Here is a 213,625-nt window from a genome sequence, read left to right on the forward strand (position 1 = left end):
GATATTTCCGATAGCTAGTAAAACATATTATAGTATGCTATTCATTATGTAAACTAGATCTTCATCTTTTCCTTTGTGAAAAGAACTTTAAGTTCTTTGCTGAAAGAGATGTCTTTTCTTTTTATTGCACATTGGTATATAATAAATTGTGATATAACCAAAAGGAGACATTCGAGACATTCATAAACTCTATTTAGTATGATTTTATGAAGTATTTGATTTCCTTCAATTATTACATTTTTGATATTTCCCCTTCTATTATATCATCATACTATAAAGTTATTCAAAATCGAAACACTATCCTTTATAGAGTTAAAATGTCTTCGTTTGGGCCTTTTGACATATTTACATAATTAGAAATTGTTAAATAGATGATGAAACATTGGACTATCCAAAGCAAAGACCAAAAGTTATTTTCAATTTGAAAAGTTACGTTGATCCAATATTATCAGCTTTCAGTAATAATGAGAAGGGGAACAAATTGTAACATTGTTGTCGACGGATCAGAAGACGCATACTCCTCCGGAGCACCTGGGCTTGTTATCCTTGTACTTTGTCAGGAGTCTCCATGCCAATCTATTTTTGTTTACATTTTGCCATCGTTTAGTCGGTTTGAGTTATAGTCTCGTTATTATGTCGGTATTCTTTGTTGTTATTGACAATGCGTGCATTTACTACATAGATACATATAGCCACAACTTAAATACTTGAACCATTAAAAGATGGATATAATCTACTTTCTGCATGGATTGATACATCTTTATAAATCCAATTCTGTATTTGGTCATGACATTTCAAATTGTTAATCAGTAGCGGAATTGGGAACACCATCATTTCACCACGCCAGCAATTCTCTAACAAAAAGGACTAAAGTAGGGATACTAGACATTGGGTCCTCCTGGAAATAAATCAAAATACCACCCTTGTTTACTGTCAAAGCCATTCTATTACGGACGTATATCTATCAATGTATATAGGGACAAACATATTATCAATCAGAAGGACCGGTCACCCGCCCCCGTCCAGACCACTCCGTCCACAACATATCAGGACCAATGCGTCAGGTCACTCCGGATTGTGATGATAAATGGAAATAAAACGAAAACAAATACGGGTAATGGGATGAATAATTCGATATTACACTTGGGGTTTAAACAAAACTGACATTCTAACTCAAAATTTATAAAAATATGGCAAGGAATATATAAATTTGCAATGATAACCATTGAAAAGTACCAGGAGTATTAGACCAGGTGCTCCGATAGAGAAAGCGTATTCTGCTTCATCGACGACGACCGCCATACCGTTACGGTCTATTTCCCCGTGGATCATATTTTTACGGTTTAACTAAATGTTTGTAGACAAAAGGATGTATCTTTCTGTAGAACAATTATCTTATGCTGGTATAATTTTTAAGGTGTCTATTTCTGGTTTCGTTTGGTTTGGTGACGTTTAATGTCTTATCAACAGTTGGAGATTTTATTCTATCTACGAAAGATGCGAAAATGTGAACCCTTAAAATACCAACATTTCCAGTAAACAAACATGGCTTTTGTGGAAAATGAAAGAAGCACGAAAATGTTGAGGGATAATGTCATAAAATTATCAATTCAAACGATTTTTGTTTCACGCGTAATCATTCATCAAAATATAAAGAAAAGAAAAGAAACAAGAAAGCATGGTCACTAACATCAAAATATATACCAATGTGGTCAATTTCCCTCACATCAACTATTATGTTTTTCTTCAAACAAATTGCAAGAAATGTAAAGTGTATACTATTTCATGAGGAGTATTACTGTGACCTCCATTTTCATACGTCCATGTGTTGACATCTGGATATGAATGTCCGTACACAACCAAAGGGGTGTGTCATAGCACCATACCAAGACGTCACCAATATAAAAGATACTGAAGGTTTTAAAAATATAGTCATAAAACATGTAAGCAAATAATAATATACTGAAGCAATATAAATTTGTCAAACATGTACTGTAGCATTGTAGATACAAGAATTTTGTACAATATTATATAAATTTATATTATATAGATTATGATTGTTAATTAAATCAAAAAATGTATAAAGATGAACTATATTGATGGTCATAGATATGGCAGTGAGAATAAATCTCGTGAAAGCAACATCTGGTGACGACATGCGCGCAAAGTTTACGTGGTGGCATTAAGTGATGAGTGTAACAAAACAGGTAACATCACGTTCACCTGTGTCTGATTAAAGACCCTTTAGCCTATATACCGGTAGCCAGTTTTATAGAGGTGATCAATTGGTATGAAAGTATCATATGGATTCCTTTCTCTAGAAGAATGCATTCATAATTCACACAGGTGTTACAAACAACACAGAATCATAGGACAATTGACCATTTAACATTGTTTAGGACCATGTACCAAGTAAGATGTGTGTTTTCAACCAGAAAGACACCAATGCTTGTTAATTTCATCATCAACGTATTAATGTTCGAAGCATATCTAGTTTATATATATATAATTCATCTTCTAAAATGTTCAGTTTTTCATAATAATCTAGTAGACCATTATATGTAGGTTCAAAACTGGTATTAAGATGTACCTATCCCTTTTATTATTTGTATATGATCATATAGCGATAAATATATACATAATCTTGGTAAAACATCCCTATATTTCGTTATCAAAACCCTTTAGTAAAATATTAGCCGACTAAGTATACCCTTGGTTAGCACTACCTCACAGATACTTCGTTAGCCGACTATGTATACCCGGGGTTAGTACTACCCCACAGATACTTCGTTAACCGACTATGTATACCCGGGGTTAGTACTACCCCACAGATACTTCGTTAGCCGACTGTGTATACCCGGGGTTAGTATTACCCCACAGATACTTCGTTAGCCGACTGTGTATACCCGGGGTTAGTACTACCCCACAGATACTTCGTTAACCGACTATGTATACCCGGGGTTAGTACTATCCCACAGATACTTCGTTAGCCGAATATGTATACCCGGGGTTAGTACTACCCCACAGATACTTGGTTAACCGACTATGTATACCCGGGGTTAGTACTACCCCACAGATACTTCGTTAACCGACTATGTATACCCGGGGTTAGTACTACCCCACAGATACTTCGTTAACCGACTATGTATACCCGGGGTTAGTACTACCCCACAGATACTTCGTTAACCGACTGTGTATACCCGGGGTTAGTACTACCCCACAGATACTTCGTTAACCGACTATGTATACCCGGGGTTAGTACTACCCCACAGATACTTCGTTAGCCGACTATGTATACCCGGGGTTAGTACTACCCCACAGATACTTCGTTAGCCGACTATGTATACCCGGGGTTAGTACTACCCCACAGATACTTCGTTAACCGACTATGTATACCCGGGGTTAGTACTACCCCACAGATACTTCGTTAACCGACTATGTATACCCGGGATTAGTACTACCCCACAGATACTTCGTTAGCCGACTATGTATACCCGGGGTTAGTACTACCACACAGATAACCGGGGTTAGTACTACCCCACAGATACTTCGTTAGCCGACTATGTATACCCGGGGTTAGTACTACCCCACAGATACTTCGTTAACCGACTATGTATACCCGGGGTTAGTACTACCCCACAGATACTTCGTTAACCGACTATGTATACCCGGGGTTAGTACTACCCCACAGATACTTCGTTAACCGACTATGTATACCCGGGGTTAGTACTACCCCACAGATACTTCGTTAGCCGACTATGTATACCCGGGGTTAGTACTACCCCACAGATACTTCGTTAGCCGACTATGTATACCCGGGGTTAGTACTACCCCACAGATACTTCGTTAACCGACTATGTATACCCGGGGTTAGTACTACCCCACAGATACTTCGTTAACCGACTATGTATACCCGGGGTTAGTACTACCCCACAGATACTTCGTTAGCCGACTATGTATACCCGGGGTTAGTACTACCACACAGATAACCGGGGTTAGTACTACCCCACAGATACTTCGTTAACCGACTATGTATACCCGGGGTTAGTACTACCACACAGATAACCGGGGTTAGTACTACCCCACAGATACTTCGTTAACCGACTATGTATACCCGGGGTTAGTACTACCCCACAGATACTTCGTTAGCCGACTATGTATACCCGGGGTTAGTACTACCCCACAGATACTTCGTTAACCGACTATGTATACCCGGGGTTAGTACTACCCCACAGATACTTCGTTAGCCGACTATGTATACCCGGGGTTAGTACTACCCCACAGATACTTCGTTAACCGACTATGTATACCCGGGGTTAGTACTACCCCACAGATACTTCGTTAACCGACTATGTATACCCGGGGTTAGTACTACCCCATAGATACTTCGTTAGCCGACTGTGTATACCCGGGGTTAGTACTATATACCCACAGATACTTCGTTAACCGACTATGTATACCCGGGGTTAGTACTACCCCACAGATACTTCGTTAACCGACTATGTATACCCGGGGTTAGTACTACCCCATAGATACTTCGTTAGCCGACTGTGTATACCCGGGGTTAGTACTACCCCACAGATACTTCGATAACCGACTATGTATACCCGGGGATAGTACTACCCCACAGATACTTCGTTAACCGACTATGTATACCCGGGGTTAGTACTACCCCACAGATACTTCGTTAACCGACTATGTATACCCGGGGTTAGTACTACCCCACAGATACTTCGTTAACCGACTATGTATACCCGGGGTTAGTACTACCCCACAGATACTTCGTTAACCGACTATGTATACCCGGGGTTAGTACTACCCCACAGATACTTCGTTAACCGACTCAATACTTCTTTGTAGTGGTGATCATGGCCTCCCTCCTCACACGTAAGCATTGGTCAATAGGCTATTGTAAATATGTAAACTCATTACGTTTTTTGTTATTTGTAAACAGGATGTTTCCAGTCAAGTTAACTATACATCACCTTTGGTAAAACTGATAGAAAACTAAATTTGAAGAGTTGCGAGCCAATTAAGACTAGAATACCATGGGAGGATGGGTGCTGGAAATGGAAGTGAATGTTTGTAAAAATAACGTTGTAATATAATGGTAATACAGTGACCGAGTGTAAGTAAAGCTCGATGCTAGTCTTACGACGAGAAGGCTTGTGTTCCATATTTTTCTATTCATTAAAAAAAAGTTAAAGCAGTATAACACCAAATAAGGAAATGCGATATCCAATCACGTGTTCAATATTATTATCAAGCGAGACAACTATTGATTGTCTTGACTATTTGTGTCATTTTCAATATTGTTGCATGTTTCTAGATCAGGATAAACAGGCCAATGTATCGATCATCTTTGTTTCCTTTTGTTGTGTTTTTACATTAAATCTCCCACACATATTGTACGATTTCATGAAATCCCTTGTACCGTCCGGGAACATACTTGTTGTATGGTTTTTGACACTGGTCCTAGATAACGATTGGACTGCTATTATCATCTGTATAATAATCCATACAGATCGGTGTGTTGTATTCGGGGTCGCTTTCCTGCTGTGCGACGTTGGCAAAAGACTAGTTTCTAAAGAAATAATAGTCAATAAGTAATACCGAAGTGATAAGAATTAAAATACGCTGAATATAACTTACTGAAGTACACCAAATGCATTTTTTCAACAACATTCGAGGTTTCAGTGAAAATATTCAAATGTGATTCAGAATATTAATATTGTCTCCTTTAGAGAAATATAACATTTTAGCATTGCCTACAGAACGGTTGTAATCGGTTGTTCTGGTATAACAGCATCGGTACAGCCTTGGTACATCCTTGGTACAGCCTTGGTACACATTGGTACAGTAATGATACACATTGGTACAGTAATGGTACACATTGGTACAGTAATTGTACACTATTTGTACACATTGGTACAGCCTTGGTACAGCCTTGGTACAGTATTGGTACATCAATGGTACACCTTTAGTACAGCATTGGTACATTATCGGTACAGCCTTGGTACAGCATTGGTACAGCATTAGTCAGCATTGGTACAACATTGGTACACATTGGTACAGCCTTGGTACAACATGAGTCAGCATTGGTACAACATTGGTACAACATTGGTACAGTAATGGTACAGTATTGGTACAGCATTGGTACAACATGAGTCAGCATTGGTATACCATTGGTACAACATTGGTACAGTAATGGTACAGTATTGGTACAGCATTGGTACAGCATTGGTACAGTATTGGTACAGCATTGGTACAGCCTTGATACACCATTGGTACAACCTTGGTACAGCATTGGTACAGCCTTGGTACAGTATTGGTACAGTATTGGTACACCATTGGTACAGCCTTGGTACACCTTAGTACAGCATTGGTATAGTATTGGTACAGTATTGGTATACCATTGAGACACCATTGGTACACCTTAGTACAACATTGGTATAGTATCGGTAAACCATTGGTATACCATTGTCGACTGATGGTATAAGCATCGGTAGATATTACAAATACAAAGAGGTTGTGTAATTCGATAAACACACGTTATCGTAATACATAAAGTGAATAATGTGTGAACTAATCGAACTGATTGACACTCACGAAAATACAATAAAGACGAGCAGATCGATGGAAACCGTTTGGACACACAATGAGTTAGCCATGTTGGTACAGAGGTAATACCCGGATATCGATAATTATATAATTAGTCTCTGCTCATTATCGAGTCAGATGTCGACGCTGATGCGAATATGCTGGAGACAAAGGGAGAGTATTGACAGCTGTTATATAGAATAATATCCCACGTCATGCAAATCAAATTAGTACTTTGTCATCTATTCATTAATATTTAGCATACAACGATAGACATACCTTGCACTGAGTAAACTAAGGGTCACAACGGAACTTCCGGAATTGTATAATGTCCGTGTTGCCAAAAGCTCAGGAAGTGATTGTATAAGAGATATATAAATATATTGCATTATAATTGCATGTCATTTACATGACATTGAAAAATGTATTTTTAAATTAAAGGGAAATATTAAGTTTCGCATTCATGACAGATTTAGAAATATATAGGCTTATTTTCTTTGTGGCATAGCTGTAGGCGTAATGATGTACCTGACAGCCTCTCGTATTCCTTTCTGCCGTATTCTTGACTTCCGGATGTGAATGTGTGTACCATTCTACAGAAGACGTTTAACCTTCTGGAACACGTGGGCCCATATTCATGAAACCATTGTCATGCTCAAACATGATATTTATGCAAAACACAACTTTCTTTAAAATTAGGAAATAACAGTTTAAAAGAAGAAAAAAACTCCAAAATTCCTTGAAGTCATTGGAACATATGGATTCAACAGTTTCATAAATACATGCCTGGTTTTATTGGTTTACTAAGGTCTCCCTGTAATCATAGTGGTGTTTTTTGGCTCTTGATTTGGATATTTTTTTCATATTTTGACTTTCGATTTTGAGTTAGAATTACGATTTATATTACATGTCAGCATCTGTTTGTTTTGTCGTCGGTGTGATTTGTTTTCTCGTCGGTGTAATTTGTTTTGTCGTCGGTGTGATTTGTTTTGTCCTCGGTGTAATTTGTGTACCAAATGTTTGTCTAACCACAGTCATCTGTTTCTGGTTAGTATTTATAGAAACGATATCAGTCCCTACTCCTACTTTATCAACGTTGATATAGTAGTACACTAAAATATTTTTTATATTTTTCTTCTTTAAATACTTACCAAAAGCAGACGCCTGTGGTCTAACCTCTAGATCTGAGTGCATCCTGTTATCTTTTGTCCAATCTTCGAGAACATACCAGCTATATGTATAAGAATAAATATGCTTTTAAATGCTGCTTGCGTTTTACATTATAAGAGAGAAACTCCAATTTTCCGTACAGATTTGACGTAATATAAGTTTGATCTTGAAGAACCTGAACATTTGTGTAACATTTGTAGCGGCGTATTTACCTTTAATATAATCTGTATTTGATCACTATTGGCGTGTGTTTTAGTCTGGTCTGTCTGGTGTTTTTATTATGATATCACAATATCATGGCCACTAATTTTTACTATACTAAAGTGCCGCACCAGGAAGAAATCATATTTCAAATTTCATATTACACATATTTACACAGTGTCATTTCCCAACACGCTATCGACGTAATTATTAAGTACATCAACATGCTGTAAGTTGATACGTCAATATTCACGCAAGTGAAGATTAACACACATTAAATTTGAAAACATGTAAACTACTTGTAAAACAGAGCATGTTTCGCTAGTCATCATATTTCTGAGTTATAGTGAATGACGGCCTGTTAAATCATGTATTGACTTATACTTTTACATTTTGTTAACATTTTATTTGTTTGATGTCAAAATAAATTCGTATATCCAAATGTGTGTTTTTTGTCTTTCCACATGATTCTCCAAATACAAAAGACAGAACACACAGAGCAGTGAGTATATACACTTCATTTATTTTTGATACATCAAATGAAATGGAATCGACCTTGAATTTCATTTAAATCAACTCAAAGTTGAGATTCAAAATAAAGCACCCTTTCTTAGTAGAGATCCAAGTGACCTGGCGAGTCAGTTAAATGTCTGAAAGCTTACTTACCGACTAGAAATTTAAATTTACCTTTGATTACAGTATACGTTTTCAGCCAATTTTTTGACAAAAGTCTGGGTGTTAGTTTGATTAACTGTAAATTTGGAGACATGTTGACAGAGGTGAGTCTTCGGGGTTGGTTCTACGTGTGGTGTAAGTAAGGGTGGACGTTGTTTGTTCTGAGTCAATATTTTGTATAACGTCACAAAATTGGTCCCGTTATAATTGGTCTGGTAAACATGGCATGTGCGTGGAGTATAATACAATTTACGTATATGGGAGTTGCGGTATTTGTCGGATCACTTTATCAGTATAAATTACCTCGAAGAAAACACTTTCCAGTGTAAAACTTGTCAAATAAAAAATACTTGAAAGGACGGATGTTGGGTATAAACAGGTGGTATCGAGCACTCGGTACTACAAGTTATGTCCGTTATCAAACAAGCTAATACTGAAGCCATTACATTGTAAATTTCACATAAATTATTTACTTAACGATAAAGGTTTCCGTCACAATTAACCCATTGATTTTACATATATTGAACGAGTATATAGGTAAGAGTGTCCTTACCTGTACAGCAGACACGACGCAGTCGATCGGTAGTCGACAGAGATATCCAATGACCGCTGATCATACATTGACTCTCCCGGAACACAGATAGTACATTAAAGCCGGGCCAGAAGGACAATGTGGACAAGACACCAAGATAATACTCATCTTCATGTATAACGCTGTACTGAACAGAAGACATACAATCTGTTTGGCTGTCCATTATGGATGATCGCTTGCATGTTACATACAAAGGCTGATTATACCATCTACCTCTGATGTATATACGTGATTTTATGTAGATATAAAAGGGATTATTTTCTTCTTCTGGAACTAATTTTATCACATCTCACAAACCAACAAATGCTTAGCTAAAAACGGAAGGACTGCTTTAGAGAATTTCTATATCCAAATTGCAACTGAGTGTTTTGTCCTGCCACCAGGTCAGGGAAATTGGAGGACAATGAAGGAAGGGGACGTTGACAGGTATATCCGGGAAAGCAGCAAGAGTTACAGCGGATGTCGGGTAAAAAACTCCGCAAGAAGGAACTCTTTACAAAAAAAGACAATGGGGATAGAATCTGAGAGAAAGATGGCAGCAGCCAATCTAGGAAGAGAGGAGAAACAACTGCGAGAACAGCTCAGACATATGCAGATCGACAAAATGAAGAACACTATTGTGCATAATATGAGAGGTAAGGATATGCAAGCCGACACTATAGGACTCTAATTATTTCTAGCGTTAATTGAGGAAATTACATTGATATGTTCACCCAAGAGTCACTGATCGTTCACAAATCCTTTTGTTTACTTTAGGTATGAAATCATGACATTGTTTGTTATAAACCCGCAATATACAAATGGTCCAGAGAAAAGATGTGCATTTGTCACAAAGCATCGTGACGTTATAGTTGAAGTGATGTCACCGAGGTATAAACAATTTCCGCGTGATTACGATACAGCCAAAATGATTAATATATAATTCTGTTTCCTATAGTAAACGATATAATGTCATTTAGTCATCTTATTTTTAAACAGTTAACATAGCGTCTAAAATATTATACTGCATACACAGCATTTGTTCTGCTGTAAACCATTGTGGGTTCGTTTCCATTTCACATGACATTGAATAGATTTCTAGAGTTACAATGAATTAAATAAAACTATACATTTGGGCATTCTCTGAGACAGAAATATTATCAATGAACTAACGTATGGTTAAATGTCATCAGTACCTACCTCTCCTTGTACAAATTCTACATTGAACATGATCTTCTAAATGTTTGTTGGTTTTTGCTTCTGTTTAAATAATTCTAAAATAATAATTTAGTATCGTCACCATTTGTTTTCCACAAACCTTAAAAAAAACTCAATAAGTATGCTTCTTACTCTCTACAGTTGTATGTCACTAATATGGATTTCGCTGTCTCTGATATGTGCTGTAAGACAGTGGTGTTACATTCAATCATATAAAGACGGGACATCACCATGCCCCTGCATCAATGTAACGTGCTAAGATTTTATGCTGTCATTTCTTATTTTGTGTATCTATTTTTTCTCTATTGCCATGGAACATACAATATTCACTGAAGTTTAATCTACTTGCCATAAATGGAATTTGCTAATCAAGGGCATAAGTAATACATGTTTTAAATCATGCATGCATCCGTGAATTCATCTACAATTTATTTATCTGTATTTAGGGTCCACCTGCCTACATTCTACCTTCGAAACTAGGCTAATGCATGCTCAAAGCTAAGTCACTGTTCTCATATCAGGTATCTGATAAGTCATCCAGAATAAAGTCTTGCATAGTCATTAAATCTAGTTAATTAAAAGAGAAATACATTACTTAGTTATAGGGGAATAATCGCCGGCTTGGTAATGTTTATCAGGTAATTATCACTGAGTTTAAAAACCTTAAGAAGAATACAGTATTTATGGTATTGATAAAAAAAGACTTAAGATTTCTTGACATCAGAAAGTAAACACTTTAAAAGACTCCGCTTTTCTTCTTGAACAAGTCTCTCAAGGTTCCTGTCTATTGCATACCATCCCCAATCCTTCCCTTCATCACAAGTGTTAGGTCTTCACACTCACTGAGAACAAACACTTATCCACCCAACACGTACCAACGAGTTTTTGTTCAGTGTAACACATTTTCTTGACAGATCAATTTGTACAAACAGCAACGTTCTGTTCAGTTTACAATGTCTTAAGGAATGTCAACTTTGGCAATTTCAAAATATTTACCTTTACTCAGCAGGAGCTCAATGTGTTTACCTCTTTATAATCTTATATTGTAATGTAAATCATTACGTGTGGCCAGTACCAGTAAAACAGGCGTTGTATTATCACTCCCCCGTGATATACCCCTCCATGTCACAAGTGGTAAACAGATTGGTTTTGTAGTACATACCACAAACAAGACAAACACGACTGAGGATAGCCGGGATGCAGATTTTCTTTTTTCTTTTTGAGATCTTTTTATTCAGGCAAAGCATGTTAATATATTACAAATGTGTCCTCTCACAGGAGGGCTTGCACCAGATTTTTAAATGCCGCTCTGATTGGACGATGTTTTACATATAAATATACATATAATGAACGTGAAAAAATTATTAACGTATGATATATTTCTCTATCCTTTGAGCAATACAATCTTAACTATTGGAAAGATAATCTTATACATTACCCCATTTGTTATCAAATACTGTTAAGATATTTTAAGTGTTACTTATGCAAGTTATTGTGATTTTTTAAATACTGAATTTTATGATGAATTTGTTTAAATGAATACTAGAACCCTTCAATCTGAACAATAAGTTAGGCGAGGCAAGAAATACGAAAATGAGCGAGGAATACTGATACTTTTGAAGAATGTTTAACGAACAGTATTACTGAGACGTAGCTCAAAGGTTGACCATAAAAAATGTATGAATAAATTGTCGTGTTGTTTGATATTGTAACTTTTATGGACCTGTTAAAGAGCTATGAACGTGAAGAATTGGTTTTAAAATGTTTACTCAATTGCTATCAATTACAGTACCTTATCTACCAAGTCAGACTAGCACAACACAATGGCTTACTACCGCTGCCACGATATCGCGTATATTGGGAGTGAAGTTATCATGAATAAAAGCATGCAAGCATGATCTAACACCAAAACTAGATAACACTGCATATTATATAACTAAGTGTGAACATTTGTACATTGAATAACTAATTGTCAACATTTGTACATTATATAACTGTGTGAACATTTGTACATTATAAGACTAGTTGTCAACATTTGTACATTATATAACTAGTTGTGAACATTTGTACATTATATAACTAATTGTCAACATTTGTACATTATATAACTGTGTGAATATTTGTACATTATATAACTAATTGTCAACATTTGTACATTATATAACTGTGTGAACATTTGTACATCATATAACTATGTGTGAACATTTGTACATTATATAACTAATTGTCAACATTTGTACATTACATAACTAATTGTCAACATTTGTACATTATATAACTGTGTGGACATTTGTACATTATATAACTAATTGTCAACATTTGTACATTATATAACTAGTTGTCAACATTTGTACATTATAAGACTAGTTGTCAACATTTGTACATTATATAACTAGTTGTGAACATTTGTACATTGTATAACTGTATCAACATTTGTACATTATATAACTAAGTGTGAACATTTGTACATTATATAACTGTGTGAACATTTGTACATTATATAAATAAGTGTGAACATTTGTACATTATATAACTGTATCAACATTTGTACATTACATAACTAATTGTCAACATTTGTACATTATATAACTAGTTGTCAACATTTGTACATTATATAACTGTATCAACATTTGTACATTATATAACTAGTTGTCAACATTTGTACATTATATAACTAGTTGTCAACATTTGTACATTATATAACTGTATCAACATTTGCATTAAACAGTTCAGTCTCACCATACTGATGTTATCTTATTGGTAATACAAATCTAGATAGGTTTACTTAAAAAAATGATATTGCCCGACTGTATTGATACGTAATCAGGATTTACATGGTGTTTATTTAGTATTACTACAATAAAGTAAATTAAACATACTTACCTTATTGATATGTTTATCTATGACTGTTTCATCATATGATTAACTAAATAATTGGGATTTTGATTCATAATCTTTATACAGTAGTTTTAATGTTGAAGTCAACAACTTTCAAATACATTGATTAAAGCAGTGTATAACGTATAAATTAGTCGTCACGAACAACTGAGTTAAGAGTTAAGAGTATTTGCTGAACAACCGAACTGAAATATGATCTAGTTTATGTTATTTAACGAACCAGTAACATTTCTATAGGTCGATCATTCTTGAAGCATATCTAATAGATCATTAAGTAGTACCTACTTCTGAAAGTTCATGAATAAATACACTTACATTTCTATCGTATCCAAAACGAAAATGACATTTTAAACAGTCCCTTTTCAAACAGCCCATTTTCCTTGTTTCTGCGCCATTTCACTCCTTGCCCTTGAACCCGTCAAGTTTATTCAGTTACAATATGTGAAACCCTTATGGTGTTCCTAATAGAGCTCGTTAGTGCCCTAACACAGATGTATGAACGCTTACCTACCTTGTATAAGGCTAGATTAAAACCAAATACTAGAACAAGTTGCTGTGATGTTGTAGATTTAACGTCAGTTTTACTGGTCATACCCACCTTAACTATTCATTTTACTTTGCCAGAGAAAGTCAGGAAGGGGAACAATAGCGATATAAAGGAGGATGACGAGGAGCTACGCCATATCCCTACCGAGCCATGGCCTGTCACCCTATCGGAGAGTCCCCGGGGATCACCCAGACTCGGGAGTAGATCGGGTTCGAGTCTGGCTCATGCAGGCAAGTGTAAAGTTAAATGCTGTCAGTATGGCTACTGTAAAAGAGCATTTAATGTTTACGTTTATAGCTGAAAAGGAATGATACAGGCTTTTTTTATGTGACGTATTGAACCTCTGGTATGATACGTGTTGGCAATGTCATTTACACGAAATATGGAATCATTTTTTAAAGTCGATTACTTCAATCTTTGTATGTTAGTGGTTGACGTAGTATATTTCCATTTGCATGGCAAAACAATATATAACCTTACCAGAAAACATGAGATTTTCATCCACTGTGTGTTTGATTATGGGAATGACGACTGACCATCGTGGCTGTTGCTTAATCTACAAATGACAGCGGAAGGTGTAGGAAATGTAAATGTAAGTGTTGTGTAGCTTTTACAACGACTATGCTGTACTTATCATAACATTTTACCAAAGCGTGGATATAGAATTAGATAATTTAATAATTGCAACATCTAGATCAAACCACCTCGTTATGTTAAACAAATATTTATATAAATATTTTACTGTAATTTTTTTTCTTCAAAATACCGATTAATAAATAACAACTTAAACTTTTTGTTCAATAAAATAGGATTTGGTGCGTAATGTGAACATGTTTCAAACCCGATTTCACACCGAAGATAATAAGTAAGGATATCATAGGCCATACCACTGCCTAGGGTTATACAATAGACATGGATTTCCTGGTAACGCTGTAAAACATAATCAGATTCAGTATATATCGAGACGTTTTATCAAACAGTTTAAAAGAATACTAGGTTGCTTATCAGCTGATGGATAAAACACCTGCTTAAGAGATCAGGGTGGTCATACTTTGTGCCTCAGACAGGTCGTTGATATAGATTAGATAGATAAAAATACTCCCATAGGGTCAGGAATATCAGCGAGGAATTCCTCATGTTTACGGATTTGATGACGTTACAGGACGTCTCACGACAATAAGACACTGACAATTTGAAGGCGTATCTCTTCCCTACTTGAGTCAGTGTTTGTTTTCCTAGTGATAAATTTACCTTATCTTATTTAACTATATACCCCAAGCCTCTTCTATTCCTATATCAATATTTATGGCCAGCCCTAGAGCTCATAGTTCAAATGGAAGTTTAAATATTGTTACCATGATCGAGGTTATTTTGTGGGTAGTTTTTCCTGAAAGGATATTAGGCTAGAAAACGGTTATCTTTTAACAGTGTGTGCTTCAACAACATTTTAAATTCTTTTAAAAAGGAAACGCTTATAATGAATACAGCTTTTTGTTATCTTAGATTTGAAAAAAAGAGTTCCCTTTAATTTTTGACAATATAATTTGAGACGTCAAAAATATCGAATTCAAAAGAAGTCCGAGCCAATCACAGATTGTAACCAAACGAATGAGAGTTTTATACCTGTTACACCTATACCACTATTGGTACGGATATTACAATAGGTAAAATACAGCAGTACGGTTTAAATTAAACACAACACAACAATAGGATTAATTCCAAATTTTGAAGTTAATATTTGTTAATTATTTCTATACAGAACTGACAGTAGATCAATACATACCAGGTGATTGACTTATAATGGAAACAATGACCATGTTTTGGTTTAAGAAATGTCGTTCATTCTGTAAACAACCATTCCAATACACAAAAACACGATGATGAAAAATGTTCTAGTAAGTTTGCACACATTTTATGATAACACTTTTGTTTTATTATGGCGAATTTTTCTTTTCTTTTCTTTCTATAACATATATATTTCATAATACCAATTGTTTTATTTAGATGACGGGAACGTTTTCGCTTATACTCACTAAAAATAAATAACAGTTAAACGTTTCAGTTTTTTAATGACAATTTGTCAATTATATTCAAGGTATGGCCAATTCGAAAAGGAGAGGGCGTCGAATGTCCCACGAATTTGAGGACCTCGATATGAACACGAAGACTGGCAAGTTACGAGAAACCCCAAATATGGCTAAGAGTTTAATGGCGAGACGAAATTTGTATCGTCCAACTTCAGGATCTCTGACTTCTGTGAGAGGGAGTACAGACAGCCAAGGTCGTGGTAATGCTGATAGCTCTGACACATCATCATCATCCGCCGTGTCTTCTTTAGAGGACCTTCACTGGATAGGTAACCCAGCGGCCACTAAATCTGTTCGACGTGCCCGAAAGACTGTCGAGGAACAGGAACTTACGTCCGAACTTCACAAACTCGCTAAATCAGATTCGAAGAAAAAGAGAACAAAGAAAACATCCTGATAGACATATCAATCAAATTATGACCGTGTGATATTTGATCCCGTAATTAAATTCCTAGGAATATTGGCGCGATCTGAGAAGTAATGTTTAATCATTTTTTGTATTCTTTTCAATTCATTGTTTGTTACTTACTAAGTGATAATGCATGTATACGATATGTTACTACATTAATAACTCAAATCCGTCCATTAATATTTCCCCAGTTTTAGTTAGGTATATTTTAGTAATCATTTGATATTGTTTCATATTTTTTTCTACGAGATACATAGCTTCTGCCTAGGTTCTACAAAAACTGCTTCTTTGCACAGCTCAAAAAGTGTTTACAAACATATTCAAATTAAGACTTGTTGTGCCTGACTGACTTCAGCACTTCTAATTCATGATAATTATTTACAAGCACTTATACCCAGTATTAAAGTGATTACATTGTAGATTCAATTTGTTTTAGGTAAATGGTACAATACAAGGTAAATGATACAATTCATGTTTGGAAGTAAGTATTTATAATTGAATTGCAAAACAATGTTGTGTTGAGTTAAAGTTATGAACATTACAAGTTATTAATTAAACCTGATTTGTAGGTTGCCGATTTGTAATGAATACCGATGGTAAGATTTTGTCTTTTTAAAATAAGGACAAGAAATCTCAGCTTGTTTGTTATTTATTGACCTACAGATGTATAATACTACATTACATGCGTACCAACGTAACGATTCCTAGACATTTATTTTGAGGACAGAACATATAATGTATATTACGCAGATCTAGGTCATGTAATATAACCGACGACTAAACATATGTTGCTCCAACATCATCCTCGTCACGCAAACGATCCGATAATGCACACCATATTATTACCCCTATAAGTTATTGGAAATATTGAACAAACAAAACGGAATCAAATTGTTCTGTCTTTCAAAACTATTACTTTGATATACAGTGATATCGAAAAAATCATATTGAACTAACAATATGCTTTTCTGAAAGACCATGAAAAAGTTTTTGAACAATTTCATTAAGCCAAAGTCAAGTAATTTTGAAAACACTATCTGTGAGTGCTAGAGACAGAAAGTGTATGCAAATTTCACAAGGAGCTGGGGTGTATGCAAGTTCGAGTTGGGTGGAGATGGTTAGGAGAGGATTGAGGTGGTTGAGAATGATGGGAGGTGATTGGAAATGAAGTAGGGTAGTAGGATTGGTGGAGATAGATAGAAGTGGGTTGGTGGTGATTAGGAGTGGGGTGGAGATACTACACGTATCTTTAAAACAGTAAACATAGTACACAGGAAAAAAGAGCACCAGAGATATTACAAATTAACTCGTTAGGTAATACCGTATAGCACAAAGAAATCACAGAAATTACAACACAAATCTGCAAAGAAATAATTTAGAGAAAGCTACAAAAGTCAATAAAAACAACAAAAACAGCGCAAAAACAGCATATTATATAATAATTACATTAACGTCGATGTTTAATGTTCCTCAAAAATAACACATAAAATATATTTATCGCAGATAGGTTCATCACTCAGCAATCAAATGTCCATATAGTGCTAATATTGTATCATTGTTTAAAAATAAATATTTTAACTTTCAATTTCAAATTAATACCATGAACTTGTTTTAAATGAAAATAACAATGAAAGTGGTTTAATAAAAGATTGTTAGAACTAAGTTATGAATAACTATCATTAAGGCTGATGTGAATAAAAAAACATATCGGTCAGAATGTTAGCAAACACCCACCGGAATGTCTAAACTAGTGAGCAAGAACATATGGGAACCTAGCGTTTTCATAACGCATTAACATGTAAAGTTTGAGAAAGAAATCAGCGGGTAAGTGACATTTGGTAATTATTGATTAAACCAAAAATCAATTAGTCAATCAATATATTTTGAATTGCAATGTTAGGTAGCTTCTTTTGCCCTGAAATCTACTCAGGACTATATAAAAAGGGGCTTTTCAGCGACAAGGCACACGTTCCTGAATAATATCAGTCATTCTAGGCAAAATCCGTGGTTGCATTCTTACTAGAAGGTCACGAAAGCCATCATCGGAGTATTTAAGGACAACTGATAAGGCCAAACAACTGTTTTCTAGTATTTTCCTGATGTATAAACGAGTTTCGCGAAAAGAAATATATGTTTTTTTCCAAAACACCATTCGAAGTTCAGTGTTCACAGAGATTTTACGTTTTGTATATTAGTGAACATAAATACGAAACTGAATTTGAGAACTATAGTCATATCAAGAAATCATCTATATCCGGATTCCAAGTTCTCTTGGTTTTATCCGACATGGTTTACGAACTTATTTACTCATGAATAAGTGTTCCGAATTTAAATTTTACCTACCCAGGTTTGGTAGCAATCTCATTATCCTCCGAGTTAAATGATTGATATAAATCTATAGGCTGTTTAGTAACTACACCACCACTTCTTTTAAAAAAATGTTATTGTACGTACCATTTGGCCACAGGTAATAACATATATATCCATGTATATAATGTAGTTTGGCTCGACATCGACCAGCATCTACCTGGTTTCTTCCTATGAATGTTTTGTTTTACTGATATATGTATGCTTATTTTTCAGCTATATTTTCAAACATTTTAATTCGTATCAATATTGAACTAAGAAAACAATATTATTCTTGAAATAATTGGCTATGATCTGTCAGTTGAAATTGTAATGAAACAATTATGTAAAAATCTACGACACAATTGAAATCAGCACGCTAATCCTATGTCACTGACTGGTTTCTTTGTAAGTAAATATCGAGGTAAACTCTTAATGATATATCCTATTGACATGGTTAATAAACTCATTTACTCACGAAGTAAGTGTTCCGGACTTAGTTTGACCTACCTGAATACCCGTGATTGAAAGTAATGCAATTGTCATGTGAGCTGATAAATGATCTAGCCCGAATATGAAATTATCCTGGGGCTGTTTGACAACAATATTACGATTGTTCGTTGTTTGAAATTGAAGGGTATATATCATTTAGCTGTAAATAATATCTATATTGACCGGATATCGACTTATCGAATGTCTACCTGGTTACTTCCCCTTATCGTTTCGTTATATGAATATATTTTGTTTTTAATTTCAATTCAAAATAACATTTAGCTATAAATTCAAAATTATTTCTTTAGCCCAAACTAGTTCACGTTTAAAAAACAATATAGGTAAAACAATTATGTCAAGACATGACACAATAAGAACAGTAAACGAAATACCGCGTGGGGTAGTTTTAAATATGTACAATACTGAAGTCTTGGATAGGAAATCACATAAATAAACATAGCAATTAATAACAGTAACACAGAGTTTAAATTTCTTAGTACAGTGCTGTTAAAAGGTTTAAATCAAAATGTGTTGTATTATGATAACTAAAGATGAGAGGCATATTAATTGATAAGTGGCTATTATTGATCATCAAATGATACACTGAAATGGTTATGGGAGTTCAATGACAGGTGAATGCTTGAGACAAAGGCTATGCTACGGATGTTACACAGCGAAAGGTTAATATCAGGTCATGTCATATACCTTATGATAAAGTCATCTACCTTACAATCATTGATAAACATATTCTATTTGGACATAAGCAACATATCTTATCAATGATTTATTCCATACGTATACGAAGTATAAATTATAGCGAACTTATCATAAGTATTTAGATTGGCGTATTAATCAGATAATATGTGAAACGTCGATACCAGTTTTATACGTAATGAGCATTATTTTGCTATTCTCAGATAGGTATTATTTATATCAAATTATGAGTAAGCTAATTTGTTCTCGGTACTATTTAAAAAGCAACTCAACTACCAAATATCAGGTCTACTTGTAAAGATGGAATAGATACAATCTAATAATCGATTACTTAGTATCAATGGACATTCATAAGTATGTCATTCGGCTTTGACATCTTGACAGGCATAGTTAACTAATATTAAGCTATGGTTTAAGTATGTTTTTAAGGCAGTATTAATCTTTTCTAATGTTAAAGATGCTATATATTGCCGAAGGTCGTATAACACCAGAAAATGTCAAACATAATTACAGCATCCTTAAACTGATCCCATTGGAAGTTTCATACAAAATATAAAGTCGGATGAGGGTTTGCGATGGAATATCTTCGGGATGGAATTAATTAGCTATTCATGCTAAATTACAAAAATAAAAAGAGAAGCTAAAAAGGATATTAGGCCCAATAGCGTAACATATGTAACCTTTGCATTGTATAAAATATTCAATAGCCTATTGTTGTTTTAAGTCGATCATAGTTACTTTTTCATGTAGCATCTTTGAGTTGGCTCAAATTTTCATTGAACCCTCAAAATCGCCAATATCAAATCGAGGAAAATTTTCCTTCTGTTCCCATCAGAGTGAATTTTTCTTCTCAGTTTTTCCTGGTCCATTGACCGACAAAACTCGTATGCGAATTCGAACACGTTTTGTCGAGGCAGAAAATACACTGGCAGCTCACATGTTTCATTCATTGTTGTCAGTAGTTCGAATATCTTTATTGTCAATTCTACAGTGGTCTTCAAGCGCCCTTCACCTGACGAGTCTTTATTTAAATCTTTGTCGCATATTTCTGGATTACTTCCAACCAAATGAAACAAAGCATTCTTTAACATGTAGCTTGTGATATCATTATTGGCTTCATGTCCTAGATCAGTTTCCTCAAAGTTGTTTGTATCATCTGATCGAAGAGAATCCATTGGCGAATCTTCACCACTATTCGCCGATTCCGTCCCCCCGCTATCACGCTCTTCATCAGAAGAGCATGGTTGATTGGAGCCATTCAATGATGCTGTATCAGCTGTCTGTTCCGCATTATTTTCGATATTCAGATCCCAAATGTTTTCCTCATCACTGCTGGCCACTTCATTTAATGAACTCACTATGGACGTGTATACGTCATATTCTCCTGGTTCAAAATGGACATTCTCATGTCGCTGAATTTCAACTGGATCTCTATCATATAGTTCCTGAAAGAAATCGGAGTCGAACCTCACCTTTGGACATTCATTTTTGATGATTTTAGCCAACACGTAACTTTCTCTCACAACGTCTGGTAGGGATTCTAGGAAGGATACTTCCATTGGTGCACAGGACACACGAAGGCGACTTTTGATAAGGTCTGCCATATCATTGTCGTAGGTAGCTTCTGTTCTCGACCATATTGTATCTTCTACTTCAAAGACGTCTCTACAGTTTGAAATGATGTCATCTGGAGGATGTAACAACACAAAGAGCCCCGCTTCCAAGGCTTCTTGTGGGTTAGGAATACCGTCTCTTGTTGAGAAAACAGCCATTTTTCTGCTAACATGTATTGCAGGGACAAAGTCTATACTTATTTTGAGACCTTTAAAAATTTGGCCAATCCATAAAATTTGGAAATTCAGGACAGGCGTTTGATCAAACCCATTGTTCATATCATCACCGACATATAGGACTTTTCCATCCTGCCACATCTCTTTTTCCATCAAAATATTCCAGATAAGCTTGAAAAATTCCATCCTTACATCATATGTTTTGAAGTAACCATTTTTGTCAAAGAACGATTCCATTTGAATGGGAAGATGGGAATTTTCTCTCAGTTTCAATCGAACAAAACCTTCGTTGTTCGGTCCGTTGTCGTTCTCGATATCACAATATTCGAGAATATCGGAGAGACAGCAAACAAAATCAAACTCATCAGGGTATCCTGTTTTGGTTCCTTCTCTCGCGCTTCCCATGGAGACGATGTCGTTCCTGAATCTTGGATCACATTCTGATATTCGTTTTGATAATTGTTTTACCAGCTGTTGAACGGCATCAATGACTTGTGTAGTTTCCGGATTGTCAAAAAGCTTTCCAGACCCGGGTTGGCTGAGAAGTAGTTCTGCCAATTCATGAGCTTTGTATCCTTGTGTTTCTAAAGTAGCAATGCTATTGTCAGCTTTCACGATGTCTTTGTAGTTCATAGTGAGTTTATTTCCTAGCCAATGACTTTTTGAAGAACATCTAACTCTTTCATATATGATTTCTCTTTTCTGCCCTGCATCTTCTTTGCTGTGTGTTTTTAAATGTCGTTTCTCTAAAAGTTCGCATATTTGAGTATTTTTTAATAAATCAGCCAGCATACTTGGAGTGCGATTTTCTTTGTCTGCAACCGAGATATCTCCTCCGACATCCAAAAGATGTTCTACCATGTTGATATCATTCATCCATACTGCATAATGTAGCGCGGTGGATCCGTTTGTATCAACACTATTGACATTACATCCCCTAAAGACCAACTCCTGTACTGCCTTAAAGTTTCTTTGGACCATAAAATTCATCAAAGCATTACGCCCAAACTTGTCTGTGAAAGTTACATCAGCACCAGCACCACAGATCACGGAAATTTGATTCACCGTTCTTGCCCAAAATGTTGGTGTTAAGCCAAATTCGTCCTGGAGGTTTGTGTTGGCGCCCCCATACAGTAATATTTTGCACACCAGATGACGGTTCATTTTTGTTTCTTCCATCATTACACGGTGAAGAGGAGTCCTTCCCAAACTATTTGGTTTGTTCACATCAGCACCAGCATGAACAAAGTGTTGAAGAATGTCCAGGTCTAATTGACTTGATCCAAACATAAACCTCAAGAAAGGCGTTTCGCCATTCCTAGCTTCCATATTTATGATAGCTTTGATGAACCCAGAACGTGAAGAAACAAATGATTGAAATCCTTTGTTAAGGAGTTTGCACAAAAAAGGTGTGTTTTCGCTTTGGCCACTGATGTACAGATGTAGAAAATTCTTTCCTTCAGCGTCTTGCAACTCAAATTTAAAATCTTTACCGATATCTAGAAGGTTAGACAATACTGCCTCTGGCTGAAAATCGTGTTCCGCTGCCATGTGTAAGGCTGTTTGTCCTTTTTTGTTAGTGATGTTTACGTCAACAAAAGCTTCAATAAGCATAGTCAAACCTCTCCTCCAAAATTCATCGTCATCGATTTCGCCTTCATCAAAGGTCATCAAAGCATGTAAACACGTGTTTCCATTTTCATCCTGAATATCCACACGTGTTTTTGGTATTTTCAAAAGTAACTCTATCTTGTTCAGATCGCCGCCATAACACACATAGTGCAGTGCCGTCCTCGACCATTTGTTTACGCAGTTGACATGAGCACCGGCCTTGAGTAATATCTCCATAACCTCATACTTTACATCATCTTGGGTGGCGTAGTGAAGGGCGCTTTCCCCATCTGCGTCCTGTATGTTTACGATCGCGCCATGATCGAGCAGTAGTTTCACCATTTGTAAATCACTGTTTTCTATCGCTATCAGCAGAGGAACGGGGAAGTCAGCACATTCTCGGTTTGAAGATGTCCCAGACTGAAGAAGACTATGCACTCCTGTGTGATCTTGCATTTGTATTCCGCAAAGTAACGCATTCGCCCACGGCATGTTGAATATGTATGACAGCGATACCCAATTGGACTTGGTGTGTACATACTATAGAGATGGAACGTTCACTTTGTTCGACGCACCTTTTTTATCCATCGATGTGGTTCTGTGGACGAACAATTGACGAGAGTCAGTTATATAAATAATTATAAGAACCCTTCAGCTGCAATAGTGGATATTCTATATAAATGAGGATTATAAGTAATGATGTATCCTTCAGCTGCACTAGTGCACGTTGTACATTATATATTATACAAATATGTCATGGGTGTCTGTGCAATAGTCCAGAATATTTGACACGAGGTACTGGTAACTGACCGATGTTCTATTGCACTAGGCCGAATGCAATAGAACATCGGTCGTTTACCAGTACCTCGTGTCAAATATTTGCCGAGTGCAATAGAACATCGGTCGTTTACCAGTACCTCGTGTCAAATATTCTGGACAATTGCACAGACACCCATGATATACTTGTTTTATTACATAATCACATAATATTCCGAAACGTCATATTTTTTAGCCGTGCAATAGTTCAAAATATGGCTTATATGTATAGTGAAGGAAAATCAAACGCATTATGTAATAAAACACTAAAGTCACCCGTCATATTCAGTTGAATAAACAACGTTAACTCTAGGATGAAACGTAATATATAGGATAATATAGAGTAATCATTAGAATGTATTCTAGAGTTAAAACTAATTCTACAGATTCACTATATACGAAGTGTAATCTCTAGGATATAGAGTAAATACTAGAATATAGTGAATCTGTAGAATATAGTACCATTTCTGGATATAGTATATTCTCTAGAATATAGTGTAATATCTAGAATACAATGCAATATCTAGGGTATAGTGTAATCTCAAGGGTGAAGTATAATCTCTATGATATATTGTAATCTTTGAAAGATATTGTAACCCCTAGGGTATAATGTAATTTCTGGGATAAACTGTAATCTCTAGAATGTAGTACAATTTCTAGGATACGGAGTAATCTTTGGAATATAATGTATTCTCTAGATTAAAGTGTAATCTCTAGAGTATAGCGTAATCTTTAAATTATAGTGTAATCTCCATGAATTATAGTGTATCCTTAACTCAAAATAACCGATTTTTACCATATCTAAATCAACATTGTTAAGGTTAAACTCAGAGTACAAATTGGTAGTTTCTCGTATAAATTAATTATACCATACTCTTTATCAAATATATTCTGTATACTATACTCACCATCAAACTTTCTCTTTATCAAAGGTACTCTGTATACCATAATCTTTATCAAATATATTCTGTATACTATACTCATCATCAAACTTTCTCTTTATCTAAGGTACTCTGTATACCATACTATTTATCAAAGGTACTCTGTATACCATAATCTTTATCAAAGATATTCTGTATACTATACTCATCATCAAACTTTCTCTTTATCAAAGGTACTCTGTATACCATTCTCTTTATCAAAGTTTTTTTCTGTATTCCATACTATTTATCAAAGTTACTCTGTATTCCATACATTTTATCAAAGTTAATCTGTATACCATACACTTTATCAAAGTTACTCTGTATACCATACACTTTATCAAAGTTACTCTGTATACCATACACTTTATCAAAGTTACTCTGTATACCATACTATTTATCGAAGTTACTCTGTATACCATACTGTTTATCAAATATATTCTGTATACTATACTCATCATCAAACTTTCTCTTTATCAAAGGTACTCTGTATACCATAATCTTTATCAAAGATATTCTGTATACTATACTTATCATCAAACTTTCTCTTTATCAAACGTACTCTGTATATCATACTCTTTATCAAAGTTACTCTGTATACCATACACTTTATCAAAGTAACTCTGTATACCATACACTTTATCAAAGTTACTCTGTATACCATACTATTTATCAAAGTTACTCTGTATTCCATACTATTTATCAAAGTTACTCTGTATACCATACTATTTATCAAAGTTACTCTGTATTCCATACTATTTAACAAAGTTACTTTGTATTCAATACACTTTATCAAAGTTACTCCGTATACCATTATATTTATTGGTACATTTTGGTCTGTATTTTTATCATCCTTTCCATAAAGGTTAGATAATCGAGTCATGTTTCCACTGATCAGTTAGATTACATTCTAGACACTCCTTGACCGGGGAAGGTAAGAGTTATCGACCTTGATTCGGTATGGTAGCTTCTTTTTCATTCCTGCATAAGCAATGCTATACCATTCGATTTATCTGAATTATAAGGAAACACACTGCCGTTTAATGAAAATGGTATATTCAGAAAATTGTCATTTAATTTTTCAACTTTCGTTTTACATTGGTCATGCATTTTACGTGTGTTAAGACTCGTACCCCAAAGAAGGTCAATAAACTAGTTCCTTGAAGGAATATTATTGTCATAAGTAATCATTTAACTATCTTATTTGTATGATGCTGGAACAATCGTATACTTACCATCATAAATGTTGTTTATTCGTCGGTTCTAGGATATTATCCTCGGCGATCTTATGTATGTTGACAAAACATGCACTACTGTAGTTTTTTTGTTTTCGATAGGCTCCCTTTACTAGCAAATTTTACCATAAACGTTCCGCTTGAATGCCGATAAGTGGATATTTAAACAGTATGAAATATTGCGCCATTTACAGTATCGGCACACAGCTAATTTTTGTTGTCTTCAGGTTGATAAATCCTTGTATATACTTATCATACCTGCATATATTTTCGCAGATATTTCATTATAGCTGAACTCGTCGCCAAACAAGAACACTTGTTACGTGTCAACAAAATGTCCTGTATACAGTGGCACTATGGGGTTTGTCATAATGCTAAAATACACATATTATAACACTAAGTTATAACTAACTGTTATTTACTGATATACAATACTTAGGTGAGGAATTGATATAAACTAAATAGATGTAGTTGTATTGTGATGTAATAAGTGCATTTGAATAACATATTATTTAAACTAAATAAAATACTTTGTAAGGTGAACTTTCTTGGATTTTTATCAAACAAATGTCTGTTAGAATTTAAACTTTATCTTATAAGCTGAATACATATACTTATACGGGCCATATAAAGAACATGTTAATTCATTACATATACTTCGTTTAAAAGAGGGATTGTAAAGTATGGTGAAATTGAACTCTTCGTAGGGAAATAGGATATAGCACGTTATGGCTACTCGCCAGATATCATGACTTGACATAACCTGCGGTATGCAATTAAAATAAAGTACTGGCGGTATCTCATTATTTTTCATTTCTTTTGTGCACAATGCGTTTCCCTTAACAATACAAAAGCTGTTAACAAGGCAAAGGTTTCTACAAACAAATGAGATAACAAAGATGGATGTACACGTACGACGTAAACATTAATGGTCTCTATGTAAAGTCTCTCTGATCCGGACAAACTTCTCTTCTATTCTGACTTTTGTATGTCGGTAGCATATTGTCTCTCTGATCCGCAAAAACTGTAGGTAGTATTATGTCTCTCTGTGACACACCTCTCTGTTATTCTGACTTTTGTATGTAGGTAGTATAATGTCTCTCTGTGACACACCTCCCTGGTATTCCGACTTTTGTATGTAGGTAGTATAATGTCTCTCTGTGACACACCTCCCCGGTATTCTGACTTTTGTATGTAGGTAGTATAATGTCTCTCTGTGACACACCTCCCTGGTATTCTGACTTTTGTATGTAGGTAGTATAATGTCTCTCTGTGACACACCTCCCCGGTAGTCTGACTTTTGTATGTATGTATAATGTCTCTCTGTGACACACCTCCCCGGTATTCTGACTTTTGTATGTAGGTAGTATAATGTCTCTCTGTGACACACCTCCCTGGTATTCTGTCTTTTGTATGTAGGTAGTATAATGTCTCTCTGTGACACACCTCCCCGGTAGTCTGACTTTTGTATGTATGTATAATGTCTCTCTGTGACACACCTCCCCGGTATTCTGACTTTTGTATGTAGGTAGTATAATGTCTCTCTGTGACACACCTCCCTGGTATTCTGACTTTGTATGTAGGTAGTATAATGTCTCTCTGTGACACACCTCCCTGGTATTCTGACGTTTGTATGTAGTTAGTATAATGTCTCTGTGACACACCTCCCTGGTATTCTGACTTTTGTATGTAGGTAGTATAATGTCTCTCTGTGACACACTTCCCCGGTATTCTGACGTTTGTATGTTGGCAGCTTGTCGATATATTGATATAGTGAGTATTTTCACTTTCGACATATATGTCTATGGAACTATTTCCTCTATATTCGTGCATCATTTGTTGCATATGGTTGTTAGATAATCAGTATTTACTTTGTACTAGACATCCTCAATGTGAGGGAAAGACCTGAATTTTACTATTGTCTCTGTACATAGGTGTTAATAGACGAAAAATAAAAAAAAAAATAAGTAAAAAAAGGTGAAATGAATGTTTATTCAAATACATATTAAGATATCGTATTATCCTTACATATGTCTAGTTACACATTTCACAAATACCTCAGCTTTACTCCACTCAATAGTCCGACGACAAAATCTTAATTCTTTCATATATATTATAACAAAGTATCATATTAATATTGCGCAGTATACATTTTTTATTGTTTTATAAACCAGAACAATACACAGAGACTCTGGTAACACATCCCGGTAGTTGCAGTAGCTGTAGTCAAACCATGAATACCAACTCAGAGAATTCATCAACGTATTAACCCTCCCTGTCATTCATACATTGTTGTACGGGAAGTATAGGAATGATTGAACTCAAACGTTTAGTATACAGCGAACCATCAATGAGAGCACACATAAAACGAATAGATAAATAACAACGGAAAAAATAGATGTTTTGATATAAATGTTCACCCACAATATTAGATAGTTTACTTTAAATATTCAGACACAAAACCAAGACTGTGTTTGTTAACATATCCTTTACTGATTACTACAATAACGATATTTACAACGAACTCCTCACAGTGAATAACCTTGACATATAAGTCTATTGCAACCCTCATCACAGTGTACCATGGACGGATGAACCACATTAAACATATATAAGTAACATAAAGGAGAGTATGTCGGCTGTTATTTCTTTTTCACTGTTTTGGCTGACCCCGCTCGGGTACCGCTGGACTCGGAAGCTATCCTCTCACGAACCACTTTCGGATTTGAGGGCAGCTTCGAAGTCAAGTTTTCAGATTCAGCCCTGCGGAACACGTGTTTCTTTGTCTGTCCGTCCGTTCGGGGAGAACCTGTGTCTCCTCCCATGTTGGATCTAGAGTTGGTCCGACTGGACGTGAAGCTGCGCTGTTTCTGTGACAATGCTTTCCGCGGCCGTCTTATCGACGGGATGTCGTCTGTATCCTCGTCAGTTTCCTCAGGAATTTTACCTTGTTTTGATGTCATATGTACAGGTAAGCGTAACTCTCCAGAGGGTGTCTGGTCCAAGTCCTCGAACTCAATTGACTTCCTTCTGCCCCTCGTTTTTGTTGCCTTCTTGGCTTTTTGAACAGAAATTGTAAATACAATTTAGGAATTAAAAGATAATTGTTTTGCATGAATTATAAATATTTATAGCGACCAATCCGATAACTCATCAAACATGACCTATTATATATATATATATATATATGAATCTATAGATAAAGATCGAAAATCGGTTTTTTTCGATAGTGCTTCCTTTATATGTAATGACAAACAGAAGTATACTTCAGCAGACGTATTGTTGTACAAACCTTTATTCGATTCTACCATTTTCATCATTTCCTTCGCGAAGCCAACATTATGTTTCTTCCAGAATTTAATGAGATCTTTAAAATTTTGATCCTCCTCCTCCTCTACTATGTCCATATCTGTAACATAAACGTAAACGCCATTTGTCACTAGGTTAATATGATAATCTGTACACAGTTACAACACGCTTGCCTTTCACCGAGGCGGGCGGGGTTTATTTCCCCAATCGGATGTGATAAGGTATAGGGATACCTACCCTACCACGTGGTTTTTTTCCCCGGGTACTCCATTTCTTACAACAGTAAGACCCCTCGCGCACTTCCATCCGGGCCAACAAGAGTGATTAATATCAATTAATATTAACTTGTTTCGCAGTTGTTGTTAAATAAATAAAGCTTACATTTTTTAAAATCTTCACATCCATTGTTATATTTCTTGCAGCTGAACTCGTGTTCATGGAATAAGTGTATACATTGTTAATGTACAACAGAGGTTAATAGCCCCAAAAGAAAACTGAATGAGACACAATAACGGCCAAAACCGGACACAAATGCACCACACAGCTGGTTACTCCGTCTAGGACTCATTGTGTGATGGTAGAGCGCCAAAAATACCCATATATTTAGCTAGAAATTACCGAATGTATTACATAGTTAGTTAACAATGACCGAATGTACTACATAATTAGTTAACAATGACCGAATGTACTACATAATTAGTTAACAATGACCGAATGCACTACATAATTAGTTAACAATAACCGAATGTACTACATAATTAGTTAACGATGACCGAATGTACTACATAATTAGTTAACGATGACCGAATGTACTACATAATTAGCTAACAATGACCGAATGTACTACATAATTAGCTAGAAATTATCGAATGTAATACATAGTTAGCTAACAATGACCGAATGTACTACATAATTAGCTAGAAATTATCGAATGTAATACATAGTTAGCTAACGATGACCGAATGTGCTATAAATTAGCTAACGATGACCGAATGTACTATAAATTAGCTAACGATGACCGAAAGTACTATATAATAACCTAACAATGACCGAATGTACTACATAATTAGCTAGAAATTACCGAATGTACTACATAGTTAGCTAACAATTACCGAATGTACTACATAATAACCTAACAATTACCGAATGTACTACATAATAACCTAACAATTACCGAATGTACTACATAATAACCTAACAATTACCGAATGTACTACATAATAAGCTAACAATTACCGAATGTACTACATAATAACCTAACAATTACCGAATGTACTACATAATAACCAAACAATTACCGAATGTACTACATAATTAGTTAACAATGACCGAATGTATCACATAATTAGTTAACAATGACCGAATGTTCTACATAATTAGTTAACAATGACCGAATGTTCTACATAATTAGTTAACAATGACCGAATGTATTACATAATTAGTTAACAATGACCGAATGTACTACATAATTAGTTAACGATGACCGAATGTACTACATAATTAGTTAACAATGACCGAATGTACTACATAATTAGTTAACAATGACCGAATGTACTACATAATTAGTTAACAATAACCGAATGTACTACATAATTAGTTAACAATGACCGAATGTATCACATAATTAGTTAACAATGACCGAATGTATCACATAATTAGTTAACAATGACCGAATGTTCTACATAATCAGTTAACGATGACCGAATGCACTACATAATTAGTTAACGATGACCGAATGTACTACATAATTAGTTAACAATGACCGAATGTATCACATAATTAGTTAACAATAACCGAATGTACTACATAATCAGTTAACGATGACCGAATGTATTACATAATTAGTTAACAATGACCGAATGTACTACATAATTAGTTAACAATGACCGAATGTACTACATAATTAGTTAACAATGACCGAATGCACTACATAATTAGTTAACAATAACCGAATGTACTACATAATTAGTTAACGATGACCGAATGTACTACATAATTAGTTAACGATGACCGAATGTACTACATAATTAGTTAACAATGACCGAATGCACTACGTAATTAGTTAACAATAACCGAATGTATTACATAATTAGCTAACAATGACCGAACATACTATAAATTAGCTAACGATGACCGAATGTACTACATAATTAGTTAACAATGACCGAATGCACTACGTAATTAGTTAACAATAACCGAATGTATTACGTAATTAGTTAACAATAACCGAATGTACTTCATAAGTAGCTAACAATGACGGAGTGTACGACATATTCAGCTAGCAATTTGAGTTTGAGTAGATGCCATCAAATGTGGGATTAAATGTAGAAATGTTTGACCATCAAAGGAAAGATTTAGAGTAGATGTGTTTAACCATCAAAGGATGGGTTTAGAGTAGAAATGCTTAGCCAACTTATCTGACTGATTTAACTTCGACATGTGGTGTTATTGTGACCACTATTACTGACGGATTTATCTTCGACATGTGGTGTTTATTGTGACCACTGTTATGTCAATAGCCGAGTACATGATTTCGTGTTTCGTATTACTAGATCCCCTAACAAAATATTTGTAGAATTAAAACACTTCTTAAGTGTTTTCAGTACATAATGGATCACCAGAACATGTCAATCTTATCAATATATCATTAATTTGCGTCATTCTAGAGTAGATAATTATGCAATTAATCAACAGCTTTTAAATGTCCCGTGTGACATAGAGGTCTAAACTCCAAGCACTTACAGGGGTATGGAATAGGAATTTACCATATCAGTACTGTAGTGGATAAAACATTAAAATGTCCAATGCGTTTAGTAAAACGACTGTTTCTGATGTATTAATGGATTCCGTATTTGTGTTTGAGCTAAGTAAATATTTAAACAGTCTCATTCGTACTTGAAAAGTAGAGTGAAAGATTTTGTAAATGTCCTAAAGATAAATAACTTACTACAGTGTCCGAGTCAAAAGGCTGATTATCCATACTTTGGGTACGGTCTTCGGGTCGTAAAATATATCTCGTGTCGAATTTGATGTGCAGTGATATCGTGTAAGCTTCAGAACAACATGATAGCTACATGGTTTGGTCACGTGATTCCTGGTCTATTTTTGTTAATGATATATTAGGTGGTGCCCTGTATGACGGACAGGTGTCCACAGCTCTTGTGAGCTGATTTCGTTATGAAATAACAAAAATAGAAAATAAAGAAGAATGAAAAAGAATAAGGTGCCCGGAGTTAAGTTAATACTACATATGTTTATATAAATGCATATTGTTTTAATTATTTTATAGATTAATGTACAAAATAGGTACGGGTGAACAAAACAGATACCAATAACAAGTTCTCGAGTACTTTCAACTGTCACCAATGAAAGTCTGGGTTGTTTGGCCGTGTTTTGTTTACAGATACTACACTGACAAACACATTTTGGTGTCATTGTATTTAAACAACACCTATAACAGTTGGAGAATACTCCGAGAGTATGTGTGAAGATATGCTTTATAAACAGACTATTGTGTATATGACATCTCACGGGACTTTAAAAATTGAACGAAAAAACACTTTAAACAATGAAATAAGTTTCATTGTTTCGAGTGTTAAGCAGGGATCTAGATGGTGGTCTATACTACACTGGAAATAATGTTAATGTTAAGTTTTAACTCGTATTTGATTTGGTAATAATCTAATACATGTAACCACTGTAATCTGAAGTAAGTAAGACAAAAGATTTGGACAGAGATAAACAATTGAAGGAGCCCAATATTCCATTAGGGTGCATGTAGTGTATAAACTGAGACAGCGAATCACACTCTAAACTGTACCTTAACACTCTTTCGCATATATATAGTGTTAGGGGTAACCCATTTCCAGCAAAAAGGGGGGAGCTTTCAGTAAAACCTTTCGTGTCGGGAGGGCCTTTGGCTGTAACATATGTCATACTAATGTGTATATGTTACAACAAAACAAATTCGATCTACAACTTGTATCGTCAGCCTCCGGAGCAATTGTCGATTGAAAGAGTCCGGTTCATTGTGGCTATAATGATCAATATAAATACTTCAGTTGTTATCACATGGTATAAAGGTGGGTGAGTCGATGCTGCGGGTCAAACCAAAACAACAACATGATACTTCCATGTAAACATTAACTACGACATATTGACAATTTAGGACTCGTTTTCAATATTCATGCCACATGGTATTTGGTTGTAAACAGCGTAACATTTCGATAGGTGATCGTTTTGGCTGACATGTACGTGTGGATATTTAATAACCCACACATAACTAACCTAAAATAATTTTACACCTATATTAACAGATCTCAATTTTAAAAGTCAATGTTTGTGTACAAGTGTAACACGGGAAATGCATTGCCATTATCTGATAGAGGTAACACGTTTTTAAGATAGTGAATATGCTTGGCTAGTTACAAATGGAGAACAAACTGTACTTTACATATCAATGTATGTTACAGGTACGGACTGGAGAGCATATGTATGAAATAGTTTGAAGTTTCCTTAGAAAATACACCAAATACTGACATACAAGGAGCAGTTTCTTTCTCAAACTGCCGACAATGATACGGTCGTTTAAGTTATTAAAATCTCCAAAACATCAATACATTGCTATCCGTTAATTTATTGCCATTATAATACAGCCCCTACAATAAGAATTACAATATTTTGTTAAAATTATCATTCCGAGAAAAGAAAAATTTTCAGTCCAATAAGTACAGTAATAAAGTAGATTATTTACAATGATAAGAATATCGTTGTTAATTTAAGTATCAGAGCCGTGTTTGTCTGATCGTGTCGCCATTTAATACCAATCCTTTGGTGTTATATGATGAATACACCATGTGTCTATAAGGTCCTAGTTATAATATCATAAGTACTTAGTTGACGAGGTGACCTCATCAGTGACCTAAGACCGCAAACTGTACATAATTAGGCTAGACAAGTTGACCATTTGACCATTTGACCATACATTTCCTGCAGACGATAATATATATTTGATCACCTTAATCAGGTCTCAGCTATGACGTAGAATGGTACTTTTCATATAGCAGAGACACATTCACATCATCAATCCGATGGATGTTATACGATAGGTATCGTTAAACTTGATTATGGCTGTCCTATACAGTTCTGGTTATCACGAGTATACAGGTCTATCGTCATGAGATTGTTGAGCGCCATATTTCATAGAGGATATAGAGCACTTGGTCAATGTCATATGCTATGTTATGATTACCGTCAATGATATATAGTTTCTTCTTGAATAAGCTGATCCAACATTTGTCCTTGATACATTTTGGAATTTCTATAAATGTTGTTTTTATTGAACCTAGAGTCGTGGCATGTCCTTGATGAAGCTCTCTGAATGCACACACACTTTTGGGTATCTAGTAACGTTAAAGTAATCGCCTTATTGAATGAACACATCAGAAATCTTTAAGTTCAAAGAGTTAATTTGACATCGCCATGACTAGAAGATTACAATGATTGCCGTTATAATATAATATAATTATGCACACGAAAGGTCGATGATTTGCAGTTAAATGATTAAAACGACTGAAAGGTCAAGGTTAAATTCTCTGATATTGTTCATGCTCACTAATCTAGGTCATCAATCGTTTGTGTATAACGAATTAAGTTTAATAATAGTAGGGCAGGTTTTGAAGATTAAATTGAATGACAAATTCATGTAAAATGTAGGTTACCGGTACAATCTTACCGTCTGCTGTCGGCTTCTGGCCTTCCTTTACTCGGATGCGACTCATCCGTCGTCTGAGGGCGTCGTACTCAGTATCTAGACCCAACTGGGCCTTTGGCTTCGCCATTATTTTAATCACAAGAGGTATTACTCGAAGGTGTTGAAAAATGTTCAATACTAATTTTGATATGCTATTCCAAAAATATTATAAGTTACGGCAACATATTCCACACGATTACACCACATGCATCAATGACGCAATTGCATGTATCCCTTTTTCCTGTTTTGTTGGATTGTATGTCACTACATTCAGTCCGTGGTCGATCCGGGTTGAATATCAACAATTTATAAGTACCGTCTGAAAATACAATAGCGACACTGAACAGATCGGTACTATAAGTTTGTCCCGGAGCCGTCCTACTTTCACTCTACCCCACCTCACTGTGTATTACCACTGACCACTACCACGCGAAAAAACAATTTTACGATCAATTGCCTCCGAAGAAGATATGAGCAGGGCTCTGACCTTATAAACCCTTAATCGTTCTTCAGGTGGAACAATATTATCATTTATCATCAGCGATTACATGTTACAGGTAAGTGTTGTTTTGGGGGTCATTGTAATGGCGTTCAAACGTGGGTATTCTGACACAAACTGAGCTTGTTTTAAAACCCTGGTCCGATAGAAGTGAAATGTTTTGGGTATATGGCTTCCTCGGCACTCTCTGAAAAATATAACAATTAACAGTGGTTAAACCCCGCTGACACTAATCACTGCTTATAATATTGATATTTTGATTTTCTGTTACATGTCAATCATTAAGTTCAATGGTCGTTTGAAAGTGATTGATGTGAAAGAAAATAAACTAAGAAATAACATAACACAATAATATTTAGTCCAAAGATTGCTAGTAATACATATATATGCTACAAAGTATTTAATTGTATTGGTGGATTTTTTTTATCATAAACAAATGGTTTAAAGCATACATGCATACTTGGATCATAAAAAAACAAACGCATGGATTTTCAAATATGAACTTATAATTGTTTTACAATTTATTGAATTTAGCGTTCCAGTTTTACAAATTGAATTTGAATCACGTCACTAAATGATGCTAAAATTTGACCTGTATGAAATATTGCATGTTAATCATTTTGGAACAAAAGAGATTTATACTTCGCCCCGTGATTAAAGGGTGATGCCTTCATTATCCCTTCCATAACACGGGTATCCGTATCTATAAAGGAACCATTGTTCCTGATTAGTATCAGTAATAAATGAAGTAGTCACTAGTCTACATGAGTAACATTCGTATTGATATAAAGATTACTACTGGCAGACAAAACTACAATAACTACCTGTTGAGTTAACTTTTGATTTTAAGGCAGTCAGTTAGAGTATATTTAATTTTGAATGAAATGCCAATGGTTAGAAAGGTGCTTCATATTCCTGTAACAATTTGATATATCATTAACTAATGGAGTAAATAACAGAATAGTATATATTATGTTTATATGATCAGGTACTTACCGCTGTCCCTGCCAAGTGTGTTGATACAGGTCTGTCTTATCACGGAACTGAAGCAAGACCGGTCAGCGCGCTCTTAAACACTGATTGCACTTATCGCCAGCTGATTACATTATTATAAAGCATTGTTAATGCTTTCACTAACAGGTATCTACTGCCGGGACGTACGTCACTGACGTAGCTAAGAGGATAGTTTTACACTCCGTTTATTATAATTCACCTCTCCAATAAACAATGCGGACTGTCTATGACCTGACCGTTAAGTGAAAACCTCAGTAAATTATGTCCTGTCAGATCTTGCGGTGTCGAATTTTGACGTTGTGTACCGGACGGACTTTCCGACTGTCGGGTGTATTTGAAACAGTCTTGGCTTGCAGGTGATCGTGACACATTGCGTGGTTGCCACGACCTTGAGCTTGTCTTACCACCTTTTTTCAGCTGTATTGCTGTGTTTCATCTGAGGGTTCTTTGTGCAACTTTTACGCGTAATTAAGCTTTACCTTGTGTGTATTGCCGATAACACATATTTTCGTTTTAGCGCCCCCTTGTAGGTACCAGGATTACCACACAGGTGTAGAGCATTATGAAGACAACTGCGAAACATAATTGGTATGGAACTGAGTTAAAACATAATTGGTATGGAACAAAGTTAAACTTGGTAAATATACTTTTGAAAAGATATGAACATAGGTATCGTTGCGAAGTACAATTTTAGTGATACCCAACAAGATATGCTTATTTCTATAACAGTAAGTGTCACATTCAATATTAACATCTATATCACTGATCTTTATAAGAAAACATATCTTACAATATTACAACCATCCAGTTGTTTTCTGTAGCTACTTGGTGTGTGTAATTTGATAAACACCCTGTTTAGACCTGTACTAGCGTTCACAGTTACACGACGAATCGATCAATCATAAGTCTATATCCTGTTAATGTGTTTTTGTGGAGTTCAGAACCTCTGTCACAATTGAAATAATCAACATTTAATGTAAAAGGATATTTTTGTCGGTAAAACCTATTTGTGAAATAGGTATGTAATTGTACATAGCTGAGGAGTAATCCAATCCTATTGAAGGCCTGGACTATCAGCTGGTTGTATAGAGCTGATCAAAACGCTCCAAATCAAGAAAATTGTTTCCCATTACGACCCAAGATTTAAAGATCAGTCTGAAGAAAACCCCAAACCAGATACAATGTAATGATATATGATAATTGCTTATTTTCTTTGTCATGTTTACGCAGGTTTCTCAATCAAAATTGAATTATGGTATGGAAATCATATTTCCATTGACATGATGATATTAAATATTTTACATTTTAGAATGGTTATATCTAACCAATGTACTGTACCTAAAGACCTTTAATTGAAGTCTGTCACAAGAGTATCACGATCATATCTAGTTCAATCAAATGCACCTTAAACAGTGTACACTTGCTTTACTCCAGACATTGAATTAAATATCAACTTTCCACAATATTGTTTGAGTCTTTGACATTGCTAAAGCTTTGACCGTTATATTAAAGTATAGAGGAAGATGAGTGGTCAGGTGTTTTCTGGTATGCCATAACCAATACTATCCAGTTAAGTATGTTTGACCACTGGGCATGTGGTAACTAAACGAAATGACCCCCTGGTGTGTCAGTAGACGTAGGATTCAGTTCACATACTCGGTAAATAAGGTCTTAGTTTATATATCGGCATTCCCTGATAATACCAGAGTTTGTCCGTTTGAAATCAAAATAATTTGGTATGTGTTATTATAAAGTCTAGATATCTGGATTATACAGGTGTTTACTGTCAGTCTGAATAACAACTGTACCTCCCCTGCTACATTTTAACATTTATGATTATGATTTTTTCATACTTTTCTTTCTGCGTTTGAACACTATTAGCTCCAAGCTTTACTGACAAATCTTACAAGGAATGCGCTTTCGCATTCATTATTTAGCATCTACTGTGATTTTTATTAAACTGAAACGCAAAGATAAAGTTATAGAGATATTACAATGTATCTTTTATTAAACTGAGATAGAAAGAGATACAGCTATAGAGATATTACATTGTATCTTTTATTAAAATGAATATAAAGAGATACAGCTATAGAGATATAACACATCAGCTATTGTTTAACTGAAATAGAAATAGGTACATATATAGATATTTACTCCTGTGACTTTTGTACAATCAACTACACAAACAAAAACAATGTTTTACTGCCTTCTCATTGATGACATTGAACTAAATTACAAGCTTTTTGAAAGCACCCCATGGCAGTATTCCAGTAAGAATACAATAGTGATACATAACCGTACTTTAGTTATTACTCATTATAACTGGCTCTCCCGGGTTCGTTTATACATGCTATAGTCAATTCAAAAAAAAAAAGTAGATTCCCAATAACACTGATTTTTCGTAATTATATTTTAATCGCCTATGTTTATAAATTATGCTAAGTAACAGCATATTGTAAAGCAATACTTCATTTTAGGTGTAATACACAAAGTTAATGACTCCAGAACACGTAGGACTCAATTTACATATAAATATCTGCAATCCTTGTAAATACACAATCATTTAATATCTCGTCAAATTCCTTGCTATGCATATGAATGATATTTTTTATTATTGCTTGTCCATACATAGCATATCCATATAATTTATATGTTGACTTCTTTAGATAATATTAATGTGAGGCGAATATGCATTGTCCTAATAGATGGTAAAACTTCTCGTGTTTCATAAGATATTGTAATGATACTTACAATCATGATTTGTTTACTATGAAGCTTTTTGTGGACTTATTAAGGCTAGCAAATGTTTTGTTTAATTACATTTTGATTGTAATTGCTTATGTTGTATGAGTGCAACTAATTTGTACTGGGTATCATCTTCAATTGATATGTCATTACTTTCGTGCTATAGAAGTCACGTGGTACCTTATTTCAATAGATAAATTAAAATGTCACCGATATGGTTGGCATTTTTCATTCACAGTAATTATTCTTGCTATGTGGTTGTGTATAATGATGCAAGGAAGTTACCTTTGTAATTTGTCTGTCTGCAGCATCATCTACATGGACTGTGCATGTAACACTCTGCACCCCTTTCTACTAGCATAGCCCGCACACTCCTTTCCTCCGAACGTCATCAGCAAGGCTGACGAACTTTCTCTTTTCCGCTGCTTTGCCTCTTGGCATCGCTCTTCCCATGGGACAGTCAGCTCAATTATAATCATCCTGACGTGACTGCGAGTTCCCACAGAACCTTAGTATGCCTTACTTTATGGTCTATCACATAGTAGGCAGTTGGTTTATTTTGCCATCCCCCATCGATGTAGGATGGTAGGTGCTAGTAGAACATCATACACTGCCTGCAGAAGAAACTAAATTCTACACGGTTCCAACTTGTAGATGTCTGACCGTGTAAGTCGTCTTTCAGTTGTCTCCCATCTCGCTCATGCACATTGCTCTCCAATTTCAACAATCTTTGCCTTTCGGTTCACTTCATCTTCCCGATGCTGTCTTGTATCATCATCCTACTACCAATTGTACTTCATGTGCCTCTTCTACCAATGCAGGTAGTTCCAACAATAACGCCGTGCCTCAATCTACTTTCTGCTTCTTGTACCACGCTGCTTGCTGACCATTTCTGACCTGTTCGAGTCTCAATTCCAGCATTCTTGTTATAGATATATGTAAATATGTGCTGTAATACTGCACATGTACAATGATTACATGAAAATATTTCCTTTTTGACTGTGCTAAGTTAGTATCTACAAGAATTTGCCCAACTGAAAATAAATCACCGACTCCACAAGAACTCAGACAAAACCGATGTCGAAGGTTTGGTCATCTAAACAGAAGACCCTATGACAACACCTGTCATCTCAGTAAAATGGAATTGTTTTTAAAGTTTAACATAATGGTAGTAAACCAAAATATAAAGAGGAATTCAGCAATAGCAAAAATTTTCCCTCGTTTGGCTAATATTTTGATGTTTTTCACTCGTGTTAGGCACTCGTGAAAAACATCAAAATATTAGCCGCACACGTAAAAAAATATCAAAATATTAGCCAAACGAGTGATATATATTTGCTATTACTGAATATACTGTTAGATATTCTGTTTATTACATTTTATAGCAAAAAAAAAAAAAAAACAAACAAAAAAAACAACACCGATGCAGCTCAATATCTCATTGCGGTCCTCTGTCAACGGCTCAGAAATGTACGCCAAATCGTGACATTATGCATTTTATCTTCTGACGTCATATTACATGACGGAGAGCTATATGCACGTCTTTTCCCCCATTGTCGTTTGTAAGCAGTGTTCTGATTGGTCAGAAAAAGTGATATTTTGTGAATGAATAATTTTCTATATTTGTTGGTAAAAGTGTAATAAAACTTGTTATCCATAGAGTAAACACTGCAATGGCGATAAGATAATAACAAACATGGAATAGAAATGTTATAAAGTGTTGTAGAAGTGTTATAAAAGTGTAATATAAATGCTATTCATGTTATAGATGTGTTATTTTAGTATTATAGAAATATAATAGTCGTGTCGTAGAAGTGTTACAGAAGTGCTATAAAAGTGTTAAAGAAATGTTATACAAATGTGATACAAGTGTTATAGAAGTATTATGGAAGTAGCAAAGAAGTATAATAGAAGTGGTATAGAAGCATTAATGGAGTGTTATAGACGTGTTATAGAAGTGTTATAAAAGTGTTATTGAAGTGTTTAGAAGTGTTATTGAAGATTTATTGAAGAATATATACCTAACAGAAACAATTAACAAATGGAATTCGGGAAAGTTTTCATTCGATAAAAAACCTATCAGTCACGTTGGGCGAAATAACTTTCGAAAGTGTAATATATGATTTAAATAAATGGAAAAGGGCGGGTATCTATGTTGAACACATTTATAAGTAATAAAGGAATGGGTCAGCCCAAATGAGACATTATCATCAACGTATGCCCCCGCTTAGAGTTTTAAACGCATTTTGAGTACTAGACGTTATGGTCGTTGAGGCTTAAATCAGAAATGATTAGGTACATTATATTCATTTTCTAATAAATAGGATGAACACTTTTGTACGTATCGAAAGTGTGTTAACGAATTGGCTTACATTCTTTTCAAATGGAAAGCGAGTATACAATGTGGTTGTCAACATTTAAATACTTTTTGGCTAATGTTTGATACTCAATACCAAACATGGCATTCTTAACACATGTAGTTATAGAAGATTTGACATGAAAATAATGGAAATATTTTGGGTTCTAAAGAGAGTCTACTTTGATTTTACAAGAATATAATGGAAGTATTATGGTTCTAAAGAGAGTCTGCTTTCTATACTAGCTATTCAATAAATGGCTATCAACAATATATATTTCTGATTTAAATAAAAAAATAATACGCTTGTCATGTGGTATGTGTTATTGTTGTGCTTTCTTCATTTTTTCCTATTATAGTTCATTTTTCTATCAAAAAGACATTGGCTTGCAAATATAAGATGCAAGAAAATATCAATTGGTAAAATTGCCGACATCGACCTTTGCCCAAGGCCTAAAGAATAAAATGTGTTATCGGTCAAACTGAACCTCTACTGCCCTGTTGATATGTCAATACACATCATTTATTGCTTGACACGTGGATAGTTAAAGGTTAATCACAAATTTGTCAACATCAAGACCAGAAACAAATGTCGACAATGTAGGAACTGATTAAACTCAAAATCAAAAGGGATGATGTTAACGGGAATAAGTAGGTCTCGAATCCAAAGTAAGATAAAAACGGGGAATGGGAAGGTACGAAAACAAAGGAATCGACACCGAGAGAACAACAGAACAGTAAGTGTATTACACACACTGATGTCAAATTAACGTACGGGGCAGGATGTTTTCAATAAAATGTCCAATAGTTTTCAGCAACCTGCATCGTTCGGAGATTAATTAATCGAAGAGCCTTTTTTTTTTAAAAATATATATTGATGGTATGGTGTGTTTAGATAACTCAACATGTAAAGACAAATCGAGCAGGTCTAAAGACATGCAAGTTTTATACTCCACAAGTTTCAAAAGAAAACATGAAATATTAACCGAATCATTTGTTGTAATGTTCTGTGATAATAAGCTAAATTTGAAAACTGAGTTTAACCCCTTATGGGCTTTGAGAAAAGATATGGTATCCATATCGATAATAAAACAAAGGTATGTTTTATTGTCTTAAGAAATATTTCGTGTTACCTTGAGGGTAACGCTAATTAATTACGTTACCCTAATGTGTGTTTGCTGCTACGTAAGGTAACAGTAATTAATGTGCTATTCTTTTTTAATGAAGTTGATATAGAATTGAATTGACAAAGCATGGTTTGTGATGTCTGCATCTGTTTACTTTTCATTAACGGTCACGTTCAGTTTGTATTTCAAACTAAACTGCATCTATATCCTTATATCCTGCAGTATTTTGATACAGACAATGCATATAGCAAAAGGGAGGTAACCGTAATACGAATGTCCACCAACAATGTAAGCATTGATAGATCTATATCATTAACACTCCAACATAATGTGTAATATCACAATGCAACGATTATGCTTAATTGGCACCGGTTTCATATGTTTAATTCAGTGTGACATGAACTGTCAACAAATGTCAAACAATTTCAACAAATATAAGTACTGGAATATGTGTGTGTCATATAGCTTGGTAAACAAGAAGAACGCCGTTTAATCTATACTGACAAGTAATTGATGTCTAACCAAGCGAGAGAGATAGTTACAGAGTCAGTGGGTGAGTGGGCCCGACGATCTGTGTGTCTATTCTAAGTATTATCTGGGAACAATTTATCACAGACGACTACCGATAAATGGTTATGGCTCTTTATCAATTAATTAGATGACAATCATAAGATACCGGTATACAGAGATGGCGTTGATTGCCATCATCTTGCTTGTTATAGGTTATAGAACGGTAATAGTCCTTCCTCAGTTATCGACCTTTTGTTATCTCTAAACAACAATAGACGTTGATTTGTGCGATGTAGTCTTTAAAGTGAGAAATTAAAAAAAACAACGACGTGTGTTGAATATCTAAAATATATCAGTTATATTCATCTGATCAGAATGTGTATTTAATGGTGACACTCCTAAATCTAACTCTATTATTTCCCACTGATCACTATGTGTGTTTAATGGTGACAGTCTAAAATCTAACTCTATTATTTTCCACTGACCACGATGTGTGTTTAATGGTGACATTCTAAACTCTAACGCTTTTATTTTCCACTGATCACGTTGTGTGTTTAATGGTGACACTCTAAACTCTAACGCTTTTATTTTCCACTGATCACGATGTGTGTTTAATAGTGACAGTAAAAAATCTAACGCTATTATTTTCCACTGACCACGATGTGTGTTTAATGGTGACACTCTAAAATCTACCGCTATTATTTTCCACTGATCACGATGTGTGTTTAATGGTGACAGTCTAAAATCTATCAATGTTATTGTCCCCTGATCTATGGATAGATCTATAACGACAACTTTTTGTGTTGTTCAGATGTATTGAACCAGCAACCATTATTGAATGTAGATGGGTTTTATTTATTTAAATTTTATTTCCTGTATTCAAATATACCCACGCAGTCACTTATAAAGCATGCTGCTTCCGTCTACAATGGGTCGGTTCATGTCATCCTCCCTATAAACGGTTACCAGTAATAACAATTCATATCTACCCTGAGTTATGTACAACAGCCACAGAGTTGTTTTGTGGCGACTGTCCCAATCACAGGCGCTAGCCCCGTCCGTCCATACACCCAATATAGCGTATGGAACAGTCGAGGCGAGCGCCTGTGTCACTATCACTCATTATCTGGACCGTAACATGTGTTAATCTAACGTTTCTCCCACCTTTCACAGATTTGTCTCCCTTTTTGAGTGTACAAGATTCTCTGTCTTTTTTAGCGGGCGCAATCTGTCATACACTTTCTTCACCGGAAGTACTACCGGAACTACTTTTTTTTGTTTACATCACGTCGTCTGCTACGTCAACAAACAAATTGTGTACACAATAATACAGGTCTACAAAGCGATCTCGGAGATGTTTCAAACAGGTGACACAGTTACGGTTGGTGGAAATGGTAGGAAGGGCAAAATTGTTGGCACTTTTCGTCCTATTGGAACATACTTAATGTTTAAAGTGCAAATGACAGACTCTGGTGAAATCGTTAGTGCAGCAAAACATGAGTTAGTAAAGGGATTGCCTGATGAAGATTTTCAATTTCTGTTCGACGATCACATGAATGATTTTGATGCTCCCGATACACCTGTCCTTGCTACATCTAGACCTAGACCTACCGCTGCAGCTCCTCCTCCGCCTCGTCCTAAACCTTCCTGTGATGTCAACCCTCCCCCATGCCAACCAAAGTGACCTCTTCACCCCCCTCTCTTAGATTTGTAACCATGGATCAGGACAGCATAGCCCAGTTTGTCTCCGAGCAGGAAAACCGGAATACGATGAAAAAACTCTTTGCAATATAAATCTGTTACGCAGGTTTCTTGATTCCGAGAACGAACAAAGACTTATCCATGAAATACTTGTGCTCGAGCTAAATACCTACCTGACCAAATTGTTCATATGTGTGCGACAAAAGAACGGATCAGAGTACCAGCCTGGGTATTTGAGAGGTATGATGGGGTCGTTTGAGAGGTACCTAAAGAGACACCGATATGGGAAAAGTCTGATTACAGGTTACAGGTTTTCTGGCATGCGAGAGGCCTTACTGTCAAAACAAAAAGATCTTAAAAAGCAGGGTTTGGGAAATAAACCTATGGCTGCCGATAGGATCGACGACACGGATATTGACAAACTGTACACACATGGACAGTTGGGTAACGAAACACCCACTTCGCTATTAAATACACTCTGGCTGAACAACACCCTGTATTTCGGAATGCGGGGAAGGGGCGAAGAACACCGGTCACTCTGTTGGGGGGATATAGAACTTTGCCAACGACACAAACCGGGATTATCTAACCTACAATGAACGTCAGACAAAAACACGGACGGGGATCGACATAAACAACATACGTGACAGCAAACCAAGAATGTATGCTACGCCAGAAAACAAGTCTAGTTGCCCGGTCGAAACTTACAAAGTGTTTAGTGACAAAAGACCTTCAAATTATTGTATGGATGACCACCCATTTTATCTAGCGCCTGTAACGGACGTGTCAAAACCAAACATTCATACACAGTGGTTTCTACGGGGTCCTGTTGGTCGACATAAACTCAGTCAACTATTGAAAACCATGGTTAACAAGTGTGAACTTCCCGGTACTGAAAACAGGCGACTGACCAACACCAGCGTCCGAAAACATCTGTGTCAAAAGTTGATGGAGACACTCAGGCAGTCCACATCACTGGACACAAAAATCCCCAGTCTCTATACAACTACAGACAACTGAACAGTTTCCAAAAACAAAAAATGTCTGCCATTCTTTCAAATACAAATGAATCCCCCAACTGTAGGCCTTCAACTGAAACTGAGAGCACAAGTGCACCTACCTGCACCGATCGCGACAAAATTGTTCAACTGTCACAAGTAAAAAGATCGCACAACAACATTTCCTTGTGCCCAACTCCGTCCGATGTCACAAAATCGGTGACAACACAAAGTCGATTTCAAAGCGACCTCGTGTGATTTACTCCGAGTCGGACAGTGATGAGTGAGTGACGTCACCCCACGTGAAATGGAAGAAATGGAAATGTGTGCATATTTCCCCGCGGTTTTTTTGACAAGTTTAAAATTGTGTTTCTTGCTACAGAGACATATACTGCTGTTATAATGACAAAACAATTAATGTTGTTTGCATAATGCAATTTTAATGTATAACTGAAAGTACCTGATAAAATAAATAGCTGTGAATTATTTGAGACCTACTTTTTCTTGCGTAAAGATGTTGGTATGCAAATATTTTGAGGCATGAAGTACACTGCCTGACAGATGATATTCATACGCCCATGTGTACTTGTTTACAAACAGACGGAGATCGCCGATGGGAAAACACATAAAGAAAAGAGGTGGGAGAAAAATAATCATTCCCTACCTTGAGGGTGTAACAAAGAAATCTCAACCTTCGGGGGAGATTCTTGAATGTCCAAACCCTCGGCAAGCCTCGGGCTGGACATTCAAGAATCTCCCCCTCAGGTTGAGATTTCTCTGTCACACCCTCAAGGTAGGGAACGATTCTATTAATCATTATAAAGACAACATTAAAACATCTTCTAAACATCTGTAGATTCCTATAGATTGATCCCGGTAAATAAACCAGGTATAATTTTATGTATACCAATTATTCAAAGTTTGAGAATGTTAGTATATGGAGATATTCCATGTCATAATATTGAATCCTTTAATACAGATATTTTATGTGTTTTATCTTGTGAGCAGTTCATATATACATTAATTGTTAACACCTTTGACAATCCGGATAAGCAATTAAGACATAAACAATAGTAATATTTTAAGCCATTTATTAACATTGTAAACAAATATATTGTTTTGCTCTCGCTCTAATAAAGGTAAGGTAACAGAATGTTAACAACAGTCAGATAACAGTGTAAGAACGCATGACGAGTTTTCACATTTCCTCAATCAGACATAAGCTAAAAATTAATTAGAGCACGAAAAAGTGGGTGTTTCGATAAAATATGCAAGCATGGACAAAGGATATTTGAATAAGCAAAGTATTTGGATTGATTACATTTAATTAAGATGCTAGAGTTTTGACATCGTCTACATAAAGGTAATCTATTTCCTAGTCACTCTGTCTAAACTTATTGCCGGAACTGAAGCATGGCGTGCTGTACAACAGGAAGCCTTCAGTCTGTCAACTATTCTGGTTTCGTAAAATAAAATACAACTCTTCCTTACTTTCTAGAAGACTCGTAAAAGAGGGCGTGGCATTGTCCCCCCCTTTCTTTAGGGACTAATGTTAAACCGAAGCTTCATCCATTGCATTAAGAAAATGTCTTGCCGCAGAAAGTGGCCAGAATCTAGTCAGAGTAGCCTCCCTCGATACTTCCTATTTGTAAGACTATAAAAATATGGAAATACAATAGTTGTGCTACATTTGAGGATTTATGACAGGAAGGACAATAACGATATGTAGCACATACAGATCAAGTGCATTGCCAGTCTATCCGATATGGTCTGTAGGGTGATGGTCATTTGCCTTAATTACGTATGAGTTATAATAGCAATGATGACTGTATCAGTCCCTTAAACGGTTCATTCCAGTTTCATAAAACAAAAGGTTCCTTTAGTTCTAAACGGAATACTAAACTTGGAAACCATTTATATATATGCTTATATCGGAACATAATAATAAAGAAAAAAAAAAGAAAAAAAAAGACAGAGGTAGACCAGTGGTATGTGTATTCAAAATGGCAAGGTTTGTCTCCACATTTAGCTGACCGATACGTACATTTCAGAAGTCATAAATATAAAATTAAAACGACATTATGCGGAGAATATTGCAATTACATGTATTGATATAAATACCTAAAGACAATCTGAGATAATGATGAGACGGATTGTTTCTAAATGATAAGGGTGGCCCTCTCGAACTTTTGACCAGTATCGGCAATGTTTGCACTATTTAATGTATTTAAAATCTGCTCAACTATATGATATTATTAATCAATATACCGGATTCCAAAGTATAAATCAATATCTGGAATATGTGTTCTATTATTTATGATCAATTATGACCGACAACGTTATGTTTCTAATCCAAGCTGATTTAGACCTCTAACATATACCCATACATATATTGTAGTACAGTCTAGACCTCTAATATATACCCAAACATATATTGTAGTACCTTCCCATACACGATTTTGTATATCATTTAACCAATTTTGTTCACTCGATTGACAGTATAGATATAACATGTGCGGAATGCAGTTTGGCCTGTAACGTATTTAATATGTTGGCACAGCGTCGAGAGATGACGGAGAATAGAGAAACACAACCAATAGGTTATGGAACATCACTCCATTTTAGTCGGGGATCTTCTCTTACTCGAGCCTGGTCTAGTTAGATGACAATAGCATTGTTTGTATCGAAATATTTTCAATGAATGTGGACCGGAAACGCTAAATTCTGTAACCATTAAATGTCCTTCTGGTCCGATTGCGCATGTCTGAACTGCACCAGCTTCATCAGAAGGCCCAATTAGCTGTTTCAGAAGAACCCCGCGTTCTGAATATAAGTTCACTGTGTGATTAAGAGCATCCCCGATGATGACTTCCCCCACCATATTGACACAGATACCTGACGGCAGCATGGACAAGCCTTCGCCAGTAGACATGGGAGAAAACTTGTACAAAAGTTTACCACCGTATGTAAAATACTTAACACAGTTGTTGACTGCGTCACAGACTATCACCTCTTCCTTGTTATTGACACAGATGTGACAGCCGATTTTGTCTCTAGCAGACCCTCCTACAGAGAAGGCGTGGACTAACTTCCCACCTCTCCTGTACACCTCTATTGACCTCCTCACGGTAGAAACTATTATGTTGTAGTCTTTATCACTTGCAATAGCGAAAGGATCATCGCCAGTTGGAAACATAAATTTGAATTGTCTTCTTTGTGAGAAAACCTGAACTCGTTTGTTTTTCTTATCTGCCACTGCTAGATCTCCATTTGGTAACTCCGTTACTCCCGTTGGTTGGTCGAACTGTCCTTCACCATTACCTTTGGAGCCGATCTTTCTAATGAAGATACCGTATTGGTTGAAGATCTGAATTCTGTGATTCATTGTGTCTGCAACCAGTATCTCACCGTCTAGTGTGATGGATAGGCCACGAGGATAGTAGAAGTCACCGTCACCTCGGCCCTTCACGCCAATGTTGAAGAGCAGTTTGTCTGGCCTGAAATGCAAGTCATCTCCCTTTAGAAATAATGCCTTCCAGCAGATGTTTGATAATTGATTGCGTTCTATACAAGGTGTGCCATGTGACATATATGAAACATATAACCACAAATTCATATTATTGAAGTATAATAAATGGTAAGCAAATGAGTGAATATATTATATAAGTATTTTCAGCAGAAAGTAGCATATTTCCGGTTTAATGTATAGCCATGGTTCCCTGACTTGGGTTTAACTTTATATTTCCATGGTGTGTGAGCTCTCTGATTGTAATGTGTATTACAATGATCTCAGTATTGTGTGTATACTGTGGAGTTCACTAACCAGTCCATGATGTTAATAATCAACAGTGATCTCGTTGTGTGGATGGCGATATACTTACGCGGCGGTGCCTTGAGGGGTGACCTCCTTCTCCTGGTTGTGGAGGTAGTTGACACTTCTGTACACCTGACCAAGACCATGAGAGAACATCCACGCCTCCCAGTCCTTCTTCTCCGTCAAATCTTTCATCGTATCCATTCGACAGTCGTGAGCTGTATTTAAGTGATTACATGTTCTTTGAAAGAATATAACGTGTTTTCGAAAACAAAAATCCAACTGAATGATTGATATTCAGCAATTTAGATATATACTATTGACGTTAAAACGCTATTCACTTAATATAGTTGATATAGAATACAGTATTATACAAAGGCATAATATAAGGTTACTTTTAAAAGCTTTTAAAACAATGACAATATCAGTGCCAGAGAACACTACAAAATAAAGCGACATGGTTAACCCAATACTGTGTTAACACCCTCTAGTTAAGTTACTTATTTGTTCTTACATCGCGGTCTGCGGCCAAAGATGTGTGGTGCACTGTCCCTATATATTTCCTTGTATGTAGTGATGGGGTAACGTTGTTCTGGAGACGTGTAGCCATGGCCATACAGTCGGTACCGGGACAGGTAGTCAACCATCGTCACTGAAAATTAATTACCAACATTAAGGGTATTCTCGGGTAAATATCAATCTCTCAAAGGTTACAACATCATACTTAGGGCTCCGAAATCCGAATCAGGTGTAAATTTAAATGACGAGTACGTAGTGTGCGTCTAACTATATTTTCTATGATAAATATCATATCTTAGCTGACAGCATTTACATATTACGATATTGAAATTGTTCAACGATAGAGCAACGAGCAATAGAACTTCAGATAGTTCCCAATATATTGCTCCTAAGAGATAAACGTCGCGTTATCAATAGGTTTCATCGTTTCAATGACCCCCCCCCCTCCCCCCCCCCCCCCCCCCCCCCCCCAAAAAAAACCCAGTCAATGTCAACAACTAATATCATACCATATGACCAACAGATTGATTTTATTTGGTCAACAATTCCACTAATAAAAACCGTCCATTCATCCCGCGTAACTACTGTAGGTATTGAAATACAAACGTCTCGTTTAAATTATATATGACAGGATTAGCCCTTTTAAAATATGCCTCATCTACACTCGACTAACCTTAATGGGGTCTGTTGGTTGCTTACATTGAATTTCACTATGAATTTTAAATAGAAGACGGATATCATAAGTAATATGTACATAGAAATGAAAAACATTCAACTTATATATATTAGTGGCTTTAAAACCTAATCAAATCACATCTCAATTCTCCTTAACATGAATCTGGCTTGCTAATTACTATATAGGCGACATTCGTAATTCAGTGTTACACGATATTTCACTTAGCACTACAATATGACTTTAACATCTGATATCAAAAGAAGAAATCACGTTCTATAATCAGTACATTTTGATATCAGAATGATGACCATACATTGAACAGGTAATCTCGTGTATATCTCTACAATCACCTACTTGTTAAGTAGAACCCTGGGTATTGGCGCCGCACGTTAAGTAGAAGCAATGGGAATATTTGAACAAAAGTAAATTCTATATTAGTTATAGACAGGAAAGCCGAGCAATTGTCCTCAGAAATATCAATACGTACTGGGTCAACAATATCCTGATCAGGTGAAACACGAATCGATACCGAGTTCAATCACTTGCTGTCCTGAGTGGAACGTGATTAGTCGGCGAGCATTCTGTAGTGTATTTTATTATATGTCTCCTCTCACCTATTAACGACAACTTTGTCCTGTTATTGTAATATCCGAAAGCCTATTGTTATATAAATAATGTTTGGGTACTGGCTGACCCGACGTTACTTATATTGATGATTTTACAAATACGGACATCGACAAACGACTCTTTTACACGATATTTACAAGCATATACATGCTGAATGTATTGAATTATGGTATTCAAGATATATGCTTTCCAATATCCCTCCGATTTCGATTTTAAATGTAGGTGAACACCCGCCATAGCGCATGTTTACAATCTTGAACGAAGTTACTGACTAGTGTGAAATTTGCAATGTTCAGTAAGAACTAGAAAGCTTGTCAAATACAATTCGTTCATTTCTAAATTACAAAAATCACGGTGTTGAAGAATCAGTCTCAAATCACTGTATTTAAGAATCAGTCTCAAGTATTATCCATATAACTGATAAGTTTTAAATCGGACAAATGCAGTATTATTAAGGGCGTGTTTACAATGTACAACTAATAAACAATACTTCAATATGACACTGTTTCTCCGTCTAAAGGAATGTAAATGAACAATGTCAGTCATTGTCGGCCTGACTATTACGATATTCACCATAAAAGTCCTGATATTGTCAACAGTACATCATATAACAATTACTGACCATGCCTAGAGCGATGGGGTTTGTACATATGTAAGATTTTCACGGTGGATAAATATGATACTTGTAACATTCATTAATTATGTATCAATACTTAGTATATGATAATCAATACCTAACGTTATGTAGGACAATTATTTCTCGCCATTTCATAAACAGCTTTCCACAAATCAATATGATTCTGTTTTACATACCCAGTATAAAATCCAATATGTGTAACGTAAACTTTCAAAGGAAAGCGTGCTGTATAAATTAAAGGCGAGAGTGTTGTATATAAAACTGGTAATGCTGTCAACTTACCTGATGTGTTAGCTATCTCTGTCAGGGAATAGCTGTACACAGAATTACCTACATAGGAATCACACTGAAGTAGGCACTACCTATCATACCCCCAATCTGTATACTGTATATTTCCTTACAATCGATGAACTACAGTTTGCATAGGACATGCCGTGTTAGGTTATTAATAAAGCATTTGTAAATCTTTTTATCTCTACGGATTTTACAGGTATGGTTCTGTGGGGGATATTAGGACAGGCTTTGATCCCAACAAATAAATGTTTATAGCAGATTGTAACCCTACAAAGTCAGGTAGATTTAAGATAAACAGCAATTATCCTATAACGAGACAATCATTGTTCACCTACCATATGCATGCTGATATATATCTTTTACAATACCTTACATCTCCATAATCACTGAATACATATTACTAATGATTTATATGTAATAAACGTCTTAAAGGTATGACAAAGCAGCGAATTGTTATCTTCTGCTACATACATTGTTAATAAATAAAGCTTCATCTCTATACGTATCTCGATATCGCACTGAAATAATTAAAGATATGTAGGCTACAACAAACTAGTTCATATATTGTGTGACAAATTCAAAAGCTGAATGTAAGATCAAACCTCTATTGTAGTCGAGATACAGACCTTTTGTATGAACAGGTGTGAACTATTCAACACAGGTAAGAGGCACAGCAAATATGATCCGATACACGTGATTTTTAAGGTTTAAAGATATCCAACAAACATATCGTATTTAGTCTGATATAACCGTTACAATATCAAATCTTCATAAATAATATAGTCCAGTCTTATCTATGCTATCATTTTATACGTAATTAACATTTACAATATTTATATAAATACTCTAGGATGATCATTTAAATAAAAACAAGACAATCAAAAAGTCACTACTGTATATTTGTATAAGACACCGCCCTTTTAAACACACATCACATGATTAGATGATATAAACAATAATGTCTATGTGTAAGTGAATAGATACCTGAGTTTACCTGGGACCCGTGCGGTACGGCTGGTCGTGTTAACGGGGATCCATACCCTGTCAATATTCCCCACCTCTTCACAGTACAGCACGGAAGCTTCGTTAGCAACGGAAGTAATGGAGAGGCGACGTGACCCGACCTGTGTGGGGTACAATATCACCCGGGTTCATCGCGCATGCTTTTTAGAGGGATTGTATCGAGTCTTAAACACTTCATATTATAAAGTCAGTATACATTTAAATCCCACACAATCGGATAATCTGTAATCTAATACACTAGAACAACAAAGTGTGGATAGACTTAGTGTTGTTTACCGACCCGTGTTTACTGTTAAGTATAGTGACAATACATAGTTGGCCTATATAAACAATGCCTCGTCCGGTGGAGTAGAAGAAGGGTAGAGTGTGAAACAGATATAATATCAAATAAGATTTAGGTTTTGTCAGATGTGACTTAATTGTTTTAAAGAGGATTAACCCATGTTGGTAGAAAGAGAAACAATACACGTTCAGAAATATTTGTTAAACATAAATAAATAAACTGTAGTTTAATTTTGATTCCATTGATGTTCACACACGAGGGTACTCCAACATTGTTTTATGGAAGCTTCTAATAGCTGGTATATCTAAACAATAAATTACAACATTCTTCTTAATTAAGTCAAATACATTGCCATTTTCATGTTCTCGATAACTGCTTATTCTAATGCATATGAAACGATAGAATTGAAATATTTGACATAGTTTATTTTGAAATATAGCGGAATGTATGGATAATAGAAAGTATGTTCAATTGTATTAAGAAAAGACAAAGTGGATAAAAAATAGACAAAACAAAAATTAATTGAAAATTGAATAATTCCAAGACACCTCCGTCAACTCATTAGAGGTACAATGCACACAGTATACTTATAAGTATTGGTTTACTACACCCTCTGTAACACTTACTGGAACCTCTGGTAATGGTTTACTCCCCTTCCCCATAAACCCTGGACTCTCTATAATACTTACTAGAACCTCTGTTGTTGGTTTACTCCCTACCCTCATAGACCCTGGACTCTCTATAATACTTACTAGAACCTCTGTTGTTGGTTTACTCCCCTACCCCTATAGACCCTGGACTCTCTATAATACTTACTAGAACCTCTGTTGTTGGTTTACTCCCTACCCTCATAGACCCTGGACTCTCTATAATACTTACTAGAACATCTGTTGTTGGTTTACTCCCCTACCCTCATAGACCCTGGACCCTCTATAATACTTACTAGAACCTCTGTTGTTGGTTTACTCCCTACCCTCATAGACCCTTGACCCTCTATAATACTTACTAGAAGCTCTGTTGTTGGTTTACTCCCTACCCTCATAGACCCTGGACCCTCTATAATACTTACTAGAACCTCTGTTGTTGGTTTACTCCCTACCCTCATAGACCCTGGACCCTCTATAATACTTACTAGAACCTCTGTTGTTGGTTTACTCCCCTACCCCTATAGACCCTGCACCCTCTATAATACTTACTAGAACCTCTGTTGTTGGTTTACTCCCCTACCCCTATAGACCCTGGACCCTCTATAATACTTACTAGAACCTCTGTTGTTGGTTTACACCCTACCCCATATACCCTGGACCCTCTATAATACTTACTAGAACCTCTGTTGTTGGTTTACACCCTACCCCATAGACCCTGGACCCTCTATAATACTTACTAGAACCTCTGTTGTTGGTTTACTCCCCTACCCCTATAGACCCTGGACTCTCTATAATACTTACTAGAACCTCTGTTGTTGGTTTACACCCTACCCCTATAGACCCTGGACTATCTATAATACTTACTAGAACATCTGTTGTTGGTTTACTCCCTATCCCCATAGACCCTGCACCCTCTATAATACTTACTAGAACCTCTGTTGTTGGTTTACTCCCTACCCCATAGACCCTGGACTCTCTATAATACTTACTAGAACCTCTGTTGTTGGTTTACTCCCTACCCCCATAGACCCTGCACCCTCTATAATACTTACTAGAACCTCTGTTGTTGGTTTACTCCCTACCCCCATAGACCCTGGACTCTCTATAATACTTACTAGAACCTCTGTTGTTGGTTTACACCCCACCCCTATAGACCCTGGGCCCTCTATAATACTTACTAGAACATCTGTTGTTGGTTTAATCCCCAACCCCTATAGACCCTGCACCCTCTATAATACTTACTAGAACCTCTGTTGTTGGTTTACTCCCTACCCCCATAGACCCTACACCCTCTATAATACTTACTAGAACATCTGTTGTTGGTTTACTCCCTACCCCTATAGACCATGCACCCTCTATAATACTTACTAGAACATCTGTTGTTGGTTTACTCCCTACCCCTATAGACCCCGGACCCTCTATAATACTTACTAGAACCTCTGTTGTTGGTTTACTCCCTACCCTCATAGACCCTGGACCCTCTATAATACTTACTAGAACCTCTGTTGTTGGTTCACTCCCTACCCCTATAGACCCTGGACCCTCTATAATACTTACTAGAACCTCTGTTGTTGGTTTACTCCCCTACCCCTATATATCCTGTACCCCCAATAATACTTACTAGAACCTCTGTCGTTGGTTTACTCCCCTACCCCTATATATCCTGTACCCTCTATAATACTTACTAGAACCTCTGTTGTTGGTTTACACCCTACCCCATAGACCCTGCACCCTCTAAAATACTTACTAAAACATCTGTTGTTGGTATACACCCTACCCCTATAGACCCTGCACCCTCTATAATACTTACTAGAACCTCTGTTTTTGGTTTACTCCCCTACCCCTATAGACCCTGCACCCTCTATAATACTTACTAGAACCTCTGTTGTTGGTTTACACCCTACCCCATAGACCCTGCACCCTCTATAATACTTACTAGAACCTCTGTTGTTGGTTTACTCCCCTACCCCTATAGACCCTGCACCCTCTATAATACTTACTAGAACCTCTGTTGTTGGTTTACTCCCCTATCCCCATAGACCCTGCACCCTCTATAATACTTACTAGAACCTCTGTTGTTGGTTTACTCCCCTACCCCTATAGACCCTGCACCCTCTATAATACTTACTAGAACCTCTGTTGTTGGTTTACTCCCCTACCCCCCTATACCCTGCACCCTCTATAATACTTACTAGAACCTCTGTTGTTGGTTTACTCCCCTATCCCCATAGACCCTGCACCCTCTATAATACTTACTAGAACCTCTGTTGTTGGTTTACTCCCCTACCCCTATAGACCCTGGACCCTCTATAATACTTACTAGAACCTCTGTTGTTGGTTTACTCCCCTACCCCTATAGACCCTGGACCCTCTATAATACTTACTAGAACCTCTGTTGTTGGTTTACACCCTACCCCTATAGACCCTGCACCCTCTATAATACTTACTAGAACCTCTGTTGTTGGTTTACTCCCTACCCTCATAGACCCTGGACCCTCTATAATACTTACTAGAACCTCTGTTGTTGGTTTACATCCCTACCCCCTATAGACCCTGGACCCTCTATAATACTTACTAGAACCTCTGTTGTTGGTTTACACCCTACCCCTATAGACCCTGCACCCTCTATAATACTTACTAGAACCTCTGTTGTTGGTTTACTCCCCTACCCCTCATATACCCTGGCACTCTCTATAATACTTACTAGAACCTCTGTTGTTGGTTTACACCCTACCCCATAGACCCTGCACCCTCTATAATACTTACTAGAACCTCTGTTGTTGGTTTACTCCCTACCCCTATATATATCCTGTACCCTCAATAATACTTACTAGAACCTCTGTTGTTGGTTTACACCCTACCCCTATAGACCCTACACCCTCTATAATACTTACTAGAACCTCTGTTGTTGGTTTACTCCCCTACCCCTATAGACCCCGGACCCTCTATAATACTTACTAGAACCTCTGTTGTTGGTTTACTCCCCTACCCCTATAGACCCTGCACCCTCTATGATACTTACTAGAACCTCTGTTGTTGGTTTACACCCTACCCCATAGACCCTACACCCTCTATAATACTTACTAGAACCTCTGTTGTTGGTTTACACCCTACCCCTATAGACCCTGGACTCTCTATAATACTTACTAGAACCTCTGTTGTTGGTTTACCCCCCTACCCCTATAGACCCTGCACCCTCTATAATACTTACTAAAACCCCTGTTGTTGGTTTAATTCATTACCTCCTTAGGCCCCATGGTATTCCTTGTCTGAATATTTTGACCGGGTAGTGTAACAGGTCATGACATTTCATTGACACTTTGGGACATTGTGCTTTCGCATCACCTCGATAAACCACTTCAGTCTCAATAAACGATTGATTCTGGTACCTCAGTCAAGTTCTGTCTGTTAACTGTCAGACCGCATGCTTACTTGAACGTCTTGATGTTGGAATATACTACGTAACTATCTTGCTGGTATGTTTGTACAAGCTATCCGTACAGATAACCAATTTACAATGTCTGTCACATTACAGAAAATAATATTTTTGTTTAACTTAACGCATACGTCGGAGAATGCGGTATCCAGCCAGAATATTAATTCTGATCACGGTTCTTCTGTAATTAGTGTCCTGTCACCTTTGAAAATGTTTTGCCATCGCGTTGCATCCGGCTCCATGTCTAGTATGCACTGTGCTAGTTAATCACAATGTGTTTGTATCGGATATGGAATCGATATGCGTCCAAAACTGTTTATCATTCTGTCGCGTCCCCATGATTATATAATATTAACGAGACAACTAAACATGGAGAAATGATGGAAAATGTCAATATAACAGGAGTCGTTCGGTTGACATAGTGTTTTCAAACGCTTGAAAACAAAACCCCGGTCGGATATTATAAGAACACATCATTCCAGTATTTGACAGTGTGTTTTATAAAGTATGTATGTTCAAGAACGAGAATTCTTCAACATCGTGTCAGAAACCCTGTTATTACAACAAGTTATACAATAAACACATTATTCGGTCTTGTTATATTGGTTATTTTGTGCCCTTTAAGTAGAGCGTAAGATGTGTACCTGCTGTCCCCATTACATGATTCTCAAGATGACACTAAAAGTGCATCCTTATCTTTACTCTTCTTTTTATTCTCCCTTAATACCGCCAGTTTTGGTCTCTTGTTCAGTGTTCGCCACAGTGAGAAAGTTTTTGGGAACTCTCCCCGGGCGAGAAAAAAATGGGAGTTTCTGCTTATGCTTGGCACTCAGCATTTTTTTTTGGGGGGGGGGGGGGGGGGGGGGGGGGGGGTGTTTATAACAGTAACTGTGTTTAGCCGAAACGCATCACGTGGCCTGGAAATAAAATATCATATTTTCCTGAGCCGCGTGAGCCAGGGAAATAAAACATCATATTTCCATTGAGCGCATGCCTCCTTGGCGACCCTCTTTCTGATTCTCGCAAGAGTTGTCGTTTTTGTTAGTTTCGTTTTGTTAACCAAATGAACATAAACACATTGAGCTTGGTTCCATAAAAAACTTTCAAAATTATTCAATTTAATGAACTTGTTGATTGAACTTTACCTATACTTTTTCCCCTCTTGGTAGGATGGTATGAAGGTTTGTCTACTCTCAGCAGCCAAACTCCCCTCCGGCTGGGCCCTGGGGAAATATGACTACTTCCGGTAGATAAACCTTCATATCATAAACCAAGAGGGCTATAAATGCAAAACATACCACAGTCTCCCAAAGTATTCACACTTTCAGCACACATGTATTTCGCATACAGAGGAGGTCACAGCTGTTGATAAAATGTTAAACAATACTAAAACCAAACCAAACAATTTCGTTTTATGTAACTCTTTTTCCTCAAAAAGTTGTACGCATCAGTATTTTTTATTCATGCTGGTATGAAGGGAAATCGGTTGTATTAATATTTTATGAAAATCTTGGTCTGTGTCGTCATTTCTGGAACAATAACATGTGATAATCTGACATAATCTGAGATAGTCAAACTTGTGTACTTGTCTATTAATCAAAGTAGACTGTTATTTGTGAAATCATTTCACTTGTTGATGTTGTTCTTTCTATATGTTGATACGTATATCAGTAAAATACTTCAAAGTATGTTATTTTGTACATTATGCTAGGTCCAATCTTTAAAAACGGAATATTGTCCTCTGTTTAAAATGTTACGGAATATAATCAGTCACATGCGTAAGTATTTAAATATTTTAATAATGCCAAATTCTCCGCAGGCTTGATGAGGGGTTGAAGACGATATGGTTGACAGAGACATAATTCATACTCTTAATGAAATGGCTAATTTAGTATATTACGGTCCTAATTGAAATGTGTTGCATACCATGGAGGCCCCCGGTTACAAATTCGATATTCCATTCCATTGTTCTTTCCGTCGACAATAAGAACAGGATTTCATACAGTAACTTAATATTCAATAATGATATGTACAAGTCTGTTTAAAAGCAAGAAGACTACGTATAAATAACATCTTATCTATGTCTAATTTTGTCAACATCAAAAACTTTATAGTTCTTATCAAATAGATATGCAACAACCTTGACCTTCATGCTCGTCATTGCCCATTGTTTGGCACGTTGAACTCTCTCTGAATTATAGCTAACGACATGTTGTATTTGGGAATTATTTTGTCGATTGTATGCCTTTGTACAGCTCAGAGGTATCCCATCACTGCGGCGTGGTTCAACGACCATTTCTCTCGTAGTAATTGGAACAGTACTCTGTATAACTTCACTAGAAATGGCGGTGACACAGTCCTACTAAAACCCAAACAATTCCTGTTCCGGTCACAACAAGACATGGAGGCAGATCCAGATTTCGCGTCGTGTAGTACCACGGAAACCGACACAGGTCCAACGTGCTTTGAGGACGCGAAAAAGGAAATTAACCAACTCGGGTACAAAATAGCATCTTTCGCGTCATACAAAAGTGGAGAAAATTTTGGTAAAACTGTAATCGAGTGTCCAGCGTTCGAGAAGAAATTAGTCCGTGCCAGGACTTACATTCGTCTGGTTCTTCAGACAAAGATTACACCTCAAAGGTATATATACTATGATACCCTTCTGCATTATCTAGACTCAAAAAGTTTATATTGTATCATGGTCTTCAAACAACAGTACGACTTTTAAGTATTTTATGCCCTTCCACGTCAAGCTTGATTAAAAATAGATATATTTATTCTGTTCCGACAGCCCAATGGCAAATTCGACACTGGATCTAGATTGCTACCCCTCAGACAGCAGTACGCCTTCAATGCCAATATCTTATCATGGTTGTGACCAGTCCTCAAATGAAAACATGGAACACAGCATTACTCTATAGACTCCTTTTCCTGCGAGACCACTATGAAACTTACAATATGTGTCCAAAAAATGATTTCGAATAACATTTTCTTCATTTACATGACAGTTACTACAAATAGCATAGACCACAGATCGCCATCTATACAGTTCTGAATACTGATGTTATCACTATCATCTCTGATGTTTTGTTATGTTGTTGTTCTGACAGATCTGTGCTTATGACGAAACCGTCTTAAGGTCATTGTTTCTATTTTTACCTTCAGTCAACCCTGCGACTTCCCCAAGGGATCCTCCGTCGTCGTCCTTTTTACATACTTTGATGGTGTTGATTCTAATGAACTTTTGGTGCGTATTGCTGCAGAGAAGAATATGTCAGTATACCTAGGAATGCCCGAGGTGCCTTCTACCACAGGACCATACCACCAATACTTTTTTTCCTATCTAGACTGGTTCAGTAGACTAATTGTTGACCAACGACAAAGATATTTGGGTTTAACAGTTAACAATTCCATTTACACGACAGCCTATGATGCCGTTTCCGGGTACAATACAGGAGAGGCACGACCTCTGGGCCAGTTTAACACTGACGAAGACACTCTCAATCTATACTCGGCACAGAGTGGAACTGTACATTTCTATGGTAAGAAGGTCTTGGTTTCTTCCTCCGTTGATTTGAGGAAGACTGGAGGGTTCAGCATAGACGAACACGTGCATGGATTCAATGCACTTGTGAATGCGTCATCAGCTGACGTCATGAACATCCATGAAGGGAGAGGTTATGGTAACGCCTGTTACTATTGGCCAACACAGAACGTCTTACCAATATCGCAGGTGGATAAGACACTTGACGCCGTGTTGCACTACCAGAATCCCCAACTGAAACAAAACATCACTTTTGATGATTTCTTCGCTGGCAGTATTCAACAGGTAGCATGCTATTTATTTTAGTTCATAAAATCTACACTTGAATTATGCCTTAAAAAGAAAAGCTTGCGTCCCAAGAGTCTGTTATCATGTGATGAAATTTGTTAGAGATGATTTTCGCTTGCGTGTATATCTCTTCATACTATTTTCACGTTATCTAAAGTCCAAACTTTACCTAACTGACCAAATCAGAGGGATGGTGCACATCCAATTTATATTTTAACATTTCATATGTGCCTATTTCGGGATTTTCACACTTTTGATGTCACTTACGTTTCCTTGAAGGACGACAGACAGTCGTATTATGATTTTTATGTTGTGAATGTATGTGTCTTTTCTGCAATTCCTAGAAACATTCCCTGGCACGTCGTATATTCTTAATTAACATTATCATCAAAGGTATTGGTTACGAGTCTATCCGTTTTCTTGTTTGTTAAAAAAGCCTTAGACAGCTGTGCTAGTTTTACTTGACTGGAGTGGCAAAGATGCCTGGAAGATTGCAATGTTCCCTGTACACTAACGATATAAGGATGAAATTTTATTTTAGGTAATGGAGTCTTTGTTTATAGCAAGAGAAGCACTCGAGAAGAATAACCATTCATTTGACATTTGGTTGAACATAGAAGCATTTGAGTCCCTCCGAGATAATCCATGTCTTCCAACATCCGGGTCAGGAATCTCGGTCTCCACAGACAGGGTTACAAAGGGTAGATTGGATATGGCACTATCCGCAGGGGCTGTGTTTGTCCAGAAGGTGGCAGTGTCTACCTGGGATCCCTACTTTACATGCACACCGAAGAACTCTAGCTCGACACTGGCCCAACAAGTCTACAATGACGCCGGTCGGCCGATCATTACCCACTGTTCTTTCCATAGCCAGTATAACCGCTCTGTGGTGGTCATTGGCTTCAACTTACTGGGTGAAACCCAGGGGTTCACGGTAAGTGTTACTGACGTGCCTTTCTTTGTCTTTTACGTTATGTATAGTTCCATAAAAAAATTGATTAAAACCGTTACCTGTAATTTAAATGTTTTTCTTCCTTCTCAGTAAGTTGAATTGTTCAATTTTTCGTCCGATCTCGACAATAATTTCAACAACTATTTATGTAGATATCCATGCATTTAAAAAAAAAAAAAAAGGGATGGAGTGTCTTGGTTTTTGCCGGCGGTATTAATCAACATAATTTATGTCATTGTATTCTAAGAGTCATAATTGATGCCGTATGTATCAACATGTGTCTTTCGACTTCTAGGACCTATCAGTGGTGCTCTGGTTACTAACATTTCATTATCATCTTCTATGACTCGTCAATGACGCTGAGTTATTAACGTATGACTTCGATTTCTAGGACACCTTATTGATAATAGGTATTTCACAAAGGTCTTTCGACTTCTAGGACTTGTCAGAAATGCTAGGGCTAATTTTGTAGAAATCTTGAAGGGAAGTCAGGAAAAAAGAATCTTTACAGATATATAGAAAGGGATGCGCATTAATCCTATAATTTCATATATTTTTGGGAAGTGGGCAATTAGGTAAGACCATGCGATTTGTCAGCGAATTTTCAATATTCTGAACGATTTCGTTCTTTAATCAATACTCATTGCAGGTAACTTGGTCGGACACCGGACACACCCGTCATAACAGCAGCGTCCACGGCTACTACTTCGAAGCTGCGTACGGAAGCGAGCATCACCTGGTACCCTCTCTAATCTACACACAACTCTACGACCCCTATAACGTCATGCAGTTAAACCCCAAGGGAACCGTCAGGGTAAAGGCCGGAGGGGCAAACCGCGCATGCGTATTCACGTATGACTATACAGATGTAGACAACAATACAAGCAACAAATAAATGTTTGAAAGATAAACTTGCTAACGTATTGTTTTAACACCAAACCATGCAATCTTTATATAGTTTTATAATATCGTGTATAAAACCTTTATGTAGTTTTGTAATATCGTGTATAAAACCTTTATGTACTTTTATAATATCGTGTATCAAATTTTATAGAGGTATATACGTATATGGAAGGAATTGCTACGTACCTGTTCTTATTGAAGTTGTTGACAGCGATAAACGGTTGGTAATACGTTTCTGGCCTTAATAGTTTACGATGGTCGTGATGAAGTGTGGAGCAGGGATATAAACGGTAAAAATGAAGACCGTGTGCGTTGTAAATTCAGTGTCGGTGCATACGGTTTTGAATAATACCGACATCTGATAAATAACATGATCAATCAAAAATACACTCTAATTAATGTCATACTTAGCGTCAAAACTGACTGGTATGCTGCTGAGGAAAGAATGAATACGCAAATGAAGTTTCCCGTTGTTATTCATTTCAATTATCGTTATCCCCGAAACTCCAGGGCTTACGTTCATTTTCGCTCTCTGCTCCCGATCTCCGTGAGTTACGTTCATTTTCGCTCTCTGCTCCCGATCTCCGTGAGTTACGTTCATTTTCGCTCTCTGCTCCCGATCTCCAGGAGTTACGCTCATTTTCGCTGTCTGCTCCCAATGTCCGTGAGTTACGTTCATTTTCGCTCTCTGCTCCCGATCTCCAGGAGTTACGTTCATTTTCGCTCTCTGCTCCCGATCTCCGTGGGTTATGCTCACTTTTGCTCCCTGCACCTCTGGAACATGGCATGGCAAAGTCGAAGGCACATGATTACTATTTGATTGATTCCAAGAAAAAGTATCTTAATAGGTAAAGCGAACTTAACAGATAAAGAGCAGCTCCTCATTTGAGATAGAGATACAGAGACCTATTGTATTTAGTAGACCGAGGAAGCTGGCGTAGTTAACAGAGAACTAAGGCTTTCCATACCTACCGGTATTTCACTTCACTGTTTTTGAACCAAATCCGTAGTCATGACAAGCTAATTACAAATATGATATTTTAATTAAAAAGATTCGAATAAATGCCAAACCTGGTGGAGATAAAATATATGTACAATGTCTTGAAAAAAGAACCTTCTCATTGCAGATATTACTGTTAACTGAGCCTTTTATAAGGACAAATTCGCAATCAGACTTTTCATTGTAGACTTTCCCTCGACGGAATGTTAATAAAGTTACATGACGATGTAATGAGTATAAGGTTTGGCATGCAAAACATCGTTTCAAATCAGGGTATAACCTACGTATATATACTGAAACGAAAAAGAAACGCAACTTCAAATTGTAGGTTTAATAAAATAATACTTGTGAGCATTATGTTTAAATTTCATATGTAATAGTTAATATTGAATATTGATGTAACATCCTTTAAATGTTTAGAGATTTTTAAGAACAGGTCACTTTGCTAGAAGGTCATGATTGGTAGTACCCTACGTGAATCCAAGTTGAAATGGCAGCAGTTTTGAAACCGTGCCCTAATATCGTGTGTGTCCTCCTCGAACAGTTATCACATCTCTAATTCTTTGTTGCATTGAGTTCATCAGGGCATTGACTTTCCGTATTGGAATGTTATTCCATTCTTGGACGAGTGCATTTGCTAACTGAGGGAGGGTATTTGGGGGGTTACGGCGATTTCGAATTCTTCTGTCTAATTCATCCCACAAATGCTCGATTGGGGACAGGTCGGGGCTATATGGAGGCCAATCTATAGGAACAATGTTCTGTGTCGCAAGAAAGTCTCTACAGACTCTTGCAACGTGTGGTCTCGCGTTATCTTGCTGAAAGGTTAGATGATGCTGCCTAACAAACGGCACAACATGGGGCCTAAGGATCTCATCCCGATAGCGTACGGCCGTTAAATTCCCATTGACTATCACCAAAGGCGTCTTCAAACCATGGGAGATTCCCGCCCAAACCATAACTGATCCACCCCCAAATCGGTCGTGTTCCAAAACACAGGCGTCAGCAAAACGTTCGCCTCGACGCCGGTACACACGTTGACGGCCATCTGCTCGAAATAACGTGAATCGAGATTCATCGGTGAAGAGCATAGACCTCCAACGTCTCATAGGAAAACGTCTGGGCATATGTGCCGTTGCCCATTGCATACGACGTGCTCGACGTTGCGGTGTTAGTGGTAAACCAACGTACTGTCGCCTTGCACGCAAATTAGCCTCACGCAGTCTGTTGATCACTGTTTGGGGATGAATTCGACGGTTATGATTACCAATCGTATTCCTTGCCGTTTCAGCGGCCGTTAATCTCCTGTTACGCAGGTGTGCCAACCTAAGAACCCGGTCTTGACGTCGCGACGTTACGCGTGGACGTCCTGATCTCGGCTGGTCATCGACTCTTCCTGTTGCGTTAAGACGTGAAACTAATCGACTAATAGTCGATTTGTGAACTCTGAATTGTCGAGCGACGTGAAGTTGCGTGTTCCCTGCCAGAAGCATCGCTATAGCACGTCCTCTATCAACCTTTGATAACCGTGGCATAATTGTAAAAGGAATTATTGTTTGCAAAAGTATTGGCGATGATGTGGCTCAATGTTAGTGATGAATTGATACTGGTTTGAATGAAAAAAGAACGCATATGTTTGTACAGGCACGGTTTTTGATGTTTTTACCGCGCCGGAAGTGCATAGGTCTCTAGTCACACTTGGGTGATTTTGAAGATTGGTATGGGTGTTAGGCAGGGTGCATGTTTATTTCCGCGATTTTTATACAGATATGTATATTTAATACAAAATTAATCACAATTTTCCATGTTGCGTTTCTTTTTCGTTTCAGTATATAACATCTTATCAATTACATGTTTGTTGAAATCAAAACTGTAACGGCCTTATCAAATAGATATGTAACAACCTTGACCTTTATAGTTGGACCAGTTCATAGTTGGCTCATGGATATCTAGTCACCAACACGATGTTATATTTGGGAATTATTTTGTCTACAGTGTGCCTTTGTACAGCTCAGAGGTATCCCATCACTGCGGCGTGGTTCAACGATCACTACTCCAGTGATTACTTGAACGGTACGCTGTTTAACTTCACCAGAAATGGTGGTGACACAGTCCTACTAAAACCCAAACAATTCCTGTTCCGGTCACAACAAGACATGGAGGCAGATCCAGATTTCGCGTCGTGTAGTACCACGGAAACCGACACAGGACCAACGTGCTTTGAGGACGCGAAAAAGGAAATTAACCAACTAGGGTACAAAATAGCATCTTTCGCGTCATATACAAGTGGAGAAAATTTCAGTGAAGCTGTAATCGAGTGTCCAGCGTTCGAGAAGAAATTAGTCCGTGCCAGGACTTACATTCGTCTTGTTCTTCCGACAGCAGTAAGACCTCAAAGGTATATATTCTATCACACACGATAGTGTGGAAAATTTGAAATATTTACGGATAAAATTTCTTTCTGTTTGTCGAAAACGTACATTTCGTGTGCATAAACATGCATCTATCTTCCTCTAATAGAAGTTTTTCTTGGTGTCGGTAGCTATACAACGAATAGCAGCTGATCTATCTTTCTCGAGATTATTTGCATCGACCGAGATACCTTGTTACCTTGTTACCTTGTTGTTGTTGTAAATTTTGATCTGGTTCATGCTTTACAAAAGGCGTTAAGGTTTAATTCATGAAAAGTAATTGATCATACCTTACATCAATACAGCACAGAATTCATACTGATTACATTTGTTTTCTATACTTCGTCCTTAGTCAACCCTGCGACTTCCCCCCGGGGTCATCCGTCATCGTCCTTTTCACGTCTTATGATGGCGTTGATTCTAATGAACTACTGGTACGTGTTGCTGCAGAGAGGAATATGTCAGTATATCTCGGAATGCCCGAGTTGCCTCCTACCACAGCGACATCCAAACAATACGATGTGGCTTACTTCGACTGGTTAAACAGGCTGTTGGCAGACCACCAACAAAGATACTCGGCCATAACAGTCAAACAGTCCAAATACACGACAGCCTACGATGCCATTACTGGGTATAATACAGGAGAGGCACGGCCTTTAGGCGAATCGTTAAGTGTTAAAGACACTCTCCTTACGTATTCCAAGCAAGGTGTCATAGTACATCACCACGGCAAGAAGTTTCTAGTTTCGGCGTCCGTCGATTTGAGGAAGACTGGAGGGTTCAGTATAGACGAACACGTCCATGGATTCAATGCACTTGTGAATGCGTCATCAGCTGACGTCATGAACATCCATGAAGGGAGAGGTTATGGTAACGCCTGTTACTATTGGCCCACACAGAACGTCTTACCAATAGCACTGGTGGATAAGACACTTGACGCGGTTTTGCACTATCAGAATCCCCAACTGAAACCAAACATCACTTTTGATGATTTCTTCGCTGGCAGTATTCAACAGGTAGCATGGGAATACCTATTTTATCAACTCTATACTTGAATTTCCTTTTATAAGAATATCGTGCTGTCGTTTCAATACTGTCTTTCATCAATATTATGGACTTTGTTAAAGTCATATCATTGTATAGTATGGTTCTTTGTGCTGATGTTACACTTCTTTTCCAGGTGATGGAATCTTTGTTTATAGCAAGAGAAGCACTCCAGAAGAATAACCATTCATTTGACATGTGGTTGAACGTAGAAGCATTTGAGTCCCTCCGAGATAATCCATGTCTTCCAACATCCGGGTCAGGAATCTCGGTCTCCACGGACAGGGTTACAAAGGATAGATTGGATATGGCACTATCCGCAGGGGCTGTGTTTGTCCAGAAGGTGGCAGTGTCTGCCTGGGATCCCTACTTTACATGCACACCGAAGAACTCTAGCTCGACACTGGCTCAACAGGTCTACAATGACGCCGGTCGGCCGATCATTACCCACTGTTCTTTCCATAACCAGTATAACCGCTCTGTTGTGATCATAGGTTTCAGCTTAGAGGGTTTAACTCAGGCATTCACGGCAAGTATTCCACTTCCATTGGTGTCATTATCATTCCATACGTTAAACGACAGACATTCAGATTAACCTTAATTGGTGTTTCTTACGTAATAATATCCACAATTCGATCACAGACAATGTTAATAAGATTCATACAAATTGTTGATTGCCTTTTTTCCTCAGTATTTTGACATATGAAATTATCTGATTTTTATTTTTATCACAATCAATCAAATATTGTTAATAAAACGTCTATTTCCTGGTTTAATGGTTCTAAACTGTTGTCCATGTTGCGTTGATGATGTGTGTTGCTGTATAATAAAAGAGATAACCATCTACAGTAATCTGAATTGTTCCCGTCATTTATCACGAAATGTGTCATTGTAGGTAACTAGGTCCGACATTGGACACAAGCGCCATAACAGCAGTGTTTACGGTTACTACTTCGAGGGTGCCTACGGAAGCGAGCATCACCTGGTACCCTCTCTAATCTACACACAGCTGTTCGACCCATATAACGTCATGCAGCTCAATCCTAAGGGAACCGTCAGGGTCAAAGCCGCAGGGGACAAACCGCGCATGCGTATTCACGTATGACTATACAAATGTAGACAACAAAACAGAGGGTCAATAAAATGTCTGGAAAGAAAAATAACTTTTGTCGATGATATAACTTTAGAACGCCTTTATAAGTACGGATGCATTGTCCTTTAGCGTGACCTTATTGAAAAATCCCCAAAGCAAGTTTGATCAACCGCGTCAAAGGTTTCAACTGTTCACTAGCATCACTGACGAATCCTAACAGAAGGACAGCTGTATGATGCAATTTAAATTTATTTTTAACTTTATTGTATCTAGCTATATTTTTGTACAACGTCCTATCAACTGCTTTAGTCATATAAGGATTTTTTTTATTGCTGAACAGAACAAGTGACAGAGACTTTGTGAAGTCCGTCTTTTTCCATTTGGATATAATTGATTAGCGTTAGATAAATCAAGGACACAAGTCCCCTCAACATAATGAATATGGGACATCTATGAATTACGCTGTGTGATAAGCATGGTGTTGTTCTTTTGTCCTTGGTTCTAATGTGGTAAGGTTTCTCCCATCGTCAGTTAGTTGTGTGTGGTGCAAAGAGAGTCTGGAGCATTCTTGTGTTTTAGGCATCGTCGATTATTTGTGTCACGTGGTGTAAAGAGTCTGCAGCTTTCTTGTGTTTTATATCATTTCTATTATATACACGTGTAGCATAATGTTGGCACTAGGAGGAGAGACCACCTTTCCCAACATTTGAAGATCTTTAATTCTTTCAGGCCAGGAAAAGTAAACCAATATGTAAAATGAAGTAAATGACCTTTGATGGTGGTTGTCTACCAGCCTTGGGATATCAGTTATTTTCAATAAGGGATTTACTATATTATTTAACTGAAATTTATATCATGGTTCACTTGTTTGAATTTTTATTCGTATATACAGCAGTAGCTTCCCTTTTCCCCAGCCGACATTGTTTATATATCATAGTTAAATTTAAACTCAATGCTGGATAAGTGTTAATAGAGGAAAACAAAAGAAAATCAACAATGTGAAATAACCAGACAGACAGACTTTATTTCACCAACAGTAGACTTCTCTATGTAACAGAATGGTGGAATATACAGTTCAGTAACACATACAGTTCCTATTACATCTACATATTTGTGACCTCGTGTAAAAGGTGTGAAAGGGGACAATTAGAATATGTCAGAGAGAGGGTTTTATTATCCAAGCAAGGCCGGAATTTAGGATTTTATTTTGACAATCAAAAAGACAAATGTAAAGAGAATAGCAAATCAAAATATTCTTCATTTCATTTGTTTCCAGGCATCCAAAAGTATCAATTCTTTCAACAAAGGAGAAAATATTTAAAAAAAGTAATGACAACTACATCATAAATATACATAAAATAATTGAGATTCATAATAAAATATTTATGAACAAATTGATTCATTTTTTAATGCTAGTTTTGATGATGGTATAGGATAAAATACAACAACTAAACTTGGAATTCAGTGAGATTTAAAATGGAGAGGCCTTTCATGTATGAGAAAAGTAGGAGCTAGCTTGTAAACCTGACATTTGCTTGAACCTCATTTGATTGGAAATAACTAACCTCACACAATGACAGTATATGTATAGTACATAAGCGAGAGATGTTTGTCCGTCTGGAAATAAATTGTTCAGGAGAGCGGAATCTGCCAACATGAAGGAATGTTTTGTGAACTTTCCACACATAGAAAAATCTTAACGATCCCACTTTGATGTAGCTGGAAACAAGTGTCTCCCACAAAATAGTTTTTCAAGACATCATTTTAAGAGGTTGTAGTTTGGAATTTTGGAATTAGAATAATATAGATTAATATTATTTCTAAACCAAAGAAAAAAATAAAATAATCAACAAATGCATTATAACAAATATCATTTTTTTTTTGCATTTTATCACAAACCTTACCGGGAATGTCAGGTATCTAACATAAAATTCACAAACAAAAACATCATAAAAATCTCCTATAACAATAAAAATCTTTCACTGGCATTGAAAGATAACATTGTGAAAAAGGAATTTACTAGACACATAAAAATGTGATCTTTTACCCATCTTCCCAGTCTCATTCGTTTTAACAGTAGTTTCTTTGTGAGGATCCAGAAACCTGGATTTTAAATGTTTGTACTACTATTCATTTTAAGGAATTTGAAATTTACATCAAAGATACAAATAATATACCAGCAATTTAGAAGTCTGAGAAATTTGATTCATAACCATGAACTAATAATGACACATATAGGTAAACAGTGTTTACAAAGTATACAAATCTTACATGTCTGTTTCACTCTAATTTCTTTGAAAAACAAACTAGACTCGAAAGTCAGAGGAGAATGAAACTAAATACTAGATTGGTTGAAAAGTCTGAAGAGCTGAAATTGATGTTAACAGCAGCTATTAGTGTAACAAATAATTTCTCAGAAATCGGGTGTTTGTCATGTAAACACCACAAAATCCTGGAGATTTATCACAGCATGTCTGACCTAGTTTTATGTAAGTACAGGAAGCCTAGGGACACAGAATGATAGGGTGAGGGCAACTATATACAGGCTACACACACTGGAAAAAATCACTGTCTCATCAATTCCACAATAAACTTTAAATTTATGTACAATTTGAGAATTTGTATTATTATTTTAAAAATTCTAGACTTCCAGTAAATAATAATTCAGTATATCTTATTAACGAATGATGAATTAACAACATTTTTCTTCAAATTTCTATCGTAAATTAATGGGAGTTAACTCCACACGTTTTTTAGATTTAATTCCTCAAAATACTTGGTAAAAATATCAAGACAGATAATTTAGAGGAGGCAACAGGCCTGAAATATATACAGATCTTGGTATCTTAAAAAGCTTCCTCTGTTATGACAAGTACTGGGGTGATGTGTTAAGAAGGAATGAATGATGACACCCTTCCAAATGGTTGACCTACACAGCCGTGCTGTTTATCAAGGGGTGTAAATATAGTTTGGATAAGTAACAGCTGTAAAGTTTGTCTTAAATGATGTACACTTTTCTTAAATGATAAAAGGTATTTACATTATATGATTCTAATCTGATACTGAATGACAAATTGATTTCTCCCATAAAGGTTGATAAAATATACCCTTCCTACCACTTAATGATCTGTCCTAATGACTAAAACCCAAAACAATATCCTATTATTTCAGCAAGTCAACAATAAAATGGAATGTTACGATTTATTTTATATGAACAAAATTTAACACTGAAACAAAATGATTTCAGCAAATTTTACAGGAAGTGTTCGGGTCCAGAATTTATTTTCTTTGGTAAAAATATAGTTCAAATAAAATGTCTTATTTTCATCTTACATTAGATAAATGAAATGTATATCAATTAAAAGGTGACTTGTCAGACACAGATCTGACAAGGTGGATTTCAATTATAATTCAATACTTAGTGTATATATATATACCTCAGGTAGGGAATGAAGAGAAATGGCTACGTTATTTAAACATAACACACTGTTTCTCCGAGATTGCATTGACATTTATTTTATGGCGATGTTATAATAATATCATCACAAATATTTGCTTGTTTTGCTTTCTGTTTCATTTAACATTGGGGCCTGAAGGTGAATGATACAAGACTTGTACCAATGCATGATGAAACTACATCTGAAGTACTAAAAACCTGAAAGCAGAAATGTCTGAAATGCTTTCTTTTTAACCTTCTATACACTACAACAGAAAAAATGATACACAGAATACCCCAAAAACAGGATAACAAGTAATGTATGTTATATAATAGCAAGTAAATTGCTAAATATAATATTTCATTCATCCTTGTCATGCTTATGACTATGACATATAACGATATATGTTTAACAGTTTATATAAATATGTCTGATGACATTGCACATCATGGCCTTTAAGGACTTGTTGACCACGTACAGGTTGACCCTGTACTGGTTGGTCCCGCCACATCTCTTAGCTCTTCTCTGGCACCTCCTGGAGAGTGTGCCACTGTGCGATTGGACGCCTGGGGTTGGCAAGCATGTCACTCCAGTGACGAAGTTCTGTTCCGCTTGAGTTGCATCCTAGCAATGCACGGCCAATTGGCTCTGAGGTCCCAATACGGTCATAATCCACGACAGTGACGTAGAGAGACACTTTCTGTTTCAGCATAAAAATAAATTTATTATTTGTTGTCCTCCGAAATGAATTATAAACACATAGAATTTACATTGGAATAAAATTTGTCATTAGAAACATTTATAAATTCCAGGAAAACAATTATCAATATACATTTAAAGCACACAACATATAAAATCTCTAACCAATTTTTATACATACAACAAGCATATTCATATGCTGATTCTTTATTTTTTTCCTCTTTTATTTTTATTTTGCATCTTCATACTTCTTCTATATATTCATACTGAACGATTTCCTTTTACATGTAACTTTTTTCCATTTTGAAATCCAGGATCAGGATTGAAAGGAAAGTGAGATGAGAAGCATTCAAATTATCATTGCAGGAAACACTGAAACCAAATGTTGTGTTAGTCAGTATGTAAACTACACTCAGAGTATACATAATTTCAACAACACAAATCACATTCCATATTATAAAATGTTAGTAGATAATAATTTGCAGTCTCTACTTTTCTGGCAAGACTCCAAGACACTGCATGAACTGGGTGATGAAAAGTAACACACACAGGTAAAAGGTCTGAGATTTTGGTGCAAACCTGTCAGCACAACATTGGATTCAGCAAAAGGTTCTGTAAGGAATGAGAGTTGTGTCCCCTGTCAAGAGTGTTAATTATATCCCAAGCATCTGTCAGAACTATATCCCTAGCAGAGTAAAATTATACCCCAGTCAGAATTGTGTCACCAGTCTGGAGTCAGAGCATTGTCAATGCATGATGACATCCACAATCGAAAGTCATTCTTTTGTTCCCTGCCAAAGGATATTTTTATAGGAAGTCAGATAATGTCCCCTGCCATAGGATATTTTACAGTAAGTCTTTTATGTCCCCTGCCAGAGGTTATTTTAAAGATAGTCTGCCCAAGGAAACGGTTACAGAGAGTCAGATTATGTCCCCTGCCAGAGGAAATGGTTACAGGTAGTCAGACTATGTCCCCTGTCAGAGGAAATGGTTACAGAGAGTCAGAGTATGTCCCCTGCCATAGGAAATGGTTACAGGTAGTCAGACTATGTCCCCTGTCAGAGGAAATGGTTACAGAGAGTCAGATTATGTCCCCTTCCAGAGAAAATAGTTACAGGTAGTCAGACTATGTCCCCTGCCAGAGCAAATGGTTTCAGGTAGTCAGACTATGTCCCCTTCCATAGGAAATGGTTACAGAGAGTCAGATTATGTCCCCTGTCAGAGGAAATGGTTACAGAGTCAGATTATGTCCCCTGCCAGAGGAAATGGTTACAGAGAGTCAGATTATGTCCCCTGTCAGAGGAAATGGTTACAGAGTCAGATTATGTCCCCTGCCAGAGGAAATGGTTACAGAGAGTCAGATTATGTCCCCTGCCAGAGGTAATGGTTACAGAGAGTCAGATTATGTCCCCTGCCTGAAGAAATGGTGTCAGGTAGTTAGATTACGTCCCCTGCCATAGGAAATGGTTACAGAGAGTCAGATTATGTCCCCTGCCAGAGGAAATGGTTACAGAGAGTCAGATTATGTCCCCTGTCAGAGGAAATGGTTACAGGTAGTTAGATTATGTCCCCTGCCTGAGGAAATGGTGTCAGGTAGTCAGATTATGTCCCCTGTCAGAGGAAATGGTTACAGAGAGTCAGATTATGTCCCCTGTCAGAGGAAATGGTTACAGAGTCAGATTATGTCCCCTGTCAGAGGAAATGGTTACAGGTAGTTAGATTATGTCCCCTGCCTGAGGAAATGGTTACAGAGAGTCAGATTATGTCCCCTGTCAGAGGAAATGGTTACAGAGAGTCAGATTATGTCCCCTGCCAGAGGAAATGGTTACAGAGTCAGATTATGTCCCCTGCCAGAGGAAATGGTTACAGAGAGTCAGATTATGTCCCCTGCCATAGGAAATGGTTACAGAGAGTCAGACTATGTCCCCTGCCAGAGGAAATGGTTGTTACAGAGAGTCAGACTATGTCCCCTGCCATAGGAAATGGTTACAGAGAGTCAGATTATGTCCCCTGTCAGAGGAAATGGTTACAGAGAGTCAGATTATGTCCCCTGCCAGAGGAAATGGTTACAGAGAGTCAGATTATGTCCCCTGCCATAGAAAATGGTTACAGAGAGTCAGATTATGTCCCCTGCCAGAGGAAATGGTTACAGGTAGTCAGAGTATGTCCCCTGTCGGAGGAAATGGTTACAGAGAGTCAGATTATGTCCCCTGTCAGAGGAAATGGTTACAGAGAGTCAGATTATGTCTCCTGTCAGAGGAAATGGTTACAGAGAGTCAGATTATGTCCCCTGTCAGAGGAAATGGTTACAGAGAGTCAGATTATGTCTCCTGTCAGAGGAAATGGTTACAGAGAGTCAGATTATGTCCCCTGTCAGAGGAAATGGTTACAGAGAGTCAGATTATGTCCCCTGTCAGAGGTAATGGTTACAGAGAGTCAGATTATGTCCCCTGTCAGAGGAAATGGTTACAGAGAGTCAGATTATGTCTCCTGTCAGGTACAAAGTGTCAGTTGTCAGGAACAGTGGGTGTGTAATGTGAGGATGAACACCATGACAGGAATCTCACATGACCTCTACAATCTAAAGTGATCTACATGTGAGCCATCAATACATGTACAACTACCAGCTCTACATTCTCATAAACTCCTCGGAATCAAATTACTCAAAAAATTAATATTGAACTTGAATTTAAAATAAAATCAAACCAAACTGTCTACATCAAACTTTTTTCTCCCAAGACTATCAATATGTTGCAGTAATTATGTATATTTATCGTCTACCTTAGCAAGACTTAAATGGTGTTCTGTTTACAACATAGTGATATACAGTAAGGCCATGCTAGCATACCTATCACATGTACAGACATTCAACACAATAGCAAACCACACCTAACCTGTACCAGGATATCCCTCACCAGAACCGTGTGTAATAATTTAACTATTATTTTGTATTTGTTCATTTTCATTATTTTTTTTTATAAAAAAACACCTGTATAGCTATTATAACTCAATTTACAAAAATATCTCTTTGTAATAAATTGTTATTGATAATCACATTGTAAATTATTATTATCAAAAACATCTGTATACTATTGTTAGTAAAAAAAATCTAATACAATATTTTTTTTATCAAATCAAGCTTTGTTGTAGAATGGAATTTTCTGTGGCTTTACTATGACTTTATCCATTAATCAACTCAATGATCTGACGAAGATGAAGTACATTTTATATGTATTTCATAATCAATTGGATACTTGTAAGATAGAACAAAGGAAATAAACCATTCTCCTGGACTAAGTATTAGTATGTAATTTGCTATAGACAGCATGTTGATTTAGAAAATCTTAAGTACTACTGTTGCCAACATAACACAGTTGGGTATTGTGAATGTTTTACATAACATGCATAGCCCAGATTTCTTGAACAATTTTTTTTCTTGTTTTTTTTTGCTTTTTTTTTTTTTTTAAAGCTTATCTTAAAAGTCTTCAAACATCAACATTCTATTTTTCAGTTTTGCTACACGAATTGATTTAAAAAAATATGTTGTTGTTTTTGTTTTGATCAAGAAATGATAAAAGGGATAGACACATGTAAAGCATTGGGAACAAGCACTATGTTAGTCCATGAAACACTAGTTGTTACAGCACAAGTTTCTACACTAATGTGCAGCGGTACGTCACAAAATTGTTTCACACAGCTACTACAGACCAACAATACCTGGATTTGTTCAAAAGGAACTTCAAATGTGAATGACTCGTTATAGTATGGATTCAAAGTACACTTCTTAATTGTCGTCTTCTTCTTCTTAACTCGCTTGCCATTTAACATCAAAGATATCTTAACATAAGGATCTGTCAGACGAAATGAAAATGGAAAAAAAAGGAAAATTTTCAGAAACATCAACAACCCACATAAGAAATGTAAGAAAACTGTAAAAAAAGATAGAAACAAATCATGCATGAGTACCTCAATGCCATGTCCAGTTTTGACCTTATTTGGGGCACAGGTGCTGACCAATGTAGAGGTCAAAGGTCAAAGAAAACACAGAATCTTTGTGTATATTCTAAATTAACTAAAGCAATCTTAGAAGATAAATGAGGATTATATATGTAATAAGCTTGAAAGTCACATTCTCTGTCTACAAAATATATTGAGAAGAGAAAAGAACATTGCCAAAAAATTGAAATGATGGTTGATGAAGATGAAGTGAGAAAAAATTTATCATTTAGGGAAAAAAGTTTTTTTGAAAAAAAAAAAAAAAAAAAGTAGAAAAAAAACAACAATTAGCACATCAATGCTTGGATTAAAAGCTAGATTATAAAATAGCTAAAAAGCAGTATGTGATACAGATAAAGCTAGAGCTGCCAGGTTACTATAATAGATACATGTGGGTACAGACAAAGCTAGCGGCCAGTTCATCATGGATATAAGTAGGAGAGAGCTCTCGTGCACATCTGCTATACATGCAAAAAATGAGCGTTTCTTTGAAAAAAAATGGACGATGAATTTTTTTGATTATCCCTAAAAAATTACAGATCTGGCAAGGTCAAACATGACTGGACATGGCATCACTTCACCAATAGTATAAAAACGCCTTGTAACCATGGCAATGCAATAATAATAATAAACAGGTGAGTGACCAAATACCTGTATTTGCTCAAAGGGGACTTCAAATGTGAATGACTCATTGAAGTACGGGTTCAGTGTACGTTTCTTAATAGTGGTTTTCTTTTTCTTCAGGCGTTTGTTGCCCTGATACAGAGCTATTTTCACATACGGATCTGGTAACAAAACAAAGGTTGAGTACATAGTATCTTTGTTAGAACAAAACAAAATCTATCTGCTCCAGCAGATACTCTCAGCTCCCATGAAATGTGACATCTGTAACATCATGACAGGCCTTAAACTGCCATTCTTATAAACAGAGGATACAGGAGTTGTCTCCCCTGAAGTGGACCAGTATGTAGATCGTTATGAAGGTATTTCCCTATACAAGTACCAGCTTATAGAATCCTGTCTGCATGTCCCTTTACCTGCCAACCCTCCCTTTATAGGATGGAAACTTCCGAATGTTTACCCTAATTTATCAGAAATACTCTTATTATCCATAAACTGGAAATTCGATATTGTCCACAAGAAAATGCAAACCCATAAACTGGAAATGCCATATTGTTCACAAGAAAATGCAGCTAAAGTATGTAGTTTGAAGGTATTTGTGATTTCTAGGTGTATTTGCATGAGCTCCCCCAATGTTGGCAAGTGGGCAGTATATAACCTTAAATCTTGTAGCCAGTTCTTTTGTATTTTTATATATATTTCTATAGATGCTGTTTTCTGCAGCCAGCTTTCAATATGGGTTAATAAATGTGAGTATGGTGACATTCACACTATAGTTTGATAAGTACATAAACCATATACACCAAATTCAACAACAAATCTTGTATGTCAAATAAGTGAAAATGATCATTTCTTCACACATTCCTCCTAGAAAACAAAATCGGCAGCAATGCGTATTGTTGCACTATATTAGTTAACTATTGGCACTCTTATATATGGCAGTACAACCTGTTGGCACAGACATAGTTTCTAAATTATAGCATGGGCCAGTTTGTAAATGGCACTAGAATTCTACAAATACTTTCATCAATTGTTTCTATATATTGCTATTTTGATCACAAATAAGTAAAAAATTTGATATATTGTTTTTGCCAATGAAGATAAAGTCTTTTTCATTTTTGTTATATCAGAAATTCTGCATTGAAATGTTTTATATATTTTCCCCATTATCTTTAGACTTTAACAAAGTCAGGCTGGTTAACAAAACCATGCAGGTGTAAGTCAATGTACACTATTATACGACTGACACAGATTCACCATCCAATGCTCCAGTTGTTTACTTTAAGAAAGTTATATTAGTTTTCTCTTTAGGATTTATATTTATCGCACCATCTATACAGAGAATATTATAGGTAGCAGGTTATAAGTGATTCAAACAGCTTTACCTAATATTTTGTGCTTCATGACCCAACCTATAATTGATAAATACTGACAGAACGTCGTCCGTGTATTTCAGGAGACTTGCAGGTTGGACTACCAATATATGAGCCAAACAATCAATTCTACCTGATTGTCATGCAGAAAATTAATGCATGATGTAACAGAAAGTGGCCTGAATGCTAACATAAAGATCTATTTGTATATAGTCATACATGCACCTAGTGAGAAATTCTAATTCATTCAGAAAATTCATGTCATTCAAAAACGACAAGTTTGAGGTTACACTATTCTAAATGGTGAGTTTGGAACCTCAATACTTCCTGTATCTTACAGGATTGTTAATGTTATGATAACCTCAACACCAATATCTCCATGTATTCCTAAAACACTTGGAAATATTGATGTCCACATTGACAGGTGATCATCATTCAGTTAGAAATCGTGGTATAAATTCAATAATGAGTCAATAGTTAAGATAGGAAAATAACATCAACAAAAGCAACTTTATCCTAATGAATCTTATTTATATATAGATCCCATCCACAGTTATTGATATAAAATTACTTATTTTCCAGTCATAATTACATATGCAGTTAAAATCAGTGGCTATTGTGTTAGGTTTTGCCTTCTTTCCGACCCGACAGCTGAAAATGCTTGACGGGTTTACTTTAACACATCTTAATTTTTACTCAAATATCACAAATATTGCCATGAACATTATCCACATTAATATTCATACTACAAACATATATAATATTTGAAGATTAAAATGTCACCAGAGTGTAACTCTAGCTGACTCAGTTTACAATATGTGATTGCTTGTTACATGTTGAACAAAGTTTCTAATATGCCAAATCAATTAAAAAAAAATATGTTTATTTAAAAATCATTTGAAGATGTTTTTAGTACCAAAATTAACGGTATTCTATTTAAGTCTGGCATCAACAGGTAACAGTCAATCACTAAAAATGTTAATGTACCTGACAGTCCACCGACGTCCATCTTTTTGAGATTTTTGGCCTCCAGTATGACGACTGTCAACTTGCCAGCAGTGGGTACGTATCGCAGAGAGAAACAAATGTCTCCTAATTTGTTTTCCTGTCAAAATGATTTAATTTGTTTGATTTCATAGTGTTTAATTTCCCATTCAGAGTCAGATCTAAAAACTTCACAAACCACATAAATACAAATAACAGTACATGAAAATCAGGCTGCATACAGGAGTCAAACAACTTTACCGAGATATTTCTACTCAGTTTTGTAATTGATACCAAATATTTACAGTTTGACAAGAGTGGATGGTATGGTCTAACACAAGAATGAGTACAGTTTGACAAGATTAGATGGTATGGTCTAACACAAGAATGATATGAGATGATTGTTACCTTCTCGGCATCAGTGTCGGGGCTAGTAAGGTCGCGCCATTCCTCGATGGTCTGACACAAGTCCACTGAATTCATTGGTACCTTCACTTGGCCAATCTGGTCATGCTTGGAAAACCTGTCAAAGTCGTAGATGGAGAAGACCAAAATCTTTTGGCCGATTTCAGCAAACGGGACATTCTGGAAGACAAAATCAACATCAGTTAAAAGGGGAATTCACGTTTTCTAGGAAATGAATAAGCATTATCCTTCATTTTCTGTTTTAAGAAATAAAGCTATATTTAGTGTAGATTTATGACGTGAAATTCTGAGATAACTCATAATTCTGTGTCATGTTTAATAATGTACCTGGGTATATCATATCAACCTGTACTATATATATATATATGACAGCTCACCTTGAATACAAATGTCTCATTGAAGACAGGGTTGAGAGTTTTTCGATGAACTTTGGTCTCATGCTTCTTTTTCTTGTCTGGGAGGAAGAAAACTTTGACGTATGGATCCGACGTTCCTGACATGTCCATCCCTGGTAGGTCGGCAGCTTGTATCACACCAACAGCCAGCTGGATCACAAACATCATTATCATTATGTAAAACATTGGTGGGAATTAAAAAGCTGGTATCAAACTTGAGGATAACGAATAATAAGGAATTGATGTGCGTTGTTTTTACTTGTTGTAAGAAAATTTTCATGTTTTGATATATTTTTTCTACATCCACCTTGGTTATAAACATGTGATGTGTAATGATTTGTGATATCAACCATGCCAATAATTATCCTCTTCCACCTTTTTTAAAGCTTAATCATAGGCATTAGGGATATCTACTTACATGAATATATGGATACCTGGTATATACAGGTCTATATAACCAAACTCATGTTAAAACTAATAGGACTATTTCCCAGATATTTTCATTTTGATGCAATTAACATTTTTTTCTGGATGAAAAGAACGGTAGCACACCACAGTAAGACAGCCTGGCCATGGGCGATTTTTTTGTTAAGCAAATAACTCCTGTATTGTGATATGTATAAAAAATGAAAAAATAAATGTAAACTATAATTGGTATATTCAGTATGAAGTAGTACATACAGGCTTCACATTTATTAAAACAAAAATCAATAAATTGGTTCCGGATTTTAAATATCCGGATTTTCCGAACATGTGTTTACACAGGAAATTTAGTTTTGACTACAGCGCAAAATGGAAGCCCACAGAAAAGGTAAGATAGCGGAAAAACTTAATTTACAACATGTGTCCAAACAAGATTAATTCTGTCTTTGGGATAGAGATATCTAATTTTAAATAGGTTTCAGAAAAAAAATTGTGTAGAGAATTGTGCTATTTTGGGTCAAATATCATAATATTTTGCAATTTTTGAGAATTTTTTAAGCTGTTACCATGGTATTCACAGCTCTAAAAATCACAGAAATTATCAGTTTACTTATCCTTCAGAGCTCTATTAAAATTGCAAATGTTGTACAGATTTCAAATATATATACTTTATTAGAGGTTATATGTAAGGTTAACTGGCAATGTTTACATATCTAAAACATGTGCCATATTTTTCAGAATTTGGCATTTTTACTGTACACTGCTACCTATATACAGGTCTATATAACCAAACTCATGTAAAACTAATAGGACTATTTCCCAGATATTTTCATTTTGATGCAATTAACATTTTTTTCTGGATGAAAAGAACTTTTCGTTATGATTGATGCTTGCTATGCATATTCATTCCTACCAAATTCAAAATGAACCTTAATTAAGAAAACATGTAATTACCTCCCCTTTCTGGAAGTCGTACTCCAGTGAGAACTGAAGTTTTCCCAATTTGACTTCAGACTTCGTGCTCTCTGCATCTTCGTTATCTTCCATATTCACTTGTAATTCCTCTAGGTCAGGTTGAACCTGTCAATACAAATAAAAATTTTTTTTACTTTTTTTTTTTAAACAAAACATCAACTGTGATACTAGATACTAGAGACATTGTCTTGTAATGTGTATATACTTGATACATTTTGAGGAATTTGAGTCAAATTTAAATTAGTTTTATTAATATAAAAATAGGTTGAGTCCTGATTACATTATATTACCAGGTAAGTCATATCTTATATACTGATTATATTACTTATGTTAAGTTATACATGCATACAAATTACATTTAAAAGCTCACTCAAAACATAACTAACAATACTCTACACATTTGTAATAAATTACCTTAATATATGAATAAAGCTTCACGTCCTACAAGTAAAAACATAATGCTTCTTTGTGATGGTTCATATTTGTACCTACTTTTTCTTTAATAGCATTTCCCAGCAATGCCACACTCTTGAGGTCGACAGCTCCTTTGAGGCCTTTCTTCTGGTCTTTCTTTTTCCTCTTCCGACATATACATCTTTTACATATACAGTAGAGACAGCAGAGTAAGAATAGTCCAGCTCCGATGGCGATCAGGACCAATGCCCAGATTGGCAGGCCCACTGTAACACAAGCAACACACATCAGCTTTTAAAGCTACATTTGGTACATTCTGTTCACAATATTGCTTCATCTTAGTCAGGGTTTATTCATTGGTATCTGTTGACCTGTATACTTAACCAAAAACTGACAGTATTTTTCAATGTTTTAAAACCTCTGTTTAGAAATGATGTATAATTATTTTTATGGAAAACATTTGGTAATTCTCAAAGAAAAACAAATCTGAAAAAACCATTAAACTATTACAAGATTTAAAGTATTGACAAAGAGGTCCATGTCATATGCCAGTTATTTTGACCTCAACAACCACTTACAGGATTCTATCTTATCCCAGACCATATCTTTGAACTTGTTGAAGCCTGTAGCTGGTGTGGTGGCGAAGTCTGTGCCGTTTCCGCTGGGTGATGTAACATCGTTGCCTCCTCCCGTGACATCATTGAGAGCGCTGGCCATGGTGGACACCACATCCTTCGATACTGTGGCAGAAAGGTCCCGCCGCAGCCGAAGGAGGGAGTCCTTGTCTAGGACAGGCATTGCTCACACCACCCTACTCTGTAAGTACAAAACATTTGGATAACATGAGTATATCATAATCACCAGTAGACTGCCTAAAACAACACCATGGATAGGAATTGTACAGGAAATGAAAAACAATCTTTATTAAAAACATTGCAAACAATTTCACTACCTAGGTATTTGATTGATATCAGTGTAATGTAGAAAATGTAACTTCAGGAACTATACATCAAACAATTTCACTACCTAGGTATTTGATTGATATCAGTGTAATGTAGAAAATGTAACTTCAGGAACTATACATCAAACAATTTCACTACCTAGGTATTTGATTGATATCAGTGTAATGTAGAAAATGTAACTTCAGGAACTATACATCAAAGACTTACACTCCAGTATCAGAAAATATTAATCTATATAAACCAGCGAACAGTTATTCAGGATGGCCAGCGTACAAAATATCTCATACATGTAGTTGTCTAGAACGCAGCGATGATATGCTGTATTCACTGAATATCTACCTATTATTAGTAAGTTGTATGATATGCTGGGTTCACTGAATATCTACCTATTATTAGTAAGTTGTATGATATGCTGTATTTACTTGTTAACAGTCATATAAAATATAATGTACATGTCATGGTGGAAAACAATTATATTGATTTCACAAGTTGAAATATAAGTAAATAGAATTAATAATTCCATGTCTATAAACTATTCTGTTTCTAACTTAGTAGCCGAGTTTCCTCTGGCCCTGACACCAGACATGGTTGGTGTCAGGGCCCGAGGAAACTCAGGCTACTAACTTAGATGTCCACAAACCTACCATAATAACCTTTACCAACACTCTTACTGCCAGGTGCTGGTTTAACAGAAGTGTTCACCAAACGACATCTTCTACAGTTTTATCAATTCAAAACCTAAGGAGATTTCATTATTGTTCTATATTCACAGCTTTATGAAAATGTGACTATAAGTGTCAAACATCTGAACAATATGTGATACAGACACTCAATATTTCTGATGCCAACGTCCATTTAGTTATCCCTCAGAGAGTTAGCTTGATTGATGGTAATCACAAACCATTGTTATCATGAACTTTAATGCCCGGGTACTGTATAGCACACAACAGGTGTGACATAATTACCACGGGTCAACCACAGGCTATGACCATCATTTGATAGATCAAGTATTAAATCAGCTGACTAGCAATTACAGTTTATATTGGTTAGTATGTTGTACCCCCAATAATATTTTTTTAAGAATATACTTGTATTTACTATAACAGAGCACATGATCATTAGATTTAAATCACTGCCTCCGCTAGGGATCGAACCCAGGACCTCTAGCTGGCTTACTGGTCTTACGCTCAACCGATTGAGCTAAAGAGAAGATCTCTCTGGCCGAGCGGTATATTGCGGCTAAGTATCCATCCATCCCCTGTAACTAATACTTCAACTGATATCTGTGTTGTTGTTACTATACATACAAGTGTAGTTTTAATTATAAAATCAAAATTAAAAAAAAAAAAAACTCCATAAATTTTTAGATATAACAGTAAATGATAACACCCAAAGGAAATACAATATGAAATAATAATGCAGCCTGGTAGAAACCGGTAGCTGTATATATGCTGTGTTGCTGGCCAGCCAAACAGCTAGAAGTTGGATCAATATAAACACTTAGAACATAATTAAATCATATCAGAGGAATTCAAGTTTCATGGCCATTTTTAGAGGAGCTAGTACTGTTTGTCACTTAACTGACCATTCACATAATATATTGGTGTTCCAATCCAAGCGACAAACATTATAAGCATATTGAGTATCAGTAGTAAGGGAATATTCACTGCCTTTGAGGAAACCAATTTTCTAATTACACAAAAAATTAGAACCATGACAACTCAAGAAGGGTTCTTTAAGGACTGTATGTCTGGTATATTATACCTGTCAAGTTTCCTGCATTGGACTGGAGACTCCAGAATATTCAATACAAAAATCAAATTCTCCAGTTTGAAATTAATGACATGCGCGGGTCCAGAATTTTATTAAATTCTCCAGTTTTCTCCCGCTTGGCCCAAGTACCTCTTAAAACGTTGTCCAATATACAGACTCAACCTAAGGGCATATTAGCTATGGTCAGTGACACTAGTTGAAAATACAACATACGTTTATGTATATACATAAATGTATGTTGTTGAATTTTTAGAAACAATGACCTTAGCCTCAGAAGCTTGTTAAACCCCTTGTGTTGTACATCCCCATATAACAGTGTTTTATTAGGTAAAATTTCAGGTTAATTAAAACTTTTGGATTCTGAGATAATCCTAAGTGAGATAATTCACAGGGCACCTGCTGTGCTTTACTTTTAGCATATTGTGGAGCAACATCTAAATTTTTGCAAATACATTGTATGGTTAGAATACCCCAGTGAGTATGAACCTATGAAATTGGTTACATATGGCAGTAGTAAAATTGCATTACAATTTATGACACTACAGCAAGTCTTAATAGAATTTTCTTGTGACCATCATACTTATATTAATAAAAAATGTCACCTGTTATATGATAACCTACTGAGTATGAACACTTCTATGTTTTAATGTCAACACCATGTGTCTCATTTTCTGTAGATTTTATATCTATCTTGTTTTATAGTCATTACTAAAACAGTTAAAACCTACCTATACATCTCAATCTTATCCTCCACAATCAATAGTTGATATCAAACTTTCTACAAATATGACTACAGCACATCAATGGTAACCTAGTTTATTTTTATGCCTCAGAAATGTGGATGTTGATTAACATAATGATATCTAATTGTTCTATAAGTAGTATGAAATAATACCAACAGTATACACATATGGGCGGTATCATGTATCTATCACAACAGTTATGGTTTAGTGTTAGTCTGATTCCAAAATATCTCGTACGTCATAAAAACATAAAAGTTTACTTGCATGGTCACAGCTGGCACGCCCATCCTCTGACATATATATAACCAGGTAAGGCTGATAGGACAGCCAATCAATGGCAGCATGGATATATGTCAAAGGCAACAAAATCTATTGAAAGAATTGTATCACTCATAGTCATTTCAAGATGTGACATTGGCTTCTGATATTCCATAGGAACAACATATGCAAAACCAGAAATGGATCTGTATACCATGATGATCCGCTCACACATATTAAAGAACAAAAGTCAAGGTCTAAAGGTAAAGTCAAGGTCATAGCTCTAAAGGTAAAGTCAAGGTCATAGCTATAAAGGTAAAGTCAAGGTCACAAAGATGAAGTATAGCAATATGCCATACCGATGAAGATTCATAAACAAGTGAAGCTACATGATTGTACAACACTTAGTCCATATAGCTCAACTCATAAATTACTGTAAAACCTTAAACAGACAAAAGAAAACAAAATTGATATGTGAATTAATACATTATCTTGTGGCAGGCTGGTAGCTATACTTTTTATTTCTTCTGAAATACACTGTACATATTTTTCCTCCAACTTATATGGAAATGGAGGTGCAGACTGCAAAGTCTAACTAAAGAAATGTAGTTAAACTCAAAGCCTTAGTAAAGAGAGAAAAGTAGAAATACAGATCACAGTGGCTTCTATGTGTGAAACACAGTGAAAATACATTTACGGCAAGCTTTTTAACTGACAGGAATTGGACCTACAGCTACAAAAAAATGTTGGTCTCCCACATGGAAACAAATACACCCCTTCCAACTGAGCCACAATTTTGTTCATTGAAAAATAATTAATCAACATTTGATGACAGTTTAAATCTAGTTCATGTGAAATATTAATGGACTCTATGTAAGTATGTAAATGTAGTTATTATAGTTTTTATGTAGAAAGACATAAATGAAATAAACTAATTGTTTTATTGTGACATAAAAAAGAAACTCAAACAATTAAGCTTATCTCAATGTCATCTACAATGAAAAAACATTTCCAGCTTAACATCCACAACAGAGACTGCCAGAAAGATAGATATCAGAGTTTGCTGAGCAAAGGGATTTTCCCTACAAAATCTGTGATAATTTCTGTTTCAATTCTGTACATATATATGGTAAAAACAAAATCAGTAGACTCAAAAATAACTCACAACTAATGAAACTTGTGAACAAGAAATCAAAGGAAGGGTTGATGAGCACACTATACTGGGTTGATGAGTACTCTACACTGGGTTGATGAGCACACTCTACATTGGGTTGATGAGCACACTCTACATTGGGTTGATGAGCACACTCTACATTGGGTTGATGAGCACACTCTACATTGGGTTGATGAGCACACTCTACATTGGGTTGATGAGCACACTGTATTTACACTGGGTTGATGAGCACACTCTACATTGGGTTGATGAGCACACTCCTTGACATTGGGTTGATGAGCACACTCTACATTGGGTTGATGAGCACACTCTATCTACACTAGGTTGATGAACAAACTCTACACTAGGTTGATGAGCACACCTGATTTACACTGGGTTGGTGAGCACACTAGATCTGAACTGGGTTGATGAGCACACTCTACATTGGGTTGATGAGCACACTCTATCTACACTAGGTTGATGAACAAACTCTACACTAGGTTGATGAGCACACCTGATTTACACTGGGTTGGTGAGCACACTAGATCTGAACTGGGTTGATGAGCACACTTGATCTACAATGGGTTGATGAGCACTCTACACTGGGTTGATGAGCACTCTACACTGGGTTGATGAGCACTCTACACTGAGTTGATGAGCACACTCGATCTACACTGGGTTGATGATATTTGTGCTCAACAAGACAGCACAGAAACAGAAATTCATACCCCATATATATAATGTTTCTTTAAAGATAATATGACCTTCAGAAAGACATACCAGATTTGGCAAATGAAGATTTTTTTCTGTAAAATTTGTGACAATTTCTGTTTCAGTAACTTATATATATATATATCACAACAGTAACCTCAGGCTAAACTTTCATGAAATATCTTGAAAGTTAGAAATGTATTCTTCAATAATATTTTCCCATATGGAAAGGATATTGGAAATGGAGAATGGTTTTCTTTTACATCAACAAATGTAATTTAGTTAGTAAGCTCGATTATTTGTCAACAAACCTGAAGTGGAGTTACACTGAGAGTGAAGAGCAAATCAAAACAATCCATATGTCCATTGTATAGGTGACATGGATATAGCGACATTATGTGTGTACACTGAACCATCCGAGATAATATCCATCACGTTTAAATCTTGTGTTACACGGCCAGTGTTTACCAGTTTTAAACACCAATCCTGATCAATCCAGAACTGGTTGTTTACAATGTCCAAATGATGAAAATGTTGTGAGCATCACATATGGGTGAATACAGGAAATGGCCAGAGGAATTAAACCTTAACCACATATAAACAGTCCATTTATCTTCAGTATGAATAGTTACCAATATACAGATACATGTTAAATAGATATTTCACAAACCTGTTTACCAAATAAAAGGGAATGACCTACCAGTCATCTCTCCTTCCAATCCCGTGTTAGTTAATCCATGGCATACAGAAAGTGTATTACAGAAAGGCCAGATTCAATAAACCTCCATTTTGCTGGCGTGGTAATATGTAGGATAAAGAATTAGCCAAGCATGAATACTTGACTAGAGAAGTGACCTTTCACAACAGGGGAACCAGCTCACAATAAAGACTTACTCGAGTGTGGATGTATGTGACCATGGAACTGGAAAACTTGTATGTATCCCAATACACATTCCCTGAATCACTTACTGGTATAGACTCCTGCAGTCACTACATGAAGTATATTGATCCCTTCACTGGCCTTGTTGCCTCCCACTCATGCCCACTTTGTATCCCAATACTTTTAGACTTGAGGTTTGTTGACATATGGCAGACAAGGCCTAAATTCAATATACAGTCGGAAGACCATGCATGTCCACATCAGCTCATTATAATGGTGATTTACATCTAACTTGACATTGGTTCTATAGGTAAATACTGCGGATGCTGACCAATTAAGTTTGTTATGATATTTGGACAAGTTCTACTCACATAAGATCTGAAATCAGTCAATAAATCAGATACAATACTGACGAAGACTATATATATACATCAAATCACATGATCAATAGTCGGATCATGATCGATAGTCCGAAAATGATCAATAGTCGGACCATGATCGATAGTCCGAACATGATCAATAGTCAGATCATGATCAATAGTCGGATCATGATCGATAGTCTGAACATAATCAATAGTCGGATCATGATCGATAGTCCGAACATGATCAATAGTCGGATCATGATCACATAAACTTAATGCCTAACACCAATCAAGAAAAACACTAAGGAAAACTAAAGTTTGAACAGAGTCCAAGCAATCAAGGACTTTTTATGTAACCATACAGGAACAATTTAATCTTTGGTGAGAAATATTGGTTAAAACAAAATAAAAATAAAACAATCTAAAAGAGAAATAATGCTATGATCATGCAATTTTAAGATCTCTCAACATCTTATTTATTCATGTGAAGAAACAAGTAATTCTAATCTTTTTCAAATACTTTATTTCATTCAAAAAGCAACTTTATAGATTAACCAATGAGGAAATACCTTTTCTTTTCTAACCAATCAGAATGGTGCTAAAATCAGCACAAATAACTGATGAAGAACAGAAATTACAGTTTAGGCAAGCAATAAAGGATGGCTTGTCCAGCTAGGGACCAAACCCAGAGGGAAATCACTTCAAACAGCACCAACATAGTAAACAGGCGTACCAGTGTTCTCTGTAAAGCTATTTAATTCTGTCCAATTTTACTTCATCTCTTCATACGCTTAGAGTGGATCAATGGTTGCCAAGCGATGGGCTCCTTCCAACATGACGCAAAGAAGTTGTTGTCGTCGGTTAAGCGCTGTAATTATTTTCCATCTTGACACTTCTACGATTCCCGAGTGACTTTTGTCACAGAATGTATCCAGAACCTATGTCAACTACTTTCTTGATAAAAAATCATTATACAAAGCATATGAGGAGGAATAGAGCAGACATATAGATCTTCCTCAGTGGCGATCATTATTAAATGGATGGCTGGGTAATTATACAGCTTCAAAAGACTTATAGACTCCACACACATTTCACTATAGCTATCCAAAAGAATTCTTAGAGGACAATTAAAACTATGGTTATATAAAATGTGACAGTAGCAGACTTTATCATTCAAATTAAGTATAACATATGCTTGAATAATCAGAGGATTTTTGACATTTAGACATATATATATTGATAGATATGGAGTACTGAAGTATTATTGATATAGGTACGGGGTACTGAAGTATTATTGATATAGATACGGGGTACTGAAGTATTATTGATATATAGGTACGGGGTACTGAAGTATTATTGATAGATACAGGGTACTGGAGTAGTATTGATATAGGTACGGGTTACTGAAGTATGATATTTATTACATTTTTACCAGTGAAATATCAAAAATTAGTCATTCTATAAAAGTGATATTTTTCACTAGTGAAGAATATCATATTTTTCACTAGTGAAAAATATCACTTTTGCTGATTTGACCAATCAAATTAAAGATTAGAAAATACCAAAATAATTGACCAATCAGAAAGCCCGACATATATGTCAGCACCTGGACAGGGGAAACTACTTTTTTTGTTTACAAATTATCGCTGTAGTCCTAGTTAGCATACGGGGTAGGGTTTTCGTTGATAAAAAATGTAATAAACAGAATATCTAACAGTGTCTTCAGTAATACCAAATATATTTCACTCATGAGGCTAATATTTTGATATTTTTCACTCGTGCTGCGCACTCGTGAAAAATATCAAAATATTAGCCCCACTCGTGAAATATATTTGGTATTACTGAAGACACTGTTAGATATCCTCTAAATATCTAAGCCGGTGTACCCGGAGAAAAACCAGCAGCCTTTATATGGTCAGTACCAGGCAACTGCCCCACATGGGTTTCAAACTCGTAGCCCAGAGGGGGAGGGCTAGTGATAAAGTGTGACTACGACCCCATTTCATTTACAGCGTTGTATACAAAGAAGTACATGTATATATCTGATAAAGCAGACATTCCTAACTCCAGAACAAATTACTTTTTACATGCAGTAATCTACTGTTTATGACAAAACCAGGTTTGTAGACCAACTCCTGTATCAATAACACCACACAAAGATGTAAAGCTCAAAATACAAGATAACTTTGTAGTAGCTCTATTATCTCACAGGGACAGTGCCTCAGGTAACCATAGCAACACCTATCAATCAGACAGATGTATAGAATCGGATCATGTAATTATCAATTATCAATGTACTTAGAAATTGCTAGGTGACACCACAACTGTCCGTACTGTCCGTCAATATTAGGTGGGCCTCAGTAGATGGGTTTGGTTATATGGACAAGGTTTTCCAATTAAGTATACAGAGATTACCTGACAACATAGGCACTGATCATCACAACGATGTGGCAGCCTCGAGGCTTATAGGATCAATATAAACATCTGACCTTCCTTTCAGTCCAAAAACACCAGAAAACTTTCACTATACAGCGTCACTTTAATATTGTTCATCCACAGTGTAATTATTCCTCAAAACTAGTTTTTTTGTCACTATACAGAAACTTTTTGTTTTTTCGTTTAACGTCCTATTAACAGCCAGGGTCATTTAAGGACGTGCCAGTTTTTGGAGGTGGAGGAAAGCCGGAGTACCCGGAGAAAAACCACCGGCCTACGGTCAGTACCTGGCAACTGCCCCACGTAGGTTTTGAACTCGCAACCCAGAGGTGGAGGGCTAGTGATAAAATGTCGGGACACCTTAATTATAACCACTCGGCCACCGCGGCCCCTATACAGAAACAAACACCAAGGCCAATTTAACTGCACATATAAATTGTTTTTCAAGATCTCAAATAACAAGAGTTAATCTCTTTGATTTTTCATGTACTGCATTAAAACTCAGGTTATTTAACAGATTTGATTAATATTAAAATTATGTACACTGTATTCCAGATTTTCTGTACCAGTAAACAAATAAGAAACATTCCATCTCAAATGGTTTTGTTCAACCACTATTCCACTTATAATTTTTATGATTTGTTAATTCTCAAGAATCTTTTTGAAAGTTGCAGCAATACAAATATATGCAACCTTTCTGATAAAACAAGGAGCATATATAGGAAATGTTCTTCGAAATTCAAATAATCAATGATATATAACTGAAAGCAAAATCATTAATATGCAATCAAATATAATGTTCTTTCAAAATTTCTAATGTGGAATTTATGCACCATGACATCTTCATGTTTTTGACACCATTATAGACACCATATTGTTTGTTTATATGAGGTACCAAGAATTTGAGGACATGTGTGTCTTCTAAAAGTCCAAATCTTCCTCGGGTGACTTTGATGTCCAATTAGTGGTGGGCAGATCATCAATTGCAATAAAAAAATTAATCAACTGGAAATAATTCTAGCGACATTGATCATAAAAAAACATAACCAATCAGTGAAATACCAGAAGTTCCTTAAAAACATTGGACACATGACATGTTTTCAAAAATTCAAAAACTTCCTCAAAAAACCTTCAAGATCTAGCTGTCTAAACAGAAATACAAGAACGTCCTGGAGAACATTGGACATGTTTTTACAGGATCCCGAATTTTTGGATAGCCTGTAAAATGTTTCTAAACAAAGAGATGAGAATTTGAACTGGAGAGCTTTTGTTTTTTGTGTCGGAGAATTTTCTTTTGAGACAGTGTTACAATCAATACCTGTTTTTCTCTTACAGCCATCTTAAGGTGAGCAAGCTGTTGAATATGATAATTTGTACATCTGTAACTATGACTATTTTGGGCCACAATAACTGAACTAGCAATGCAGTAATCAAGTTTCTTTGCAGGGAAAGTACAAGAATCTGAAGTGCTCAAACCATACACTAAAAAGAATCTTTATAGTGTTTATAGGGACTCGACCAGCAGTACATTATTGTGCTTTTCTACCTGATGCAGATCTGAGGTGTTAAAAAAGAACAACAATACAGCCCTACTGGGACACAGAGCATTCTTTGTTAAAAATTTTCTTTAGTATGTTCATTTTATGTGTTAGTTGTACCGTAGAGTTATAAAAACCAGTGAAAATTAAAAATATAGAAAGGAATGTTATATCGATTGTTGATACGTGTTTACCACAACGTCTATATTTCTCAGTCCATATACTTCACCAACATTGCTGAAACATAATAGATTTATGCTGTTTTTTTCCATAAAAAAAGGTTAAGACTAAAGTAAGACTGTGAGCCACCCAGAGTTGTGATAATTTAATTGAAGTACAGTATAACATATAAAAAGACATTTGACTTTCAATAATGATTGAATTAGTATCCCAAATCCTGACGGTTATCTTATATTTTCTACAAGAATGGCACTATACTTGAGGTCTAATATGAGTATCTGATACTTTAATCCTATAATTTAAGTAGCAATCTTTTTTAAGTGCTTTTCACACAGACAGCATTCTGCTGAATTATGATTACATTAATTGCAGAGCATGCATGTGCATTGCTGTTTTTTAAGACAACTATTGCCAGTTTGTCAGTTCCTCACGGCATATATATAAATCTGTGTATATCTATAGTTATGCATGATACTTTCAATATGCCAAACCAAGCACTTTTAAATCTTCTCACAATAATGGAATATTCACTGAATAACTCATTATTATCCCCCGCGAAACGCGTTTGCGGGGGATATTAAATTGGGCTCCGTCCGTGCGTCCTTCCGTGCGTCCGTGTGTCCGTCCGAGATTTTTTTCCGGGCTATAACTCCATAACCGTTCAACGCAGCTCCTTGAAACTTTCTGTATATATCAGACTAGTGCCCTAGTTGTGCCTTTTGCTATTGAGAACCTTCCATTTTCAGTATTTTTTCTGTCACCATGGAAACTTAATCAAAAATACCAAATTACTGTTTCCTTTTGTTTCCGGGCTATAACTCCATAACCGTTCAACGCAGCTCCTTGAAACTTTCTGTATATATCAGAATAGTGCCCTAGTTGTGCCTTTTGCTATAGAAAAAAACAAGAGCTCCGCAAGCGGGAGCATGATACGCCCATCACTGGAAAAGCTACCACAGGATAATGTAATGTCTTTGAGGGGCGTACAAAAATCCCTAATATAGATGTTGAACATATTTGCTTCTTGTTGTAGAGAACAAAATGTTAGAGGAAGAAATTTTCTACATCATACCCATTTTTGGCAATAAAAAAGGCATAACTCTGCAAAAAACTGATCACAAAGTTCCATAATACGAACTCGCTTGAGCTATATTGTGCCATAGAATATTTTTTGTAGCAAGTTTCATAAAAATACAATGATAAATAAAGGCTTAAGAGAGCGCTATAAACATAGAAAAGTTAAAAAATGGACATACGGACAGCGGATGGTATACAATACAGTCGTATAAAAAACCTCCTGTCGGCCATCTACAGAAATCAGTGCTGCCACCTGTCTAATGAACAATGTTCCACTACATCACAATAAAACATGTACAGATATGTAAATTTTCTCATGGCCGGATCTTTACATGATGTTTCACTTAAGATTTTAATGCCCCTGTCTATAGAAGAATTTATCTGAACTATCAATACTTTTAATTCATACTTTCCTATATGTTAGTGTATGATTGTTTTATATCTTGTTTGAGCCATCCATATACCTCTTTCATTCTCATGGGACCTGCTATATATATATATTACTCAGTTTTTAAGTGAAAGCTCTTATCTGCTAATGTAAAATTTTAACTTTCTCCTTCCTTTTTTTTGTTCTCAATAGTAAAAGCAGCCCTAGGCTGCAGAAAAACCTGTCTCATTCAGAACTGTTACAACCTACCTAGTATGGTAACATCCATTTACCATATACACCTTTTATACTGATTAAAAAAATATGTTTAACATCTACAGGTTTAAACATTAGCTTATTAGTCAGTTAGCACATGACAAGAATTTCGATTACAACCCTGTAACAAGCCCGCCTTCTAATTTGCATCAGATATATTGGTCCAGTTGTGCTTATTGCTGGATCAATAAGGTAGCTATGGTATTCGTTTGACCGAATGACCACCTCTATGGTTCTCATACATTATATAGCTTCATTTCATTACTTTCATTATGGTATTCGTACTAGTAAATACTTGGCATGAATTTAGATATTACACTAAATTATGAAAGGAGGGAAGGTGATGGTAGTACATCTGATTTATTGTCACCATCATGAGTTCTATATATAGTACATCTTAAGAAGAGTACCACCCTCCATCTCTATACTCTATAAATCTTACTGTGACAATGTGAATATAAGCCCAGAATTGTGCTTTCCTAATAAATCAAAGTTAGGTCACACTGAGAAATGTGAACTTTTACAACAGTTCTGAGCATTAGTTTTTCACAGCATGTATATACTGTATAAGGTATATAGCTATTACCAGCTGTCACCATCACACGTCAACAGCTAAAAAGCAAATTAAATGAACACCAGATAACATCTATAATGTTGACAAATCATGTTGTCACGTCACAAACAAACAAGATATCATCGCTTTTGTCCAGACAGATGTGCTTTCAATCTATGATAATCAAAAATTTAAAAATATAAGATATTCCTTCAGCATGAATTTTACAGATATAGACTCTTTAATATGAAATTGTAACAGAATATTTAGACATAATCACTTCTACATGTAAAGGCAAACAGATCTTTGGCAAAGGTTTAAAATTTTCTTGTGTGGATATTACATTTTTATATATTTTTTTGTATTTCAAAGTGCGAAAATGTTGATGTCACAGTGGTCCCCGAGAAGGTTTTGTATTGATGTTGAGATGGTAAAACGAGGTATGTGTGATATTTGGATACTAAACACAGGGTAATGATATGAGAATTTCAAGGATCACACAGATTTAAATTGTATGTCAATTATAAGATTAAAATTTATGTCAAGGTTTTTATTTTCAATGCTCAAGCTTTCGTGAAGCAAAATAAGAATTTATTATTGTTGAAATTATAAAGCGGATCATAATTCTTTTGTTGCAGATTTTATTTCGAAAATATCTTTCTTAGAGATTATATTCTACCTTGAAAACTAATAATTAGACAAAGGACAATTGAATTCTTAAAAAAAAAAAACAACAAAACCCCAAATTTTAACCTTGCTACATGTAAATGTAATTATTCAAATTAATTTTTTGATAAGAAATTTCCAGAATAATTGCAGACCTTGCTTTTTGATTTAGTTTTTCTTCATTTCCTTTTTTTCTAGCTTATAATATTATCTGCTCAAGAGCTGTTTGGGTAAATTAACAAGCTTAAGTAAGCTTAAAGAGGCTTACCCGCAGACGGACCGGTAAATGGCACATCTCCGATCACTAAATAAACTTCAGTACACGTTTCTATGTGACAAAATTAGAGGCTTTCCGACTTTATTTCTTGAAAACAATTACAGAATATGTATTTAAAAGACGTTTTAAAACTCAACCTGAGAGGGAAATGTATGGAATATAACGGCAAATCTTCTTTGTAAATCGCCGCTGCCTTTGAAGTTATCACTGTGCGGCACTGTGCACCTGCTTGTTTCTTTGATGTGTCAATCAAATTAGACTTATTGCGGGTTGCGATTAAATAAATAATATTTAAAAATGAGGTTTTAATATCACTTTTCAGCGTTTTATAAGGAAAATAAAATGAAAAACTCAACAATTCCAACAATCAGTCATGTGTAAAAAATCTTTTTCTATTAGCCAATTTTTCTGATCTCTCTGCGGGCAAGCCTCTTTAACTTTTCCTTTTAGTATCAAATGAGATTTCTCTATTATGGTCCTGTCAACGAACAAAAATACCGAAGGTGTTATAAACAAGTCTGGAGTATGGTCAACAACAGCTTGCTTGATTTCTAGGAGCTGTGGAACTGTCTGAGTGGGTGTAAATATGGGCCATTTGTACGCCATGTCTCTGGAGTGAGAATAATTATATTCTTGGAAAACAAGACTGACATTATGTATACAGCAAATGTTTTAAAACAGAATTCAAGAAAAATATCAAAGAAATGATGAGCAATATCAGAGGACACCATGCCATGTCCATCATTCTAGATTCAGACTTATGCATGGTACCTCTGTGTGGCCAAGTGACTCTATAATTAAGGTTGATAAATATACACAGCAGGATGAAGATAAAACTCTGTGACAACACAATGGTCATGTCAATGTTTCTCTACGCTTGACTGAACCACTTAACAGCAATCTGGAATGCCTGCTGTGTTTTTATGTCTCCCCATATTCTACAGCATGATACGTGGGTGGAATTGATAGCAGTTAGATATATACATACTCCAATATCTGTGCTTCAGTACTTTCTAGAACAATGAGTAGATGGTACATAAAAGGCTTTCATCGTGAGCCTTATTGATATTCCCCAACACGTTTAGCTGTCCTTTCTTTATCAGAACACCTGTAGATATTAACATATAGAATTGTTTGTTTGATTAGATTGATAGTAATGTTGTCAATGCCAGTATTAATGGTAATTGTGACATGTTCAAGTTAAACTACCAGGTAAATGCTTTGTTTGACAACTAGTTAGAAACATTAGTCAAATACCTATCCTACAGAATGAAACGACGAGCTTCTGAATTCAGTACAATTCAATCCATATAAATATGTGTCTGATTTAAAGACGGTTAATGCAACCAGATGCTAGGACACCAATGTATATATAAATCTGTGATGAAAGTAACCAGTACCACTACAGCAATGTATGTATATCTCACCACACTATTGAAATATTAATTTTCACTAAAACCAGAATTTTAGAACACGACATCCTTGGAAAGAAGCTTTTAAATTTCTGTATATGCTCATCATTACTTATTATCTGTACAGTTTTTCAAAGAACCTTTAAAATAGACTATCATCAATCTGATTTCCCGTTATGACACCTTATCATAATGGAGATAACTAAGGGAGATAAACGACATCTCCCAGGAGCAGTTCTGTGACTTCATCAGACAACTGAATCTGTCTGTCTGTCTGTCTGTGGATATCATCATCTCGGTCACAGAAAGATATCTGCTATCAGATCTTGCAACATTAACAAGTTTTATTTGTTCTTTGAAAGAATGCAAATTTAAAACCAGGTAATAACAGGAAAGACAGTATAAGTCTAACAGGCTGTTGAGATAAACATAATTTTTAAACAGAAATGATTAACGACAAAGTCTGGAAACAATTTGGTCAAGATTCAGATTTTTGCATTGCACAACTGTCAAATCTTCTTGATCAATTTTAGACTTCTGTGATACTATATTTACATGTGATACAAAATCCAATTAATAATCTCATTAATATGATGATAAAAATAAGATTTGTTATAATTTATTTCCCTAAAAAAACATAGAAAATATTACAAGCGATTCCCTGAAGTGATTAAATCCTCACAATAACATCCATAAAATCATTTTCTATCACAATCAAATATAGGTTAATTACTGTGGTAATTTGACCGGGGTCTGAGTTATACAACAGAAATTTATATACATTTATATACAGGTCCATTCCAAGTCCCTGTAAACATTACACGCAGTAGAGATACATACAGTCATCAGTTAAAATGGTGAGAGACTAATGGATACAGATGAACAATTCTGAAAAATTAAATTAATGTCAACAATGCCAGATCCTCAATCATTGTGTAGTGGTTTATGATGGTCAGACTAAATCGATGAAGTACTTTGGTGATTAATGACGTTAATACATGAGATCAGAGAAGGATGGTATGACAAATCACCTGCTGCCATCATGGATTAAATGGTATTATATATGGTATCACAGCATGCCAGGGACTGCTAATATAGTTTACTGTATAACTTAGTGCACCTGACATATGTGTACTCTTTAGATTCTCACATGATACCATCATCATGGAAATGGAAAAATACGAATTCAACATATGAATCTTGAGTGCCAACTTCATGTTGAAATTGTGTTAAAGCTTCATATTGAAATAGTGTCAATAGTTTCATATTGACGTAATATTTTTCAAGTCATATTTGCTATAAATGCCAGCCAATAAATAAATGAAAAGCCAAACAAAAATGGCCACTTCCATTAGAGAAATTTATGATGTGTTGTTTGGCATTTCAGTTCTATATAGCCACTGATATAGCTCCCCAGCTTGATCCATTTATAATTCATCAATACACTATAGACCAGTCTCCCTCCACTCACCAATCCAACACATATATGTATATTCTCTCACACAATGCTACTCTCAAAGAACAAAGGGTCCATACAACTGTCTTTATTATACACTCAGCTACCTGACATACCTGACTATAATAGGACTTTATAACCATGCAATGGACACACAATACATTCAATGTTACCTAACATTCAACATCCTATTTATCGATCACCTATTATATGCTCAACGACATAAATCACATTTCTCATCACATTCATCACCTCCTAATGAGATTCTGTATTACCAACCAATGTGATACTCATGCAGTACAGGTAGCAAACATGAGACAATGTATACCTCTCATAAACAAGGTGTTGTCTGTTAAAATACACACAACATTTGATTATCTAGCTAGCTGAGACTACCATTTCATCACCCACACTAAATTGAGTGATACTTACTGCAACAGGAAAGAAAAACTACACTGACCAGACCTATAGATTTGAACCCAGACCTCCCTAAGAATTATCCATTGTGTTTTACCTGGTCACTGGCCCAGTCCTGTTACACTAAAATGTCACTAATATATTGATATTCTGCTATTAAGTCCTCCATACATTGTTAACCTATGTCAAATACAATACACCTCATTAGCCATTTACACTGCGCTTGTATGCCAAACAAGACTGACAGATTCTCTACACAGAGTCCAATATTCCATCAATATGATCAGGAACCTCCTACAATTAACATCTCTGTGTTCCCTACAATCCAAAATTATCAAGTTATTTTGATTACTTTTAATTTTTTACCATTAGAAAATGTTCTTGTTAAATCTCATCTTCAAAAAAATGTTCAGAAATTGTATATGAACTGTACACTCATTTTTTTTTTATATCATCATGTGCACTAAGAATGATACACATTAATCATGAAACCACCTGATCATAGCATGGTGAAATATTGGCATATAATTGAAAACAAGTTATACTTCCTAATAGCAGTTAAGTACGAGCATAAAATTGTAAACAAGTTAAATTGTGAAATAAGGTGAATCAAATGTACACTTTCTGACAACATGGTGAAGATAGGCAGAGAATTGTAAACAAGTTCAATTGTGAAATTATAACATATAGAAATTGTACATTTATTCAATTTCATGGTAAGATAAAGTGTAAGAGTTGTACACTCATAATGAAGTCATGAATTATAAAGTGTAAGAAATTCTTACTCTAAAATCTTCCACAGAATGTAGGTCAGAACTAAGACCAAGATGAATGGTTTGAGAATGTACTAGATAAGTTTTCTTTATAAAAAACTCCCATTAATATAACAACTAATCCTGTAATACACTGTTAGCTATCATATCCTATAAACATTTATCCAATGTATCAGGGAAATGAAAGAAGAAAACCTGACAGAGAAAACTAAACTGGTGGAGACATGTTGTTACTGTGGCTGTGATCCTGGAGATCAATACGATGCCACCATTGTAGAGTTTTTCTCCAACTCTCTAGCTGTTGCTGACCAAGGATTTAAACACTCCTCCTAACTTACCAGGTCCTGCAGTGGTTAGAATCCTCAACTTATGCCAACAGGCACAGTTTGTGATCAAGTGTTGAAGACAATTTCCAAATAGAGTCACATTTCAGCCAGAAAAGAAAGAAATCCTTATAGAGTGGTTATATGGAGCAGTGAAGGGCTTCCATGGAGGTGGTAGACGGCTAGCAGATCAATACTCACAAAGGACTCTGGGAAGGCTGTGATTATTGATGAGGCAGTAAGCCTGTGTATAGGTGTATACCAGTGGTGGATGGGAAGAATGGTCCTCACTAACAGTGCCAACAAAACATGTCATCAATGTAGTAAATAGTATTTAACCCTGGTTCAATGATTTCCGACATCTGTTAAGTCCTGGAATCTTGGAATATTATATGATTGAACCAAGCTTAGGACTAGTGAGAATCCATAATGTATTTAGCCTGGCTCCTTCCCTTCTCATTAAGGTATATAAATATGTAATGAGCCAGAATACATTTAACCCTACTTGGTGACATAAGGTGGAGGGGTCTTTGATCAATGAAATACAGAATTCTAGCTGTCTCGACAGGTAACAGAAGACATTGGATGAGTAAAACAGAGCCAATATATAACATGGCCACTGTGTATCTAATCTTAACTACAACAAGGAAGTTCCATGTTAATTAAATTGTTCATTCATTACAGATAGTTTACAGCCAACAACTAGGAAGATATCTAATCACTTCACCTGTATGGTGATTGGACCTCTAAAGATTGAAGAAATAACAAATGGCTTTACAAGGGATTCAAAGATTTAAAATGTTAACATTCCATGGTAGTTTTTATATAATCATGTCAAAACAGTGTCAATTACCCTAAAGGGTCTTGCTAATAATTCTATTTACATCACCACTAAAAATCATGTAACAACCTTGTCACTATATAAGTGCTGTCCCAATCTTGAACAATATGGCTGTCATTTAATTTTCTGCGAACTTGAACAATATGTGTGTCATTTAATTTCCCCATCAAGCACAATTAAGCTAAAGCTTGTTTTTCTTTTTGTAACTTTTGAAAAATAACTAATTCAAGTGAAAGAAATACCATATACAACAACCACTAGTTATTTTGAGGATAAATTGATCTGTTTTGTGCCAATTAAAATATTTTGGTGCAAGGATAATGATGTCGCTAATTAATATGCAAATCTGACGATTTCTGAAATGTGTGAAAATGTATATAATTCATTACAAAAAAATAATAAGCAAGATAATTATTTTTTGTTAATCTGTAAATATTTTTGAAAATATAATAATGGCAAAAAAACTACTGCAAATTTAGCTACTTCTTGTGTGTCATCATTTCCTGGACCTCATGGTGCGGCCTTCAATCATTAGCCGATCAAAACGCATTGAACCACATGATTAAAAAATAATCCTGGTCAAAGGTCACCATCTCAACCAATCAAAATACATTAAGAGTTTGTTATTCAAAAGTTGTTATTTCATATGCCTTGGGAGTTCAATAAAACTTTACTATTGTGGTAGAAATATTTTGTTGAAGCTTCATCTCTGGAAAAAAGTATATCTGTGATATCTGTATAAAAGTATATCTGTGATATCTGTATCTCTGTGATATCTGTATCTCTGTGATATCTGTATGTCTGTGATATCTGTATCTCTGTGATATCTGTATATCTATGATATCTGTATATCTATGATATCTGTATATCTGTGATATCTGTAAATCTGTGATATCTGTATTTATGTGATATCTGTATCTCTGTGATATCTGTATATCTGTATATCTGTGATATCTGTATGTCTGTGATATCTGTATATCTGTGATATCTGTATCTCTATGATATCTGTATCTCTATGATATCTGTATCTCTGTGAGATCTGTATGTCTGTGATATCTGTATATCTGTGATATCTGTATCTCTGTGATATCTGTGATATTTGAATATCTGTGATATCTGCCTTCTTATTCTGCCATCTATAAACCTTCCATAATAATTATGATTTTGAAAGACACTTAAAGGCAAGATAGACACGGAAAGCTAACCCCCTAAAGTAAAAAACAAAATGGGAAGATGTTAATTATTACCATTGTTAGATATTGAAGATTTCCCTCACATGGATTCCCAACTCCTTAACTACAGAAAAGCTGCAAGACATTTTTATCAACTGCTGTAACTTCAAAATAAAAGACAGTGTCTAATCATGAGGATGAAAAAAAAGTTGTTTTGTTAGAAAATGGGGTCTAAAATGTGTTCTCAAAGCAGTCTCTTTTATTGATTTGTGACGAGAAAACTCTAAATTATTTCATCAATACGTGTACCCCATGCTGCTATGGAGAGTTAACTCAAGGCGCAAGGCAATATTGGTACTTTAACAGCTGTACCTAGAACCTGGATCAGTACAGTATTTATAATCATGAAGCTTAACCAATAGGCGGATTCAAATAATTATTGACATTGTGGTATGAACAAGATAATTGAAAATAAATTATTGTTCACCAAGAAAAGCATTCTTCAAATAGTCAATGTTCATTATGTGTGTTTTGTACATTATACCGTTGTTATGGTAACAGTGACGCAGAAATGTTGATTTTCAACAAATATCAATATTTTCCATGGCTATATATAGACTGTGAGTGCGGGGCTTGAACACCGGCCTGGAATGGAGTGTTTGAAGGAGCCTATCTATCAATATTAGCACAATGGTGAGATATAAAAATCCAACCGTTATCTCCACCATCTTGTCCTCAGGAAGACAACATTCAATCTACATTACTATCCCAAACAAAGCTTAACGTTTCAATTCAAATATTAACAGGATACAGTACATATGTTTAAACTATGATAACTTTTTGTTTACACTGTCACAGTGATGATAACTTTTTGTTTACACTGTCACAGTGATGATAACTTTTTGTTTACACTGTCACAGTGATGATAACTTTTTGTTTACACTGTCACAGTGATGATAACGTTTTGTTTACACTGTCACAGTGATGATAACTTTTTGTTTACACTGTCACAGTGATGATAACTTTTTGTTTACACTGTCACAGTGATGATAACTTTTTGTTTACACTGTCACAGTGAAGATCCATTAAGTTTCCTGTTTATACATAATTTGATCAGTATTCTTTTTTTCTGATTCAGGTTCTTTACTATGGTACTCTGGTCACAAGTATGTGCTACTAGAAGTCAATATAGACAACAACTAAACATAAATATGTAGCTAGCAGACCATGTAACACTTAGCTCTATAGGCTTGACTCTTGGTGGAGACATTCACCACTTCACACATACTAGGGTTTTTATACTAGTGCTTCCATGGGATCAAAAGCTTGTTTGCGACCTAATATTGTGACAGTACTTGGTTATAGTAGTCTTAGTCCTGGGTTTGACTCTTAGCGCTCACCAATTAAGCAATAGGTAAGTTAAAGGTCCGATGTTTCTTTGGGTTAAGGTGGGGGAAATGTGACAGTATATTGACCTTATAATCTTTATGTAGTTCTGGATTCAGTGAGACAGGATCGTCCATGGATTAATACTTATATTACATTTGTAGCATGTTTAGAAAATTTGTACAGGGAGCTCCAATATCGCTTTGGTCACTAAGTACATTACATTTGTAAGGGGAGTTAACTCTAGCAACTGGCATGGAATTTATTATAATGAATGAAGTCTTCCTGGAGATTATATGCCCTCTAATTGGTCCATTAGCTATATGTCACTCGTAAGAAATATTCAGATTATTAATTATAAGCAACAAACTAAATAAAAAGAATCAATATGACCAACAGATAATACATTAGATGGACATTATCCCACTATCAGTAATGGCTGGTAGAAAGAATATCAAAAATTAAAAAAATACAAACCAAAACTATCAGAAAATCACCAACATTGAGAAATTCACTAACAACATTGACAATTAATGATGACAGTGATTTAGGCAGGGATCAGGGATGACAATGACAACAACATGCAGCAACAATAACAGTAGTTTTAACACTAAAATATATACCCAACATTTTAAATATATTGTTCGAGAACATCATTTATTGATATCTACATAATAGAAAAACTGCTAATTGACAACTACTGGTGATCCTATTATCATGAACTTACAACAGAACACCATACAAAAAAAGACATTATAATTTTTACAGTAGATCGATATTTTACTGCTGAAATATGGTCACCACTAATTCAAAGAGTATCACACAACAATAATTTATTTTTCAATAACTTTTGTATGAATCCTGGACTACACTTAGTAATGCCGATAGAGTACAAGTATCCATCATACGGCACATTATGGCAAAACGCCCAGGGGCCAGCATCTGTGAATTATCAGATAAATGTTTAGTATCATGTTAAATGGCTCAAGTTCCAGTCTGTTAGATTTTAAATGATTGAATAGAAGTTTATAGGAGAAACAAGATAAGTTATCACTTGACAAACTGTTGTATTTCTTTACAAAAAAATCAAAAGTAAATTTTTATTAAAGTTTGACTTAAGCTAAAATAAGTAGACATTCACGTAAATCAATGGGTGTTCATTATGACATTGCATAAAGTAATAACTCACCAGGAATATCAGTAACTCACAAGGAATATCAGTAACTCACTAAGAATATCAGTAGCTCACTAGGAATATCAGTAACTCACTAGAAATATCAGTAGCTCACTAGGAATATCAGTAACTCACTAGGAATATCAGTAGCTCACTAGGAATATCAGTAGCTCACTAGGAATATCAGTAACTCACTAGAAATATCAGTAGCTCACTAGGAATATCAGTAACTCACTAGGAATATCAGTAACTCACTAGGAATATCAGTTCATAGATCACTAGAAATATCAGTAACTCACTAGAAATATCAGCAACTCACTAGAAATATCAGTAACTCACTAGAAATATCAGTAACTCACTAGAAATATCAGTAGCTCACTAAGAATATCATTAACTCACAAGGAATATCAATAGCTCACTTGGAATATCAGTAGCTCACTAAGAACATCATTAACTCACAAGGAATATCAGTAACTCACAAGGAATATCAGTGGCTCACTAGGAATATCAGTAACTCACTTGGAATATCATTAGCTCACTAGGAATATCAGTAACTCACTAGGAATATCAGTAACTCACTAGGAATATCAGTAGCTCACTAGGAATATCATTAACTCACTAGGAATATCAGTAACTCACTAGAAATATCAGTAACTCACTAGAAATATCAGTAGCTCACTAAGAATATCATTAACTCACAAGGAATATCAATAGCTCACTTGGAATATCAGTAGCTCACTAAGAACATCATTAACTCACAAGGAATATCAGTAACTCACAAGGAATATCAGTGGCTCACTAGGAATATCAGTAACTCACTTGGAATATCATTAGCTCACTAGGAATATCAGTAACTCACTAGGAATATCAGTAACTCACTAGGAATATCATTAGCTCACTAGGAATATCATTAACTCACTAGGAATATCAGTAACTCACTAGGAATATCAGTAACTCACTAGAAATATTAGTAACTCACTAGGAATATCAGTAACTCACTAGGAATATCATTAGCTCACTAGGAATATCATTAACTCACTAGAAATATCATTAGCTCACTAGGAATATCAGTAACTCACTAGGAATATCATTAACTCACTAGAAATATCAGTAACTCACTAGGAATATCAGTAACTCACTAGAAATATCAGTAACTCACTAGGAATATCATTAACTCACAAGGAATATCAGTAACTCACTAGGAATATCATTAACTCACTAGAAATATCAGTAACTCACTAGAAATATCAGTAGCTCACTAAGAATATCATTAACTCACAAGGAATATCAATAGCTCACTTGGAATATCAGTGGCTCACTAGGAATATCAGTAACTCACTAGGAATATCAGTAATGCACTAGGAATATCAGTAGCTCACTTGAAATATCACTAACTCACTAGGTGACTAGGAATATCAGTAGATCATTAGGAATATCAGTAACTCACTAGGAATATCATTAGCTCACTAGGAATATCATTAACTCAAGAGGAAAATCATGGACTCACTAGGGATATCAGTAACTCACTAGGGATATCAGCAACTCACTAGGAATATCAGTAACTCACTAGGAATATCAGTAGCTCACTAGGAATAGCATTAGCTCACTATATCAGCTAGGAATATCAGTAACTCACTCAGAATATTAGAAATAATGACGGCCCTGCCTGTAGCTAAGAGTTCCATTACCGGTAATGTACAGAAATAATGACAGCCCTGTCTGTTAGTTAACAAGTGGAGTTCTAGATTTATTACCCATAATGTACAGAAATAATGACAATGTCTAATTTACTTCAGAGATGTGTCAGAGATTCACAAGATAATTGTAATTTAAGAAATGTATCAAGCTATCCATCATAAGTTGTAATCCACGATAGAGTGTGTGTAGGAAATGTTTATTAATTAAAGTAGTGATTATCATTACAGAATGGAAATGGAGAGGGAACACATCAGTAAAACAGTTCTGACAATTAGTTTCTGGTGAGAAATAATCTAAATATTCAACCATGAAACAGCACATTTTTATTTGGATTAATATCTCATTTAAATTTGACAACACTTGCCTATCAAATTAGTATCCCTTTGATTGCTTATGTGAGTTAAACAGTTCTCTAGAAAAGGACCTGAGATATCTTCCTAGTATTCTGGGTTGATAAATATACCAATAAGATTTGCTGAAATTCTTTAAATAAATTCAAAATTTTAATTTATATCCTAGTGGTATCTTGCAATTTGTAAAACATACCTTGTTATGAACTGAGTGAGAGATCTAGATCTGTGTCTCTTGAGTAATTCTAATGTCGTATATCCAGTTAAAATTACTGGTTGTGAACTCTAGAGCTTAGCGCTTATAGATACTGTACCCACATCAATCCAGGATTCTTTATTTGGGGATACAGATTATTGGTATAGTAATGATGTACCTGTGTGGTATTATTGATTTAACATCCAATATCTCACTTGACATTACCCCTGATTCAATCATCAGATAATTTGCCAAGCACTTCCATGTATTGCACGTGAAGTATAAATTCTCTACCATGCAGAGGATATCTACCGAAATATAAAAAAATAAATAAATGTCCTGAGGCAAAGTTATTCAATGTATTCTTATCCTTGACCGATATATAAAAATTGATCAAAGTCAATTAAAAAACAAAGTTGCTTGAGGTATGACAAATAAAAGACTTTCTTTAAATAGTAACAGTGACCTTATCATTGACCTTGGCACCCTGAAATGTGAAATTGTTTGAGTCACATATCTGACCAATATATGAAGCTTGTTGTAATTAAGTTCCAATATAGTGATAGCTGACAAAGGATTTTCTTAAAACAGTAACAGTGACCTTGTCCTTGACCTTGGCACTCTAAACCACAAACTCTTTTTGAGATATTTTCATATTTCAATATATGAAGCTATGTTAAATCGTTATATTGTGCTAGCTGACTTCATGAGTGACAAAGGATTTTCTTAAAACAGTAACAGTGACCTAGCTTGTCCTTGACCTTGGCACTCTAAAGCACAAACTCTTTTGATATGTTCTCATATTTCAATATATGAAGCTTGATCCCCCTTGACACCCTGAAACTCAAATTCATTTCGTGTATTCTCATACTTGACGAATATGTGTATTTAAAAAAAAATGAGGTCACTATATAGACTAACATACCTACATACATACAATAAGAACACTGTATCACCTTCTCAACTTCATCCTGAAGGGATTCATTTTAGTGCTTAATTGTAAACACCAGCATGTCGTGTTGTCATATATCTCAGTTTATATCTAGGTGATGACGCAGGTCCTTTCACCACAGCTCACAATTATCATTTTTTTTCTGACAACGATAAAGCTATTATTGAAGTTAGTTATCTCCCCCTGGAGACGACATCACAGCAATTTTGCTGGTAGGGAATCATGTAACCTTTCCTCCCCATCTTCTTTACAACTGACAGCCTTTCTCATTGATCCAGGTTTTGTAAGTGCTGTACCAGCAAATTTAAGTACTTTAGTACTACAATGCGTCTGACAAAATCTAAACACTAGGTAAAATTGGTATTTAAGTTTCATCCCACTGTGACAGCAAAAATTATCATTAAAGAGAGTAATTTTTAATTCTGCTACTGAGACTTAACAAAGAACAGAAATCAAATAGTCAGTGATGGCAGTGTGTTTTGTGGCTATGTCAGTAGTCAAAGATTTAGGTACATCCACCATAGATAAGACTATCATCAGTAGTCTGTCTAATATCAATAATGTATAGAACAGTGGCTGGCAGGAATTCAACCCATAACTTCATGCTTAGTTTAACATGTGACAAAAACAGGGAAAAAAAATTAAATTTGTGACGTACTACCAGGTAATTACAGAGAGGTCTACAATATGTAATTTACTGGATCTTCTTTAACAGGTTCTATTATGAGAACTGTTTACTTCTAGTCCTTTTAATCCATCATGGGGCACCATTTCAATAGTGAACACCCTCCCCTTCCCCATAAGTGCTGAGGCAGAGAGATACATTGGATATTTATTTTTGTATTGCTGTTGTACAGAGGTAATTGTCTGAGCTTAATGTAAAGCTTTATTTTGGTACAGTAAGAGTATAACCTTGACTTTTCACCATTGGAATTCGAAAGTGATACCATGCAACTACTTCCATTAAAGAAACAATGTGTTTAGCTAGTGTGATAGCCCTTATTGTGGAACTCAGCAACTAAACAGAGAACTCAATCAATAACTTACTTACAATGTTCATGACCTTTGACCCTTGAACTTAAAAAAAAAATCTCATGTAAGCATGGAAAGGAAGTTAATGTACATATATATATATGTATGTACTGTGTATGAAGGTTTTTATTATAGTTACATGAACTTGAATTTTTTTATTTTGCAGAAATTTGGAAAATTTTTCCTTTTATTTATGATGAAGTTGAGCATCCAAATTAAAGCAAACCTCTTGTTAAGAAAGCACTACATAAAGTTTGATTCCACTCAACTCCAGTAAACTACTCATCTTCAGTAAACCACTCAACTCCGCAGTACACCACTCAACTACAGTAAACCACTCAACTCCGCAGTACACCAATCAACTCCGCAGTACACCACTCAACTCCAGTAAACTACTCATCTTCAGTAAACCACTCAACTCCGCAGTACACCACTCACCTACAGTAAACCACTCAACTCCGCAGTAAACCACTCAACTCCGCAGTAAACCACTCAACTCCGCAGTACACCACTCAACTACAGTAAACCACTCAACTCCGCAGTACACCAATCAACTCCGCAGTACACCACTCAACTACAGTAAACCACTCAACTCCGCAGTAAACCACTCAACTCCGCAGTACACCACTAAACTCCGCAGTACACCACTCAACTCCGCAGTACACCACTCAACTCCGCAGTACACCACTCAACTCCGCAGTACACCACTCAACTCCGCAGTACACCACTCAACTCCGCAGTACACCAATCAAATCCAGAAAACTACTCAACTCCAGTTAACCACACAACTCCAGTTAACCACTCAACTCCAGTTAACCACTCAACTCCAGTAAACCATTCAACTCCAGTAAACCATTCAAATACAGTAAACCATTCAAGTCCAGTAAACCATTCAACTCCAGTTAACTATTCAACTCCAGTAAACCATTCAACTCCAGTAAACCACTCAACTCCAGTAAACCATTCAACTCCAGTAAACCACTCAACTCCAGTAAACCATTCAACTCCAGTAAACCATTCAACTCCAGTAAACCATTCAACTCCAGTAAACCATTCAACTCCAGTAAACCACTCAACTCCAGTAACCACTTCAACTCCAGTAAACCATTCAACTCCAGAAAACTGATGTTAATGAAGAACATATAAAACAGTATACCATACCCATATATCACAGTTGATGTCAGCCCCGAAGCATGAAGATTGTTTTATACTTATCACATTGGCAAATAAACTGGTTATTTAATGAAATATGATCAGTGTTAACGTTGCTGACTGGTTGATAAAATCTTGTTTGTATTTATTTTTGTAGATTATATCATTTTGCTATAATATGAGCAAAAACTGAGAGAATATTTTATTGTATCAATATATATATACAGTTAATTGACAACATTGAAGCTCAATAATTACAACACATTAATTTATATCATACTTTTTACATTGTAAAGATTAACTTTTCTTTTATTCAGTACATGTTCACATGTAGACTGACAAACCAGCCTGCAGTTCAAACCTGTTCAGCATGAAATTAATGTATTATCAAGCATTAGCATTTTAATGATGCCTGTACTTGACAATACAGTGGAACACATCAGATGCACACAAACATCCTAACACATACAATTGTACAAGTCTACACAACACTTTATTACCTCCTCAGTGTATATCAGATCATAGTGTAGGAGAAAAGATGTTTTAATTAGAATCTCATGCATTTTAAATGTCAGCTGTACATATACACTTTGTCATTTGTCTGATATTAAGGTGACAGAGTGTAGTCACTGAAATATAATGCTTGCAAATCAAATACTGGTTATGCTATATGAAACTCTATATATTCACTTTCATACCATGCTTTAGAAATCATCAGTTGCTTAGTAGTTTAGGAAGCATATCTGTTAATTTTGAAAACATTGGTTTATAAAAGTCGACTGACCAAACCTCAATGTTGATCAAGTCAAACCAAACATATCTGGTTCAACAACGTTGCTTTCCTAAGTTTATTGGTTTAGAAAACCTAAAAAGAACATAGAACATATTCAGACCCAGATACAGGCACAGGCGTCATCATGCAGCCAACCTATAACTATAATCTAGAAAATAAGATTCCATATATAACTATAGTGATCACTGCCCTGTAACCACTCCCCGAGATATACCTTTCATTAATGTATCCTCCCCATCAGAAACAGGAAAATGAAGGCAATCATGGATAGGAAATATTATGCTAATGCTAATTAGGACCTTTACATCTGATATACATGTATACAATCTTGTAAATTTCCGTTTTTTAAATCAGTACCAAAACACATGATACACATGTGTAAAATAATCAGATGGTTTATAACAGATTTGTAGCAGTATGCATTACTTTTCTCCTTTAAGAAATATCTATTGCATAAAAAAGGTTATAATAACCAAAATATTTGATGACCGCTTGCTGATAACAAAGTGGCCCAAAGGGCCTGTATTGCTTACTTGTATCAAATGTAAGTTGATCTAGATCATTTATGTACTTTGAAGTTTACAGAGCCTTTTTCAATTAGTATAATTATGCTATGCTGATAATCACATTATTCAAATATAAGACTAGACTATAAGGTTTATTTCTCTAATTAAATCTTGTAGCCCTTCATCCCAGCATACTACATGGTTCAATACCAGGTCTCTGGTTCTCTTGGTTATTGAGAAGTTGTCATTTGAATGATGTTAACACATATTTGACCTCTGTGATCTTGAATGTAGGTCACAGTCATATTACATTTGAACAAAGGTCACCTCAGAAATCTAGAGGCTCAATATCAGGCCTCTGGGGCTCTAGGTTATTGCTAAGAAGTTGTTTAACGGTTTTAGCATATATTCTAACCCTGTGAAATTGCATGTAGGTCAAATCAATTAATTTGAACAAACTTAGAAGCCCTTAACCCCAGCTACTACAAGTTTAATATCAGTTCACTGGGCATCTTGGTTATTGAAAGATTCTAACATATTTGAACCCCGTGACTTTGAATGGTGGTCAAGGTCATTCGTTTGTCCCAGGATGTTATCCCTTTAACTCAATGTCACAGCATGTTACAGGCCCAATATCAGATCTCTGCACCACTTGGTCACAAGAAGTCATTTAAAGATTTCAGCATACTAGACCCCTGTGACCTTTAATGTAGGCCATGCAAGGTCATTCATTTAAACAAACTTGGTAACCCTCTACCCCAGTATGTTACAGGCCCAATATCAGGTCACTGGGCCTCTTAATATTGGGTAGTTGTTACAGGGGAAAGGTTGATGCCAGACGTCTATATATGGATGGACTGTGCAATGGATGCTTCGCCATGGCATAAGCCCACTTTCCCGTCACGCAGCTAATGATACTTTTGTTTTTATCTACAAGTGTAAGACCAACTCAATTCTACACACAGTGATTCATAGCAAGACTTCCGCTGTATTGATTTCAGCAGACTGGTCAACGGAACCTTGATCATGAGAGACGCTTGATAAACAAATCCTGGGAAAAGGTTGTTAACATGATGTTGTGTTACGGTGACTAGGTATAGTCAGGCCAGCAATGTTGAATGGCCGAGTTGATCCAATCATCCTTGACTGAACTTCCAATAGCAGTAACTACCAGAAATAGTGTTCTGGTATTGTGATATTCAGACAAAATGTCGTCCACAAGTTTACAGCAAAGCTGCCTTACTCTCAAAACAAATCTTTATAAAGCTGTCTTTGATTCTATAATGGTGACAGATAGCCTTTTGGCATTTCTCCCCTTGCAAAATCTATATAACTTCCAAGTCTGGCTAAGTGGTCAACCATCATTTGCTGTTTCTTCGAACTGCAATGAAAAATCCTTCTCTATTTTCCTTTTAATTCTAAAGTAGACATCAATTTCACAGTATAGAAAAATGTAATGTGTAACAGAGCACATGATTAATTAAATTTAAATCACTGCCTCCGCTAGGGATCGAACCCGGGACCTGTGGCTTACTATAGTCTTACGCTCAACTGATCGAGCTAAAGAGAAGATCTCTCTAGCCAAGCGGTATATTGCGGCTAGTATTTACCAGTGTTACAAATGCATACCAGTGTTCTTAAATCACAAATAGTAATCATGAATATCTATGGCATACCCCCGGTATGATTGGAATAGGTGCTGATCCTTATTATATATATTATTAAGTATCAAGCTATTGTAAAATTGACTTGTATGTATTGGATATCTCAGAAATAAACCTGCCAATTAACTAGACTAAATATATGGATTGTTTTCTAGTTTGTGTCTTTTGAACATTGACGTCTGACATTGTGTTTTCCCTGTTCTGTTTCAAATATATATTCTGATCTGCAAAACCCTTCAATGGACTTTCTTAATATCCTATAGACATTTAAAAGGAAATCTAACATGTGTACATGTTGATTTCCTTCCAATCCATATTCTTGTAAGACTTTATGCTGGTGAAGTCTGGGTTGATGTGCACCTTTGATCATTATGTAGACAATATATATTACTAAGGCTGCTACCATTGATTACCAGAAGTAAGTGGACCTGGAAGTTCTGGAAACCTGTTTGATGAGATATCACTCAAGTCTCACTGTCCACAACCATACAAGGTGCTAATTAACATTAAATTTACAACACAGCACTTGCAGGTATGTCCACCTAGTTTGTCTTGGTGACAGAGGACATTTATTTAAATGTCCACCTACTTTGTCTTTGTGACAGAGGACTGCACAACATCAAAGTTCTCTGCCACCTGCATCAGAAATCATCCATTATTCAACTTCAGGAATTATGACATGCCAAATAAACGCTGCAGTTAGATGTCTGATAGCAAACTGCTGGAAATATGAAGCTAAATTTAGAGTTGTTTGTAGTTAGATCTATGTCAGCTTTGAATAGCATATGAATAAAAAACACTTGGATAATGTGTATTCTATGAAGAAAAACTAATTTTCATGAAGGGAATGAAATATTGCTCTGACACCACAACACTGAATCCTCCTTTTGTTTTAATACTGACACAATCAACATATCAAGATAACGTAACACATTTTCAGGGTTCCTGGTTTTCTGAGGTATATATATATATCCTTAAAACATAACACTGCATAGTCGATAGCCAACGTTTAAAAGAAGTCCCTACATTGTCCCTGTCTATACGAATGTATTCTTGCAATATTATACGACTGCAGTTTATATATCAAATTTAGTTCAACACATAAAAGTGAGTTTTTTATTCCCACAAAAGTATCTATGTGATACATAAAAACATCTCCTCGCCTTGTATCAATCTGATATTTACTTTGATACATGAACCTACACTTTCTCAATCACGTCAATGTTTAACGAGCCTTCGATCGGCTTTCACCTATAATGGAATCAAAAGCGTAATTCTGGTTAGATCGGTACAATTGATTAACTGTATCAGAGAATTTGACATCTTACGTTATAAGAACTTTAGTACATACAATGTTCCTCATTTAATACTGTGCAATAAGGTTTATATTGGCACACTCATAGTGCCATTTCATTATATAGACCATTATAACTGTACATTTTTTGTATCTGTAACCTAATGCTTTCCATGTCCACTTAACAGGAATGCATCATCATATTAATTACATGATGAAAGTCTTTCAACAAGCACTGAGAACAATATTGTTGAAGTCTATGTCATCATATGTCCAGGTGTTCCATTACCCTTCCTATCAGGGATGGGTCTAGACAGAGAACCTGCTAAAAACCTAAGAGTAATTTGTAGGAGTATCAGATGTAACTCAGCCTCAAGGTCTATTATAATGATCAACAGGAAACTCTATAAAAACTCATCACCTTTAAAAAGATAGAGATATTGCTAAATGTATTAATATATTTACAGTGGACCCTCGATAATCCGAACGCCTTCGTTCCCAGCCCGGACCGTCCGGATTACGAGTTTTCCGGACTGCCGAATTTTCGTCTGCCAAGTCAAAAAAATTGTCGTGAAAGAGCTATCTCCCTTGACTATATACATATACATATATGGTTAATTAAAGAAGTAAGTTATAGTGTTAAATGATAGGAGATCATTCACAAATTTTAACATCAACAATTTTTAATTGAAGCATTTTCCTAAACAAATGATTATTAAGGGCCCAATGGGCTCGAATCGCTCACCTGCTATCTAATGATCCTTTTTATACATAAACATAATTAGAGACCTGATATAAGATCTGGGGCCTCGCGGTCATTTGAGAATTTAGGAGTCTTTTTTAAAATATTTTGTCCAATCTATTTTTTTTTTCAAACTTAAATCATGGTCAAGGTCATTCATCTGAACATGAACTTCTTAGCCTTCACCCATTAGTTTGCTACAAGCAAAATATCAGGTCTCTGGACCTTTGGTTATTGAAAAAATAAGTTGTTTAAAGATTTCAGCCTATATGACCCCTAGCTGTGATATTGAATGTAGGTTAAGGTCATACATTCGAACAAATGTGGTAGCCCTTCATCTCAGCATGCTACAGACCCAATATCATCTCTCTGAGCCTCTTGGTTATTGAAAAGAATATGTTTAAAGAATTCAGCCTATTTGACCCCTGTGACCTTGAATATAAGTCAAGGTCATTCATTTGAACAAATTGGTAGCCCTTTATACCAGTATGCTACAGACCTAATGTCATGTTCCTGGGTCTCTTGGTTATTGAGAAGAGGTTTTTAAAGATTTTAAATTGATCCCTTCAGATGAATGCACAGTATTTCTGAACAACAAAAGGTGGTGTTTTTATCAGGCACAGGGATGAATGCACAATATCATTTCTGAACAACAAACAGCATTCATAGACAAAGGTATGAATGCACAGTATTTCTGAACCTAAAAAAGGTGGTGTTTTTATCAGACACAGGGATGAATACACAGTTATGCAATCACCTTGTCAGTATATGTCCACCAGCACTACATTAAAACACAGCATAGCACACATTTCTAATGACGTTATTTTTTATTGTTTTTTGTTTATTCAATCAATTGCATTTTAAAAGTAACATAACTTTTTTTATTATTTAAGATATACATTTTCATAATCAAAAATACAGTAAGTAATTAGTATATGTGCCTCAGACACGACATCATTGCACATTATTAATTAAGCGTAAATTAGGTAAAGCAATTTATGAAGAGAAAAATAATCCTAAGTAAACTGTAATTATAGTCAAACCAATTCATGTAGACAAAAATAATCCTAAGCAAACTTCAATTATAGGTTAAAAGCAAGTTTCAATTATAGATAAAGAAAATATTCCAAGACAAAAATACTTCCAAGAAAATGAATCCTTTGGTTGGAAACTGTCTAGATTACGTAGGATTTCTCCTGAGGCACAATTTAAACTGTCACTGAAATCACACAACTACATGTATATAGCTATGTTTTGCTGTTGAAACAGACTGGCCACATATGTACTCAATAATCAACAATGAAAATCTCCAAACATCAAATCAGAATGTCCAATATTTTCCTTTACTTGACAAATGATGGTATTTTAAAACATGCACACCATAGTGTACCCTGTTTTTTTTTTTTTTTTTTTAAACTTTTGTCATTGACTTACAGTGTTGGAAACAAAATTGTCCTATACTTCCAATAGATGTTTTAAGCATGTGCTTGATCAAATTAAGACATAAGAGAGTTTTAATACCCTAGGATGGTAAAGTTGAACTTTAAAATCAAGGACTTGTGGAGTGCTGTATATCGCCTTCCATAGGTTTCCAATGTTGTAATCGATATATTAGTGTTGATGATAATTATACCACGTTTTACTCCCATCATGTTTACAACTCTGTGTGTTTAATACTGTGGTGTAATCACTAAATATCAATTAAACCAATATTTGTACAAGAAATATCAATAAAGAACATAAAAGTGTACTTATGGAATTAATTACAGGCTGACAAGGTTGATTTACATAGAGTAGATAGAATTTGGTCCTTTTTTATCCACCATCGGTTATTAGTACACAAAGGGAGTGGTATATGGACATATTGACAACAGTAACAGTCACTGTACTGTTATACAAAGGGAGTGGTATATGGACACTTATTGACAACAGTAACAGTCACTGTCTGTTATACAAAGGGAGTGATATATGGACACTTATTGACAACAGTAACAGTCACTGTCTGTTATACAAAGGGAGTGGTATATGGACACTTATTGACAACAGTAACAGTCACTGTCTGTTATACAAAGGGAGTGGTATATGGACACTTATTGACAACAGTAACAGTCACTGTCTGTTATACAAAGGGAGTGATATATGGACACTTATTGACAACAGTAACAGTCACTGTCTGTTATACAAAGGGAGTGATATATGGACACTTATTGACAACAGTAACAGTCACTGTCTGTTATACAAAGGGAGTGGTATATGGACACTTATTGACAACAGTAACAGTCACTGTCTGTTATACAAAGGGAGTGGTATATGGACACTTATTGACAACAGTAACAGTCACTGTCTGTTATACAAAGGGAGTGGTATATGGACACTTATTGACAACAGTAACAGTCACTGTCTGTTATACAAAGGGAGTGATATATGGACACTTATTGACAACAGTAACAGTCACTGTCTGTTATACAAAGGGAGTGGTATATATTGACAACAGTAACAGTCACTGTCTGTTATACAAAGGGAGAGGTATATATTGACAACAGTAACAGTCACTGTCTGTTATACAAAGGGAGTGGTATATGGACACTTATTGACAACAGTAACAGTCACTGTCTGTTATACAAAGGGAGTGATATATGGACACTTATTGACAACAGTAACAGTCACTGACTGTTATACAAAGGGAGTGGTATATGGACACTTATTGACAACAGTAACAGTCACTGTCTGTTATACAAAGGGAGAGGTATATATTGACAACAGTAACAGTCACTGTCTGTTATACAAAGGGAGTGGTATATGGACACTTATTGACAACAGTAACAGTCACTGACTGTTATACAAAGGGAGTGGTATATGGACACATATTGACAACAGTAACAGTCACTGTCTGTTATACAAAGGGAGTGGTATATGGACACATATTGACAACAGTAACAGTCACTGACTGTTATACAAAGGGAGTGGTATATGGACACATATTGACAACAGTAACAGTCACTGTCTGTTATACAAAGGGAGTGATATATGGACACATATTGACAACAGTAACAGTCACTGTCTGTTATACAAAGGGAGTGGTATATGGACACTTATTGACAACAGTAACAGTCACTGTCTGTTATACAAAGGGAGTGGTATATGGACACATATTGACAACAGTAACAGTCACTGTCTGTTATACAAAGGGAGTGGTATATGGACACTTATTGACAACAGTAACAGTCACTGTCTGTTATACAAAGGGAGTGGTATATGGACACATATTGACAACAGTAACAGTCACTGTCTGTTATACAAAGGGAGTGATATATGGACACTTATTGACAACAGTAACAGTCACTGTCTGTTATACAAAGGGAGTGGTATATGGACACATATTGACAACAGTAACAGTCACTGTCTGTTATACAAAGGGAGTGGTATATGGACACATATTGACAACAGTAACAGTCACTGTCTGTTATACAAAGGGAGTGGTATATGGACATATTGACAACAGTAACAGTCACTGTCTGTTATACAAAGGGAGTGGTATATGGACACTTATTGACAACAGTAACAGTCACTGTCTGTTATACAAAGGGAGTGGTATATGGACACTTATTGACAACAGTAACAGTCACTGACTGTTATACAAAGGGAGTGGTATATGGACACTTATTGACAACAGTAACAGTCACTGTCTGTTATACAAAGGGAGAGGTATATATTGACAACAGTAACAGTCACTGTCTGTCATACAAAGGGAGTGGTATATGGACACTTATTGACAACAGTAACAGTCACTGTCCACCATTAGTTAGTGGTTGGTTTGATGGGAACTAGCAGTTTTTATGTAAATTAACTGGTTTTATTTAAATTAGTTGGTTTTATGTTAATTAGTTGGTTTATGTGAATTAGCTGGTCTGAATAAAAACAGACCATTCCTTTTAAGTGGTAATTACCAATTAACAATTGCTGTAGATATTGGTACATCTCCAGAACAACACCAGGCTATTGAAGAACAAGGATTTTCGTAAGGAGACACAATATTGATTCATCTTCCTGGTACAGTACAAGTATATATGGAGCCCTTGGGTTAAGCTGTCATTGTCAGTTAAGCCAAGTTAATATATTTATGATCGTTTAAAGCACAGCTAAGATGTGCCTGTTCTATACCAAGTCTATATACATGGACATTATGAAACAATGTGAACAAGTCCTGGCTGTGAAAAGCTCTTTTAGGAATGCTAAACAACCAAACCTCAAAATCTAAGAGAGCTGTGTGAGCAATATTTGGCTATATTATTTGAGGAATTATACCAGGTATTTGAAGACAAACAAAAATCCAATAAATAGACATGTGAATTGCATCAATGCTGATCATGAATGCCTTAAGAGAACCTCAATGCCAAATGCTTAATTATTAATACACCAAATCTTCAAGCTTGAAATTACTGCCCAAACAGCTTAACAGGTACTCTAAAACAATTAAGTAAATAAAATGACTCAAATTTCGTTTTACTACATCAATAATTAATATCCTTCTTTGCAATTATCATTGCTGGACATTTAAAATGCCTAATTTTAGTATGCTAGTAAATGACTCAAGTTTTCAACCCTCATGCACTGACATTTAAACAATGATAATGTGGATCCCTCGAATGACGTACATGCAAGCTACAATTGTACAGAGTAATCCTAATCTGCAAATTGGGAAGGTAAAAATAGGATTATTGTTAAATTAAGTCTGCTAATACATAAACTGCTTCTAATTGGATACCTTATATGGCAGAGCACAGAGTGTTACTGTTGTATAATATTAATTACTTCTGCATGAATTAAGTTTCGGATATAAGAAATTTAAAAACCAAGAAGTACCGGGGTAAATAACATCTGATGATCATCATGAGGTTGCTTCACAATATCAGAAATTTCCTTCATTAAAACCATAAAATCTGAAATGTTTATCTAACACTGTATACTGTTATATATACTGTTTCAAAGCAGATCTCATAAAATACAACTAGAAGCCAAATCTGTTTTAGTACCCCTAACTTGATCATTGGTAGATCATGCCTCAAAATCATTGTTTTCCTAATTCCCCTGAGGTAAAATCACAGTGTCCACATGCAACATTTTAACTTTGTATTGTGATTGTTTCTCAATTTACCACAAAACAAACAGAATAAAAATTCTAGCAACAATGACTTTCAATTTCATCCAATTATGTCCACACAAAACACCTGGTTTCTCAGCATCTCTCCTAGCTATAGGCACCACACATATACAGTGGACCCTCGATAATCCGAACACCTTCATTCCCAGCCCAAACCGTCCGGATTACGAGTTTTCCGGACTGCCGAATTTCGTCTACCAGGTCAAAAAAATTGTCGTGTAATAGTTATCTCCCTTGATTATATATAATCCGGTACGTTTCATAAACACGTCTAATTGTCAGTCTTTTTAACAATAAATATACTTATGTTTCTGATATGATTCATGTTTTGTTTTATTTTGTAGAAAGTAAAAAATAAACTATGTTTTTAAAAGAACATGTAAAATGAAAGCTGTTTTATCTATAACGGGCATATGTGACATACAAACAACACACGTGTGTCACGTCCCGGAGGTTCACAACAAGTAGAAATTACAAACGTTAAATACCTTAAATAAAAGACCCGGATTTTACAACTTACCAACAGTCCATGTTTTTGCGTTTTTTTTAACCGTAAGTTAAAACCCTAAAATGAAAGACCCGCTATGTACAATGTACGTTTTTTACGTAAATTAGAAACCTGAAATGAAAGACCCGCGGTCTGTACAACTTACCATCAGTCCATGTTTTTTTTAATGATTTTTACGTAAGTTAAAAAATCTGAAATAATTAATTAATCTAGTGAATCGTAACTCACTTTGCTGTACCAGAAACCTTTAGCTACAGTACCTATTTCAAAGTACGCGACACCAGCGAGAACTACCCAAGCTGTCCGATAATTATTAAACCTGTATTCACTTAACAATGTGACGCTTAATTAAGTAGATCAGAGGTATCAGACGACTATTAACTAATTTGTGTGTAATCAACCCAGTTCTTGTGATCACTGCTTAATACTTAAATGTTCAATGAGTCGTCGTTTCACGTAACGGTACGTGTTACCAGCCGATATCCTTGTTTACCCAAAACAAGTGTTAATGATGGTAATTACCGATCATAAATTTATTACATGTATTTGAGTTGATTAATTATCATATCACGTACGTATGTTAGTGCATGAATTCTTGCTATAAAAACAGAGCTACATACAGTAATACAGGTAAACACCCGGGGCTATGACCTGGCAGCGGTCGCTATGACTACGCACAGTGTCAAGCGATAGTCTGTACAGCTGTCGACACGGGTGACTTGCCGCGACATTTTTCTCTCCTCGCGGTGAAAAAATCGTCCGGATTATTGCGGGAAATTTACTAATAAAAAGTATGTTCCGTTCCCAAAATGGGCTTCCGGAATCGGAATCCGAATTTCCGGACTGGCGAGTACAAATAACGTTACGGAAATCCGTTCCCGTGCTATTCCGTCCGGACTGTGAGTTTTACGGATTATCGGCGTCCAGATTATCGCGGGTCCACTGTACCACACATGTACTTAGTGTGACTATTGGTTATCCCCAAGTTATCACCTGGACAAGAGGTGGTAAAAGCCAAAATCTTTGATATATCAAACCCCTAAACCAATGTGATGCTTTCTCTCTCTGGACACACTAAACTTTAACATTTTGTGATGAGGTATCATACGTACAAGTAGTTTTTAGCAACAGTGACCTTGATCTAGATCTCTGTCTATGCTCAAAATCACAAAGAGGTTGAATAAGACTGAATCTCACTGACGTCAGCCTCCAGGCCACAATCTAAGGAACAAACCCAAGGCTGAGGTTCACAACCTATAAATAATAGACAAACCATGAAGTTCTAGACCAAGAACTATTGCCTAAAATGTTATTTTTATAGTAAAAAAAACCCCTTACATTTAAACCAAGAAACACCAGCCCAAAGCTCAACTGTTCAGGAACTACAATATCTGCCCCCATGTTGTAGAAGCAGACCTTGTGGTGGAGTAATTATATGTAATGGTTGGTGTCACCTCTAGACCAGCAGACTTGGCTGCCATTATCGTTCACTCCACTGGGCTGCCTGTGAAGTTGGCCACCTACAGTCTTGTTCTTTCCTTTTTCTCATACTTCTGTGCAAATCAATCAACTCTTCAAACTTTAATTTCTCTACAGCAATAGAAGCCAAAATGGCCGCTATTGATTTCCCGCCAGGCACATCACTGAGTGGCAACCGCTACTGTGTAGCAGAATCGGTACGGTATGTCAAGTCATATTCTCAAGATGTCTTTACAGCCCCTAATGGCCAAACATGTAAATGTAGCATATAATAGAATCTATATACACATTATTGCATGAGAACATGAAGTTCTGTGTAATTGATGGTAAGGCTTAACAATGCCTTAAATCTGAAAAGCAGAAAGTTCCGTAGAAAATAAATAATTACTTATATGCAGCACTGTTACCAAAGCATTAAGGCTAATATATTTGAACACGGAATCTTTCATTCCCCATATATATGTATAACTTGTACAGAAATTTAATAAAACATGTGAAACCACATTTCTGATAAGGTAATGGGAAATATACAAAATGTATGTCACAGTCGCCAACTATACATCTTGCCTCTCCAATACTTTTATAATATTTTCTCCAATATCAGAATTTGACTCCAATTGTCCCCACCTATGACCCAACTAACACAACAAGCACGGGTATTAGCCAATATATTCTCATTTGTGACCCTTACCATTATAAGTATATATACACTCCATATCCTTTTTGTGACCATTTCCGATACTACAATTATTGGTCTCTACATCCCTCATGCAGACCCCATATCTCCCTTTACAGATACCATGTCCCTTTCTGTGATCCCCTCTTACTCAGTATAATTTAACCTATTTCTCCCTCTAGGACTCTCTCCTACCAATTTAAGAATATGACTACATATCCCCCTCTGTGACTCTCTCACCAATACAAGTATAGATTTCATATCCACCTTTGTGACCCTCTATTACTGATTCAGGACAGATGTACACCATATCCCCCTCTGTGATCTCATACTACTGATTCAATACAGACACCATATCCCCCCTCTGTGACCCTTTTTTACTGATTCAATACAGACACCATATCCCCCCCTCTGTGACCCTTTTTTACTGACTCAATACAGACACCATATCCCCCCTCTGTGACCCTATACTACTGACTCAATACAGACACCATATCCCCCCTCGGTGACCCTATACTACTGACTCAATACAGACAGCATATCTCCCTCTGTGACCCTCTTTTACTGATTCAATACAGACACCATATCCCCCATCTGTGACCCCATATACTACTGACTCAATACAGACACCATATCTCCCCTCTGTGACCCTCTTTTACTGATTCAATACAGACACCATATCCCTCTCTGTGATCTTCCTATTACATAACATATCCCCCATGTGACATTCTCTTACCAATACAAGTACATACAAAATATTCCATTCTGTGATGCTGCCTAAATAATGTCTGCAGATGCCAAAACATGAACAAGCATCATTGCTATGTAACACCTTGATTAAGGAAACCCTACCTTTGCAGCTGTCCTTCAACACTTTTCAAGACAAATACCACACACCACAATTTCAAAGATGAAAGGCTTTTTGGGTTCCGACTTTCACAGCACAGTACAAATTGGAGGATATGTACAAATATATTCCAGACAAGAAATATATCTGTGAGGAGCGAGCAGAAAAATATTGATTTTTACTGTGTTAGAAGATTGAATATTACTGGTTTTTATCAAGATAGCAACCAGAGTTGTCTTCTGCTAGGTTTTAGACACTTCACAACCACACATCATTTGGCAAATCATTTAAGCACCTTAATAGCTGAAACAATGACACATAGAAAAATATACAAGATATGCACAATTCCATACCTGTCAACAAATTAATAAACACAAAATTGACCTTGACCTTTTCAATGACCTTGACCTTTTCTTTCATTAAAGAACATATCATTTGATTCTCACCAACACTGCCAATTTGCATGAAAACATGTCTCAAAATCAAGCTGTATTTTAGAAATGGCAACACAAATTACGTTTTCAACAATTCTGACCATGACCTTGGGATTAGATCTCACTTTATGGTCTGAACAGTTATGCAACATTTTGTCAAAATTCAAAGAAGAACAAATTCTGTAGATCAGTTCATGCAGATCAAGAGATGAACAACACACTAGAAAAATGTCATAGACCAGCTAGCATATGTGTGAAAATATTTTTAGGATTAGTTTAGTGAATGCAAAAGAAAAAGACATACATCTTAAACCACACATTGTACCACTTACTGATGTTGTAATGGTAAGATACAATCAATCTAAACATATATATTTATTTTCATACCATACAGTAATAAAAACACTTGTTACATACTGAGAATGAAATTAATGGATATATTAATAAAATATTGGGCATCATTCATTTAAGAAATCAGTGACTATGTTGACTCCCCTATCATCATGTATATTTCTCTGAGAAAGAAAAACCACTTATCTTATACCCACATCTGAATGTTTTCACAAACCTGTTTGAGATTATAACAGACAAGGGAGGTAATCTGAGATGATCACAGACAAGGGAGGTATTACCTTATCAGTTTTAATGTTTTTGCAGTACAAGCTGATTTACACTCCATTATAACCGGCGTAATGTGATATGTTACTAACAACCAGCATGTACTGAAATTATCCTAGACCAACAATTCAGTTATACAAGGAAAATCTTATTATAAGTTTTGTATGAACTAACAAAATCTGATTAGCTCTAGATTTTCACAATCTCAAAGACCTGAAAGGTATCATTTTTCCACAACTATTTGAATAAGATCTTTTTTTTTTAAGTTTTGTAATTAACTGGATAAAGACATGATTTTCCTATGCTTTGTATGAATTGAACAAATAGTCTGAGTAAGCAACATAATTTGAAGGAAACATAAGAAAAATAAGTAACAATAATTATCTATTAATTTAAATCAAGAAATCATGTACATTTCCATATTTTCAGGATTACTAAGCCATTACATGTACTTACACTGACTCTATTGAACAGCCTAAAGCTAGTGTCCAGCTTGACCAGGAAAATGCTTTCCTATAAAAATCCTGCTTGTTAGGCAAACTACCAGTATATTTGTGTGAGTGACATGATACATAAAAGAAAGCAACTTGAAGAGGTAGGATCAATACTGCTTTATCACATTGGTTTGGGTGAAAATGTGTACACTGGCCCTGGGCCAGGGCCAGTTTCTCATATCCAGATTATGAGTTTTATTTTCATCTCAACAATAGCTTAATCAAATATAAAAAGTTTACTTCAGTTTTTGCAGAAAGGTTGATTTTCTTTCATTCTTTCCTTTAAATTTGTAGAGATAAGAACAAATAAATTTCATAATGCAGGTACAGGAACCTCAGGTACAGGACCACAGGTATAGTAAACTTTGACCTGCCCGTATGCTTCTTTTTTTTAATGAGATTTCAGCACTCTTTCTTTCTATCTTTCCTTCCAAAGATATTTTGGAATCCTGTCATGTTGCTTTCATGGAAAGATCAGTCTTAATCACACTGTATTACAAGATTCAGAAGTCTTGTTTGGGAGCCTTGATCATTTGCATATTATCTCCATAGCTGTTGATTTAGATCTGTCAGGGCGATATATATTTATATATATGTAATTACACATTTTCCAGAACCAAGCATAATGTGAAGTTTAACAAGCATACTGGTAAGGGACTCATAAAGGATTACATATAATCTTTCATTTGCACTTTAATTTGCTCCATACACTGTTTAACAGAGACCCCCTACAAGTGTAATAAGACAAATAAAATAATCACTCAGATTTTGAGGATTCAAATCAAATTTCGACAAAAATATAGAAAACAACTATTGTGTATCTTTAAATACAGCTAAATCCACAATAATAAACAATATAATGGTAGAACATAATTATATGATACAACACTAGCTGTAACAGAAATCAAAATGATCAGACAGTAAGACTCTGAAAAAGAGGAACCACACTCAGTTACACTCTTATCACAAGTCAACATAATGTGATGGAATCCTTAAAATCTACATTTATTGCACATCAACACCACCTCCAAAAATACAAAAGTTCTACTACAACACTGATGATGAAAGTTTTACCTTAGTATTGACGTATATATGTATGTAATGATAATTAGTCTTCCTCTCCAAAGCTTACGACCATTTTCTGCAATATAGCCAACACATAAACCTGTAGCTGTAGCTTGAAGCAATACCAAGCCAAACTTACATACAAAGCTCGCAACAGTATTCCAATAAAATCAATGGCCTACACTCCCAAGGGAGAAAACTCTACCTTAATTCTGCCATATATGGGCCATTTGCAGCATCATTGTGATCCTTATTTGGCTGTCTGGGGACGAGGTTGGCTGTGTACTGCAATATACATAACACAATGTCAATATCAGTTTTCCTTGATAATTGTAGTATTGTCTTCACACAAAGTTTAATTATCATTATCTTTCAGCTACAATAGGCAGTATAATTATATTGCATTTGAAAAAAACAAAAGCCATCAAATTAGTTAAAATTAATTCAGTTTTCTACACTTGTACCTATATATATATATATATCATCCTGGCGTGTAAATGTTCTGATTGCTCTATAACCTTTCAGTGAAAGTCCTATTGGCCACAGTTGCTCGTATTGGTTAGCTAGAGCTATATTCACACACATGTAAGTTTACATATGCTGATTTATGTTTAAATAAACCTTTATATTTCACAGAAATAACTATTTACAAAACCTCTTAACTACATCAAAGAAATAATCCAACTGTTAACAGATTTTATATTCCTGCGATATGGTCTGTTTCTATTTGTATAGAGGCTCAATAACTGTTTATAGACAACCAAAAAGGGATAAAGGTTTAAAATTCATTGAATTTAAAAAGGACATGTTTAGACTACAGAAAATATCAGACATTATTTTAGACAGGTATATGTTATAAATGATAATTCATATCCAAACTCAGAAGATATGACACCTCTGTTTGTTATTACCCCCCTTTATATTGTACAGAAATTTTGATTTTGATAAAATCTTAACAAAGTTATTTATTAACTCTGAGTCTTCAGACTCATTAGTATGACTTTATAATATAAGGTGACACACTTTTTTTTGTGCCTATAATGACTTAATTCAGGTTTGACTTTTTCTCTGCTACCTATAGCTTTACTACTGATCAAACTACCATACCTATATGTTAATGCTATAGACACCATCATACCTATATACATATTAATGCTATATACAGACACTCCGGCAAAGAAGCAGAATTAGGAAGAGTAGGAAGAAGTGATGGGACATTTTAACATGTATTGATTGAGAATAAAAATATCTTGGACCAGCACTGCATTTTACATTACTGGACTTCGAATGGAATCATCTAATCTCCATAATGGGTTAGGAGACAGATAATTCCACTTTACTTCTACATTACATTCCAACATATTTATTGGTTTGGGAGAGAAGGTTAGGTTATTACAATACTATTGGTACACATGTTATATGGGTACCTAAATGAGAAAAGGGAAATATAGGCACAAATAATTCAGTGAAGCCATGGTTTAATTATGCATTTGTAAATATGAATGTAATACAAGAATTCTAAGCTCCTATAATATACGGATATACAATTATTGGATATACACTGAGCATTGTCGGACTTCAAAGTCAGTCTGATACTATAGTCTATTGATAACTATAAAATATACAAAAATGTTTACATGATATACATGTAATGTTTAAATTAAAAGTAACACTATATATATATAAAATCTCAAAATACAGATGTGATGAGAAAAACAAAAAATACATTAAACAAAACAAAAATATTCTCACATTTTCATAATAATCTGGAAAAAAAAACAAGAGGCCCAAGGGCCTTAACGGTCATCTGACTCTAAATTAAAGACCCTTATACTATTGTAGTATGCATTCTCTGTAGCAGGTATAGTGGCACTGTTGGCCTTCGGGTCAGATGACCTAAAAAATTAAATTAAAATGTAAAAAATTTCTAAACATTGTTTTTCTATTGATATTACATGTATGTTGTATAACAATCATATTATTTAATTTTTAATTAAGCTACAGAGCATTTCTCTTCAGTTTAAATTGATGCAACTTTTACACCACCATGTTTGGTAATTATAAGCTAATTAAGTCTGTTCTGTGTCAATGGCAATTAAGTAAAAATGCTGAAAAATGCTTTTATCATAATCCTGAACTAAAAACATCTATAAGCTACCTCCTACTTAAAAGTTAAACTTGTGTGTATTCAGAAACCTTTGTCTTGTTAGAGGATAAATACAGTACTCATCTGTACATTCTATGCTCTTGATTGCACTCCTATAAAACAGGATTGAAGATATCACTGTCAGTGATGATATGTAGAGCGATGGAGATTTAATTCTGATCAAGCTTGAGCTGCAGTCTTGCCCAAAGACATAATGCAACCACACCAGTCTATATGCTTTTTGGCCATGGCCTTACTTTTTTTTTTCGAGAACCCATCCCCCTTGAAACGTTTTTTGTTAATGTCCTCTTAACAGCCAGGGTCATTTAAGGACGTGCCAGGTTTTGGAGGTGGAGGAAAGCCGGAGTACCTGGAGAAAAACCACCGGCCTATGGTCAGTACCTGGCAACTGCCCCACGTAGGTTTCTAACTCGCAACCCAGTGGTGGAGGGCTAGTGTTAAAGTGTCGGTACACCTTAACCACTCGGCCACCGCGGCCCCTCCCCTTGAAACAGTAGGGATAGTGACTATATTGTTTAAAAAGAAAACTGCTAAAGAGTGTGGGATTAGTTATAATATTGCAACTGTGTAAAAGTTATATAACGATATAACTGCAGTAATTTCTATTATGTCAATGTACATACTAAGAACAGGTGTGAATGTAGATTTACACTAATGTTAATAGCACTGGGTCAGGCCTATATGTTATTAATTACCAGTGGCTGTGCTCTCTGACATAATAAACATCATAATCCAATTGATCCATTGCACTTTGACATTTAGAAAGATCACAATTATCTATTTGACGGAAGCCTAAATGCCTGATTTCTGTGCAATCAAATTAACATTTCCAAGGCAACATATGGTATATCAGGGGTGGCTGAAACCTGTCCAATGTAGATACAGGTGGTGATAGTTTGAACTTTTACTGGACCAATATTTAACTATAAATCTGTATAGGATAACTACTTCCTGTATGCCTAATGAAGGTACGTTAGTGGTACACATGTACCTTTATGATATTATTACCCATTTTATGATCCTCAAAGGATCAATTTCTTCCTAATTGAAAATATTCCTTCCACATGAGAATTAGATTAACAGAATGATTAACTTATAGATGTACATGTACAAATATAGTAAAACAGTGTGGAATGATATAGGCATTCACGTCACTTTGGTAATTTGATCAAAATATTCATATTTCCTGACCAATGTCACTTTTATCAAAGCATTTCCAACAATAATTTTCCGATAAAATTTTTATCTTAAAATGTATTTCAACCAGGAAACATTTAACTATTTCATGGTTCAATAAACATTTTATAATTCTTTTAGTGTTCTAGATAATTTTGGACACTCTATGTGTGTGATCTAATTGTACAGAAGTATAAGAGGACATTGGAAAACATTTAAATGTTGAATTAACTTATCATAAATACTAGGTATATAAAGACATTAACATTATGTTTCTTGAAACTGAGGTTTCTTTGAATAAGTAAATTGAAATTTAGTAAAATCTCAATTTGACTGACCTCTTCTTTCGTCCTGAACTCTCACTAGATAATGCGTGTACATTTTTCCAACCAAATAGCTCGCCTGGAAGTCTGAATAGCGCGATGATATGTAATTATAACAAGCATAAGTATTTCAAGATTTTCTTTTCGCTCAATAATTCCTCCATACCTATTTAGTATATATAATAATTTGATAAAGTATCCATAATTGATATACTCCAGGGCTTACGTCCAGTTTTGCTCTAAACATATTTCCTTCATACTCCAGAAATTATACATCCAGTTTTACACTAAACATCTTCAACGCTCCTGGGGTTTAACTTCCAGTTTCACTCTATAATAGCTAGATCTCAATCTGCACCCATGGAATATGTCATGATTACAAAATTCAAGGCTTTGATGTAGTCACCGCCATTTTTTCGATACAACAAAAAGACAAGTTTGATCTGTTACATCAAAGTTTGCCATACAATTAAAATGACTATTCCAACTTTCATTGGTTGTTCAAACTGTGATGTTCCAAAGAAACGCATCAGTATAGTGATTGCATGGTCAGACTTTCCTTTCCTAATACCAATCAAACAGGTAGTTGTCTGCCTTTTTAAAATTTTAACATGATATATTCAAGTCAGGGGTGCAGGGTGCAAAAGTGAATTTAACTATCAAATTGATTAAAGGATATATTCTGTTACGTTCCTCCAACCACGAGATGATCCTGCTAAAGCATATCCATGAGTGCTTTCAAGCATTTCTTTCAAACACAATTAAACCTTCATCTATACATAAATATAAATCATACACACTGGAGTTATTTCTTTAGAGTGTAAACTGATTCATCTAAACAACTGTATGATTTGATTTCAGAAAGAAACTTTCCCAATAATTCAATCTGTTGAAAAAAGTAGAATTCCACAGAAGTAGATGCATTGCTTGCATGTGCACACTCAATTGAAAGGGTGTCATTTTGGATATTTCAAGGTCGCCATAATGTTGTAACAGCTGAAGAAATATGCAAATGGTATAATGGCCACATGATATATGTGTTACATGTTTACTCTATCAACCTTAGTTTTTTATTATAAAATCTGAATTCTATCAATTTAACTTTTACACAAAACTGTAACATTCATAACCAATATGTTATATAAAACAAATATGTACATTAATTGGTAAAAGGTGAATTTGGACAGATTTTCCTCTTGTCATATAGAATGTGATCCCGTTACATAGAATGCTATCCCGTTATATAGAATGTGATCCCGTTATATAGAATGAGACCCCGTTATATAGAATGAGATCCCGTTATATAGAATGAGATCCCGTTATATAGAATGAGATCCCATTATATAGAATGAGATCCCATTATATAGAATGTGATCCCGTTATATAGAATGTGATCCCGTTACATAGAATGATATCAGGTTATATAGAATGAGATCCCGTTATATAGAATGAGATCCCGTTACATAGAATGATATCAGGTTACATAGAATGAGATCCCGTTATATAGAATGAGATCCCGTTATATAGAATGAGATCCCGTTATATAGAATGTGATCCCGTTATATAGAATGAGATCCCGTTATATAGAATGAGATCCCGTTATATAGAATGTGATCCCGTTATATAGAATGAGATCCCGTTATACAGAATGAGATCCCGTTATATAGAATGTGATCCCGTTACATAGAATGATATCAGGTTATATAGAATGAGATCCCGTTATATAGAATGAGACCCCGTTATATAGAATGTGATCCCGTTATATAGAATGAGATCCCGTTATATAGAATGTGATCCCGTTATATAGAATGAGATCCCGTTATATAGAATGAGATCCCGTTATATAGAATGAGATCCCGTTATATAGAATGTGATCCCGTTATATAGAATGAGATCCCGTTATATAGAATGAGATCCCGTTATACAGAATGAGATCCCGTTACATAGAATGATATCCCGTTATATAGAATGAGATCCCGTTATATAGAATGAGATCCCGTTATATAGAATGTGATCCCGTTATATAGAATGAGATCCCGTTATACAGAATGAGATCCCGTTATATAGAATGAGATACTAAATAAATGTTATAACCTGATTAAAGATCCCGTTACACACCTGTAGAATTGAGATACTTGTTACAGTTGTACCTACTCAAAGATCTTCTTACCTGAAACTTTCTGCTTTTTCTGTGAGTGAAATCATAAGATGAAAATTAAATGGAGCAGCCCAGGCCAGTAACTAATCTTGTATGTTATAGGTCAACAAACACTGAGACATTTTGGGCATTCAATGTATGTCTTGGGGGTTTATTGTTATTTAAATCATCAGTAAACATGTACCTAGTACCTACGTAGACAGAAGTACATGTACTGTGTATCAGAAGAGAGGTAGCTTAACTCCCTTTCAGCTATTGTCTGATGGTCAATATCATGGGTATTACATTTCAGGTGAAGATCATGCAAGACTGTGTACAGCGGTCACGATTCACTGACAAATTTAGACACACTATTATGTGACGTCTGAAAACTAATCATTGAAGGAATTCAAAGGCTTATTCAGTCATTCTTGTCTGTATTGTAGTATAGATATAGCCAACAAACTACATTTAGATATAGCCCTGAAGCTTTCACTGGCGTGGGAGTGTAATCTATATACCCCAGGTACCTGTATCTATATATGGTATCATAGGGGAGGTACCAGTTTATGTACTAGATGTAGGAAACTGTCATCATTCATTTATAAATATTAATGAAATTTATCATACAGCCATTGTGTTCTCAGCACCCATTTAGTTTAGATAATATAGTTACAGGTTAATACAGCCAAGCTTGGCTACCACTAGGTATCATCATACAAATTATAGTACAGTATACATAACACTCATTATAGGAACTGTAAACAAAAGTGTGATGACACAGCTAGGGCCATCAGATTGGCTATAGAATTCTATTGTTTCAAACATGACCTCTGCATAGCTTTATATAGCTGTCACCTATGGACCTCCACTTGAAATTGATGATATATATATATATACAGGTAAAAAGAATACAGAACACTTATGACATAATATCAGTCTCAAAATTAATTCATTTGCTTATTTGTTTATTGGGTTTATCGCCCAATGAACAGCCAGATCCGGTTCTCCTTATAGTAGTTGAGGACGTTGACTACCTCACTGAACAACATATACGGGAGGCCTGTCGCATGCCATCCAGAGCAATTTGGGTAAAGTGTCTTCATGCCCAAGGACACAATATTAATCACGACAGCACAGCTAGTCCACAGATAAACACAAACCGACACGGGTAGGGTTCGAGAGTACCTCAGATCTTCACTTGAGGTTACATAGTCCTGCCAATCTAACCAATCGAGCTAGTGCGACCACCATGTTACAACACAATTAATATTGCAGTAAAAAATATGCAAGAATAGGCATGTCATTTTCATTAGCAATGTTTCATGAATAAATTAAGATTCTTATTTGCCTATCCTTTCAAAGAAAAAAAAGTTTTCCTTTAAAGAATCCACATCCTTCTGACAATGCAATATATATATATATATAACAACTGGATTCAGATTCGGATTCAGAATCTGAATCTGATATATGTATCAACAATGCAGGTATGTAAAGGGGAAATTTTCTAATCAATATATTTTGAACAAGCAAGAGACCCAATTGGGCCCGTATCACTCAACTCTATGAAACCGATTGGAAAACTACACTGGCATTTCTATAATATCCTCTAAAAAAAACACTGTGTTTTATGGAAGATTTGACAGAATGTCTAGAGTGGTTTTCCGATTGCTATAATTATAAAAACATGCACATTCCGAAGGTTCATGTGATGTAGGTTATGGGTGTTGAACTCGCCTTTCTTATAACTGCCATATGTCTGAATTATCATAACCTTGAAATTTTGGTACTTTAATTAGGAAAAAATCATTTGAAGATTTTAATACATCAACTCCTGTGCATGTGAGCTTGTCAAGTCAAGTAATTCAGGCCCAATATCATGGAAACCCTTCTGTAATCATGCCACTAACCCAATATCATGGAAACCCTTCTGTAATCATGCCACTAACCCAATATTATGGAAACCCTTCTGTTATCATGCCACAGGCCCAATATCATGGAAACCCTTCTGTAATCATGCCACAGGCCCAATATCATGGAAACCCTTCTGTAATCATGCCATTGGCCCAATATCATGTTAACCCTCTGTTATCATGCCATGGCCCAATATCATACAAATACTTCTGTAATCATGCCACTGACCCAATATTATGGAAACCCTTTTGTAATCATGCCACTGGCCCAATATCATGTTAACCCTTCTGTAATCATGCCACAGGCCCAATATCATGGAAACCCTTCTGTAATCATGCCACTAACCCAATATTATGGAAACCCTTTTGTAATCATGCCACAGGCCCAATATCATGGAAACCCTTCTGTAATCATGCCACAGGCCCAATATCATGGAAACCCTTCTGTAATCATGCCACTGGCCCAATATTATGGAAACCCTTCTGTTATCATGCCACAGGCCCAATATCATGGAAACCCTTCTGTAATCATGCCACAGGCCCAATATCATGGAAACCCTTCTGTAATCATGCCATTGGCCCAATATCATGTTAACCCTCTGTTATCATGCCATGGCCCAATATCATACAAACACTTCTGTAATCATGCCACTAACCCAATATTATGGAAACCCTTTTGTAATCATGCCACAGGCCCAATATCATACAAACACTTCTGTAATCATGCCACTAACCCAATATTATGGAAACCCTTTTGTAATCATGCAACAGGCCTAATATCAAGGAAACCCTTCTGTAATCATGCCACTGGCCATGGCCCAATATCATGGAAACCCTTCTGTAATCATGCCACTGGCCCAATATTATGGAAACCCTTCTGTAATCATGCCACTAACCCAATATTATGGAAACCCTTTTGTAATCATGCCACTGGCCCAATATCATGGAAACCCTTCTGTAGTCATGCCAGTACTGGGCCAATATATCAGAACCCAGCCTTGCATGGAATCCTGCTTTGGTTTATGCAAATTTTGCCCCTGGTATTATACCTTAAAAGTAAGTCAAGGTCGTTCATTTGAACAAACTTGGTATTTCGAAGATCTTCATTTCAGAAGTCTTAACTGGCAAATTATGTTCCTCTAGGGCCTTTTAGTTTATATGAAAAAAGATAATTCTAAGAAGATTTTAACCATTTTTCTCCTTTGATATTTTTCAAGCATTAGGTCAAGATGCAAAAAAAAACTTTTACTAGTACGTCTATTTGACATGCATATTGCACATTTAAGTTTTACCCAAGGCTGTATAACATTCATTTATAATCTATCTTGGGTACAATTTTGCTTCAATCTCCAAAAATCAAATGTACGTACTACTTGCCAGTGCCACACTTACAAAATCAATATGGAGTTGTACATGTATAGGCCTTCATGTAATTATTCGGATACTATTTCTCCCAATTCTAACTTATTCTTCTTGTCTGAAGAATGTAAGACCTTCTTAGATACATCACTTTCTAGAAACAACTTGCCCTGGTGACTTTATTCCAATATACATGGCCTGTATTGGTGTTCCGGCCGGTATGCATATATACCATCACAGATCTATATCCTTTGTATAACATTACAGATATAAAAGGATATTGATTCAATCTATGCATTTGTAATACCACTACATAGTACATCATTAATCAAAATGGGATCACTAATGTCTGAAGCAGAAAAAGACTTTTATTAAGATCTAGATTTAATTATGGAGGTTCAAGTTCATTCTCTATACTGATCATGAACTGATTGAGCATTTATACTATTGGTATGTATGTGGCTCAACAAACCATCTCATTTTCTTATTGGTGGTTACATAAATACAAACCTACCAGTAAGTAAATAACCCCTTCACATTACCATGGCATTGCTGAGACAGATCTATATGAAAAACAAACCTCTACTGCCAAGAGGGCCCAGCCAAGGTTAGATAGCTTTGTTCTCGATTGAGGACGGCAAGCTCTAAACAACACATATCATACTTCAATCAATAATGGGTACAGACAGCTTTAGATCTCGGATTTACAAATAGGCAGGATGTTGTCTCAAACATGTCTTCTTTCATCCTTGACTGAGAATCTGGTATTAGTCAGCTTTTAATAATTGAAGGTAAAATGTAAATCAATTATAACTTTTTTACTTGCAATATCACTTCTGTCCTGAATTATTATACAGATAGAGTGTTTTTCTACCACAATACCTTGTGTTATTCCACTCTCAAGCCATCCTATAAATGTGCCAACTGTTGGATACATAAATGTGATATTCCACTATGACCTTAAGCTTCCGGTCTTTTGATTGGTCAAGAATTTGAACTTTGACCCGAGCTGCAATTGTTATCGACGTCATCAATAATCAGATGACATAAAATCACCAGGTCCCGGCCGTCACCTGTACACCTTATTTGCATAGGCGAAATAAGACTTGGCCACATTTCCCTTTGATTCAAGCCGATATCATTGTGGTAGAAACAGGTCACATGGCTCATGATTTTTGGATATGGAATTTATTTTGCAAGAGTACCGTAGTTATTTTTTCAAAGTTACAAAAGACACAAGCTTCCATATCCAAAAACCATGCAATCTTTGTGTAACCTCTATATATATATTACTTAAAGATGCTACAGTGCTGACAGCCTATATCATAAGAAGAGGCTCATGTAACTATCTTCTATTTGTATATTAACAATGTAATTCTACATTTCCTTTATACATAATAGTAAAGTTTTGCCCCTCCCCATAATTCTGTTTGAGTTTGAATCTGCATTCCCAATGGAAATGCAACAAATTATGCTCAAAAATGTTATTTTCCTATTTAAGCTATATAGTAAAATTCATCCCTTCCCTGGGGGAAATGTGAAACCGAGCTAGCTTAGAAGCCAGCCATGAAATTCACAATTTTGATAAAGCACCAAAAAACCTTACATTCATGAAGCATATTTTATACCACTATATCTGGGTCATGAGAAGATGATTTTTAAAATATTGGCCAATTTCATCTCTTTTGGCCCCGCACCCCTCAGGCCTGTGGGGGGTGAGGACCATAAAACTCTTGTTGACGAATCAGTCCTGAGGGCTAAGCGGTTGAGATGACGAGTACATGTATATACCAGGTAAGTGTAATTAGTTTGAATCCCAAAGAGCATAGCTTTGTCTTTATAAGTAGTTATTTTTGTTGGTGTGCTACATGTATCTGTATATTTTTTGTTTGTAGGTATTTGTATCTTTTCCTTCTCTCTCCCATTTTTTTTTTCAATTTTCAATTCCAATATTGCCGCCATCTTATCTGCCAACCTGAATTACTCAAGAAGTATATTTTACACTAACAAAATTCATCAAGATACTCCAAATGTTGATAATCAAAATATGTTAATAGATTTTACAACTTTAATTCTTTAACTTATACAAGAATATGTATACTTGTTTAGCCTATTCTAATTACTTTAAATTGAATTACTATTTTGGTAGCATCTTTAAAGATACTGCTATAGCTATAAATGAAATGGAAACATGTTTGTGAAGTATATGTAGGCTCTGCAGCCTGCTTAGTTTTGATGTAAATGGAGCTGATTGCAAATGAAGTCCATAACTTATTTCAATGTGATATAGCACTTACAGTGTTGATGTTTTTCCAAAAAAAAAAAAATTGTTAGTCCAGATTATATATATTTTAATGTTCCAATGTAATTATATATAGCACTGATGATTTAAACTCTTATATCATGTAAATCAAAGTCTGTTATAAACCTGATTTCAACACAAAAAACATCTTTGGTTTTTAAACACATAATTTGAGTAATTAATTAATGAAATCACATTGTATATATAGTAATACTACAAAAATGAACAAAACATTTTGATGGTTTAGAGCTTATCATGAAAAGTTGTGGAGGTCTTAAGGGCCTGGAACTTAATATAATGTAGTTCTTTTATTGGATTATAGCATGCGTGATGCTATAAATACAAAATGTATACAAAGAGTAATGGCTTTGGTTATGTTTTTTTTATTTAGATTGAAAATCATTATATTGTTAATGAAAACTTAATCTGAAGAAAATTAAATGTTTTAAAAAATTACTTAGTGATAAAAAATAGACTTTCAAAGTAATGAGAAGCCTGACATATTAATTGCTTGTGGCAATTCAGTTTCACTGTTGGGTATATGTCAACATTGCCAGGACCAGTGTATTGATGTAGCATGATTAAAATGTTATTATGTAGGCAGAACGATGTCCCAGCCTTAGATAGCCAGAACAGTGATACCAACCTCAAAGGAAGTTAAAAGTCTGAGTATGGTTATTTTTTTATGCAACAGCGCTCACCATGGGAAATTACTGATGTTTAAGGATTAGATATGTTCCTTCAAATATCAAATACTACTAGTATTCAAGCTTATTGTATTTCCAGAATGATTTATATGTACAACCAATATGCTGTAATTTTCTGAGCTCCAGAAAAGTAGTTGTACCCAAGTCTTTAGCTGTATAATTGCTCAGAATGCCAAGCCCACATATTGATTTTGAATACTGCCATGAACGCTGTGTACGGATTCACTACATACATCTATAACAAAAGCTACAGCAGTGACTGGAGGTGTGATCAATGATCACGCTCCATCAGAATCACCACTATTTGAATCTACATGACCAGCACAGGTTCATCTGATCTATGTCCCTACAAAGTTTGATTAGTAAGAGCCTGAAGTCGGTCAATCAATGCTATAGTGCTAGTCATACTGACGGTATCGGTAATTCGGTATATATGCTTTTTATTCTATGTCATAAGGACCTACATCCTATATATCTGATTGTTAATTATAGGCCTGCAGAGATTTGTCCATCAAAATGATTTCAACAATATAAAAACTCCATATAAACCTGTGGCGATACATTTTATGTTTAATTATGTGTGATGATGAAAAACTCCTGTGGTGTACTCAGATGACACTAATTATGCCCCTGGCCCTCAGCAGCATATATACTTGGTATTGATCAGCCAACAAGGATGGTTATACATGTACAAGGGCATTCAATGACAGGGTTTAACCTTTGTCCTCCTACACCTAAAACCTACCAAACCATTACATACATATTCCATCTAAACATATCTCATAAATAGACAAACTAATTAAGTCTTTACATTAAAGGCATGTCAATTTGCAAAGAGACTGGATTTATTGATTTTTCTATAATGGTAAATTTGCTGGTGTCGGCACAAAATGATACTTTCTACATGATAACTCTGAAATTTCCACAACACATCCAACAATCTGTTTTTACAACATCATGTAATGTTTAAAGCCATTGCAGTTAACTTCCATCTGATCAATAAACATTTAGCATGCATGTGACTGAAGTTTAATTAATTCACAGCAGAGCATCCTCTATTGCTTTCATTCTGTTTCTCCATGATTCCCTTGAAATATGTTTTGCAAAGTGCAAGAAGTCTATATATAACAAATCACTCAATTGAGCATTGCATTATTATTACAATTGGTTTGGTTTATTTCATCCTACAGCCAGTGTCATTTAAGGACGTGCCAGGTTTTGGAGGTGGAGGAAAGCCAGAGTACCCGGAGAAAAACCACCGGCCTATGGTCAGTACCTAGCAACTGCCCCACGTAGGTTTTGAACTCGCAATCTAGAGATGGAGGGCTTATAGTGATAAAGTGGCGGGACACCTGAACCACTTGGCCACTGTAATGTGGCCCCCTATTTTACAAACAGACTTTAAATACAGTTATACTGATTCATATAGGTAACCTTCTGTATAACGGAATGGAAATCCTGAAATAGTGAAAATAACTGGAGTCTTTTTAGATTTCTATGCTGTATTGTTTTCACATGTACGCAGATGCTATTCATCCTCGAAAGTGACCTATCTAGCTGTGATGTCACAAGTGTGTAATATCTAGATCTGCCGGACGAAGCATGACATTTAATGTAATACATTGTGATATCACTGTAAACGTTATACATGTACAGAAGAACTTAAAAATTGGTTGTAATGCATCAATATCTTTGTACGAAATATTGGATTGATGATCTTGAAATTACTTTAAGCAACACTACATTGTGTATATTAGAGATGAAATTTGTGTAAACAACAAGAGATCCCAGAGGGATCTTGGCGCCCACCATTGAATGATCTTCATAGGTTCCATGTTAGATTGATCTTTTCACTTTTTTTTCCTTCCTCTTACTAATCTGTATAAATTGAGAAACATCCCTCCGGTGCTTTTTAAACAAGGGAAACTTATATATGAAATTTGAGATTTGGCGATAATGGTTGTCTGTCGACAATGTTTTCAGATTAGTCAAAAAATGCATCACGATGGACCAAGGAGAACCTATATAGCTACATATGAAATTTGAGAAAGATCCCTTCAGTTCTTTCTGAGAAATCTCGATAAAAAACTTCAATTGTCAAAATCAAAGATGGCTGCCTGTCAGCCATGTTGTTATCCGATTGGTCCCAAAATGCAATATGCATAACTAGGTACCAAGGAGAACCTAAACATGAAATTTGAGAAGGATCCCTTTAGTACTTTCTTAGAAATAGCGATAACAAACTTCAATTGACAAAATCCAAGATGGCTACCTGTCGGCCATGTTGTTTTCTGATCCATCCCAAAATGCAATATGCATAACTTAGCACCAAGGGGAACCTACATATGAAATTTGAGAAAGATCCCTTCAGTACTTTCTCAGAAATAGCGATAACAAACTTTAATGGTCAAAATCCAAGATGGCTGCCTGTCGGCCATCTTGTTTTCCGATCGGTCTCAAAATGCAATATGCATAACAAGTCACCAAGGGGAACCTTAATATGGAATTTGAGAAAGATCCCTTCAGTTCTTCCTCAGAAATAGCAATAACAATCTTCAATTGTCAAAATCAAAGATGGCTGCCTGTCGGCCATGTTGTTTTTCGGTCGGTCCCAAAATGCAATATGCATAACAAGGCACCAAGGGGAACCTACATATGAAATTTGAGAAGGATCCCTTCAGTACTTCCTCAGAAATAGCGATAACAAACTTCAATTGTCAAAATCCAAGATGGCTGCCTGTCGGCCATGTTGTTTTCCGATCGGTTCCAAAATGCAATATGCATAACAAGGCACAAGGGGGAACCTACATATGTTGACAAAAGTGTCAGGACACCTTAACCACTTGGCCACCGCGGCCCCCCGACAAGTATCAAGATTCAGATGATAAAGGCTGTTTTCCATCATTTAGTTATTCATTGTTATAATGGACAATGACATACACTGCTTTTATATTCATAATATATTATCTGGGTATCTCCAATGCCTTCATTTAATTAATGAGATAATTATTTCTCAGATATTGAAAGAGCTTTTCAATTGGTCTGTATCTCAATTATGTTTCTGATTTTTCTTTGTTTTTCCTCAAGTGTCTTTTCCATTTCATATTTTGTATGTGTATAATGATCAGCTGTCGAAAAATTGCAAATACCAGAACAATTAAGATTGAGGCCCATGGGCATTATTAGTCACCTTAGTCCTGATATATTACTGATAAATGATTTTTGCTTTTAAACTTTGTTTAAATTAAGATTTAACATATTTGATCCCTGTGACATTGAAAGAAGGCTGAGGTAATTCCTTTGAATAATCTTGGTAGTCTTTCATCCGAGCATGCTACTGGCCCAATATCATAGACCTAACTGTAAAGGAACATATTATGGTCTGAGATTGGTCCCAATGAGGAAATTGCTAAAGATATTACTGATATAAAGCTCACACCATATCAGATTTCATAGAATCCATCCATATTAATTACCAAAGTTATGCTCCAAAGGTCCACTGGTAATAAAACTATAAAGGGCCAAAAACTCTGTTGGTAACATATCAAATCAGTTGCATTGTCAAACTCATCTTATAGATATCAATGATATAAGCTAGACTGCATATCAATTGCAAGTTTCTCTTCTGTTCATAAAGACTATACTCAAGTTATCATGTTCAAAATGTCTAAAGGAAATAAAAATACAAAGTGACATAACTCTTTGACAAGGGGTAATTTGGACAAAAAATCAATACAAGAGATCCCAGAGGGATCTTGGCGCCCACCATTGAATGATCTTTATAGGTTCCATGTCAGATTGAACTTTTTTCTACTTTTCCCTTCCTCTAAGTCTTACTAATCTGTGTAAATTCAGAATCAGCCCTCTAGTACTTTTCAAACAATTGCACCTATATATAAAATTAAAGATTTAGCGATAATGGCTGTCTGTTGTTTTCGGATTGGTCCCAAAATGCAACACCAGGAACCAAGGGGAACCTACATATGAAATTTGAGAAAGATCCCTTCAGTACCTTCTGTAAAATAGCAATAACAAACTTCAATTGTCAAAATACAAGATGGCTGCCTGTCGGCCATGTTGTTTTCCTATTGGTCCCAAGATGCAATATGCAGAACTACAGACCAAGGGGAACTTATAAAAATGTTTGAGAAAGATCCCTTCAGTACTTTCTGAAAAATAGCGATAATAAGTTTCAATTGTCAAAATCTAAGATGGCTGCCTGTCGGCCATGTTGTTTTACGATTAGTCTCAAAATGCAATATGCATAACTAGGCACCGAGGGGAACCTAAATATGAAAATTTGAGAAAGATCCCTTCAGTATTTTCTGAGAAATAGCGATAACAAACTTCAATTGTCAAAATCCAAGATGGCTGCCTGTCGGCCATGTTGTTTTCCGATAGGTCTCAAAATGCAATAAGAATAACAAGGCACCAAGGGAAACCTACATATGAAATTTGAGAAAGATCCCTTCAGTACTTTCTCAGAAATAGCGATAACAAACTTCAATTGTCAAAATCCAAGATGGCTGCCTGTCGGCCATGTTGTTTTCCGATTGGTCTCAAAATGCAATATGCATAACTAGGCACCAAGGGGAGCCTACATATGAAATTTGAGAAAGATCCCTTCAGTACTTTCTCAGAAATAGCGATAACAAACTTCAATTGTCAAAATCCAAGATGGCTGCCTGTCGGCCATGTTGTTTTACGATTGGTCTCAAAATGCAATATGCATAACTAGGCACCAAGGGGAACCCACATATGAAATTTGAGAAAGATCCCTTTAGTACTTTCTGAGGATTAGCGATAACAAGAATTGTTTACGGACGGACGGAGGGACGGACGGAGGGACGGACGGACGGACGGACGACGGACCACGGACGCAGGGCGATTTGAATAGCCCACCATCTGATGATGGTGGGCTAAAAATCAAAGTACTGGAAGTACTGTAAACGAACATTATTGTTCAATGCAAAATCAGTAATCTTCTAAGTTTAAAGTTGATAAATTTACTGATATCGGTTTAGGAATTAATTGCAAATAATTTGAAATGTTTACAGCTGTTCTGATATGATTGTACACATGCATGTTTCTGTAAGGTCCTAATTGAAATTGGAAGTTTGTTGATCTATCTTGGATGGATGAAAATAAAATATGTCTTCTTTCTTTCGGGAAGGCATCATCAGTTATAATACAGCCAGGACTCTGTGACCTTATTGATGCCAACTTCTAATATGCACTAAATCTAGGCTAGTTCCATCGTTAGTTTGGCATATTTCAACTTAATATGTTGAAACACACATAAAGCATTACTGAAAACCAAAACCAGAGCTGCTAATCAAGGCCCGGATTTGGAATGTATCCTATTGAAACTGTACTCAAGTATGTATTGTACTTCAAAACAAAAAACTGGACTCCTTTTGTTCAGGAATCATTTGATGTTAATAAATATTTATATGAGAAGATATATACTTCTGGTATAATTACAGTATTGTAAACAATGTGATAAAGACAATCTTCATCGAATAATTCAGCAAACAGGAAAAGAAAACTTCAAGCTTCATTTTCAACTTCAAACCAGCTCACAAAGATAACAGTCCATTTGATGGGACGACACATTCCCTATTTATTGTCCTTTTCCAATGTTGATCACCCAATCATACTGAACCACACAGTTCAGCATTGTAATTGCACAAATCACACCTTTATGTGGAGAGAACATTTTTGGGGGTGTTATAAGATTCCATAACTGTATGCAAATTTGTGAAGCATTCCAAATCTATATCTATATATATACCGTATGTGTATATATTTACACATATCAAAATTGGAATGACATAGGATTTTGCAAGTTTAAGTTCACCATCAGTCATGAGAGGTTTATGTAAAATGTTATATTTACCGGGGTAATTAGTAATTTTGAGAATATATTTATGAAGCTCTATTCTGTACTTTCTACCAGTGCTTAGAGAATGGACACAATTATATGTTCTCCAATGTCAAAATTAATCATATGTAAAATATTAGGGGTTTATTTGACCAAGAAGTATTTTAAATTTTTGTAATCATTCGCCATTCGAGGCCTGATTGCCGTCATAGTTGAATTACCAAAATGGACATGAAATCAATATTTTTTAAAAGAGAATGATCTATGACTTGAATATTTCATAAAAATAATTTAATACATCGTTTATTCACTTCATTCAGATCTTCAGATACCACATAATTTGTGAAGTCATATATAGAAATATATGAACCATTTTGTTATTGATTTATAGTTCACACAAGTAAGCACTAGATGTAAGCAATAAGTATATGTACCGCTATCTACTGGCATGACTTTGAGTACAGAAGACTACACTCGCTTTGTGGATATTGACAGGATAACATATATTTACATACTAATTCAATTTTAGAATTGTAACTGAAATTTTGTAACAGCATGGCACAAATAGTCATCTGAACATTTGTTGTGTATTGAAAAAATATTTAAGGTAAATATTAACTCATTTGTTTGACTTCAATTTTCAGTTTATCAATTCATCGATTACTCTGTGTTTGAAGTATGGTGTAGTGAGAATTTCAAGTCTTGATTATGACTTGAAGATTCTAAATTAACAAATTATTAAAATGAATTTCTTTGAAAAACAAGTCCCACAGCAATATTATATAGAGAATCAATCACAATATTTCAGAAGTTATAAAACTACAAATAACAATAAACGGCTGAATATCAAATAAAGTGAATATCACAAGTATTTTTGCATTTGTTTTTAGATAATCCGGATTTCCGTTTTCCGGCTTTAAAAAAAAAATACGTAGACGTAGTGCATAGTAAACGTAGCCATAATATAATAGCTGATTTTAATCAGATTGACTTAACATGAACTTAACACCGTGTCAGTAGTTGGTCACAATCAAAAATTTGGTCGTGAATTCGGTATTTTGTAAATTATTTCAAAATACTTCCATATAAATGAAAAAAAAAATCATTAGTCTCTATACACATACCAAAGATTACTATATTGGGTCCATTCTCTCATAAAAATATTTATTTTTGGTCCACTATCGCCCATTTCGGTAATTCAACTCTAACGACAATCGGGCCGTGATTCGCAAATGAAAAATTAATTCGAAATTCGGTCAAATAAACCTCTAATATTTCACATATGATACAATTAGGCATTGAAGAAAATATATTTGGATCAATTCTCTGAAAATAATGCCAAATTAAGCCCCATTTTTCTTCGTTTCGGTATTTCCACGTCCGTTTCAACTGTGGTCCGTTTCAGTAAATATTCTCGTCTTTGCCGAAATAAAAACAAGCTATATAATTGTTCATTTTAAACATGACAACTGCCAACCAAACGTATCCAAAAATGTTATTGTTGATATCATCTGAATATTGCCGTAGTTATCTGTCACTTCGATTGTAAACCCCATGCCAAAGTCATGGAAGAATCGACCAATCAAATTGGTTTAACTTTTGATTTCCGTAATCTTGCAGTTACCTCCCTTACAACAGTAAATACGTTCCAAGTATCGCCTACAACAAGCTATCCCGTGCATATAACAACAAGATATTATCATTTGATTTATTGGTCATTTTCGTCAAAGGAAAATGGTATATGGAAATCGATGACAACGTTAACGCTATGACCAGTCACCCTGACCACAAATGCCACATAATTGTAAGCCTATACATATGTACAGTTCTTTCTCGCAAACACGTACAGTAACCTATAGTATGATACAATGTATCGTCATATGCTGTTATTGATATATTTCTTTCTCTAAATTATAGAAATACACACCTAGTTGATAATGATGTAACATTCTAGAATATATATATTACACATTTAAGTAAATCGCGGACATATTTGCAGACCCATGCTATAATGTCAGCTGTTTTGGAATGAACACGGAAGAGCAAACCTTTCTAAACACCCGGAGACGCATGCGCAATAGTTGTTTACATAAATATATTGACCTGGAGTTATTCGAAAAGTTTAGGTTCATTTAGTCTTCACATTTCGCTAGCGTTATGCATTTCTCAAACCGTATGCATCTTGAAAACATCTACTGAATACATTTCAACATTTTCGGTAAAACTACAACATATGTTTTTGCAAGTAAATTATTTGAAGCGTAAGGCAATGGGGGCAGCCATATTTCATTGAAACAGACAGTAGATGGCGTATTGGTGAATGTGGTTACCAAATATGGTCATATTTCTCAGTCCAGTTCTTGATTGCAATAACCGAACATTAATGTTCGTTTAAAAATCAGGAATAAACTTACCAAATCAGAACTCATTAGAAATGCATCTTGTAGAAATATGACATAAAGAACAAGAGGCCCATGGGCCTTAACGGTCATCTGAAAGAAAAAGTCTTACGCACGGCGCACGGAGGACGGCGCACGACGACGGACGAAACACGATGGCTATAGGTCATCCTGACCCTGACCTAAAAATATGAAATGTGTGTTATGAAAATGTTTTCATATCATTCATGGCAGCAGGCAATGGTGGCAGGTACAATGACTTGTGCAACTGATAATGCATTATTAATGAGGTTTAATTAATTAGCAAGAGTTATACCCCCCTTGTCAGCCTACATACCTACATACCTATGACGTACATCAGTTAAGGTGCTTCAGTACACTTATAAAATTTGAGAAATAACCAAACGGTTTGTTATCAATGATGAACCACTTCACAGATGTTTTGATATGGTATTACTTATTAAGAGATAGTTATAGAAAAAAGCAAATATTTCAATATAAAATTATCTGACTTTGATAAACTCATGACCTAGTAGTTTATTTATGAAGCACTAGGTTTTATTTTGTTAAAATGATCAAGATAGTGTTGTATTAATAATTTTCATAGAAAAAAAATGGCTATTTATATTCAAGTAAAACCATATAAACTGTCGAATTTGAGCTTTTTATATTGTTTTTACAAACAAATAAAAAAAGCCTGGCACAACATGATTCTAAATTTTTTTTAGATAAGCTCTCTGAATTCCTTAGTTTTTCATTTCATGCAAGAAGGCGTGTAATTCAGTAAACTTTTCTAAGGTAGTCTACATGTGTGGCTAACCCCCGTATACTTATTGGTTGTGAAACAGCATTGTACTTTACGTACGGTTCCGAGGATTCCGAAAAGTTATTCTCTATTTACCCTTGTTTTATAATTAGCCCTCAGTTATCGGTTAGACCTCAGAGCAATACAGATGTTTATTCCTGTTGTTGCTGTTCTGTCTGATATAACCGCCATACAGATACGATAACTCATTTTGGTCATATCACACCACTCGATTTTACAACATTATTCCAGGTGCATCTGATCTTTACACAGACGACACGGTTACCTGTGCCGAGCCTGTGGTCAAAATGAGTAGGAGTTTTTTTTTGTTTGTTAAACAAACGTTTTAAAGTGCAAACTATCTGAAACAAAATGTACAGTGCGGAGTAAACTTCATATGTCAGAATGACATTTTAAAGTTTCAAATTATTTAGTTACCTTCACTTTCACACCTGTTGATGTTTTACTTCACTTCCACTTTCATAATAGTGGTTTGCAACCGAGTGGCTTAATATTACAGAATATAAAACAAATGAAATATGTACAAAGATAAAACTTATTATAGATTTCTACTTTCCAATGTTTTACAGTTATAAATCAACGTTATATTCCTTTTTTATTTTAACTTTGAACACGTCAATTTTCCAAACATTAATATGCAAGTGAATAAGATTTTTATTTTCCGTTCGTTTAAATAAATTGTTCCACAAATATAGTTACCAAACGGCAGTTCTTGGTTTTCAGCACAAGAGAGTTCCATTCTATTTTTAGTGTTCTGTTAACTGTTAAATATAACTTTCTGTATCATGATATAATCTCTGAAAATAATGTATCCGAAATCAGAAGGAACCAGGAGGAGGTGAAGGCGGCATTATGGAATTTATAAAAGATCTGGCTGCTTCTCTGAGACGAGCCAGAACCGTGGAACTACCACAAGGTTCATTAGTGCTTATCATATACCAATTTTCGATAATTCTGTCAGCAATGTAATTAATTGTCTGGTTGCAATTGTTTGCCGGTTTTTAAGTGCATCATCTCCGCATCGTGTATGAATACTATGTAAATTATTTGTTTGCGTTTGTGATATTCAATCAGAATGTAACCTTATTTCCCCCTGAGAATGACATACTGTTTACTCGAGAGTTATTATTGTATAATTTCAGTATTTTTCGAAAATAAAATAGCAGTGCCATCGCCAAGTAGTATCTATAGTATAGGAAACCCCAGCAATGCTAGAGGTTCAGCACAGTCGGCACAATATATAACATATGATCATTTAATAGATCAGCTGACCATATGCATGCAGCACCGTTTTTTAATTTTATAGCTTAAATCCTATTAATAGACCAATGGCTCCATTGACAGATTTGATCATTTGTACAACAGTTATGAAAGTTCATTTTAGACATATGTATAAAGAACACTCCTATATGTTGAATGAAGTGTATACAAAACTTTCTTACCTTACGAAGGACATTTTTTTCCTATGTACTTACCAAACACATATAAGGACCGAAAAAGAATATCTTGACAGAAAAAAAAAGAATGAAACCAGTTGCTTCAGATTTTCTTCTTCCCTTTTATATTTTGCTACAAGTTTTTAAAGGTTATAAAGGAACTGGTAAAAAATAAAAGTAAGTGACAAATCAGATTACAGACATTTGGTCCGCCGGTTAACTAAAGCAAATTATTGGTCTGATGAACGTTTTACTGGTCGGGTCTGGCGGTCCAATGTCTTTGGCATATATTTGTGAAATATTTTATTTATTGATAGCTAGGACCTTATTATAAGTAAGTTGTTTATGAATTGCTGCATGTGGACACATAATCAAGGAATTCAGTCTCGTTATGGTGTGATGTAAAAGTAGAGGGTATATATATAGGCAGGTCACCTTACAAGCTTATAAGGCTAATGAGAACTTCTCTGACATTTCATGGATAAAAGCTGTTGTGGCTGTGCACTTGAGTGGCGTGTTTATGTACTGAAGTGGAGATACATAATCAAGGACAAATAGAAGCAATCACAAGATGTCATTCAGAAAAGGATCTGGGAATATATGTATATATACCATTTGATAAAAAAACTAAAATTAAACCACCATGTGTGTTCATGTGTTTCAAAAGCAAACAGCATAGTCAGCATTATATTTAAAATATTCACCTTTATTGACAAAGATATGTTCAAAAGTTGATACAAAACCTTGATCAGATCTCACTAAAAATATGCTTCATGTATTTATAGAGTCCAATGTTCCAAATAACAAAGATCAAGTTATGATTGAAAAAAAAAAACGTCCAGAGGAGAGCCACAAAGAGAGTATACAGCTTATAACCAACCTGAACAACGGCTCAGGTCACTTGGCTTACCAAATCTCCAATATAGAAGGAAATGTGCAGACGTTGTTCTTTTTAGTATGCAATATTATGAACGGTATCGATGTTGTGGAGAAGGAGAAATTGTTCACTATGGCTCCTTTAACCTCTACTAGAGGACACTCGAAAAAAATTAAGAAACTGCAGTCAAGACTTAGTACCACAAAGAATATATTTAACAGCAGAGTTGTAGATACTTGGAACAATCTGCTGGAAGAATTGCCATCTTCAAAAAGCCTAAAATCCTTCAAATAGTGACTAAACAAACACTTGAATGACAAACCCTCTCAGTTTTCACTTGCATGTTAAGATGTTACCCAATTAGGCAGCTAAACTTTACAAGGATATGCTTCCAGAAGCCTTAAGGGCTTATATTGGTGTTTAAATGACATAATTGACATATATACTTAAACATGCAAAGTCAGCACTTGGATGAGTGACTGCTATGTTGTACCCCAAGTGCATCTTACATTTAATTTCCCTTCAGCCAAGTTATATTAAGTCTGCTGCCTTAAAGAGTGAGAGGTTGTTAGTTCAGAACTTCAGACACAGCACCGACATGTTATTTTTCATTACTCCTTCCTTTTACAATAGTAGTGAGTTATATCTTGATAGATATAACTCACTACTTTTTCTTATATTATTAATTTGTGCTAAAACATGCCTTCAGACTAAAAGTAATTCCGACCAGCCTTAGCTGGTAAGATGATCTCCTATACATATACTCTCCACTTAACACTTTAGCTAGATCTCTTCTCAGTAAATGTATTCACTCCTGGAAACAACCACAACCAAGCTTGTTCATGGTTATGTCCATCACAATCTCTAGGTCTTTGTAAATCTATACCTGTAACTTACATTCGGAGTGAATAGCGGCATTTGTCAAATCTGTAAAAAACAAAATAATGAAAAACATCTTTCTGATGTTAGATGGACTCAATTTAAAGTAGAAGTTAACCTGTCATGATCATTTTCTTCAGTTAATGCATATATAATAAAGATGACATGATACCATTAATCTTTACAATTATATAGTGACTTTTTATAAAACATAGATACATCATTACATGTATCAACATTTTAGTTTTAACCAGTCTGCTCTATATTTCTTTAAACATTCTACTTGGTTCTCCTTATATTTCCAGATGAGACTTCTGCCTTTTACATGTTGATGTCCATGGTAATTGCCAATCAGTACAGGTACGTTTAATGGAATGAATATACATGTATATGGACTATAGATATATGTCTGGCACATGCATGATGAACTTTATTAGGGACTCATTATTTACTGGGTTGTATATTTATACTGTATATTTCTAATTTAACATTTAATGCTTAACATTTTTAATCAAAACTTAATTGGCATTATTGTGATTTTTAATATTGAGTCTTATACTAAGTCACGAATCTCAGATAATCATAGTCCCCGAGTGGTTAAGGTGTCCCACCACTCTATCACTAGCCCTCCATCTCTGGGTTGCGAGCTCGAAATCCATGTGGGGCAGTTGCCTAGTACTGACCGTAGGTTGGTGGTTTTTCTCCGGGTACTCCAGGTTTCCTCCACCTCCAAAACCATGGCACATCCTTACACTTTCTTATGGTAATTACATTCTTCTGTATGTTGTCATTCAGACATTATAATAATAAAGTAAAGGATCCTGTTTAATGATAATGTTTCAGGAATTTTGTGTTTTCAGATCAGTATCAGATTTGCTTGGTGATTCTAAATACGATGTGAATTACCACCATGGAAGAGCCAACAGGAATCTTCTACACATAGCAGCCAAGTAGGTGTAACATTTAAACAAGACTTCAATACAACACCCAGATTTCCCTTGAAATGAATTGTGGCATATAGGGAAAGGAAATCATATCTTAAAAAGTCTTGCGCAATAGCTGTGTCCTTAAAAAGGGGGATACAGCCTAAAACACTTGATAATTTTCTCCTTCCATATTGTTATTATACAAACATGTACATGCATATATATATGTATGCAATATGCACATATAGTGAATGTTGACTCCATTGTTGTTGTGATAGTGTTCCCCTTTAGTCTGAGGAGGTATTGTTAATTCAAAGATTGTTTCAAAAATTGCAAGGTACTATCTTTTGATAAGGGAGCGAATGTTTAACAATAATCTTTAAATAATGAAGAAATGATATTTTCTTTGTTGACAAGATGTGGTAATAACTTGCGTAGTAATGAGTTGACACATTGGACTTATAATTGGACACTGAATTATTGATGAGTTGCTGACTTTCTGCTCGCTAGTACACCATTATAATGATATGTGTGACGCAGATCATTAATATTTGATGTTCCTGAACTGCAGGTTGACTACCAATTACCTATATATAGTTGTAGGTACTCATAGAATGGAGTAATTAACTCACTATTATAGCTATAGCAATCATGTTTAAAACTGGATGAACGTACAGGTACAGTTCACAATGGATATTCTTTATAGAATTTTCCCTGACACACCTGATAAAGTGAATACAGATACACATATCCATCTTACTGCTGTTTACCTGAAATGCTGTAAGATATTATACAGATAACCATCTTACTGCTGTTTACCTGAAATGCTGTAAGATCATTATGTGCATATGTGAACATGCATAAACATTTACAACTTTCTAATTTATTTCAAAAAGTTTAAATTTGACAATTTCAAGATTAGAATTAAGTTGCAATTTCAATTGAGGTCAGTGGCAGCTGTCTATTATACTCCTCTATCTAGACATGTGTCTCTGTTTATACTCCTCTATCTAGACATGTGTCTCTGTTATATAAGTGTCTCTCTGTTTATACTCCTCTGTCTAGACAAGTGTGTCTCTGTTTATACTCCTCTATCTAGACATGTGTCTCTGTTTATACTCCTCTATCTAGTCAAGTGTCTCTGTTTATACTCCTCTGTCTAGACATGTGTGTCTCTGTTTATACTCCTCTATCTAGATAAGTGTCTCTCTGTTTATACTCCTCTGTCTAGACAAGTGTGTCTCTGTTTATACTCCTCTGTCTAGACAAGTGTCTCTCTGTTTATACTCCTCTGTCTAGACATGTGTCTCTCTGTTTATACTCCCCTGTCTAGTCAAGTGTCTCTGTTTATACTCCTCTGTCCAGACATGTGTGTCTCTGTTTATACTCCTCTGTCTAGACATGTGTGTCTCTGTTTATACTCCCCTATCTAGACATGTGTCTCTCTGTTTATACTCCCCTGTCTAAACATGTGTGTCTCTGCTTATACTCCTCTATCTAGTCAAGTGTCTCTGTTTATACTCCTCTATCTAGTCAAGTGTCTCTGTTTATACTCCTCTGTCTAGACATGTGTGTCTCTGTTTATACTCCTCTATCTAGACAAGTGTCTCTCTGTATATATTCCTCTATCTAGACATGTCTCTCTCTGTTTATACTCCTCTGTCTAGACATGTGTCTCTCTGTTATACTCCTCTGTCTAGTCAAGTGTCTCTGTTTATACTCCTCTGTTTGTCTAGACATGTGTCCCTGTTTATACTCCTCTGTCCAGACATGTGTCTCTGTTTATACTCCTTTGTCTAGACATGTGTCTTTGTTTATACTCCTCTGTCTAGACATGTGTCTCTGTTTATACTCCTCTGTCTAGACAAGTGTGTCTCTGTTTATACTCCTCTGTCTAGACATGTGTCTCTCTGTTTATACTCCTCTGTCTAGACATGTGTCTCTCTGTTTATACTCCTCTGTCTGTCTAGACATGTGTCTCTGTTTATACTCCTCTGTCTAGACATGTGTCTCTGTTTATACTCCTTTGTCTAGACATGTGTCTCTCTGTTTATACTCCTCTGTCTAGACAAGTGTCTCTCTGTTTATACTCCTCTGTCTAGACAAGTGTCTCTCTGTTTATACTCCCCTGTCTAGACAAGTGTCTCTCTGTTTATACTCCCCTGTCTAGACAAGTGTGTCTCTGTTTATACTCCTCTGTCTAGACAAGTGTCTCTGTTTATACTCCTCTGTCTAGACAAGTGTCTCTCTGTTTATACTCCCCTGTCTAGACAAGTGTCTCTCTGTTTATACTCCTCTGTCTAGACATGTGTCTCTGTTTATACTCCTCTGTCTGTCTAGACATGTGTCTCTGTTTATACTCCTCTATCTAGACAAGTGTCTCTCTGTTTATACTCCTCTGTCTAGACATGTGTCTCTGTTTATACTCCTCTGTCTGTCTAGACATGTGTCTCTCTGTTTATACTCCTCTGTCTAGACATGTGTGTCTCTGTTTATACTCCTCTGTCTAGACATGTGTCTCTCTGTTTATACTCCTCTGTCTAGACATGTGTCTCTCTGTTTATACTCCCCTGTCTAGACATGTGTCTCTGTTTATACTCCTCTGTCTAGACAAGTATTTCTGTTTATACTCCGCTGTCTCCACAAGTATCTCTCTGTTTATACTCCTCTATCTGTCTATACAGATGTATCTCTGTCTCATTATATCCTTGTTTATGACTCATAATGGAATGTACATACAGTCATCATCTGTTGATTAAATTAGCACCCTACTATAATTATTTTGTATTCTGTATTACTACAGGGTTTGCTTTTCTACTGACTGGTATAAATACGTACAAGAAATCTATACATACTGTTACATGTATAACAATTGCGAAGCACACTTTTGTTGGCCAAAATGTGTAAGGGGTCTTACAGTGGGAGAAAATTGAAGTAGTTATTGCTGGATATTACATCTGTTTTGGTGGTGATTGGCCCCTGTCAGGGTTATTGCTGGATATTACATCTGTTTTGGTGCTGATTGGCCCCTGTCAGGGTTATTACAGGGTGTTGTTGACAGTTTGTTTTGTATTTTGACAGTTGTGGGTCATATGAGTGTTTACACCTATTACTGAAGAGAGGTGCTGATGTCAACCACAAGGACATGTCTGGATGCACTGCCCTTCATCTAGCTGCCAGGAACGGGTAAATAATTCTACAGTTATCATCAACAGATCTGTGTTATCTTTGATGGTAAAATGTCTGATCATCATTATTCAAATTATTAACATATCATGCTAAATTATTATCAATTGCTAAAAATATCAAACAATTTGCTCTAATTCAGAATTAATTCTTCATTTTTATACAACCATATCAGATTGAATATTGTTTATAATTTAATTTATAGAAAAATTGGGAATGTTTATTAGCTTATCTGATCCTGATGTAAGGGTGGTACTGGCGCAGGTGTTATGTAATCTGTATCGTAAATTAATCATTAGATCCAACTGACAGACAGCATGTGCTGTATCAATATTTTTAGGAGTCCTCTTATGAATCAGCTCCCTTTTTAAATCATAACTTCCCTTTAATTATACTTAGCTTGATCCTTGTTATAGATTCCTCATAACCTCCATAACCTCTTCTGTATCTGATCGTTCACACATACTTCAAAAGGTGATCTTGTGGTTGCTAGGATAGAGATTAAGGGAATCTTACTCCCCTCGTAGAACAACAAAAAAGACAGGAAATCTCAGTCAAGGGGGGAATGTCTGGAATTTCCAAACCGGTCAGGCTTGTTGAGAATTTTACCTCGAGGGTTGAGTTCTCCTGTCTAACACTCAAGGAAGTGAATGGTTAGTTTTCTCTTACCCTGTTTGTTTATATCTAATATTGACATTTAATTACATCAATGCAAAATAATTTTGACATGACATATAATTGTATTGTTGACATGGCATAATGGTATTGTTGATATGATATAATGGAATTGTTGACATAACATAACAGTATTGTTGACATGACATAATGGTATTGTTGACATGGCATAATAGTATTGTTGACATGACATAATGATATTGTTGACATGACGTAATTGTATTGTTGACATGGCATAATGGTATTGTTGACATGACGTAATGGTATTGTTGACATGACATAATAGTATTGTTAACATGGCATAATGGTATTGTTGACATGACGTAATGGTATTGTTGACATGGCATACTGGTATTGTTGACATGACATAATGGTATTGTTGACATGACGTAATGGTATTGTTGACATGGCATAATGGTATTGTTGACATGACGTAATGGTATTGTTGACATGACATAATGGTATTATTGACATAATAGTATTGATGACATGACATAATAGTATTGTTGACATGACGTAATGGTATTGTTGGCATGACGTAATGGTATTGTTGACATACAATTGTATGTGGACATATCCCTGTCCAGGTTAAGAGAAACATCTGTCTTCCATATTTAACACAGTGATCCTGTGGTTGTAAGGGAAAAGACAAATCTGTCTTTTTCTAGAGTAGGAAAAGACAGTTGACACACATTATGACATAAGAATGAAAGGGATGACTCCATCCACATGTAATTGTTTGGCTGACAATTCAAGCACTTGGCAGTTTAGCCTCCTGCTGACCAGCCAAACTCTAACACTTTTGTCTTGTGTTGAAATATCCCTGTCCACAGAGAAGGCCATGTAAGATTCCATTTATCTTACACAGGGGAGGTAAAGATAGCCGACACACCCTATGACATCCTACTAATGAATTGTTAAGATGACATAATTGGATTGATTCCCTGACATCATACAATAGTTGTGAATGGCAAATTCTCTTCTAAATCATTAGGTAATTTAGGCAGGTTTTTGGCAGACAAATTGGATTAATGTTTATCCTGCCTGAAATTTATTCATTACTCATTAGTACCAGGTATGTGAGAACAATAATAAAACCTGGATCTGTTCTTTGGACAGCGATACTTCGATATCGTGTCAGAATTTGGCCGATCAGCACAAGGCTAACATGTTTGGAATAATTCCAAATGAAGTTGATTTGTAAGTTTCTATTCATTGAGATTATTGTTGCTATATTGACTAATTACCTTTGTTCTTTTTTGTTTTGTGATTTTTAGCCAGAGAAAATGTATCATGAAACTACTTGAGTACAAAGCAGATGTTAACATTCGGAACAATGAAGGCCTAACCACAGTAAGTATATAGGGGTCTAACCACAGTAAGTATATAGAGGTCTAACCACAGTAAGTATATAGAGGTCTAACCACAGTAAGTATATAGAGGTCTTACCACAGTAAGTATATAAAGGTCTCAACCTCAGTAAGTATATAGAGGTCTTACCACAGTAAGTATATAAAGGTCTCAACCTCAGTAAGTATATAGAGGTCTTACCACAGTAAGTATATAAAGGTCTCAACCTCAGTAAGTATATAGAGGTCTAACCACAGTAAGTATATAGAGGTCTAACCACAGTAAGTATATAGGGGTCTAACCACAGTAAGTATATAGGGGTCTAACCACAGTAAGTATATAGGGGTCTAACCACAGTAAGTATATAGAGGTCTAACCACAGTAAGTATATAGAGGTCTAACCACAGTAAGTATATAGAGGTCTAACCACAGTAAGTATATAAAGGTCTAACCTCAGTAAGTATATAGAGGTCTAACCACAGTAAGTATATAGGGGTCTAACCACAGTAAGTATATAAAGGTCTTACCACAGTAAGTATATAGAGGTCTAACCACAGTAAGTATATAGGGGTCTAACCACAGTAAGTGTATAGAGGTCTAACCACAGTAAGTATATAAAGGTCTAACCACAGTAAGTATAAAGGGGTCTAACCACAGTTAGTATATAGGGATCTAACCACAGTAAGTGTATAGAGGTCTAACCACAGTAAGTATATAGGGGTCTAACCACAGTAAGTATATAGAGGTCTAACCACAGTAAGTATATAGGGGTCTAACCACAGTAAGTGTATAGGGGTCTAACCACAGTAAGTATATAAAGGTCTAACCACAGTAAGTATATAAAGGTCTAACCTCAGTAAGTATATAGAGGTCTAACCACAGTAAGTATATAGGGATCTAACCACAGTAAGTATATAGGGGTCTAACCACAGTAAGTATATAAAGGTCTAACCTCAGTAAGTATATAGAGGTCTTACCACAGTAAGTATATAGAGGTCTAACCACAGTAAGTATATAGGGATCTAACCACAGTAAGTATATAGAGGTCTAACCACAGTAAGTATATAGAGGTCTAACCACAGTAAGTATATAGGGGTCTAACCACAGTAAGTATATAGGAGTCTAACCACAGTAAGTATATAGAGGTCTAACCACAGTAAGTATATAGGGGTCTAACCACAGTAAGTATATAGAGGTCTAACCACAGTAAGTATATAGGGGTCTAACCACAGTAAGTATATAAAGGTCTAACCTCAGTAAGTATATAGAGGTCTAACCACAGTAAGTATATAGGGTTGTAAACACAGTAAGTATATATAGGTCTAACCACAGTAAGTATTTGGAGGTCTAACCACAGTAAGTGTATAGGGGTCTAACCACAGTAAGTATATAAAGGTCTAACCACAGTAAGTATATAGGGGTCTAACCACAGTAAGTATATAGGGGTCTAACCACAGTTAGTATATAGGGATCTAACCACAGTAAGTATATAGAGGTCTAACCACAGTAAGTATATAGGGGTCTAACCACAGTAAGTATATAGGGGTCTAACCACAGTAAGTATATAGGGTTGTAACCACAGTAAGTATATAGAGGTCTAACCACAGTAAGTATTTGGAGGTCTAACCACAGTAAGTGTATAGGGGTCTAACCACAGTAAGTATATAAAGGTCTAACCACAGTAAGTATATAGGGGTCTAACCTCAGTAAGTATATAGGGTTGTAACCACAGTAAGTATTTGGAGGTCTAACCACAGTAAGTATATAGGGGTCTAACCACAGTATATAGAGGTCTAACCACAGTAAGTATTTGGAGGTCTAACCACAGTAAGTATATAGGGGTCTAACCACAGTAAGTATATAGGGGTCTAACCACAGTAAGTATATAGGGGTCTAACCACAGTAAGTATATAGGGGTCTAACCACAGTAAGTATATAGGGGTCTAACCACAGTAAGTATATAGAGGTCTAACCACAGTAAGTATATAGGGGTCTAACCACAGTAAGTATATAGGGGTCTAACCACAGTAAGTATATAGAGGTCTAACCACAGTAAGTATATAGGTGTCTAACCACAGTAAGTATATAGAGGTCTAACCACAGTAAGTATATAGGGGTCTAACCACAGTAAGTATATAGGGGTCTAACCACAGTAAGTATATAGGGGTCTAACCACAGTAAGTATATAGGGGTCTAACCACAGTAAGTATATAGAGGTCTAACCACAGTAAGTATATAGAGGTCTAACCACAGTAAGTATATAGGTGTCTAACCACAGTAAGTATATAGGGGTCTAACCACAGTAAGTATATAGGGGTCTAACCACAGTAAGTATATAGGTGTCTAACCACAGTAAGTATATAGGTGTCTAACCACAGTAAGTATATAGAGGTCTAACCACAGTAAGTATATAGAGGTCTAACCATAGTAAGTATATAGGGGTCTAACCATAGTAAGTATATAGGGGTCTAACCACAGTAAGTATATAGGGGTCTAACCACAGTAAGTATATAGGGATCTAACCACAGTAAGTATATAGAGGTCTAACCACAGTAAGTATATAGAGGTCTAACCACAGTAAGTATATAGGGGTCTAACCACAGTAAGTATATAGGGGTCTAACCACAGTAAGTATATAAAGGTCTAACCACAGTAAGTATATAAGTGTCTAACCACAGTAAGTATATAGGGGTCTAACCACAGTAAGTATATAGAGGTCTAACCATAGTAAGTATATAGGGGTCTAACCACAGTAAGTATATAGGGGTCTAACCACAGTAAGTATATAGAGGTCTAACCACAGTAAGTATATAGAGGTCTAACCACAGTAAGTATATAGGGATCTAACCACAGTAAGTATATAAAGGTCTAACCACAGTAAGTATATAGGGGTCTAACCACAGTAAGTATATAGGGGTCTAACCACAGTAAGTATATAGGTGTCTAACCACAGTAAGTATATAGAGGTCTAACCACAGTAAGTATATAGGGATCTAACCACAGTAAGTATATAAAGGTCTAACCACAGTAAGTATATAGGGGTCTAACCACAGTAAGTATATAGGGGTCTAACCACAGTAAGTATATAGGTGTCTAACCACAGTAAGTATATAGGGGTCTAACCACAGTAAGTATATAGGTGTCTAACCACAGTAAGTATATAGGGGTCTAACCACAGTAAGTATATAGGTGTCTAACCACAGTAAGTATATAGGGGTCTAACCACAGTAAGTATATAGGGATCTAACCACAGTAAGTATATAAAGGTCTAACCACAGTAAGTATATAGGTGTCTAACCACAGTAAGTATATAGGGGTCTAACCACAGTAAGTATATAGGTGTCTAACCACAGTAAGTATATAGGGGTCTAACCACAGTAAGTATATAGGGGTCTAACCACAGTAAGTATATAAGTGTCTAACCACAGTAAGTATATAGGGGTCTAACCACAGTAAGTATATAGAGGTCTAACCACAGTAAGTATATAGGTGTCTAACCACAGTAAGTATATAGAGGTCTAACCACAGTAAGTATATAGGGGTCTAACCACAGTAAGTATATAGAGGTCTAACCACAGTAAGTATATAGGTGTCTAACCACAGTAAGTATATAGGTGTCTAACCACAGTAAGTATATAGGTGTCTAACCACAGTAAGTATATAGAGGTCTAACCACAGTAAGTATATAGGGGTCTAACCACAGTAAGTATATAGAGGTCTAACCACAGTAAGTATATAGCGGTCTAACCACAGTAAGTATATAGGGGTCTAACCACAGTAAGTATATAGGTGTCTAACCACAGTAAGTATATAGAGGTCTAACCACAGTAAGTATATAGGGATCTAACCACAGTAAGTATATAAAGGTCTAACCACAGTAAGTATATAGGGGTCTAACCACAGTAAGTATATAGGGGTCTAACCACAGTAAGTATATAGGTGTCTAACCACAGTAAGTATATAGGGGTCTAACCACAGTAAGTATATAGGTGTCTAACCACAGTAAGTATATAGAGGTCTAACCACAGTAAGTATATAGGGATCTAACCACAGTAAGTATATAGAGTAACCACAGTAAGTATATAGGGGTCTAACCACAGTAAGTATATAAGTGTCTAACCACAGTAAGTATATAGGGGTCTAACCACAGTAAGTATATAAAGGTCTAACCACAGTAAGTATATAGAGGTCTAACCACAGTAAGTATATAGGGGTCTAACCACAGTAAGTATATAAAGGTCTAACCACAGTAAGTATATAGAGGTCTAACCTCAGTAAGTATATAGAGGTCTAACCACAGTAAGTATATAGAGGTCTAACCACAGTAAGTATATAGGGGTCTAACCACAGTAAGTATATAGGGGTCTAACCACAGTAAGTATATAGGGGTCTAACCACAGTAAGTATATAGGTGTCTAACCACAGTAAGTATATAGAGGTCTAACCACAGTAAGTATATAGGGGTCTAACCACAGTAAGTATATAGGGATCTAACCACAGTAAGTATATAGAGGTCTAACCACAGTAAGTATATAGAGGTCTAACCACAGTAAGTATATAGTGGTCTTACCACAGTAAGTATATAGGGGTCTAACCACAGTAAGTATATAGGGATCTAACCACAGTAAGTATATAGAGGTCTAACCACAGTAAGTATATAGAGGTCTAACCACAGTAAGTATATAGGGGTCTAACCACAGTAAGTATATAGAGGTCTAACCACAGTAAGTATATAGGGGTCTAACCACAGTAAGTATATAAGTGTCTAACCACAGTAAGTATATAGGGGTCTAACCACAGTAAGTATATAGAGGTCTAACCACAGTAAGTATATAGAGGTCTAACCATAGTAAGTATATAGGGGTCTAACCACAGTAAGTATATAGGGGTCTAACCACAGTAAGTATAGAGGTCTAACCACAGTAAGTATATAGGTGTCTAACCACAGTAAGTATATAGGTGTCTAACCACAGTAAGTATATAGGTGTCTAACCACAGTAAGTATATAGAGGTCTAACCACAGTAAGTATATAAGTGTCTAACCACAGTAAGTATATAGAGGTCTAACCACAGTAAGTATATAGGGGTCTAACCACAGTAAGTATATAGAGGTCTAACCACAGTAAGTATATAGCGGTCTAACCACAGTAAGTATATAGGGGTCTAACCACAGTAAGTATATAAGTGTCTAACCACAGTAAGTATATAGGGGTCTAACCACAGTAAGTATATAGAGGTCTAACCACAGTAAGTATATAGAGGTCTAACCATAGTAAGTATATAGGGGTCTAACCATAGTAAGTATATAGGGGTCTAACCACAGTAAGTATATAGGGGTCTAACCACAGTAAGTATATAGGGGTCTAACCACAGTAAGTATATAGGTGTCTAACCACAGTAAGTATATAGGTGTCTAACCACAGTAAGTATATAGGGGTCTAACCACAGTAAGTATATAGGGGTCTAACCACAGTAAGTATATAGGGGTCTAACCACAGTAAGTATATAGGGGTCTAACCACAGTAAGTATATAGAGGTCTAACCACAGTAAGTATATAGGGGTCTAACCACAGTAAGTATATAGGGGTCTAACCACAGTAAGTATATAGGGGTCTAACCACAGTAAGTATATAGAGGTCTAACCACAGTAAGTATTTGGAGGTCTAACCACAGTAAGTATATAGGGGTCTAACCACAGTAAGTATATAGAGGTCTAACCACAGTAAGTATATAGGGGTCTAACCACAGTAAGTATATAGAGGTCTAACCTCAGTAAGTATATAGGGGTCTAACCACAGTAAGTATATAGGGGTCTAACCACAGTAAGTATAAAGGGGTCTAACCACAGTAAGTATATAGGGTCTAACCACAGTAAGTATATAGGGGTCTAACCACAGTAAGTATAAAGGGGTCTAACCACAGTAAGTATATAGGGGTCTAACCACAGTAAGTATATAGAGGTCTAACCACAGTAAGTATTTGGAGGTCTAACCACAGTAAGTGTATAGGGGTTTAACCACAGTAAGTATATAAAGGTCTAACCACAGTAAGTATATAGGGGTCTAACCTCAGTAAGTATATAGGGTTGTAACCACAGTAAGTATTTGGAGGTCTAACCACAGTAAGTATATAGGGGTCTAACCACAGTAAGTATATAGAGGTCTAACCACAGTAAGTATTTGGAGGTCTAACCACAGTAAGTATATAGGGGTCTAACCACAGTAAGTATATAGGGGTCTAACCACAGTAAGTATATAGGGGTCTAACCACAGTAAGTATATAGGGGTCTAACCACAGTAAGTATATAGAGGTCTAACCACAGTAAGTATATAGGGATCTAACCACAGTAAGTATATAGGGGTCTAACCACAGTAAGTATATAGGGGTCTAACCACAGTAAGTATATAGGTGTCTAACCACAGTAAGTATATAGAGGTCTAACCACAGTAAGTATATAGAGGTCTAACCACAGTAAGTATATAGGGGTCTAACCACAGTAAGTATATAGAGGTCTAACCACAGTAAGTATATAGGGGTCTAACCACAGTAAGTATTTAGGGGTCTAACCATTGTAAGTACATGTATATATATTATGTCACATAATGAAAAATGATATGAATATATTTTCATTTTTGCATGAAATCACATGGTAAAGCTATCACATTACTTTGATGTTGGCCTACATTTCAACAATGCTTTTAACATTAGCGCAGATTACACATATTAACATCAGTTAATTGTTTTGATGTTTTATAACTGATTAAAACACATGAAAGTATCTTAATTATCTCTGAAATGTAACATGAATTTAACTGGGAAAAAGAATCTGTTTCTTTTCATTATGAATATAGATATATCCCAGTAATCATATCAGTGTCTACTGTAAAAACATTAAAATTTCTGATATGTTTAGTAAATGTGCATGAAATTACTAGATCAACTATATATGATAATTTTTTTTTTTCATAATGTAAACAACGAAACTTAAACTAAAAAAAATTAAATGCTTTTACAGTATTATATTTAGGATCTCATTTAGATTGATAATAAATACAATTGTAAGGTAGCTACTACTACATATATCACAAACACAGTTCAGTAGTTGATGATTACGTATTTATTCATGGTCGCTGACCAGAAAACCTATGTAATAAATAGACGCACTAACACATCACTCATGCCATAAGATAGACTATCTTATGGCATGAGTGATGTGTTAGTGCGTCTATTTATAGTATATATACATTGATGAGATATAATAACAAATGATTATGATTTAAATTACTGTAACAGTATTTAACACATAACATACTTACAAGGAACATCCGAGTAAGGCAGTGACTGGACCTTGTTCTCCATGGTTTTGTACATGTGTCACCGTCGCGGGAATAGGTGAGAGTGAAGTAGGGAGATGGTGGTGACTGGTATTTGGAGGGACGGTCCACGCTGCATGTACATATACATACATACTTACATGTACATTCCAACACTGCCGATACACGCGTTGATTTGAATGTTATATGAACACCTGGCTACACGATCATAACAAACTGATAACTTTACCATTATGTTTGTAGATCCACTGGCTAGCTGTCAATGGAAGGACTGAACTCCTGCATGATATCTTCACCTATGTCAAAGATGTGGATGTAGAGGTATGTGGACACCCAATGAAACACATCTAGATAAATATAACTTGCTTATGTATTATGTTGTTTTGGTTACCTAAGTTACAAAAAGATATACAAATACTTGGTAAAAAGACAACTTTGATATCTGTTCTACAGTCTAAAATCTAACCTGAGAGACAATACCATGGCTGTAATGACGTGTAATCACTGACATTTAATTGCAATTATTATATTAGCTACTAACACTAATTATTCATTTACTTAAATTTTATTTTTTTCATTGACAGGATGCACAAGGTCAGACAGCTTTACATGTTGCCTGTCAAAATGGACACAAATCTGTGAGTACATTGGCAGGTCTTCAATGCAGTGTAAGGATTGAACTTAATGTAAAACAATGAAATTACATAGTTTAGTACTGGATAGATTGTGATTGTCTGTGTACAACTTCTACATCATATCCCTTAGTCAGTCAGTATATTTTAATAACATAAAATAAATTCGGAAACAAAAATGAGTAATTTTACTTTGTGTTGTCATCTACTCTACTTAAACAGACTGTATTGTGCCTACTGGACCATGGGGCTGACGTCAACAGACCAAACCACTACGGATGGATGCCATTACACTTCGCATGCAGGTTAATATTAGCTGTGCAACAAATTTGTCAAACATAATAGGACATTTATACAAATGCAATTAATTATTTCTGTTGCCATATTTATTCGCAAATAAGCCCCCTTCTTCAAGCCTCCTTCTTCATTTTTGCAGAAACATCAATTCTAAAGTAGTAAACTGTAAGTAGATAATATATAAGCCCTCCCCAAACTTTATCAGACCCACAGTTAGGGTGTAAGAATTGTACCTGCTGCTGCCATTGCATGATCGAAGAAGCAACTAATACAAATTTGGGATCTTGTTTTTTCTCTTCTTTTTAAACAACTTTCTTATGTCCTAATGTCTCCTTTGACACTGCCTCACTTTTGGCCTTCTGTTGAGCGTGCCCCTCTGAGGAAGTCTTTGAGTTCTATCCCCTTACCATGGTTGAGGGTTGGGAGTTGAGTGCACAGGGGGGTGGGGGTGGGGGGGAGGGATTATAAAATTGAATGTTGGGTGTGGAGGGGTGGGGTATGGAGTGCGGACAGCAATGTACATGTATCATAGTGTTAGTGTTTTCTTGTTTTGAAGAAGTTTTCTATTTTTCACCATACAAATCTATATTTTGTCATCATTTTATTGATTTTTAGTTATAAGTTTTCTTTTTTTTGACATTGCCTGTTCATGTGAAATATATGTTTATTATATAAACATTGAGTCATCGATTTATAAATAGTACTAACTTACCACCTTATGATGAAGGAACTTCAATCAACTGTAGATTGAGTTTCAACTGATTACCTTAACATCTTAGCTACTGTAATGTGTGGTTAATGAAAATAGATACATGTTCAATGTGTTTGCTGTTTCAGTCATGGGCAACACGACACAGCTAACATCTTATTGAATAAAGGGGCAAAGTTTGTCCCCAATAGAAGCAACAAGACCCCCATGGATCTTAGTGTAGAGGTATGTTTGATTCGCGTGTAATCGGACATTTGAATAAAACATGAAAGAATATTCTTGGTTTATTTTGTATTTCTGTTCTATTTGTCTGTATTTTGATTTACCTGTTATAGGGTGGCTACAGTGAAACCTGTTGCACACTGCTACAACATATGCCCAAGTTGTTTGATCAGCTGATCAGTATGGTGAGAAAGGAGACACTCAAAGAAACATTGGTATGTATAAGCAAAGGATCAGCTTCTAAAATTTCTGTGTAAAGCATTTGCTTTTCAATTTTTCACATGAATGCACTAAACATAAATTATAAATCTTGGAAATGAAGTGATTATAGGTATGCATAATTTGTACTTAACATTTATTTACATGTGTACTAATTGGATTTCATTTTTCTTTTGAAAACAATTCAATTCAACTTTAAAAATTGTTTTGATTATAAAAGTGAAATAACTGTAATTGATATTATATAAGAGTTAATATTTTTTTCAGTATACAAAGGTCTTGTTGTACCTGATAGACAAAAACAGTAATATGGCTAATAAGGTGTTGATCCAGCTGTCAGAGGAAGCCTCTAACATAGGACACAATCTCCTCAGGTAAAAAAACAGGTATTGGATAGAACCTTTATTTGGAAAATATCCTCATTCAGGAAAAATTAATGGTTACATTCATACCTGGACCAAAACTTAAGTTTTGTACCTCCTAGGTAAAAATAAGTTCACAACTTCCTCCAGTAAATATAACATTAGTAAAACAAATAGTTGTGAACTTCTCAGATGAAAATATTGGTCTTGACCTCCTCTGGTAAAACAAATACATGTGTTTTATATAATGTCAAAATATTAAAGACATGTGTTTTTATAAAAAAATAATACGTGTTTTATTTAACGCCGAAAATAGTGTGTTTTAGAAAATTACATGTATTTTATATAGTGACAGCAATATAGAAACATATATGTATACAGGTATGAAAATTACATGTGTTTTTTATAGTGCCAAAAATAGACACAGGTACGAAAATGACATGTGTTTTACAGTGTATCCAGCAATGTGGAGACCCAGGTGTCAAGTCTGTTACGATGTGTGAAAACCCTGTGTACGCTGTACAGGTCCATGTCCAGTTCCTCCAACTCATCTCAAACATCTGCTATCAATGGAGTTGCACCCATGTCACCTAAAACTACTCAAATCTTCAAGGTATGCTCAAATGGCTATGTAGATGTTGAGTTAGAGGTAGGATGACAAAAAAAAAAAAAAAAAAGATTTGTCTCGTGACCCATTCCATCTAGAATTATATCATTATTTTAGAAAGCTATTTGAAATTCATGGTATGAGCTTCACATCCAGTTGTGATTTTTTCTGTTCACAACTGAATCTTTTGAAGTGATTTCATGCTGTATAACCAGTCTTACACTCTTTATTATTTCAGCCACTGGAGATGCTCTGGCAACTACTGGATGACTGGCTCAATCTTCTCAAGATGGAATTTGAAAGAAATCCAGAAAATTTCAAAAAAGAAATATCCTTTGGAAATTTGAATTCTCTTGCCAGAGATTGCCCTGGTGATTTGTATGTTGCAGACCCAGTTGATTCCATAAAGGAAACAAAGAAAGTAAATGAAGTGTCAGTGGAGAAAGTAGGCACAGAGAAAAGCACAGATGTAAAAACAGAGGAGAAAGAAGAACCAAAAAGTATGGGAGCTAGTGTTGAATGGGAGATAACTCCAACCGAAGGGGAGACAACCCATCACAAGGTGGTAGCTGCCAAGTTCACTCTGGCTGATATGGAAGAGCAGCTTTTAAAACGCCTAAGCCTTGAGCAGGCAGACCAAGATGTGGTGGGAGTTACCCTGCCAAGGATATGTGGCGTAGTCCAGGCTTTCTACATGTGCTGCTCATGTCAAATACAACAGCAGTAAGCTCTTAATTACTACAGGATATCACCAACACTCGTTGTCTGATGTCTGATGTCATATACACCAACAATAAGTTATCTTCTGTCTGATGTCATACACACCAACATACTATATGATGTCATATACACCAACAATAAGTTATCTTCTGTCTGATGTCATACACACCAACATACTATAGGATGTCATATACACCAACAATAAGTTATCTTCTGTCTGATGTCATACACACCAACATACTATATGATGTCATACACACCAACAATAAGTTATCTTCTGTCGATGTCATCACACCAAATATTAGCTGTCTGATGCATACACACCAACATATGCTGAGGTCATACACACAACAAATGTCTGATGTCTACACACCAACATACGTCTTATGTCATACACACCAACATATATAGGATTTCATATACACCAAATATGTCTGATGCATACACACCAACATACTGTCTGATGTCATACACACCAACATACTATAGGATGTCATATACACCAACAATAAGTTATCTTCTGTCTGATGTCATATACGCCAACATATTTCGAGAACAAACGGTCAAAATGATATCATCTTTACCTCGTTAATATCACCAAATTGAGTCCAGAAGGACATGTGTTTTAACAGGGGCGGATCCAAAGGGGGAGCCCAGGGGAATATAACTACCCTAAGGTGTGGGGAGCGGGTTGTGTAGTATTACAGGTGCTCTGGTGGTTATGCTACTCTGAATCTTACGGTGATTCTTTTTGATTTTCAAAGTCTACAGTTGTTATGGAAGCATTATTCATAGTGTTTGGACAGCAAACTTGGGTAACCTGATATACTGCAGAAATAGCTGAGAACAGAAGGTGGCGATATAGCGAGGTTTTACTGTACATCAATATACTACTGGATATCTGCATATACACCAACATCAAGCTTACTTACATTATCATGTCATAAAATGATAAAAAAATAAAACTTTTCAATAACTAATATTTTTTATCTAAGACCATGAAACGATTTATTAACCTGTTATTTGATTATTCTTTATTTGACAGGATGACGTCACCAAGGTTTATAGAATTTGTTTGGCGCCATAACCATGTATTGAAGGCTTTAGTAATCAGGTACTTACAGCTAAATCTAACAACATGATGGCATTTCAGTTTTCAGTAAAACACTAGTCCATGTAGTCGGAACTTAAATCACCACTCCTGGCAGTATTAAAGAAAAGCAAAACTACAATATCATATGTGTATTAATCACAAGAATACCCTAACTTGTGAAAATGTATTTATGCCCTTTCATAAATTGTTTCTCTTCGTCCATTGCAATTTTGTAGTGTAACAGCAGTTTTGAAGGGTTTGTTATGTATTCTTTGATAATGATAGCATAATATTGTTTTCCTTTCAAAATATTTTTCAGTCATACATCATTTGTGTACAGTCAAAAATAAAAATTGATTATAAATGTTTCCTACATTTTGAACATTTTTGACCACTGATGTTTCATTTTAGTACTTTTGCAGTCTGACATGCACTCAATAGTGATGGTAGAATACTGATATTATGTTTCATTTTAATAGTTTTACAGTCTGACATGCACTCAATAGTGATGATAGAATACTGATATTATGCATGAACGTTCTATGGAGTTTATATACTAATGTACACTCAAACTGCACATTTTTTATCTATTGCTAAATTTTAACTTGAGTTCCATTTCAATTGAAGGAGGTGTGTTTCACGCACATATTTTTAGTTTTAACTAAAACGCTTTATTCATTTTAGAATTGCTCTATTACAATTACATATTTAACAAGTCTTTTTTCTTTTCTTCAGAAATCCTAAAGTGATATTTGACCACTTCCACTTCCTGCTGGAGTGTCCTGAGTTGATGTCCCAGTTTCTGTACATAATCAAATCACAGGTAAAGCACACAAAAGACTGCCCCCTGGTGGTAACAAATGGCATTATGTTACCGTAGAGACACTACACATTACTGTGATGTACATCACCAGGACAGCATTACATTATCTGAGGTTACCGTAGAGACACTACACTTTACTGTGATGTACATCACATTACAGCATTACATTATCTAAGGTTACCGTAGAGACACTTACTGTGATGTACATCACCAAGACAGCATTACATTATCTTAGGTTACCGTAGAGACACTACACATTACTGTGATGTACATCACCGGGACAGCATTACATTATCTAAGGTTACCGTAGAGACCTTTACTGTGATGTACATCACCGGGACAGCATCACATTATCTGAGGTTACCGTAGAGACACTTACTATGATGTACATCACCAAGACAGCATTACATTATCTTAGGTTACCGTAGAGACACTTACTGTGATGTACATCACCGGGACAGCATCACATTATCTTAGGTTACCGTAGAGACACTTACTGTGATGTACATCACCGGGACAGCATTACATTATCTTAGGTTAAAGTGGAGACACTACACATTACTGTGATGTACATCACATGACAGCATTACATTATCTTAGGTTAAAGTGGAGACACTACTCATATATCTTAACTTCTAAAGTCAGTTCTATAGCCACTTCATGCTAATTTGGATTTTGTTGTGATCTGCATTTTCGAGGAATATGCATATGTTATTGATATCTTATTTGAATGCTCTTAAAATACTGGTAGACTAACTATAAACATTATTGTAGAAGCCATAGTTTATGTGTTGTTCCAAATTATTTTCAGCCATTTGAGACAAGAAGGCGATGGTTTTACGAGAATTTAGGCACTACACCTGATGAGAACGGACTGATACATTCCACACTTAACCAGGAGGACATACTGGTGGTGGACAGAGGTAGGAACACAGACTCAGGTGTAAACATTTAGAACCTACCATATAAAGTCATTACCAGAGGTATTGAACAGCTCTAATTACTAAGGCTTTGTTATCTTATTGGTTCATACTAGTCACAAGGTGATATCTAACAGTAAAATTTTCATTATTGGCATCTTAATATGCTCTTGGTGGATGTATACTCTTGTCACCTTGTCTAGCCGTTTGTCCTTAGGTCATCTAGCCATTTGTCCTTAGGTCATAGGGGCCGCAGTGGCCGAGTGGTTAAGGTGTACCGACACTTTATCACTAGCCCTCCACCTCTGGGTTGCGAGTTCGAAACCTACGTGGGGCAGTTGCCAGGTACTGACCATAGGCCGGTGGTTTTTCTCCGGGTACTCCGGCTTTCCTCCACCTCCAAAACCTGGCACGTCCTGAAATGAGCCTGGCTGTTAATAGCACGTTAAACAAAAACAAACCAAACAAACCAAAACCTTCTAGCCATTTGTCCTTAGGTCATCTAGCCATCTGTCCTTGAATCATATAGCCATTTGTCCTTAGGTCATCTAGCCATTTGTCCTTGGGGTCATCTAGCCATTTGTCTTTGGGGTCATCTAGCCATTTGTCCTTGGGGTCATCTAGCCATTTGTCTTTGGGTCATCTAGCCATTTGTCCTTAGGTCATCTAGCCATTTGTCATTGGGGGCTTCTAGCCGTTTGTCCTTGAGTCATCTAGCCATTTATCCTTAGGGTCATCTAGCCATCTGTCATTGGGGTCATCTAGCCATTTGTCATTGGGTCATCTAGCCATCTGTCATTGGGGTCATCTAGCCAATTGCCATTGGGGTCATCTAGCCATTTGTCATTGGGTCATCTAGCCATTTGTCCTTAGGTCATCTAGCCATTTGTCCTTAGGTCATCTAGCCATTTGTCCTTGGGGTCATCTAGCCATTTGTCCTTGGGGTCATCTAGCCATTTGTCCTTGAGTCATCTAGCCATTTGTCCTTGGGGTCATCTAGCCATTTGTCCTTAGGTCATCTAGCCATTTGTCCTTAGGGTCATCTAGCCATTTGTCCTTAGGTCATCTAGCCATTTGTCATTGGGGGCTTCTAGCCGTTTGTCCTTGAGTCATTTAGCCATTTATCCTTAGGTCATCTAGCCATCTGTCATTGGGGTCATCTAGCCATTTGTCCTTAGGTCATCTAGCCATCTGTCCTTGAATCATATAGCCATTTGTCCTTGGGGTCATCTAGCCATTTATCCTTAGGGTCATCTAGCCATTTGTCCTTAGGTCATCTAGCCATTTGTCCTTGGGGTCATCTAGCCATTTGTCTTTGGGGTCATCTAGCCATTTGTCCTTGGGGTCATCTAGCCATTTGTCTTTGGGTCATCTAGCCATTTGTCCTTAGGGTCATCTAGCCATTTGTCCTTAGGTCATCTAGCCATTTGTCATTGGGGGCTTCTAGCCGTTTGTCCTTGAGTCATCTAGCCATTTATCCTTAGGGTCATCTAGCCATCTGTCATTGGGGTCATCTAGCCATTTGTCATTGGGTCATCTAGCCATCTGTCATTGGGGTCATCTAGCCAATTGCCATTGGGGTCATCTAGCCATTTGTCATTGGGTCATCTAGCCATTTGTCCTTAGGTCATCTAGCCATTTGTCCTTAGGTCATCTAGCCATTTGTCCTTGGGGTCATCTAGCCATTTGTCCTTGGGGTCATCTAGCCATTTGTCCTTGGGGTCATCTAGCCGTTTGTCCTTGAGTCATCTAGCCATTTATCCTTGGGGTCATCTAGCCATTTGTCCTTAGGTCATCTAGCCATTTGTCCTTAGGGTCATCTAGCCATTTGTCCTTAGGTCATCTAGCCATTTGTCATTGGGGTCATCTAGCCGTTTGTCCTTGAGTCATCTAGCCATTTATCCTTAGGTCATCTAGCCATCTGTCATTGGGGTCATCTAGCTATTTGTCCTTAGGTCATCTAGCCATTTGTCCTTAGGTCATCTAGCCATTTGTCCTTGGGGTCATCTAGCCATTTGTCCTTGGGGTCATCTAGCCATTTGTCCTTGGGGTCATCTAGCCATTTGTCCTTGAGTCATCTAGCCATTTGTCCTTGGGGTCATCTAGCCATTTGTCCTTAGGTCATCTAGCCATTTGTCCTTAGGGTCATCTAGCCATTTGTCCTTAGGTCATCTAGCCATTTGTCATTGGGGTCATCTAGCCGTTTGTCCTTGAGTCATCTAGCCATTTATCCTTAGGTCATCTAGCCATTTGTCATTGGGGTCATCTAGCCGTTTGTCCTTGAGTCATCTAGCCATTTATCCTTAGGTCATCTAGCCATCTGTCATTGGGGTCATCTAGCCATTTGTCCTTAGGTCATCTAGCCATTTGTCCTTGGGGGTCATCTAGCCATTTGTCCTTAGGTCATCTAGCCATTTGTCCTTGAGTCATCTAGCCATTTGTCCTTGGGGTCATCTAGCCATTTGTCCTTGGGGTCATCTAGCCATTTGTCCTTGGGTCATCTAGCCATTTGTCCTTGAGTCATCTAGCCATTTGTCCTTGGGGTCATCTAGCCATTTGTCCTTAGGTCATCTAGCCATTTGTCCTTAGGGTCATCTAGCCATTTGTCCTTAGGTCATCTAGCCATTTGTCATTGGGGTCATCTAGCCATTTGTCCTTAGGTCATCTAGCCATTTGTCCTTAGGTCATCTAGCCATTTGTCATTGGGGTCATCTAGCCGTTTGTCCTTGAGTCATCTAGCCATTTATCCTTAGGTCATCTAGCCATCTGTCATTGGGGTCATCTAGCCATTTGTCATTGGGTCATCTAGCCATTTGTCCTTAGGTCATCTAGCCATTTGTCCTTAGGTCATCTAGCCATTTGTCCTTGAGTCATCTAGCCATTTGTCCTTGGGGTCATCTAGCCATTTGTCCTTGGGGTCATCTAGCCATTTGTCCTTGGGTCATCTAGCCATTTGTCCTTGAGTCATCTAGCCATTTGTCCTTGGGGTCATCTAGCCATTTGTCCTTAGGTCATCTAGCCATTTGTCCTTAGGGTCATCTAGCCATTTGTCCTTAGGTCATCTAGCCATTTGTCATTGGGGTCATCTAGCCATTTGTCCTTAGGTCATCTAGCCATTTGTCCTTAGGTTATCTAGCCATTTGTCATTGGGGTCATCTAGCCGTTTGTCCTTGAGTCATCTAGCCATTTATCCTTAGGTCATCTAGCCATCTGTCATTGGGGTCATCTAGCCATTTGTCATTGGGTCATCTAGCCATTTGTCCTTAGGTCATCTAGCCATTTGTCCTTAGGTCATCTAGCCATCTGTCCTTGAATCATCTAGCATTTGTCCTTAGGTCATCTAGCCATCTGTCCTTGAATCATCTAGCATTTGTCCTTAGGTCATCTAGCCATTTGTCATTGGGGTCATCTAGCCGTTTGTCCTTGAGTCATCTAGCCATTTATCCTTAGGTCATCTAGCCATCTGTCATTGGGGTCATCTAGCCATTTGTCATTGGGTCATCTAGCCATTTGTCCTTAGGTCATCTAGCCATTTGTCCTTGAGTCATCTAGCCATTTGTCCTTGGGGTCATCTAGCCATTTGTCCTTGGGGTCATCTAGCCATTTGTCCTTGGGTCATCTAGCCATTTGTCCTTGAGTCATCTAGCCATTTGTCCTTGGGGTCATCTAGCCATTTGTCCTTAGGTCATCTAGCCATTTGTCCTTAGGGTCATCTAGCCATTTGTCCTTAGGTCATCTAGCCATTTGTCATTGGGGTCATCTAGCCATTTGTCCTTAGGTCATCTAGCCATTTGTCCTTAGGTCATCTAGCCATTTGTCATTGGGGTCATCTAGCCGTTTGTCCTTGAGTCATCTAGCCATTTATCCTTAGGTCATCTAGCCATCTGTCATTGGGGTCATCTAGCCATTTGTCATTGGGTCATCTAGCCATTTGTCCTTAGGTCATCTAGCCATTTGTCCTTAGGTCATCTAGCCATCTGTCCTTGAATCATCTAGCATTTGTCCTTAGGTCATCTAGCCATTTGTCCTTAGGGTCATCTAGCCATTTGTCCTTGAGTCATCTAGCCATTTGTCCTTGAGTCATCTAGCCATTTGTCCTTAGGTCATCTAGCCATTTGTCCTTAGGTCATCTAGCCGTTTGTCCTTGAGTCATCTAGCCATTTATCCTTAGGTCATCTAGCCATCTGTCATTGGGGTCATCTAGCCATTTGTCATTGGGTCATCTAGCCATTTGTCCTTAGGTCATCTAGCCATTTGTCCTTAGGTCATCTAGCCATTTGTCCTTAGGTCATCTAGCCATCTGAATGAACTCTGGAGTTTTTCCATTATCTTGATATATGTATGTGCATATTTTCAGGTCGGTTGTTCCACAGTAGCTGTGAGAGAATGATGGAGATGCCTCCAGACAAGTTGAAGAAAGCATTCTCCATGAAGTTTAATGGGGAGGAAGGAGTGGTAAATAAAAACAACAATCTCTGTGAAGTTTGATGGTGGGGAGGTAGAGGGAATATAAAGATAGAAATTTAGAGGAGTTTATTGCTCATGAATAGCTTAGTCATTCGGGACTCTTTTAAGTAGTTGGTAACAACCTCAACTGCCCAAGGAGGATGTTTAAAATTTGAAAGAGAGAGTGGTTAGCTAGGTTTAAAAAAAGAAATTTTGGAGTAAGATGAAGGAAAGGGGATTGGTAAACTTAAAATGATTCAATTATGTTTATTGAGGACAAGGGAGAAATAATTTAATAGGATATAACCTGTCATGAAACATGTTTAATTAGATGTCTAATGTAATTGTTTTTCTGTTTAGGGCCGAGGAGTGGTGAGAGAATGGTTTGATATTCTGTCTAAGGAAATCCTCAACCCCGATTACGCACTGTTCACACAGTCTGCTGATGGTAGGTTTTAGAAAATTTCCCTTTCTACTGACTGTGATGTGTTTGGTTAGATTTTGTAAGCTTTTTGATCGTAAAGTGTAAAATCTCTTTTCTTTTTCTACATTCTATGTGCACCTCTGATCTGTGCATCTCCGAGGATCCTGATATTTAAGATGAATTTCTCCACAGGTTGTACATTCCAGCCCAACAGCAACTCGGCCATCAACCCAGACCATCTCAACTACTTCCAATTTGCCGGACATATTCTGGGACTGGCTCTCTATCACCAGCATCTCCTTAGTATCTACTTCACTCGGTCGTTCTACAAACATATCCTAGGTATCGTATACTACAAACATATCCTAGGTATCGTATACTACAAACGTATCCTAGGTATCGTATACTACAAACATATCCTAGGTATTGTATACTACAAACATATCCTAGGTACCGTATACTACAAACATATCCTAGGTATTGTATACTACAAACATATCCTAGGTATCGTTTACTACAAACATATCCTAGGTATTGTATACTACAAACATATCCTAGGTATTGTATACTAAAAACATATCCTAGGTATTGTATACTACAAACATATCCTAGGTATCGTATACTACAAACATATCCTAGGTATCGTATACTACAAACATATCCTAGGTATCGTATACTACAAACGTATCCTAGGTATCGTATACTACAAACGTATCCTAGGTATCGTATACTACAAACATATCCTAGGTATTGTATACTACAAACATATCCTAGGTATCGTATACTACAAACGTATCCTAGGTATTGTATACTACAAACATATCCAAGGTATTGTATACTACAAACATATCCTAGGTATTGTATACTACAAACATATCCTAGGTATCGTATACTACAAACATATCCTAGGTATTGTATACTACAAACATATCCTAGGTATCGTATACTACAAACATATCCTAGGTATTGTATACTACAAACATATCCTAGGTATTGTATACTACAAACATATCCTAGGTATCGTATACTACAAACATATCCTAGGTATCGTATACTACAAATGTATCCTAGGTATTGTATACTACAAACATATCCTAGGTATTGTATACTACAAACATATCCTAGGTATCGTATACTACAAACGTATCCTAGGTATTGTATACTACAAACGTATCCTAGGTATCGTATACTACAAACATATCCTAGGTATCGTATACTATAAATGTATCCTAGGTATTGTATACTACAAACATATCCTAGGTATTGTATACTACAAACATATCCTAGGTATTGTATACTACAAACATATCCTAGGTATTGTATACTACAAACATATCCTAGGTATCGTATACTACAAACATATCCTAGGTATTGTATACTACAAACGTATCCTAGGTATCGTATACTACAAACATATCCTAGGTATCGTATACTACAAACATATCCTAGGTATCGTATACTACAAACATATCCTAGGTATCGTATACTACAAACATATCCTAGGTATCGTATACTACAAACATATCCTAGGTATCGTATACTACAAACATATCCTAGGTATTGTATACTACAAACATATCCTAGGTATTGTATACTACAAACATATCCTAGGTATGGTATACTACAAACATATCCTAGGTATCGTATACTACAAACATATCCTAGGTATGGTATACTACAAACATATCCTAGGTATCGTATACTACAAACATATCCTAGGTATGGTATACTACAAACATATCCTAGGTATCGTATACTACAAACGTATCCTAGGTATCGTATACTACAAACATATCCTAGGTATTGTATACTACAAACATATCCTAGGTATTGTATACTACAAACATATCCTAGGTATCGTATACTACAAACGTATCCTAGGTATCGTATACTACAAACATATCCTAGGTATCGTATACTACAAACATATCCTAGGTATTGTATACTACAAACATATCCTAGGTATTGTATACTACAAACATATCCTAGGTATCGTATACTACAAACATATCCTAGGTATTGTATACTACAAACATATCCTAGGTATTGTATACTACAAACATATCCTAGGTATTGTATACTACAAACATATCCTAGGTATCGTATACTACAAACATATCCTAGGTATTGTATACTACAAACATATCCTAGGTATTGTATACTACAAACATATCCTAGGTATTGTATACTACAAACATATCCTAGGTATTGTATACTACAAACATATCCTAGGTATTGTATACTACAAACATATCCTAGGTATTGTATACTACAAACATATCCTAGGTATCGTATACTACAAACATATCCTAGGTATTGTATACTACAAACATATCCTAGGTATTGTATACTACAAACATATCCTAGGTATTGTATACTACAAACATATCCTAGGTATCGTATACTACAAACATATCCTAGGTATTGTATACTACAAACATATCCTAGGTATTGTATACTACAAACATATCCTAGGTATTGTATACTACAAATGTATCTGAGGTATCTAATTCTTCACGTGGCTTAAGTATCGCAAGCTTTAAACATGCCCTAGGTATCGTATGCTACAAACATTCTCCATGTAGATTTTTCTTAGCACAAAGTTTCTGTTGGTAAAGCTTTGTTCAAAACCCCAGATCATTCAACATGGAAAACATGTTCAAGTTCCTGATGGTATTCTATTTTTAAACAAATGTACATATATTTCTTGTAAAATCATTCAGATTGATGCCTACAGATTTTAGTTCTGCTAAAACTAATTTACAGGTATTTAAACTAAATCATAATAATAACATATACATGGTTAGATTTGCCTGTAATATAAGATGAATGTTTGTTTTACCGACGTTTATTTATAGGTATTCCTGTAAACTATGAAGATGTTGCTTCGATTGATCCTGAATATGCAAAAAATCTTCAGGTAATGATGCAGAATACTTTGATAATTTGAGAGTAAAGCAGACAGAAGCATTCTAGCACAAAATATTATCATGGAAATGGGTTGTGGTTTCAATTAGTTTAAAAACTTCTGAATGTTTTAAAATTAAACAGCAATAAACATGACAGTAAAAAACAAGACGTTAGGGGGGTATACTGGAATCAGGTTGTCTGGCCGTCCGGCCATCCGTCCGTCCGTAGACACATTTTGTCCGGACAACTCCTCCTAAACCGATGCGCTGATTCCAATGAAACTTCACACACATATTAATGATCATGTGTAGATGTGCATGCCACTTTCTTTTTCTCAAAATTATGGTTGCCATGGCAACTGGTCACTATATATATTGCTGGGTTATCTTAGTTAGCCTCTAATTAACAGTTCTAATTCACCATTGACTCGTGCAGATTGCGGGGGTATTAGTCAGCCATCCTGGCGACAGTTCTAGTTTTCTCTGAGGTTCCAAGCAGGTGATCAGGGGTGTACATGTGTGGACTAGATGGTCCAGGGGGTATATCACTGATCCATCAGTATGAAGATAAAACTTAATTAATTACTTGTGTTTTAAGTGGATACTGGATCACAACATCAGTAACCTTGGCCTTGACCTCACTTTCTCTGTGGAAACTGATGTGTTTGGGAAAATGCAGGAAGTAGCATTGAAACCTGGTGGTGCTATGATTCCAGTTACAGAGGAAAACAAGGTATTTTTTGCCATAGTTACAGAACACCGTTACCATCACATTTGAATATGGTCATGTTTTCTGATGATATTACATGAATTTGAAGATGTATCAATGAATTCATATATGTTCTGGTATATTGTACTTTATCTGAACCAGAGTCCATTGAGACTATAAAAATGCAAAACACATACGAAACTTGTAAGATGTAAAATTTTAACACAGCTATTGCGCATTTCTTTGTTATCATATCATTTCATTATCTTTTTTAAGTTGTAATACTCACATTCATCTTAATGATTGAATCCTCTGTTATCCTATTTCAATTCATCCGACACTGTCAAATGTAACTTCCCATTTAGATCGATTACTCTTGATCTCGAATTTTATTAGTAGCAGCGGAGACATTCAAGTATTCCGCAATCACAGGGGCCTTGCGAGGAAATCTAGTTTGCATAGAAGTTTTTAATTGTAACTGACACAGTTGAGTAATGAGTTTTTATCAACAAGGCAGCATTATTTATTACACACGAAAGGAGTTCATATGTTGGCTGACCATGTCTTCATTACATTTTTACTTGTGTAAAGAAGGAAAAGGACCTTGAAATAGGGCCGATTATAAAATAGACAGAGTCTGGATTGATTAGGCAGCTAGAAAACACTATAGATAAAGAAAGGAATTGATGGGACCAAATTATTTTACTGCTTTAGACAAAAATCTGGATGAGACAGAGTATAAGTTTAATTTTCATTGTGTTTAAAACAAACATTCAATATTAATATTAAAACCTATGAGCTATAGAATACAGGGTAAAGAAGAGACAGTGATTGGACTGGCTCAAAACGGGAAACACTAAAATGATAATATAATAACAATGATTGGACTGGCTCAAAATGGGAAACACTAAAATGATAATATAATAACAATGATTGGACTGGCTCAAAACGGGAAACACTAAAATGATAATATAATAACAATGATTGGACTGGCTCAAAATGGGAAACACTAAAATGATAATATAATAACAATGATTGGACTGGCTCAAAACGGGAAACACTAAAATGATAATATAATAACAATGATTGGACTGGCTCAAAATGGGAAACACTAAAATGATAATATAATAACAATGATTTTTGACTGGCTCAAAATGGGAAACACTAAAATGATAACATGTTACATAATAAAACATTGGAAGAAAGATCTGTAAAAGATCTCTATGTGAAACTTAAGATCAATATATCTCACCATACAGTAAAGTGTATTTATACTGATACCCATATGAAGCGTAGAATTAAAAAGTAAAGGACCGTCATTATATTCCAAGAATTCCATTAGAATGAAGGACCAATTCCTAGATTAGATTGAATTTTTGGGGGCAAATATCATGTATTACAGGTATGACAAAATTTTGACATGGAGAATGTGTTATATACCATACAAATATGTAAAGAAAAAGATAGATTGTTATATTGTGTAACAAAACAAATACAACTAAAGGCAAATTTGTTGCAAATAAACTGGTTCGGGTTTGGGTTTATGGTTTAAACCTGGTTTTCAAAACGGTTTGTAAACTAAAACTGGTTTGCTCTTGAGAAACAAATGCGAAATTCTAGTTTTCAATATGGTGTCTTTGGGAGAAAAAGCTTCAGAGCAGTATTTGAAACGTTAATACCTCCTGAACGCACAAAAATCCCCCGAATCCCAAATTATGTTGAAGACATACTTCCACAATGCAATGACAGGGAAACGCATGCAGTTCTAGCAGACTTTCTTTCAAACACAAGGGAAAACTGTCATACTAATGGGAAAACAATTATTAATATTTATAATTTATATTTTATTTGTCCAGTCAAATGGCACTACAAGCCATAGCTGGCAAGTTTGGAGCATGTAACGCACTTCAAGAGCACATTCTGCATGTGTGTTGACAACATTCGCCATCTTGTTTTCAGAAACGAAACCTTCCAAACCACAACCGGTGGTGGTTTGAATGGTTTAATAAACTAGTTTAGGTTTATCAGAAACAAATGAATGAACCGGTTTCAGTTTAAATGTGGTTTGAAACTGGTTTACTCAACAAATGGAAAGTTTACAGAACCGGTTCGAAACTAAAACTGGTTTTAGGAGAACAAATTCGCCCTAAGTGTGCTGATTTAGTGCGTTGTCATGGTTATAGCAAGAGTACGTCCAGCTGGTAACAGAACTGAGGATGACGCGAGCGATACAGCCACAGATAGAGAGCTTCCTGTCTGGCTTTCACGCCTTCATACCACAGTCACTTGTTCAGATGTTTGACGAGTATGAACTGGTAAGTTATTTTTATATAAGTCATTTATCTATATATGGTTCAGATGTTTGACGAGTATGAACTGGTAAGTTATTTTTATATAAGTCATTTATCTATATATGGCTCAGATGTTTGACGAGTATGAACTGGTATGTTATTTTTATATAAGTTATTTATCTATGACTCAGATGTTTGATGATATGAACTAGTATCTACCTCTGTCGCTGGAAGGACCTATTCTTAGAAACAGACCAAATTCTATATACCTGAGAAAATTGATTGGAGTAGTATTATGGTATGGCATTTCCCGGCGTAAACTTTAGTTTGTCTGGAGATCTCCTCCTACATTTATTGACTGACCTCTTTGAAACTTGGTAAGCATTATAATCATATGTTGTTTTGTTTCCTGAAACAAAAATTTGATTCAACTGTCTTTGCAAAAATTAATGCCCTTGGTTTATTTCAGTGTTTGATTTTGTCATCCTACATTTTTCGATTGATTTCTTTGAAACTTAGAAGACTTTATAAACATGATATCAAGTTGTGTTTAATGGGTTACACACCAACTCTTGATTACTGGTATTCCCCAAACTGTTAGAAAATCAAACATTGACTTTGTAGTGAAAGGTGAGGGTTAAACCTAACCACTCATAAGGTGATGTAAATCATATTTCAATGTAAGGTAGTATATAACACTATAAGGTATGGGTAAGTATTGTTCTGTCCCACTGTGCTCTGGTTTGACACATATAATCAAAATTCATCAATGAATTTCTTGCCACACATACAGTACTTAGTTAGTATTATAAGAAATTAAAAAAAATTGTACTAAAAGTAAATATATTTGTGACCTTTTGTACATAAGTCGTTGTATGATTGCAGTCGAGTTAGTATTGTTTCCTCCATAAGAAGGAGATTTGTATCAATGTTCTGTATTTATCCTCAGTATTGTTGCCGCCATAAGAAGGAGATTTGTATCTATGTTCTGTATTTATCCTCAGTATTGTTTCCTCCATAAGAAGGAGATTTGTATCAATGTTCTGTATTTATCCTCAGTATTGTTTCCTCCATAAGAAGGAGATTTGTATCAATGTTCTGTATTTATCCTCAGTATTGCTGCCTCCATAAGAAGGAGATTTGTATCAATGTTCTGTATTTATCCTCAGTATTGTTTCCTCCATAAGAAGGAGATTTGTATCTATGTTCTGTATTTATCCTCAGTATTGTTTCCTCCATAAGAAGGAGATTTGTATCAATGTTCTGTATTTATCCTCAGTATTGCTGCCTCCATAAGAAGGAGATTTGTATCTATGTTCTGTATTTATCCTCAGTATTGTTTCCTCCATAAGAAGGAGATTTGTATCAATGTTCTGTATTTATCCTCAGTATTGCTGCCTCCATAAGAAGGAGATTTGTATCTATGTTCTGTATTTATCCTCAGTATTGCTGCCTCCATAAGAAGGAGATTTGTATCAATGTTCTGTATTTATCCTCAGTATTGTTGCCTCCATAAGGAGATTTGTATCAATGTTCTGTATTTATCCTCCACTAAAATATTTATCACATGATATGTACCTGTAGCGTTACCATGTTCCCTCTGTTTAGGAGCTGATGTTGTCTGGATTACCGGAGATTTGTGTTGATGACTGGAAGGCAAACACAGACTACAACGGTTACTGTGAGGCATCGGATATTATAAAGGTATTGACATTATAATGGTATTGACATTATAAAGGTATTGACATTATAAAGTTACTGACATTATAAAGGTATCGACATTATAAAGGTACTGACATTATAAAGGTACTGACATTATAAAGGTATTGACATTATAAAGGTATTGACATTATAAAGGTATTGACATTATAAAGTTACTGACATTATAAAGGTATTGACATTATAAGGGTACTGGCATTTTAAAGGTACTCACATTATAAAGTTACTGACATAAAGATGCTGATATTACAAAGTTACTGACATTATAAAGGTATTGACATTATAAAGTTACTGACATACAGATGCTAATATAATAAAGTTACTGACATTATAAAGTTACTGACATAAAGATGCTGATATTATAAAGTTACTGACATTATAAAGGTATTGACATTATAAAGTTACTGACATACAGATGCTAACATTATAAAGTTACTGACATTATAAAGTTACTCACATAATAAAGGTACTGACATTATAAAGTTACTGACATAAAGATGCTGATATTATAAAGTTACTGACATTATAAAGTTACTGACATTATAAAGTTACTGACACTATAAAGGTATTGACATTATAAAGGTTATGACATTATAAAGGTATTGACATTATAATGATATTGCCATTATAAAGGTATTGACATTATAAAGGTGCTGACATTATAATGGTATTGACATTATAAAGGCACTGACATTATAATGGTATTGACATTATAAAGGTGCTGACATTATAAAGGTATTGACATTATAAAGGTACTGACATTATAAAGGCATTGACATTATAATGATATTGCCACTATAAAGGTATTGACATTATAAAGGTACTGACATTATAAAGTTACTGACATTATAAAGGTATTGACATTATAAAGATGCTGACTTTATAAAGGTTATGACATTATAAAGGTACTCACATTATAAAGTTACTGACATTATAAGGGTACTGACATTATAAGGGTACTGGCATTTTAAAGGTACTGACATTATAAAGTTACTGACATAAAGATGCTGATATTATAAAGTTACTGACATTATAAAGGCACTGACATTGTAAAGGTACTGACATTATAAAGGTACTGACATTATAAAGGAACTGATGAGGAATATTGATTTGAAGGAATTTGGCAGATCAACAATTACATCATCATCTAGAAATGAAATGTAATCATATTGCTAGCTTGCTATTTAAACAGAGCTTTTGTCACATTCTGATGTGGACAATGAGCATGGATGGAGATCTTACATGTACATGTGTTCTAGCATGTGATCAGTTTACACTGGGGTTCATAGAGATTGAACATTAATTGTTTAATCTATAGAAATTTTTCATTTGCTTTTAGTATTTGACTCAATATCAGGAGTTTCTGGGAGAAGTATTTCAAACATAAATCATTTCATAAGAGATCAAACTTGCACATGCAATTTTGTCAAGATCCAATCAACAGGTGTGATGTTTAAATATCATTATGATAGTAATTTACTAAATGTCAAAGTCACTGTTTACAAATATCTACACTTTCGGGTCGAATTCTCTCTGCAGAAATTTACCCCATTTAGAAGAAATTAATATAAGTAACAACGGAAAATTAAATTACCTGTAGCACATTCATCATTCATATACTTACCAAAACATCAATAAAAATGATGTTGAGAAAATTCCTGCTAGTAAATAACTTTTGAATTTTCATGTAATCGGCAACAGAAATACACTGTAAATGGAATTATTATGAAAATGAACTTGAAACCATTGTCTTTCAACATTTGTTAAAATCACCCTGAACAATGATTATATATGTATTTGTACCTCCAAGTAATGAAATTAATGCTGAAATGTACTGGAAAAGGCGTATTGTAGACAAATACTGTATGTTTTTGCGGTAATTGGTGATACTTCGGTACTATAAGAACTTTGGTTTCCCTTGAGAGTAAAACTGCCTTATTAATGTAAAGATTATAACTTTTACTACTTGGAAAAAATACATATTTTCCAGTTAGTTTAATTTTGACCACCTAAACTTTATTCAAACAAAGGAATGCCTCTTTAAAAAAACGCTTAAATGTTAAGATTAAAAACCAGAATTATATTGTGCAGAATGACTTTTGACTGTAATTTCACCATGATGAAATCTTTTTAATGTTTATTTATTGTAAATACCAGGTAAGATCACTGTCTCTGCCCTGCAGGTAGGACGTAAGAATTGTACCTGCTGCCCCCATTGCATGAATGTAAGAGGCGACTAAATTTGGGATCTTATCTTTTCTCTTCCTTCTAATGTCTCCCTTGACAATGCCTCATCTTTGGTCTTCAGTTGAGCATTAGCCCCTGTGAGGAAGGCTTTGGGTTCTATCCCCTGGCCAAGACATACCCGAGTCATTGGAAATGGTTGTTGCTACTGCTGTTTAGCACTCAGCATTTTGGGAGTGGGACGACTTGTTGGCCCATTGTCAGTATAATGTGACCGTGTGGGGTGTCCTGCTGGGTGTATTCGGCGGTATGCTTCAGTGAGGTAGTACTATAAATCGGCAAAAGTTCCGGCCTACAACAAGGAGATAACACGAACATACCACAGCCTCCCAAAACACACATACGCACTCACCACACGCATGTATATCGCATACACAAGAGGCTGTCCTTAAATGACCTTAGCTGTTAATAGGACGTTAAACAAATAAAACCAAACCGAAATTTGATGTCCATTATACATTTCACTAGTAAGATGTAATAATACTCTAAATGAGATTTTAAATCTGCATGGAAATATCTGATGATTGGCCAATATAAATCTTTGTATTAAATATGCATAATACTATATGCTCAGTATATCATACATGGTATTCCATTGTAACACCAGTAAAACATTTCTGTTTTCAATAAAAATGATTGTGTCACTTTGCAGTGGTTCTGGGAGATACTTGAGGATTCCAATGAGCATGAACGAGTACAGCTGTTACAGTTTGTGACGGGCAGGTAAGTCATTTATCATGTAACGAGTACAGCTGTTACAGTTTGTGACGGGCAGGTGATTAAGTCATTTATCTTGTAACGAGTACAGCTGTTACAGTTTGTGACCGGCAGGTAAGTCATTTATCATGTAACGAGTACAGCTGTTACAGTTTGTGACGGGCAGGTATGTCATTGATCATGTAACGAGTACAGCTGTTACAGTTTGTGACGGGCAGGTATGTCATTTATTATGTAACGAGTACAGCTGTTACAGTTTGTGACGGGCAGGTATGTCATTGATCATGTAACGAGTACAGCTGTTACAGTTTGTGATGGGCAGGTATGTCATTGATCATGTAACGAGTACAGATGTTACAGTTTGTGACCGGCAGGTAAGTCATTTATCTGGTAACGAGTACAGCTGTTACAGTTTGTGACCGGAAGGTAAGTCATTTATCATGTAACGAGTACAGCTGTTACAGTTTGTGACGGGCAGGTATGTCATTGATCATGTAACGAGTACAGCTGTTACAGTTTGTGACGGGCAGGTATGTCATTGATCATGTAACAAGTACAGATGTTACAGTTTGTGACGGGCAGGTATGTCATTGATCATGTAATGAGTACAGCTGTTACAGTTTGTGACGGGCAGGTATGTCATTGATCATGTAATGAGTACAGTTGTTACAGTTTGTGACGGGCAGGTATGTCATTGATCATGTAACGAGTACAGCTGTTACAGTTTGTAACGGGCAGGTATGTCATTGATCATGTAACGAGTACAGCTGTTACAGTTTGTGACGGGCAGGTATGTCATTGATCATGTAACGAGTACAGCTGTTACAATTTGTGACGGGCAGGTATGTCATTGATCATGTAACAAGTACAGATGTTACAGTTTGTGACGGGCAGGTATGTCATTTATCTTGTAACGAGTACAGCTGTTACAGTTTGTGACCGGCAGGTAAGTCATTTATCATGTAACGAGTACAGCTGTTACAGTTTGTGACGGGCAGGTATGTCATTGATCATGTAACGAGTACAGCTGTTACAGTTTGTGACCGGCAGGTATGTCATTTATCATGTAACGAGTACAGCTGTTACAGTTTGTGACGGGCAGGTATGTCATTGATCATGTAACGAGTACAGATGTTACAGTTTGTGACGGGCAGGTATGTCATTGATCATGTAACGAGTACAGCTGTTACAGTTTGTGACGGGCAGGTATGTCATTTATCCTGTATAGTCACTTCTAGCTTCTAGTGGATTAGTTTTCAGTATTAACTACTTTTATTTTAATTTTTTTTTTTGCAATGCATCAATATTTACTCGTGTTCATAATGTCAGACTTTATGTCTACAGGGTGCTTCCATAAGATTATCTGGATGTGTTTGGTTGTTTTTGGTGAAAATACTGAAATTTTAGTGAATTTTTTAATTTGCTTAAAACTTACTACGGGATAGGTGAGACATATGATGATGTACCATTCTTGTTTTGTCTTGATGGTAAATTTTCCACCATCTAAAAAATCATGTGACATCATCATATCATCATGTATTTATGGCATCGTAATATATACTGTTATTTGTTACTTATTTGTCTTTGATAGGATATTTCTGACATGGGTGTATGACAAAACATGCCAGTTATGAGATAAATACAGCTATATGCTGTATACTGAGAGAATATGGGATGTATTATACTTAAGCATTGATGTCATTTTTTTTTTAGTTTCATCGGGGTATGAAACAAATTTTGTTTGCAAACTTCTGTAAGAATCCGCTACGCGGATTCATACAGTTTGCAACAAAATTTGTTTCATACCCCGATGAAACTAAAAAAAAATGACATCAACGCTTATAATTAATTTTTGAAAATGATTTTCTAATTTAAAGCATGTTTTATGTACAATTTTACTGGTTTTAAATGGGATTCTTTTTCTCAATTCAATACGCAACGTCAATTGTCGTATTGTGATGTCACATTTTTTGCACCATTCTCGGAATTTCTTTCATAGAAGAATGAAATTTTTTTTCGACCAATCACATTTGAGTATTTACCATGAAAACAAAGAAAAATTAATTATAACACTATACAACTCACACCCACATTGTCTGAAGGGTAGAGCCAGAAATACAATAAATGATTTATAGTCAAAACCATATACCCATAATCACTTCATTTAAATGCCTGTGTTGCAGTTCCCGAGTACCATATGGAGGGTTTTCCAAGCTGGCAGGAGGAGGGGGAGCACAGAAATTCACCATTAGCAGTACTCCATACACATACCAGATTCTCCCCACAGCCAGCACATGGTAGGACACCATTGACAGGAATTTATAAAAGAAATACTTTCTTTAGCTTATATAGCCCAATAGTCAAGTACTCATTCATATTTAGTAGTTACAGTCCCATAGTTAAGTATAGAGGGGTTTCTAAACTTATTTAATAATTTAACAAGTTTATTAAGATAGTATAGTTGTCTTTTCAATCTGAATGTTCTTACATATCAAAGATACAGGTGCCCTATAATAATCATTTTGTCTGTCTATCCGTCCACAAATTTTACTGTTGGCTACAACTTAGGTATTCATTTACAGATTTACATGAAACTTATTCAAGATGTTTAGTTTACACAAATTGACACTCAGGTAAAAAGTAAAGGTCCAAGGTCAGTGTCACCAGGCACAAAGATCAAGGTCAAGATTTTCACTTTTTACTGATAAACATTTTGCTATGTCATGATGAAGCAAAGTTGTTCAAAATTGAACAAGGAGTCTACTGACCAAAGGTTATTGCCATCAGGTCAGTGGTCCAGGTCAAAGGTCACGACCAAATTTTGCATCTTTTAACTGCTGAACATTCTATTATGACACGATGAAGTGTTTCAGAATTAGTGAATAGTCAAGGGCATACCATAGCTTTATCAGTGAAGTCACATCATTGTAAATGTGAAATGTATATTTTGCTCTCTCGCAATTATTTCTGAAGTCCAAATGTCAAACATCAACTTCAGCTTTATGGGCAGATGTCTTTTTGATGGTTACAGGGGGATATATTGCCACAATACGGGGCCCTTGTTGATCTGTCAGTGTTTTAGTTTTGTAACATAGTGAAAAAGTGAATTTGAAAATAATTTTAAAATTTGATTGACAGTAATTAGTTGTTGCATTATAACTTAAAACTATCACTTTTTGACATATGTTGAGTCACCCTGGGGAAGACAGGATTTATAGGAAAATCTGGTTCTGAAATGGATGATCAGGTATATTATTATATTTCCTTAATTGTTTCATTTCAGTATCAATTTGCTCAAATTACCGGAATATCCAAGTAAAGAGGAGCTTCAGGAGAGGATCAGAATAGCGTCTGCTTGTGGAAGTCAAGGCTATACAACAGCTTGATCAGTGAGACTCAAGGGCATACCACAGCTTGATCGGTGATAGTCAAGGGCATACCACAGCTTGATCAGTGATAGTCAAGGGCATACCACAGAGTGATCAGTGATAGTCAAGGGCATACCACAGCTTGATCAGTGATAGTCAAGGGCATACCACAGTTTGATCGGTGATAGTCAAGGGCATACCACAGTTTGATCGGTGATAGTCAAGGGCATACCACAGCTTGATCGGTGATAGTCAAGGGCATACCACAGCTTAATCAGTGATAGTCAAGGGCATACCACAGTTTGATCAGTGATAGTCAAGGGCATACCACAGTTTGATCGGTGATAGTCAAGGGCATACCACAGTTTGATCAGTGATAGTCAAGGGCATACCACAGCTTGATCGGTGATAGTCAAGGGCATACCACAGCTTGATCGGTGATAGTCAAGGGCATACCACAGCTTGATCGGTGATAGTCAAGGGCATACCACAGCTTGATCAGTGATAGTCAAGGGCATACCACAGCTTGATCAGTGATAGTCAAGGGCATACCACAGTTTGATCAGTGATAGTCAAGGGCATACCACAGTTTGATCAGTGATAGTCAAGGACATACCACAGAGTGATCAGTGATAGTCAAGGACATACCACAGAGTGATCAGTGATAGTCAAGGGCATACCACAGCTTGATCAGTGATAGTCAAGGACATACCACAGAGTGATCAGTGATAGTCAAGGACATACCACAGCTTGATCAGTGATAGTCAAGGACATACCACAGAGTGATCAGTGATAGTCAAGGACATACCACAGCTTGATCAGTGATATTCAAGGGCATACCACAGCTTGATCAGTGATAGTCAAGGGCATACCACAGTTTGATCAGTGATAGTCAAGGGCATACCACAGTTTGATCAGTGATAGTCAAGGACATACCACAGCTTGATCAGTGATAGTCAAGGGCATACCACAGTTTGATCAGTGATAGTCAAGGACATACTACAGAGTGATCAGTGATATTCTGGTACACCAGATTGTACTGGTAAAATGTAGAACTCTGCTTCCATACAGAAATATGTTGTGGTGCACCACATGGAACATCTACCTGTGCTAATCAGGGACAGGAAGTAACTAACAGTAAAACAGACTAAGGTTAAGGGTTCTCCTTAATAGACAATGGTTCACCATGGTAGATAATGGTTTATCATGGTAGATAATGGTTTATCATGACAGATAATGGTTCACCATGATATATAATGCTTCACATAACAGATAATGCTTTACCATGATAGATAATGCTTCTCCATGGTAGATAATGCTTCACCATGATAGATAATGCTTCACCATGATATATAATGCTTCACCATGATAGATAATGCTTCACCATGATAGATAATGCTTCACCATGGTAGATAATGATTCACCATGATAAATAATGCTTCACCATGGTAGATAATGATTCACCATATAAAAGGGAATGTGTCGTCCCATCGAATGGACTGTAATCTTTGTGATCAGGTTTGAAGTTGAAAATGAATCTTCAAGTTTTCTTTTCCTGTTTGCTGAATTATTCGATGAAGATAGTCTTTATCTGGTTGTTATTCTTTATCACATTGTTTACCATCCTGTAATTATACCACAAGTTTATCTTCTCATATACAGATTTATTAACATCAAATGATTCCTGAACAAAAGGAGTCAAGTTTTTTGTTTTGAAGTACCATAAATGCTTGAGTACAGTTTCAATAGGATACATTCCTAATTCGGGCCTTGATTAGCAGCTCTGGTTTTGGTTTTCAGTAATTCTTTATGTGTGTTTCATCATATTAAGTTGAAATACAACTATGTATGCCAAACTAACGATGGAACTAGCCTAAATTTAGTTCATATTAGAAGTTGGCGTCAATAAGGTCACAGAGTCCTGGCTGTATTATAACTGATGATGCCTTCCCGAAAGAAAGAAGACATATTTTATTTTCATCGATCCAAGATAGATCAACAAACTTCCAATTTCAATTAGGACCTTACAGAAACATGCATGTGTACAATCAAATCAGAACAGCTGCAAACATTTCAAATTATTTGCAATTAATTCCTAAACCGATATCAGTAAATTTATCAACTTAAAACTAAGAAGATTACTGATTTTGCATTAAACAATAATGTTCGTTTACAGTACTTCCAGTACTTTGATTTTTTAGTTTCATCGGGGTATGAAACAAATTTTGTTTGCAAACTTCTGTAAGAATCCACTACGCGGATGAAACGTACCCGATACCCGATGAAACTAAAAAAAAAATGACATCAACGCTTATAATTAATTTTTGAAAATGATTTTCTAATTTAAAGCATGTTTTATGTACAATTTTACTGGTTTTAAATGGGATTCTTTTTCTCAATTCAATACGCAACGTCAATTGTCGTATTGTGATGTCACATTTTTTGCACCATTCTCGGAATTTCTTTCATAGAAGAATGAAATTTTTTTTCGACCAATCACATTTGAGTATTTACCATGAAAACAAAGAAAAATTAATTATAACACTATACAACTCACACCCACATTGTCTGAAGGGTAGAGCCAGAAATACAATAAATGATTTATAGTCAAAACCATATACCCATAATCACTTCATTTAAATGCCTGTGTTGCAGTTCCCGAGTACCATATGGAGGGTTTTCCAAGCTGGCAGGAGGAGGGGGAGCACAGAAATTCACCATTAGCAGTACTCCATACACATACCAGATTCTCCCCACAGCCAGCACATGGTAGGACACCATTGACAGGAATTTATAAAAGAAATACTTTCTTTAGCTTATATAGCCCAATAGTCAAGTACTCATTCATATTTAGTAGTTACAGTCCCATAGTTAAGTATAGAGGGGTTTCTAAACTTATTTAATAATTTAACAAGTTTATTAAGATAGTATAGTTGTCTTTTCAATCTGAATGTTCTTACATATCAAAGATACAGGTGCCCTATAATAATCATTTTGTCTGTCTATCCGTCCACAAATTTTACTGTTGGCTACAACTTAGGTATTCATTTACAGATTTACATGAAACTTATTCAAGATGTTTAGTTTACACAAATGTATATTTTGCTCTCTCGCAATTATTTCTGAAGTCCAAATGTCAAACATCAACTTCAGCTTTATGGGCAGATGTCTTTTTGATGGTTACAGGGGGATATATTGCCACAATACGGGGCCCTTGTTGATCTATCAGTGTTTTAGTTTTGTAACATAGTGAAAAAGTGAATTTGAAAATAATTTTAAAATTTGATTGACAGTAATTAGTTATTGCATTATAACTTAAAACTACCACTTTTTGACATATGTTGAGTCACCCTGGGGAAGACAGGATTTATAGGAAAATCTGGTTCTGAAATGGATGATCAGGTATATTATTATATTTCCTTAATTGTTTCATTTCAGTATCAATTTGCTCAAATTACCGGAATATCCAAGTAAAGAGGAGCTTCAGGAGAGGATCAGAATAGCGTCTGCTTGTGGAAGTCAAGGCTATACAACAGCTTGATCAGTGAGACTCAAGGGCATACCACAGCTTGATCGGTGATAGTCAAGGGCATACCACAGCTTGATCGGTGATAGTCAAGGGCATACCACAGAGTGATCAGTGATAGTCAAGGGCATACCACAGCTTGATCAGTGATAGTCAAGGGCATACCACAGTTTGATTGGTGATAGTCAAGGGCATACCACAGTTTGATCGGTGATAGTCAAGGGCATACCACAGCTTGATCGGTGATAGTCAAGGGCATACCACAGCTTGATCAGTGATAGTCAAGGGCATACCACAGTTTGATCAGTGATAGTCAAGGGCATACCACAGTTTGATCGGTGATAGTCAAGGGCATACCACAGTTTGATCAGTGATAGTCAAGGGCATACCACAGCTTGATCGGTGATAGTCAAGGACATACCACAGAGTGATCAGTGATAGTCAAGGACATACCACAGCTTGATCAGTGATAGTCAAGGGCATACCACAGCTTGATCAGTGATAGTCAAGGGCATACCACAGTTTGATCAGTGATAGTCAAGGGCATACCACAGTTTGATCAGTGATAGTCAAGGACATACCACAGCTTGATCAGTGATAGTCAAGGGCATACCACAGTTTGATCAGTGATAGTCAAGGACATACTACAGAGTGATCAGTGATATTCTGGTACACCAGATTGTACTGGTAAAATGTAGAACTCTGCTTCCATACAGAAATATGTTGTGGTGCAACACATGGAACATCTACCTGTGCTAATCAGGGACAGGAAGTAACTAACAGTAAAACAGACTAAGGTTAAGGGTTCTCCTTAATAGACAATGGTTCACCATGGTAGATAATGGTTTATCATGGTAGATAATGGTTTATCATGACAGATAACGGTTCACCATGATATATAATGCTTCACATAACAGATAATGCTTTACCATGATAGATAATGCTTCTCCATGGTAGATAATGCTTCACCATGATATATAATGCTTCACCATGATAGATAATTCTTCACCATGATAGATAATGCTTCACCATGGTAGATAATGATTCACCATGATAAATAATGCTTCACCATGGTAGGTAATGATTCACCATGATAAATAATGCTTCACCATGATAGATAATGCTTCACCATGGTAGATAATGATTCACCATGATAAATAATGCTTCACCATGGTAGATAATGATTCACCATGATAAATAATGCTTCACCATGATAGATAATGCTTCACCATGGTAGATAATGCTTCACCATCGTAGATAATGATTCACCATGATAGATAATGCTTCACCATGATAGATAATGCTTCACCATGGTAGATAATGCTTCACCATGATAGATAATGCTTTACCATGATAGATAATGCTTCTCCATGGTAGATAATGCTTCACCATCGTAGATAATGCTTCTCCATGGTAGATAATGCTTCACCATCGTAGATAATGCTTTACTGTGGTAGATAATACTTCACCATGGTAGATAATGCTTCACCATGATAGATAATGATTCACCATGATAGATAATACTTCACCATGATAGATAATGCTTCACCATGGTAGATAATGCTTTACTGGGGTAGATAATACTTCACCATGATAGATAATGCTTCTCCATAGTAGATATTGGTTCACCATGACACATCACATGGAAGCAGAATTCAAACAGAATATGATGTCATGCCCAAAGTCTTAGTATACTATGATTATGGTAGTGATTAATAAGATTTTTTTTTTATTCCTGAGAATACCAATAGGATCATCTAACAATTATTTCAACTTTAATTATTGATCAGTACTTATTCTTGTGATTTTATCAAGTCCCTTGGTAGATGTGAATGTTTTTTATAACAAGTTTAACCTTTTTAGGACAATCTCCCAAGATCACAGATGATAAGGCCTTTCCAAAGGTCACAGAAATAATTCATCACATAGAACATGACAGTATACCCATGTGTTCATACCGCTGTAAACTCTGTAAAACATAGTTCAATCCCTAAATGACATCTCAAAATTGAGGTTCATAGTGATATGACTTTCCCAAGGTCACATGGATATTATATCTGCTGAGATAAATAATTTGGATTTTACTGTTGTCAATGTCAGTGATGCTGTAAATATAATCATCAAATTTAAAATACAGGCTGTATTCAGCATGCAGTCATGCTAACTTTGGACAGGTGATTAATGTGAACATGCGATTATTGAAAATCATTGTTTTTCTTGAATAAGTCATAGTTTACTATTTTTGTGCCATTATATTTCAAACGTCTTCAAATAATTGTCATTATATAAACATGTTATAATGCTATGTTTTATTAGATTGATATATAGTGATATGTTGGTTACATCAAACAGTCTTAGTCCTCAGGCAACACAATAATCAGCCAGCAATAAATGTAGGCCTTTCATATTTGTATGAATTCAAAATTATCATGCATGTGTGCCTTAAGTCTTGAACAAATGAATACATCATAAATAGCTTATTTTATTATTCAGCACCTGTTTGTCTATCAATATAACTTTAAACAACTTATTCTGAATTAACCATGAAGTCTAGAGACATTAAGCCAACTGTCATCCTGGGGAGGAGGACTACTAAGTTTGTTCAGGATTACATATAATACTAACATCATCTCGGTAACTGTACATGTATGACTAGGGTCATTATAATGGGCCCGAGTAATCGTACATGTATGACTAGGGTTATTATAATGGGCCCGAGTAATCGTACATGTATGACTAGGGTCATTATAATGGGCCCGAGTAATCGTACATGTATGACTAGGGTTATTATAATGGGCCCGAGTAATCGTACATGTATGATTAGGGTTATTATATTGGGCCTGAGTAACCATACATGTATGACTAGGGTTATTATAATGGGCCTGAGTAATCGTACATGTTTGATTAGGGTTAATATAACGGGTCTGAGTAACCATACATGTTTGATTAGGGTTATTATAATGGGCCTGAGTAATCATACATGTATGACTAGGGTTATTATAATGGGCCTGAGTAATCGTACATGTATGATTAGGGTTATTATATTGGGCCTGAGTAACCATACATGTATGATTAGGGTTAATATAACGGGTCTGAGTAACTGTACATGTATGATTAGGGTTATTATATTGGGCCTGAGTAATTGTACATGTATGACTAGGGTTATTATAATGGGCCTGAGTAATCGTACATGTATGATTAGGGTTATTGTAACGGGTCTGAGTAATCGTACATGTATGATTAGGGTTATTATAATGGGCCCGAGTAATCGTACATGTATGACTAGGGTTATTATAATGGGCCCGAGTAATCGTACATGTATGACTAGGGTTATTGTAATGGGCCCGAGTAATCGTACATGTATGACTAGGGTTATTATAATGGGCCCGAGTAATCGTACATGTATGATTAGGGTTATTGTAACGGGTCTGAGTAATCGTACATGTATGACTAGGGTTATTATAATGGGCCCGAGTAATCGTACATGTATGACTAGGGTTATTATAATGGGCCCGAGTAATCGTACATGTATGATTAGGGTTATTGTAACGGGTCTGAGTAATCGTACATGTATGACTAGGGTTATTATAATGGGCCCGAGTAATCGTACATGTATGACTAGGGTCATTGTAACGGGTCTGAGTAATCGTACATGTATGACTAGGGTTATTATATTGGGCCTGAGTAACCATACATGTATGACTAGGGTTATTATAATGGGCCTGAGTAATCGTACATGTATGATTAGGGTTAATATAATGGGCCTGAGTAATCGTACATGTATGATTAGGGTTAATATAACGGGCCTGAGTAACTGTACATGTATGACTAGGGTCATTGTAACGGGTCTGAGTAACTGTACATGTATGACTATAAATATAGGGCTATTATAATGGGCCTGAGTAACCAGACACATGTATGACTATAAATATAGGGTTATTATAATAGGCCTGAGTAATCAGACACATGTATGACTATAAATATAGGGTTATTATAATGGGCCTGAGTAATCAGACACATGTATGACTATAAATATAGGGCTATTATAATGGGCCTGAGTAACCAGACACATGTATGACTATAAATATAGGGTTATTATAATGGGCCTGAGTAATCAGACACATGTATGACTATAAATATAGGGTTATTATAACGGGTCTGAGTAACTGTACATGTATGACTATATTTAGGGTTATTATAATGGGCTTGAGTAATTGTACATGTATGACTAGGGTTATTATAATGGGCCCGAGTAACCAGAGACATGTATGATTAGGGTTATTGTAACGGGCCTGAGTAACCAGACACGTGTATGACTAGGGTTATTATAATGGGTCTGAGTAACTGTACATGTATGAATTGGGTCATTATAACGGGCCTCTAGTATGTTGGATAAAGGGTATCAAGTTTGTTCAAAGCAATGACCTAGACCCACATTCAAACCCACATCAGAATCAAATGTGATAACTCCTCAATTCATTATCAATGTAGATGTGTATAGACATGTAGCATACATTAATCTGCGTAGTCAGGACCAGGTGTTGCGGAGTCTGAATCATAACCTTAGCATCGGTGACAAAACAGTTGATCATCTAAAAATGGAAACAGCTGTCATCAACATGGTTTCATCATAACATTAGTCATGGTTCTGATACTTATTGAATAGTTTGCAATGCAATGAGAAATGCATACATATCTTGTATTGATATGCATGTCATAGCTTTAGGTGTTGCCAATAATTTCAGTCGTTCGTCACTTGTGATAACATACAATGTATAATGAAACATACCCCAGTGAGATAGTCCCCCACAATGTATTCACGTTAGGGATAAAGATATGGATGTTGCATGAGTACAGCAACTTAAAACAAAGATACCTTACATATAGAGTAGTATTTTGTGTATTTTATTTTGAGAAGTGAGAAGAATAACAACAGTTATATTGTGATCAAAATATTTCAGGATATATGTAGTAGGTAACTATACTTGATTTTAATTCAGATATAAATATTTAAAAATCATATGTGTACTGGATTTAAGTTGTACTTTATATTAAATTATTTACACAGAATACATATCTGTTACTAATACCTTATTCAAATCTAAGAATTAATATTTTTATCAATTGTACTGTAGTTTTGATAGAACTAGAAACAAAACAGAAAATGTTGATGACATTGTGAGAAAAAAACTTTGAAGGAGCATATCAATGAATCTGTGGATTACAAAGTAAAAAGTAGAACCAGAAAAGTTTTACTGATAAAACATTCCACCATGTCATTTATTCCTAAAATGTGGATTATGCTTTTGTGTTGGTGTTGAATATTTTACATTTTGTAACTGAGTTTGTACTGTAATGTTAGTGTTTAAATTATTGTTATCACAAGCAAGGCTTTGTCATTACAAATATGTATACAGTATATAGGTTTGATACCAACAACGAAACAATATTCATAGCTTATTCATAGTGAAAAATTGATTTTATCCACTTTCCAATTACATATTTATTGTCACCTGAAATGGAGTATCAAGTGACGTATTGAAATTGCCTTTGTCCGTCTTAGTGTGTTGTGAGTCGTGTGTAAACAATTCATATTTTCAACCTCTCAACATTGGGCCAGTAGCATGCTGGGATAAAGGGCTACCAAGTTTGTTCAAATTAAGGACTTTGACCTACTTTCAAGGTCACGGAGGTCAAATGTGTTAAAATATTTAAATGACCTCTTCTCAATAACAAGGAGGCCCAGGGTCATGGTATTTGTTCTTTTCACAAAAAATATATTACAGTGTCAAAGATCAAGGTCAAATTTTGTATCTTTTCACTAATAAGCATTTATTGCTATGGCAAAATGAAGCCGAGTTACTCAGAAATAAACAAAGGAGTAAATTGACTTAAGATTATAGGTCACTGGGTCAAAGGTCAGTATAAATTTTGTACATTTTCACTGATGGACATTTTGTAAAGGAATTTTGAAGCTAAGTTTGTCAGAATTTTCACTGCATTTTATTATTATTATTAAAAGCAAATTGCTAAGAATTAAACAAGTGATTGACTTACTAAAGATCAAGGTTACTAGGTCAATAGTCAAGGTCATATTTGTCCAAAGTTCAAGGACAAATTTGATCTCTGATAATAACAAAGCCTGTTGTTGAATGTGGTTTTTAAGGTTTGGATAAAACAAAGTTAAGCTAACAAATGATGTTATACTGGTACTTACATTTCTGCCTGTATATTTTTTAACCTTTTAAATATGGAGATGGAAGAAAACAAGTGTCACATCACAGTACATGTATAATGTATATTTTTCTTCTGCAGCAATATCAGCATATGGCATCTTGATGACTATGGGAGATATATAGCCATACAATAGGGCCATTCCTGGCCTGTCAGTGTTCTAGCTCAGATGAATAAATCTTCAAGTTCACAGGGGTGATATGTATGAATGTTTAGTTCAAAGCAAAACTTCATTATTCAGTATGCATATCAGAACTCAGGCGACCAATAAGGCCCATCAGTACTTTCACTTGAGATGTAATGATAAGCTTGCTATGGGATCATGAATGCTTGGTCAGAAGAGCATCTGACTTATCCAACCTGGGGTGATGGTCTTTGTAGTTTGATTTCTATGAAGGGTGGTTTGTGGTTTGTAGGAAGCTGAGGTCTCAAATAGTCCTGTGCTGTAGTAGTTTTTTCCTTGGGTAGGGCACTTTACCCCTCTTGCTATGGATTACATTCAATGGACCTTCAGCATGTTGTTCATGAGGTAGCCACCAGCTACTACAAAGAGACCTTCTGCCTCAAAATGACCCCGGCTGTTTACGGGGGATAAACTGAAATCACTTTCAGTTTCTTGTCAGTTTTACCACTATTCATTGGTAATATATACTTGACTTTTCACTTAGACATCTATTTTACAAATGCTTCATCCAAATGAATGAATAAGGCTTATATATGATATCATTCTTAATTTAACTACTCTGTTTGTCCTGTAAGAAGCCCAGGACACCACCCTCTGTTTGGGGATAGACTTGTAAAACCACATGACATAACATGATGACATAAGTGGACTTACTGTATTTCAAAACTAATTGCTAGATAAATATTGTGTATGTCTAATATTGTATGTTTTGGATGAAGTGATTTAATATTCTGTAGATGTTGTTCTCTGTTCTGATACATATACATGGTGTCTGTTGTGGCTATGTTGTAATAATGTCTTTTTTGGTTTGATTTGAGAATTAATTGTTTAACTTTATCATGGCCTATGTAATGGGATAATATTGATAGCATCTTCAAATGACGAAAGTGTTATGGTTTACTGTAATGCTATCATCAGAAGGCACATTGTTACATAATGTGAAGACACAGGGTGTAATAATGTACTGAGTGTTAAACCATTCTTTTTGTATCCTCATGTTAAACATGATTGTTTAATGTTTCAGATTGTTTTATGTTTAATGTTCGAGATTGTTTTATGCTTTAGATATAATGAATATGCGTTTATAAAGATGTTAGATAATTCCATAGCTTACCTGTTTTTGTGTTGGATAGACTCGCTATACCACTGAGGTTCCCTATGGTTTGTTAGAAATCATAATACTTAATTATTATAAATCTCTACTGCCTTTTTTGAATTCCTTGATATTTTTGTGAATATAAATAATATTTTGCTCCAGTCAATTGTTTTTCTAGGAAAATAAAATCATATCTGGATAAAACAAATATTTCCTTCTATCATAATGGCCAGGAAAATAGAAGTTGTAAAATGAAAAAAAAAAAAAAAAAAAATCATCATAAGACATGGATTTCTTGAACTTCTTGAAAAGACTAATGTAGTCTGGTATAATGAAAACCACTCTTTTTATTTATTTATTTTCCTGTCTACAAAAAATATTCAGTTCCAGGGAATTTCCAGGACAAGATCAGACATAGCAATCACTAAATTTTTTCAGAACTGGATATATGATGTATTATATACTGAATTGCACAGTCATGAACATGTATGTCAATCAGGATAAAAACTGTACAATATGCTGGAAAGGTTAAGACATTAATAATCAAGTTAAGTTTAAAAATTGTGTTGATTTCAATCCAGATTACCTCCCTTGGTAGATGTCGCCTCCATTCAATACAGGGAGAGTAGTTATATATATAGTAATGATTTTGTATGTACATCATTAGTAAGTCATTTATAGCTCAAAGCTTGTGTAAAAGGTATATAATAAATCCCTTAACCAATTATGTTCATATCAAGTTCCCTTATTAGTATTATGATGACAATATCTACACATTACTTAATATAGGTGGTCATCAGTCAAGATTGAAAGTTCAAAGGTCACATTTATACCACCTTGGAAAATGAGTAATTATACCTGGAGTCACATGCACCATTTACTGATGATAGAGGGGGTGAATTTATTGTGCTTTTATTCTGTATAGTGTTAAATGTTTTTACTTGACTTTGTAGGTGTTAAAAGTGTCATGATCCAGATTTACTTCCCTTTGTAATTGTTCCAGATTTACCTCCCTTTGTAATTGTTTTGTACATTGTAGTGATGCAAATTTACCTCCCTTGGAAGTTGTTGTCCTTGTTTATATTAGTAATGGATACTTTTACTTATTACATGGCATACTTACAGAAATCCTTTGCTTGTGACCTTTCTAATACTTAATGATAATATTGTTAACTGAACAACAGTATTGTTACTTCCCCTTGGCCTCTGAGCATGATAATACAGGATGCTATCATTCCTGTGATAGCTAGAGAAGGTGGATTAAGTGCTGACACTTTCTTCTTTATATAAATAATAGTTTTTTTAGAATAATTTTGCAAAAAAAGGTGATAACTTAGTAGCTTAATCTCTACACCTAATTATGTATCTAAGCAGAAATCTTTCATTCGTAAGCAAATGATTTTGTTCTGAATGCAAATAACCAAGATAAAAAGATTTGTACTGAATGTAAATATCGGTATGGTATGGTAGTTTTTAAGCATGGTGAAATGAGCTGGTGTCAAAATACCATGATAGTGCAGTGAACGGAGGGCTTTACTTTTAACGTACCGGTGTGTTGCTGTTATTATGTTTGAAGGAATGAATCAAGGTTATCAAATCATGTGGGGAAGAGGTGTTTCTGGTCTGGCTGATGTGAGTTAGGCCTACACTGCTCAGATGAGATTTTACAGGAGAGGGATGCATGTCTGTGATACTTATACAACCATTTATTTATACTTTTAATCTATTTTACTGCTTTTGTTAATTACCATTAATTTATTTATCTGTATCCTTTGTAAATGGATGTTGTTTTATGCCAAATAAATCTCCTTTGCTCTGAAGAAATACTGGTGTGGAATTTATTCTTTTTAGGTAAAGAGAGAGACACACACGCACCATGGGGGCTCGGAACATGGTCTATATTTACTGTATATCCTACATTGACACATATATATATACAGACTATGGGTTGGTTAATTGTCCATGTTGGTAAACGTTTAAGTGTTGGTTTGAGGTATCATGTCGATTAGTCTAACTGGTATTAAGTACAATCGACAAAGTCAATCCTTTATAATATGTATGTCATCATTGTGTCTTAGGGTGAAATAAAAGGATAATGTCTTCATTCCCTTGACTGAGAGGGTCGACGATAAAGTTAACCACCTTAGAAGTGGAATACACAGTTGGTCGCCATGGGTATGCCCATAGGCTGATAGAAGATTTTGCCGTTTACCTCACTGTTTCATTTTCTGTATGACAAGAGAAATAAGGAATTTCAAGGGATATAAATCCCCTCCTGATAAACAACACATTTTTAACATGAGCAACGTTGTTCCTGTTTGAGATTTTCAAATTAACATGGCAACTAAAAAAATTCCGAAAGACATTACTTCGCCTTATTAAATAGCAAGTGTGACCTTGGCCTAGGCCTTGACCTTGGATCCCTGAAACTCAACAATGTCCTAAGTATACTGATACTTTAGTTTCGTAGAAAGTGTAACCAAAAGCTGTCGAAGAATGAAGTTGCTTTTGGTAGTGTTTATATGGAGTCGGGACGTGATTTTACATATGAAATCTTATTTGAGTGTACAAACCTAAGGGCAATAAATAATGGCGCGGCATATGAAAATCAAACTTGTCATAGAAAAAAAAATGTACTAACATACGCACGGTCGAATCCCATATCCACTACCAACTCCGTTTGCGATGGGCTAATAAGGCGTTCCTTAAGATAGTGTATGGTAATGTAAACTATGTAAGTTTTAGTAGAAGAAAAAGTTGTGTTTTTTTCATGTGATGAAAAATTCTTTGAAGTAATTCTAAATCCACATTCCATAAATTCTGCAACCCTGACCTAAAGTACTAAGAATGCTAGTAATCAGTGTGGATAAAGGCTTAAATTAGCAACTTCTTAAGTCAGGAATTAAACGTTGTCTTTTACCCAATAATCTGAACGGTTTCAATAGTGAAGTACGATTAGCCAGTATTTCCTTAAAACAATAATAATATGTATTGTCATTAATCCATCATCGCATTAAAGTATACAAGACATTATTCACAGTACAACTACATTAAAGTCAATAACAACATCAGTTCTAAACTTGCAGTTGATATGCCAGGCAGATTTGCCAGTGGGATTTTATTAATTAAGGGATGATAGTTTCACTATTGGAATAGGATTAAGTATACCCGCTCACCTGAACAGCCATATTTGGGAACATCTTGACGGGACGTGCATTGCCTGTCAACACATCCAATCAATTCAATATAACAACCAATTACACGCGCTCTACGGATGCGAACGCAGATAAATGCAGGGCAAATTCCACAACAGAGTTTATTAGAAATTTACCTCTATACAATTCTTAGTTTACGAAATCAGAAAATATTTAAAACACTAAATTATCACTAGAATGATTAAAGAAACGCGGTTTATTTTCTTCAGAATTAACATACAATACTGTTCGTGGTAGCCATCTGCCATACACATTTATAATTCTATCACCCTATTAAGTTTTCCTTGCGCATTATGATTTTAAAGCACGTTTACATTAATGAAATCATTTCCCGATGTCCGTGCATCTTTTACTGATCGTCATTCATAATGATATGAGGCGCAACAGCTGTTGAATTTGAGGTAAGTATAAATATATTTTCAGCCACAGGAACTACACGATATTGTCTTAATTTTTGAGTGAAAATGGCTCGGATAGATTGGTTTGTTCTTATTGCTGTTCTGTTCAGTAAGTATGTTATGTATGTCTCGTGTTCAGTAAGTATGTTATGTATGTCTCGTGTTCAGTAAGTATGTTATGTATGTCTCGTGTTCAGTAAGTATGTTATGTATGTCTCGTGTTCAGTAAGTATGTTATGTATGTCTCGTGTTCAGTAAGTATGTTTTGTATGTCTCGTGTTCAGCATGTTTCGTATATTCTAGTGCTCACTAAGTGTGGTATATATTTTAGTGTTCATTAAATATGGTATATATTTTAGTATTCATTAAGTATGGTTTATATTTTAGTTTTTACTAAGTATGGTATATATTTTAGTTTTTACTTAGTATGGTATATATTTTAGTTTTTACTTAGTATGGTATATATTTTAGTGTTCACTAAGTATGGTATATGTTTTAGTTTTTACTTAGTATGGTATATATTTTAGTTTTTACTTAGTATGGTATATATTTTAGTGTTCAGTAAGTATGTTATATAATTTAGTGTTCATTAAGCATGGTTTATATTTTAGTTATACATGTACTTAGTATGGTATATATTTAAATTAAAGTATGTCCTTATTATTTCAATTTAGCTAGCATGTTATCTTATTCTTTGGAGTATATGTATCATAATAATTTCAGTATTTAAGTATTTATCACGGTAAATGGTAATTTAACAGAATGTGGTAGAAGAGGATTTGTTAAGAGGATTGAGCTCTCATAGTTAGCATATGACGTGAAATATGTTTTTCTTTGATATCTATACATGTAAGTATGATATGGACTGCTTACTGCATCCATTTTGTTGTTAGTTTGATATCAATGTGAAACAGAATGGTCATTTTACATTGTAGATTATGGTACGGTAGTACATATTTATATATGAATATTAACCAACTAACCTTAATATGTTCCTAGGTATTTCACAAACCAATGGAAATTTTATAGGTGAGTACAATTTGTTATATCTCTACTGCCACCATTGTATTATATCAAAAGTAATATAGAAAACAGTGTTGTATAGTTCAAAATATAATGTTGATTGCATATTGTTTCCCACAACACTTCAAATGCAAAAAGTTAGTCAAAAGCATTCGAACAGTCGACAATTGTATTCTGCTTACAATACTCTCCGATCAGAAGTATAAAATGAAATATCATTAATTAGGAGACACCATTGGATTGACGATCATTTACTGATAATAACCCAATAATTATGATACGATGATATTTTCAATAATGATGAAATGTTTAATTTAGTGTTATAATATTAAACATATGCATAAACTATGTTTCATATTCCATAAAAGTGAAAATAGCAGACAAGTTTTTCCAGTTACGCTGATACTAAAATTATATCTAGTTGTATGTTCCAAAATAATATTTATAACATTTTGATGCATTTTCCAAAATAGTATCACAACATTTGTTGTCTATTCCAAAATCATAATGATAGATTATTAAGGTGTTTATTTCAAAATTAAACTAATAGATTGTTAAGCTGTTTCTTCTGAAGTTACACTTATACATGTATATTATGGATGTATTTATTTCAAAATAATATTGATGGATTATTAAGATGTTTATTCAAAAATAATACTGATAAATTGTAAAGAGGTTTATTTAAAAAAAATACTCATAGACCAACAATTAAGTTTTGCGAGGGCGTCGTCGTCCTAAAGTGCTGAACTGAATTCAATCGGCAGGAATCTTCCATGGCTAAAGGTCAAATAAAATTGTGAATCATATGGTCCCCACCCTAAAAAATCTTCTCTACTCTCAGATATGGTGGAATCAAACACTCTTCATAAATGGAAGGGTCTTAAGGTGCTTAACCAAAATTGTGAATTTCATGATCCTGGGGTCTCGTGTTTCCCCTGGGAAGTGTGTAAACGTTACTATAGTTGATATAAGGAAATCACAATTTTTGACTATTTTTTGTTAGATTTGTATTGGAATTCATTTTAACTTGGTTAACATGATCAGCATGGGATGAAAGCTTGATGGTTTGCACTTGTTGGCCTTGACTGACCCCCAGGAGCTGATTGACGGGTACAAAATGGTCAATTATATTAACTTAAATACTACAAAACTCAAAGCCCATGGGTTTCTTGTTTTTATTTCAAAATGATATTAGTGAAATATTTTGACATTTATTTCAAGATGATACTGTGCTGTCTTTTTCCAGAGTTGTGTTGGTAGAGCATTTGTTGTCTATTTATAATAATATTTATATAACAACCCGTTGTCTGTGCAATTATGTGTTAATGTGTTAACATCAGTATTTTAAAATGCAACAGTTGGCCTCGCCCTAGGCTATTGTTTTTATCTGAAGCACCCAGTTTCAAATGATCTAGACTGTGTGTCGAAATGGAAACAGATAAAAATAATGATCTGCAACTCCTGATCCATGGGGTACACACATTTAGGCAAAAAAAGGCTTTGATTTTTAGTTTTTACCGGGATCTTATCTGTCATTTAAATGGCCAGATGTATATTTATTTGAAATTCCAGCCTATCATTGATATTGTTTCTTGGTGCTGTTGTTGACACTACTGTCGTACTTTATAGAGAAGAATTAGAAGTTTTCGAATCAATGTGTACATAGGTTAAACAGCGAAAGGTATAAATTTATTGATAAAAACATTTAATCAGGTAAATTTTTGATAAAGTAAGTTTGTAAATCATTTAACAGTTGTTCTATATAAGAGTGCATCTTAATGAGTTTGTCAATTTGTGTAAACTTACGTTGCATTATGTGGCGGGCCTTTGTAATTAAACATCTGGCGCTCAACCCAATGGCATGTTCTTTGCAACAAAATGTGTTTGAATAATTGGTTTCAGGCATAAGTAATCTTCATCATATCGCTAGTCTAGTTCATTGTAAATGTGTGAACCGTATTTCAACATTTTTATCATATCAAATGTATACTAACAAAACGAAGCTCGATATCGTGGCAATAATGCGCTACGTATGAAGGACTGTCTTTCGTTTGGATCGCGCTGACTTTTACCATTGTTAAAGATGTTGTTTCTGGTCTGTTTAATTCCTGGTTTTTGTTTGGCGTCATTGTAAGCTTCCATGCTTCTTCTGCTGTATCTCCTTGTTGTCACTCGAATCCAGGACTTCATGGTTGCACATGGTATAATTTAATACGTTTATATAAATATATAAAAAAAAAAAAAATTTACATTGATAACATTTTGATAAAACGGGCGGTTGGCTCGGTGATTGTTTAGATTTTACTTAAAATATATTACACTCGAGGACTCAACAGCTGTTGCGGTGACGACCTCCATATAGTTCTATTTTTAAAAGCATGTCCATAACTTGGTTTTTGTGGAATTTTGGTTCCCGTAATATGTTGGTTATCACTGAGGTGTTCACTGTATTGTAGATGATTTTACAGACTTCTCTCCTATCTGCTCTTGATCACCTATACTCAAGTTTTGGTAGACCTACTCTCCGGAATCTGTCTGGCTAGGTGAAGTTTTAAGATCGGTTAATATGATGGGTCGTCTTCGCACATTTTCAATAGTTTGGTTTTTAAACATTTAGATTCATGCAATGACAGATGTCTCAAGGTATAAAAATGAGTCTGAAGTTTAGGTTGTAATACCAAAGTATCTTCTACTAGTGGCGGCAATAGTAATACTGACCAATTTGAACATGGCCCTATATAATTTTCTTTTTAATCAAAATGTCTCTCAAGCATGACTAGAGAAATCAGTGTTTACTCATTTCCAACAGACCGGTTTTAAAAATATGTATATATATATATGTATAAAGACATGTATAAGTAAAATAAGTTAAATGATCAACTGATTAATTAATCATTATATATCTTATTAGACAAAAACAAAAATCTCAGTACATGTATCTTATTTCATTTGATTTTTACTTCATGTTTACTTTTTTTCGTTTTCATTAAATCATTCATCGGCAGATATTGGACAGGAACGTCGTGTTGAGATCTGCGAAGGAAAGAGTTCAGTATTCGGATGTAAGGACGGTGGATTAATCAATGTCGTCAATGCTTTATATGGGCGATTGAACAGGCAGCAATGCAATCGTCACATTGCATTATACAACACCAATTGTCGGTCCTCCGTATCTCTGGAGAAGGTCAAGGCCACGTGTCAGGATAAAAGTCACTGCGTATTGACTGCTAGTAACAGTGTGTTTGGTGATCCGTGTCGAGGAACTTACAAATATCTAGAAGTCACATACAAATGTGTACAACCAGGTAAACAGAGGCGTATAATAATACATATTATTATTATCTAACCAACAAAAGATCTCAGTTCCTCAACTTTCATACAAGGCTGGTTATCTATTATTGTGGTTTATTGACGATGTATTATATTTAGATAATTTTATTGACCATGTCAACCGGACATACCCTGTAGAACTTGAAGTCAAGAACGCTGCACATTTAGTTAAAGACATGATGCTATCACACTCTGTAGCTTGAACTAAACTAGACACTTGTTTATGGCATTGTATAATGTGTTGAAGGAATTTAGATTATTTGAGTTATTCTTTTGACATAAGTGTACAGAGTAATTTTCGTCATGGCAAACGTTCGTCCTTCACAGATAAATACAAGTTTTATGGAAATTTAGGGTATGCATAACCATTTGGGGGAGGGCGAACCAAAGTCATATAAAAGATGCTAGTCTGACCCCTGGGGCCGAAGTGGTGAAGCCCACAATGGGAAACTTTGGTGAATTACTGCTTTAAAACCCTTCTCTTCCTTAACAATTGGGTGGATTACATCCAAATTTAGTGTGAAACATCATCGGGGAGGGAAATTATAATTTCTATAAACGAGGCTTATCTGACCTCTTGGTTTTAGTGGCGGGACCAGAAAAAGGGAATTTTGGTGAATTTTTGCTAAAACAACACTACTCCCCATAAACCCTTAGGTAGATTACCATCATTGGAGGTGGGCAATCATTTTTAGGTGCCGTGAAACAGCAACCTTAAGCGGTCATCGCCAAATTTCGCCAGAACAAATTTATTTGGAACTCTCGGAAGAATCAAAATGTCGCTTAATTCAATGATAAATCCCAATGAGTTCAGGATAGGACTGGAAATAATTTCCCCGCAAAACAACATACTAGACAATCGTGTCTCCTTCCGCGAAGTATTTGTTTGTGAGTAAGTAATATGAATCACGCTTTTTATATGTTTGAAGACATTTGTTGAATTTAAATAATGACATGTTTTAATGCTGAGTAATCCGAACTTTTTTCTGTGCACTTACTACGCTTGCTTCTTGGTTTGTGCGAGGGGAAAAACTCTTATACACTCCAGTTGATATGCGACATTGGAAAGACACCACGAGCTCTTGGGTTGATAAAAATGGCCCTTTTTCAGTCTCATATTTTCCAATTGAAAATCGATAAGTGAAATCTGCGATTGTTTTTACATTCGATACTTAAAATGAAAGAAGAATACTTTCGATTGGTTCGTCATTTCCGAACAATAGGCCACACGTGCTAGTTGATTTGGTTGAAGTGATTATGGGGCGTTACCTAACGTTAGCTTGTTTCCGCAATACATATTCCGATAAAAATAAAGAGGTTGCATGTTTTAAATCAATTGATAGTGAAATGCTTGCACAAAGTATATAATATGAACGTGAGATACAACAAGTGACCGGAACAGATGCGCTAAACCAATTTATCGGTCGGGAACGAATTTCCGAGACGAGTTTCTTCTAACGAAAGTTGTCGGATCTCTCATCAGGATACAGATCATTTATTACACGGAGAGAGAAAAAACAGTAAATTGAGTACAATTTGAAAACATCGGAACAAAAATAAACTAATATATAGGGAATCAAGTTGTGGTTTATGAAGAAATATGACGGACATCACAAATTAATCAATCTAAGAATTAAACTTAATCATAGTATGCCGATTCAAGGGAGGTATAAAAACGTAATTCTTCACTGTTCATTACAACTTTAACGCAACCACAGCCTTTTCAAACCTATACAATTCTTTAAAATAACAAAGGATAATCACCAGTAAAACATTCAGGAAGGCACTTAAAAACAATAAAAATGTCTTCTTATTTTATGCCATTTTATATTTATATAATATTTGCTTTTCTCCTGTATTTCAATCCCTCATGTACAGCACCTATAAGTGGCCTCGACACTTTGATTAAATACCCATAAGTTCTCCAACCGACTCCCTTCTCTTCTTTCCCACTCTCTAGATCCTTTCACTCCATACTGTACCCACTCTACTCAATTTCCTATCTGTTCTCTTCAGCTGAAAGGCCGTAAGGCCGTAATAGCGGACGTAAAACCCATAAATAAATAAATAAATAACTTTGATTAAATAAAAATGAGGCTGGTCTTACCCCTGGGGCCTGAGTTGTGGGGCCCAAAGGGGGGACTTTGATGGTTTTTTTTAATTTAAAACCCTACTCCTTCTTAACCCTTGGGTGGATTACATCCCAATTTGTTGTGAAACATGATTGAGGGAGGACAGTATAATTTTATATAAATGAGGCCTGTGTGATCTCGATGTCCATTGAGGTGGGGCTCCATAGGGGAAACGTTACGGAAATGTTGCTTTAAAACTCAACTTATTCTTAAAATTTGAGTGGATTATAACTAAACCAATCATATTTAATATAAATCAGGCTGGTGTGACCCATGAGGCCCAAAGTGGCGTGGCCCCTAAATGGGAACTTTGCCGTAATTGTGCTCTCTATATAATAACGATTCAGTTGTCAGATGATTGTTAAGGGTTTTGACCCTGTTGCTCATATAAGGCGATTTCTCTTAAGTATGCCTACGGATAAGGCGCATTGTTAAGGCATATCGTCCCGCTTGTTAATTTGCGGGATCACTTACAATGTATGATTTATCTATGTTCTTCATACGGATATTTTAAGAGTGAAAAAAGGATTAAGCCACTTCTAATTGAATTTCGGGGTTTCGTTAACAAAAAAAAACCCAAAAAACAGTATACCATTAATAAACCGTGAAGCCAATGAAAATTTATGTTACATGCATGGTTCAATTATTTTTGTTAAGCACCAGAAACTTGTGGGAAATATCCAAAGTGTCATCCCAGTGCCAAGTGTGTGAACAATGATCACTGTGAGTGTAGGGCTCCTAACCAGGGTGACGGAATCAAAGGATGTTACCGTGAGTATTGGCACGGATATCGCAACACAGTAGATTTATGTAAATATTACACACGAGTAACATAATATATATTTGCTTGTATTTCGACTTACTATTCATGAGTATCTAATCTGATTAACGTAAGGCATGCGATATATTGTAACGTTGTACTTTACTGAAGATTCTAGTGGTCATACATATTAGTTTGGTGTGATAATAACATAAAAAATGTAATATACGTATTGTTTTGATAGGTTATAAGCAGGTTCAGTGGAATCGATTACGAACGTTAGCAAATATCTTACAAGCATTACATGTATCATAATTTACAGTTAATCAAGTATATGTGTTTCCTCTTTTGCGCATCAACTATAC

General features: G+C 35.6%; 9 protein-coding genes across 13 annotated transcripts; 5 read left to right on the plus strand and 4 right to left on the minus strand.

The window, feature by feature from the left end:
* Positions 1-9,195: 9,195 nt before the first annotated feature.
* Positions 9,196-17,009, plus strand: LOC117327961. Its single transcript, XM_033885225.1, has 3 exons — positions 9,196-9,873; positions 13,958-14,110; positions 15,976-17,009. The coding sequence occupies exons 1-3, from the start codon at positions 9,642-9,644 to the stop codon at positions 16,362-16,364; spliced, it is 774 nt and encodes a 257-aa protein (XP_033741116.1). The 5' UTR covers positions 9,196-9,641; the 3' UTR covers positions 16,365-17,009.
* Positions 17,010-17,798: 789 nt separating this feature from the next.
* On the minus strand, positions 17,799-26,616 carry LOC117327960. The gene is made up of 2 exons (XM_033885224.1): positions 26,301-26,616; positions 17,799-23,927 (listed from the first exon to the last, which is right to left on the minus strand). Exon 2 carries the CDS (start codon positions 23,819-23,821, stop codon positions 20,702-20,704), a length of 3,120 nt encoding a protein of 1,039 aa, XP_033741115.1. The 5' UTR covers positions 23,822-23,927; positions 26,301-26,616; the 3' UTR covers positions 17,799-20,701.
* Positions 26,617-28,277: 1,661 nt separating this feature from the next.
* LOC117327962 lies at positions 28,278-37,116 on the minus strand. Of its 3 annotated transcripts, none has more exons than XM_033885226.1 (4): positions 36,857-37,116; positions 35,344-36,047; positions 29,593-29,709; positions 28,278-29,358 (listed from the first exon to the last, which is right to left on the minus strand). In XM_033885226.1, exons 2-4 carry the CDS (start codon positions 35,447-35,449, stop codon positions 28,943-28,945), a joined length of 639 nt encoding a protein of 212 aa, XP_033741117.1. In that variant the 5' UTR covers positions 35,450-36,047; positions 36,857-37,116; the 3' UTR covers positions 28,278-28,942. The 3 variants fall into 3 exon arrangements, with proteins under 3 accessions (XP_033741117.1, XP_033741118.1, XP_033741119.1); XM_033885227.1 differs by lacking the exon at positions 36,857-37,116 and adding an exon at positions 36,503-36,522 and having other exon boundaries at positions 28,778-29,358; XM_033885228.1 differs by lacking the exons at positions 35,344-36,047; positions 36,857-37,116 and adding an exon at positions 32,557-32,763 and having other exon boundaries at positions 28,778-29,358.
* A 10,269-nt stretch (positions 37,117-47,385) lies between these two features.
* On the minus strand, positions 47,386-53,996 carry LOC117327963 (tripartite motif-containing protein 2-like). Of its 2 annotated transcripts, none has more exons than XM_033885229.1 (4): positions 53,863-53,996; positions 50,640-50,777; positions 50,193-50,343; positions 47,386-49,808 (listed from the first exon to the last, which is right to left on the minus strand). In XM_033885229.1, exons 2-4 carry the CDS (start codon positions 50,770-50,772, stop codon positions 48,923-48,925), a joined length of 1,170 nt encoding a protein of 389 aa, XP_033741120.1. In that variant the 5' UTR covers positions 50,773-50,777; positions 53,863-53,996; the 3' UTR covers positions 47,386-48,922. The 2 variants fall into 2 exon arrangements, with proteins under 2 accessions (XP_033741120.1, XP_033741121.1); XM_033885230.1 differs by having other exon boundaries at positions 53,873-53,986.
* Positions 53,997-60,476: 6,480 nt separating this feature from the next.
* LOC117327965 lies at positions 60,477-63,965 on the plus strand. Its single transcript, XM_033885231.1, has 4 exons — positions 60,477-60,910; positions 61,436-62,099; positions 62,644-63,036; positions 63,704-63,965. The coding sequence occupies exons 1-4, from the start codon at positions 60,477-60,479 to the stop codon at positions 63,947-63,949; spliced, it is 1,737 nt and encodes a 578-aa protein (XP_033741122.1). The 3' UTR covers positions 63,950-63,965.
* Positions 63,966-66,822: 2,857 nt separating this feature from the next.
* Positions 66,823-69,556, plus strand: LOC117328443. The gene is made up of 4 exons (XM_033885973.1): positions 66,823-67,355; positions 67,661-68,384; positions 68,549-68,995; positions 69,308-69,556. Exons 1-4 carry the CDS (start codon positions 66,922-66,924, stop codon positions 69,515-69,517), a joined length of 1,815 nt encoding a protein of 604 aa, XP_033741864.1. The 5' UTR covers positions 66,823-66,921; the 3' UTR covers positions 69,518-69,556.
* Positions 69,557-70,509: 953 nt separating this feature from the next.
* On the minus strand, positions 70,510-149,760 carry LOC117327966 (synaptotagmin-1-like). 2 transcript variants are annotated; one of them, XM_033885232.1, is made up of 10 exons: positions 149,686-149,760; positions 128,281-128,360; positions 83,827-84,064; positions 83,327-83,514; positions 82,814-82,939; positions 81,419-81,586; positions 81,024-81,200; positions 80,619-80,736; positions 77,359-77,492; positions 70,510-73,642 (listed from the first exon to the last, which is right to left on the minus strand). In XM_033885232.1, exons 3-10 carry the CDS (start codon positions 84,044-84,046, stop codon positions 73,457-73,459), a joined length of 1,317 nt encoding a protein of 438 aa, XP_033741123.1. In that variant the 5' UTR covers positions 84,047-84,064; positions 128,281-128,360; positions 149,686-149,760; the 3' UTR covers positions 70,510-73,456. The 2 variants fall into 2 exon arrangements, with proteins under 2 accessions (XP_033741123.1, XP_033741124.1); XM_033885233.1 differs by lacking the exon at positions 77,359-77,492 and adding an exon at positions 78,289-78,422.
* A 277-nt stretch (positions 149,761-150,037) lies between these two features.
* Positions 150,038-192,823, plus strand: LOC117327967 (E3 ubiquitin-protein ligase HACE1-like). Its single transcript, XM_033885235.1, has 26 exons — positions 150,038-150,184; positions 152,766-152,820; positions 153,321-153,410; positions 156,468-156,572; positions 158,525-158,600; positions 166,175-166,252; positions 166,516-166,569; positions 166,786-166,868; positions 167,698-167,794; positions 167,905-168,006; positions 168,278-168,384; positions 168,826-168,985; positions 169,218-169,702; positions 170,745-170,813; positions 171,528-171,615; positions 172,427-172,538; positions 176,893-176,990; positions 177,342-177,429; positions 177,598-177,747; positions 180,264-180,325; positions 180,913-181,047; positions 183,207-183,338; positions 184,923-185,018; positions 187,930-188,000; positions 190,178-190,291; positions 191,278-192,823. The coding sequence occupies exons 1-26, from the start codon at positions 150,121-150,123 to the stop codon at positions 191,378-191,380; spliced, it is 2,874 nt and encodes a 957-aa protein (XP_033741126.1). The 5' UTR covers positions 150,038-150,120; the 3' UTR covers positions 191,381-192,823.
* A 1,196-nt stretch (positions 192,824-194,019) lies between these two features.
* Positions 194,020-204,226, plus strand: LOC117327968. The gene is made up of 2 exons (XM_033885236.1): positions 194,020-194,131; positions 194,801-204,226. The coding sequence occupies exon 2, from the start codon at positions 197,537-197,539 to the stop codon at positions 198,779-198,781; it is 1,245 nt and encodes a 414-aa protein (XP_033741127.1). The 5' UTR covers positions 194,020-194,131; positions 194,801-197,536; the 3' UTR covers positions 198,782-204,226.
* The last annotated feature ends 9,399 nt before the right edge of the window (positions 204,227-213,625 follow it).

Source organism: Pecten maximus, chromosome 5, assembly GCF_902652985.1.
Source record: "Pecten maximus chromosome 5, xPecMax1.1, whole genome shotgun sequence".
Lineage (NCBI taxonomy): Eukaryota > Metazoa > Mollusca > Bivalvia > Pectinida > Pectinidae > Pecten > Pecten maximus.

Coding starts and splice junctions, on each gene's coding strand:
- LOC117327961 (XM_033885225.1), top strand. CDS start 9,642: ATGAAGGAAGGGGACGTTGACAGGTATATCCGGGAAAGCAGCAAGAGT. Junction 9,874..13,957: donor TATTGTGCATAATATGAGAG/GTAAGGATATGC, acceptor TTACTTTGCCAG/AGAAAGTCAGGAAGGGGAAC. Junction 14,111..15,975: donor TTCGAGTCTGGCTCATGCAG/GCAAGTGTAAAG, acceptor ATTATATTCAAG/GTATGGCCAATTCGAAAAGG.
- LOC117327960 (XM_033885224.1), bottom strand. CDS start 23,821: ATGCCGTGGGCGAATGCGTTACTTTGCGGAATACAAATGCAAGATCAC.
- LOC117327962 (XM_033885226.1), bottom strand. CDS start 35,449: ATGGCGAAGCCAAAGGCCCAGTTGGGTCTAGATACTGAGTACGACGCC. Junction 29,710..35,343: donor CCAGAAGCCGACAGCAGACG/GTAAGATTGTAC, acceptor TTTATGTTACAG/ATATGGACATAGTAGAGGAG. Junction 29,359..29,592: donor AATGGTAGAATCGAATAAAG/GTTTGTACAACA, acceptor CTGTTCAAAAAG/CCAAGAAGGCAACAAAAACG.
- LOC117327963 (XM_033885229.1), bottom strand. CDS start 50,772: ATGGTTGACTACCTGTCCCGGTACCGACTGTATGGCCATGGCTACACG. Junction 50,344..50,639: donor CTTTGGCCGCAGACCGCGAT/GTAAGAACAAAT, acceptor ACTTAAATACAG/CTCACGACTGTCGAATGGAT. Junction 49,809..50,192: donor ACCCCTCAAGGCACCGCCGC/GTAAGTATATCG, acceptor CTTGCATTTCAG/GCCAGACAAACTGCTCTTCA.
- LOC117327965 (XM_033885231.1), top strand. CDS start 60,477: ATGTTGTATTTGGGAATTATTTTGTCGATTGTATGCCTTTGTACAGCT. Junction 62,100..62,643: donor TCGCTGGCAGTATTCAACAG/GTAGCATGCTAT, acceptor ATTTTATTTTAG/GTAATGGAGTCTTTGTTTAT. Junction 63,037..63,703: donor GTGAAACCCAGGGGTTCACG/GTAAGTGTTACT, acceptor TACTCATTGCAG/GTAACTTGGTCGGACACCGG.
- LOC117328443 (XM_033885973.1), top strand. CDS start 66,922: ATGTTATATTTGGGAATTATTTTGTCTACAGTGTGCCTTTGTACAGCT. Junction 67,356..67,660: donor ACAGCAGTAAGACCTCAAAG/GTATATATTCTA, acceptor TTGATCATACCT/TACATCAATACAGCACAGAA. Junction 68,385..68,548: donor TCGCTGGCAGTATTCAACAG/GTAGCATGGGAA, acceptor CTTCTTTTCCAG/GTGATGGAATCTTTGTTTAT.
- LOC117327966 (XM_033885232.1), bottom strand. CDS start 84,046: ATGCCTGTCCTAGACAAGGACTCCCTCCTTCGGCTGCGGCGGGACCTT. Junction 81,587..82,813: donor ACGACTTCCAGAAAGGGGAG/GTAATTACATGT, acceptor TTTGTGATCCAG/CTGGCTGTTGGTGTGATACA. Junction 81,201..81,418: donor ATGAGACATTTGTATTCAAG/GTGAGCTGTCAT, acceptor TTTGTCTTCCAG/AATGTCCCGTTTGCTGAAAT.
- LOC117327967 (XM_033885235.1), top strand. CDS start 150,121: ATGGAATTTATAAAAGATCTGGCTGCTTCTCTGAGACGAGCCAGAACC. Junction 172,539..176,892: donor CATACTGGTGGTGGACAGAG/GTAGGAACACAG, acceptor GCATATTTTCAG/GTCGGTTGTTCCACAGTAGC. Junction 183,339..184,922: donor TGTTTGACGAGTATGAACTG/GTAAGTTATTTT, acceptor CCCTCTGTTTAG/GAGCTGATGTTGTCTGGATT.
- LOC117327968 (XM_033885236.1), top strand. CDS start 197,537: ATGACTAGGGTCATTATAATGGGCCCGAGTAATCGTACATGTATGACT.